This window comes from Antechinus flavipes, chromosome 5, assembly GCF_016432865.1.
Source record: "Antechinus flavipes isolate AdamAnt ecotype Samford, QLD, Australia chromosome 5, AdamAnt_v2, whole genome shotgun sequence".
NCBI lineage: Eukaryota > Metazoa > Chordata > Mammalia > Dasyuromorphia > Dasyuridae > Antechinus > Antechinus flavipes.
In genome coordinates, this window is record NC_067402.1 from 288,930,961 (window position 1) to 289,213,024 (window position 282,064).

At 48.4% G+C, this 282,064-nt stretch overlaps 7 protein-coding genes and 2 long non-coding RNA genes across 22 annotated transcripts; 4 read left to right on the forward strand and 5 right to left on the reverse strand.

The window, feature by feature from the left end:
- Positions 1-222: 222 nt before the first annotated feature.
- Positions 223-22,494, forward strand: L3MBTL2 (L3MBTL histone methyl-lysine binding protein 2). Of its 5 annotated transcripts, none has more exons than XM_051962158.1 (17): positions 223-445; positions 2,798-3,077; positions 3,959-4,092; positions 5,236-5,359; positions 6,196-6,275; positions 9,867-9,984; positions 10,208-10,342; positions 10,432-10,520; positions 13,531-13,777; positions 13,866-13,942; positions 14,213-14,317; positions 14,472-14,619; positions 14,786-14,868; positions 15,264-15,552; positions 16,554-16,619; positions 17,416-17,505; positions 17,875-22,494. In XM_051962158.1, exons 1-16 carry the CDS (start codon positions 428-430, stop codon positions 17,466-17,468), a joined length of 2,046 nt encoding a protein of 681 aa, XP_051818118.1. In that variant the 5' UTR covers positions 223-427; the 3' UTR covers positions 17,469-17,505; positions 17,875-22,494. The 5 variants fall into 5 exon arrangements, with proteins under 5 accessions (XP_051818118.1, XP_051818117.1, XP_051818120.1 ...); XM_051962157.1 differs by having other exon boundaries at positions 224-445; positions 17,772-22,494; XM_051962160.1 differs by having other exon boundaries at positions 224-445; positions 15,264-15,498; positions 17,772-22,494.
- Positions 6,974-9,840, reverse strand: LOC127538407 (uncharacterized). Its single transcript, XR_007947731.1, has 2 exons — positions 8,177-9,840; positions 6,974-7,287 (listed from the first exon to the last, which is right to left on the reverse strand). It is a non-coding gene; the product is annotated as an uncharacterized LOC127538407 (long non-coding RNA).
- Positions 22,495-39,490: 16,996 nt separating the features above from the next.
- CHADL (chondroadherin like) lies at positions 39,491-45,756 on the forward strand. Its single transcript, XM_052001407.1, has 4 exons — positions 39,491-39,658; positions 41,877-43,526; positions 44,682-44,848; positions 45,287-45,756. Exons 1-4 carry the CDS (start codon positions 39,491-39,493, stop codon positions 45,432-45,434), a joined length of 2,133 nt encoding a protein of 710 aa, XP_051857367.1. The 3' UTR covers positions 45,435-45,756.
- An 11,957-nt stretch (positions 45,757-57,713) lies between these two features.
- Positions 57,714-69,691, reverse strand: LOC127538413 (chondroadherin-like protein). Its single transcript, XM_051962173.1, has 5 exons — positions 66,417-69,691; positions 62,692-64,374; positions 59,403-59,569; positions 58,644-58,845; positions 57,714-57,992 (listed from the first exon to the last, which is right to left on the reverse strand). The coding sequence occupies exons 1-5, from the start codon at positions 66,627-66,629 to the stop codon at positions 57,951-57,953; spliced, it is 2,307 nt and encodes a 768-aa protein (XP_051818133.1). The 5' UTR covers positions 66,630-69,691; the 3' UTR covers positions 57,714-57,950.
- Positions 69,692-69,788: 97 nt separating this feature from the next.
- RANGAP1 (Ran GTPase activating protein 1) lies at positions 69,789-96,162 on the reverse strand. 4 transcript variants are annotated; one of them, XM_051962178.1, is made up of 16 exons: positions 95,942-96,162; positions 87,955-88,100; positions 84,957-85,084; positions 83,194-83,253; positions 78,471-78,650; positions 77,154-77,288; positions 76,473-76,631; positions 76,226-76,339; positions 76,016-76,115; positions 75,769-75,853; positions 75,501-75,690; positions 74,868-74,981; positions 74,221-74,323; positions 73,341-73,429; positions 72,964-73,085; positions 69,789-71,303 (listed from the first exon to the last, which is right to left on the reverse strand). In XM_051962178.1, the coding sequence occupies exons 2-16, from the start codon at positions 88,064-88,066 to the stop codon at positions 71,234-71,236; spliced, it is 1,761 nt and encodes a 586-aa protein (XP_051818138.1). In that variant the 5' UTR covers positions 88,067-88,100; positions 95,942-96,162; the 3' UTR covers positions 69,789-71,233. The 4 variants fall into 4 exon arrangements, with proteins under 4 accessions (XP_051818138.1, XP_051818134.1, XP_051818135.1 ...); XM_051962174.1 differs by lacking the exon at positions 95,942-96,162 and adding an exon at positions 91,920-92,954; XM_051962175.1 differs by lacking the exon at positions 95,942-96,162 and adding an exon at positions 91,894-92,954.
- Positions 96,163-111,084: 14,922 nt separating this feature from the next.
- On the forward strand, positions 111,085-202,876 carry ZC3H7B (zinc finger CCCH-type containing 7B). Of its 4 annotated transcripts, none has more exons than XM_051962184.1 (23): positions 111,085-111,461; positions 141,132-141,190; positions 146,142-146,175; positions 146,480-146,677; positions 149,577-149,735; positions 154,984-155,064; positions 157,530-157,586; positions 164,172-164,214; positions 166,787-167,013; positions 167,829-168,159; positions 169,109-169,167; positions 170,385-170,547; positions 173,160-173,321; positions 176,861-177,066; positions 179,827-179,927; positions 182,648-182,829; positions 185,161-185,246; positions 189,662-189,795; positions 190,986-191,091; positions 193,840-193,948; positions 194,803-194,936; positions 196,588-196,751; positions 198,696-202,876. In XM_051962184.1, the coding sequence occupies exons 2-23, from the start codon at positions 141,138-141,140 to the stop codon at positions 198,886-198,888; spliced, it is 2,982 nt and encodes a 993-aa protein (XP_051818144.1). In that variant the 5' UTR covers positions 111,085-111,461; positions 141,132-141,137; the 3' UTR covers positions 198,889-202,876. The 4 variants fall into 4 exon arrangements, with proteins under 4 accessions (XP_051818144.1, XP_051818145.1, XP_051818143.1 ...); XM_051962183.1 differs by lacking the exon at positions 111,085-111,461 and adding an exon at positions 124,529-124,686; XM_051962185.1 differs by lacking the exons at positions 111,085-111,461; positions 157,530-157,586 and adding an exon at positions 124,528-124,686.
- Positions 202,877-208,708: 5,832 nt separating this feature from the next.
- Positions 208,709-233,766, forward strand: TEF (TEF transcription factor, PAR bZIP family member). 4 transcript variants are annotated; one of them, XM_051962188.1, is made up of 5 exons: positions 208,709-208,926; positions 215,769-215,813; positions 226,940-227,257; positions 229,562-229,782; positions 230,569-233,766. In XM_051962188.1, exons 1-5 carry the CDS (start codon positions 208,824-208,826, stop codon positions 230,782-230,784), a joined length of 903 nt encoding a protein of 300 aa, XP_051818148.1. In that variant the 5' UTR covers positions 208,709-208,823; the 3' UTR covers positions 230,785-233,766. The 4 variants fall into 4 exon arrangements, with proteins under 4 accessions (XP_051818148.1, XP_051818149.1, XP_051818147.1 ...); XM_051962189.1 differs by lacking the exon at positions 215,769-215,813 and having other exon boundaries at positions 208,714-208,926; XM_051962187.1 differs by lacking the exons at positions 208,709-208,926; positions 215,769-215,813 and adding an exon at positions 221,854-222,876.
- A 19,340-nt stretch (positions 233,767-253,106) lies between these two features.
- On the reverse strand, positions 253,107-256,451 carry LOC127564686 (uncharacterized). Its single transcript, XR_007954334.1, has 2 exons — positions 256,112-256,451; positions 253,107-253,658 (listed from the first exon to the last, which is right to left on the reverse strand). It is a non-coding gene; the product is annotated as an uncharacterized LOC127564686 (long non-coding RNA).
- A 7,414-nt stretch (positions 256,452-263,865) lies between these two features.
- Positions 263,866-278,839, reverse strand: TOB2 (transducer of ERBB2, 2). Its single transcript, XM_051962198.1, is given in 3 exon segments — positions 263,866-267,080; positions 267,083-267,766; positions 278,674-278,839. Coding segments are annotated over 2 exon segments (1,047 nt in total). The 5' UTR covers positions 267,665-267,766; positions 278,674-278,839; the 3' UTR covers positions 263,866-266,615.
- Between the last annotated feature and the right edge of the window lie 3,225 nt (positions 278,840-282,064).

Genomic DNA, 282,064 nt, shown 5'->3' on the forward strand with positions numbered 1-282,064 from the left:
CCTAGAGAGATCTCTCCCAACTCAAGCTTGAAGATTCCATGGGCTCCCATAGACTCTCTGCAGCCACAACCCTAGGCCAGAAGGTTACAGGTAATTTCCTCTCCCAATCTCTCCGCTCTGTCCCGCCTCGACGTCGTCCCATTCCCAGGACTACACCCCCCACAAGGCTTAGCGTCCCTCCGCGTGAGCATATGCCAGGATGTGGGCGGGTCTTCCTGCTGCTCTCTGCGGCGATTGGTCGGGCTTCGCAGAAAGACGGCCAATGGGCCTCGTGCGGGCGGAAGGCGCGGCGGCCATGGCGGCGGCTGGCTCACGGTGAGGGCTTCGGGCTTCGGGCTTCGGGCTTCGGGCTTCGGGCTTCGGGCTTCGAGCTTCGAGCTTCGGGCTTCGGCTTTCGCGCTTCGCGCTTCGCGGCCTAGGCGGCCTCATGGAGCGGGGCCTCGAGGTGAGTGGGCTGAGATCCCCGCACCCTTTGTGGCCGGGCCGGGCCGGGCCGCGGAGGGGGCTCCTTCCTGGGGAAGCTGAGGGGCTCGGGAAGCTCTGACCCTTAAATGGTGAATAAACTGAGGCATGCGCAGGCGCAGAGGTGGGACACAAACCACGTGCGTGCCTACGCTACGGGAACCCTCGCAGGGCGCCGCTGGGAACGACCTCGCCGGCGATTTAGCACAAACCCACTTTTACAGATGGGGAAACTGAGGCTTAAGGCAAAGGCCCTTGGCTGTGGGGTCCCGCGTAGTAAGTTTGGGCCCGGGTCCCCAGAGTGCGTTTGTATGTCCCGGGGGAGGAAGCCCTCCGTTTTCCTTAGCAGAGGGAACTCCCACGGGAGCCAACTCTCCCGCGTGCTGATTGGCAGCTCCCCAGCCCGTTCGGAATCTTGTCCCGGCCCCCGAGGCAGTTCCCCGGGATGTCCCCCTCCGGAAAGGGCTCCCCGGGTACTAGCGGAACAAGGGACCCCCGGCCTCACATAATGATTTAAGGTGCCGACAGCTCGGCCGGCAGGCTTACACTAAGTGCTTAATAAATGCTGCTGGGCTTGGTTTCCTGACTGAGGGCGCAGCCCCCTCCCCCTCTCCCCCACCGGGACCGCCTCCTTATTGCTCTCCTAGGCACCTAACAACATCTTAACTGATTCCCATTGTCAGGGCACTGGACCAGGTTAACGTCTCTTAAGATTCTCTATTTAAATCCAATGGAGCCCTAAATGTTGCTTTAAAAAGCGACAGAAGAGTAAGTGTGTTTTATTTGTTTAAATGCATTTTATTTATTATTCACGTCACACGTGTGGTCCCACATATAGAGGAGGGGAGGAAGTCCCAATCAGATGGGTCCGCATTTATTGGGCACCTGCTGTGTGCTGGAAACCAGAGGCGGGGCCCTGCCAGGAGCCTGCCAGGGCATCTTCTGTTCCTGGCCCTGAGGTTCTGTGACTGAGAGCCTTCCCACCCGCAGTCACTGGGCTCTCTCTGCAGACACGCCCGGCCATCTCCACGGACCTGTGAGGGCTCAGAATTCTCTGGCGGCCCCGGGGATTCGCAGGCACTCCCGGCCCGGCGCTCAGGTCCCCGCACCCATGGCTCGGGTCACCACCCGGCAGCATCCTTGTGGCTGAGCAAAGCCCGCGGACGCAGGAAGCTCCTGGTGCTGGAGCCGGACCTCCTGGGCAGAGGCCGGGGCCTCCTGGGCAGAGGCCGGGGCCTCCTGGTGCTGGAGCCGGACCTCCTGGGCAGAGGCCGGGACCTCCTGGTGCTGGAGCCGGACCTCCTGGGCAGAGGCCGGGACCTCCTGGGCAGAGGCCGGCACGGTTTGTCCTCGGGCCCTTTGGAAGCGGGACAGAGCTGCCCTGGCTTCAGTGTGGGGTCTTCGGGCCTTTCTCTCACCTCGCGGCCCCTGGGCAGGCCCTTTGGCCGACAGCACCCGGGCCTCTCGGGCCTCTCCGGGTTTTCTCTGAATTTGTGGTCCTCTACCACTCCCAGGCCGCCTTGGGCTCCCTCGGACCCCCACACGCTTCCAGGAGGGCCGCCGAGACTGGGTTATCGTAGAAGGGGGCCTGCCCAGGCTTTGGTCACAGCATCCAAACTTGGCTTCCGGAGCCCTCGGCTCCTAGGGCTTGCCCTGCCCCACTGTGGCCCACAGTCTCTCGCCACCGCTGCCCTTGTTACGAGTTACTGGATTTGGTGTTTTATTATCCGTGACCGAGCTTTCTGTGTGGTTCGTACTGGGCCCTGATCTCCTTGTCTCCTCCCCCGGTGCCGCTTGTCCCCTTCCCCAGGAAGCTCAGGTTTAGTCAGCGAAGCGCCCCCAGGAGGGGGTGGGCCCCGTTCCCAGGCCTTGGGCCCTATCACTCGCTCCTTGGATCGGGCTGCTTGGCGCAGCTCCGGGCACGGGGCAGGGACTTGGGAAAGGCTGCTGGTGGCTGTCGAGCCGGGGGAAGGCGGAGGGAGAGCCGACGCTCCTGGCGCATCTGCTCCATCATGGCTGGAAACGTCCCTTCCACCCCTGCTTCCAAGCAGCCCTCCGCGTAAGGAGAAAAGCCGCCTTTTCCGGACTGGACGAGCTTTTCAGAGGGTCATTGGGAACCACGGGCGCTGTGCAGACCCTGCGGGGCCGAGGAGTGTCCCGGCTCTCTGATCTCATTCACCTCCTGATTGTCTCTAACTCTCCTTCCCTGCTACACCCGGGCAGTCAGCAAGCATTATTAGGCACTAGTGGATGCCAGGCACTGCCCTCAGGAAGCCTAGCTCCTAATGGGAAAAACAACAGGCACCAGGCTCAGTTTCTGTTATTTTCCCCCTAGGAAATTCCCACCTCTGAGAGGATGGAGGAGGAAGAGGAGGAAGATGATGATGAGGAGGAGGAAGAGGAGGAGGAGGAGGAGCTGGACCTCTTTGGAGGATACGATAGCTTCCGAAGTTACAACAGCAGCCTGGGCAGCGAGAGCAGCTCCTACTTGGAAGAGTCCAGTGACAACGAAAATGACCTGCCCGATCGGGAAGCCGGGGAGCTGCCCACGTCTCCCCTGCTGATCCCCAGCCCCAACACCCCTCGGTCCCAGGACGGCAGTGGTTCTGAGCCAGGTGCTCTCCAGGTGTCCCCGGCGGTGGGAAGGGAAAGGGCTGCCCAGGGGGAGGGACCAGCTGCGCTCCGAGGGTGGAGCCGGGTGGCCATGCACACAGCGAGTGTCCGAGGGGCAGCTCAGTGCCCAATGGGTCTGGGGGCCGTCTGTCCTGGGTCTCCCATCCCGGTACTTCCCGGATAAGTGGTCTTTGCTACAAGAGCCCTTGGGACGGGGAACCTCAGAGCCTCCCTGGGGGGGCAGAGGAGGCTGGCCAGGCTGGAAGCTTCAGGCACCTTCCCTCTGTGGGTGGGGCCAGGCCTTGTGTGGCCCTAAAGCCGGCGCCTGGAAGTCCCGGGACGGGCTTCAGGTGGGAGCTCCTAGCAGAGGACTCCGGGGTGCCAGGTGCTGGCAGGCGCCAGGGGGCCCCGGGCCCACATGCCGGCCACTGCCCCTTGGGCGGATCCTTCTCCCCGGCCTCAGGGGCCATCACGGCTCGGCACCGACTCCAGTCCCCTCATCTCCTACCCCTGCAGTGTGTGGGGCAGGCCTTGAACCCCGGGCTCCTCGTTCCCAAGGCCGTGCTCCGGATCCCACTGACCGGGGGTTCTGTTGCTGAGGGCGGCCAGACCCTCTGCTCTTCCTTCCCCGAGGCCCATGCAGAGGTGGGGGCCTTCCCCGTCAGCTGGCTCCTCTCCTTGGCCACGTCCAGTCCCATGGGGCTCCCTTCTCCCTCCCGCCCCTCTCTCCCTCAGACAGGGAGAAGCAGGACAGCTGCCCCGCGGAGTGCGGGGCTCGTGGGCCCTCCCTGACGTGGGGCCTGCAGGTGCTGCCCCGGCCTCCCCTCCCTCCGAGGGCCCCAGCCCGGCGCGGTGTCGGGCTCACGCCCCCCTCTCCCCGCAGCCGTCTGTGAGATGTGCGGCATCGTGGGCACGCGGGAGGCCTTCTTCTCCAAGACCAAGCGGTTCTGCAGCGTCTCCTGCTCCAGGAGCTACTCCTCCAACTCCAAGAAGGCCAGCATCCTGGCCAGGCTGCAGGTAGAAGGGGCGGGGAGGCCGGGGAGCTCCGGGCCCGGGGGGGAGGTGGTCTCGGGGCTTCTCCCCGGGCCGGCCCGGCTGCTCTCTGACTCACCATCGTGGGCCTGGGGGAGCTGAGGCCCAGAGGGCCCCGGCAGGGCAGGGGTAGGGCCCGGCTCCCCCGCCAGCCCCAGGTCTCTCTCCAGTGGCCCACGGCGGGCTCACAGGTCTGAGTCTGTGCCTCTGGTGTCTGCCCCAGGCCACTGGCCACTGCCTGAGCCCCAGCCGGGATTGACCCGGGAGCCGGGCTGGCAGACGTGCTGGGGGAGACGGGCCAGGGCCCGGGGCTGAGCACGGCCCCCCTGAGAGTGAACGCTGCCGTTCCATTGCACGGTGGGGATGACCGAGGCAGACGGCGGCCCCGGGCCCAGCAGTCTCTGAGGCTGGGTCAGAGATCCCAGTATGGAGGCTTTCTCACCTTAGCCCCTGCCTGGCCAGTCCCAGGCCTTCTCCGAGGAGCCACCGGGTCAGGGAAGGAGGAGAAGGTTCTCGGGGCGGCCACGATCCCCTCTCTGCCCCAGAGCAGGGCCGTCCGTCCGGTCACTGGGGGCTTCTGGTGCTCAGAAGGAAGGGAGGGGCCCGGCAGGTCCGACCTGGAGCCCCCCTGGCGGAGGGGGCAGAGCCAGTCCAGCCTCTTGTTTCTCCATTAAAATGACCTCAGAGGCAGAGCAACAACAGCCATTTCCCCCAAATGCTTCGCCCCCTCTCCCCAGCCCAAGGGGAGGGCAGCGGGCTCACAACTTAATCCAGCACCTAAGCCTGCGCCGGGCTAAGGCCCAAGTCTGCCTCCCGCCTTTCCCAGCCCAGAATCTCCTCCCGGGCCCATGACTGAGCTCCGGGGTCGGCTCTCTCCTGCCTGCACCGAGGGGGCCCAGTCCTGGTGGGCGATGGGCCCGAGGGCAGGAATCGGTGCAGGAGCAGCGTCCGGGGGTCTTTGCCCCTTGCTCTGTGACCACAAGCAAGCCCTGCTCTTTAAGCCGAGGGCCAGACTCAGCCGGGCCCCGCCCCTCCCCACTTGCCCGTGGGCTCCCCGGGGTTTGTCCCGGTGCCCCCGTGCCCAGCACTCTGAGCCGCAGCAGGGCCTTCTTTCTCTGCTCCCTCCAGGGGAAACCGCCCACCAAGAAGGCCAAGGTCCTCCACAAGGCGGCCTGGTCTGCCAAGATTGGTGCCTTCCTGCACTCCCAGGGCACGGGGCAGCTTGCGGACGGGACCCCGACGGGGCAGGACGGTGAGGAGGGGGTGCAGGCCTGGAGCCGGCCTCTGGGGGGCTGAGATCGGCGCAGCTGAGAGTCGCTCCTTGGGGGTCCCGGGGAGCCCCCTCCCGTTTTATTTCCCAAGAGATCCTGCCCCCCTTCTGCCTAGAGACACAGACACGCATACCCAGACAGACAGACAGACACTTCGGGGTCCATGTGTATCCCCTGCAGTGTAAGCCCCTGTTCCAGGGTCGCTTTCTCCAAGAAAGGGTCATTGTAAGCCCTTAAAACGAACCCTGTAGGCCCTGAGACGCCCCATGCCCGGGTGTGGCGGCTGCTCTGGTTGGGGAAGGGGTCAGCTCGGCCCCTCCCACCCCCCCTCAGCCAAGGCTTCCTTAGTGTCTGTACAGTGAATAAGGTCAGTTAGGGGCCCAAGGGCGCGCTCCGGCCCGGGGGCTTCACCTTTTGCCTCACCCAGGAAAGCCATTACTTGGTAACTCTGTAACCAGCTGCCTGCTTTCCCGGTTCGAACCTGGCCCCGGGGCGGGGTGGGCCGGCTCTGGCTCGGAGTCTATGGGAGTGGTTTCTGGAGGCCGGGTTGTGGCTTGGGAAGCTCCCCCCAGGCCGGGGGTGGGAGGGCCTGGCTGGAGGCTCAGCCCACGACCTTGGGCTCGGGCCCAGCCTCTCCCACTGGCTGCCAGAAATGCCCCTTCCCCAGGGCCCTTCCTGGACTAGCCCCATCCTTCCTCATGGCGACCGGTGGGGCAGGTAGGCTGGGGTGTTAGAAGCTGGGGGGGGGGGGGCAGGGCTGCAGGGGCACCCCAGCCGGAGCCCTGCAGCCCCCGGCTTTCTCCTTCTACCCCCGCAGCTTTGGTCCTGGGCTTTGACTGGGGGAAGTTCCTGAAGGAGCACAATTACAAGGCGGCCCCTGTCAGCTGCTTCAAGCATGTAAGGCCTGGCTCGGCTTGGGGGGGCGGGGGGGGAGAGGGGGAGCGGGCAGGGGGGAGGTGTTTCTGGCCGGATCCCGGACCGTGGTGCTCTCGGGGCTGGGCTCCCCATCCTGGGTCTCCTTGGCCTGGATCTCGGCTCAGGTCATCAGCACTGGCCTGCTTGGGCCATCCCCCAACCCTGTGAACTTGGGAGCCTCCTCTTTGGGGCTGGAGCCAGTGAGTCGTTTCACTTTCTCTCTCCTCTACTGGGGACCCCAGCAAGGGTCAGAGATGGCCCCTGAATAATGGAGGAGACAGCTGGGAACAGCCGGGTGCCACCCCCTTGCAGGCAGCCTTGATTCTGCCCATGTTGAGGGCCTCCCCTTCCCCCCAGTCACTGGCAGTTACCTCTTCTTAGCTCCTCTGATGGGAAAAAAGCACCCAGAGGGGCATCTGGTCCAAGCCCCTTAGTTAGAGGAGCAAACTGAGGCAAGGTTAGGGTTCAGGTCTGGTGTGCTTCCAAAGCCAGTTGGTGCTCGCTTTCATTCTCTCCCACTCTCTCCCGTTCCATCTCTGGTCCTCTCTCTGATTCTTCCTCTCTCTCCCTCCTTCCCTCTTCCTTCTCTCCGTCTCCATTTCTCTGAGGAAGGCAGGGGAGCAGTTCATAGTTAGAAATAATATCTCGTGCCATTGGCCATTGTGAGACCGGCCGCTCGCTTTGTCAAAAGAAAGGTTTATTTAGGGGAAGAGGTTTCAGACTAAAGGAGCTGCGGGAGAGCAGCAGGGTCATTGAGGAAGTTTGCCGGAGTTTGGGAGAATCCTTTCCAGGAATAGGCCCTGAGGCCTGACTGGCAGCTTCCAGCCCGAGAAGTTCCGGAGACTGAGGGGGGTTAGCTGGGGGAAGGAGAAAGAGCCGGAGTGGGCTTGGGCCTGGGAAGAATTGAACCGCTCTTTTAGGGGGAAATTCAGCCTTGGGGGCTGGAGGCGGGCAGGGGGAGCCCCTTGGAAAGCCTGGTTTGCAGATCCGCCACCTGTCCAAAGAGATGCTAATCAGTTCCTCCCAGGCTGTTTAAAGATGCCCCGAGGTTGGGGATAGACAATGGAGGGTGATAAAGACTGCCAGCCTCACAAAGGCCTGCGAATTGGTCCTGCCTGATAATAGCAGGTTGTACTTCTTCCTGGCTGGGGAAGACACTGCATCTCCATTTCCTCCGGTCTCACTCCTTCCCTCTCTTTTTGTCTCTGTCTCCCTCTTTTTTGCTCTCTCCCTCTTTACCTCCACCCCTCTTCCTCCTTCCCTCTGTCTCTTCTTGTCTCTTTTCTCTTTTATCACCCCCGTCTTGCTGTGTCTCTACCTTCTTTCTCTGTCTCTTTGTCCCTCTCTCTTCTGCTCCCTTCTGTCTCTGTGTTTCTGCTTTTCCCTTCTCTGTTTCTCTGTTTCTCCTTCTTTCTGTTTCTGTCTTTCCCTTTGTTTCTTTGTGTTTCTCTGTCTCTGTGTTTCTGTCTCTGACTGTGTTTCTCAGTCTCTCCCTTCTTTGTTTCCGACTGTTTCTCTGTCTGGCCCTCTTTCTCCTGTCTTTCCATTTTTTCTCCGTTTCTCTCTTTGACTGTGTTTCTCTTTCCCTTCTTTCTCTGTTTCTCTTTGTGTTTCTCTGTCTCTCCCTTTTTTCTGTCTGTTTCTGTCTCTCTTGTTTCTCTGTCTCTCCCTTCTTTCTCTGTTTCTGTCTCTCCTTTCTCCTATCTCCCTGTCTCTTCTTTTATCCCCTCCCTCTCTCTTCTCTCTACTCCCTCTCTTTTATGTCCCGCTTCTCTCACTGTGTCTCTCCCTTCTTTCTCTCTCCTCTCTCTCCTTTTCCTTCCCTTCTCTCCCCTCTCTACCCTCCCTTCCCCCCTCACACCAGGCCATCAGGCTGCCCTTACACATGAGGTCATGGTTGAGCTTTTCCAACTGAAGACCTCTTGGGTCCCTGACGCAGATTGGGCAGCCTCAGATGGAGAACAAGGAGAGGAAGGAAGGCGGGCCCTGGGGCTCCTGCTTGGGGCTGATGGCCTTGTGGAAGCTTTCCCTCCTCCCTCCTCCCTCCTCCCTCCTCCTTTCCCCTTGGCCTTGACTCCTCCTCTGAAAGCTTTGGGGACTAGATGTGCTTGAAGGTTTCTTCTCCCTCCTGGGCTTATCAGCTCCTTGACTGTTCTGTTCTTTGTGGCCTCCTCCTTGTCCTGGGTTCCCCTGTCCCCCCTCGGCGCGCTCCTAATCTGGGCAGCTTGTTTGGAGGATTTGGATGATTGAATAAGGATTAAGGTCTCTCCTCTCTCTGATTCAATTATTTTGTTGCAAACCTTCTTGCTGTTGTGTACTTGGGACCCAGTGATAAGACATGGGCTTAAGGCCATGTCTGCTTGGTCAAACTGTCAATAAGCATTTATTAGGCACCTTCTGTGTGCCGGCCAATGTGCCAAATGATAGTGTGGGAGTAGAGAGACCAAAGGCACAAATCTGGGGCCAAGGGGAGTGAATGAGGCAGGTTGGGGGGGGGGGGTCTGGGTGACCAGGCTACTGAGGTTTAGAGAGAAGGGGTGTCTGGGGGGGGTAGCAGGGACCACTGTGGGGGCCAGAACACACTGTGGGTGAAGTCAGTGGGCTGCAGCCCATCCCTTAGCTGGACTCTCAGGTTTCAAGTTCAAGGTGCTCTGGATTCTGTTTTTAGAAAGAACAAGTTGTGAAAATCAGGTTCTGCCGGAGCCCGGAGGGACAACTAGCACCAGGGGGTAGAGATTTCCCAGAGGCCAATTTTTGCTCAGTAGAAAAACAGTTTTTTTTAAGTTCAAAGTTAGAAAAATCCAAGTAACCCCGAGAACCAGGCAAGCCTTGGGACCCGATGGACCCCCCATTCTTGCTGGTGGGGATGTAAGTGGCAGGGCCACGATTTCAACCCAAGATCTTTGCCGCCAAGCCTCGGATTTGCTCCTGGGCAGGGTGCAGCTTGGGGCAGGTCATCAGAGTGAAATCAGCTGTTTTTGAGACCTGATGATGGAGGAATTGGCCACTTACTCTGCTTATTTCCAGAGGTGCTAAGAAAGCAAAGCTGGGAGGAGGAGACAAGCATTTATAAATGCCCACTAGAGCAGGCTCTGCTGTTGGCTTCTCTCACACTCCCCGCGTGACCTCTGGACAGCTCTCACCGCTGGCTTAGGACCCTGAAGCCCCCAAGGCTGTCCCTGCTGCTTGGTCTAACCCCTGGGGCCAGAGTTCTTCTAGTGAGCAGAAATCCTCCACAATGCCTAGTGGGGCCTGGCTCTCCCCTCTCTAGCAGAGATCTGACCCCTCCCTCTCCCCCCCATCTCCAGTGGGCATTCAGGGCAGAGCACCCCCTCCCCAGCCTTGGGGCGCAGGCCCAGTTAGATGGGTCTTTGCCTCCTGGAGGTAGGCCCAAGTACCCGGGTACAGGCTGACTGACGGAGCGCTTTCAGGAGCTCCGGATGTTTCCCTGAGTCCATCCTTCCTCCAGATAATTGCAGCCCTTGTGCAGTAGAACCAGGGCTGGGCTCGGGATTGGGGACGGTGGGGAGGTCAGCCAGGAGACCTCCTGGACCGGGCCCTCCTCTCCCTCAGGTTCCGCTGTTCGATCAGTGGGATGATGTGGTGAAAGGGATGAAGGTGGAGGTCCTGAACAACGACGCCGTGCTCCCGAGCCGCGTCTACTGGATCGCCTCGGTCATCCAGACGGCAGGTACGCCCGGGCCCGCTGGGGTTGGGGCAGATGCTCACCGCCTCTGCAGTGAGAGCAGCCGAGCCCTGGGTCCCAGCGTCCTTATCTCTAAAGGAGGGGCCGGTAACTGCCGAGGGCCAGGATGGGCCCGTCGGTGAGGTGGGGACCCGAGGGAAGGGGGAGCCCCGAGGGAGGGGCGTCAGCTTTCCCCAGCGCCCCCTTCAGTCGCCCTCCCTCCCCGCAGGCTACCGGGTGCTCCTTCGGTACGAAGGCTTTGAGAACGACTCCAGCCACGACTTCTGGTGTAACCTGGGCACCGTGGACGTGCACCCCATCGGCTGGTGCGCCATCAACAGCAAAATCCTGGTGCCCCCCCAGAGTGAGTGTGGGCCCCGGGGCGGGGCGGGGGGCGCCGGCTGTGCTCCTGGCCCGGGCGCTGGGCTCAGTGTGTGCCCCCCATCTCTGCAGCCATTCACGCCAAGTACACCGACTGGAGGAGCTACCTCATGAAGCGGCTGGTGGGAGCCAGGACCCTCCCGGTGGATTTCCACATCAAGGTCAGGTCTTGAGTGTGTGTTCGTGGGTCTTACCCCAGGTGGCCCTGACTCCTGCTTTTACAACCTTCCCGTCAGTCAGCAAGCTTTTATTGAGCACCTGCTGTATGTCTGGGGCACTGTGCTGGGTGCGAGGCTGAGTCTGTCCAGGCTGCCTGGAGAGCCTTACCTCCTGGAACTGTGTGATCAGGGCAGCTGGGGGACACAGAGGTGGAGCACCAGCCCTGGAGTCAGGAGGACCCGAGGTCAAATCTGGCCTCAGATACTTAATACTTCCTGGCTGGGTGACTCTGGGCAACTCACTTAACCCCAATTGTCTCAGAAAAAAAAATGCATATGGAATTGTGTTTGGAAGCATCCCCCCACCCCCCATTTTAAATAGGAGAAGATTGAGGCACAGAGGTTTGGCTAAGTGTGTGCTGTGGCTACGGAAGAATGAGGGCCAGCGGCTTGTGGTTATCAATGTCGTTAGGATGAGTGGTCATTAGCCCCTGTTCTAAGCCCTGTCCCAGCGCTGACATCCCCTGTTCTAAGCTCCCTCCCAGCCCTGACATCCCCTGTTCTAAGCTCCCTCCCAGCCCTGACATCCCCTGTTCTAAGCTCCCTCCCAGCCCTGACATCCCCTGTTCTAAGTTCCCTCCCAGCCCTGACATCCCCTGTTCTAAGCTCCCTCCCAGCCCTGACATCCCCTGTTCTAAGCTCCCTCCCAGCCCTGACATCCCCTGTTCTAAGCTCCCTCCCAGCCCTGACATCCCCTGTTCTAAGCTCCCTCCCAGCCCTGACACCCCCTGTTCTAAGTTCCCTCCCAGCCCCGACATCCCCTGTTCTAAGCTCCCTCCCAGCCCTGACATCCCCTGTTCTAAGCTCCCTCCCAGTCCTGACATCCCCTGTTCTGAGCTCCCTCCCAGCTCTGACATCCCCTGTTCTAAGCTCCCTCCCAGCCCTGACATCCCCTGTTCTAAGCTCCCTCCCAGCCCTGACATCCCCTGTTCTAAGCTCCCTCCCCGCTCTGACATCCCCTGTTCTAAGCTCCCTCCCAGCCCTGACATCCCCTGTTCTAAGCTCCCTCCCAGCCCTGACATCCCCTGTTCTAAGCCCCCTCCCTGCCCTGACATCCCCTGTTCTAAGCTCCCTCCCAGCCCTGACATCCCCGTTCTAAGCTCCCTCCCAGCCCTGACATCCCCGTTCTAAGCTCCCTCCCAGCCCTGACATCCCCTGTTCTAAGCTCCCTCCCGGCCCTGACATCCCCTGTTCTAAGCCCCCTCCCTGCCCTGACATCCCCTGTTCTAAGCTCCCTCCCTGCCCTGACATCCCCTGTTCTAAGCTCCCTCCCTGCCCTGACATCCCCTGTTCTAAGCTCCCTCCCAGTTCTGACTCAGGAATATGGACCAGAATGTAGCGATCCTGGGGACCAACTAATGGATCAGCGCTTGAGGGCCGGGGCCGCAGCAGGGCTGGCAGAGAAGGAAACCCTTCCAGAGCAGGGCGGGAGTCCTTGGGCTGCAGAACAGGCCTGGGCCGAGCGGGAGCCTTGGTTTCTGTCCCCAGGAGTCTTTGAGGCCGGCCTAGGCCTTTGCCGGGGCCTCTCCCTGCGCCCCCTGCTGGCCTGCCTGGGCCCCTGCCGGGCGGGCTGACTCAGGCCTTGAGGAAGCAGCTGGTCTCTGCCAGGCGTGGGCCCGACGGGCCGTACAAGAGGGAGGCAGGGGCCTGTTGGCTGAGAAGCGCGTGCTCTCAGGGATGACACCGATTGGGGAAACCTGGGCGGCCTTCTGGTGGAGGCAGTGAGTCCCCCCCGGGGGGACTGGGTGTGGGGGCGGCCCGTAGTTGTGAGCCTCAGTTTCCTCCCCCGGCTGGAAGGGCCTTGGCGAAGCCCCCAGACAGCCGAGAGTCCCGGACCAGGAATGTCCTGGACCATGGAAGGGTCCTGGGGCCCTGGAGGAGGGGCGGGGCCTCCGGGAAGGCCGAGTCTGTTCTTCTGAGTCCAGAACCTTGCTCCGCTTGTGGGGAAACGGTTTTCGGTTCCTGCTCTGGGAAGGCGGGGCGTGCTAGCACAGGACACAGGAACACGGGCTGGGACGACAGTGACCGTCCTCCCCGTGGGGCCTTCGTCTGTAGGCCCCTGATGCTGCCTTCTGTCTCCTCTCCCCCGGGCTGGAGGCCGGGTTCCCGACGGGCCGTTGGCGCCGCCTGGCGAGGCCCTGACTGATGATGGTGGGCGCTGGTTGGGCATCGCTGGGGCCGCTGCTCTGCCAGGAGCCCTCCCAAGGGCCCGGGGCTGCAGTGGGGGCTTAGTGGGAGCCAAGGAGTCTGAAGTGGGGGGGGGGCAGCGCCCGGGCATCAGGGGAAGCACCCTAGGCACGGAGCAGAGCCGCACTGAGGCCAGAGGGAGCGCTCTCGGCCGCGCCCGCCCCGTAACGGCCGCCTTTTCCTCCCCTGGCCCGGTGGAGTGCAGCTTGTCGGGGAGATTGTCTGGGACGGGCTAAAGGGGCAGCCGGGCCCCCCGAGGACCTCCCGGAGGGAGAAGCGGGCTGTGCTCTCGGGGAGCTGCTCCCTCTCACCTCCTGCTGCTCGGCCGGCCCCCTTCTTAGGGAAGAGCTGGTGAGGGGCCCTGAGTGAATGAAAGGGAAAGCACCTGCTAGTCGCTCCCGAGGGCCGGGCCCAGGGGTGCAGAAACACCAGGCAGGTGGTCTCTCTCCCTGAGGACCCCTCTGTAGGGGGAAGACCTCCTGCTGGAGAGGGGGGCGGGGGGGAAGGGAGTCGCCGGGACAGGGAGCAGGGGGCGCAGGAGGCACTGGTGATGGGCTGCGGGAGCCCCCCAGGGGGGGAGCCCCCCAGGGAGCGAGCCCCGGCTTCCCGAGGTTCTCCGGCCCCTGCACCTCTCGGTGACCACGGCCCAGCCTCACCCGGGGAAGCAGAGGCAGCTGCTGGGGCGGCTTCCCCGAGGTCCCACAGCGAGTCGGAGGGAGGGGGGCCCGGGCCCTGCCCTGAGCCCGCGTGGCCTCGGTCTTTCCAGATGGCGGAGAGCATGAAGTACCCGTTCCGCCAGGGCATGCGCGTGGAGGTGGTGGACAAGACCCACGTGTCCCGGACGCGCATGGCCGTGGTGGACACGGTGATCGGGGGCCGCCTGCGGCTGCTCTACGAGGATGGCGACGGCGACGACGACTTCTGGTGCCACATGTGGAGCCCCCTCATCCACCCCGTGGGCTGGTCCCGCCGCGTCGGCCACAGCATCAAGAAACCAGGTGTGGGCAGAACAGGTGCGGGCACGCTGCTGGCGCCGGGCGGGGGGCCGGCCTCTGGGGGTGCCCGCGGCTGCCCCGCCTCATCCCTCTCCCTCCTCCGCAGAGAGACGGGGGGAGCTGAGCAACCACCCGACCTTTCGGAAGATCTACTGTGACGCCGTTTCCTACCTCTTCAAGAAGGTGAGCAGCCCCCCGGGCGGGCTCCCGTCGCTGCTCTAGGCGGGGAGGGGCCGTGGGCGGGGAGGGGCCGTGGGCGGGGAGGGGCCGTGGGCGGGGAGGGGCCCGGGCGGGGAGGGGCCCGGGCGGGGAGGGGCCGTGGGCAGGGAGGGCGGGGCCGTGGGCGGGGAGGGCGGGGCCGTGGGCAGGGCGGGGCCGTGGGCAGGGAGGGCGGGGCCGTGGGCGGGGAGGGCCGGACCGAGCCCCAACTCCCTGCCCCTCCCTCTCCCCAAGGTGCGGGCGGTCTACACCGAAGGCGGCTGGTTTGAGGAAGGGATGAAGCTGGAGGCCATCGACCCGCTGAACCTGGGCAACATCTGCGTGGCCACCGTCTGCAAGGTGAGCCCGGAGGCGGGCGGGGGCCCAGCGCCCCCTTACCGGTAACTGGCACCTCCTGGAACTCCTCTGCCCAACTGCCCGGGCCAGGGGAGGGAGGAGAGGCTGGGGGTCCCGGGGCCGGGCCGCGGGCTGACGGGGCGCCCCCTCCCCGCAGGTCCTCCTGGACGGCTACCTCATGATCTGCATCGACGGCTCCCCCTCCGCGGACGACTCGGACTGGTTCTGTTACCACGCCTCCTCTCACGCCATCTTCCCGGCCACCTTCTGCCAGAAGAACGCCATTGACCTCACGCCCCCCAAAGGTCAGGCTGTGGGGGGAGGGGGCGCCGGCCCCGGGGCCTCCTGCCAAGGGGGGGGCGTCCGATCCCCTGGGGCCGGGCCATCTGCTCCTCTGCCCAGAGAGCGAACCCCGGCAGGTGCTGGGGCCGGGGCTCGGGCCGGGGCTCACGGGCTCTCTGCCTCCTGCAGGCTACGACCCCAAGACCTTTGACTGGGCCTCGTACCTCAAGGAGACCAACTCCAAGGCTGCTCCCGCCCGGCTCTTCAACATGGTGAGGAGGTGCTGGGCTTGGGCGGGCCCGGGGGCTCGGGGGCCCGGGGTCAGGCCCAGCTCGGCTCCGTGGGGCAGAGGGCGGTGGTTCTCTCTGCCTGGCTGTGGGGGGAGGGGTCACGGCCCCGTGGGGGGGTCACAGCCCTGTGGGGGGGGTCACGGCCCCATGGGGGGGTCACGGCCCTGGGGGGGGGGTGTCACAGCCCTGGGGGGGTCATGGCTTTATGGGGGGTCACGGCCCCATGGGGAGGATCATGGCCCTATGGGGAGGGGGTCACGTCCCTGTGTGTGGGGGGGGTCTGGCCTCCCGGTCCCCGGACAGACTTCCCTTTGGCGCGAGCGGCTCGGGCCCCGGCGGGACCTTGAAGCAGCCCGTGTCCTCGTGCCCCTCGCCAGGACTGCCCCAACCACGGCTTCAGGGTGGGCATGAAGCTGGAGGCGGTGGACCTGATGGAGCCGCGCCTCATCTGCGTGGCCACGGTGAAGCGGGTGGTGCAGCGGCTGCTCAGCATCCACTTTGATGGCTGGGACAGCGAGTATGACCAGTGGGTGGATTGTGAGTCCCCCGACATCTATGCCGTGGGCTGGTGCGAGCTGATCGGCTACCAGCTCCAGCCCCCGGTGGCTGCAGGTCTGTCCCCTTGGCGCCGCCACACAGGCTTCTCTTCCAGGGTGGGCCGCGAGGGTGAGCGCTCCTTCCCCGCCCCCGCCCCGGGGGGCCAGGCATGAGCATGAGGAGCATGCTGGGCCCTCCTTCAGCTCAGGAAGCCCCCACCGGTGCGGCCCCCCCGCCCCCAGCGCTCTAGCGAGCCAGCACCGGACCCCGCTCTTGGCCGGGCTGCGCTGCCCGGCCCCTAACCCTCACGCGCTTAGGCGGGGGGACCTCAGGGAGCTTCTAGCCCACCCCCCGTTTTCACAGGTGAGGAAACAGTTTTGGGGAAGGGGGGTCACTCCCCAAGGGCCTACCTCCTCGGTCAGAATCTGACGGGGTCTGCGGCCCCCAGAGTCTGAGGGGCGGTCCTCGGGGACTGCCGGCCTGTGTGTAGATCGGGAAACAGAGGCCCCGGGGAGAAGGGCCTTGCCCCACGGCGCGTGTCTGAGGCTGGCCCCCGCAGGGCTCCTCGAGGGTCAGCTCCAGCCCCTCGGTCCGTCCTGTCTCCCCCTCCTATAGCAGCTCCTGGAGGGCAGGGCCATCCCGCGCCTCAAGTTCCCTCACCGTAAAATGGGGTCGTTAGGACGAGTTCCGGGGTTCAGAGTGGGCCCAGGTGACCCGAATGCCTTCACGGGGCAAGTAGCTCTCCCGCTCTGTGCCTCAGTTTCCTCATCTGTAAACACGGTGAAGCTGGATCGCTCTGAGGTCCTTTCCCACTCTTAGGGGCTCTCCCAGGGGGCGTCAGCCTGTGCGTCGCCCCCAGCTCAGGTCAGCAAGCTTTCCTCGTCCCCCACGAGTGCCAGGCTCTGCCCGGTACCGAGGCACTGAGGTGCCCCCCCTGTGCTCCAAGAACTAACATCACCGCTCCCCCCGCCCCCGCCCCGGCCCGTGCGAGGCCCTCCCGAGTCTGGCAGGCGAAGGTGAATCAGCGGTGGGCCCCCCTGCTCCCTAGCCAGGGCCGCCCGAGGGTCAGTGGGCTGGGGGTTGCTTGGAGCCCCCTCCCCCGACTCTTCCTTCCTGTCTTTTGGTGCCAGAGTCCACAGCTCCCCAGCAGAGCAAGGAAGTCATGAGGAAGAAGAAGAAGCCATTTGGGAAGAAGAGTAAGTGACGGCCCCGTTGGGCCCGGGCTCGGAGACGCTCCTGCGCCGGCCCCCCAGGCAGCACGTGCTGGGCCCCGGCGCCTCGAGGCCCGGCTCCCTCTGCCCGTCCCCCCAGGGCCGTCGTTGTGACTCTGCTGGGGCCCTCTGGCCTTCCTGGGGCTGGGAGGAGGTGGGGGGTGCAGGGGCCTCGCCTCCGGGGCCGCTCCGTGCCCGTCACACGCGGGACGTTCTCTTGGTCCTTGTCTTTTCCTTCAGCCGACCCTGGGGGGATGGGGGGGTGAGGGGGCAGGTCTTTGGCCTTGGCGGGTCACTCTCCGACCTCTCATGTCCTCCCGCCCGCATGCAGGCTGGTGCTCCGGAGAGACTGAGCTGGCGGGGGCCCCGGAGCCGCCTCCCTGTGCCCCCCCGCTCTCACTGGCCACCTAGAGGGCGCAGGGTCCCTGGTACCCAGGGCGGTCGGGGGTCCTCGCCCTGCCCCCGAGCTCTCTGCCAGCCCCCGTTGGCGGTTTCTCCGGGGACGCCGCTCGCGGCGCAGTGGCCCTTTGTAGTAAACCCTGTCCCCGCTTCCAGTAACCGTCCCTTGGGAATATCCCGGTGAAAGCCACCCCTGCAGGTTGGCCGGTCCCCGGAGAGGGAGGTCCTTGTCGGGCAGGAGACCCCACGGGCACCGTCAGAGCAACAGGGCAGGGCTGCCAGGGCAGAGGAGACGGGCAGGGGGGGCCAGGCGGGGACTGGCACAAGTGCGGGGGGTGGGTGGCCAAGCCGGCCTCAGAGCTCCGTGTCCCTGTGTTTGAAGGGAAAAGGATCACAACCAAGACACGTCCGCCGGCCAAGAAGAGCCAGCACTGACCAAGCCCTGGGTCCACAGGAGGCCCCCGAGACTGGAGTAAGCACTTTGGGCTGAGGGGAGGGGGCAGGGAGGATGCCCGGCAGTGCCCCCGGGGGGGGGGAGGGAGGATGCCCAGCAGTGCCCCCGTGGGCAGGGGGGCAGGGGGGCACATCAGAGAGCAGAGAGAATTGGGTGTCACCTTTGACGCCTACTGCCTGGGCCTTGGCTTTCCTGTCTGAAAAACGAGGGGGTTGGTCTCAATGGCCTCTGAGGTCCCCCCAAACCCTCTCAGATCCCACATTCTGGCCCTTCTCTCTTCCCAGGCCAAGCCCCTCTCTTCACGGGGAGGCTGAGCACCTCCTTGGGTGGGCAGGGGGCCCTCCTATGTCCCCATGGTGCAAAATTGTGAAGCCGATGGTCCTGCAGGGCGACTCCCCTCCCAGCCGGGGGTCCGAGGGCCTCTCTGGCCTTGTCCTCTGTGAGGGAAGCCGGAAGAGGAAGAGAAGGGACCACGGCAGAACTCCTGAGGACCCACTTCCCCGACGCCTTCTCCTCTGCGAGCGTCTCCTGAAGCTCCAGGCCGGGGCCCTCGCTCGGAGAGGACGCTCTGGCCCCGAGGCCCTGCATGGAAGCCGCCGTCTCCCCAACTCTCAGCGTCTGGGCTTGAACCCCCGACCTTGAATCAGAACGGACACTCCTTCCCCTTAGACACATTCTTCCAGAAAGGAGAAAAAGCCTCTTTTTCTTGAACAAATCATGCTCCTTGCCCAGGGATGTGAAGCCTGGGCCGGCCTGTCCCCCGCTCCCCTGAATCCCCGCCTCCTTCCAGCCTGGCCAGCCTTGAGCGGGACTGTCTGACTGACTCTTGATCCTACTGGGAACTTCTGGGAGGCCCCCGGGCCTGACTTCAGGCTCCCCTTCTCCTCAGTGAGGTGCCTTCTCTGGGCCCCACACCTGGAGGGAGGGGCTGGGGGCCGGGAGGCTGTCTCAGGGTGTGCTTTGTAGGAGGAGGGGGCTGGGGGGTCCTTCCCTCCCCACCCCCCAGCCGTCCTCCTGGGTGCTTTAGAGCTGCAGCAGGGCGGGCAGGAACCTTCACTCACCTGTCCGCCGTGGCCAACGGGCATTGGTGGAGACCTTCAGTGCAAGACCCAAAGCAGACCCGGGATAACCACGTAGAGTATTTGACACGAGGTCCTGGGGAAAGGAGGTTGGAGTCGCTTTGGGGAAGGAGCCCCGGAGAGTAGGTTTAAAGTGCAGAGGTAGATGAGGCAGCCCCACAGTTAGCTCAGTCTCTGAGTGGCCTTAGGGCAGACCCCGCCGAGCAGGGGGCCGCCCCCTGACAGGGATGCCCAGAGACGATCCTCCAGGCTCAGCGAGAAGGGTCAGTAACTTGCCTTTCTTTCGCACTTTAAGGCTGACGAAGCACTTTCCCCAGAAACGCCCCTGTGAGGTAGGTGCTGTGTGGTGTTCCCCATTTTACAGATGAATGAGACAAGGCCCTAGGAGGTACCCCCAGAAGCAGGAAAGGTAGAGATTGTGGTTCTGGCCTGGCAGTGCCCCCCTGAGCAGCCGCAGGAGTCCCCTTCTCCCTCAGACACAGCAGTGTCCTGGAGCTGCCCCATGGCCATCCATGCAATGGGTAGGAAGTGATTCCAGTTGGCCCTTAGAGTCCTCAGGGAAGGGCTCCCCCCCCCCCCCAACGGTCAGAGTTTCTGCTGGGACTCAGTGCCAGCGGCCAGGCCTCTGTACAGCCACGGGGACACCAGAAAAGTGGCCGCTAGCGGGAGACACCCAGGCCTTCTAAATAGAACCTGGAAAGGCTCCTCATCGAGAGCGAGGGAATCCTCTTGAACCTCATCATTAGAAGGGACTGTCTGCCCACAGTCACATTTTAGGGAAGAGACAGACCCAGTTTCGGTTGTTACAAGGTCACCCTCAGAACTCTTGATCCAAGCGGAGGCCTTCCTCCTCAAGCCCTCCTGTGTGGGGAATTTGCTCCTTCTGTGCAGTCCGAAGTGCTTTGAGAAGCCTGTGGGACCCGGAGAAGCAGAAGGATGGGAACCCCTTTGTCGTGGCTGCCCATCAGGCATCAGGCGGCCTGACCAGGCCCCAGCCGGCCCGCTGACCTTGGCCTCTGTCCAATGAGGTGTCTGAACGTGGTCGGAGCAGCCCAAAGTCCCCCCGACGTCCCGGGAGTGCACCCTCTCAGCCTAACTCGGACCTCGTGGCCTGTCCCCCACAGCTGCCGGGATCAGCGTTCAGTCCTTCCTTTTAGTCTCGATTCTCTCTTGTTAGTGGTAGGCTGGGACCCGGATCTTTGGGGATCCTGGTCATCCGCCGTCCACCACAGTATTTCTGTCTCAGGTTCCTCGGAAAAGCTTAGCATCTTGAATGAATTGTTAGTGATTAAAAGCAAAATGGTTTTTAAGAATGTCAAGTTGTTGAGGGCTGGTAACATTGGGAAAGGTAGCAGTGTCCTAAGCTTTGAAGCCGGCGTCCCCCAAAGTAGGAGCTGAGTCTGGGATAGGATGTCAGAGCCGACCCTCGGCACGGACGGCAGATGAGCTGCCCCACGGACCCGCTCTACCTCTTTGGTGTCCATTTTCTTCCCACTAACGGTCTCTGATTGCCATAGAGCTTAGAGGCTGGCACATCATTTCCTCAGAAGGTCTCTAAGGTTGGGAGCACATGTGATTTCCTGTCTAATAAGAGGCCCAGAATTGCCCACAATGCCAGGGCAGGATTCAAACCCAGGCCTCAGAGAACTGGGCCGGTTGCTTTCTGATTGCTTTGCCTCTGAGACAGGGCTTTCACCTGATCTCTGTTCTACCTTCTTAGTCTTTCAGGGTCAATCTAGTGACCCTCTGCTAGCAGCCCCCTTTCACTCCCTACTGGTTTAAAAAGGTCTCGCTTTCCTATCTAGACATATTGCAATTCCCTATTTTTGCTCCTGTTCTCATTTGCAGGTAGTATGCTCTTAAATGATTGTCCGGGGCTGGCTCAGATGACCCCAAGGTCCCTCTCTGGAGATCTGGATTGGTGTGAACCCTAATGCTCCAACTTCCCCCCATTTGCCAACAAAGCTGCGCATGAGGGCGAGCCGGGCGCCAAAGTCAGACCTTTTTCCTGGATCTTGGGAAAAAGAAATCTTAAGTCATCGAAAAAGGCCTAATTTAATCCTAGTAAATAATCAGCACGTTAAAAAAAATATGAATCTCCCCTCATGGGGAATGGACCCTTACGACCCCCTAAAAAAAAGTTAATTCTGCCTGTTTTGTTCAAGTAATAAAGTTCATTCTCAGTCTCAGATGAAGCCAGTAGGAGGTGCCCAGGACTGTGCTAGAGTCAGCTCCAACCTGCTTTGCTTTTTAATTTTTAGTGTGAGCATTGAAACTTCAGCCACAAAATCAGAACTTGACTTACCCTTTGGCTGATTATCTTAGGCTGGTGAAAATGATGGAGAAAATGTTTAAAACAAGCGCAATCTTCAAAGTCTGTTTTATATCCTTTTTGTTGTGGAGCTAGCTCTCTGTTAAACATTTACCAGCACACCCTGGAGGGATGAAGGGAAGAAAGAGGACATCGGGAAGCATTTGGAACTGGCCCAGACTCCTTCAGGAGGCTTCTGATGGACACCGTGTAGTTAAGGACTCAAAAAAAAATTATTTTTTTTTAAAATATTAGCTCCTTTACTAATGAAATTCATACAGAATTGTACATAATATAGAAATCTTGGTCGTACTCCATGAAAGAGCACAGCCAAACTAATTTCTTACATTTTAAAGATTTAAAACAATTCTCCCACTTTTTCTGGACCCTAAGATAAATGCATGCTGATTTCATCCCCATAGAAAACTTACAAAGGCAGTCTAAATGTGCCTTTATTATCCTTAATGTAGATTATAACATAGATCTGAATCTGAAAGTCTTCTCCGAGTGCTTGATCTCACTGGCCATCCGGTTGGTGAAACCCATGGAGTCCTCAGAATCATGTTTGAAAATGCATAAAGTAGGATTGCAAAGGAAATTAATTCTCTTGAAGTTATCAAAATGTTTGCCGAAACAAGTTTTATGAATCTTACATTCAAAATGTAGGGAAAATCTTAAGGCTGATTTGGAAATAGAAAATCTTTTCTGTGTGAAAAGATAGTATTTGACTCTAGGAAAAAGATATTTATTTGATATGTATGGTTCCCTCAGCTAATTCTTCCCTTTCTGCCCACTCTCCGACTCCCACTCATCCCGGGCGATGTCTACCCTAAATAGTCCAGATTTACTAACAGTAAGAATCTTAACTTAGGGCCCTACCAGTTCCCAAACAGGATCCTCGCTTCAAGTGCCTGATTCCCAAGTCCTTTCATTGACTCAACTGGATTCCCTGGAGATTTCTCCTTCCTGTTTTTCTTTTAAATTAAAATTTCTCATTCTCTTATATTTGGGGACAAAAGAAGCCAGAGAGGATATCATGACAAGCTCATATGCTTCTGCTGCAAAACACCCTTATCAAATAAGAAAAATCTTCCCCTCTCCCAAATCCAAACTATAGTCTGCGAGAGGCCTGTAGGAAAAAGTGGAAAGTGAATGCAAGCAGTTGAGTTCTTCCTAGCTGGCTCTCTTCTAGACTGCCAGAAGTCCTCCGATCCTTTTTGAGGATTTGGGGATTGCTTTTTGAGATGCGACTGGCTGTCCTTCAGACTCGGCCGCTTTGTGATTCCAACTGGGAACTTGTTTACAACTCTAAAGGAGTTAGACTGCCTTTACATTGGCCAAAGTCTTATTGCCTCTTTTTCTTTCTTTTTTTTTTTTTTTTTTTTTGGCCCATCATGGGTCCACCAATTCATAGTAGGTATATGCTTTTTACAAAACCTACGGAGTAATGGGGAAATAAAAAATTCAGGGAGTAGACCATTTCCTTCCACTATAAACGTGAGCTTCCTTGATGTAAGCTTCTCAAGGGCTGGAACTGTTCCATTTCCAAGCTTGTGTACCCAGCACATAGATGGTTAATAAATTGTTACTATTGATAAATGAATTGCTCAAAAGTTATCTTGTGTAAGGTGTTTTGTAAGCCTTAAAATGATAAAAGATCAGGTTAACTCAGAAACGCAAACCTTTTCAGCACTTCCTGCTTCGAGGCCCTTTCCTCCCTCTGGAAAGGGTAGACATTGGAGAGCTCTTCCCAGATCCTCCATTTAAGGAGAGGAAAGGGAAGCTCCCCTGGACATCATCCTCCTCCGCAATTTTTCATCATTTCATGTGTGGTCACCTCCAGTAGATTTGTGAGTCTCCAGGGTAGAGGACTTTCTTAGGCCTTTTTTTTTTTTTTAAATCTTCAGTGCTTAGCACAGGACCCTGCACTTAGGTCTCCTTGTTTGAGCCTTGTTTTCCAAGAGGAACATGTCAGGGAGGTGATGGGACGCAAGGGAACTGGATTTAAGTGAGGGAGGGCTGTGCAGGGTCACCGGCCTCACTTTCCCCTCCGGAACCCTCTGGGTCCAGTGGCCACACAGAGATCGGAACGACTAGGGAAGGCGGTGCAGAGTCACCTGCCTCAGTTTCCCCTCCGGAACCCTCTGGGTCCAGTGGCCAGATGGAGTCAGGACGGCGGGAGACGCGCCTTGGATGCAATGGGAGACCGAGCCAGGAGCGTTAACAGGTCTCAGTTTGAGGCAGCGCCCCCTCCCCACAATTAGAACGGCCTCTTGCCAAGTCCCCCCCCAAAAAAATTACTGGGAGGGGAAAATCCTCGGGGTTTCTGACCAAAACAGGTCTTTACCCTCACCGGGCCGATCAGGGCCCAAACAACCACCGACCGGGCGCTGGACCTGGGACCTTTGTCGGCCGGGGTTCGAGGAGCTCCTGGATGACGTCACGGCGGGACGACTTGGATTTAAGAGGCAAAGCTGAGCGGAGCCGTCCCAGCCGGATGCGGGCCAGGAGCGAGGGGGCTGCGGGCGGCCCGGGCTCGAGGGCCCCGAGGGCCTGCCCCGGGCGTGGCGGCCGTTGGCCGAGGCCTAGCCCCTCCGCTCCGCGGCCCTGCCCGGCCCCCTCGGGGGTCCACCTGCGGCTCCGGGAGCTGAGGCGGGGCCGCCGACGGGCCTCAGATCCGTGGGGGACTGGGGGGGTCCCCAAGCACCGGAGGTCCCTCAGAACGGCCCGGAGGAAGCCTAATGAACCCCGTAGCTGTTGTTTTTACAAACTTCCTCCGCATGACGCCCGTTGAGGTGAAGGCCGGACGCGGAGCGGGGTGGGTCCTTTCTAATTTGGGGGATTTGTTTTTCCTGTTTGCAAGTTTGCAATCTTAAAAGCCCGTTTGGTGAAAACAAAAGCAGAAAGCCTTCCGACGTAGCGCAGGGCCGGAGGCGGGGCCCACGCTTGTCCTGGAGCGCCCTCTGGTGTCCCTCCCTGCACATAGCAAGCGGGGAAGATTGCCGCGCTCTTAAGGGGTCTTAAGGAATCGTTATTATTAATTTTTCATTGTCATCTTTATTTTTATTTATTTTAAAGCAGTATTCTATTTTCCAAATATATGTAAATATAATTGTCAACATTCATTTTTTTAATTAAAGATTTTTATTTTTAAACTAAACTCATGGGTAATTTTCAACATTCACTCTTGCACAACCTTGTGTTCCAATTTTTTTTCCTTTCTTCCCCCTCTCTCCCCCACCCCCCGTTCCCCGTCCCCTCCTCCAGCCCCATCCCTTCCCTTAGACGGCAAATAACCCAATATATATTAAAAATGTACAATTCTAATACATATATTTCCATAATTATCCTGCTGCAAAGAAAATTCAGATCAAAAAGGAAAAAATTAGAAAAAAAAACAAAATGCAAGCAAGCAACAACAAAAAGAGTGAGAATGCTCTGTTGTGATCCACACTCAGTTCCCACAATCCTCTCTCTGGGTGTACGTGGCTCTCTCCGTCATGAGATCATTGGGACCGGCCTGAATCACCTCACTGTTGAAAAGAACCACATTCATCAGAACTGATCATCGCATAATATTGTTGCCGTGTACAATGATCTCCTGGTTCTACTCATTTCCCTCAGCATCAGTTCGTGTCAGTCTCTCCAGGCCTCTCTGAAATCCTCCTGCTGATCATTTCTTACAGAACAATAATATTCCATAACATTCATATACCACAACTTACTCAGCCATTCTCCAATGGATGGGCATCCACTCAGTTTCCAGTTTCTGGCCACCACAAACAGGGCTGCCACAAACATTCTGGCACTTCAACATTCACTTTTTTAATCTTTCTTTCTTTCTCTTTTTTTTTTTTAAATTAAAGCTCTTTATTTTTCAAAACATATGCATGGACAATTCTTCAACATTAACCCTCGCAAAACCTCATGTTCCAATTTTCCCTCTCTTCCCCCATTCCCTCCCCTGGATGGCAATTAGTCCAATATATGTTGAACATGGTAGAAATCTATTTTAATCCAATGTATGCATATATATTTATACAATTATCGTGCTGCACAAGAAAAATCAAATAAAACAAAACCAAAAAAAAAAAAAAAAAAAAAGAGGGAGAGAGAGAGAGAAGCAAAATAAAATTCCCCATCCAGTCTTCGCATTGCCATCTCATTCCTCTGCCCCACCTTAGGGTGATCTTGCCCATTGCATCTCCTAAGCTGCCCCCCACCTTCATAGGGGCCTTTTTTTCCAGAGGATGGGTTGCCCCTTCTCCCACCAGGACTGCACCCAAAGTCAGACTATCTCCTCTCCTTCCTTCCCCACTGATCCTTCTTTGTCACCCCTCCTTTTTGGACTATTGCAATGGCTTGGGGTGGGGAGCGTCTGCCTGCCTGGAGGATCCCCCCCAAATCCACATTTCGCTCAGCTGTCAAATTCAGCTGCCTAAAACATAGATGTGGCCTCTATTCCATTAGCTTCAGCGATTCACTTTCATATCGCAAATGTCAAATTTGTCAGCATTGCAAGCCTTGAACAACCGGGATCCTTCCTCCCTTTCCAGTCCTTTCCACTTCATTGCCCCTCTCCCACACCCCAGACATCCGCTCTGTGACCTTGCTGCTCCTTGCCGGTTCATCTTCCAACGTGGGCTATTCAGCAGCTTCTCTGGATTCCTCCATCCCTAGGATACTAGGATACTCTCCACATCTCCCCTCCCAACTTCCTTCAAATCTCAGCTAAAAATCTCCCCTTCTAAAGAAGCCTTTGCTGATCCCCCACTGGTGCCTTCCCTGGCTTGTTTAGCTCCATTTTTATCTTGTCTCTATCTTGTTTGTTGATAGTTGTTTCTATCTTTCCCTCCCCCATTATATTGGGAACTCCTTGAGAACAAAGACTGTCTTTCTTTGCATCTTCAGAACTTGGCACACAGCAGGTGCTTAATAAATGCTTGTTGATTGCCTCAGTGACCTCTATGTCCTCTCATAAACTTTATCTTTGGAACTTGAACTCTTTTCTCTGCTCTCTTCCTCTAATTTTATATTTACTTCTTAGTATCCTGTTTTTTACAATTTTTTAACATGTAAATTACATTTTGACTGCTATTGAAAAGTACAAATAATCCAATTTAAAAAAAGAGCCAATGTTAAGTCTTGCCAATTTGATTTTCTTCTCTCTCTTTATTTCTTCATTCTTTTCTTTCTTTTCTCATTTCTCTCATTTCTTCTCTCATCTTTATTTCTTAAAATGTGTTAATTTCACATGTAATTTCTTTCCTGCGTGCCTCTTGAGAGCAGAGCAGGTTTTTTGTTCATTTTATCTTTCTTCCTTTTTCTTTCTTTCTCTTCCTTCTTTCTTTCTCTTCTTTCTTTCTTCCTTCCTTCCTTCCTTCCTTCCCTCCCTCCTTCCTTCCTCCCTTTTCCCCTCCCTTCTTCCTTCCTTCCTTCCCTCCTTCCCTCCCTCCCTCCTTCCTTCCTTCTTTCCTTCTCTCCCTCCCTCCCTCCATCCTTCCTTCCTTCCTTCCCTCCTTTCTTCCTTCTTCTTCTCTCTCTGTCTGCCTCTCTCCTCCCCTTCCTTCCTCTCTTCCTTTCTCTCTTGGTGGTTTAATGACTTGCCCAGAGTCACACAGCTAGTAAATGTCAAGTGTCTGTCAAGTGTCAAGTCCAAGACCAGTACTCTATCCACAACTCCACTGAGCTTCCCCTTCATTGTATTTCCAATGCCTTATGCAGTACTCTGGTACATGGTAGACACAGTTTCTAATTGTTGATTGATTGATAGAAATAATTTTGTAAAGATAAAATTTTTTTCCTGTCAATAGTCTTTGGGCCATGCTCCCAATGATGGTACTTGTCTACTCACAAGTGCTATTTCTTAAAACTTTTTTATTGTGTTCTATTTGGATTTTTAAAAATTGGACCAATTTTATTTTATTTTTTTAAAATAAAGAATGTGTTTATTTTATTTTTTCAATTACATGTAAAACAATTTTTGAGATTTAGTTTTTGAAATTTTCAAGTTCCAAATTTGGACCAATTTTATTATATAGTTTTTCTTGAAATGGAAATCTCTTTTATAGTCTATTGTGCACATGGCAATGTTTTTTCTTTTCTCATTTTGTGTTTAAGTTTAAACATTTTAAAAATTACCCCCCAAAATCAGACCAATTCTCAGCTCCCCCTGATTTTCCTTTTAACAAATATATTTTAATTGATAACTTTATATCCCCTTCATTTCCCGACATGTTCTCTTCCCCTTCCCCCTCAGAAAGTCATCCTTTGTAACAAAGAATTTTTAAAAAAGGGAAAAATGTCTGAAAAACTAAGCAAGATATTGAAACAGTCTGACAATCTGTGTGTTTGCCAAGGCCGCAGCTTCCCACATCTGAAGAAGCAGGGGAGGGGCCTTCTCCGACCTCTTTGTTCCCTTTCCCTCTCCTATCCAAGCGGTGGCCAACTCTTGTCCTTTCTTTTTTTACATCCCTCCGAATGGCCCCTTCTCTCTTTTCTGACTGATGGAGGGCCTTTTACCTTCACATCTCCCATTTGGGTTATTGCTACATCCTCTGGAGGGTCTGCCTGCCTCGATGCTCTTCCCCAGCCAACCCAACCTCCATTCAGCCGCTAAAGTAGTTTCCTGAACATGTTATGTCTGACCATATCAACCCCTCACCTCCTCAATAAACTCCAGTAGCAAAGACACTCATCTATCTCCTGCCTCATGGCCATCCCCGCCATGTTGGAATACATTTCCTCCTCATCTCCATCTCCTGGCTTCTATGATGGCTTTCAAGTCCTAGCTAAAATCCCCCCTTCTATAAGGTCTTTCCTGATCTCCTTTCCCTCTAGTGGCTTTCCTCTATTAGTTCCAATTTATCCCGTATGTATGTACATATCCCATGTGTAAATAAATAATTATACTATAAATAATTAGACTATGAGGGCTCTGAGGGGAGGGGCTGTCTTTTGCCTTTTACATCCCCAGTCCTTGGCACAGTGTCTGATGTATAAGAGGTGCTTAATAAAAGCTCATTCTCTTCTATTATTTTCCTGGTTCTGTCTTCTTCTTTTTGCATCAGTTCATTTAAATCTTTTCATGCTTCTCCGTATTTATCATAATCCTTGTAACATAGCGTAATCACATTCCATCTCATTCATTCTTGTACTGCAGTCTATTAAACTTTTTTCCCCCCTAAGGCAATTGGGGTTAAGTGACTTGCCCAGGGTCACACAGCTAGGAAGAGTTAAGTGTCTGAGATCTGATTTGAACTCAGGTCCTCCAGTCTTTTAAACTTTTAATAGTATTTTATTTTTTCCAAATACATGCAAAGATAGTTTTCAAAATCACCTTTTCAAACCTTGTGCTCCGATTTTTTTCCCTCCCTCTCTACCCCTTTCCCCAAGACAGCAAGCAATGTGATTTAGCTTAAACAAGTGCAATTCTTTTAATCATATTTCCATATTTGTCATGTTGCACAAGAAAAATCAGATCAAAAAAGAAAAAAATATGAGAAAGAGAAAAAAACACAAGCAAACAACCACAAAAAAGGTGGAGATAGCTTTAATCCACATTTTAGTCTCTACAATTCTGTCATTTTCCATCCCAAGTCTATTGGAATTGCCTTGAATCAGGGACTTGTTGAAAAGTACCAAGTCCATTGCAGTTGATCATCACATTGTTTTGTTACTGTGTTGCACCACAATTTGTTTCACTATTCTCCAACTTATGGGCAGCTATTTTGTTTCCAGTTCTTTGCTACTATAAAAAGTGCTGTTGTAACTGTTGTTTTGTACAGTAGTGGTGGTTTCTTTTTCTTTCTCTTTTTTTGGTCCTTGACCTCATTTAGTTATGTGTCACACAATGGAGCTCTGGGTCAAAGGGGATGAACATTTTCTTTCTTTTTTCTTTTTCTTTTTCTTTCTTTCTTTCTTTCTTTCTTTCTTTCTTTCTTTCTTTCTTTCTTTCTTTCTTTCTTCTTTCTTTCTTTCTTTCTTTCTTTCTTTTTTTTTTTTTTTTTTTTGCTGAGGCAACAGGTTAAGTGACTTGCCCAGGGTCACACAGCTGGAAAGTGCTAAGAGTGTGAGGTCAGGTTTGAACTCAGGTCCTCCTGACTGCAGGGCTGGTGCTCTATCCCCTGAACCATCTAGCTGCCCCAGTGGATGAACACTTTCATCTCCTCTTGGCATAATTCCAATTTACTTTCCAGAATCATCATGTAATTCACAGCTCCTCCAACAATGAATGAGGACATCTATTTTTCTCTAATCCTTCCAACACTGACTATTTCCATCTTTTTATCTCCTGTCCCAATTTGCTGAATGTGAGGAAAAATTTCAAGGCAACAAAAATTTCTTCACTATGTCCAAGACAAGACTGAAATGAATTGATGTAAAGTGAAGTGAGCAGAACCAGGAGATCATTGTACACGGTGAAGACAATATTGTAATGATCAATTGTGAAAGGCTTAGCTATTGTGTTGCAAACAGTCCAAGAGGCTTCCAAAGGACCCATGATGAAAAATGCTGCCTACTTCTATTTTTTTGTTTTGTTTATTTTTCCTGAAGTGATTGGGGTTAAGTGACTTGCCCAGGGTCACACAACTAGTAAGTGTTAAGTATCTGAGGTCAGATTTGAACTCAGATCCTTCTGACTTCAGGGCTGGTGCTCTCTCCACTGAGCCATTTAGCTGCCCCCATTGCCTACTTCTGGAAAGAAAACTGATGAACTCCAAGTGCAGATTGAAGCAGACTTTTTCACTTTCATTATTTTTCTTTTGTAACATGACTAATAAGGAGTATGTTTTATATGATGTCATATGTATAACTGATATCATATTTCTTGCTTCAGTGAGTAGGATAGGAGAGAATTTGGAACTCAATTTTTTTTAATCGTTAAAAATAAATAAATTATATATATATTTGTTTATTCCCCCCCATTTCTTTAGTATTTTATTTTTCCAAATTACATGTAAAAACAATTTTAAAATTTGTTTTTAAAACTTTGAGTTCCAGATTCTTTCCTTTCCTCCCTCTCCATACCTCCTCATTGAGAAGGCAAGCAATTTGATTTGGGTTATTCATGTGTATTCATGCAAAACATTTCCATAATAGTTGTGTTGTTAAAAAAAATAGATTGAAAAAAACCCTCAAGAAAAATAAAGTTTCAATATCCATTTATACATCATTAGTTAGCATTTTCATTGCGAGTCCTTCAAAGTTGTCTTGTGTCATATTGCTCAGAATAGCTAAGTCATTCACAGGATCATCATACAATATGGCGGTTACTTTGTACCTAATACACTTCACTTTGCATCAGCTCATGGAAGTCTTACCAGGTTTTTCTGAGAGAGCATCCTGCTCATCATTTAAATAGTATTCCGTCATAATGTCATACCACAATTTGTTCAGCCATTTCCTAATTGGTGAACAGCCCTTCAGTTTCCAACTTTTTGTCCCAGAAAAGAGCTGCTATAAATGTTTTTTTTTTTTAACATATAGTTTCTTTTCCTTTTTTTTTTTTTAAATCTCTCTTGGAATACAGACCCAATACTGGTATTTCTAGATTAAAGAGGATGCATGATTTTATAGCCTTTTGAGCAAAGTTCCAAATTGCTCTATAGAATGATTAAATCAGTTTGTAATTTCAATAGTGTATTAATGTCTCATTTTCCCTACATCCTCTCTACCATTTCTCATTTTCCTTTCTTTCTTATTATCCAATCTCCTAGATATGAGGTAGTACCTCAAAATTGTTTAAGTTTGCATTTCTCCAATCAATAGTGAGTCGGAGTATTTTTTCCCAATGGCTATAGATAGTTTTAATTACTTTATCTGATCTTTTAGTCATTTATCGATTGGAGAACAGCTCTTATTTTTATAAATTTGACTCAGTTCTCTTTATGTTTGAGAAATGAAGCCTTTATCAGAGAAACTGATTTCCCACAATTACTATTGCCAATGATTTTCCCCCTATTTATTCTTTTTTCTCTCTCCTTTCATCCTGTCCCTCCTGAAAGTGTTGTGCTTCTGACTTAGGGATTTATATTCTACTCAGGGAGGAGAAAGGGAAGATATACCACATTCAAAGATAAGTGAATACAAAGCAATTTTTAGGAGGGAAGAATAATAATTCCTAAGGGAAGTGTATCATTAAAAATTTCACCTAGAAGGAAGTGGATGACTCAGTTGTGCTTTGAAGAAAGTTTGGAATTCTTAGAGAAGATAAGAAAGGAGAGTGAGAAGTGAAGAGTATAATAACATTCTGGTTTTTATCAATCATAAAATCTCAGTGTGGGATTTTGCTATTGTTTATTATTTTTGCCAATTTGGTGAAGGCCAATGGAATCTCAGAGTTAATTTAATGTCATTTCTCTTCCTATCAGAATTTTTGAAAATTGTTTCATGTGATTGTTGGCAGCTTTTGTTTCTTCTTTTGAAAACTGCCTTCTGGTATACTTTGGAGAATGGCTCTTCTTTGTACAAAGTTAAATTATTTCCTTTTAAATTGCATATGCATAAAATAAATAAACTTAAACTACAACAAAAAATAAATTATGCAAGTAAGACTTATTCTGCAAGTGTCTTAAGTAAAGATTTTCCCCATCTCGTTTCTTTACTTTTTATTTTAGATGCATTGTTTTTGTTAGGCAGAATTTTTTTTCTTTTTGTAGAATCAAATGGATCTGTTGTATTATTTATATTTCTTTCTAAATCATAGTTTAAAAACTAATTTGTTTCTTGTACATAGTTGTGAGATATGGAAGGGTGGAGTTAGGGAAAAGTTGGTCTAAGATGAAACAATAATGAATATTGGGACTTGATTCTATGTCTTTCCTCACTGGCCCCTCTTCCAGACTTTCCTGTTTGGTTCCAGGCATCTGGAATCGAGAGCTTAGTTTGATTCCCCAATCACCCTCCAATCAGCTGCCAGATTTCTACCTTTACAACATCCCTTACATCCATAATATTATTTCCACCAATACAGCCACTCCCCTGCTTCAATGTCTCATCACTTCTCACCTGATTTCCTGTGGCTGGCCTGTAGTAAGTGCTTAATAATTCCTGAATACATGAATATATGAGCCAGTTACCTCAATAGGAAAAAACAACAAAAAACTAGATGAAAATGGAATATTAGTTCTAGCTTACTTGTAGAAAACGCTTCCCTCTTTAAAAAACAGAAGAAATTATAGTTATTTGTTGTTCAGTCATTTTTCAGTCATGAAAAAGCAATCGTTACAGAGGAAAAAAAACATTGTATTTGGAGCTTATGGATTTGGGTTCAAATCCCAGCTCAAATCCTTATAAACTTTGGGACAGTATATAAATGAGGGATGAGCTCAGGCTTCTAACCCCTTCTAGTTCTGATTCTGCCTTGAAAGAAACCTGAGATAAGACTAGTGAAATGCAAAAGAGATGATTTTATTAAGTTGAAGTCAGTGAACTTGTTTGAAGGCTTAAAAAAAAACAAAAACTAATACTTCTATAGCTTTTAAAGATTTGCAAAGATCTTTACAAATGTGATCTCATTTTGTCCTTTTAACACTCCTGTGAGATAGAGGCTATAATTATCCCCATTTTATGGACAGAAAGATTGAATGGCTTTTCCAAAATCACACAGCTACTAAGTGTCTGATTTGAATGCAGATCTTCTTTACTTTATCTACATCTATCTATCTATCTATCTATCTATCTATCTATCTATCCATCCATCCCTCTATCTATCCATGCATCCCTCTATCTATTTATCTATCTATCTGTCTGTCTGTTTATATCTATCTGTCTATCTCTGTCTCTATTTATTTGTCTATCTATCTGCTGTCTCTTTGTCTATTTATCTATCTGTCTCTTTGTCTCTCTCTCTATTTATCTTTTTTCTGTTTCTCTGTCTGTCTGATATCTCTTTACCACTATCTGTTTGTCTATCTCTCTGTCTATGTGCACATGCATGTGCACATGTATGTATATATGCATGCATGTATATATACTATATCTCCTAGATGGCTGCATTTCAATGTAACAGGCTTCCTTTGCAATTCTAAAAGCACTTAGAACATTATTTTGAGAGGGGTGCCATGGGCAGTCACCAGATTGTCAAAGGGGGACCATGACACAAAAACTTGGAAGAACTCTTGGAACAGTGGATAATCAATCAATAAGCACTTATTAAGCACTTACTGCAGACCAGGCCTGGCCATACAAAGAAAGGCAAAACTAGGCCCTCATCCCAAGGAGCTCCAGATAGGGGAGATGCTATGTAATAAGGAAGCAGAAGAAAAGGGCTTTGGGAGGCTGGGGAACCAGGCTAGGTCTGGGATAGGTTGGATCTTGAAGGAACCCTGGGATGTCAACAGGGAGAGCGTTCCAGGGCCCAGGGACAGATGGGATGGGAAACAGGTGTAGAGAAGAGCAGGAGGAAATGGGAAAGGAGAGAGGATGGAGCCAATAAGAGCCAGAGTTCCAATCTCGCTGCAGATCCTCATTACATGGGTCACCCTAGGCAAGTCATTCAAAAAACAAAGAAACAAAAAAAGGTGAAAATAACCCCTCTGTGGTTGGGAGCTGGGGCTTGGATTCGCTGGTCTCTGAGGTCCTTTGCAGCTTGTCTATGGTCCATGAAGCTGTGGCCCCTGTGCTGGCTCAGAGGGCAATGGCTCTCCCAGGTGCCATTGCTGGAACCTTCAGAGCTGCGATGGGGACCCAGGTGTCCGGGCAGCCTCTCCCCTGACCCTTCTGCCCAGACTGCTTCGGGCCCACGTTCAAGTGTACTTGCCACATGCCTTTTGGTGGCTCCCAAGTGCCCACGGGTGTTCCTCCACCCCGGGAAGGGCCAGACGGTTTCTAGGTGGGGCCAGGAATGTGGGGCTGCCCTGGGGAGCCCTGCCTGCTCCGGGGGCAGTTGGCGGGGCCCTGGTCTGCTCAGGATCGAGACTGTCAGCTGGCTCTGGGAACTACACCCCCCACCCCGCCCTCTCCTGGTCCCTGCTCCCCAGAAGCTGTCCTCGAGCTAGGACCGGGGCACTGGAGCCCAGAGTGTGGGGTGAGTACTTGGGGCCCTTGGGGATTGGAGGCATTGGCTCTGTCTGCTGAAAGTGGGGACCCTCGGGGAGGGAAAGGGGTACAGAGAAACTCTGGAGAAGACCAAGACCAAGACCAAGGAAAGAAGGCAGGAGAGCCAGCTTCTAGTGCTGGTATAATTTTGCCCTTGGTCTCAATTTCCTCCCCTTCTCCTCCCTCTCTCCCAAATCATAGGATTTTTGAGTTGGGAGTCATTTCTTATTTCTTATTTATTTATTTTAAAAATTAATTTGTTATTTAAAAACATATTTCCACATTAGTCATGTCGTGAAAGAAAAATCAGAATGAAAGAGGAAAACCACAAGAAAGAAAAAAACCAAAGAAACAAAAAAAGGTGAAAATAATATCCTTCAATTGGGCCTTTTCCATCCCCAGTCGATTGGAATTATCTTGGCTAAGAACTAAGTCTGTCATAGGCTGATCATCTCAGTAAGCATTTTATTAAGCTCCTACTATGGGCAGGCACTGTGCTTAGCCCCAGGGATACAAAGAAAGGCAAAAGAGTCCCTACCCTTAAGCTCATAATCCACTGGGGAGACACTATGTAAACATGTACAAATAAGCTTTGTACAGGATGGATAGGGAATGATTTAGACAGGGAAGATACTAGATTTAAGAGAGCTTCCTTGAGGAAAGCTTCCTGGAAGGCGGGAGCTTTTAGCTGGGATTTGAAGGAAGCTTGGAAAACTGGGAGAGGCCGTCAACATTTGTTTAGTGCTCCCCACCCCCCACCATTTTATAGAGAACGTGAGCTCAAAGTCACAGGTAGGAAACGACAGCCACAATTTGACCACAAGATTTTGGAAAGACTCTCTTTCCACTATAGGACACTGCTTCCCTGTGGGTAATCCCATTAATATATTTATACAGGCAGGCCATTTATTCTCTCTGCCTCAGTTTCCTTCTCTGCAGAATGAGGACATCTCTGTGATCACTATCTTACCAGTGTCTTTAGATCCCTTTTTCCCTCTAGGTCTTTTTTCCAGAAAGGGTTGGCTCAGGTGAGCTCTAGATAGTTGATCTCTGATAGGGGGACCCTTCCGTGAGTGCCTTCCATCATCCTACCTAGAGTAAGGCAGTGCGGGGTGTCCGTCCCAGCCTCAGTTGGGAGTGAGGAGCTCCTTCTCAGCTTGGGTGGGAAGCCAGGAGGCTTGGAGTTTGGTGATGACTTGGATGGAATCACTGGCTGTTGGAAATCCCCATCAGAAGAGAGCCACATTTTCTCTTTTCCTCCTCTGATGCTCCAGACCCCATGTCCCTTCCCAAATAAAGCCGATTGGAGGGAGGAGGGAGCCAGAGAGAAGCATCCCTATTTACCTCAACACCTCCCAATTCCAGCTCCAGATTGGGATCTAGTACCGCAAGGGTCTTATTCTTCCTGATCTCAGTCTCCTTCCTGCTCCCACAGTGTCCTATTCATTATAACTCACATTTCTCTCCACCCTAATTAATCACTGTCATAGCCAAGGAATTCATCTACAAGTGTGGGCTTATTGCTCATGAGTCTCTCCATATGCATTTATTAGGCACCAATATGGGTTGTATTCTGGACACATAAAGACTAACTCCCAAGAGAGAGTTTATAGGAGCTTATATTCCAGGATGAAGCAAGTGGTGGAAGACCCCCTAAAAGCCCCATTCCTAGCTCTAGGACTTGCCACTTGGAGGGCAAGTGGGCCAATGTCTCAATAAGAACAAGAAGAGATAAAGGAGAAAAAAAAAAGCAGCAAAAATTGTTAAGAGTTTGAAGCCAGTTGTAATAAAAAGTCACCGAGAAAAGCGTGTGGGAGTGGAAGTCAGAAGCCTCTGTCATTCGGGAGGCTCTGTCTACCTGTGTGATCCACATCAAGTCACTTAAGCCTCAGTTTCCTCCTCTGAAAATGAAGATTTATTCTGATTAGTCACCCCACAAGGGATTATGGGTCTCAAAGCTGATAGGTGTTAAATGTCTGAAGCCCTATTTGAACTCAGATCCTTCTGATACCAGTGCTTTATCTATGACACCACTTAACTGCCTCCTCTAGGCCTCTTATTCTTAGAATCCAGTAATATTCCACTTTTTCCATCGGCCATTCCCCAATCATAGCGTTCTGTAGTTTACAGCATCACTGTGGCCAAAGATGGGGAAGAAATAGCCTTATACTTTAGGGAAAATCAGAAGCATGTTATTTTCCAAAGGTGCTCTCATCTTCCACCTCAATTCTGGCCCCGGTTATTGTCTGTCATCAGTGTCCATCCACAATATATCAAGCAATCAATGAAAGAGCAGTTAGTAAGTGCTTACTGTGTACCAAGTGCTGGGACATAAGAAAGGCTAAAAAAATCCCTTCCTTCAAGGAGCTGATAGTCTAATGGAGAAAGGGATAGGGAGAAGGATTGATTTAGGATGAGTTAAAGGGAACACTTGGACTAGAAAATGAAGGTTGCCATCTTGAATCTTAAAAATGTGCTTAAAAATTGGGGAAGGTAAATAATTTTGCCCAGGGTCACATAGTGGCTAATTGGTATCTGAAACAAGATTAAGCCTGTGTCTTCTTAGCTCCGAGTCTGCTTCTCTATCCACCATGTCATACTGTTGAATAGTGGAGACATCCACAAAATGGAGTAGACACTTATAGAGTAGACGGGAATAGGACTTTAGAGAAGAAAGTTGGAGCTGCTCTGAGAAAGGTCTATTGTAAAGAGTAGTATCTGAGTTAAGGCCGGAAGGAAATCAAGGACTCTGATGGACAGAGGTAAAGAGGAAGAATGTTTCAGTTTTGAGGATCTTCCAAGAGATCTGTTATGGACAATATGTATTCTTCATCCACTTAATTTTCCTCCATTTGGCTAGAGAACACTCCATTTGAATAACACGGGAAGCTGTGTCATATTCAGGGACTTAATAAAGTCAACACAACATGTACAGGGACTGCCTTTGCTCTTTCGGTTCCGTGCTGGGCATCCCTCGTGGGACAGGCCAGATGCTTGGTGAGCTTGTTTCCTTTGTTGTTTTTGAAATCTAGAATGAGAAGTGCAAATTCTCCCATTCTCCATCTCTTGAGAAGCACCTAAAAGTCTTGCCAGATTTTGCTGAAGAATAACGACTTTTCTTCTATTGAATTGCTTTCTTTGTGCCCCAGAGGGTTCTTGAGCTCCGTATCATTTAGTAAAAAAACATGCTCTGTTGTCCAATATCACTTAGGAAACTTCATCCTTTCCTTTCTCATATTGTCATTAATATGTATGCACTTATTCTCATAAAGATTTGATAGAGATAAGAAAACCGGTTTGTGGGTCAGGAATTATTGATCAACTTCATAATTATCTTTTTTTTTTCAGTAATAATACCATACATGTTTTCCCCCTAATCATCTAATAACTTCCGCTTCTTCCTCCCCCCTCCCCTATTGTGGGACTAGATCCCTCAATGCTCTTAAAACTATATTGGCTTTGGCAAGGCTTCTTATTTTTATTTTATTTTTATTCTGAACTTGAACACTCCAAAAAGAGCCTCAATCCTCTCCCCATTAAAAAATGTGAGAAAAAACCCCATATTTATGCACAGTCAAACAAAAGAAATCCACACAGTAGCCTTGTCCTAGTCATGTCTAAACATGTCTATTTTTCTGCATTTCCTTTCCATCCCCTCTCTAGTCTTCTAGAAACACAAATGGTCATTCCATTAAATCAGAGTTCTTGAGTCTTTGAAAAGTATTTTTCTTTACATCGTTGTTGTCCTTGTATACATTGTTCTCTTGGTTCTTCTTAATTCACTTTGCATTAGTTTGTATTCCCCAGGATTCTCTGAAATTGTCTTTTGTTATTTCTTTTGGTGCAATAATATTCTATTCCAATCATAAACCAAATTCGTTCAACTATTCCCCAGTCATCAAAGGGGCAATCTAATTTATCCCCTAAGATTCTAGTTCTTTATTTTGTTTCCCTTCTCCTTTTCCTCTGCACCTCAGGATCAGGATGCTGGGTTTGCTCATGACTCTTCCCTCTCCAACATTAACCTCCCTCTTAATTTTCCCCATCTTTGCTTTTCCCCCTCTTCTGATAATATATTTCTACCAAACTCTTTGTGTGTCTGTGTGTATATGTGTGTGTATGTTCAACTTTCTTTTCTGATTTGTGATGAGTAAGGTTCATCCTTAGATGATCAATCCCTCCACCCTTTCATCATCCGTTATACATCTCATCCACTCCTTTCTTCCTCCTTTCTATACTAATATGTCTCCCCTTTCACATTCTCTTCTCTCTGCCATCAAAACAGAACTAATTTATCCCCAAGTCCTTTGTTTTTTTAAATTTAATTTTCTTATTAATTGTAATGAATATTTCTTATTTCCCTCAATATCCTTTAAAAACATTCAGGTGCCAAAGGGCCACTTGGTTTTTTTTTTTCCTCCCTCCTATTAGACTGTTAGCACTCCGTCATCATATACCTTTTTCTAAATACTCAAGTAAATTATTATTATTACATTTTTTGGAGATTGGTTCTGTCTTGCCCAAGCTAGAAGCACAATAAGGGCAACTCATAAGCCTAATTTTTCTTATTAATTGTAATGAATATTCCTTATTTAAATTTGATAATTTTTTTATTTCCCTCAATATTCTTTGAAAACTTTCAGGTGCCAAAGGACCACTTGTTTTTTTTCCCCCTCCTATTAGAATGTTAGCATTCCATCATCATATATCTTCTAAATACTCAAATAAATTAATTTTTCTTTGAAGACTGGTTCTGTCTTGCCCAAGCTAGAAAGTTGCCATTATTGTGCAACTCATAATTTTTCTTATTAATTGTAATTAATATTTCTTATTTCCCTCAATATCCTTTGAAAACATTCAGGTGCCAAAGGACCACTTGTTTTTTTCCCCCTCCTATTAGAATGTTAGCACTCCATCATCATATACTTTTTTCTAAATACCCAAATAAATAAATTTTTTGGGGGGAGACTGATTCTGTCTTGCCCAAGCTAGAAGCACAAATAAGAGAAACTCATAAACCTGATCTCAAGATTGACTGAGCTGGAAGTTTTAACCTCCTCCAATTCACTCCTCCTTAGTTATCCACTCACTCTAATGGTGCTAGACTTGGTGTGAACACCCAATTGGCTTAGAACTCCAGAGATTCTCCTGCAACTTCTCAGGGATGACAGGCAAGAACCACTACTTCTGGCTGCTTAAATGACTTAATCTTTCTGGCTTTCTCTGGTCGCTTGTGTTTGCCTATTTGGCTTTGACTTTTTTGTCAGAACTGCTCGAAAGTTCTTTATTTCTTTCAAAATCCATTTTCCTCCTGTAGGATTAGGCTAAACTTTGCATATTGTCGGGTGTAAGCCTAAATCTTTTGCTTTGGGGTATACTGCATCCCAAATCTCTTATTCATAGACATGCAGGATCCCGACTGTTCCTGAGTGTTTGTTCTACTTTTTTCTGTGCCATGGGAGCTTTGGATTTTGGCCATAGCGTTCCTAGGACTTTTCCTTTGGGGACGTTATTGTCGGATTGTTTTCTATATTTATTTCCCGCTCTGGTCTTGCTATAGTGATGCCCGAAGATGTGGAACTACCTGAGCCTCTTGCTTCTGATGGGACCACTACAGGCGTCCTCTGAGAAGCTTTCCTCTCTTTTCCACTGCCCCCAAATCTGCATCTGTGATAAAAGCAAGAGATCCGTCTTGTGCCAGAACCAGAACCTCACCAGAGTGCCAGCCTCCATCCCTGAGGTAAGTTGGAACACCTGAAGTCAAGGTGGTGAGAGCTACGCTGGTGATCAGAGCTCTATGTCAGGGCATCAGGGCTTGGGAAGGGGCAGAGATGCTGGTACACTGGCCGCCACCCCCAAAGCTTGGGCATGGGGAGTCACTGTAAACCTTCCTCATCTACCTAAGCAGTGAGTTCAGGTGCTCACAAAAGGCCTCCTCCTCCATGAGGGCCTCCTTATTCCCCCAGTTTTTATCACCTCCCTTGAAATTTCTTTGTATTGTTGGTGCTTTTCTATGTATACACTGAGCCCCCCGCTTGTGGAACATAAACCCCTTGTAGGGAAGGACACTGAGAAGTCTGCTGGCAGGTCTCTGACCTCCCTCTTATTACTTCTCTAGTAGGAAATGTTTATTAAATAAGCAAATGAACAAATGAAGAAATAACCAAACATATATAGACTCTGGCAACCATTCTCTGTTTCTTTTTAAATCTTTCTTTCTTTTGATTTTATAATTTATTTTTTTCCCACAACTTCTCTCTTAATGGTACTCATCTAGGGAAGGCCATTTATAAACTCCTAATGTTGAACCTGGAGTCAGGAGATTTGGATTTAAAACCTATTGAACTCATAAATAATTATGAGGAAAGCATTTCACTTCCCTGTGATTCAGTTTCTTTATATGTAAATCTGGGAAAACACTACACTTTCTAGAGAAGAAATGTAATATAGTGACAAGAAAGCCAGCCTTGGACACAAAAAGACCTAAATTCATATCCAGGTCTAGACACTAACTATATGACTCTGGATAGGTCAGTGAACCTCTGTTTGCCTCAGTTTGCTCCTCTGTAAAATGGAAATAATAATAGCAGCTGCTCCCCAATGTTGTTATAAGGATTAATAATTGTAAGCATGTATGAGTCAGACACGTATTAGTATTAGCTATTATTATCATTATCATTATTGTTATTATGTAATTATTACATAACCTTCCAATATGAGACTATAATTTATAGACAATTTAGTAGAGGGAAGTCCCACGCCAAAAGTTCTCTTTCCCAATCAAATCATGAGTCTGAATTAAAAAAACAAATCACTTCTTGTTTCACAGGACTTTTGTCCAAAGAAGTGGGAGTTCTTATTACTGTTATTACTTATTACTATGAAAGAGAAGATACCCACAAACATTGTCTAGGATGGGGATATGGGTTAAGATATGCATTGATTAATGAAACGTATCTAGGTCTGATATAACTTTGGGGCCTTTCACAGGAAGAGTAAAATTCATGCAATTTCTACCATGGTTCACATTATAGAACTAGAGTTCCATGCTATTTGAATGATAATTCAAAACTAGGAACTCCAAATCAAAACAGCAAAGCTTTTAAACGGGAAAGAGTAGCAAAATAAATTACAAAAGGAAATTCCTTTATACACGAAGGTGCTCCATCTCTCTGAGTCTCAGGCTAGACAACTCATGCTTCTAGGGTTACACCTTTCTCAATTCTTAGCCCTGTTACCTCCTACTCCTCCACCCCACCCTTATAGCTCACAAACTTTTTGCTGCTGAATCTGCTCCTAATTGTTTCTCCTCAGAGATTATGGATTTAACGTTTCCTGCTGAACTTATCTGTCTATATAGTGTGTCTTCTGGGGCTGGGGCCACTTTTTCCTCAAAGGGAGTATTACTGTTCTTTTGTGAATCTGCTCAGTTAATATAACTGGAACAGGGGCAGCTAGGTGGTGCAGTGGCTAGAGCACCAGCCCTGAAGTCAGGAGGACCGGAGTTCAAATCTGGCCTCAGAGACTTGACACTTCCTAGCTGTGTGACCCTGGGTAAGTCATTTAACCCTGATTGCCTCAGTCCTCCCCTTCCCCCATCTATCTATCTATCTATCTATCTATCTATCTATCTATCTATCTATCCTTCCTTCCCTTATCCTGTTCTCTATTTGCTGAGAAGCACAGGCATTGGAGTCACACTTTTTTCTCCATTTAATTGAAGTTTTAGTTCCAGCTTATCTTCCTTCTCTTCTGCTCTATTCCTGAGAAGCGCAGGCATTGGGAGTCCACTTTTTCTCCATTTAAGTTTCAGTTCCAGCTTATCTTCCTTCCCTTCTCCTTCTCTATTCCCCTGAGAAGCCCAGAAATAGAAGACCTGTTACAAATATGAAGTCAGATTCCTGTTTCTCTTAAGGAAGCATGGAAGTCTCACACAAGGCCTGCTTCTCTTCTCACAGATGACTCGGAAACTTGATCTCCAAGGTAACGGTTTAAAGGTGATTCCTCCCCGGGTCTTCCAGCCCTTCCCCAACCTGACCCATCTGGACTTGCAGAACTGTCAGCTGAAGGAGCTGCAGAGAGGGAGCTTCAGAGGCCTGCTGTTCCTGTCCTACCTCAACCTGGCCTCCAACAACATCTCTGTCCTGCGCAGAGGGGCCCTGGATGGGCCGCTCCTCCTGAGGCACTTGGTGCTGGAGCACAACCAACTGAAAGAGATCCAGCCGGGGACCTTCAGGGCGCTGCCCTACCTCAACCTGCTCAACCTGGCTCACAACTCCTTGGACTCGGTGCCCGACTTGGCCTTTCAGGGGCTGGTCAGCGCCTGGTGGCTCCGGCTCTCCCACAATGCCCTCGACAGCCTGGCGCCGGAGTCCCTGGCGGGCCTGCATCGCCTCCGCCGGCTCAGCCTGGACCACAACGAGCTGCGGGTCCTTCCCTGGGACGCCCTGGCGCACTTGCGCGGCCTGGCCCACCTGGATCTGGGCCACAACCCCCTCGGCCGCCTGGGAAGGGAAGAAGGGCTGGCGCTGCCGGAGCTGCGCTACCTGGCCCTCGACGGGGCTTCTCTCCAGACCGTGGACGCGGAAGCTTTCTCCCGCTGCCCGCGGCTCTACACCGTGGACCTCCGGGACAACCAGCTGAGGACGCTGCCGTCGTTGCGGGGTCTGGGCCGGCTCCATAAGCTCAATCTGAGCGGGAACCCGCTGCGCTGCGATTGCGCCGCCCGCCCCCTGCGCGACTGGGCCGTCCGGAACTGGGTCATGATGGACGCTCGCTGCAAGGAGCCCGCGCTCCTGAGAGGAGAAGCTCTGGGGTCCCTGGGGGAGCGGGACTTGCTCTGTCGGAGACCCGGCGGTGGGCGAGAGCAGCAGGAGCCCGGGGGAGCGCCTGAGGATGCCGAGCCTTGCCCCCTGCCTTGCACCTGCTCTTCCCTTTCCAACCACAGCAGCTGTGAGAACAGGAACTTAAAGTTCATCCCCTCCGGCTTCCCCAGTGGCACTCGGCTCCTGGATCTGAACTGGAACAAGTTCACCTCCGTGCCTCGACGCTCCTTCCGGGGGCTGGGCCGCCTGGTGTCCCTGCACCTGCAGCACGGCCGGATCACCCAGCTGGCACCGGGGGCCTTGGGCGGCTTGGGCCAACTGGCCTACCTCTACCTCTCCGACAACGAACTCTCGGAGCTCAGTGCCGCCGCCCTGCAGGGCGTCCCCGGGCTGCGTTTCTTGTACTTGGACCGCAACCGCTTCACACACGTGCCCAGGGACGTGCTGTGGGCTCTGCCCATGCTGGTGAGCCTTCACCTGGAGTACAACGCTCTCCAGCATCTGGCCCTCAGAGATCTGGCCGGCGGACCCAACCTTCGCTGGCTCCATCTGACCGGGAACAACGTCTCTCGGGTCTCCTCCGGGCCAGTTCAGAACCTAGAGGGACTTTACATGGCTGGCAATCAGTTGCAGGCCGTGCCAACCGGAGCTTTAGAGGGGCTGCCTGCCCTCAGGGAGCTGGAGCTGTCCGGCAATCCCCTGGGGGTCCTGGGAGAGAGGGCCTTCCTTCCTGTGGCTAAATCCTTACAGCATCTCTATCTCAATAATACGGGGCTCCGGCAGGTGAGGAAGGGGCAGAGGAAGCCAGTGGAGGGGAAGGGGGGGCAAAGGGAAAAGAATAAGAGATTCCCCAGTGGTCAGCAGAAGGAAGCAGGCAATTTAGAGACAGAGAGGGAAAGAATGAATGAAAGAGCATTTATTAAGCACTTAAGGTGCTAGGAGGAGCATTTATTAAGTGCCAATGGGTGCCAGGTACCAGTTGGGTTCTAACTAGGGAGATGACACATCTTGGGGAAGGGAGTCCCAGGGAGGGACTCTTTGGACCTGGGATGACAAGGGAGCCATAGGGGAGCAGAGTCACTGACTCCTCATAGAAGCAATGACCAGACGGTTTAATCATGGTTCTAGAACTAGAGGGATGAGGGCAGGAGTATGAGAGCCTGGGCCTAGGTACCTGGGGACTGCAGCACGTCTAGTGTCTGTTCGAGATAGTCAGGGGCAGGGTTTGGAGGAAACATCCCCAATCTGAAGAGCGGGGTCCCGGGGGGGGAGGGGATGGAAATCTGGGAGACAGAGGCAGCCGAGCTCCAGGGCGAGGTCTCTGGTCCAAAGGAGGGAAAAGCGGCCATCACAGAGTAGTGGGAGGGAGTATTAGGAAGGAATTAGCATCCTGAACCTCAGTCTACTTCCAGTTCTTTCATGAATTAAGTTTTGTTGCCTGTTAAAAAACTGAAGTCAGGGGCGACTAGATGGCACAGTGGACAGAGTCAGGAGGACCTGAGTTCAAATCCAAACTCAGACACAATCTCTATGATTCTGGGCAAGTCATTCAACCCTAATTATCTCCCAAAACAAAACCAAAAAAGGGAACTTGTACTAGATAGTCTCTTAGCCCCCCCCCCCCCACTTCAGTATTCTCTATTCTAAGCCCTTCCTGGAACTTTGATTATTAAAGCTTTAATAATAAATATTCTTTAATATTTTTATTTAATTTATTTTGGAAAAATAATTAATATTTAGTAATTAAAGAATTAATAATTCTTTAATAATCGATATTCTAAGTCCCAACTTGGACATTCCCCATTCTAAATATGAGATATCAGACACTCCTGAGCCCCAAGGGAAAGAAAGGGGCAGCTGTTCATTTTGCCACTTGAGGCTGTAGACTCTTCCCACTTTCACCCCAATCCTTGCCATCCTTGGCACCTTTCTCTCTAGATTTCTCCTGGAGCATTTGCTGGCCTGGAGCCTGGGCTCAGGAGCCTGTACCTGGAGAAGAATCAGCTGCAGACACTGCCAGCCATGGATGGCTTTAGCCAACTGGAGGTCATCAGTCTCGGGGAGAATCCTTTACACTGTGATTGCCAATTGTTCCCATTCCACAGGTGAGTGTGCCTCCCCAGCCCCTCTGCATGGCAGTGGGGAAAGGACCTCCCCCCGATCCATCCTTCTGGGCTCTTGCTTCCATTCTAAGGAAGACGATCTCCCTGGGAGGGCCCCGGCCTGCCCCCCTCCACTTGCCTGTGGGGACCACATTATCTGCCACTGCTTTGCCCTAACTTGGGCAGCTTGGAGGAAGACAAAAGGTGACTGAGAACCTCTGTGCCCAAGTCGGTGCCCCAGTGTCTCTTCCGGTGTATCCCCAAGGGTGATCTCTCCCAGTTGGAGCTTTGGACTTCAGTCGGGGGTCCCTACAGCCACCTTTCCCCCATTCCTCATCGCATTACTCAGACCTCAAGATCCCTTTCTCTTTCTCAAGAGAACAAGCCCAGATCCATTGTCATCTATTTTTCAAGCCCTTCTATCCTCCCCTCTCTTCTCAGGTGGCTAGCTGGCCAGAACCTGCCTGGGGAGGCCACCTGCGAGTCCCCACCCAGTGCCCAGGGCCAGAAGGTGAAGGAGGCCGCTGCCATCTTTGAGACATGTGAGGAGGGAAAGGATCCACAGAACCCATCAACCTCCCAGCCCTGACATTCCCTGTTCTAAGCTCCCTTCCAGCCCTGAAATCCCTTGTTCTAAGCTCCCTCCCAGCCCTGACATCTCCTGTTCTAAGCTCCCTCCCAGCTCTGTTAGCGTGAAGCTAACAAAACTCATGGGCAAAGGAGTCCGCTCCAGTCTAGTGGGAAGCCCTAAGGTCTCTGGAAGTGGCAGGTAGCGGTCATTTATCCTTGGGAATCAAAGCTGGGGAATGGGAGAGGAGAGAGAATGGGAGGAAAAGCCGTGATCTTCATTTGTTTAGGAGGGGATGGTTCTTGTCCTTTGACCTTTGGTAAATAAAGCCTGTGTCCCTGTATTGGGCTGTGTGTGAGGTGCACTAGGAATTCATGTTGCCTCCTAATGGTTAAGCGAGTGTCCAGGGTCACACAGCTATTAAGTATCTGAGGAAGAATTAAAATGCAGACTCTATTCACTACATCACCCTGAAAGTTCTGAAATCTCACCTTCTGCAGTGGCTGCAGACACTTCTGTTAAGGTCTCAATTTCTCTACTCACTTCCTTTCTTTTCCTTTCTTTTCTTTTCTTTTTTCTTTTCTATCTTCTCTTTCTTTCTTTCTTTCTTTTTTTTTTTAAAGCTTTTTATTTTCAAAACAGATGCATGGATGATTTTTCCACATTGACCCTTGCATAGCCTTGTGTTCCAAATTTTCCCCTCCTTCCCCCACCCCCTCTCCTAGATGGCAGGTAATCCGATACATGTTAAATATGTTAAAATATATGTTAGATCCAATATGTGTAAACACATTTCTACAATTCTCTTGCTGCACAAGAAAAATCAGATCAAAAAGGAAAGAAAACGAGTAAGAAAACAAAATGCAAGCGAACAAGAAGAAAAAGAGTGAGAATGCTCTGTTGTGATCCACACTCAGTTCCCACAGTTCTCTCTCTGGCCCATCCGCTTCTTTGCAAACATCTACTCTTCCAGGAAGAGGAATGAGAGTGGTACCCCCAAAGCAGGCTTGGGCACAAAGTGTGGGTGGTAGAGAGGAGGCGCTATCTCCCCAACCATCCCATTCATCACCCTGGGTGGCTGCCCTGCCTTTCTCTCCCATGTCTCCTGTTCCTTGGAGAGAAGTCTTCAAAGCTTCTCCCAAATCCCAGACTCAGGGCAAAAAAAAGCCAGAAGGTTGAGAGCAGGCTACAAAGAGACGAGACTTCCAGGGGAATTTGGGGAACGGCTGACCTCATTAACAAAATTGCTCTGTTTGTTTCCATTTCTGAATTTTCTAGTTCACGTAAATGTATGTTAGAGAGAAAAATATGACTGCTTGATAACAAAGACCAGATTTTACCCACAAGTCTATCATCAGCCACTGGCTACTTTTAGCTCCAGGTTTGTCTTCTCCATTGGCCCACCTGCAGATAAGCGGATCGGTGAAGAGTGTGTTGGACTTGGAACTAGGAACCCAGACCTGAATTCAAATCTTACCTCAGATACTTACTTAACTGGGTGAGCTTGAGCCAAGTTACAACTTCTCTCTGCCTCAGTTTCCTCATTTGTAATAATAATAGCTAACATCTACATCACCTTTACTACCTACTGGGTGCTGTGATAAACACTTGATGATTGTCACATTTATACTATAAAATAAGGAGATTCAACTCAACAGTTTTTAAGTTCCCCTCTATAACCCCATAGTAAATGCCAGCTCCTATTAGATTATTATGAAAAAAATTATGGAAAAATAAATCAAATTAATATCTATTCCCTGAATATTTGCTATCTGCAAGGTTGTGGGGGCTACAAAGAAATGGACAATTAGACAATGGACAAGGAAATTATACAAAGGTATAATTCTTGTCTTCAAAGAAGTTTACAATCTTTTAAAATGTTTTTGATCATCTTTTCTTTAAAAAAAAAACAATTTTCAATCTCTCTCTCTCTCTTTCTCTCTCTGTCTCTTTCTGTCTCTGTCTCTCTCTTTTTCTATCTCTCTCTGTCTCTCTGTCTCTCTCTTTCTTTCTCTCTGTCTCTATCTCTCTCTGTCTCTCTGTCTCTCTTTCTCTGTCTGTCTGTCTCTCTCTTTCCTGAGGCACTTGGGGTTAAGTGACTTGCCCAGGGTCACACAACTAGGAAGTGTTAAGTGTCTGAGGTCAGCTGTTCCCCAAATGAGGGACATTCCCATAATTCCCAATTCTAAGCCCCCACAAAAAGAGCTGCTGTAAATGTTTTCGTCCCGTCGCTCTTTCCCCACTTTTAGTGATCTCTTTAGGATACAGACCCGGGATTGGTATTGCTGGATCAAAGGGTACACAAAGTTTGTTTCAGCATCTCTTGGGCAGAGCAGAGATGATTTTGAGCAGGCCCTTCTGCTGCCGCCTTGTCCCCAAGGAGCAGGGGCTTCGCCCCTGACAAAGGGCACTCTCTGTGTTTAGGACAGCCGAGCCAGTGGAGATATATCCTTAAGCAAGAACCTCTGGGGGAGGGGAAGGGAGCCACTTCAGAGGATGGGTCACTTGCAACTTGGAGGTCACTCTTTGAGAGGTGCTATATTTTCTCTCTGAGCCTTACAAGGAAAGAAAGAACTATTCATTAGAATAACCGTCTCAGAGGATGGTGTCGGGGAGTCCCTGAGGGTCCTGAAAGCGAGGGGTCTAAGAGATCAAAACTCTTTTCATAATAATATATAATAATAATAATTTCTAGCATGGTAAATATCGACAGATCCTACATATGGCAACAGAAGCTCTTTAGGGTCCTCAACACAAGCATGTAAAGGAGCCCAGAGATCAAAAAGTTAGAGGACCGGGGGCAGCTGGGTGGCTCAGTGGATAGAGCACCAGTCCTGAAGTCAGGAGGACCTGAGTTCAAATTCGACTTCAGACACGTAATACTTCCTGGATGTGTGACCTTGGGCAAGTCAATTTACCCCAATTGCCTCAGAGGGGCGGGGGGAAAGTTGGAGGACCTTTGTTAAAAGGCTGGTTTATAGGAGCTGTGATGGGCCGCCATTGGTATTGTTACTGAGGAGTGCTCTCAATAATTCTAGCAGGGAGAGGGGCCATGTTTAGTCTCCCGAGATCATTTCCTCACCAACTCAGTCCTCCTCTTGCTCAAACCTGTTTCATGTTAAAGCTTGGAAGCAACGAGCCCAAAGAGACTGGGTGTGAGCTTGAGATTGGGCAAGCCGGCTGTGCTTGGGTGGCTCTAGTTCAGGCACCTGGGTGGAGTCTGTCACCACCTTTACAGGTGAATCATGGGAGGTCAGGGCCAGGTGGGATCGGAGAACTCAGCTGAACTGCCTGCTCATTTTACAGATGGGGAAACTGAGGCCCTCACATGGAGAGGCAGCATGTCTAGCAGTCAGGATGGCGGATTTGGAATCTTGTCTTTGCCTTTTAACCCCTGTATAAGTGCCAGAGCCTTCCATTTTCTAAACTTTAGTTTCTTCTCTATAACAAGATGGTTGCACTAGTCCAGGGCTTCTTAAACTTTTCCCACTCGTGACCTCTTTATGCTGAGAAATTTTTACGCAACTCTGGGTATATAGAAATATAAAGTAGGCGGGCAAATCGAACATTTACAGATAATAAACCATAATTCTGTAGCCTCCACATTCAGGAACATGACCCCATATAGGATTTTGAATCAATTTAAGAAGCTTTGGACTAGAGCCCTGACATCACCTGTTCTAAGCCCCCTCCCAGCCCTGACATCCCCTGTTCTAGGCCCCCTCCATCTCTGACCTCCCCTGTTCTAAGCTCCCTCCCAACCCTGACATCCCCTGTTCTAGGCCCCTCCCAGCTCTGACATCCCCTGTTCTAAGCTCCCTCCCAGCCCTGACCTCCCCTGTTCTCAGCTCCCTCCCAGCTCTGACATCCCCTGTTCTCAGCTCCCTCCCAGCTCTGACATCCCCTGTTCTCAGCTCCCTCCCAGCTCTGACATCCCCTGTTCTAAGCCCCATCCCTCCCAGCACTCCCTGTTCTGAGGCCCCTCAGCTATTTCTTCTGCAGGAGAATGAGTCTTTAGCACTCTGAATGAAGCCACAGAGCCATATATTTTCCACACCCTTTTCAGTTCCTACAACTTGTTGATTCATTATAAATGAGCAAGCGGTGAAGAGGAGGGGTGGCATGAGGGACAGGGAAGGAGAGGGCCCAGGGGTGAGGCCTTCTTGTCCCTGTGGAATAACTAGATGGGAAAAACACTGATCTGGGACCCTCTGCATTCTAACTGATCTTATAAAAAACCATGATTGGGGCTGGAAAAGCAGCAAAGAACAATCCCGGGGACCTGTGGGAAAACAAGAGCCATTGTGTGTGGGGGGAGTGAGACAGAACACTGATTCTAGGCTCTACCTCCTGGCAGGAGTATCCTACCTGAATCTTCATAAAGATCCCCAGGAGACGACCAACAAACATTAGCCCTGCCAGTCATGGCAGCTAAAGCAAGCTGGGCTCCCCAGATCCTGGCAGCCCCCCTCCCCCCCAGCAAGTTGGGATTGAGCTCTGGAGAGGGGCAGGCCCAGGGGGTCTCTGCCAAATGGGATTCTGTGTCCAGTGGGGGGAAGCATCAGCGGGAACAGGAGCTGCTTTCTGCATAGATGTCCTCCTCATGGATATCTCACTACCTACGTGACCTAGAGTTGGGCCCATTCTCCCTGTATTTGTGGGAGAGCACCCCCTGTTCTTCACCATCTTAGTAAAATGTTTTTACTTCGAACCAATTAGGTGATTGCAGGCCCTAGTGGGAGCTCAGGGAGCTGTACTTTAAGTGTGCAGACCCCAGGGGTACCTTTGAGCCTAAGCCTTCCTCCAGGGGACTCAATCCATAGATGTGGGCTGGAGAATTGACCCCAGAAAAGGGCCTCAAACCCCCTGATATTACCAGGGAAAATTGTATTTGACTGCGCTGATGAAATTAAATTAATGTCAAGATGAAATGGATCTAGTTAAAAATAAGGGCTTGGCCCAATTCGGACCCATCCATAGGGCAGCAGAATGTGCCAGCAGCCCTCTCAGCGTTGGGGTTCTGGAGTTCACTTGTGGGGGGCTTTCTTAGTCAATAAGCATTTCTTTCTTTTTTTTATTAAAGCTTTTTATTGACAAAACATCTGCATGGGTAATTTTTCAACATTGACCCTTGCAAAACCTTGTGCTCCAATTTTTCCCCCCATACATGTTAAATATGTTAAAGTATATGTTAAATCCAATATACATATTTATACAGTTATCTTGCTGCACAAGAAAAATTAGATCTAGGGAAAAAAAAAACTTGAGAAGGAAAACAAAATGAAAGCAAAGAGAAACTCAATAAGCATTTATTAAGCACCTACTATGTGCCAACCAGGCACTGTGCTAAGTGAGTAAAGTGACTCAAAGAAAGGTAAAAGTCTCTACCCTCCAAGATTTCCGGTCTGATTACTTTAGTCACTTTACTCACTTAGGCTTCATCTTCCTCCTTATATTCACTTTCCTCCTTCTCATTCTATGAGAAAAAGACACAGAAACCTACGACAGGGATTGTCTTACCTGCTTTTGTTTGTCTCTCTCGCACTTAGCACAATGCCTGGCACAGAGGCAACTAGGTGGTAAAGTGCAGAGAATGCTAGCTTTGGTCTCAAGAAGAGCTGAGTTCAAATCTTGCACCAATCACTTATTAACTGTGTGATCTTGGGCAAATCAGTTAAACTTTGGGTCTCAGTTTCTTCACCTGTAAAATGGGGGGATAATAATAGCACCCATCCTTTCCTTCTCCCCCCCACCAAGGTTATTGTGAGGGTCTTGTGCAGCATGATAAACGAGAAAATATGTATAGAAAAATTGCAGATGTTTAACATATATTGGATTAATTATCTATCTAAATTATCTAAGGGAGAGAAAAATTTGGAACACAAGGTTTTGTAAGGGTGAATATTAAAACAATCTATGCCTATATTTTGAAAATAAAAAACTAAAAAACATTTTTTACCAGGAATAAATCCAAGTCAGCTGATGGAGCAAAATATATAAACTTGTGACAGCCTCCCTGACGTGGAGTAAACATCAGTTAAATGAAATTTCTAGCTTTCTTTTAATAAACAAAATGTAGAGGTTATTTCTAAGACTGTTTGTAAGTTGCAGTATTTGTTGAAAGTGTTTTAATCTCAACAGATTGGAAAAAAAATGGTGATAAAAATATATTTAGCATCTCTCTATCACAATCTTAAGATGATTTTACCTTTCTTGAAGTTATTTCTTTAAAATTGAAATTAAATCTACTATTTGAGTACTAATATAGTCTCTAAATAATTAAATGTGGATTCATTTAATAAGCTATGTTGGAAAAGCGGACTTTTCTGGAGGATGATGAGATTCATTTTCAAAATAAATAAATAAAACACACCCCCTCCCCCATATCTTTACAAGTATTTATTACCTCTCATTCATATCATGTATCCCTCCATTGTACAATTTTTAAAAATCTTCATACACAAACACCAAAAAAGCCACACACACACACACACACACACACACACACACACACATACACACGAAAAATTCTACACTGGCTGGGGGGGGGGTGTTATGATTAATTCATCCTCAGTCTTCTAGACTCATGATTTGCCACTGTATTGATCCAGTTTTTCTCTGTAATGTTTTTATTGAATAAATTGTTTTCTTATTTCTGCTCAGAAAAAAAAATGTAGCTTTTAAAAAAAAATCAAGCTTTAGTTTTAGTTTATAGCTCATTTGAGTTAAAAAAAGTGCTTTAGAATTAAAACTTCGATAAATGTTCACTTTATAAACCCCAATAAATAAAATCCTCAGGGAATGAAACACAATGTTCTCGTTGTGTGACACATTGTATATATTTCATGGACTTTTGCTTGTGAAAATTGAAACTAGATAATCTTTCAAGTTTTTGTAAGAATGGTCAACTTTATCTGAAACAATTTATTCCAAGGTAGATTCTTTGTGAAATTATGTGACAATATGGGAGCAGAGCACAATGTTCTTCTGTAGGTGCCAAAAAGCTCCCTGTAAATTCCCTTGAACTTCCCCCAGAAAGACCCGGGAGGGAGGGAAGGAGGGAAGCATAATTACCCAGGCCTGCCAGCAGTAAAATGATCATTTCTTTTCCCACTGGGGCAAAAGGGAAGCTGGAATGGGAGGACCCTCCTCAAGGCCATTTTGAATCCCCTGACTCAGTAGGACAAGAGGAAACAGGAGAGTTCTTGAGGAGGCAGCAGGTGGCCCAGTGAAAAATGCTTGGATGTAAAGTCAGGAAAGCAAGAACCTTGAAATTCTGGCCCCATGGATCTTTGGTCCGAGGTTAGGAGTAGCAGAACTCAGCTTGCTTGGAGCTCACCCTCTCAAGCTTTTGACTCAGTTCAGACTCTTTGTGACCCCATCTGTCATTTTCTTGGCAAAGACACCAGAGTGGTTTGCCATTCCCCTTTCCAGCTTATTTTATAGAAGAGGAAACTGAGGCAAAAAAGGGTTAAGTGACTTGCCCAAGATCAGCTAGCTAATAAATGTCTGAGACCAGATTTGAATTTAGGAAGATGAGTCTTCCTGTTTCCAAGCCTAGTGTTCCTACTACTGCACTACCTAACTGCCTCTTAAAAGATTGGAATGACTGCTTCTTAGCATCCTTTTTGAAGGCTGGGGCAGTTAGTACCACCAGTGGATGGACCAAGAATCATCCACTATCTTTTGAAGGAAGAGGGGCTGGTAGGAGCTGATTGACTGCCTGCTAGTTCCTTCACAATGGTCAAGAAGTCTCTGAAGTGTTACCAGTTCAGGAAATAAAATATCTCCAGATATCCTGATCCGTGGAAACAAGTGAGGTTCCTTGGCTGATCCAAACACTGGATCCAACCAAATCCTCCAGGTCCCCCGTGGAAATGACCAAAGACCATTTGGCTAAGATGGCTGCACCTGATCAAATAGTGATCAAGAAATGCAATGCGAGAGCACAAAAAGTGATCGTTTCTACCCACAAACTGCACACAAAGTCAGCCAGAAATCCAGAGGCAACAAGAAATGGCTGTGGGCACAGCCAAGTCAGGCATGGTCAAGCAAGCTCAGAGCCTCCTAATGTTCCACAGATGAATATCTGCAGCCTTCCAAATCTGTAGGGTTACAAGCAAGAGCAACTTGTCCTGTAAAATTGAATATAACGCTACAGGAGGGGAAAAAAAGCAAACAAACAAAACTTTAATGGAATAAATGACTTTCTGATGAAAAAATCAGAGCTGAACAGGAACTCTTGTTGCTGTTATCATTTATTTATTTTAGCCCCTGGATACAAGCATAATTGCTAATAACTCAGACTGAACTTCTTACACATTTTTGTGTTCTTATGATCATTCTACATTTAAAAAGTTTTGTTTTGTTTTTTCTTTTTAGCCATGAAATGTCTCTCTGCTTTTTTTCCTCCAATAGTGTTATATTTTTTAAATACACGTATAGTTTTCAACATTCATTTCTTTTTATTTATTTATTTATTTATTTATTTTTTAATAACTTTTTATTGATAGAACCCATGCCAGGGTAATTTTTTACAACATTATCCCTTGCACTCACTTCTGTTCCGATTTTTCCCCTTCCCTCCCTCCACCTCCGCCCCTAGATGGCAAGCAATCCTTTACATGTTCAACATTCATTTCTGTAAGATTTTGTATTCCAAATCTTTTCTCCTTTTCTCTCCTTCCAGAAAGAAAGCCAGATGATATAGGTTAAACATATACAATTTTAAACATATTTCCATGATAGTTCTGCAAAAATAATGAGACCAAAAAAGCAAAAAAACAAAAACAAAACAAATAAAACTATGAGAAAAAAAGAGCAAAACAAAAAAAGGTGGAAATATTATGCTTTGATCCACATATGGAATCCATATGATTCCATAGTTCTCTCTGTAGATGCAGATGGCATTTCCCATCTCAGATCTATTAGAATTTTGTTTGATCATTGTATTGCTGAGAAGGGCTAAGTCTATCATAGTTGATCATCACATAATCTTGCTATTACTGTGGACAATGTTCTCCTTGTTCTTCTCACTTCACCCATTATCAGTTCATGTAATTCTTTTCCGAAATCAGTTCATCACTTCTTTTAGAACAACAATATTCCATTACATTCATATACCATAACTTATTTAGCCATTCCCCAATTGGTGGGCATTTACTCAATTTCCAATTCCTTGCTACTACAAAAAACAATAACAACAATAAAAAACACTGCTACAAACATTTTTGCATACATGGACCCTTTCCCCTCTTTTGTGATCTCCATGGGATATAGACTCAGTGAGACCGCTGGCTCAAAGTTTGATGGCCCTTTGGATGTAATTCCAAATTGCTCTCCAGATTGCTTGGATCAGTTCACAACTCCACCAACAATGCATCAATGTCCCAGTTTTCTCACATCCCCTCCAACATTTATCATTACCTTTTCCTGTCATCTTAGCCAATTTGAGAGGTCTGAAGTGGCTGAGGTGTTGTCTTAATTTGCATTTCTCTAATCAATCCTGATTTAGAGATGTTGATTTCTTAAACCAGTTTTGCTATTTGAGCCCTTTTTCATATGAGTATAAATGGCTTTAATTTCTTCATCAGAAAATTGTCTTGAATGGGAAGTTTTAAATGCAAACATAAGAGTCCAGAGAAACCTAGAAAAGTCAATTTATTTGGGTTATTTGGAAGTTTTTTTTTTTCGTGATGTAGAGCTACTAAAGAGAGGAAATGAAATGTTCTTTCAAAATGGTATTGTCTTCAAAGGATATGGAGGGATCAAGTAATAAAAATAAGAGGATCTGAGAGTGGATTGACTCGGATCTGGTGGTTTGAAGAGGAGAATGAGAAGGGAAAGTAAAAGGAAGAATATACTAATGTAAAAGGGCAAAGAAAGGGATGGCATTTTCTATTTCTCAAAAATAGAAGGGGTGAGAAGAGAATGCAGGCATAGAGGGAATGGAAGAGGATTTGGGTTAAAGCTCACTCTAATCTGAACCAGACAAGAGAGATGTGAACACTCAGTTTGTTGTAGAAATGTCAGACACAACCAGGAGGAAATCAGAGATGGGGAAACACTAATACAAGGGAGGTAACAGTCAGTCAGCAAAACAAACTTCCTGTTCTTAAAAGGGCTGTCAAAAGGGGAGGAGGGAGGAAAAAAGCAAAGAACTAGGCTATAAAGGGATGCCCATCACTTGAGGAACAGCGTAAGAACATAATGACAAAGGAATCGTAAAAAAAAGGAAAAAGAACCTGTGTGTGAAAAAATGTTTGTGGCAGCTCTTTTTGTAGTGGCAAGAAACGGGAAACTGAGTGGATGCCCATTGGCTGGAGAATGGCTGAATAAGTGATGGGATATGTATGTTATTGTTCTATGGGAAATGACCAGCAGGATGATTTCAGAAAGGTCTGGAGAGACTTACAGGAACCCATGCTGAGTGAAATGAGCAGAATCAGGAGATCATTGTACACGGCAACAAGAAGACTGTACAACGATCAATTCTGATGGATGTGGCTCTTTTCAACAATGAAAGGATTCAGGCTAGTTCCAATGGTCTCATGATGGAGAGAGCCGTCTGCACCCAGAGAAAGGACTGTGGGAACTGAGTGTGGATCAAGGCATAGTATTTTCACTTTTTTGTTGTTGTTTTTTGCTTGCATTGTTTTCTTTTTCATTTTTTTCCTTTTTGATCAGATTTTTTTTTCTTGTGCAGCATGATCATTGTGGAAATATTATAGAAAATTTGCACATGTTTAATACATCTTGGATTGCTTGCTAGGGAAGGATAGAGGAAAGGCAGGGAGAAAAAAATTGGAACACGAGGTTTTGCAAGGGTGAATGTTAAAAACTATCTATTTATGTGCTTTGAAAATAAAATAAAAATAAACAAATAATAAAATGAATTTTTTAAAAAAAAGATCATAATGGAAAATTACCGCAGTATAATTGACCAAAGAGGCAATTTCAGAGAATCTGAGGAGTATTAACTGATGCAGAATGAAGTGAGCAGAAGCAGGAGAATAGTTTATATAAACAAGCCTCAACAATATTAATCAGTGCAATGAATGACCCAATAATGACTGATTTGGAATGAAATGTGCTACCTTCCCATCCTCCCTGACCCTTCCCCCAAAGGTATTGGACATAAAGGGCAGAAAGAGACTTTTTCGGACATGGCCTCAGAGGGTACTCATTTTGCTTAAGGATGTTTGTTACAGGGATGTTTTTTTCTTTTTCTGGGCTTTTAATTAGGAGTGGGAAAGGTTTGAGGGGGAAAGGGAGGGTTTAGCAATATTTAGCAATAATGATGTCAAGAAAAAAAGGTTATTTTGAAACATTTTTAAAATGTGCAGAAGGGAAGAGAAGCAAGTTCAGAAAGAAGTACAGAGAAGCAGGAAAGCATCAAAAGTAACATGAAGAATTCATTATGTTTATTTGTTAAAAGACAGCAAGGATGGGGCAGCTGGTGTTTGGAGCACCAACCCTGAAGTCAGGAGCATTTAAGTTCAAATCTGGCCCCCACTTAACAGCTTTTAGCTGTGTGACCTTAGGTAAGTCACTTAACCCCAACTGCCTCATCAAAAAACAATTAAATTAAATTTTAAAAAAATAAAATAAAAAAGAAAGCAAGGTCATTCATTCACTTCTGCTTACTTTCTTGTTCAGTGAAGGGTCCAAAGGAAGTAACTGACCACAAGACCTCAAGAACCTTAAAGTAATAATTCCTAGCATTTCTGTAGTTCTTTAAGTTTTCAAAGCACTTTACAAACATTGTCTCCTTTGACCTCCACTCATCCTGTGTGTGAGTGGCCACTATTTATTATTATTATTATTATTATTGGATTGTTTGCTGTCTTGGGGAGAGGCAAGGGGGAAAGAGAGGGAGAAAAATTTGGAACATGAGATTTTGCAAAGGTGGATGTTAAAATCATCTTTGCATGTATTTGGGAAAAAAAAAACAGTACAAAAAATAAAAAAAAGCAAGGGGCAGCTAGGTAAGTAGCAGATAGAGTGCCGGCTCTGGAGTCAGGAGGACCCGAGTTTAAATCCAGTTTCAGATACTTGACATTTAATAATTGTGTGACCTTGGGCAAGTCTCTTACCATTGATTGCCTGGGTTGAAAAGAAAAGAAAAAAGTGATATGAAATGGAGATTTAGGATTTCTAATTCTTTTTGCCTTCTGCTGTAAAGGTAGGAATATTCATTGTGGGGATGTTTAAATTCAGAATTAAAAAAATAAAAAAATTAAAAGGAAAAAGGAAGTTCCCCTCCCCAACCTGGTTTAAAAGAGAGAAATAATACCAAACTTCTGCTTGTTTTCATTTTATTTCAAGAGAACAGGATATTGGGCAAGACACCCCCTCCACCAGACAGATAAGAAGTGAGTTTACTGTGTTAGAGGATGAGTTGAAAACTGTAAGCAAGACAGCCAAAGACAGGAGTTACTTCTCATGTCCATCCAGGGGCACGGTCTGAAATGGGCTGGGAAGTTAGCTGATAAAATACGGGCAGATCCAGCAGCCTTCTGTCTCGGGTTCGGGCTCTCAAACATGTCTGGTCCTTTTTCTGGGTCTTGCCTTTCCCACCTGGGCAAACAAGGAACAGTATTACACTCTTTTTTTTGCTTGTTTGTTTGTTTTTTAATTCTCCCGTCCACTCTAGGCGACTGGGGTTAAGTGACTTTCCCAAGATCACACAGCACAGTGCCTGGCACATAATGGGTGACTCATAAATATTTGACTATGGAATGTTTTCTTGATTGGGCTATGGAAGCGAGTAGATGGTCCAGTAGGTAGAGCAGCAGACCAGAACTCAGGAAAACCCAGTTTAAATCTGGTCTCAGGTACTTAGGAGATGTATGACTCTGAGCAGGTCACTTAACTTCTGTCTACCTCAGTTTCCTCATCCATAGAAAGAGGATAATAATCCTCTAATAATAATAATAATAAACAGGGTGAGTGAAGGCCAAAGGAGACAATGTTTGTAAAGTGCTTTCAAAACTTAAAGTACTACAGAAATGCTAGGAATTATTACTTTAAGGTTCTTGAGGTCTTGTGGTCAGTTACTTCCTTTGGACCCTCCACCGAACAAGAAAGTAAGCAGAAGCGAATGAATAAATGAAGCAGAAGCGAATGAATGAATGACCGACCAAGGGCCAACATCTCCTCCTCCTCCCCATAATCCTAGCGCTTCTTGTCAACGTGACTTCTCCCTCCCAGGCCACCACTGCCCCCAACCTTGACTGCTCCCAACTGCTTCTTCTTGCTTCGGGCTTTCCTAGCTTTTCGCTGGGCCGAGGCTGGGATCCCTTTGCTTTTCTTGGTCCTCCAGCCTGGGCAGGCCTCGAAAACGGCTGTGGCCGCCTTTACCTTCTGGCCCCGGGCTCTGGCTGGGAACTCACAGGTGGCCCCCACTCGAAGGTTCAGGCCAGCAAGCCACCTGGGAAGAACGGGGAGAGGGAGACACTTAATGGACACTGTGACCAGAGGTGAAATCTCCGGTGGCCTCCATTCTCCTTCCATAGATTTCTCTGATAGGGCCAGGGATTGTGGGACCTAAACTGGATCCCTTTTAGAGCAGGGTTTCTTAAGCTTTTCCCACTCATGACCCCTTATTTAATAGTTTTTTAGTTGATTCTCTAGGGTTCTCTAAGTATCCCATCGTATCATCTGTTGAGAATAACAGTTTGTTTCCTCATGACCTACTCTAATTCATTTAATCTTTGTGTGACTCTTTTTCACAGGAGAAACTTTTACATGACCCTGGGTATATAGATATATAAGTCAACATTTACTGAGAATAAATCCTAATTTTATGTCCCCCACATTCAGTTATGGGACCCCAAGTTTAAGAAGCTTTGTTTTAGAGGGGCCCCCGAGGGATGCCCAGAAGGAGGAGAGAGGAATGGGAAAGGTAGGGTTTGGAGCAGGAGCTTTGTGGGACCTACTCCCTCTGCTGCTGGGCTCCCATGTAAGCCCCCAGCTCAAGCTCCCCACCTGTGCAGCGGGAGGAGCCGGCAGTCACAGTGGAAGGGATTCTCACTGAGGTTGATAAGCTCCAGCCTCGTGAAACTGTCCATGGTGGGCAACGTCTGCAGCCGGTTTTTCTCCAGGTACAAGCTCTTGAGGCCCGGTCCCAGACCAGCAAAGGCTCCTGGAGAAATCTATAAAGGAAGACCCTCAAGGAGGTTAGAATGGGGGTGGAAAGGCCACTCACCCCGAAGTTCCTTTTCGTTATCCCCTCCCATTCTTTCCTCCTTCCCCTAACCTCTGACAGTCTCCTTTGAGAAAGAGAAAGAAGATGACTCTTGTCCTTGCTTAAGGCAACCTTGCTGACACATGTCCCACTGCTTAGCATGGAGCCAGAAACAAGGGAGGTGTTCAGCCAATGATTTCTTTTTTTTTTTTAATAGCTTTTTGGACATATATTGGATTACTTGCTATCTAGGGGAGGAGAGAAGTGGGGAAGAAGGGAGAAAAATTTGAAACAAAAGGTTTTGCCAAGATGAATGGTAAAAAATGTCTTTGTAGGTATTTTAAAAAATGAATGTTGAAAACTATCTTTGCATGTTTTTGGAAAAGTAAACATCTATTATTATTATAAAATATTGAAAACTATCATTATATGTACTTGGAAAAATAAAATTCTATTGAAAAATGAAAAAAAAAAACCCCCAACAACTCTCACTTAACCCTATCTGTTCCTTGAGTTTAGAATCTAGAACATCAGAGCAGGAAGGCCTTTTAAAGCAGGGAATGTCAGAACTGAAATATCAGGGCTGGGAAGGACCTTAGAACATGTAATGTCAGGACTGAGAGAAACCTTAGAACATGGAATTCCATCAAATCTTGGAGAGATTTAATTCAATCCCATTTAAAAAAAATTTCCCACAGCTAATGCCCCCTTAAATTAGCATTAGCATTTTTTTTATAATTATAACTTTTTATTGACAGAACCCATGCCAGGGTAATTTTTTACAGCATTATCCCTTGCACTCGGTTCTGTTCTGACTTTTCCCTTCCCTCCCTCCACCTCCTCCCCCAGATGGCAAGCAGACTTATACATGTTAGATATGTCACAGTATATCCTAGATACAATATATGTGTGCAGTTCTCTTGTTGCACAGGAAGAATTGGATTCAAAAGGTAAAAATAATCTGGGAAGAAAAAACAAAAATGCAAGTAGTCCACATTCATTTCCCAGTATTCCTTCTCTGGGTGTAGCTGCTTCTGTCCATCATTGATCAACTGGAACGGAATTAGATCTTTTGTTTGTTGAAGAAATCTACTTCCATCAGAATACATCTTCATACAATATCATTGTTGAAGTATATAATGATCTCCTGGTTGGATCATCAGTTGGATGGATCAGGAGCAGCTGGATCAAAGGGTATGCACACTTTGATAACTTTTTGGGCATAATTCCAGATTGCTCTCCAGAATGGTTGGATTCGTTCACAACTCCACCAACAATGCATTAGTGTCCCAGTTTTCCTACATCCCCTCCAACATTCATCATTATTTTTTCCTGTCATCTTAGCCAATCTGACAGGTGTGTAGTGGTATCTCAGAGTTGTCTTAATTTGCATTTCTCTGATCAATAATGATTTGGAACACTTTCATATGAGTGGTAATAGTTTAATTTCATCCTCTGAAAATTGTCTGTTCATATCCTTTGACCATTTATCAATTGGAGAATGGCTTGATTTCTTATAAATTTGAGTCAGTTCTCTATATATTTTGGAAATGAGGCCTTTATCAGAACCTTTAACTGTGAAGATGTTTTCCCAGTTTGTTGCTTCCCTTCTAATCTTGTTTGCATTAGTTTTGTTTGTACAAAGGCTTTTTAATTCGATATAATCAAAATTTTCTATTTTTTGATCAATAATGATCTCTAGTTCATCTTTGACCACAAATTTCTTTCTCCTCCACAAGTCTGAGAGATAAACTATCCTGTGTTCCTCTAATTTATTTATAATCTCGTTCTTTATGCCTAGGTCATGGACCCATTATGATCTTATCTTGGTATATGGTGTTAAGTGTGGGTCCATACCTAATTTCTGCCATACTAATTTCCAATTATCCCAGCAGTTTTTATCAAATAATGAATTCTTTTCCCAGAAGTTAGGGGCTTTGGGTTTGTCAAACACTAGATTGCTATAGTTGACTATTCTGTCTGGTGAACCTAACCTTTTCCACTGATCAACTAATCTATTTCTTAGCCAATACCAGATGGTTTTGGTGACTGCTGCTTTATAATATAATTTTAGATCAGGTACAGCTAGGCCATCTTCATTTCAATCCCATTTTTTAAAATAATAGCTTTCTATTTTTCCAAATACATGCAAAGCAGCCCTGTTTGTAGTGGCCAGAAACTGGAGACTGAGTGGATGCCCGTCCATTGGAGAATGGGTGAGTAAAGTGTGGTATATGAACGTTATGGGATATTATTGTTCTGTAAGAAATGACCAGCAGGAGGATTTCAGAGAGGCCCGGAGAGACTGACAGGGACTGATGCTGAGGGAAATGAGCAGAACCAGGAGATCTTTATACACGGCAACAGCAAGATTCTGTGATGATCCATTCTGACGGACCTGGCTCCTCACCAAGGAGAGGATTCAGCCAGCTCCAGCTGTTCAATGACAAAGAGCGCCATCCCGGAGAGAGGACCTGGGAACGGAGTGTGGACCACAACACAGCCTTCTCGCTCTCTCTGTTGTGGTTTGCTTGCATTTTACTTTGCTTCTCTTTTTTTTTTCTTGTGCAGCACAATAATTGTATAAATATGTGTATAAATATATATATATATTGGATTTAACATGTATTTCTACCATGTTTAACATAAAAAAATAAAGAGGACCAATAACCCCCCCCCAAAAAAAAATACACGCAAAGATAGTTTTCAACATTCTCCTTTGCAAAACCTTGTGCAAGAAGTTCCGTTTCCTGCCCCCACGCCTTTCCAGAGGCCGTTCCCCCAGGCCTAGAATGCCATCCCTTCCCACTTCCATTTCTTGGCGTTCCCAGCTTCCTCTAGAGCCAGGCCGGCTGCTGGCTTCTACACGGCCCTTTCTTTCTCCTCTCCTAGGGGTTAATGGTTTCTCCCTCTTGAAATGACCCGTTTTACTTGGCAGAGACTTTTACATCCGCTTCTCTGGGGGTCCCAGCCCCGACACATCCGTCTGTGGCCTTTCTGCGGGAACCTGGGGCGCGGGATCCCTGGCAGCCGGCCTGGGGGGAGGGCGCCCAGGGACGAGCCCCCGGCCCTCTGAAGCCCCTTACTCACCTGCCGCAGCCCCGTGCCGTTCAGGTAGAGGTGCCGCAGGGAGCCGGCCACGGGCAGGAAGGCCTTGTCCTCCAGGACGCGGAGGGGGTTTCCGGACAGCCGCAGCTCCCTGAGGGCGGGCAGCCCCTCCAAGGCCGCCGTGGGCACAGTCTGGAGCTGGTTCCCGTCCAGATGCAGCGTTTCCAGCTCCAGGGCCGGGCCCGGGCCCACGCGGGAGACGTTGTTACCGCTCACGTAGAGGCGGCGGAGGCCCGCGGCCCCAGCCAGGTCGGCCAGGGCCAGATGCCGGAGAGCGTTGTGCTCCAGGTGGAGGGCGAAGAGCCCGGGCAGGGCCCTCAGGGCAGCCGCGGGCACGTGCGGGAAGCGGTTGCGGTCCAGGTAGAGGTACCGGAGCCGGGGGGCGCCCTGCAGGGCGGCCGCGCTGAGCCCCGAGAGCTGGTTGTCCGAGAGGTAGAGGTAGACCAGCCGTCCCAAGCCGGCCAGGGCCCCGGCCTCCAGCTGGGTGAGCGCGCAGTGCTGGAGGTGCAGGGACACCAGGTGGGCCAGGCCGGGGAAGGCGCCCGCGGGGACGGAGGAGAAGCTATTCCGCCGCAGGTCCAGGAGCTGGGTGTGGTTGGGGAAGCCGGAGGGGACGAGCCTCAGCCCCCTGTTCTCGCAGCTGCTGTGCCCGGAGTCCGGGGAGCAGACGCAGGCCGCGGGGCAGGGCCGGCTGGCTCCGTCCTCCTCCGGGGCCCGCGTCGGGGCCCGAGGCTTGGGGGCCCCCTCCTCTCCGCCCCCCTCCTCGTCTCCCTGCCTCGGGCAGAACAGATCCTTGGCCCTCAGAGACTCAAGGGCTTCCCCCCTCAGGCGGCGGGGCTCGGAGCACAGGGCGTCGGTGCGGAGCCGGGCCCTGGCCACCCATTCCCACAGGGGCCGGGCCGCGCAGTCGCACAGCAGCGGGTTCCCGCTCAGGTTGAGCTTCCGCAGCTGGCCCAGCCCCTGGAGAGGGGGCAGCCCCCCGAGCTGGTTGCTCCGCAGGTCCAGCGCTCGGAGGCGGGGACAGCGGGCAAAGGCCCCGGCGCCCACGTCCTGCAGGGCAGCGTGGTCCAGGGCCAGGTCTCGCAGAGCCCGCAGGGCCAGCCCGTCCTCCTCGCCCAGGTAGGTGAGCGGGTTGTGGCCCAGCTCCAGCTGCACCAGGCCGTCGGGGCGGGACAGAGCCTCCCCGGGCAGGGCCTGCAGCTCGTTGTGGTCCAGGCTGAGCCGGCGCAGGCCCGGCAGGCCGGCCAAGGCCTCCGGGGCCAGCACGTGCAGCGCGTTGTGGGAGAGGTGCAGCCAGCGCGCCTGGAGCAGCCCCTGGAAGGCCATGTCCGGCAGGTAGACCAGGGAGTTGTGGGCCAGGCTGAGCAGGGCCAGGGACCCCAGCTGGCCGAAGGCCCCCGGGCGGATCTCCTCCAGCTGGTTGTGCTCCAGAACCAGCTGCCTCAGCGAGCCCAGCCCATCCAGGGCCTCTTGGAAGAGCACCGAGAGCCGGTTGGAGGCCAGGTTGAGATAGAGCAGCCGGCCCAGGCCCCGGAAGGCCCCTTCTTCCACCCGCTCGAGCTGGCAGTGCCTCAGGTCCAGGTGGGTGAGGTAGGGCAGGGAGAGGAAGGCCTCGGGGGGGATCACCTTCAGGGCGTTGCCTTGGAGATCCAGCCTCTGGGTCATCTGGGAACCCCGGGGAACAACAGCTCACCTTGGGGGGCCAGGGACAGCCTGGGACAGCCCGGCCCTAAGGGAACTTTGTCGGACTATCCCCCCTCCCTTTCTGGAATATAACTTTACACACACTCTCTCACACATGCACCCCGATCCTCCCCATGCACCCCCAAGCTGGAAGCTTGACTCGGAGGATTCCTGCTTCCTTCCTGTCTGTGACCTTGGGGCGCACAGACTGACTGAGCAAGATCCCAGTCTCCCCTAGAAACAACCCCTGCCCTTCTGGCTGCCCGGAGCCGTCCTGGGACGGGGACGCCCCAATTCGCCTTCGAGCTTTCTCCATGACGGACGTGTTGGGTCCTTCCTCGGACCTCCCACTCCTTTGGGGTACAAGCCCTAGCTCCAGCGAGGCCGCGAGGCTGACAGAATTAGGGGCTTCCGACTTAACTCCAGGCCAGCCCTCTATTCCCCAGACCACGTTGCCTCCCTTGTCCATAACTTTCACCATCAATGTGGCCATTATCCACATTAACATTAGTAGATGAATTATAATGGTATTAATAACATTAACATAAGCGATAGCACGAGGGATGTTGAGGATGATTATATATGTTTTATATATATATATAGCATATATACCTGTGCCTGGCACATAGTAAGCGCTTAATAAATACACTATCTATCTATATGTATACACGATGCTCCAAAAGTCTTAGTGATGTTTTAAGCTATTAAAGCTAAGTTTAAAAGCTACAGCTTAAAAGTGCATGAAGAACTGGGGACAAACTGTATATGCTTATATACATACGTAATGAGACCTGCAATTTCATTAGTTTATGGGATGTTCCTATTAATTTTATTATTATTTTAATATATTAATTTTAATATATCATCAATTTATTGTTATCAATTAGTATCATCATTTAAATTATTAATATTAATTTTATGGGGGGGAGAGCCAAGCAAGAAACCTCTCTCTCTCTCTGTCTCTGTCTCTCTCTCTCTCTGTCTCTGTCTCTGTGTCTCTGTCTCTCTCTGTCTCTGTCTCTCTCTCTCTCTGTCTCTGTCTCTGTGTCTCTGTCTCTCTGTCTCTGTCTCTGTGTCTCTCTCTCTGTCTCTGTTTCTGTCTCTCTGTGTCTCTCTCTGTCTCTGTCTCTCTGTGTCTCTCTCTGTCTCTGTCTCTCTGTCTCTCTCTCTCTGTCTCTGTGTCTCTCTCTGTCTCTGTCTCTCTGTGTCTCTCTCTGTCTCTGTCTCTGTCTCTCTCTCTCTCTGTCTCTCTCTCTGTCTCTGTCTCTCTGTGTCTCTCTCTGTCTCTGTCTCTCTGTGTCTCTCTCTGTCTCTGTCTCTCTGTGTCTCTCTCTGTCTCTGTCTCTCTCTCTCTCTCTCTGTCTCTGTCTCTCTGTCTCTGTGTCTCTCTCTCTCTCTCTCTGTCTCTGTCTCTGTGTCTCTCTCTGTCTCTGTGTCTCTCTCTGTCTCTGTCTCTGTCTCTCTGTCTCTGTCTCTGTGTCTCTCTCTCTCTCTCTCTGTCTCTGTCTCTGTGTCTCTCTCTCTGTCTCTCTCTGTCTCTGATCCTCGGGGATGATGGGGGATCCCCCAGTCTCTGTGGAAGCCTTCAGCCCTTGCAGCTCCGTGACCCACCTGAGCTCTCACATCTGGGAGTTTTTCTTTCCTTGTGTCTGGCTCCCTCATCCTGGTCCTCAGGTCCCTATTAACTCGGGGGCCCAGAGCCGGACCGGTACCGACTAGATCCGACCGAGGCAGAAGACGGGCTGGGACCCGGGCGATGGCAGCACGGAGACCCTCCCTCCCGCGCAGGGGTGAGGTGGCCGGCCCAGGGTCACACAGCCAGGGGGCATCAGGGAAGGGATCCCCCCTCAGGCTCGGGGCCTCCTGACTTCAGGGCCGGCGCTCTGCCCCCAGCTGCCCCAGTGTGATCTTGCTGCCCACTGAGCCCCCAGATCTTTCGCATTTGGTCGGTCCCTCACAGACTCCTTAACCAGGGTCCGGGTCTCCCTCGTCCCGACCCCCGCTGGGCCCGGCTGCCCCCTCACCTGCGGGACGGTGACGGGCACCTCGGTGAGGTTCTGGCGCCTGCACGCGACGTGTCTCCGGATGTTGTCACAGACACAGGCGGGGGGGCAGCGGCCCGCGAGCCCCCTCCCAGCCAGGGCCAGCAGGGCGGCGGCGAGGCAGAGGGGCGTCCACATGCTGGCCCAGCCAGCCCCAAGCGGGGGAGGGAGAGGGGACAAACGTCTCGTAAGCATCTCCCAGGGCCGGGTATCGCTGCCCACTCGCCAAATGGTATTATTTGGCCAGAGCCAGGAGGAGCCAGGAAATCTGTCTGCTTCTCTTCCTGTCCCCCCCGGCTCTGGCCCCCCGGCTTCCCCGTGCTGCCGAGCGTGGAAGGTGGGGGTCGGAACCCACTCTGACCCCTCCCCGAGTCCTGAACCTCCGATGGGCAATTATCAGTCAGTGGTTAATTCCTCCCTCTCTGGGTCGCACGGCCTGGGGGCACGAGGGGGGTTCGAAGGCCGATTTTCATGGATCCCGGGTATCCCGGGCCCAGAGGAAGCTGGGGGGCATCGGGGCCTGGGAGAGCATCTAATCCAGCCTCACGTGTCCCAACTAGTCGTGGGGACACAGGTCGTGCATGTAGTGCCGGAGGGGTCTTGGAGCCACTGAGGCCCAGGCAGAGCCCAAGCGTCCAGCTCCAAAGTCTTCGGACTGAACCACGTGGTCACCCCGACCGTTCAGCCGGCAGAAGCCGGGGAGCAGGGAGCCCCAGGGGAGCCGACTGCGGCCCCATTTCCTGGGCTCTGTCCTAGGGGCAAGCCCGGCAGCCCCTGCCTGGGAAAGACTCGGCCAAGCTGGTGGGCAGCCCCCAAAAGGAATACTGAGACCCGGAAGTGGCCGGGAAGCACCCACAGGCTCAGGGGTCCCCCCTCATCCCACAGAGCAGGAACCTGGGCCGAGAGGGGACCCGCGGCTAGCCGGGCTCTAGCTGGCTCACTTCTTTCCCAACTGCTCCCAAAGGCAGATCGCATCCCTCCATTTCCCAGACCCCCTCGCTCCCTCCCTTCCTTCTGCTAGCCCCAGGACTCACCTAGAAAATCCAGGCCACGAGCCCCCTTGCCCGTCAGAGCTCTGGGAGGAGGGTGAGGGTGGCCGAGGGAATCCCAAACAAGCCCAGCTCCCGAAGGCGAGGGCAGCAGCCCCTTCTCCGTCCGCACCCCCCTCCCCATCTCAGGGCCTCCCACCTGGCATGCCCTCTCCTGCGAGCTGAATGAGGGCATTGTTGGCTGGCCCAGCCCAGCACATGCTTCTCCCCCAAAGAGAGGGGACCGGCGGGCCAGGGAGGGCGGGCTTGGAGGAAGGTGGTCTGGGAAAGAACAAATCCAGGTCCTCTCTCCCTCCCTCCCAGCTGAGTTACCAGTGCTCCAGAGGCGCCGAATCTGGAACCTGAGCCCCGACGGCCGAGTCCCCGAGATCTGGGCCGTCCTACAGTCGAACGTGGCCGCAGACCGGTTCCCGCCAGACCCTCAGCCGGCCATGAACAACACCCGGTCACCCAATGGACAAAAACCTCTGAAAAGTGGGAATGATCCTTGTCTTCTTCACCTCACAAGGATCTTGAGAAAATACTATTTGGTTTTCAACTTGGATATATTTTATTTTTTATGTTTCACTGATGCCTTTTAAAAATATCCCTTTCCCATAACCCCCTCCCCAAGAGAACTCTCCCTTTTGAAGTACAATTAAGCGAATCACATTGACCACGTCTGATAATGTATAATGCGTTCTGGCCCTGGCCCTGCGTCTCCCAATCTGGCAAAAAGTACATTTCCCGCTCAGTCCTTGGGAGTCTTCGTGGTCCCTGCAATGATCAGTTTCTAGCTGGTAAACAATAGGCACTAACTAGGTGCTGGTCATTTCGTCTATCTTCCCACATTGCCCATCTCTCCTCCGGTGCTCCGGCCTTTCTGCATCAGGGAGCGGCCAGCTGTTCCTCAGGTTGTGGACCCCGTTTCCAGGTAGTTGCCCCAACAAAAAAGGCTACTCCCAATACATTTGTCCATGTGGGACCTCGCAAAGAGCTCTACAAACCTTCACGTGCTAGAAATGGAAACAGGCAGACTGCAGAGGGTCCCCGGCCGCCCCACATGCTCATTAGGTTGGGTTGGAGGGCCATCTCCAAGGCCCCAACAACAGCCAGGCCTCTGGGCTGGAGCCAGAGCTGCGTCCGAGCGGGCAGTTTCATAGGCCGAGGGGCAGTGGGCGGCACAGGGCACTAGTTCTGGAGCGGGGAGGACCAGAGCTCAAATGCCAGCTCAAGTCCCGTGGTCTCTCCCAGCCTCCTCTTCCCCCCCAACCCCTTAAAAGGAAGGGCTTCTCTGTAGGAACAAGGATAGATATGGACAAGTGCTTCCTTTGGAGAGCCTGCTGCCATCCAGGAGCATCGTGGGGCTCACCAGGGCCTTGTGCTCTCCTGGGAGGAAATGCGTGCTCCTTTTGGGCTGGGAGTTGCCTTTGTATCCTGACTCCCAGGGGTACTTACTAAGTGCTCATCAGATTTAATGGACTCCTAGGAGATAGCAATGATTATGAAGAAAGGCACGGGCACGTGTTAGGGGCAGTGCCAAGCCCCAGCCCGGAGCACAGACCTGGGTGGGGGGGAGATAGGATGGAAAACGGACGGTCAGGCTGGCGTAAGCGTGGGGCCGAGAACTCTGCGGGACAGCCCCATGGCTCACAGAACTACCTTCGGGGAGAAAAAGGGGGCCTGGAGTCAGAAGTGGGGGGAGGCACTGTGGTGGGAGAGAAGCTGGGAGTGTGGAGGGAGATAGAACGGAGGACCTAAGTGCATGGGGACATTCTCCAGACTCGGTTTCCATTCTTTTCTCAATTGATTTCATTGGAATGGGGGGAAGGGGTTGCTTCCCACTGGGGAAACTCCCTCCGCTAGGACAGATCTGCACTCTAACGGGAGTTTTGTCGCTCTGGGTGTACCATGCAATTGGATTTACCCAGAATCACCCAGCTGGGACATGTGCAAGGAAGGCCTCGAGCCCAGGTCCTCAGCTGCCCTGAGGTTTAGGCCACCGGAGTGTTTAAGGAAGCACTTGCCTAATCAAGAATGGAATCCAGTTCCTACAGGGAATGTTTAACTCGAGAAGAGGTCGGGGTCAAGGCAGAAAGGTCAGGTGTGGGGTTCTAGCAAGGAAAGGGAGACTCGGGGAGAGCTTGGTCAGCCCAGCCTGGGACTCAGTGCATCCCTTGCAAGGCCGGGCCCTTCCTGGGGCACTCATTGGAGGGCTGGGAGGGGCAGAGCCTCGGTGATGCCATAGGTGAGGACCTTCACCCTGCCCCAGCCTGGCCCGGGGACACCCTCGGGCCCTGCCCCAGTCCAAGGGAGGAGGCCAGGCTGCAACACACGCTTTATTCTCAGGCTACCCCAAGCCCCGGCCCAAGCAAGACGTTACACATCAGCACAAGTACCAACACAGATGAGGGTGGGCCTGCGGGGTCCAGGGCGCCCTGGGGGTGAGGCTGTGTCCGAGCCCCCACAGCTGGGCAGCCGTAAGCTCTCCGGCCCGGGCCCGGCATTCCCTAACCTTGCCCACTCCGGCCGTCCCGTCCCAGGTGGCGCCCTCCTGCCGTGGGGCCCTTTCCTGTTGGATAGCCATCCCTCTAGCACACCCACGTTTCTATAGACACTAGCTAAAGCTGGGCCAAGGCTGGGGAAGCCGGAGGATGATCTGCTCTGAGCTTTCCCAGCAGCCTTTGCTAGTGCTCAGGGGACCGCAGGTCCAGGTGAGAGCCAGATGGGCCCCGTGCCGCCTGGGCAGCAGCCCATCACCATAGACAGACCGCCTGGGGACCCCAACGCCTTATTCCCAGGACCCCCTTTCACAGCCTAAGATGAGCACAAGTTATGGTGAAGGGAAGAAGGGGCACCTAGGGTACCCCGAGCTCAGTCCTCAGCATTTTGGTCCCTTCAGGAAGCCCGGGCTGGCCAGGGGCAGAGCAGTGGGCCCCAGCACAGTAAGGCAAGAGCTAGGAGCCAAGGGGACCCAGGCCCAGCTCGGAATCCACGGCCCCGCCTCCCCCTCTCCCCCCTCCCACCACCCTTTTTGGCCACAATCACAGTAGCCAGGCCCGGCGCCAACACAGGGAGCCCCTTTCTCTAGTCTTCCACAGGGAGAGGGAAGAGATGGGAGAAGCCCCTACCCAAGGAGGCCCTTGGCCAAGGCAGGGGGGGGGCTCCTCACTTGCAGGCTGAGCTCAGGCCCCAGGAGGACACGGGACCCCAGCTCCCTTTCCCCCGGAGAGAGCAGGTGTGTGAGCACTGACTCGCTGGGGGGGCACTAAGCGGCTTTCCCCAAGCAGCCCCTCCCCCCCGCCCCAGCTCTGTGCCTCGGCCCTGGCCGCTCCCCTTCCCAGAGATCCTGAGCAGCAGCAGCCAAGGAGCTCCCCAAGCCAGCGGGGATGCCGTGCTGCCCCCCTGCAACACGTGGCGATGGCCAGGGGGGATCCAGGCAGGGCAGCGAGAGGGAGGGAACAGAGTTTAATGAGGGGCCACCGTCCGTTGCCATGAGCAGGCGGGATGGAAGTGTCCGAGGCCGGCTCCCGAGACTGATCCAAAGCAGAGACGTCGTTAAAAACCCCGCACGGCCGGGGGCGGGGCCCGCAGGGAGGACAGACGCTGGACGAGAGCGGCCTCCCGCGGCTTCCCAGGGTGGAAGGCAAGGAAAGGTTTCTTCAGTGGAAGTGATGGCGGACACACACACTCGTCCTCTGGGGCCTGGGCGGAGGCTCTCGGGTCATAAAGTTCGAGGGGGGACGACAGCAGAGGCCGGCCTCTCAGCAGCTAGACGTGGTGGAGGGTTTGCAGGAGGTTGTGGCGGGCGAAGGAGCAGGACTCCAGAGCCCGGTTGGGCCTGCACGCGACAGGGAGACAGGGGTTAAAAGGAGGCGCTCGGAGCCCAAGGAGCCGCAGGGGCCGGGCTAACGGCGGCGCTGCCAAGGTAATGCTCCCGACTCTGCAGGGTCCCGGGTTACAGAGGGGGAAGCCCCATCTCGGAGAGATGCCGTGGCGAGGGCCTGGACACAAAGGGTGCCCCCGGACATAACGGGGGGGGGGGGGGGATGGGGATGGTCAGAAACGTCCTGTACGCTACACCAGACATGCTCATGTTTGTGGCACACCCGGGATTCTGAGCAGGCCCCAGAGGAGTCGGGGCCCCCTGAGCTCAGGACTCTGCGGCGCTTTCTCAGGTTCCTCTGGGTCTGCGCACTCTCCACATTCTCCTCTGCGCCCAGAGGACTCCTACGGCTGTTCGTACCCGGCCTGAGCTCCAGGCTCCCGTAAGAAGTCCCGAATGAAGCCGATGGGCCTCCTGAGCCCCCCTGCCAGCGTCCTAGCCTTCGGCGGTTCTGTTCCCCGCCCCCTCATTCACAGAAGTGCCCCCTGGCCTCTCCTTGCCTAGTCACTCTCTGCCCCTGCCAGCAGCTCCCCGCCTCGTGCCCACATGGTGCAGGGGAGCCTCCTCTCTGCCCACCCCTTTCCACGCCCACAAACTCGCTGACGGACCGGCCGCCCCACCCTGACCCAGCGCTGCTCCCCTGTGCTCTGACCCGTCCTGCCTTGCCCGGCCCTGCTCCTCTCCCCGAGGGCCAGCCTGACCCACTCGCTCACCCTGGGGGGTAACAGGGAACTGGAGCGCTCCAGCTTTGGGGCACCACGGAGACCCCCAGAGGACATGGGACCACCGCACACGAGACAGGGAAAGCCGCCTGGAGGAGGCCCAGGTACTGATCTATTTCAAAAACCTACGCGGGGGTCCTTAGTGAAGAGCCCCTCTCCCAGAGGGCCACAGTCCGGCACGCAAGGCTCCGTGCAGCCTCGCCGCCTGGGACCCCTGGCTGAGGACCGTCTGGCGGTGGGGAGGACGCCGCTGCCAAGAGCCAGCCCCCAGACACAGCCAAGGAGGCACTTCAGGGAGGACTCTGTGGGGGAGGAGCCTCCGGGGCTCACACACCCGCGGGCCCCCTGCTGAGGGCTGACTTTGTAAACCCAAAGGTGCTGGAAACGTAAACGGGCAACGTTCTCGCCACCCTCCGGGGGCCCCAGAGAGCCCGAACCTGACGCTAGGGGAGGGGTCCCCAGAGTCTGCTCCTCAGGCCTTCGGTGCAGTTCAATCCCACAAACATTTCCTACAGAACTGCTTCGGGCAGAGCCCAGTGCTGGCACCCGGGGAGACGCCTCCCACCCCTCATCTCCAAGCCCCGGGATCCTTGGGAAAGCGGACGAGGCCGAGAGGCTACTTTGGGCTGCGGCGGCAGCTTTCCGCACGGTCGGTGAGGAGACCCCCCATTTCTTGTCTCTTGGGAGGCCCTGGGTCCTCAGCCCTTTTGGGTGAGTCTCTGCGGTACGGCAGCTCGGGGTCCTGCCCTGGGAGGGGTGTCTGGGGCTGCCATGGCCAGAACGGACACCCTGGCCCCCGCCCACCACCCGAACTCCGGCCACAGGCCGCTGCTCCCGTCCCCGACACGGGACCTGGGGCCCCAGCCCCCGCCCCAAACACAGGCCGGACTCACTTGGTCACAAAGGCCAGGAGCACGGGCGTCAGGGTCTTGGGGAAGTAATCCTGCTGGGCCATGTGGTTGAGAGCCATCAGGGGGCCGTAGAGATTGGGGATCGCCTTGATCTTGTCTTCACTCTGCAGGAAAGGTCACCCCGGAGGGCAAGGTTAGCCGGCCCCCTGTCTCGGAGCCCCCGTGCCAAGGCCGGGCTGATGCTCCCTCCTCAGACAGAGGCGGGACTTTCCCAACCTTTCCGCGGCCTGTACCCCCGGGGGCCGGCCATGCCGATGCCAGCAAACCACGGGCCACTAGAAGGGAAGCTCCCCAAATGGGTCCCTGGCGCAGGGCCCGGGCCTGGGTCAGAGGTCGCCCAACACTGTCCCCCTTCTCACCTTGAGCAGCCCCATGTGGATTAAGAGCCTTGTGATGAACGCATTGGAGTTGAAGGAGGCCGAACTTAAGGCTTTCTTCATCAGGGCATCTGCAAGAGACGGAGGGCACGGTGGGGCCTTGGGTGGGGGAGCTCAAGATACTCCCCCCTAGCCGGGGCTCTTAACCCCAAAGCCTCCGGCAGCCTTGAAGATGGGGAGGTGGAGGAAGCCCCAGAGTCACATGGGTAAAGGAAGCGGCGGCAGAGAAGATGCCCTGGCCAAAGGCTCCCTCGCAGCTGCTGGGCGAGCCCCACCTAGAGGCCCCACGGGCACCACTACTGGACCCCTTTCTCCCGAGCTTTTCTCTCACTGAATAGACTTGGCACCCCCTCCCTCCCTGAGAGCCGCCCCCAGGCCCAAAGGTGCGCCACCCCCTCCGTCAGTCCCACGGCCTGGCCCGGGGGCTCCCGCGAGCTCAAGGCTTCTCCCGGCCCCAGCCAGTGTCTCAAAGCAAGGACCGGCTGCAGAACCAACTGACTCCCGGGGGCACAGCGGCGTGGGGAGGGCAGGGCCACACCAAGGTGGGAATAAGTCGGGGGCCTCGGTTCTCCAACCGGACTTCTGTCCCGGCACTGTGGAAAGATCTGCAGCTAAGATGCAGGCCTGATTTCTGCTTCCACACTTGCTATCCTTGGACCTGAGCCTCAACATGCTCATCTAGAATATGAGTGTAAGAATCAAGACACTGCCTCTACCTCACAGGGAGCCCTTCTGGTAGCCAGTGCCCACCAGCAGAGCTGCCGCTGCCCGCTGCTGACCACCATGGACCCACCGCCAGCCATCGGGATCTCTGGAAGGAGGAGCTTCCTCTGCCAGCCTGCGCCAGGCTGGGGGCACTCACCCACTGCCTCCTGAACAGCCGTCTTCACTCCCAGGTCGTCCTTGAACACAGAGGAGACCTTCAGGAAAGCCAGAACCACTTTCTCTGGATCAGATGTGTCCGTCTGAAAGGAAGAGAGACAAGTGAGGGCACCGGGCGGGCAGCTGGGGGCACAGCGAGGGCACTGGGGCCGGCTTCCCCTTCTCTAACATGAGGCCCTCGGTCTGATGCTTCTCCTCTTTCCTTCTCGCCTTCAGCCCAGACCACACCTGTATGAGGTCGCACGGCCGTGGCCTTTGAAGCAGCCAGCCTTGGGCTCCACCTCCGAGGGGCCCGAGACCCAGCGCCGAGTCTCCCCGTGCTGATGCAGAGGGACCGGCTCCGGGCAGGGAGAGCCGGTGCTCCTAGTTCTCTGAGGGCAGGCGCGCAGACCGAGCGGGTTCGTGTGGCCCACCTGGCCCGGCTGACAGAGCAACAAGGCCAGCCCGGCACTTCTGCGTCCACAGGGACCAAGGACAGTGGGTGTGTAGGGCGCTTACGGAGGGGGGAGACGCAGGTCTCCTCGCCGCCCCCTCCTGGGCACACCCCGAGCAGGCAGGGAGGCCCGGCACTTGAGGGTCCCACCCCCTTCATACTCGGCTCTCCGCTCGGAAGCAGGGGTTCCTTACCTGCTGGGCTATCAACAGTGAGCTTTTGGGCCCGAGACGCAAAAGCTTTTCTGGAGACGGGAAAGCGAGGAACGTGGAGACGTCAGACGGAGAACACAGGACCGAAGCGGGTTCCTGCAAGCAGAAGGGGGCCCCGGCCCAGATAAGTGGTTGTGGGAGCCCCACGGATGGGGCAGGGTCCCGCTGCCGGCTCAGGACCAGCCCCGCCCCCATCCGCATGGACCGAGGCGGCTCCGGAAGAGCGGACACGGCCCCTACCAAACAAGCACGTTCTCCCCCATTTTCAGGAGTGCCCGTCTCATCTCCCCAGCTGAACCTCCATCGGCTTCTCTTATCCCAGTGAGATTAGGGAGACCCTGCTGGCGGGGATGGGGACGCGCAGGCCCTTACTGTGCTTGGGCCTGGGGTTTGAGCTTGGTCTTGGAAGCCTGAAAACCCCGATTCCACCCGTCTGGGCCCTTGTCCGCCCCCCCGCCTTGGGCAGGCCAGATGACTGGGCACCTGCCGGGAGGACACCATTTGAGAGCCAAATTTCTGGCCTTTCCCCAGAGCTGAATTGGAAGCCTCAAGGGGGTGGTGCTCTTGACCCCGGGCCCACCCTTCTTTTCTCCTCCCAAACCACTGGCAATTTACCCCCACGTGTGTATCCAGGATCTTCTTAGAGGGGGTGGTCACTTCTTCTCCTTGACCTCGCTGAAGCTCCTCCTCCTCCTCTTCCTCTTCTTCCTCCTCCTCCTCCTCTTCTTCTTCTTCCTCCTCCTCCTCCTCCTCTTCTTCCTCCTCTTCCTCATCCTCTTCTTCCTCATCATCCTCTTCGTCGTCACTGCGGAGGTACGTCAGATGAATCCCACCCTGCCCAGCCCCACTTTCCCGGGGGACCCCGTAGGCCCGACCCTGCTACCTGAGCGAGGCCAGTGTGTGGGCCATGCTGAAGCCTTCCAGGATCTCCTGAACCTGCTCGCAGCCTTCCTCTCCCAAGCAGTTCCCTGCAGCGGAGGTGGGAAGATGAAGGATTGGGGACCCTCGGCCAGAATGCTAAGGCCCGAAAAATAAACCCCCCTGAGGGATCTCCCCGGGGCTGTCGGGGGCAATGCCCTGGGGCCTCGAGGCCGGACTGATCCCCAAGTCCCACCGGGCACACCCCATACCATTAAGATCCAATTTTTCCAGGTCTGATTTGTCCTCGACGGCCTCTGCGATCGCCAGGGCGGCGTCCCGTTTGATTTCACAGAAGGACAAGTTGAGCTCCTGAGAGAGGACAGGGCAGGGCGTCAAACGCTGCCCCCGAATTCAACCCCATGACTGTCCGTCACCCCCGCTCCGCTCCCCTGGCAGGAGACAAGGGCAGCTGGACCCACCTTCAGCCTGTGCAGCCCCTCCTTCACGGCTTCGGCGATGGCCAGAGCCCCTCGGGAACGCACCAGGCAGTCCCCAAAATTGATCACCTCCACCTGCCTCAGGATCTTCAGGGTCTGCGGGTCAGAGACAAGACAGAGCGTGGGTGCTGAGCCAAGCAAGCAATTTCCTCACCTGACAGGACCCGTCCAGCCTGAGCGGCCGGGCCGACGGTGTTCTGGGCACGTGCCCCCGTATCCCAGAGCTCACCTCGGCCATGGCCACCGCCCCCTTCTCCGTGAAAGTGTTGTCGTTCAGGTTGATGACTCGCAGCAGGGAGTTGCCAGCGAAGGCCTGGGCGAGCGCCGTCACTCCGGGGTGGTTGATCCCATTCTGAGGCATGTGGATTTCCTCCAGGGTCCCGATGCTCTGTGGGAGGAAAGGAAAAGGAAAGATGGGGAGGGTCCGTGCCAGGAAGAGCACTGTGGTGGTGGAGGTACAAAGCCCTGCTCATGAGTTCCACCCAAGCTGGTGCACCGGACGAACCAGGGGTGGCCAGGGGCCTGACCCAGCTCGGCCTTGGAGGCCCTGCTCTGGTATGGCTCACCAGCGCTGGGGCTTCTGGGAAGGGGGTGACCCCACCAGGGCCTAGGTCATAGCCAGCAAGCTAACGGATGCTTCTGACTCACTGCTTTAAGCCCAGCCCCTTCCTTCTAGACCCTAAGCTTCTTTCCAGGTGACAGACCTGTGAGCATCATTCCCTCCCTCCAAAGCCCCATTAGGAAACCAGGGACAGGGCTACCTAAAGGCAGCTGGGGGCGGGGCCCCCTCCCATGTCATCTGAAGGATGGGCCACATGGGCAGGCGCACCCTCCCCTGGTTGTGGGACCCAGGACCTCAGCTAGCCCCCCCCTCCCCCGGGGCCCACCTGAGCCCCTCACCCACACTCACCCCAAATGCTTCAGCTAAGGCCATGGCGCCGTCGTTCTCCAGGCGATTTCTGCCGGCCACAAACACCTTCAGGGCCAGCGGCTTGCCCTGGGCACTGGATTTCCGGTGGCACTCAGTCAGAGCTGATGCCAAGATCTGCAAGGAGAAACGAGGAGATCCAGAAAGGTCCTCGTGCCCACCCTCTGGGTCTGCACTTCCTGTGGCCCTGGGCCCCTTTCTTTGTTTACAATGGGGCACTGAACACCTTTTTACCCCAGCCTGGCTCCGTCTGGAAGCCTCTAACTGGTCTCCCTGCCTCTAGTCTCTCCTTCCATTCTGTTTCTGCCTCATCCATCTCCAGGAAGCTCCACTGCTCTGTGACCCCCCGGACCACACCTGGAAGCCCCCAGCCTCCCACCCTGACCTTCCAGCGGTGCCCTCTTCCTGGGGTGCGCCCCCACCTCACCCCGCTCCAGACTTCTCAGGCTTTCTTCCAGGCTCAGATCCTGCCCTAGCAAGAGACCTTCCCAGGTTCCCCCAGGTGCTAACGCCTTCTCCCAGATTACCTTCCGTCTACTCTGTGACCCTAGTTATTTACATGAAAAATGACCACCAGGGACTCAATTTTGTCCTTTATCCATCACTTTGTGACATTCAGTTTCAAACTCCAGGTAGGTCACCCCAATTTTGGAGACTGCACGAGCGTGCCCCCCAAAGCCACCATTACTGACAAGAAGACGCCCCTCGGCCCCCAGCCAGAGTGTGTCTCCCGATCCCCTGCACTACGCCAAGAAACCAGGAGCTCTCTGGCCCATATTTCAGCCCTTCCAACTTGTGAATTAAGTGGGAGAAACCTAACTTGGCTATTGAGAGTTTTGATTCTGGTTAATTTTGCAAACCGTGCTCACGCTGATCAATCACCGTCCAGTGGTTCCATCCCACCGAACCCTACAATTCCCCCTTATACTGTGAGCTCTTTGAGGCTTGTAACCAGATTTCGCTCTTTCTTTGGATCCTCAGTAGCCGGCACACACTAAGGCTTAATGAATGCTTTCCGCCAATGATTATTCCAAATCTCTCTGCTCCACAATCTCTTCCCAGATGCCCCTTTTCCTCCCTTCCTCCTTTCCCTGCTCTTCCCCAAATGGAGTCAGCCTGTCCACCAGCTTCCAGCCCAAACGTCAGCCTTCTGGGGATCACCGACTGAACGCCCTTGGTGCAGAGGGCCCTGAGCTCCCCGAAATCCTTTCTGAGCACTCCTGATCTGTGTGGGGGTGTGCAAAGCACTCCTCTGCTCTCTGCATCTCTGTGCCCCGAGGCTGGGAAGCCATCACCTACCTTGCCACCACCAATGCCCAGGCCACAGTTGTTAAGCTTTAGTTCCTGCAGCGTGAAACAAGCCGAGCTCTTGAGCAGGGCCTCGAAGCCCCGCACGCCGTCGGGCCCAAAGGCATTGTCGCTCAGGTCCAGCTCCACCAACTGTGCCCCAGCTGTGATGAGGGCATCCCCCAGGGAGATCTACGGAACACGTGAGGGGTCAGGAAGAAACAACCCAGGACTGATAAAAAGCATTCCCACCCCCGGGAGTCCTACAGGCTAACTCCACCGGCGTGGCACCCCTGTGCCATGGTACAAGCCGATCTCACCCACAGGACACCCCGCCTCCTTTCCAGTGCCCCGGAGAGACACTGCTCCAAACTGCTGCTGCAAGACAATGGGCGATCAGGGGAATGGGGCAAGACACACCAGGTGTCTGGGCGTGGAATAAGCTCAATTCTCTACCCTGACCCTGGTCCCTCTAGTCCAAATGGCAAAAGTTTGCCCGGCCTGATGATGCTCCATCCAGAAGTGAAGAAGAGAGGAATGGGACAGGATGCACAAATGGGGGCCGTGTGGAAGAGGGAAGAACTCAGCACCCTAACCTGCCAGAAGTCACTTGGAACAGATACCTAGGCTGGTGAGCCATGAACTGTCCAGCACAGACCCGGAGAACTTTGAGATCCAGGCCCAGGGAAACCACCAGCAGAGGGGAGGGAGTCAGAAAGCAAGTAATTAGGGGCAGCTAGATGCCACAGTGGATAGAGCCACTAGTGCTGGAATCAGAGGGACCCGAGTGCAAATCTGGCTTCAGATACTTAACACATACTAGCTGTGTGATCCTTGGGCAAGTCCCTTAACTCCAAACCCCCTCCCCCAAAACAACAGAAACAACAAAAAGAAAGTGAGAAATTATGGAAAATACGGGGGGGAAAAACCCCTAAAAATTCCCCAAAACAATAGCAACAATAAAAAAGTAAGCAATTAGGGAAAATAAGGGGGGAGAAGAGTGAAATTACCAAAGATCTCAGGAAGAAAAAACTCAAAAAATCTTGGCCGTAAGCAGATAAATTAAGAGGGAAAACATTAACAGACCTCTAGTCTTAGTAAATAAGTTCAGGCCTCTGTGAATACATATTGCAAAATAAAAGAAAAAGATTCAGTGCCTAATAGACACAGGACCCTGTGGATTTTGCGAACGGAGAACCACAACGAGCTGCTCCTAAATGGTTGAAAAAAGCAAGGAGAAATGTGAGAGCAGAATTTATGGCCTATACAACAGAAATAATTGGCAAAAGAGAAATACAAACAAACAAGACCGGGAATATAAATACAAAGGAGTGAAGGACAATTTAGAAGAAGAGAAGTAGGAAGCAGTAACGTTAAAAGAAAACAAGCAAAATATTGATCTCAAAGACAGGGTACACCGAGATAGCCTAAGGTCACAGACTTCCCAGAAGAACACAAATCAAAACCCCCTAAAATACCATAATGTAAGAAATAATACATAAAACTGCTCAGAACTTCTGGATACAAGAAATCAATCTAGTGAGAAATAACATCCTGCAAGCAACCAGGAGAAAGACTTTCAGATAAAAAGAAAAGGAAATTTAAATAATCCGAGACTATATGTATTAGAAAATATAGCAGGGAATGGAAGTGTATTCTGAAGAGCAACAGAGCTTTGCAAATCTGAGCTTAACTATAAATGAAATAAAAAAGATGGATGCTCAACTATAAAGAAGCATCCAAAATGTTTTCGGAAAGAAAATAAGACATGAAAAAATTGTTTGCTTTTCAAACAACCCAGGTAAAAGAAATGCAGCGGCCAAGGACAGTAACAGCAACGAAGTGACGCAGAGTGACCATCAAGAGACCTCTTTCTTTGGGCATCCCAGGACAGAGAGGTGAGGGCAGAAGTCATGTGCAGGTGGTGGTGAAGAGGCAGGTCTGAAGCATCACAGACAATCTGGCAATGTCCATCTAGAGATGACTCAGTGTTTCATGTAGGGCCAAATCACAAAATCCAAAGGGGAGAGGCAACTAAAGGAGAGCACTAATTGAAAAGGAAGGAGGAGAGAATAGCACTGATGAATGTTACTAGGGAAGAGATATTCTGTGGAGAAAGTGGCAGAGCTTGAGTTGGGTATTGTCAAGGGGGCGGGAGGGGATTTGGTGTTTAGGGAAATCACTACTTTTGCGTTGGGGAAGGGGAGCCACAGAGGGCAACTGGTGCCTAGGGAGAGGGCTGGCAGGGACTCAGGGAGATTCTGAAGCAAATTAGGAAAGAAGGTGAACAGAACAAAGGTCACCAGAGGGCTGCGTAATCAGGAAGTGAATGGAGAGAGGGGCAGTCCATCCTATCACCTGCAGGAAGGGATATTTTTATGGGAATAAGGCCCAGTGGAAAGTGGGAAGCTCCACAAAGCAGGAGCAGAACGGATATCTCCGAAATTTTGATATGATGAGGAAATAAAGAACAGAAAGCACCTAAATTTTGAAAATAAAAGCAACTATTAAAAAATGAAATAAAATAGGGCATTATAATATGATTAAAAACAAAGAAAAATAAAGAGCTACTGCAAAAAAAAATTTTTTTTAAAGATTAAAGTAACTGGAAAGAGTACTGTAGAAGTATGTTCAGAAAAGAGAAAAAAATCATAACTTAGAGAAAAACAATTGGAGACGATAGTCTCATTCAGCCCTGGGACCAAACCATGGATATATTTCGCCCCAGTATATCTCTAAACTATTAAACTGTTCTCCTTGAAAAAAAAAAAAAGAAAAAGAAAAAGAAAAAGAAACGAAACAATTGGAGGAAAATATAAACCAAGCTCTCTTAACTTTAAATGTGAATGGATTCACTGATCCAATAAAATAAAAATAGAGACAGATTAACCTATAGAAATACATTTAAAAATAAATGTTTTTATATTTATAAAATAATTTTAAATTAAATCATTAAAACTAACCACCCCAACCAAAATAATAATTGAATAAAATAAAATAAATTTAATATTAAATTAAATAATTAAAAATAATTCTATTATTTATAAAAAAGAATAAAACAGAGTAATTAGGGAAAATTTTTTATTAGGCATCAAGCAACCAAAAAAGCAGAAGTTGCAAGCATGCTATTCAATAAAGCAAAAACAATTTAAAAAATATATAAGTTATACATCATGCTGAAAGGAACCACAGAAAAGAAAACTAACATCTATCATATATCCTATATATGCTCTGAATGTAATAAACCACCACTGTGAAGAAATCATAGAGTGAATACAGAGAAGCATACAAAGACAAATGAAGAGATACCAAATGAAATGAGCAGAACCAGGAAAACAATCTACACGGTGACAATGTAACCGAAAGAACAATGATAACCAAGATTGAATGCTGTGATCTAAGCTCGGATGGGGTGATCACAGAAGCTAGGGAAGGAGAAAGTATTCGAATTAAGAGGCTGCTCAATAGTGTGGAGGATTTTTTTGGTAAAAGAAGATTTGGCGCGAGGAGAGGCCACTGAATTTGGCAGTGAAAGGATCATCTCAGAGAAACAATCAGCCAAATATGGAAGGGATTTTTCAAAGAGCTGAGAAGAGGGGAAAGCGGGGGGAGAGTAGTGGAAAAGGAAGTGATGAGGAGGGCACAAGATTCTTCCCAGGAGTTTAGCAGTGAAGAGAGACAAGAGGAGGAGAGAGTAAAGAGACAGAAGAGGTCCAAGTGAAGGTTTTTTAAGGATAGGTGAGACCTGAGCATTCTTACAGGAAAAAGGGAAAGGCCAGCAGAAAGGGTCATTCCAAACATGAGAGTCACATGGGAAAAATCACTTCCTGGGGCAAGTTCTGAAAGAAAACAAAACAGGTTTGCTCAAGAATTCAAATATGGGTTTGTCTTGGGAAGGAGGAAGGTTGGGGACCAGAGAGAAGTGACAGGGAAAGTGGGGTCTGCCTCAGGAGACAGTGACTCTGAAAGTTTAGAGGAAGAGAAGGGAAGAATCTGAGAGACCAACAGCAAGATCAGATCAGATGGTTGTGATAATTCTGATCAAAGCAGTGACAAACCATGATGGCAAGAAACGGTAATGAAGCCCGCTACGGTTCCTCTCCCCCTACTTACCCCCGAGGTGATGGACCCAAGATGAGAATGAGCCCTTCAATGCTGGGCACAGCTAAGGCAGGAATTAGCTTTGCCTGACTTTGCAACAAGGGCCTTTTTAAGCTATTAAAACTGAAGAGCTTCACTATAAAGCTCAAAAGCACATTCAGACTTTTGTGATATTCCTTACTTGTAACATGGGCATTTTCTTTTTGTGTTCAACTGTAAAGGGAGACCTGATTAAATGTAAAAAACAAAACAAAACCAAAAAACCCCCAAAACAAAGCCCCAGAATGGTGTTCTGCCTCATTCCTACCCACCCCCCAATTCCTTTCAAGCGCTCGTCCTTCTCTCCCTTTTTCTTATCCCATCCTCTTTTACCTGTTCATTAGCCCCCAACATCCCAGGTGCCTTCCAGGGGCCTCCCAGCCAATAGTGTCCACTCTGGCTTAGCTCACCCCCAGACCTCACAGCCCGTGGCCTTTGCTTGGTCCTCAGCCTACGGCCCCCCTAGTGATTTGTGATGAGGTCCCTCCTTCGCCTCTTTTCTCTTAGAGAGGGTCTGTGTCCCACTCTGCATCCCCCGGCTTGTACACAGCAGGAGCTTGGTAAATGTTTATCCGACTGCCTCCGATTCACTCACCAGGGCAGGAGGGATCTCAGACCTCAGCCTCCCAGTGAACATGTCGCTCCAGTGGCATCGCTTGGGAAGAGGGGAGGAAAAAAAGAGAAAAGACTAAGTTGGTTGGGATGACCTGGATGCCAACTCACCCCACGCCCCTCACAGAGCTGGAAGCCTCTCCTGGGAGAGAGGGAAAGGAGACTCGGGACCCCAGCCCACTGTGGAGAGCCCAGCCTCGGCCTCCCAGCCCTCACGGGCGGCACAGAGTGGCAGATACAGAGTGGCAGATGCCGCGTGGCTGCTCGCCTCCTTACCCCAACGTGCCCGGCGAGCCAGCGGGACCAGCCCAAACAAGGAGACAGCTTCCCTGTCCTCAGGCCCCAGCCACCCATTTTACAAACCCACTGGCAACACTGTCCAGAAGGGCACACAGAAGATGGTAAGAGGGGCAGAGGGTGCCAACTTAGCCAAGAAGTAGCTTAGAAAGGGAATGAGATGACAGCTGCCCCTCCCCATTTCACATGGAGCTAGAGGGCAGAGAGAGCACCAGCCAGCTTAAGACAAGGAGCAAGCTCTGAACCCACTAAGAATGGAAGGGAGAGAGGGGCCTCCTACAACAGGTAGGTTCCAGGTGGCCTCCTTGCCAAGGCGCCCCTCCTGTCATTGATGGAAGCCACGGCAGAGGAATGCCCTAGCCAGCATGCCCGGCCCTCAGTAATCCGAGGCTCCTTCTAGTTCCAAAATTCAGCAGCTCCTAACGGGAATCCTGGGCCAAACTCCTATTTTCATATGCTTTGATCACACCTGAATCAGAGTTTGGGGCCCAAGAGGAGAATCAGCTTCCAGGGCATGCAGCCTCCCACTGTCAGCTTTCCTATCTGAGTGGAAGCTCCCCGAGGACAAGACTCATTCATTGATTTCCTCACTCATTCACAGGCGTAGGATCTGCAGCTGTGATTTCACTGCTGTTGGAAAAAGCCTGGGCCCCTTTGCTTCAATTTAGTCTTAGAATACAGGCTTTAGGGCTCTAAGACCCAGCCGAGAAATCCAGGCTCCTAAGCACCCTAGTCTGAGCCCCTCGCCCTACAGAGGAAACCAGGCCTTGGGGAAACAAAGACTCACCTGACTCACTGGCTCTAAGGGACAGGAGGAATGAGGCCCAGGGGCCTCCCCCCAAATCCCAGCTCTGCTGTTCACATCCCAGGAAGGATGACCTCTCCCTAAGGTCCCTTGGAGACCCAAACCATTCACTCCTAAACATTTCCTCCCCTGAAACTGGAGGCTGCCCCGAGGGTAAGAAGAGAGCCTGAAGTTGGGGAGCAGGGCGTGTCGCGTGCCCACTGGGGCCGTCGCTGATCTACCTCTGGAGGCCTGTGCCCTCAGGTCGGCCAAGGCCGCTGGTCCGGGCCACCCAGGTGGGGACAGCCATCTTGTTATTTTGCTGAAAACATCCCAAAGAACAAACTGTCCCAGGCCAGAAGGGAGCCAAACAACCCAGAGCCACAGCTGCCAATGTTTGCTTAGGCATGACCTCCTCGGATAAGGCTGGGCACGCTCTCTGAGCCTTCTGAGTCGGGGAAAGAAAGGCCTTTGTGAGGCAGCCCCAGCCCTGCTCCCCCTTCCCGGGCGGCGGGGGATGGAGCCAGCAGGGCTCTCCTGCCCTGCCCCCCCGGGGCCCTGAGGGCACAGGAGCAGCAGGGAGAACAAGGAAGGAGTGGAGCTCACACGGGGCAGAAAGCAAGGCCCGGGGGCCAGGCCCCGTTTGGCGCATCAGACACGCTCACCTTCAGCTCCGATTTCTTCTCCAGGGCCTTGGCGATGACTCTGGCCGCCTCCACGCCCACTGTGTTGCCTTCAAATCGCAGGGCCTCCAGGCCATCAAATGCCTCTATTTCTTTAATCACCTCCTGAGCTGAATGGACCCAAGAAAGGAGCCACGTTGTTAGACCAGCCCAACTCCAGAAGGCAGCAGGAGACTAAGGCCTGTGCTCTGGGCACGGGGTCCTCGGGAGGCCCTGACCAAGCCGACTACGCTGAGTGCCCCTGCTCACAAGCCGCTCCATGGGGGGTTATGTATGCAGTGGGTGAGGAAAGCCCTCGGGGACCTGGACGCCCCACAGAAACAAGTCCTGGTCTCCAAAGCTGCAGCAGCCTGTCAGGGTGTGAAGGGTCACAAGCCTCGGGCCCTTATCCGGGAGGTCTACAATCCAAACACAACCATCCCCGTTTAACAGACTTCGGTGGCTGGTCCAGAAAGGCCATCGGATCCAGCCCCAGGGGCTGAGCCGCGAAGCCCTAATAGCTGTGACCAGGGCATCACTTGGGCCATACGCTGAGCTTATAAAGCAAAAGTAAGCCCTCCTGCTTTCCTGGAGCTAACAGGTGATCTCTGACAATGGCCTAGCATGGAGCTCCCTTCAACCACATAGAGAAATGGGCCTGAAGGAGACCTCTTACCCACCACTTCCCTCCGTGGGGAAGGGCAGCATTGCACCCCTTTTCAAGGAGGGAAGCTGCTCTCTGCCTTGCTCCATAATTTCCTCCGGTGCAGAATCCAGACTGGCTCTGACACTGCTGTTCTATTGGGGCCCAGAGCTCCTGCCCATCACTCGGAACCTCTCCTGCTGTGCCCCAGACTCTGCTGGGACTATCTTTTCAGACTGGCGCCTGCCTTGGACGCTCAGCAGAAGCTCCACTGGACTACTCTGAAGACAACCTTGAACAGACTTCAGAGGCTCCCAGGGGACCAATGACTTATGAGTCAGGGCTGCACACAGCATTGCCCCCACGCTGTTTGAGAACCCGGGAGCTCGGGCTACGTGACATGCCCCTGGTCACAAGGAGGCCATCTGCACTCTGCTAGCCAGACCCCACAGCCCATGGCCTGCTTGCCCACCCCCGGCCCACCGGACCTGGTCTTCTGCTGCCCCTGCCACGAGTTACTGCCACCTGTCAGATGAAGAGGGTGGACCGGAGGAAGGGTGGAGCAGCACCTCATCGAGGGGACCTCACCAGGGAACGGAGAGGTCAGCTGATTCCCCGGCAGAACTTGAGTGTAGGCCTTGTCCTCAGGGCCTATATACCTCAGTGCCTCTCCCCAGCCCACCTCTCCATCATGCAGCCTTTCCTGACTGCACCTCCCAGCGTAGGGGCTTGTCCTCCTCCCTGCTCCATGATCCAGTTCTGGTTCAGAACTAGGTCCACACTGGCAGTATCTGAGGGCTACGAAAGCTTTCCCCCCTTTTACCTCCCCCTTCCCCCCCTCGGCAGGGGGCCCTGAAATGCCGATCACGGCCCAGCCATCTTTGGGTTTCCAGGTCTCACTAAAAGGACAATGAATGTAGGGGTGTGAAGGCCTGACTGCCAGGTATGGAACCCGTGTGATGAGGCTCAGTGGGGAGAAAGGCAGCCGGAAAGAACCACACCCCTCTCTGGGACCACTGTAAGCAGTAGCACCTGGTCCCCCCTTAGAGAAATGAGCCCGAGGCAGCAAAAGGCGAGGCCCTGGGGCCAAAGCCTGGCTGTCCCTGGGTAATCACTCTTCAATGGGGTGGCCCCAGGTTTTTCAAAGAGGGGAGGGGCTTCAATCAGATGCCCTTGATGGCCCCATCCAACTTGAAACCTATGATCTGAGGAGCTGGTTCACACCCACCCACACCCTCGTTCTTAATTTTATTTTTGTTTTTGAGCTCCAAATTCTCTCCCTCTCTCCTGCCCCATCACTAGCTGCCATTACACTCCCCTTTTTTTCTGAACATTCAGTGTATTTGTTAACTATACTGCAAAACTTAAATATTCCTAATTCTTTGAAGCAGGGCTTCTTACCTTGAAATCTGTGATTTTGAGGTTTCTAAATATTTTGATAACTATTTCAAAATAACTTTTTAAAAAATAGGGCTTAATTACCCTATTTTTGTCTTCTCCAATTATACAAACTATAATTTCTTAAAGGAAAAGATCAAGTTCCTACCTCACCGACTGAGAATCTATGACAATAAGCAAAAACATACTTTCATATTACCCCTTATTTAAAAAACAAATACACCTGAAAAAGAAGCTAGAATAGCAATTTAAGGTCTTGAGATTAAGGGTCTGGCTTATTCGCCATAAAGAAAGAGAATTAGTGAATCGGTATCAGAGTTTGAAACTAGGCCCGTGTTCTCTGCTGAATAAAAAAAGAAACCTTGGGCTAGTCTTGACATGGGTTTGATCAGCCGATGGCCGGGGAGAAGCCACCCAGGCAGGTTCCTTGGCTTTATCTCCACTGCCCTCCTGGGTCTGAGAAGTCAGCCCTGCTAGAAATGGTGCCCTGAACAGGCTGGACAAGCTCGAGGAGCCAGAGATCCAGGTCACTGCCATTCCTAGCGGGGGAAGACGCTGCCATAACTTTTTCAAAAACACCTTGCTAAGTCACTCGGGCAAGATTTGTGGGCAAGCCCAAACCAGCCCTGCTGGTCTAAGTACGTGTGGTATGAAAGGTGAGAGTTCTCCAGTTAAGCCTATTAGCTGATGCTGGGAGCTGTGCTAGGCCAGAGAGCTGCTTTCCAGGGCCTAAGAACCATGCAGCCTGCAGCGGGGTCTGGGACGAGACCTTCAGGGAGAGCACGGACCTGTAGGGTGGGTAGCTGTCCCTGAGGTGGGGAGTAGGGAAGGAGGGACTTTCTCTAGCCCCGGAGCCCCAAGATATCAATTCCAGGCTCTCCCTGGTTCCAAGCTCCTCCTGGGATCCCATCTAGGTTGGGGAGGAAGGGAGAGGGGAGGAGGAGAGGCTTTGGGTCTCACCATCTTCTGCTGTGTTGAGTTTGAGGCTTTTGCCTTTGAAGCTGAGCTGTCCTCCGCCCACCTGGGTTCTGGCCAGGCTTTCGGCGAGCTTGGCAATATCCTCGGATGCCATGGTCACTGCTGCCTTGTCAAGCTTCCTTCCCAGGCTGCTGAGAAAGGACCATCTCTCATCATCAAAGGCGCCCGACTTGTTCCATATTGTACAATCCATCAAAACGCCCTCCCCACAATACCTCGGTGAGGTCTACAGAGCATCACTAGCCCCACAGATCAACAGGGAAAACGAAGGCCTTTGCACGCCTAAGGTCCCGGCTAAGAATTTTCAAGTCAGGCTTGGAGCCTAGGTTTGCTGGTCCCGACACCAGGGCTTCGGCCCCATGGTCCCCCAGACAGAGGCCAGAGAGTGTTAAACACGAAAGATGTCCTTGAAGCAAGCATTTATTAAGCACCTACTGTTCAGCATAGTCCTAGGGGTAAATCCAGGTATGATATAAGCAAGACCTGGGCCCTGGGTAAGACACCAACATGGCAGCCATAAATCTGCTATCATTATACATCACAGACACATGATGCTTCTAAGCGTCACGTAAGGGCCGGCAACAAGTGACTGGAGGGAAGGCTTTCTGCAAGAGGGAGCATGTTAGATGGGCTTCAAAGCACGGACAGGAGAAAAGCCTCGTCTGTGGTCCCAGGACTCGGCGCTCGGGGAGACCTTGGGGGCCATCCAGTCCAACCCCCTCATTTCATGGACAACGTCCCGGAGGCCCCATGGGTGAAGTCACTTGCCCAAGGTCATAAGGTAGTGAGGAGCAGAGGAGGGATCCAGAGCTGGTGCCCATGTGCAGGGCAGCTCAGGCCAAAGGCTGGTCTGTCTGCTGGGGCAGGCGGCAGCATCGCCTCTTCCAGATGGGAGCAGCCAGCTCCTACTGGCACTGTCCTCAAATAGCAGTTTTCTACATAGGCTGAAACCCTGGGCAAAGGGGCCTTCTGTCTGGCCTGACCCAACGGAAGGGCCGGGCGGGCGGAGGAGATGCACTCTCAATGCTTGCAGAGGCCCTGCCCTTTGCTCTCAGCCCCTCAGTCTCTGCTGCCCCCTGACTCTCCTGGCTGGGACAAAATGGACAGGACCATGGGGTTTCCTTAATCTGGAGGCCATCGTCAGCGGGGCCGAAGATCCGGGAGAACAGAGCATCCACAGGACCGGCAACTGACTGTCCTGGGCTGCATCTCCCACTGCCCTCCCCCAAAGGGGGCAGATTGGTTGGTTAAAGCCATCCATCTGGGGAGTAGCCCCAGTGCCTTCACTGGCTTGCCTGGGGCAGCAGGAAGGGGGGGAGGAAAGGAGTTGTCACCTAGAGACAGAAGGCTCAAACTCAGGACTAGTGGTCCCCATGGAGAGCTAAAGGCAGGAAGCAGGGGCTCCTAGGAGACGCAGACTCTACATCACAAAAGCCCCCATCACAATAGGCTGGCCCCACTCCTGGGACAAAGACCACCCCACCCCCACCAAGGACGGAGCAGCCCAGAAAGAACCCGGTTCCCCAAGATGAGGGCCTAGGCCTGCAGACAGGGCTCCCCCTCAAAAAAGTCAAGACACAGATCAATGAAAGACACGTCTTGGGAAACCACCCTCTCTCTGGGACACAAAATAGAAACCTGGTGGGGTTTTGAAACTATCTGCCCATCCTGAGGTAAGGGAGGGCTAGCAGAGCAGGAGACGGTCAAGTCCCAGAGATTCTGAAGCAGAAAGTAAAAAACACGAACCCCAAACACCCCCCCCCACTCCACACGCCCGCTCCCAAACCTCCTATAAGTATGTAACAATCAGCAATGTCCATGTGATTCTTAGTCAGAGGGAAAACCGGACCTGGGTTCAAATACCAAGACGCAGCTACGTGAACAATGATGGGCACATCCTCGTCCCTCTGTCAGAGCTGATTTATTGTTGCTGACGCTGCCACAGCCCCTCCAAGCTCTAGGACCCTTTCAATCCAGGCCCCAGAGGTCAGGCTGGTTTCCACCTAACCCCCCCTGCGGGCACAGCTAGTGGTCTCGCCCTCAGAGCTGCATCTATGCGACTTACTTCCCTGCAGCCACTTCCTGACCCTGCTGTTGGGCACGGTGCACCAGGGCTCAGGACAAGGGGAGGAGACAAGTCTTCTCCAGGGTGACGCCTCCCTCCTGCCGGAGCCCCCAAACCGAGGTCCAGGAAACTTGGCTGTCTAGAGCAACCCTGGAGCATCTCTTTCCTAGGCCTCCATCTGGCAGCCAAAGTGCAATGTCTTACATCCTGCAGCTTCTAGAAGGCTTAGCACATGACCCGGACCCGAGCAGACACCCCGCAAGTGATTCTGGAGCAACCAAGCAGCTGACAAGCATCTGTGCCGCCTGGGCTCGGTCGCAGGCCCTGTCCGAGGTGCTGGGGACGAAGACAAACGGACACGGGTTCTGCCCGCAAGGAGACTGCAGTTACAGTCCCCACAGCTCTGTGTGAGAGGAGAGTGTGTGTGTGATTCTGGGACAGCAGGGAGGAGGTAGAGCTCACCTGCTACCTGTTCACCTAAAGATGCATCCAACTCGGACGGGGAAGGCCCCCTCCCCACTCTCCCGACACCGGGGCGGGGAGGGAAGCTGGGGGTGCTGGGGCGGAAGGCCAAGGGACCCTTGCACACACAGCTCCCTTAGGAGTCGTCTCCCTGACAACTCCAGGGCCGAAGTGAGGGGGCCCAGGCTCTGCCTCTGCTCCAGGCTAGTGACCACCTGAAGCCAAGGGGTGCCGGTTTTTCCTCTACACCCGGGGGATGGTGGTGGGGTGTGTGTGGAAGTGGTGGCCCTGGCTGCCAGCGCGCTTCTAACTGAACCAGGGGACCCGTTTTCTCCTGCACATCCCAGCGGGTTGGAAGGAACGGGACCCAGGTTCTCCCTGGGAGGCCGGTAGGCCACTCCCTGCACCCAATGGATCGGGGCTCTGCCTCTGCCCTGGGGATGCCAGGGAACTACCACCTTTACCCAGGAGACCCCGGCTTTCTTCTTTGTACCCAGGGGGCTGGAAGTGACGGGGCCTGGCCGCCAGCAGGCCCCCCCTGCAGGGCGGGTTCCTGGCAGGCAGCCCTTGCCTGGGTGTGGATCCTGTTTGGGGACCTGATCTAGGGGCCACCAGGTTCCAGGGTCTCCACACCGTACCTCCCAGACGAGGGGGTGCAGGCTGAGGAGTGGGCCGGGCACACGGCCTGGGGTCTTTCCTAGGGAAAGGCTCTCCCAGATCTGGAGGACCAGCCCACGTCCGCACCCTCCAGGAGTCTGCCTGAGCTCCAACAACAAAGACAAATCCCCGGGGCTCAGAGGGCCCGCGCTGCCCCCCCACCCCGGGCCTCAGTTTCCCCATCTGTAAACATGATGACTGTGGCCCCTTCCAGCTCGGAATGGCCCAGCTGTTCCACGCCAGAGCCTCAATTTCCCCATCTGCCAGTCCCTCTCCATTCCCCCCTCTTCTCCCCTTCTCTCCCCCCACCCCACCCCGGGGAGGCAGGTACAGACGCAGGCGCGGACGGGGGCGGACGCTCCCCCTTCCCCCTCCGCTCAGCTCCCCGCGGAAGCCGTAGGACTTACGTGCGCGCGCGGGCGGGCGAGCGGCGGGCGGCGGGCCGGCTGGCTGGCGGGCGCCTCGTGGAGTGGCGGCGGCGGCGGCCTCAGACCTCGCGCTCGCCGCCCTCCTGCGCACGCGCACGGCTTCTCCCCGGGAAGGGGGGGGAAGAGGAGGAAGGGGGGTCGCGCGCTGGGGGAAGGGGGGGAGGGGATCACGCGCGGGAGACTAGGGGCGCACGGGAGGAGGACGCGGAGGCGGCGGCGTAATACCGCGTCACGATAGCCTGGTAACCAACGGCCACCCACCCTCCTCGCTCACCCACTCCCTCCCACTGCGCGAGCGCATGCACACACCGTGCCACTCACAAATGCACACTCACACGCGTCTCGCCCCGGTTTCCGCCAACAGCACCTGCGCCTCCGGGCCGCCGATCGATGATGGCGGCGAGGGAGAATTTTTGAAAGCCGGCAGTTTCTTTCCTGCGATCTGATTTGTTCCCGGACTCTCCGCCGGCCCTCTTTTCCGCCAACGGGGCCGGGTGAGCCGGGAAGTGTAGTTCCGTTCCTTCGGCTCGCTCTAGGAACCGCACCCCTTTCTAACTACAGTACCCATAAAGCAGTGCGTGCTACAAGCCGGTTTGCCTCTCTTCCTGTTTAGATTCCCTCTCGTTCCCGCGAGATCATCGACCATGGCCCTGACCCGTGCGCTGGCCGAAGAGACTACCATTCCCGAAGTGCGCCGCAGGTTCGCCTGCTCGCCCTCGCAATGACTGACAGTTAACTTTATTTAGAAACTTGACGGACAAAATATCAAAGCACTGGGGCTCCCTCTGCTGACTGACTCTCCACGTCTTCGGTTCCTTAAGGCGGGGATCGGGGTGCGGATTTCGTTCTGGGTCATCCGCAAAGAGGGGGCTGCCCGGAGCAGAGGAGGAGGGGCAACGTGGAGAAGGCGCTGTTGTGGGCGTGGTCAGAAGTAGCCAGCCGAGACTTGCGAAAACGGTCTCAATCATTAATAATAAAAGGATTGTCGAGGAAAACCACCCTGAGCTTCCATCTTACATCACTCAGATGGGCGAAGATGACAAGACAAAATGGCGATTGTTGAGACGGTGGGGGAGGGAGGCGCGCTCATGCATTGTTGGTGGAGCTGCGTTTCGGACCGGCTGTTTGCAAGCCATCTCACCCCCGTGTCCCCAAGTCCCCGAAGCAGCCTCCGCGACCAATATCCATTCCATTACCAGAAAGCCAGACCAAGGGAGGGACTAAAACATGCAAAACTACAGCAACTTTGAGGGAAAAAATACAAAAAACGAATTGTGACATACTAATGTGATGTTAATTATGAAAAGAAATAAGCAATGTGTTAGATTAAGAAGAATTCGAGAAGATTTGTGACCTGAGACCTAATGAAATAAACAGAAATGAAATTCTACAATGATAATGTAAAGAAAGGCTTCGGAATTCTAATTCAGGATCGCGGACTAATGAATTATGACTTAGGGGACTGACTGTGAAGCTTGCCTCCCTTAGTGATGATTCCTGCCCAGGAAAAAGCCCAGAGCACTGATAAAATGCTAACAATATGCAGAGGAAAGTGAAAAATTCGGGAGAGATAAATGGGGCTATTTTGTTATATACATACATACATATGAGAGTTAGCAGGTCTGGGCAAAAAGACTGGAGTGGTTTGCCATTTCCTTCTCCAGTGTACCCCCATTTTAAAGTTGAAAAACTGAGACAAGTAGGTATTAAGTAAATTCCTTAGGATTCGAACCCAGATCATTCTGACTTCTAACCCAGTGATTTATCCACTGTACCATGCAGCTAAGTTTGATACATACTTGTAAGGTTTTGTAAAATGATTGTACCTGAATAACCTATGTCAGATTGCTTGCTTTCTTGGGAGGGAAGAGGGAATTAGAGGAAAAAAGGAAAAATTTGAAACTCAATTTTTTTTTCCCCCTAGGGGGCCATTTTATTTTATTTTTTGGTGGGTTTGCACTTTTTTAAAAAAATTTTTAATAGCTTTTTATTTTTCCAAATACATGTCAAGATAATTTTCAACATTCGTTTTTGTAATTTTGTGTTCCCAATTTTCCTCCTTCCCTCTTACCTTCCCCTCCTTCAAACAGCGAGCAATTCTATGTAGGTTAAACATATGCAATTCTAATAAACATATTTCCATATTCATCATGTTGCACAAGAAAAATCATATCAAAAGGGAAGAGAATACAAGGAAAAAACCACCAACAAAGTGAAAATATTATACTTTGATCTACAGTCTCCACAGTTCTCTTTCTGTGTTTTTCCATCTCAAATCTATTGGAATTACCTTGAATCACTTCATTGTTGAAAAGAACCAAATCTATCAAAAGTTGATCATCACATAATCTTGTTCTTGCTGTGTACAATGGAACTTAAATTCTTATAAAAAGGAATATTGATGTATATTATGATTCCCCACTAGATTACATATCACTAAAGTTCATTTTCATATATTATCCTCTTTTAAGAGACTTCTTTATATATTAGAATGTTGAACATGTTTATGAATTAAACTCATAATTTTGGAAAAGACATTAAGAACCTACTATGATGAACCAAATCAGATCCAATAGAGCAGTAATGAACTGAACCATTTCACCCAGGGAAAGAACTCTGGGAGCTGACTATGAACCACTACATAGAATTCCCAATCCCGCTATTTTTGCCCACCTGCTGATTTTCTTCACAGGCTAATTGTGCACTATTTCAGAGTCCGATTCTTTTTGTACAGCAAAATAACTGTTTGGACATGTATACTTATATTGTATTTAACTTATACTTTAACATATTTAACATGTATTGGTCAACCTGCCATCTGGGGGAAGGGGTGGGGGGGAAGGAGGGGAAAAATTGGAACCAAAGGTTTGGCAATTGTCAATGCTGTAAAATTACCCATGCATATATTTTGTAAATAAAAAGCTATATATTAAAAAAAAAAAACAAAAACCTACTATGTTCCAGGGACTGCAACAGATATTGAAAATATCTTTAGAAATTAAAAAACACACACACACAAAATCTCATTTTATAAAGGATGACACTAAGAACCCAGCAAGACAGTAATTTTAGAATTTTCAATCTTACACGACCATCTGTTAATACTATCTAGATCTTGGACAAAATAGAATTTTTTCCCCCAGTGATGGCTAACATTTATATTTTGTATAATGTCATTAGAATATAAGTTCCTTGAAGGTAGGAAGTACTTTTGCTATACTTCTAGTACAGTACTTGGCACACAGAAATTATCTGTTGATCGACTGATTGAGTCCAACACTCCCCCGCCCCCTCTCCACCCCCAATTTTACAGAAGGCAAGGGAGGGGAATCACATTAATTGCTCAGGATCACACTGATAGTAAGAGAATTGCAGGTCCTTTGATTCCAGAATATAGTTCTTTGCACCATATCCATTGTTTACCTTCTCCTCTTGACCAGAAACAACTTAACTGAAAATAACATTTAGCAAATACAACCAAAGGCCTGAAATGGGGTTTGACCTAGGAGAAAGTTCCCAGGCTAAATGAGGAGGGCAGACCTCCTTCCCAAAGTGGACAAGTCTTTCCCTTTTCCTTCAGAGTTTACTCATCCTTGTCTCCAACTGGGTAGTAAAACCCTGAGCCACTAGAGAAGAAACCATTCGTTTCCGTGCACAGCCATGGAACCCATTAATGAACAGAGGAGTTATATCTTCAGCAATTATCAAAACTCTTTAGAACAGACAGGGCCTTTCCCTTCCCAGGACCACAGGCTCTGGAAGCTGGAAGAAGCTTCCCAGGCTACTAAGCCAAGCTGTGTCTGAAGAAGAATCTCTTTTATGACATTGGAGCATGAGGTGCTTCTCTAGCCTTTGCTTGGAGACTCCTAATGAGGAGGAGGGCAGAAGTGTACTAGTAAGCTGGTAAAGGAGGAAGAGGAGGAGAAAGAGGAAGAGGAAGAGAAGAAAAAAAGGGGAGGAAAAAAAGAGGAGAAGGAAGGAGAAGAAAGAAAACTCATTACTTTTGAGTTTAATTTGTACGATAAACATCTCCATCTTTTTACTATGTCAACAATCGATCAAATCTTGATTTGTGGTGGTAGTGTTCAGTTATTTTTGACTCTTCATGACCCCATTTTGGATTTTGTTGGCAGAGATACCGGAGTAGGTTGCCATTTTTTTTCTCCAGCTCATTTGACAGATGTGGAAACTGAGGCAAACTTGGTGAAGTGACTTGCTCAGGGTCACCCAGCAAGTAAATGTCTGAGGCCAGATTTGAACTCTGGTCTTTCTGACACCAACCTGATAGATCTTAGGATGAACCTGAATAGCCCTCATTCTACTTTCTCCCTCACTCTCCCCATTGTCCCTTCCTCACCTGATACCTGAAGACAGCCTTCATGTCCTCCCTGAGTCTTCTCTTCTCCAGGCTAAGCATCCCCAGTCCTTCCCCATTCTGTAAAAACAACCACCTCTGGTGCTTCCCCATCTTCTATCTCCAAATCTGGGGTGCTTTGAATTGAACACATACAGCTTGGCGAGCTGGGCAGAACACCCGATTTGGAGCTGGGGACTCATATTCCAGGACTGTCTCTGACACTTCCATTGCCTATGTGACCTTAGGTCACTTCTTTCTGTACCTCAGTTTCCTCATCTGTGAAATGGTTTTTACAATCCTCTCTAGCTCTAAATGCAGTGATCTCATTTCTTCCTCACAGAGCCTTTATGAGGTAGGGAGGACAGGAGTTAGCCACCCTGTCAACCAGCTAATAATAACAATAATAATAGGACCAGAACCCAAACCTGAACTCAGGTTACCCTGAATTTATCCAGGTAAATCCTAGAGGTAAAGGGAAAACTTGCCCACCTTGCAAAGAAGGGCTGCCCCCATCATTTAGTCTGGGAACTTCTCTTTGCTTCCCTACTGGGTCAAAGCCCATTTTGGATCTTTGTTGTTTTGTTAAATGTTCTTTTCAATTAAATTGTTTCTGGTCAAAAGGAGAAGGTAGACAATGGATATGGTGGAAAGAACTGTGGCCCTGGAATCAAAGGACCTGGATTTAAATCTCATTTAAAATCCCAGGCATAGTGATTATGGCATAATTGTCAAAAAAGCATTTATCGAGGGCTTACTATCTTCAACGTGTTGTGCTATGCCTCAGATACTTATTAGCTAAGTGACCTTGGACAAGGTATTTCACCTCGACCTCAGTTATCTGTTAAAAAAAAATGTTCTAGATGACCTCCAAGGTTCCTTTGAGCTCCAAATCTATGACACAATGAGTGTAGTTAATGTTTTGTTTTTTCTTAATAAAAATTTATTTAAAATTTTTATATGACTATAAATTTTGATTTCTTCATTAAGCTGCTTGTTCATATCCTTTAACCATTTATCAATTGGGAAATGATTCATATTCATATCAGATTTGGCAATTTTTTTTTTACATATTTGAGATGCGAGACCTTTATCTGAAAAGCTGTCTATAAATCCCCCCTCCCCAATTTTCTTCTTTCCTTCTAATATTGGCTACATTTGTTTTATTTGTAGAAAACTTTTTTTGGGGGGGCTGAGGCAATTGGGGTTAAGTGACTTGCCCAGGGTCACACAGCTAGGAAGTGTTAAATGTCTGAGGCCAGATTTGAAGTTAGAACCTCCTGACTTGAAGTCTGTTGTTCTATCCACTGCGCCATCTTGCTGCCCGGAACAAAGCATTTTCAATTTAATGTAATCAATATTATCCATTTTATACTTCACTCTGTTCTCTTGTTTATTCATAAATTCACATCCATAAGTCTAATAAGTAATATATTCCATGTTCTTCCAATTTTCCTATAATATTTCTCTTCATATCTGGGTCATGTATCCATTTTGACCTTACCTTGATATGTAGTGCAAGATATGTTGGACTGCATGATCTCTAAGGTGCCTCCCAGTTGTAAATAAAGAAAAACTTCCTAATAATTAAAGTTGCTCAATTGTGAAATGGGCTGCTTCAACAGGAGGTGGGTTTCTTCTCCCTGGGGAGATCTTCAAAGACTCCAAAGACTGGATGCGCATTAATAAGGGTGTTTTTGAGGGACTCCTGGTCCAGACGGAAAGTAGATTCATGACTTCAAGAGAGCTTTTCCTAACAGTCAGTCTGATCTCATTTGCGTCTCCTAACAATCTTAGGAGTAAAAGTTCAGAAAGATTATAATCACCTGATATACTTTCAGTATACTGAATACTGTAATGTATTGTTGGTAGAGTTGTGAAATGATCCAACCATTCTGGAGAACAATTTGGAACTATACCCAAAGGGCTATAAAACTGTGCATATCCTTTGATCCAGCAATGTCTCTACTGGGTCTGTATCCCAAAGAGATCACAAGAGAGGGAAAAGGACCCATTTGTGCAAAACTATAGCAGCCCTCTTTGTAGTGACAAGGAATTGGAAACTGAGTGGATGTCGAATCAGTCAGGGAATGGCTGGATAAGTTATGATATATGAAGTGTTGGAATATTATTATTCTTTAAGAAATGATGAGCAGACTGATTTCAGAAAAGCCGGGAAAGATTTACATGAACTGATTCTGGGTGAAGTGAACAGAACCGAGAAAGCATCATACATAATAACAAGATTATGTGATGATCAACTGTGATGAATTTGGCTCTTCTCAACAAGGTCGTGAATTTAAGGCAATTCCACTAGACTTGGAATAAAAAGTCCCATCCGCATCCAGAGAGAGAACTATGGAGAATGAATGTGGATCAAAGCATAGTGTTTTTATCTTTTTATTGTTTGCTTGCTTTCTTCTTTTTTTTCTTTTGGTCTGATTTTTCTTGCACGACACGTCAAATATGGAAATATGTTTAAAAGAATTATACATATTTAACCTATATCAGCTGTCTTGAGGAGAGGGGAGAAAAGGAGGAAGGGAGGGAGAAAAATTTGGAACATAAAGTCTTACAAAAGCAAATGTTGAAAACTATCTTGATATGTATTTGGAAAATAAAATACTATTGAAAATTAAAAAAAAAAATTTAACTCCTTCCCTCCCTCTCCCTCCCAATATTGCAAAGAAAGAGATCATGAGGATCATGGATATGACTTGCCAGCACTTGGTTGCACAGTTAGTAAGTCTCCTAGGTCGAAGAGCTAGTAAGTCTCCTAGGTCAAAGAGACCAGGTCTTCCTGTGTCTACCTGGCCACTTTCCCTTTATTTATGCATTTACAAAACTCTTGAAAAATGAAATAAAAGTTGCCTTAGCTCCCAATAAGGCTCTTGGAACTTTGACTGTGAAAGATCATTTGTTGAGGGTGTCTACTTGTCTGATATTATATGCGCCAGACAATGTATGCTAAGGGCTAAGCTAAGGGAGATGCTCTATTTTTAACAGATTATTTAGTATATTTCCTGGGATGAGCAGAAATATTACTGTTAGCATTATTGGAGCGTTTCAAATGAGCAGGGAGAAAATAGAGACTCTGCCTCTTGGTTTTGATTTTGGTTTTTTAATAACAGTGACTCAAAAAATTTTAAATTTATCTCCATCCCACCACTCAACAAAAACGAAACTGAATGTGATTGTCTGTTTGAACTGAACAAATTCTGTTTTGTCCCTTGGTGATAGAGTGATGGTGATGATAGGGATTTCTAAATCATCTCATTGTTTGGCCAGAGTCGAGAAGGAAGTTCCTCAAGAGCAGCTCTGAGGTGGCCCATTGCACAAAACCAGCCAGCAAACGTTTTCAATATTTAAAGACAAAACATGCAGAATTAGAAAATGAACCAATTTGCTCCTTTTTCTCAATAAATTAATTTGATGAAATAAATTTCTCAATTTGAATTAAAATCCCAAAGAAAGTGGTTTTTTTTTTAATTTTATAAAGCTTTTTATTTTCAAAACATAAGCACGGATAATTTGACAACACTGATCCTTGCAAAGCCTTGTGTTTCAGATTTTCTCCTCATCTCCTCAATCCCCTCCCCTAGATGGCAAGTAATCTAATATATGTTATACATGTTATATATGTTAAATCCAATATGTATATATAATTTATATAATTCTCTTGCTGCACAAGAAAAATCAGATCAAAAAGGAAAGAAAATGAATAAGAAAAGAAAATGCAAGAGAACAATAACAAAAAGAGTGAGAATGTTATGTTGTGACCCGCATTCAGTTTCCACAGTCCTCTCTCTAGGTGTAGATGGCTCTCTTCATCACAAGATCATTGGAACTGGCATCACTCATCTTATTGTTGGAAAGAGACACATTCATCAGAATTGATTGTCATATAATAGTAATGTTGTCGTGTACAATGATTTCCTGGTTCTGCTCATTTCACTCAGTATCATTTCCTGTAAGTCTCTCCAGACCTCTCTGAAATCATCCTCCTGATCATTTCTTACAGAACAATAATATTCCATAACATTCATACACCATAAGTTATTCAGCCGTTCTCTAGCTGCTGGGCATCCACTCAGTTTCCAGTTTCTTGCCACTATGACAAGGGCTGCCACAAACATTTCTGCACACGTGGGTCCCTTTCCTTCCCCAAAGAAAGTCTTAAGGGAAATTTATTGGTTGAAGAATCACTTGGGAAAGCCTTATCTCTGGCTCTCTGAATTGCTTTCAGCAAGAATCATTCCACCAAAAGCAAAATAAAAGGAAAAAATTTGGCTGGTCCTACAAATTTCAGTGATGCTATCAATTCCAAAGATAGAAAAAAAAAGAGTAGGAAAGAACAATCATACTGATTAGCTCCTATTGCCATAATTTTTTTATGATGATACATATTTCATGGAGCACTTATGTAGCTATTTAAAGTACAATTTTTAATATGGATTTGGTTTTTTAAGTGATGAAAATATGTAAATGATTTCAATAAAACATTTTCATTAACTAGTATAATTTAGAGGGTACCAATGATTATACACAGACATATGCTATATATGTCTATATATTAATGGACATACACATTTCTATAGAGAATTCTTTATAAATCTTTCTCTCTTTTGTTCTTTTCTCTCTTTATCTCTGTCTCTCTCTGTCTTTCTCTCTCTTTCTGGGTCTCTCCCCCTCTCTTCCTCCTCCATCTATTCACACACATTTGTCTCCCTGGGATCGTGTATGTTCCCTGAAGTTAGTCTTACTTGTATCTTTTTATCACCGCTCCTCACACAGGGATAGAATAGACAAGTGGTACAGTTAATAAATGACTGTTGAGTGATTGGTTGGACTTATATTAAGGAAATCCTGGGTTCAAATAGTATCTTTAATACTTACTAGCTATGTGACCATGGGCAAACCATTTAAGCCTGTTTGCCTGGTTTCTTCATCTGTAAAATGGGGGTAATTACAGTACCTACCTCCTAGGATCGCTGTGAGGATCAAATGAGATAATAGTTGTAAAGTGTTTAGTGTGGTGCCTGGTACATAATAAGAGCTACAAAACAAATCACTATTATTATGATTATAGGTTATTTTGCAAACAAGGCCCAAAGTTTTGCTAGTCCATTAAATGTATTTCATCTGCTCATCTTCTGTATCCCAAAGAAATTATAAATGAGGAAAAGAATCCCATGTTCAAAAATGTTTGTGGCAGCCCTTTTTGTAATGGCAAGGAACTGGAAACTGAGTGGCTGCCCATCAGTTGGGAAATGGCTGAATGAGTTATGGTGTATGAATATTGTGGGATATTATTGTTCTATAAGAAATGACCAGCAGGATGATTTCAGAAAGCCTAGAAAGACTTACATGAACTGATGCTAAGTGAAGTGACTAGTCAAGTCAGGAGAGAAGGTGCTAGTTATGCAAGACTATTACAAATAATGAATAGAAAATCAGCCAATTTATTAAAAAAATCAGAGAAATGATACAGTTTAGATTAACCAAAGAATGTCAAAAATTAACCACCTCTTCAATGGGGATTGAATTAAGATCTCAGCTCAGACCAAGAGAGAGAAATGAACATCTTCAATCAGAGGAGGCTGAATTCTAGCAGTCTCTGGAAGTTCAAATATAATGAAATTAGAATGTGTACCTTCTCTTCCAAAGTCTCACTTTCTCTTCTCTGGAAGGAAAAGGGAAAAAATGTCCTTGATCTGTGTCTCAAGAGTATCTGGAAACAACTCAGTAAGTCCCTCATACAGGTGTGTGTCACTGAGCACAGCATTCTTTCAGCTTATCAGAAGTCACATCTCCCTCTATATGTAGCAGGTAATACTAGGCTGACCTTTCCTACTCCACTTGGGTGGCAGTTGAGTTCCGTATCAAATAAATAAAGGCAATTAGAAATTGAGGGAGTCACTAATAGATGGGGGAATCAGAAAAAGGCTCCTTAGATAAGGTGGTACTCCAGATGAATCTTGAAGGGAACTGGGTGTTCTAAGCCAAAATGAGAGATAACATTTCAGGAATGGATGTAGCCTCTCTCGCTATGTTTCTCTCTCTCTCTCTCTCTGTTTCTCTTGTCTCTGTGTCTCTGTGTCTGTCTGTCTCTCTCTCTCTCTCTTCACACACACACACACACACACACACACACACACACACACGAAACATTGAAACAGGGATCAAAGCATCTTAAAATCCCCTTTAAGTTCAACTGAACCTTGTTTTTGTTTTTTATTTTTATTTTCATTTCTAAACATCTACACCCCCACGACTCATTGAGAAGGCCAGAAATATGATACTTCACATACATATAAAGTCATATAAAACATTTCCATATTAGCCATGTTTCAGGGGAAAAAGCAAGAAAAATAAAGAGAAAAAAAATACATGCTTCAATCTGTATGCAGAGTCCACAAGTTCTTTATCTGGAGGTGGATAGTATTTTTTTTTTTTTCATTATAAATCCTTTGGAGTTGCTGTGGTTCATTGTATCAATCGGAGTTGCAAAGTTTCACAATTGATCATTATAATGTTGCTGTTACTATGTAACATGTTTTCCTGATTCTGCTCACTTCCCTTTGCATCAGTTCATGTAAGTCTTCTCAGATTTTTCTGAAACCATTTCCTTCATGATTTCTAATGGCACAATAATACTCTATCATAATTATATGTCATAACTCACTCAGACATTTCCCAATTAAGAAACATACCCTCAATTTCAATTTTTTTGCTACCATGAAAGAGCTGCTATCAGTATTTTTTGTACGTGCGCGCACACACACACACACACACACGCACTTTTCTTTTTTTCCTTTATCTTTTTTAGAGTATTAACTTCATCACTGGGTCAAAGGGTGTGCATATCAACCACAAATATTAAGAAATAATATTAAGATATCTTTTGCCTTACTAAGATCCTTGCTTTCCCCATCTTTGGAAGCAAGGCTATGATCTACTCAGGAAAATACTCTCTTTTTTTCTTTCCAAAACAAAAACAAAACAAAAACAAAACCCATTCTGCTATTGAGAGAAGAAATCTTTCTCCTGGAGCTGGAGGGGTGGGGCTAAGGCTGGCACAGGGGTTAGTCAGGAAAGGGATTGAATAGTTGAAGATTAAGTGACTATAGTTCTAGAATGTTAACCCCAAATTGTCTTTTAACATGTCCTGACCTTTCCTTGTTAAAGGTTACTACTAATGTTACCTCAGATTGTTTTGGGATTGAGTGAGAAATCTGAGATCATGGTGGGGGGAGAGAAGGAGGGACTATGTCAGTCTGGAGACTTCTTTTTCTTAGCTAAAAACTCTTAGATATAGAATAACGATAAATTAATTGAAATTGTTTCCACCAGATGTGCCCCAAATAGAAAGTAGAGTATTAATATTTTTTTCTTCAAGACAGGGTATGGAAATAGGAAACCAGCCAGTTGATCTGGAACATGGAGAGCGTGGAGGGACTAATAATACAACTTGAAAAAAAATAGGCTGGAGCCAAGCAAGTATTTATTAAGTATCTTCTGTGTGTCAAACAGTGTACTAGATGCTGGGATACAAGGACAAAATCAAAACAGTTCTTTCTTCAAGGAATTTATATTCTAATGAGGTAGAGAACAGATACACATATAAATGTACATACTCTTTCTCTCTCTATATATGTATGTACAAATTACACAGAGATATATAAAGCACATATAAAGCAGGTATGAGGTCATCTTGGAAAGAAAGACATCAACAGCTGGAGTAGGGAGTGGTGTTGGAGGCAGGGGAGACACTCTGGGAAAATGCTTATGCAGGAGGCCCTGGAGCTGAACCTTGAATGAAATCAAGAAGTGGAGGTAAGAAGGAAGAGAATTCCAGGCATAGGGGACAGAATTAGTAAAAAGGATGAAGAGGGGGACATAGAGTATTTTAAATGGGGAAGAGCAGAAGCTGGATTATAATTATATTAAGCCATCATAGTTTAATATAGTTATAGTAAATCATGGTTATTATATAATAATTATAATTATAAAGGATGATAGATTTCATAAAAATTATAATAAACTTAAATTCCAAACAGAATCATTTTGTTATGTAATACACACATGCAGCAGGGGAAGGCAGAGCAGCGATATAGCAGAGAATCATATACATAAGTACATACAAAATAAATGGGGAGTGATAAAAGACCCAAAGGAATTTGTCAGGAACATCCGAGGAGTGAGAAAATACTGGGTTATAAGATACAAAGTACGTTAGAAATGTGAGCTTCTATATCTGTTGGTGATAATGTAGCATGATATTTGGAGGTCTCATAAAGAGTTCATAAATAGCAAATACTTTAATTAAGAGTAACAAAGTTGGCATGGGGAAATCCCTCTCCCTTATATTATATTCTTATCTGTGAAGACCTTTCCCCATTTATTTCTATGATGTCTATGGCAGAGGGAACATCCTCCTATTATAAATCATGTTTCCTCTGGGGCTATGATTTTTCCCTGCTCTCCTTAAAACTACAGTTGGTTAATTATTTCTTCATAGAGTTGATGCTAGCATCTGATGAAATTATCAGTTGTTTCTGGGGCTTTCTTAAAAGGAATATTTTTCCGAATGGATGTCTATCAATTGGAGAATGGCTGAATAAATTATGGTCTGAATGCTATGGAATATTATTGTTCTGTAAGAAACGACCAACAGGATGATTTCAGAGAGGCTTGGAGAAATTTACAGGAACTGATGCTAAGTGAAATGAGCAGAACCAGGAGATCATTATACGATGATCAAGTCTGATGGACGTGGCTCTCTTAAAAAATGAGGTGATTCAGACCAGTTCATTGAGGAAGAGAGCCACCTACACCCAGAAAGAGGACCGTGGGAACTAAGTGTGATTCACAACATAGCATTCGTATTCTTTTTGTCATTGTTTGCTTGCATTTTATTTTGCTTCTTTTTTTTTATTGTGCAGCACAATAATTGTAGAAATCTGTATGCATTGATCAGATTTAACATATTTCTACCATATCTAACATATATTGGACTACTTGCCATCTAGAGGAGGGCTGAGGGAAGGGGGAAATTGGAATACAGGGTTTTGCAAGGGCTAATGTTGAAGAATTGTCCACACAGATGTTTTGAAAAATAAAAAGCTTTAATAAAAAATTTAAAAATAAAAGGATTTTTTAAAAAAACATTTTTCTGTTAAAAGTATTTTATTTTTTAAATTACACATAAAGATAGTTTTCATCATTCTTTTTTTTTCAGCTTTCAAATCACCTTATTTTATATTCTGACAAATATACATTTTTTTAGTGAAAATTATCAAATATTCTCTTTTTTCTTTTTGAAGTAATTTTATTTTTTTTTATTTTAATAGCTTTTTATTTACAAATTATATACATGGGTAATTTTACAGCATTGACAATTGCCAATCTTTTATTCCAATTTTTCCCCTCCTTCCTCCCACCTTCTCCACTAGATGGCAGGATGACCAATACATGTTAAATATATTAGAGTATAAATTAAATACACAATAAGTATACATGTCCAAACCATTATTTTGCTGTACAAAAAGAATCAGACTCTGAAAGATTGTACAGTTAGCCTGTGAAGGAAATCAGAAATGCAGGCGGGCAAAAATAGAGGGATTGGGAATTTGATGTAATGGTTCTTAGTCATCTCCCAGAGGTCTTTCGTTGGGTGTAGCTGGTTCAGTTCATTATTGCTCCATTAGAACTGATTTGGTTCATCTTATTGCTGAAGATGGCCAGGTCCATCAGAATTGATCATCATATAGTATTGTTTCAACATGCATTTTTGTAAGATTTTGAGTTCCAATTTTTCCCTCCCTCCCTTAACTCCCCCTTCTCCAAGACAGCAAGTAATCTGATATGTTATACCTGTATAATCATGTTTAACATATTTCCATATTAGTCATGTTGTGAAAGAACAAAAGAGAAAAACTATGAGAAAGGAAAAAAAAAAGGTGAAATAGTATACTTTGATCCTCATTCAGAATCCATAGTTCTTTCTCTGGTTGAGGATGGCATTTTCCATCCTAAGTCTATTGAAATTGTCTTGCATGGTTGTATTGCTAAGAAGAGCTAAGTCCATCACAGCTGATTGTCACATAATCTTGCAGTTACTGTGTAGAATATTTTCCTGGTTCTGTTCACTTCACTCAGCAACAGTAGCTTTCCAGGCTTTTCTGAGATCAGCCTCCTCCTTATTTCTTATAGAACAATAGTATTTCATTATATTCAAATACCATAACTTATTCAGCCATTCTCCAACTGATGATCCCCTCAGTTTTCAGTTCCTACAAAAAGGACTTCTATAAACACTTTTTTGCACATATGGGTATTTTTTCTTTTTTATGATCTCTTTGGGATAGAGACCCAATAGTAGCACTGTTGGATCCAAGGGGATGCGGTTTTATAGTCCATGGGGCATACTTCCAAATTGCTCTCCAAAATGGTTGGATCATTTCACAACTCCACCAACAATGCATTAGCATCCCAGTTTTCCCACATCCCTCCAACGTTATCATTATCTTTTAGTCAATCTAATGGGTGTGAAATGGTACCTCAGAGTTGTTTTAATTTGCATTTCTCTAATCAATAGTGATTCAGAGAATTTTTTCATATGACTATAGATGGTTTTAATTTTTTCATCTGAAAACTATCAATTAATCTCCTTAGCACACTTTTGTGAAACTTCCCAGCCAGAATACCTGGGGGCTAATCAAGTATATTTTAAATTCTTTCTCAGGCCTTTAACCTGACACACAAAAGGATCTACCGGGGACTTAGATCTTTTTCTCTAATATATTTCTCACCCCACAAGCAGAAATCCTCTGCAATTTAGATTAAAATAAGCACATTTCTTTTAATACTCATCATGTTCTGACAAGTAGGTCAGGGCCATCGAAACTATTCATTCTAAGTGATATAATAGTTATTTCCTTTTGAATCCTTAGAATCAACTGGTATCCTGATGGATAGAGGATTGAGCCTGGAGGCAAGAAGACCTAAATTCAAATCTGGCTTCAGTTATTAGCTGTGTCATCCTGGGCAAGTCATTTAACTTGTGTGAGCCTCGGTGTCCTCAAGTATAAGGTGAGCATAATAGTAGCACCAAAGTCACAGAGTTGTTGAATCAAATGTGATAACCTGTGTAAAGTATTTTGTAAACCCTAAAGTGCTATGTAAATTCTAGCTCTTGTTATTACTATTGTCTTATGATCCTGTAAGTAAATAGAGCAAGGGTGAAGGGATTTTCGAGGAATTGTGGAGGTAAAGTCCTTTGTTTAAAGTCCCAAGAAAGGATATGAGAAATAGTATTTTGTGGTAGAGAGGGCACCAGAAGAATATAAACAGGCAATTTTCACAAAAAGAAATAAATAGTCTATCAACAACCACAGTTCTAAAATGATTCAAATCACTAATAATTTGAGAAATGAAAATTAAAGCAATTCTGAGCTTATATCTCACATCCATTAGATGAGTAAAGACAGGAGAAAAGGAAAATGAGAATTATTTGAGTGGCTATAAGAAGTCAGATCAATTAATATATGTTGTATAGCTATAAATTGGCTCAGTTAATTTGGAATTATGCCCCCAAATGTCATTACACCGAGGCTGCAAGCCAGAAATATACTAGCAGACCTATAATGCAAAGAAATCAAAGTAGAAAAGGAATCATATGTGTGTGTACAGTGCCAAAAAGAGCACTTGACCTGAAGTCAAGAATCAAATACTTACGCATATACTTACTAGCTACGTATCCCTGGACAAGCCACTTAGACCTGTTTGCCTCAGTTGCCTCATCTGTAAAATGATCTGGAGAAGGAAAAGACTAACCATTCTCCTATCTCTGCCAAGAAAACCCCATGGGCAGCTTTGGTATGTTATGCATGGACCAATTCATAATGACTTTTTTAAAAGAAATCAAATCTGGTCTCAGACACTTAACACTTCTTAGTTATATGAACCTGGGCAAGTCACTTGACCCCAATTGCCTCAGCAAAAAACCAAAACAAAACAACAAAAAATCCCCACTAAAAATGGAGTTAGAAAATTCCAATTCAAATCCTAGCTTTGCCATTTTTAATCTGTTTACCTAGTTTTTTCACCAATAAAATGGGCTTCATTGCTTGGCATATTATACTCATAAATTAAGCCTCTTTGAAATGATTTCTTATGAGTTTCAATCGACTTTTTCTATCTCTCAGATTTGTATAATTCTCCATATAAACTTATACATGCTAAAAGGCCAGAAAAGATAATGAACCTGACTAGAATCAGGGAGTCTGAGTTTGAGCCTTGCCTCTGGGGGAGAGATCCTGGGCAAGTTGTTTAAATTCTGAGGCTCAATCTTTCACATTTCAGGAAAGATGCTGATCCTTTTTGGTAAGGAAGTTCCTCCCCAGGAGCTCCCTAGAATCCATGGTATGTGTTTATAATATATAAGAATGTATTTTTGGTATGTACATTGTCTTGCTCCCGAGAATGTAAACTCCTGGAGAGCAGGGAATGTTTTGTTCCTTGTGTTGGTATTCTGAGTGCCTGGCACTCAGTAGATGCTTACTTGTGCTTTTTAATTAAATCTGTGTCTTCTCAGAAGGAGATAATCTCACCCCCAACAAAGGCTAGATCATTTTTCTGGACCCTCATTGTCTTGTACTTTAGAGGCACTTTTAAAATATTTATTTTTATTCTAAACTTACCATTCCTTTCTCCCCAAAGGGGAGCATTTCCACATATACAGTAGAATAGAAAAGGAACACAGCTCTCTGATATGTGCGCCTTGCTTTTTCTAACATATAAATGATGGTCAACTTAACATTTAACTTTCTTTTTTAAATTTTTAAAAAAATTTTTATTTTTATTATAGCTTTTTATTGACAAGATATACGCATGGGTAATTTTTCAGCATTGACAATTGCAAAACCTTTTGTTCCAACTTTTCCCCTCCTTCCCCCCACCCCCTCCCCCAGATGGCAGGTTGATCAATACATGTTAAATATGTTGAAGTATAAGTTAAATACAATATGTAACATTTAACTTTCAAAGCTGTCCATATAATTCTTTCCTTCTGTTCTCTAATATGTATATATATATATATATATATATATATATATATATATATATTTTTTTTTTTTTTTTTTGCTTTTTCTAACATATAAATGGTGGTCAATTTAACATTTAACTTTCAAAGCTGTCCATATAGTTCTTTCCTTCTGTTCTCTAATATGTATTTTTTTTCTTTTTCTAACATATAAATGGTGGTCAATTTAACATTTAACTTTCAAAGCTGTCTGTATAATTCTTTCCTTCTATTTTCTAATATGTATTATTTTTTGCTTTTTCTAACATATAAATGATGGCCAATTTAATATTTAACTTTATTTTTAAAATTTTTTTTTTTTATTTTTTATTTTTATTATAGCTTTTTATTGACAAGTTATATGCATGGGTAATTTTTCAGCATTGACAATTGCCAAACCTTTTGTTCCAACTTTTCCCCTCTTTCCCCCCACCCCCTCCCCCAGATGGCAGGTTGACCAATACATATTAAATATGTTGAAGTATAAGTTAAATACAATATGTAACATTTAACTTTCAAAGCTGTCCATGTGATTCTTTCCTTCTGTTCTCTAATATGTATTTTTTTTGCTTTTTCTAACATATAAATGATGGTCAATTTAACATTTAACTTTCAAAGCTGTCCGTATGATTCTTTCCTTCTGTTTTCTAATATGTATTTTTTTATATTTATTTTTTAAATGAACAAAAAAAATCTATTTTCTCTCCCTTCCCTTAGAAAAGAAAAAAAAAATTGTAACAAATACTCATAAGCAAGGAACGCAAATTCCCATATTTGTTGTATCCAAAGAATGTAGGTTTTCAATCTGCATGTCAAGGGCATCCTCTCTTCCCTGGGGTGGGGGTGGGAGGCTACGCCATACTTTGTCCTTGTTCCTCTGGAGTAGTGGTTGATCATTACTTTGCTCAGGGTTCATCAGTCTTTTAATGTCTTTACAATGTTGTGAGTGTATAAATTGTTTTGGGTCTGCTCGTTTAACTTTTAATTAACACAAATTCAGTTTCACTGAAATTATTCTTGTCATTGCTTATATTGAGATAATATTCCATATTATTATATGGATACAAAAACATACCATATATATATGTATATATATATATATACATATATATATATATATATATAAAATCATAGTTTGTTTAGCCATATCATATCCCAATGGATCAGGCACTCCTTAGTTTCCAGTCCTTTGCTCTAACAAAAAAGAGCTATTATCAATATTTTTGTGCATGTGTGTTATTTTCTTCCATCTTTGATCTTTAGGTATAAGCCTCTAAGTGCTATCGATTGGTTAAAAGAGATGCACAGTTTAGTGACTTCTGGAGCATAATTCCAAAGTACTTGCCAGAATGGCTGGACTAAAATAAAATAAAATAAAATAAAATAAAATAAAATAAAAAGGCACAGACTTTCCTTGAAACAAAAGGGAAAATCCTGCCTCTCCCCTCCCCCCCAACACTTCCCCCCAACCCCCACCAAGAGCAATAGACTGTTATATTTCATTGGTACTAAATAAGTGTTGGTGGAATGGAACTAAATACACGTAACAGCTGTTAAGTGCCTGTGTCCTACTCTTTCTAAGCTTTAAAATGAGGAACTACTGTAGAAGATCCAGGCCTGACCCCTGGGATGCTGAGCGTTGGGGTCTTTAATCAGCTGAACTTGGAGGAGGGGGAAATTGACATCTTTCTTATGAGATCATTGGTTTCTTTTCTAATTTTAAGGATTTTCTTTTTGGATGCATTTAAAATCCTAGTTCTGAACTGGGTTTCACTTGGCCGTCAGAGGGGCCCCGGTCAAAGTTAAGAACCCCTGGAGCTATTTAGGAAGAAAGGGAACATCTCGGGGAAAGTGCCGAACTGAAATCCATTTCAGGTGTTCAAAAGGGAATCTCCTTAAAAACCTCCTTGCATCTCAAAGGGAAAAGGTAAACAAACAAACAAACAGACAGAGCGGCTCCCGCTTTGATTGGAGCAGAAAGGGAAATTTCCCCCGAGTCTTTTCCTCCCACCCCACGGAGAGCAACGTTACGCCCTGTGCTCTGATTTGTTTTTCCGCACGTCCCCAGGGTCCGGGAATGAGGCTGACCGGGCCCCTCCAGGGAGCAGGGAGAAACTGCAGGGAAGCATTTTCTCCAGTTGGGGCTGCTATGATCGAGACACAGAAAGAATAAGAGAGAGAGGAGAGAGCGAGCTAGGGACAGAGAGCGAGCGAGCGAGCGAGCGAGAGAGCCGTGGAAATGAAAGTAAAGGGCTAAGCGGCCACATGGAGGGAGCTGCCTGGGCAGCAGTTCCAGGAGCAAAATGCTTCCTTCGATAATTAAATAGCATTTACTTTTATTATTACTAATAATAATAATATAATAATATCTCTAGTAATACTATACCACTTATCAAGGCCCGTTGTAGGCACGGTGGGGGGACTGCCAAGCAAGGAAAGGTGAGTCCGTGGAGGCTTTTTTCCCCTTTAGCCGAACACCGAAATTCTGCCGGGTGGGGTCCGCTGGGGGTGGGGGGCCCGGTTTGGAGGCGGCGGCGGCGGCCTGGCTGGGGGCGGGGGGGAGTGGAATCGAAGCGGGAGGCGGGGTGCGGCCCCAAGAGGCCTGGCGGGGAGGGGTGTGAGGCACCTCCGGCCCAGGAAGGGAGTCAGGAAACCCGGACCGGGGTGGGGGTGGAGGGGAACGGGGCGGGGCAGCTTTTCGCGGGGTCTAGGGGAAAAAGGGGTTGGAATCTCCGCTCCCCCTCTGGGAAAGGGCTTCCCTCCCAACCCCCCCGCTGCCATCCTCACTCCTCTTACCCCAAATGGCCGAGAAGTTTCAAAGTTATTGCTGAGCCTGGCTGAGGTGGGGGAGGTGGGGGGTCCGGGCCCGGGGGAAGGGAGAACGGGAAGGCTTTGAAGGGGGGTGGGGGGCTTTTTCTTCTTCATCTGAAACTTGGGGAGATGCGGGATGCAGTGGGGGGGGGCAGCTGTTTCCAAGCTGTGATTTGCAAACTCTCGCTTTACGGCGACTGGGGGAGGGGATGGCTTGGGGCCCCTGGCCCCGGGTGGGAGAGCGATCGAGAAATCCTTTCGCTCCTCCTCCGGTCGCCCTGCCTGCTTTCCGCTGCCCCCCCCCTCCCCCCTTTATTATGGAACGCTGGGGCAGCCGCGGAGGCCGGTTCTGGCCTGGGCTTGGGCCGCGCAGGGGCGGCCTTCCTCGGCTGCTGGCAGTACTCGAGCCCGGGGATCCGAGGCCCGTCGCGTGGAGATGGGGGTGGGGGGGAACGAAGTGGACTTGGGGTTGGAGGAAAGGGAATGGCCTGGGTCAGCCCTGCAGGATCAGGACGCTCCCTTCCCCGAACGAGCTAGGGCCCTCTCTCCCCTCGGGGCAAGGCCCCGGAACTGTTGTCTGTTCTACCGAGCCACGTTGAGGATATTGATAATCTGATGGATTTGGAGTGGGGAGCATCTGGGTTCGAATTTCCTCCCTGACTATTCCTGGTTGTGTGACCTTGGCTATGGCCTCTTCTCTTTGTGGGGAGTGGCTCAGTTTCCTCTTCTGTAAAATGGGAATAAATTAGCACGGTCTGTCACACTTGGCTGTCAGGAGGGAAGAACGTTGTAAACCTCAGAATGGAGAAATGGGCTATTGTTATCAAATTAAACTTTGAGCCAACTTTGAGCTTCTTATTGTTAGCCTTCAAGTTTTACAAAGTACAAATCAAAGCCAAGTGAGGCAGGCAGCCAACTGATCAATAAACAAAGTTCCTACTATGTGCCAGGCACTATAGTTAGTCAGGGGAGATTTAAACAAAAAACAAACAAACAAACAAAAAAAGAGCAAAAGACAGTCCATTATCAGCTAAAGGGAGAGACAGCATGCCAACAAATATATACAAAACAAACGATATACAGAACAAGTGGGAAATAATAGAGAGAGAACTTGGAAATTAAAAGGGAGTAAGGAAGGCTGTCTGAGGGAGAGGGGCACTGGAATTGGGACTTTAAGGAAGCTGAGCTCTTTTTCTGATTTGTATTTATTTCCTGCTATTCTGCACATCCTGATGTCCCCCTGTTTAGATTTCAAACTCCTTGGGAGCACACAGCAGATGCTTAATAAAGGCTTCCTACTTGATCTCTGTGTTACAGATCAATCAGTCCATCACCAAATATTTATTCAGCACTTGTTCTGTACCAGCCACCAGTCTAGGCAACTGGGGATATAAAGATAGGCAAAAAACAAGGTTCCAAGCCTCAGAGAACTTGCAATCTATAAAAGGAGATAACTATGTATAGAATCAACAAGCATTTATTAAGTGCCTACTATGTGACTGGCCCTGGGGATGCCAAGGCAAAGAATGAAATAGTGCCTGCCCTCGAGGAGCTTATGTTCAAATGGGTAAGACAACATATATACGTATAAAAAGGTATATACAAGGTAAAAATAACTTTAGAGGGGAAATACAAATAGCTGTGGAGCCATTTAAAGGGAAGTATTTGAGCTGAATCTTAAAGAAAACTGGGGCTTCTGGGATATGGAGATGTGAAGGCATAGTCTGGGGGCCGGCCAGCACGAAGGCGCAGGACATGTGTGGGTACAGAATAACAAGTGTGCCAGAGAGAAGGACTGAAGCTGGAGAAGTGGAGCCATGCTGATGGTCACAGAGTTTGTCATTCTAGGTAGGAATGGAAAGAGTTTGGGGTCCGTCCTGAGCTTATCTCATAGGAGATAGTGTGGAATGAGTCTGAAGCCCTCATTTTTCAGAGCTCTGGAGAGAGGAAGGGATATGCTCAAGGGCTAATAAATAGCCAAGGTGATGTTGGAAGCCAGGTCTTCAGGTTTTCCAACCAGCATTCTCTATCCCATTCAGACTTGTGTTTTTCACTAGGGGAGGTATTCCTCCCCTAGTGCTTTGGCTAGCAGAAAGCCCTATCCAGCAGCAACTTGATAATATACTCATCTTCACCAATATTGTACCATCATCCCTTTTCCTATACTTAAATAGATCTAGATGTCCCCATTTTTGCAAAGGAAGAAACTGAGACCTAAAGAAATTAAGGTGGCACTTGCACTTGAACCTAGATTTTCAGAGGATCCCAGAATCTCAGAGTTGGAAGGGACCTCAGATGATCTTGATTCCAACTTATTCCTGGCAAAAAGGATCCCCAGGGATACATCACACCCAACAAGTGAGCATCTATCCTTTGCAAAAGGATCTTCGCCGATGGGGACCCCATTCCCTCTTGAGGTAGCCCTTTGGTCATCTGTCCTTTGTTCAAGAAGCTCACAACAGGGACCCCATTTTCTCTTGAGGTACACCATTCCACTTTTGGAAGACTCCTCTCACTTTGGGGATGTCATTTCTTATGGTTTCCTTAGGTTTATCCCCAGTTTGCTTTTTTGAAAAAACCATCTTCTAGATCCAAGCAGAACAAATCTAAACCCCCAGTCATTTGGCAGACTTTCAGGTACCTGTCGGGTCTCTCGCCAGTCTTTTTTCCTCTGAGTAAATTCTAGAAGTCAACTGTCATGTCCTCTCCATAATGGATGTCTGACATTCATTCAGCTGATCTTCCTTTGGCGTGAATATTAGCCTTGCGACTGGCCCTCTCCACTTCCCAATGGCCTTCCCAAAACAATGCACCCAGAAATGAGTAGTGTTCCAAAAGTGGTATGACTGGAGCAGAGGATGGTCAATGTTCATTGAGATTCTGATTGGACTTTTCCAAACTCCAGCAATCTGGATAACTTACTTCTCGGTGCAGCATTAGCTTTTTTGAGGGCTACAATGTCATAAAGCATTTTCATATCAAGCTTGTGATCTACTAAAACCCTCAGATCTTTTTCAAATGAACCACTGCCTAGCCGTTCCTTGCCATGTTGGTTTTTTTTGGAAGATAAGTGATTTAAAGCAAGTATAAGACTTTATAGTACCATCACAGCCCTTAGACCCATGAAGGCTGTATGGCACAACAATGTTGTCGAGACAAAGGTGCTAGGTTTGGGTTCCATCAGTGGTGCTTAATGCCATCTTGGACAAGTCAGTTTACCCCATCTGAGCCTAAGTTTCTTCATCTGTTAAATGAGAGGATTGAGAGCATGGTGTTTTCCCCAGTAGTCACACAGTGCTTAGCATGCAGTAAGTGCTTAATAAATGCTTTGACAAAAGGTATATTTATTTAGGGAATAGGTTACAAAGTGAGGGGATACAACAGACACCAGAAATGGTAAATATGAAATAAAGTTGGCAGAGCATTAATAAATGCTTGTTGATTGAATGGCAAGATGATCTTTAAGGTTTTTTCCATCTAAATCTATGATTTTTTGATCTTAGAGATAATCTAGTCCTCCTGCTCACTTTACAGATGGAAAACTGAAGAATGAGGCAGCAAAGTTCATGTCCAAGGGTAAACTGAGTTAAATGACAGAACTAGAATTTGAAACCAGATCTTTCCCAGGTCCTTCTCCTCCTCCTCATGTCCTTTTATTTTCTTACTGAAAGGCTGCTTTTGTGGGTGTTTTAGTTGCCTCAGAGCTGTATCCTTCGCTCCAGGGGCAATCTGAGAGAGCCTAATTCATGGGTTCCAAAAGTATGAATAGCAGTGGTGTGTTTTGGGGGTACTAGTTGTAGACCAGGGGGCTTATGGCATGTCTGAGCTGAAGATGCTGAATAAAAAGCCCCAAGTCTCTTTCTCGGTGTCTCTGTCTCTCTCTGTCTCTTCCTCTCTCTCAATTTTGCTTTGTGATTGTATTTCAGCAAACATGATGAAAATAGCCGGGAATAGAGCTTCGGGTCCTCACTCACATAAATAAGATAATTATAGGATATGTAGCAAGTGTGTTGGATTCAGCTCCAACAGGAATCTTTACCTTCGCTACCAAGACTCAGCTCTCCCTCCCATCCCATCAGTTTCTTCTCTCCTGTTACCCAAACTCCTCTCCTCTCCCTCTAGTAGTTCTGGAGGGCCAGCAAGGCAAGGTCAGAATGGGAGAGACAGGAAGTCTGGGAAGTGGGGGTGTCCCCAAGGCCAGGAAGAAGGAACTGGGGACCAGGAGAAGAGGAAGCCCTGAGGAACCCAGGATACAGTGGATTAAAGACAGGGAGGACAGGAAGACAACATAAAGATGTTTGCTATGATTGGCTACTAAATAATGTAGGATTTGGGCCTTTTTTTTTTAATCATCAAGTCTTTGGGCCTTTGAAAAAGCCTAAAAGATCTTAGTTCAGTAGGAAAGACACTAACTCTGGAGTCTTGGTACCTGGGTTCAATCCTGCCTGTTATACTTGTGTGTGATATGGGGCCTCACTTTTCTCTTCTGTAAAAGGAAGGAATTGGATTAGAATTCAGTTGTTCTTAAATATTTTGGACTCAGAACTCCTTTATACTTTTTATTTTATTTTTAGGTTATACATGTTCATTCAACGTTTACATATTTCCATATGAGGTTGGGAGAACAAAAGGGAAAAAAACATGAGAAGGGGGGGGGGGGAGTGAAAATAGTGTGCCATTGATCCATATTTAGTCTCCATAGGTCTCTCTCTGGATGCAAATGGCACTGTCCATCCAGAGTTTATTGGGATTGCCTTGGATCACTGAATTGCTGAAAAAAACCAACATCATACAAACTTATTGCTATGTGCAGTGTTTTCCTTTCCACTAAAGAACTTTTGTTTATATGAGTCATATCTACCAATATTTATTCTATTAGAAAGTAAAATGTCATTATTATTATGGGGAGGAAAAACTTCAACCTCTTGGACCCAGTGAAATGACCTCAAGGACCTTCAGGGATCTCCATAAAACTCGTTTAATTGATCTCTGAAGATCCTTTTAACTGGAGCTCTCTCATCTGAGGGTCCTCATCTTTGTAGGATACCCTGCTACTTTCCTAGAGGAGGAAGGGAGACCCTGCAAGGTCCAGGGATTTCCTTTGTTTTAAAATTTGTATTTATTTATTCATTTTTGGTCAAGTGATTTTTTTGGGATCACATAGGCTATAAAATAAGAGAAATGCATGTCAGCCTCAGATTTTTTGATTCCAAATAGGTATAATTTCTACTCAGTTGAGGAATTATGCTCATATTGTCATTGAGTCATTGGGAGTGACTACTACTACTAATGTGTGTGTGTGTGTGTATATATATATATATATATATATATATATATATATATATATATATATATATATATAATATATATATATGTATTTATACAATATACGAATATAATAATACTAGTATAAACTAATATAATTAATGTAGTTCAATCTGTCTGATTCATTGTAACCCTACTTGAGATTTTTTTAGGTAGATTTTGAAGTGGTTTGCCAATTTCTTCTCCAGTTCATTTTGCAGATGAGGAAATTGAGATAAACAGGATAATGTGATTTTTTCAAGATCACAAGCTAGCGAGTGTCTGTGACCACATTTAAACTCAGATTTTCCTGACTCTAGACCTGATGTTCTATTCACCCAACTGCTCCCTAGTTGGGTAGTATAAGATGCCTTGAATGAAAACCAAGAATTCGAAGGGACCTTAGAATTAGGGAAACTGAGGCCCAGAAAAACTAATGCGTGTCAGGGCTGGATTTGACCCCATGCTCTCTGGATTCTAAATCTAACATTCTTTCTACTATGTCATGCGTGTCTGAGGTTTGATGAGGGGATGTCACACAGCCAGTTAGCTGTAAATTTGGTTTTGGAACTCGGGCCCTGTGACTTTCAGTTAATCATAAGGCCATCAGGCTCATGCTGAGTCACAGAATCACTCAAGTGAGGGTACCGGTAGACTGGTGGGATAGAGAATCAAAGGGAAGAGCTAATCACCCAACAAAGGAAAGAGACATGTCTGCTTTATGGCCTCCTGCATATCACTCCCTCTCTTCTGAAAAAAAAAAATGGCAAGAATCCCGGCCCTTCCCCATTCCCAATGGCAACGATGGAGCCATTCCCAGCATCTCCCCATCCAAGGTGACATTGCCGCTGTGAATCTATTGCTGTCCATCAGGCTGGAAGCTCCCTAAAGCCTTGGGCTCTTTTGCTTTTCTATTTGTCTCTCCAGTAATGAATCCTTAATGAATACTTGTTGCCCTAACTCTCTGAAGCACTTGATGGTACTCTGTGGTTGTATGATACCCCCTGACAGGACTAGAAGATTCATATTTTATTTAAATATTCTCTCTTTCCTCAACACACATCCCAGGGCTCTGCAAGTAATAAGTGCTTAAGATATGTTTATGGAAATGAAGTGAACCCCCTTATAAGAGGGAAAGAGAGATAAGCCTCTATTAAGTGCCAGGCACTGTGCTCTTACAGATGAATAAACTGAAGCATAGAAATGTTAAATCTCTTGTCACAGATCTGGCTCCAGACCTGAAGGTTCTGTAGTAAAATGCTATTTAAAATTTGTGTATATAGACACATCCCACACATACATATATACATACATACATGTATTCTTTGACAACAAAATTATCGAGCATCCGATATAATTACACGAACAAAATTTAACTCAAAAACATCATCCCAACTTTTCCTTAATGTTTCCATCCACGAGGATTCTTTGTTCATTCCTTTTAGCTACTTTTCTTTTTTTCTTTTCTTTTGATGAGGTGATTGGGTGACTTGTCCAGGGTCACATAGCTATTGACTTCTGGGCTGGTACTCTATTCACCGTGTCATCTAGCTGCCCCTTTAATTACTTTTCAATGACCAGAGTTCATATGGACTTTGTTCTTCTTCATCTACTTTTTTCATTTTGCATTTTTTTTCATAAATGTCGTTTTAGATTTCTCTGTCCTCCTCAGTCTGTCCGTTTTAATTCATCATGGTCTTTCATTCCCTTACTGCATAATGGTTAATTTGATCATTCCCCTATTGCTGGATATTTAGGTGACTTCCAGTATTTTACAATGACAAATCATGCTCTCATGAAGATCTTTGAACAGATAGCTCTTTTGGGAGAGTCGTGTGTTTCTGAAAACTCTTTCAGTGTGTGTTTCTGATTGTGGAATCACTGGGCCAAAAAGTGGGATCAGTTTTCTAACTTTTACTTTGTCCTGTAGAATTGTTCTTCAGAAAGGATTTTTACAAATTTGCAGTTCTATGAGTAATAAATAAATATCCCTGTTTCTCCATAACACCGCTGCTTGGTTTTAATTATTTTTGCTAATTTTTATGAGATGGTGCCTCAGAGTTGTTTTAATTCACATTTCTTATATTTAAAGCTAGAAGGAACTTTGGAGGCCCTTTAGCCCCATTTTACAGGGGAGGAAACTGAAGCTGAAAAGGGTTCCTTGCCCAAGACTACATAGGTAGTAAATAGTATAAGGACTCAGATTATTAGTGAAACTGAGCATTTTTCAAGAGATTCTGTTCGTTTCCCCCTGAAAAGTGTTTACGTGCTTTAAATAATTATACATTGTGGACTGGAACTTAGCCCTGCACAATTTTTAATTGTTCCTTATGGTTTTTAATCATAAATATATTTCCCAATCTGTTACTTTTCTTTTAATGATCTTTTGCTAGTATTGTATGAAAGCATTTTATTTTGATGTTTTAAAGCTCAAGCAGGGCTACTTTGTGCCTTCTATTTATTGAGTAAGGGGAGAATAGAGGCCTATTAAGAGTATGGAAGAGAGTGGAAATAGGCAAGCGTTGGAGGAGATGGGCCAAATCAGGGAAGAGACTTAGAGACAATATGGCCATCAATGATAAATTGGAGTTCGGACCTCTTCAAATGAGAGGTTAAATCTGCAAGAGGTCTTTGAAAGCATCTGTTTCAACTTCCTCCATTTTACAGATATGTAAACTCATAGCTTGGGAGTGTCCTACCCAAGGAGGGCACTCAGAATGAGGATATGTCTCATGTTTCTATAAGCCTTGACATGTCCCAAAGAGCTTTTCCCATAACAAATCGGAGAGGTAAGTAAGCACTATTAGCCTCATTTTATGAAGAAGAAATTTGGTCAGACAGGGGAAATAATTTGCATAGTGGATCAAACCAGGATTTTTTCAATCAAGAATTCATCATGTATTAAGCACCTACTGTATGCCAGACACTGTGCTAATTCCTAGGGATAAAAAGGAAGACACCTAATCCCTATTCTCAAGAGTTTGTGTTCTCTCGGGGGAACATATTGGAAAACAGGGTAGTTTGGGAAGTTGGGAACAGACAACTGGGACCTTCAGGAAGGCATGAGCTGAATCTTGAAAGTGGGGCAGAAATAAGGAAGGAATATATTCCAGATGTGGGGGATGGTCAGGGCAAAAGCAGAGGATTGAGGGACATTTATGAAAAAGAGAAATGGCCCATTGGACTGGACCTTGGAGTGTGGGAAAAGGAATAGCAGCCATGAAACTGGAGAGACGGTTTGGGACTGGATTGTGAGTGGTTTTAAAACTCAAACCAAGATGATTATATTTTATCTGAGAAGCAGAAAGGGACCACTGGAAAAAATTATTTTGGCGGCACTCAGGATTAAGTGACTTGTCCAAAGTCATACAGCTAGGTCGGATTTTAAATCAGGTTTTCCTAACTCCAGGGCTGGTGTTCTGTCTATTGCCACAGCTACCCCTGAGCCATTGAAATTTGAGCGAGGGGATGCCATGGGCAGAATGGTCTAGACAATTAGTAATGACATTTATATTATTATCTCATCTGATTACATGCCTCCTCCCCCAACAATTTTATGAAGTAGTTGTTAGAATTATCTCCATTATATAAATGAGGAAAGTGAGGTAGAAAGAGATTAATTAGAAGATTGTTTGAAAAATACATATATGGCTATCTTCCAGCTTTCCTCCATCTTTGTTTTTTGTTTTAAATATTTTGGAAGCATCTTTTTGGATTTCTCTGTGTTCCCCTTTGATTTAATAAGAGTATCTCATTATCTTCACTGGTCATGATTTATTTCATCATTCGCTGACTGTTGGACATTTTGGTGGCTTCCAGTGTTTTGCAATAATGTGATCTAACTCTCCCTCTCACTCCAGTTAGTCATCCCTCATTACAAAGAATTTTAAAAATACATATATTTAATTTTTGGAATAAAACAAGCATTTCCATAGTACAGCATAATAAAAAAGATGAAGTTTTTTTTTTTTAATGAAATTGCAAATAACAGTAAGGAAGACCTAAGGCCTAGGGCTTCAATTTAGAATTAAAACTTGATTATAATAATAATTATTATAATAATAGGCTGTTAAAATAAAGCAAAATACAATGAGTAAGCAAACATAAAAAAGAACCCAACTATAAATAGCTACTTTGGTATAAAAATTACAAAGAATTTGAAAAGGAAACTAACCAACAAATTGACGATGTCTACAATACATGCAGTGTTGCGTGTAGATCATCCCTCAATTCTGCAAAACTGAGTTTTTACAATACAGGGCAAGGGGTAATTATTATTAGCAACAATAATAAGCATTTATGTTGTGCTTGAAGGCTCCATTTGTGGTTTTTTTTTTTTTAATGAAATTGCAAATAATAGTAAGGAAGACCTAAGGCCTAGGGCTTCAATTTAGAATTAAAACTTGATTATAATCATAATTATTATAATAATAGGCTGTTAAAATAAAGCAAAATACAATGAGTAAGCAAACATAAAAAAGAACCCAACTATAAATAACTACTTTGGTATAAAAATTACAAAGAATTTGAAAAGGAAACTAACCAACAAATTGACGATGTCTACAATACATGCAGTGTTGCGTGTAGATCATCCCTCAATTCTGCAAAACTGAGTTTTTACAATACAGGGCAAGGGGTAATTATTATTAGCAACAATAATAAGCATTTATGTTGTGCTTGAAGGCTCCATTTGTGTTTTTTTTTTTTTAACTTGATCTTCATACAGCAATCCCATATGATGGCTGTCATTGTTATCACTCCCATTTTACAGATGAGAAAACTAGGCCCCAGAGTAATTAAATAATTTTCTGAGCTGTTGAAAGTGAGATTGAATTTGAACTCAGTTCTTCCTGACTTCAAGTTTACTGCTTCACTAAGTGGCCTCTATCCACATGACTGAGGAAAATGGTCATTTTTCACTGGGCTACATCACTTGTGCCCTATGTTCTTTGTCCTCTGGAGGGAAAATTCAATGGTCCTTTGCTAGCCAGCTTCTTTTAGAGGTTACAATGACTCTTAAAAGTAAACATCGTGATACATTGTACTTGGGGGACCAACAGTAGATAAAACTAACAGCCAAACCCAGCCTTGTTACAATGTATATGCTCAGAAAGAATTGATTGTAAACTGAGGGGAAGGTTCTGGATACCATCTGACATTAACTATTTTGTTGTCTCTGTATACAGTGTTTTAGTCATGGTATACATTTTTCTTTTGGTTCTGTAGCTGTGAAAATGAGTCCATTACTAATAGCTAGCATTGATGTAGCACCTACTATTTGTTGGGCATTGTGCTAAGACTTTACAAATACTTCTTTTGATTCTTACCACTCCCCCACTCCCAGGTAGTTGTTATTATCCCATTTTACAGATGAGGAAACTGAGGCAAACAGATTTGGCCAGGGTCATATGGCTAATAAGCATCTGAGTCTGGATTTGAACTCAAGTCTTCTTGTCTCTAGACTCACAGCTCTAACCACTATGTCAGTAACTGTCTGCCATTTTACTTAGCGCTTGTCCAATCGATGGGCATCCATCCATAATGGGCATCCATAATGGCTTATTTGGTTTTGTTTCCATAATATTTTATCGTACGTGGGACCTTTGTGTAATTGAACTCCTTGTTCAACTGTGGGATCTCAGGATCAAAGGGTATGAACAGTGTCATGACTTTTTTCATGTGATTCCAAATTGTTTTCTTCTCCGAGGTCAAGTGTCAGCAAACATTTATTCTGTGCATCTCACACGCTAGAGATGTTAAGAGATTTCTTTTCTTTGTCTCGGACCCATAATTTTGTCGACACAAGGAAATTTTTTCCATTTGATGTACAGTGGCAATTTGTATATCATTTAGAATCTTCGAGAGTTGCCTGAGACACTCTGAGATTGAGTGACTTGGCCAGGATCCTACAGCTAGTATATGTCAGAGGCAGCATTTGAACCTGGGCCATTGAGACTCTAGGCTTGCCCTACTCCCACCCACATCCTGCCACCGCATAGTCTCACAGGACTGGGGCCACAAAACTAAAACATATATACCTGAGAGTTAGAGTAGAGAGGAGGCCAGGAGAGACTTCCTGGGGAAGTTGCCTATGACCTGAATCCTGAAGGGAATCAAGGAATCTTAGATGGATGTGGGGAAATAGCCTTTCAGGCCTGGAGGAGGAACTGGGGAGGGAACAGCAAATGAACCAGTTTGACTGGACCCCAAAATGTGTGAAGGAGAATAATATATTATTACACAATAATAAGAAAGGGAATTATGGAAGAGAAAAGCTCGAAGCCTATTGGGAAAGGCTTTAAATGCCAAACAGACAAATGTCTATTTGACTCTAGAGGTCATAGGGAGCCATTGAAGCATCTTGAAGAAGGGATTTAGTAAGTTGTTTTCAGGAGTTGCTGGGCCTGAAAAACTCCCTACCCTACGTTAATGGTAAAACTTAACATCTGATAGAAATTAAAGGTTTTTATTATGGTGTTAAATCTGAGAAGGACTTTATAGGAGAGGGTAAAATGGAAGCTGTCCATTTATCTCTTTATATGTGTGGACTGAGAAGCCTGTGAGGTAGACAGGGTAGATTTCTTCCTTTTCCTCTTTCTATAGTGCTTTAATATTTTTAAAAGTTCTTTACATTTATTATTTCATCTGGACCTCATAGTAATACTGTGAGATGGATATCGTATTATCCCATTTAACAGATGAGGAAACTGAGGTTCTAGGGTACAGATTCAATCACCAAAGTGACTCATCTATGATTACACAGGGATTACTGTCAGAGGCAGGATTTTGACTCAAGTCCAGATCCTGCTAGATCACACCAGCCTGTCTATACTCTTTCTTGTTCCCTCTCCTACTGGAGAAGCTCTTTTATTTGTTTGTTTATTTATTTATTTACTTCTTAATTGCAACAGCAGCAGAAGACATCCATGATATCTTATGGCCACAAAGCATTACTATACAGATTCATTTGATCCTCTTTAACAGCCCTGTGATATAGAATATAGGTTATTATCCAAATTTTACTAAATGAGGAAACAGGGTGAGAGAAGGAAAGTACCTTGTCCAAGGTCACGGTCATGAACTCAGATGATTCAGGGGAGCTTTTATTCCTCCCCCAGTCTACCTTCAATTTTTTTCCCATTTTTATAAAATTAAATGTCTTACTGATGTCCTTGTTTTCATTACCTTATGTGTACGTACACACACACACACACACACACACACACACACACACACACACCCTCCAGCAGGAGGCAAACTTTACCACAAGTCCCTTAGGTACCTGTTTCCTTCCACCTTTGGACGTCCCCTCCCTGTGACCTGGTGATTGGAGGCAGGCTCTGGGAAGGCTGAGGAACTGGATTAAAAGCGCTAGGCAACCAGGATGGGAACAGAAAACAGCCCGCAGGTCCAAGTGCAAATAACTCTTGGATGATCGGCTGCTGCTACCCTTCTCTCCCATGAAAATTGAAGACCAAGGATAATGAGCCTATAGGAGTGGAGTGGAATTATCTGTACTGGCAGGTGGTTTGCTAGAGAGATGTGGAGGGTAAGTCAGTTTCCTTATCTGTAAAATGGGGGTACTTGATACTTATTTGCACTGCCTGTCTCTCAGGACTGGCATAATGAAGATACTTTAAATCTTATAAATGATGAATGAACGAAAAAGCACTAAGTGTTTACTATGTATAAAGCACTGTGCCAACCAACAGAAAAGCAAGACTATCTGTTCTCAAGAAACTCTCATTTAAAAAAAAAATTCTTTTAAAATTCCATTTTATTTTATCTTCAGGCTTTTATTCTCTCCCTCCCACCTCCTTTTCCAATCTTACTCCTTATACTGAGAAAGCAAGAAAAATAAAATCTATTCTAAGAATATATAGTCAAGCCAAACAAGTTCCCTCATTGGCTATATTCCAGCTCTCTCTTCCATTTCCTCCCCTCCCTATGTGCCTCCCTCTGCACTCTCAGTCCATCAGCTCCCCATCAGAAGGTGGGTAGTATGTTTCATCATGAGGCTTTTGGAATTGTGGTTGATCATTGTGTTGATCAGAGTTCTTTTTTTATTTGTTCATTATTTATTTATTTTATTAGAGCTCTTTATTTATTTTTTGTTTATTTATTTTATTATGGCTTTTTATATACAAAACATATGCACGGGTAATTTTTCAACATTGACCCTTGCACAACTTTCTGTTCCAACTTTTCTCCTCCTTCCCTCCATCCTCTCCCCTAGATGGCAGGTAATCCCATACATATTAAATATGTTAAAATATATATTAAATACAATATATATAATACATATTTATACAGTTATCTTGCTGTACAAGAAAGTTCAGAGTTCTTAAGCCTTTCAAACTCGTTTGCTTTTACAACAAGGTAGCTTAAAATTTTTTTTAATAGTATTTTGTTTTTCTAAACACACGAAGAGATAATTTTCAACATTCACCTTTGCAAAATCTTGTGTGTTCTCCCCTCTTCCTCCCCTGGATAGCAAGCAATCCGATATAGGTTAAACATGTGCAGTTCGTCTAAACGTATTTCCATATTCATCATACTGCACAAGAAAAATCAGATCAAAAGGGAAGAAGTAAACATGAGAAGGAAAAAACAAACAATAACACAGAAAAAAAAAAGGGGGGGGGGAAATGCTATGCTTTGATTGACATTTGTCCTCCATAGTTCTCTCTCTGGATGCACCACAAGTCTATTGGAATTTCCTTGAATTATTGAGGTCATATTCAATGGAAGGGTAACACTAGCAATAGTTTCAGCTGCAGGGAAGATGGCAGGGCTTATTGGGCCTTAGGATCCAGTGAGAAATGGCAGTGCATCTTCTTTAATGTTATTTCCATTGATAAAACCACATCAGCTTCTGATGATGGGTCGTTTGATAGGCACAAGGGTTGTGATGGTGAGAACTCTTTTTTACTCAGCTTTCATTCACTGCTAAGAAAACATCATCTGTAGAGTGGCAGTTGCTGGTTCCCATCTCCACAAAGATTTTGCCTCTGTAGACTGGTTATGGGAGCCAGGCTGAAAGCAGGGCTTCTGGTCTGGGGCACTACGATCCCAAGGGCTTTCTTTGGGGCTTCCCTCTCCATTGAGGGCAGCTGCTCAGTGGTTGATGTGGATGGGGACAAACTTGGCAGCTCCATTCTCCATGGGGGCTACTCCTCCCTTGAGGCGACTCTGAGGGTTGGGCCAGAAGCACCAGTCAATGGTATGGGACACATGATTATTTCCAGGGCTCTTGGGCTGTTTCCATTGGGAGATAGTCCTGGAGAGATGAATTATCATGATTATATAATAAGAAAAATGTGTTAAATGCCTCGTGATTAGGTGCTGACCTAGATGATGATCCTCTGCCCTTGAGGATCATCAATATAAAACTGAAAGGGAGCTTAGAGATTACCTCTGTTCCTCTCATTTTTCAAACAGGGATATAATGCATGCAGTCACATGGGTGATAAGTGGTAGAGACAGGATTTGAACCTAGAGCCTTGATTTCTGACCTAGAACTCTTCCCATTGGGCCACAGTAGCTGTTAGAAATGCTAATCACAGAAGATATCTTTCTGGATAGGGAAGAGGTGAGGGTAGAATATATTGGCAAATGAAAGTGATATGATCAGTTCCATGAAACATCCGCTCCTTTATCACCTTTGCCAGAAATAATTCCTCTTTCACAACATGGAAAGAGCTCAGAACTTTGATCTATGCAATAATCAATCTTGAATTCAGAGAACTGGTGGTGAGTCATGTTTCTCCCTTTCTCACAGAGAGGTGGTGAGCTACAGGGGCTGGATGCGGGATGCATTGTGAGACTGGCCAATGCACCGATTTATTTTGCTTAACTAATGTCTTTGTTACAAGGAAAACTTCTGTTATGGTGTGGAGGAAGAGGCATTGTTGGAAAGGGACAATAGGACAATAATACAATATTTATTTGAAAAATGATCTTTCTTTAAAAAAAAAAAAAGAGAAATGATCTTTCTGACTTTGAATGGCCTTTCTTTGTATCTCTGATCTTGCTTATTTTAATTTGCATTAAGTTCTCATTTGAACTTAATTTGTTCTAATGGAAACCTAGATTTGTTTTAAAATATGCCATAAATGAAGCACAAAGACTGGACTCCGTGCCCAGCCCTCTCTCTGTGATACCATATTAACGTGGACTCCCTCAATGAACCAGTTAGTGTTTACTGAGGTACTGTGGCTTATCATTTCTGTGCTGGGCCCTGGGGGTAGGGAGTGGAGGGTGGAAGATTAAAGAAGTTTAACAGTAACTGTAAAGGAATTTTTTTCCCCTTCTATTTGATCCTCACACCTGCTGGAAGTTCAACTCAAACCCAAGGTCTCCTTCCCCCTTTCTTTCCCTGTTCCCCTTTCTTTTCTTCTGCTCTCTTAATTGTTTTTTTCTTTCCCCCATTCTTTCCTTCTTTTTTTCTTCCTTTTCAGTTTTTCTTCCTTTATTATTTAAATTACATTTTTTTTCATCGAGAATATTAAAAGATCAATACAAACCACTTTCCTCGCGAATCAGTTACTTTCATTTCCACCGAGTCTCCTGATAATTTCCCAGACCCCTTCAGGATGCTCAGCCAGTTTTCTTCATTGTTTTGCTTCCCAAGTTCATGGTTCATTCTTCAGTGAGCTCATATTTTTTCTGATGGAAAGATTGAGGCTCTTCCCATTACTAAGTTTTGCCTCTGTTAATATTAACTGGAATTCTGGGCTGGAAAGCTCATTTTTAACTCAGGGGTATAGTCAAGGTCAATTTAATTTGACCTACATTTATTGAATCATCCTGGGTGTGGAAAAAAGACTATTGGATGGGGATTCTGCAGTCTTGACTCTGGACCCTGTTAGTTATGAATATGGCTCAAGCACTTCTTTCTGAAACTCAGTTTTGCTATCTGTTAAATGGGAATAATATCGATACTACTGTTAATAGAGTATTATTACCAACTGGATGCTATCATTAGTGTTCTCAAGAACACAGCCTAGGACTAAGGATCCTAGGGGAGACAGGAGAAGCAAAAGAACTGGCTCCTCCCCTTACAGTCTCGGGATCCAAGGCCTTCCCATATTGAAAAGATAGGAGCAATGTGATATAGGGGATAGTGAAATTGAGTTCAGAAAGAGCTCCCAAATAAATCCTCTCCTAGACACTGCCTGACAAGGGGCCTTTGTCTTGGCTTCCTCATTAAAATGAGGAAGCTAAGAGTCCTTTTACCTACAGATCTAAGATTCCTTGATCTGAGGTCCCTTGGCACAGATAGCTAGTGCTTTGAGAGGCCAGGAGCATTGAGTGGCAGATGAATTCTCTGGAGTTGTTTGTTCACGTCACGCCATCTGACCAAGAATGGCAAATGGGAAGCCACCTCCAGCAGAGCCAATAAATAAGGGCCTCCTGTCAGCCCTTTAATAGTGGGAGGGACGGGCTCATTAATACTTTCACTGGCTTTTTATTAGCCTTAGAGAGTCAGAGATTGCTTCTGAATCACAGAAGCCCAGAATCAAGCATCTGGAAGCAAATGCAGAGCCCTTATGCCTTAAGAGAAACCTCTAAAGCATTCTCAACAAATAGATTGCTCGTAAACCATGAAGGCAGCGTATTCCTCATTTAGTTGGTTGCAATTATCCGATCTCTTTTTCCATCTCCCCAAGAGCAGAATGAATGCGGTATGGAAAGAATCCATAGGACCTGATTTCCAATCTTAAATCTGCCACTTGTGACTGATGCGGGATCACTTTGCCTCTCTGTCCCTGTTTCCTCAAGCCCCTAAGGTTCCTCCCTAGCCCTAAATCCTCTGAAGTGCTTGTTGAACGATGAATGGAGAGTTCTGGCCTCATATCCCGCTAAAATGGCAGTGCCCTTCATAAGTCAGACCAAACTGCACGTTAATTGGCAGCTAGCCCTGGAGAGAATCAAACCTTAGATAAGAGGTGAAGGGTAGCATAGGGAATTACATCATCAGATGGACTGCTTCACCATGGGCATGCAGGGTCACACAGCTTGTATCTGAGGCCTGAGTTGAAGTCAGGACTTCTTGACTCTAATCTCGGTGCTCATCCACTGGGGCACCTAGCTACTCCCATCCACGTAGCCAGAGAGACTCTATGGAGAACTCCGTGGGGCAGCCAAGGTCATTTCTTGTCTAGAGTGGATAGAGCAATGTCTTTTTCCTTCTTTTTTTTTTTTTTCCTTTTTTAATTATAGCTTTTTATTTACAAGATATATGCATGGGTATTTTTTCAGCATTGACAATTGCAAGACCTTTTGTTCCAACTTTTCCCCTCCTTCCCCCCATCCCCTCCCCCAGATGGCAGGTTGACTAATACGTGTTAAATATGTTAAAGTATAAGTTAAATACAATATAAGTATACATGTCCTAACAGTTATTTTGCTGTACAAAAAGAATCGGACTCTGAAATAGTGTACAATTAGCCTGTGAAGGAAATCAGAAATGCAGGTGGACAAAAATAGAGGGATTGGGAATTCTATGTAGCGGTTCATAGTCATCTCCCAGAGTTCTTTTTCTGGGTGTAGCTGGTTCAGTTCATTACTAAGAGCAGTGTCTTTTTAAAAAAAAATTATTAAATTGGTTTGTAAAGTTATTTTTATCTATTTATTTTTTTCTGGATGTACATGTATATTAACTTTTAAAATACACATTTCTTTATGAATCATGTTGAAAGAGAAAAATCAAAATAAAAAGAAAAAAACTACAAGAGAGAAAAAAAACAAAAAAGAAGTGAACATAACATGTGTTCAATAAGAATGGTGTCTTAAGAGTCATGGTTTCGGAGGACCATCAGTCTAGAGGTGGAAACAGTCTCAAAGGTACTGAGTGGATAGATCCCTGGAAGACCTGAGTTCAAATTCTGCCATAGTCAGTTATTAATTATGTGACTGCATCTTTATGGGCCTGTTTCCTCATATGTAAATGGGAATAATATTACTCCAGGTGAGGAAATTAAAGGTCAGGAAGGTAAAATGACTTGTCTGAGGTTATATAGAAAATGTCAGAGGTGAGATTTGAAGCAGGTTCTCAGTTTCCAAAGCCAGAGCTTTTGTTTCCACAGTTAAATTTGTTGTTGTTGAAGATTGAAGGATGGAAATGGGATGTTTAACGTAAAAAGGAAAGGGTGTGGGGCATTTCTGTATTTGAAAAGCTGTCTTCCTATGGAGAGTTTAGATTCCTGGTTTGAGAAGCAATGGAGCAATAGTTTAAAGTCAACAAGAGGCAAATTTAGGTTTGGTTTCGTTTAAGAAAAGCTGGCTAATCATTGATGCTGTTCCAAAGGTGGAATGAGCCACCTCTGTAGCCCTCTGCAGTATCATTCAGTTGGTGCCAGCCTTGATCTTTCCTAGAGCTGTATATGGACATTGGCTTCTCTTTCAGGGAACCTTGAGCTTGGGGCCTTTCTGTTCTCCATCCTACTTTCTTTTCTTTCAAGACTTTGCTTTCAGTTATCTGTCTGTTCAACCAACAAGTATTTATTTGGCACCTACTGTGTGCCAGGCAAGCTCAGTGAAGCACTGGGGCATTTCTCTTTTAGAAGGCCACTTGTGTTTTGTTAGAGCTCTTTATTCTTCATTCATCCAATATGATGTGATTTAGGAGAGCAAATGATGTGTTTGGGGTTCAGCATCAAATGATGAGATTGTAAGCACCAAATGTTGGGGTTTAGCCATGGGAAAAATTCACACTGATCGTTCTCTTTGGCAGAAAGTAGATTTATTTAGAAGAGGTTGCAGACAAAATAAAGATATATAATAGACACCAGGAGTGATAAATATGGAAGAGTAGGGAGAGCATATTGTTAGCAAAAGTGATTTTAACAATTAATGATGGAAAAGACAAGTTCCCCAGTGGAACTCACAATTAACCAGAAGAAAGGAAAGACCCCATGAGGATCGAGTATGCCCTTTGCCGGCAGGCTAAATCTATAGAGGAGTTTAGCACTCTAAATGAGTTAGTTATAAGATGGAGAAAGCATGGTGGGGTGAGAGAAAGACACATGGATCAGAGTCCATGGCAAGCTGTATCTCAAAGGGGGTTTGGTGAAGATGGCATGAGCCCGGACAGATTTATAGGGGAAAATTAACCTCAGGGATTTGACATTTCTTGGATTTCTGAGTAGTAAGGAGAGGCTGCCCACAACCTCCACAGAGGGTGGGACTGAGGCTAAACTGATCCCCATCAGTGACCTTCCCTGCCTGCCCCAGGAAGCAATTCCATCAATATTCCAGTCCCTCTCTGTCAATCTCACCAATTATTCAGGATCCCATCATAGTAGACATTTCTCAATGTTTACATAGACTGTGAACCTTGATGCTCAGTGAGAGGCTGAGGTGGAGACCACAGGAAAATTCAGAAAGAAATTGAGAGCCAATTTCCTGGTGATGAGAGCTGTCTTGTGATAGGCTGCCTCAAGAGAGAGTGAGATCCACATCACTATAGGTCTTCAAGGGGAAGCTGGAGGACCACTTGTTGTAGGCATTTGGCCTCTGAAGGCCCTTTCATTTCTTGGATTCTGGGTTCCTATAATTCAGCAAAAAATATAATATGATATAGTTACCTATGACTAGTTCAATTGAATAAATCAGACTCCCAGCCTTTAGTAGAATTACAAATAACCCATCTTCCTGCCTCACCCTTACTGGTGGAGGCAGCTGGATGGCACTATATTGGGGAGAGTGCAGGGTCTGGAGTCTGGAAGACCTGAATTCAAATCCAGCCTCAGACACTTCCTAGCTGTGTGATCCTGGGCAGGCTACTTAGCTTCTGTTTGCCTTTATTTCCTCAAATGTAAAATGTGGATAATATGTATCTATATTACATAATACAATGTGGATTGTATGACATATTTGTAAAGTGTTTAGCACAGTGACTGATACATTGTTAGTCCTGTATAAATGTTAGCTATTATTATTACTGTTATGATGATATTATTGATATGATGATAATGATGATGTGATTGGGACTTATGGGAAGATCTTATTCCTAAGTTTTTGTTTTTTTAAATTTCATCTGCAGTAGAAAGAGTTCTGGCTCTTTCTAGAATTGAATTCCTACTAAGGATACGTAGTATGGACACTTGTGGCCCAGGCAAATTGCCCTTTTTCGGTCTTATTATCTATAAAATGAGAGAGTTAGACCGGGTGACTAGGAAGTCACATGATTCAAAGTAACTTATTTCCCTGGGCTTCGGTTTCCTCATCTATAAAATGTGGGGTGTGGACTAGATAGAGTTGAGTCTAAATCCTTAATTCTCTGATGTTGTTTCTTATGATCTCTGTAACCTTGGTCAGGTTACCTCCTCTGTAAAATGAGGTTAGACTATACAACCTCCGAGTTTGATCTAGAACGTTGATCTTATGGTCAGTACATGGTCTTCTTCAGTTATTTATATAATTAATTATAACAGTAGTCATGATAAAATAGCTAACATTTATATTTCAAGATTGCTGAGCACACTTTGCCTTGTTTTGTTTGATGCTGAACCTATCAAAGGATCTGGATCTTGCCCACATGGGTATTTGTTGCAAAGATGCAGGCTGTAACCCCACCCAGGGCAATGTCCATCCATGTCCCTCCACCAGTTTTCCACAGGGCGTCCGTCTACACAGCAAGATGAAGGTCTTCCGCTTCTCTGGACATCAAGGACACCGATGGAACACAGGGATATCCATCATCGACTCTTCGCTCCTGCCGAATGACCAGCCCATCTCGAACCCCTACATTGCTATGGCTGAAAAGGATCATTGCCCAGTGATCAACTTTCTGGTGATGAACCTCTCCATCCTTAGCAAGGTCGGTCCTTGAACGACAGAAACGTGTGACAAGTCAGCCTGGGTCTCTCCAGGGGCTGTCATGAGGATCAGCCGAGTTCATACATGTAAAGCGTGTTTGTAAGTGTAAAGTATTTTTAAAATGTCAGCTGTTAATATTGTCATTGCAATTTGGAGTGAAGTTCACCGGTTAGGTCTGTTGGGGATAGTCGTAAGAGGAGAAAATGTCGGGTGTGTTGGAGCAAGCCAGCCTGGCATCCTCGCTACCAGAGAGTCTGGGGCTGGTCCATTGCTTGAGCTTGGGAGTTTGAGCTAAAGTGGGTTAAACCAATTGGGTGTCCAGCAGCAATATTGCAAGCCTCTTGAGAACAGAGAGCCATTGGGTGGCCCAAGGAGAGGCTATCCAATGCAAGTGGAAAGTGGAGCAGGTCCAAGCTCCCATGCCCATCAGTAGAGGTTTGGCTCATGAATATCCAATGTATTTGCAGCCTGGCCAAGTTAGGAAGACAGCCTAAAAAAAAAAAAAGAGGAAGAGTGGAGGCCCATATTAAGTACAATCATGATTTCAGGGGATGCTGGGTGGGGCCCTTGAAATGTCAACTGCATTATGGGAACAAGTGCTGCTCTGGAATAATGATGATGATGATGTAAAAGAACTCATGTTTCTACCATTTCCAAAATGTTTTCCTTATAATGAGGTCCAATGAGGAAAGGGTGCAAGCTCATTGTGCCCGTTTCATGGACTGAGGCAGGGAGAAGGTAAGGGCTTGCTCAGGAGCCTACATTTCAGTGGTTCTCAAACTTTTGTTTTCAGTATCTTTATCCTATTAAAAATTATTGAGGATCTCTCCAAAGCGTTTTTATCTGGATTATATTTATAGACATTTACCATATTGGAAATAAAAACTATTTTTGAATTTGTAGACCCTCTAAAAGGATTTCAGAGATCCCCAGGATTCTCTAGACCATACTTTGAGAACCACTGGATAGTCAGTGGCAAACTCTGGTTGTCATATCTCCTCTCCTCTGATTTTAATTTTAATTCATTGTTCACTCTGGGAATCTAGGTGAGTTCCATTTCCCCAGGGCCTTTTGTTCGCTTGCCCTTTGGAGCCATTGATTATTTTTTTTTTTTATCCCAGGTCTTGTATTTGGGCTTTTGGTCTATTTATGTTAGCCTTTAACTCCTGAAGCACATTGGATACAATATTCCTGGCTCTCTTTCCTGCCCTGGCCCTGGTCTCACCTATAGTCCTATACTTTTTGCAACCCCCTGCCCCTTTTTCCTAGGATTAGGATGAGAAAAATGGTTTCAAACAGCCTATACTGGTTCGATTATTTTTACAGTTCTGTAAATTTTGCTTTCTTCATGTGTCTCTGATATCGATCACATACAAGACCTGTTATTCTGAGATTCTGCACGAAAGACTAGGAATCCCATCTAGGGGTTGCTCCTCCAAATGTGTTGTTTGCCCTTGATTCTTGAAGAGGACTATGATATCAGAGAGGGATACTATGACATGCAAGTGAATTGGATGTGAGGGAGGGCAAAGTCACTAGCCTTACTTTCTCCTCCAGAGCCATCTGGGTAAATGTGGCAGAATAGACCAGGATGTCTCGAGATGGCCTTGGATGCAGGGGGAGACCTTAGTCCTCTATTTAGTAACTGAGAAGAAGAGACTTATTGCTGTTATGTGACATGAATGAATGAATGAACACCTCACATTTCTATGGCACTCTGAAGTTTTTGTAAATTGTCTTCTTTGTAACTAATTGTTGAAGTATAGATATCCCCATTATAAAGACAGAGGAGCTGAGGCTCCAAGTAACAAGCCACTAAATGTTGGGACATTTAAACTAAATGGGTTTGCCATTTCTCTTCTGACTTTCAGTCCAGATATCTTTCCGATGCTATTCTGATATAAAGTCTCTCTTGGATGAGAGATCAGACTTGTTTTCCACAGCCCTAGAGGTTGTGAAGGCAGATTTGGGCTTAATTTTTAAAACTTCCTACCAATGAGAGCTGTTCCTCATTGGCTGGCTGGGGAAGTAGTGGGGACTCTTGTATTGAAGGACTCTAAGCAGTAGTGCTCATTCATGCCATTTGACAAGAGACTCCTAAACTAGCTCCTTCCAGCTTTTGTGAAAGGGAAGCTCAGAGAAATGTCTCCTTTGTTCTGTAATTACTTTTATTCTGTCCCAAACAAGCACCAAATAAGATGGGCATTCCCATCCATAGAGGAGCAGCAAAATAGGATTCTGGGCAGCCTGCTTTTCTTTGTAAATATTTAATAAGTTCAACTTGCAAGTTTCAAGGTTCTCCTGCTTGCCTAATTTTTTTTCCTGCACTTCCTGAAAGATGCCTCAATAATCTTCCTCCTCCTCCTCCTCCTCTTCCTCTCCTTCCTCCTCCTCTTCTTCTTCTCCTTCTTCGTTTCCTTCTTTTCTTCCTCCTCCTTCTCTTTCCCCTTCCTCCTCATCCTCTTTTTTTTCTTCTTCTTTCTCTTTCTTCTCCTTTTCCCCCTATGCTATACTGTTCCTCCTCCTCTCCCCCAGGCTCTCCTAATACCCCACTCTCATTGGGGGGAAAAAAAAGAAAATCCCCTGTAACAAATATATTTAGTAAAGCCAATTTCCACATTTGCTGTGTCTGAAAACAACTGGCTCATTGCCCATCTGGAGCCTTTCTCTTTCCCCGGTGCCCACTCAGTCTCTTCTTCCCTTTACACTCACACAAGTTGTATATTTCCTTTTTCTCTCTAATCCCCAATTGCAGCTGATTAAGTCATTCAGCAAACATTAACAAAGTCCCTACTGTGTTCAAGGTCTTGTATTTAGGCACGGAAGTGAAGATAGAGAGATGGGAGAACTGGACTCTGAGCTCCAAGAGTTTATAATCTGCTTGGTGAGATAAGACACGTAGCAACCAGAATAACCCACAGTAACCTCTCACTTTATGACTGAACCATTTCCACAATGACTTTCTCATTTGAATCACAATAACCCTGTGAAGGAAGCAGGGTAGGGAGTATTATCTCAAACATTTTTGTTCAGTCATTTTCAGTAATGTCTGACTGGGACTCCATTTGGGTTTTCTTGGCAGAGATACTGGAGTAGCTTGCCAATTCCTTCTCCAGTTCATTTTGCAGATGAGAAAACTGAGGCAATAAGATTAAGTGTCTCGCCTAGAGTCAAAAGCTAGTAAATATCTGAGGCTGGATTTGAACTCAGAAAGATGAGTCTTTGTGACTCCAGCCCTGGCTCTCTATCACCTAGTTGCCTCATCCTAAACTTTACAAATGGGGAAACTGAGGCCTTAAGAGGGAAAGTAGTTTTTACAGAATCCCAGAGCTAGCAAAAACCTCAGAGCCATTTTGTCCAACCTGTACCTGGACAAGAATCCTGTCTCTAGCCTGGCCGTTGATCATCCAGACCCTCCTTCAAGCCCTTCAGTGAGGGGAGATTCTTCTGAAATCCTTGCATATAGCTCTCCCAAGCTGTCCCTTCCCCTGTTACATCTGAAACCACGGGGTGTGTTGTCTCCCCATTAGAATGAGAGCTTACCAAGGTCAGGAACTATTTTTCTTTTTTGTGTCCCTAGTATGTAGTACCTATGTTGCGCAGAGTAGGTACTACTAGAGTAGCTAAATGGTTTTCCCTTCACTCTTCATCTCTCAGAAAACAGCTCACTTTACTGCTGGAGTGATTAACTGTTAAGGATTTTTCCCATTTCTTGAGTCTCAGTCTGCCTCCTTATTTTTCTGTATGAAGAGTGAAAAATCTCACTTCTGCCTCTTATATAGCTGTGTCTTCCTGGGGAACAACCTCTGATCTCTAGTTTCCTCATCTACAAAATTTTGCCACTGATAAGCATAGAATAATATTAATAATAATAACAATAATTAACATTTATATAATGTCACGATCTGCCCACAATCTGCCGGGCACTATGCCGAGTACTTTAAAGTTATTATGTCTCCCAAACTCTGGAAGGTAGATGCTTTTATTATCCCTATTTTACAGATGAAGAAACTCATTATACCAGCTATACCTCAAAAAGGCTAAAGATGGTGGGAAAGGCCAGAAGAGTTTGAACAGTATTTTTTGTGGTAGCAACAAATCGTAAGGGAGGCAGGTGCCCATTGACTGGGGGATGGTTGAACAAAGGTGGGGTCTGTTACTGGGATGGATCATTATTATACCATAAGAAGTGGGAAAGATGAAGAATTCAGAGGAACTTGGGAAGGTTTAGGCAGGATGAGTAAAGCAAAGGGACCAACACTAATGTGCTGATTAGCCCTGTCTCCAGAGAATTAATAGGGAAGCCAGATTCCTTTCTTTCCAGAGATAGGTAGTGGATTATGGGTGCAGAATGAGACATACCTTGTCAGTTGTGGCCAATGCATTGATTTGTTTTGCTTAATTATACTTTGATATAAGAGACTGGTCTAATGGGTGGAAGGAGAGTTACTGGCAAGTGACTGAAAATGGAAAATGACTTGAAAAAAATAGCACCAATGTAGAGTATTTAAAATAATAATGGGGCAGCTAGTGGGCATATTGGATAGAGCACTGGTCCTGAAGTCAGGAGAATCTGAGTTCAAATCCTTCCTGGGGCATTTAATACTTCCTAATTGTATGACCCTGGGCAAACCACTTAACCCCAATTTCCTCATAAAAACAAAGAAAAAAAAATAGTAACATGAAGGAGTTGGGTCAAAGTCTTTTTTTAGTTCCAGATCTTAAAAAACTATGATCCACAAAAAGATTATAACGACATAAGGAAAAAGTTGCAAACTCTGAATCACCAGACACATGCTGTACATGTTGAATCTATACAGATTCAACTTTTCCCATCCTTTCTTTGACATTGTTCCCACCTTTCTTTGGTTTATCCCACCTCTTAGGCTTGTTCTTGGGGTCTTCTCCTGCTTAAGGCTAGCCAGGCCCTGGGCTGAGAATGGATGTGTTCAAGGGGAGAAAAGCAATATCTGTCCTTGGTTCTGTGTGTATGCGTTTGGATCTACCTGACTATCAATGAGAAATGCCTTCTGTTACAAGTTGATTCTGTATACCTGCTACCTCTCTCCCCACTGACATGCAGAATTGGGGTTAACTTATGAAACATTTGGGAAAAAAATGTTCTTTGCTCAATTCAAGGATTTTCTGTATGGCCTCTTACGTTTCTATAATCTGTGAATTGGACCAATGTTTTCCTTAAGCTTCCTGGGGATTTCTGAGTTCTTAGTAAATGCGATTTTCTAGAAAGACTGATGCATCTGAATTGTACTTTTGTTGTTAATTAGCCGTGTGACCTTGGGCCGCTCACTCTATGGACCTCAGTTTTTGCATCTGTAAAATGAGGCAGTTGGATGGTACCATTTCTAAGATCCTTTTCAGCTTTAATATCCCATGGTCAGGTTTTCAATCAAATGATAATTCCTTATGGAGGGAGGCTGGTATCTGTTTATCACATATTTTCGGAAGGCATGGTGTGAACCATGCAGTCTGGTGTGAATTGAGCAGCCTGGTAGAGTTGAAAGGACGCCAGATTTGGAATTAGAGTTCTGGGTTCCGTTCTCAATTTGACTATTTAGGATAAGTATGTTCCTATTCATGTTCCTTCCTCTCTCCAGGCTTCAATTTCCTTATTTCTAAAGGAAGACAATATGATAGAATCCTTTGTAATTCAAGATCCTGGGTTCAAATGCTGGCTTTGCTCCTTATTACCTGTGACCAGTGAATATCTCTGGGCTGCCGTGACTCATTTGTAAATTGAGGCTGCAGTCCTTTCAGGCTCCAGGTCTGTGGTCTTGTGACTTAGATATTTTCTTTCATCTCTGAAGTCTGTGCTAGGTCCTTGGATTAGGTTTATTTGGGGGATTCCAAGGTGTGGAAGGGCTGGTTCCTAAGAGTATCCCCCTTGAGGAGCCTTCTAAGCTATGATATGTCCAGCGACTCAGGTGAGTTCAATAGACATTTTAGGAGGGATGTTGGCAGACTGAGATAATTCCAAGGTGGTAAGGGGCCTGGGAGCCATGATATGTGAAGAAAAAAAAAGAAATGTTGATATGTTAGAAGAAAATTAAAAAAAAAAAAAATCTGACATGAACAAAGACCAGCTAAAAGCATTTCCATATACACAGTAGAACAGATAAAGATGATTGTACACAAAGCTGCACATCTTAATGCTATATAGTTCACTTAAAAAAAGTTTAAAGAATTCAACATGAATTTTTTTTAAATAATAGCTTTTTATTTTCAAAATATATATAAAGATAGTTTTTAACATTTACTCCCGTGTTCCAAATTTTTCTCCCTCCCTTCCCTCTCTCTCCTCCCCTAGATGATAAGTAATCCAATATACAATATGAAACTTTCAAAGCTATCCTGATTGTCAGTGATTTCTTTGGGCCTTCCTTCAATTCTTTTTGCATTAAAAATGCTTGAAAGACACTCTTTTCTTTCTTTTTTATTGTTCTTCTAGCCCCCTCCTTGAAAAAGAAAAGAAAAACTCTTCCTTACAAATATGCATGAGCAGACAAAATAGTTTCCCACAATGATTAAGTCCAATAAAGTTCTTATTCTATATCTTTTTATTGGTACTTTCATTTCATTTTTTTTTCATTTTTTTATTAAAGCTTTTTTTTTTCCAAGATGTAATTTTTTTCCCCAAAACATATGCAAGTACTTTAATTTCTAGCCCTTTCCTTGAAACAGAAAAGAAAAATTAACCTTTCATTACAAATATGCATGATCAGATAACATAGGTTCCCACATTGGTTAAGTCCACTAAAGAAAGTTCTTATTCTGTATATTTTTATTGCTACTTTCATTTCTAGCCTTTTCCTTGAAAAAAAAGAAAAAAAAATTAACTCTTTGTTACAAATATGCACAATCAGACAAACTAGGTTTCCATATCCAATAAAGTTTTTATTCTGTATCTTTTTATTGGTACTTTTCATTTCTAGTCCTTTCCTTGAGAAAGAAAAATTAGCTCCCTCATTACAAATATGCAGATCAGACAAAATGGGTTCCCACATTACTTAAATCCAATAAAGAAAGTTCTTCTTCTGTATCTTGAGCTCATTCCCCTATCCCCTCACCTTAATCAGGAGGTTGGTAATTTGCTTTTTCAGCTTTCCTCTGGAATGGTCACTGCATTGATTAGAGTCTTTTTTTAGTGGTTTGTCCTTAAAGTGTTGTTATTATATACGTTGTTCTCTTGTTTCTGCTCCCTTTGCTCTGCATCAGTTCAGAGAAATCTTTCTAGGTTTCTCTGAAATCATCTCCTTCAATGCTCGTAGCAAAGTTGTATTCCTTCACATGCTATACCTTAATTTGCTCAGCCATTCTGTAATTGACAGCCACTTCTCAATTGGGGAAGATCAATTTGGGTTGTTGGAAGGAGGCAGGGTGGCAATGAGTAGCAGTTAGAGGGAGGCAAGTATTGTTTCAACGTAAGGAAATAATACTTCCTAATAGTAAGAGCTGGCCAGAAGTGGAATAAAGTGACACAAGTATTAAGGGCAAAACTAGGGTATTTGAACTCAGGACTTTTGATTACCAATCCCATACCTTTTCCACTGTCCCTGATGGCCTTCTTAAATTCTAATTCTTGTCCGATTCTTTTTGTACAGTAAAATAACGGTTTGGACGTGTATACTTATATTGTATTTAATTTATACTTTAATATATTTAACATGTATTGGTCAACCTGCCATCTGGGGGAGGGGGTGGGGGGAAGGAGGGGAAACATTGGAACAAAAGGTTTGGCAATTGTCAATGCTGTAAAATTACCCATGCATATAACCTGTAAATAAAAAGCTACAATTAAAAAAAAAATCTAATTCTTAAGGTTCTGTGACACTTTGAGATCCAAGCACACCATTAGTAAACAAAAGGTATCCATGTCCTCCACTGAGCTCCCAGAGTACCTAAGGCAGGGAGGTATTGGAAGGGAGGCAGGTTTGGCCAAATAGGCTTGGTGAATTCAGGTGTTCTCTCCTGTTAATCACACCCAAGGGTCATCATCCCAGCTCTGCACACTGTGATCCTGAGGGCTGAGGGGAGGAGCCCTTCCTGAGCAGCCCCAGCCTTTGGTCACAAAGTCCCTTGGAGCTGGGGATGGGATGGGGTCTGCTGGGGAGGCCAAAGAACATCCAGAATGACCTTTTTTTTCCTCCTCAGAGACTAATGGAGAGGCAGAAAAGAAAGGAAGAAATAGAGAAAGGACTTCAGTTCATCCAGTAAGTCTTTTTTTTTTTTTTTTAAGGACTTTAAGGCTGGGAACTTGGATTGTTGGGACAGTGATGGGTGTGTGTGGGTGTGTGTGGGTGTGTGGGTGTGTGTGTGCAATTGTTTATCTACATTCATACATATACTTTCCTTCTCATATGCATAACACAAACATTCTGCTTTTTTATACAATTTATAGATACTCCAGTATATTATGGCTTTAATTTTCTTTCTTTCTTTCTTTCTTTCTTTCTTTCTTTCTTTTTTTGTCTAGACCCTTCAGCAGGGTAGGTAACTTCCAGTATGGAACCTCTATCCCTTGAAGCAGATTGCCAACTTCTCTGTACCTGAGGGTCTTAAAGAATTGTCTAGGCACACTGAGAGGTCCCTTTGCCTAGAGTCCCACAGAAGGATTTGAATCTAGGTCTTCAGGACAGAAAACCTGATTTTTCCCTTTTCCACTACCCACAGCCTTGTTAGATCATATCCCACAGTGTTAAAGTAAAACCACAATATGGAGGACTTCCTCAATGGCCAAGGCAGGGGAGAAGCTGCAGTTTCTGCTCCCCTCCTCCTGCCTATCTCTTCCATTCCCCAGGAAGTGGTGAACACCTGTCCTTCAGACACATTCCTAATTCGTTACATGATGTATCCGTCCTTTCCACCATTTTGTGACTGGCCACATTTGCTGTTGCCATCAAGCAGAGAAAGGCTTCATTTCACAGAGTCAGATTAGAGCAGAATCCCCCTGAAATAATGACATAAGATCTTTTTGGTTGTGGAGAATTACTCAACCATACCCTCAGCCTCCAGCCTGCCCTGGGCAGGAACGCCTCCAAGCTGTCTCCCCACTCTTAGACTCTTCCCAGAAGGCTTTCTGAGCTTCCTTATCAGGAAGCACCCAATTCCTCGAAGCTCAAGAGCATTGGTGGGGTGGGGGAACTGGCTACTGTTGTTATTCAGAGGGCTAATTAGTTATTTATTTTTAGTGTGGACCAATTATTCTATTGATAGGGGAGCCCACAATGAGGAAATCTGGTAATACAGATGGGTACCCCTTGCTTTGCAGCTTCTGGTCTCAGAACATCACCTGAGGCACTGAGACAAAATGTCTTATTTTCACTGTCACATAACCAGTAAGTGCCAGACGTGCGGCTTGAACTTGAAATCTGCTCTGGCCCCTTGCTGTCTTCTAGCAGTGTAATATCTATTGAGGGAATCTATGTTAGTGACATCACTTAAGTGGTCTGGAAGTTCCCGGATGGCGGGGTCCTATTAGGTTACTTAAGTACCCTGGGAGCTGCTTGGTGGTTAGGAGTCACGTGATCTCTCTGGGTCCTTTTAGCTCTAAATCCCTTATCTCAGGAGGGCAGGGTTAGAGCAGCTCTGGCCAAGCTGAGGCTGAGTAGAGTATTTTACCAGAGTGAACTGAACCCACGTGCATCATTTTATACATTCGTGTAACAAAAGGCGCTAAAGTGAACGAATCCCGTGATTAAAAAAAAAAAATAAAGAGCAGAATGCAGATGTCCAAATGAGGTTGTAGTCATCACTGAAAGCAGAATCAGGAGAGAGACCTTAGAACAGGGAAGGTGGGAGCTGGAGGGAACTTAGAATAGGGAATGTCAGAGCTGGAGGGAGCTTGGAACAGGGAATGTCAGAGCTGGAGGGAGCTTAGAACAAGAAATGTCAGAAATGAAGAGAACTTAGAACAAGAAATGTCAGAGCTGGAGCTTAGGATAAGGAATGTTAGAAGTGGAGGAAGCCTGGAACAAGAAATGTCAGGCTTGGAGGGAGCTTAGAATAGGGAATGTCAGAGCTGGAGGGAGCTTGGAACAGGGAATGTCAGAGCTGGAGAAACCTTAGAACAAGAAATGTCAGAGTTGGACAGAGCTTAGAATAGGGAATGCTAGTGCTGCTGGGGGCCTGAAACACAGGATATGGTATGTCAGAGCTGGAGGAAGCTTAAAACAGGGAATGTCAAAGCTGAGAAGGGCCTTAGGACAGGTAACGTCAGAGCTGGAGGGAGCTTAGAACAGGGGATGTCAAACACATTTTTGGACATGGCCAGTGTAGGAATTTGCTTTGCTTGTCAATACATATTTGTTGCAAGGTTTTCCTTTTTTTTTTTTTTTTTTTTTTTTTTTTTCCTGTTTTTCACTGGGGAAGGAGGATGGAGAGGAAGATTAGAGAAATGCTTGTTAATTGAAGAAAATCAGAGGATATCAGCTCTTAGCTAGAGCTTAGAACAAGGGATGTTACAGCCAGGAGGGAGCTCTGAGCTCATCCTTGGTCAGCTTCTCAGGCTGTGGGGGGGGGGAGGGGAAGGAAGGGGTGACTTGTCCAAGGTCACAAAGTTTTGAGCAGTGATGATGGTATCAGGGGGATGAGTTTTCTCTCTCCCTCACTCCAGGGGCCACCTGACAGGCAACAGCCAGGACTGTGCATGAGCTCAGGCATCAGTTTAACAAGTAGTTGCTGCTTCATTAGCTTGGTGTCTACCCATTTTTCCATATAATCTCTGCAAATATTTAAGTGATTCTGGTGTGGGAGGCTCGGAATTATGGGAGCTGCAGGGAGAGATGCAATATTACCATGACCTTCAGCCAGCTTATGTTCTGGAAAGGCTCAAACAGTCACCAGCAGGAGCAGGTCTTACCAAGATGTGGCTTCGGGGGCACTAGGATACAATGGAAAGGACTCTGGGTTTGGAGTTTGGTCATCCCAGCTATGTGTCCCCATTCCTGCCCTTTCCTGCCTCAGTTTCCTCTCTTATAAAATTAGAAGGTTTGGCTATGAGGTCTCTGAAGTCCATCCTCAGTTTCAGATCCTGGTTTGGGAACTCCATGGGAAAGGTGAGACCCCGTGCAGTTGGCTGGTCCCAGGAAGGCTTCCCAGAGCCAAGAGACTTGTGCCTCCCCAGTGCTTGCTTAATAAATGTTTGTTGACTCAGTTGATTGAATTGGATTCATCCAAAAGGAATGTTTGAAAAATTCACCCAAAATGAAAGCAGTGAAGAGTCTGGCCTGACTAGACCTAAGAGACAGCATGGGATGGAACAAGAGCAAAATTGGCAGGCAGAGGATCTGAGTTCAAATCTCCCCTCAGTCACTACCTGGGTCCCTTCTGTCTGGGGATTTGATTGTCATAATACCCTGCAAGGAAGGCGATATTCATACTCCCAGTTTATCGATGAAAAAATGGAGGCTGAGAGAGATTTTATGACTTGGCCAGAATCATCCAGTTAAGAGCTAGTATCTTCAGCAACCTTATTACGCTTCGTGGCCAAGTCATCTCAGTTCTGGGTAGTACTTTTTCTTTAAAATGGAGATTGCCCAAAAAAAAAAAAAATTGAAAATGGAGATTGTAGCGCCTGAAGGATTTGTTTCATTGAGTTATGGTGAAGATCAAATATGAAAGCTCTTTGTAAACATTAGAAGTCTATGTAATTGTCATTGTTATTAAATTGGAGGTAGACTGTAGCCTTGAATGTCAGGAGCAGGAATCCTACCAGTGTGGCCTTCTTTGGGTCTGGAATCCGGAAGATTCCTCGTCAAATCCCGTTTTAGACACTATAAGCTGCATGATCCTGGGCAAGTCACATACTTAATCCTTTTTGCCTCAGATTCCTCATCTGTCAAATGAGCTTGAGAGAAGGAAATGGCAAATGACTCCAGTAGTTTCTGCTAAGAAAATCACAAATGGGGTCATGAAGAGTAAGATATCACCAAAATACAAGAAAATGAGAGTGGTACTACTGGGAAAGATTTGGACTGGACGGATTGTCCTTTCAGCTGTAAAATTCTAGGAACCCAAATATCCTGGGTTAATGACATTCATGAAGTTGAATTGAATTTCTGTGGCCATACAAGAAAAGAGCCTTAAATGCCAATGAAAAGACAGGTCATTCTGTTGGCCTCTTGAGAAGGGGTGATGGGTGTCATCTGTCCATCTATTTATCCATCTGCCATCTATCCATCTATCTATTCGTGTACCTACCATCCATTCCATTTATCTCCTATCCATTCATCTATCCTTTCATCCATCATCCATCCATCCATCCATCCATCAACCAATCAAATATCCGTCATCCATCCATCCATTTATCCCTCAATCTTTTCACCATTCAATCTATCTATTCACCTATCCATCCATCTAGCCTTTAATCTATCATCCATCCATCTCTCCACCCACCTATCCATCTATCAACCAACCATCTATTCACCATCTATCTACCATCCATCCATCCATCCACTATTTACTATCCATCCATCCATCCATTCATCCATGCAATGCATCTATCAACCAACCCATCTATCTATCCATCCATGCATCCATCTATCCATCTATCAACCAATCAATTATCTATCCATTCATTTATTCAAAATACATTTATTAATCACTAACAGTGTGTGGGATTAAAAAAAAAAAACATAACCCCTGGCTCTACTCTCAAGACACTTACATTTGAAAAGGGGGGAGGGGGGAAGAACCAGACTCAAATAGTGAAGATAAAAGGGAGAGGGGGCTCTCTGCAAAGGACAGGTGCAGGTCCAGTCCTTGGATCATTATTGTTTGGAGAAGGGATAAATATTATCTCATTTGATTCTCACCATAACCCTGGGAGATAGATGCTATTATTGTTCTTATTTAAAAGATGAGGAACCTGAAGCAGATAGTTTTTAATGACCTATTCAGGGTCACTGGTAAGTATCAGAGGCTGGATTTAAACTCAGGGCCTCCTGACTCCAGCTCTGGCACTCTATCCAATGTGCCACTTATGTAGCAATAGGTAATAAATGTTGGTTGTTGACAATGGTAACGATGAGGACGGACACTGGAGGAACTGAGCCTAGAAGGCAACACAGAACCCCAGTTAAAGGGATCTCATCTCTCCACCTGCTACCAGGCTGGATGCTTGGGCCCAGGTCTTACCTGGAACGTGTTTCCTTATGCCCTTAGGTCCACGATATCACTAAAGCAAGAAGATTATGAGGTAGGTGAACTCCCCCTGGAAAAGGGGTGACCCTGAAGAGGGACATAGAATAATCAGCCTCTTCCCCAGCCCTCCAGGTTCCATCTTAAGGAGGGCAGTGGGTCCAGGGGTGGGAACCACTCCCCTTCCTGGTGGAGACCACAGGGGCTCTTCCAAGGAAGGCTGAGTGGGTAGGGCAGGGATTGGTCCTCAGGGTCAGGGAGCAGATTTGCTTCTAGGGGTTGGACGTTGGAGGGTGGTAGAGCTTCCTGCCTGTTCTCCCCACACCTGGACATCTCTCTCTTGCCCCTCTGTGGGAGCCCAGGCCTTTCTCCACAAGTTGGTTTGGAACCTGTTTGCTGAGGGGAATGACTTGTTCCGGGAGAAGGATTTCAAGCAGGCGTTGGTGCAGTACGTGGAGGGGCTGAATGTGGCTGACTATGCTGCCTCCGATGAGGTGACCCTGCCTCGGGAGCTCCTCTGTAAGCTGCACGTCAACCGAGCTGCCTGTTATTTCAACATGGTGAGGATACCAACCAGCCCCTGAAGGCCATCAGCCTTCTCCATTTGCTCCTGCTTCCATGGCCTTCAGTCTTTTCTCACTTCTTCAGCCTCCATCTTCCTTTGTCCATGCTGCTTCCTATACTCCATGCAAAACTCCCATATCCTTCTATCTCCATTGCTTTTCAGTTCTTCCAACTGCCTTTCATTAGGATAGCCTCCAAGTTTCTTTTGACTCCATATCCTCCAGCTGTCTCAAAACTCCTTCCCCTCTTTTGGCCTCCAATTTCCTTATGTTCTTACAACTTTCAAACCCTTCTTCCCGCTCCCTCCGATTCCCAATCTTCCATATGCCCCAGATGCCCATTATGCTTTGGGAGGGACATCAGAGGAGTCCTCCCTCCCACCCACACTCACCAATCTGATGAACCTATGGGGCAAAGAGCCTTTGTTTGGAGTTCAGATTCTTCACCTCTCTCTCCTTAGAGAGACTGTGGTGACTGGCACCTTGCTGAGGAGAGAGATAATTTCTGATGAGGGCATTAGAGGCTCAGAAGAATTGGCTGATGGGAAGCTCCTCATTGGCCACTCATTCATTCATTCAGTCATTCATTTATTCTTCATTCCTCTTCTAGGTACTAGGGAAGATTTATTAAAACTGTTAGCCCAGAATCAGGACTTGTGCCACCCAGATTGGGGAATTTCTCCAATAACCCAAACTTTTCCATGGGAAGCTCTCAAAAATGGGTGCTACAATAGCAATAACATAATAATAGTAATAAGTTCAAAATATTGGCCAATAAAGATGTTGTAATTGGACCAGTGTTGTGGGTAAAACTGTTGTCCCAAACCTCCAAGTATAATATTGAACCATAAAAAGCAAAGGATGATTTTAATTATCTTCATCCAGATGTTTGTATTCCCCAAGCTATATCTAACAAGTCTTTTAAAATGAAAAAAACATGCAGAAGAGATTAAAACATATGGGAAAAAGTATTATGTCTAACCTATCATTCTCTTTGTTTCTAGAATTATCTCAAGGACACTCTTCCAATGAATCTAGATATGATGAGCTCACACGCTAATATTTTTAATCCACCAAATCTGCCTTCAGACACTTACTAGCTGTGTGACCGTGGGCAAGTCATTTAATCTTATCTGCCTCAGTTTCCTCATCTGAAAAATGAGCTGGAGAAGGAAATGGCAAACCACTCCAGTGTCTTTGCAAAGAAAACTTCAAATGTGGTCATGGAGAGTCAGCCATGACTGGACAACGACAAATTTGGGTCCACCTGCGGAGTAATCCACATAACATTAAATAGAAAACAAAATAGCACAAAATAGATCTAATTAAAAGAGATAAGGAAAGTTGCTATAGCTTACTAAAAGGTACCATAGACAATGAAGTAATGAACATAAGCGCACCAAATGGGACAGCATCCAAATTCTTAGAGAAGTAAATAGGAAGAAATAGATAGCAAAACTAGGATAGTGGGGAACCTCAACTTCCCCCTCTCAGAATTAGATAAATCTAATCACAAAATAAACAAGAAAGAAATTAAGGCAGTAAATAGTCTCTTAGAAAACTCAGATATTATAGTCCTCTGGAGGAAAAAAAAATAGCATGAGAGTGACTTATCTCAAGGTGTTTCTATCTGAATTCCACTGGAAAACAGAAGAATGAAATGAGAATGTGGTTCATTTTTTAAAAAGCATCTTAAGGATTTCAAAGGCCTCTTCAAAATCCTGTAGTGTATGGATTATGAAGATTACCGTTTTGTTTCCATTTTACAGATGAGGTAACCTAGCAGAGACTTGCATAGGGTCACACAGCTAGGTTTCAAGCTGAGTGGGTCCTTTGAGGCCAATTAGCACAGCTCTCTCCCTCCAGATGAGGAAAGAGAAGCACACTGAGTTGAAATGATTTGCTCAATGTCCCAAAGGTTGTAAGTGTGATCGTCACTAAGTCAGTCTTAATTTTCTGTCAAGGGAAAGTTTGGATTGGCTGACCTCTCAAGTTCTTTCCAGCTTGTCAGAGGCTGAATGTGAATCCAGTTCCCTGGGCTCCAGGTCCAGCATTGTTCTCAATGATTTCTTCCTTCTTCAGTGTTCAAGAGTTTTTGTGGGACCCGGTATAGATAGGCAGTGGAGGGGAGTAGACAGAACACTCATCTTTGTTCTGGCTTTCATTACATTGTGGCCCTTCCCTCTCCTCCTCCCCCATGGGCTATTCTTCTCTGGAAACCTCAGCTTCTTCCTTAAAAGGAGGACGATCATTCTTATATTATCTGCTTTTTAAGGTTGTGGGAAAGAAGTCTCAGAGAATGGTCAGTCAATAAGTGCCTTATGTGATAGGCTCTGTGCTAAGTGCTGGGGCCTAGAGACAATCTCTTCCCTTCAAGAAATGGCCATGGCTGTGACTATTTTGGCTAATGGAGGTGGCGGCACAGGGTGGGGATCTGGGACATCAGCATTTCGAGGATGGTGTGCTCTTTGTCTCCCTGCTCCCACTAGGGAAACCCAGTGGCTCTCTCCCTGTCCCAAGGTTACTAGGGTAACTTCAACATGCCCAGGGACGGCCCCCAAAATTGCCAAGAGCTAATCTGTCTTCTCTCTTTGTTGATTCTTTTATTTTCCTTAAATTCTCCATTCCAAGCTCCCAGGCTCCTTCCCCAGCCCTCCTCCCCACCTCTAACCTCTCTTCTGTCCAAGTAACCAACCTCCAGACCATTCCTCTGTCTCTGGCTAGGGAACCCTAGTTTCTGAGCACAGGGGATGAGCTGTTTCAGCCTAGAGGGATATGTGTGGGAGCAAGGGCTATAGTCTGGTCTAGGGAGGGAGGTTGGGTTGGGAGTAGGGCCTATAGCCTAGGCTGGGGAGGGAGGTGTGGATGGGAGCCGGTCTTCCTTTCTCAATCCCAGGGCTTATATGAGAAGGCACTGGAAGACAGCGAGAAAGCCCTGGGGCTGGACCCAGAGAATATCCGAGCTTTGTTCCGGAAAGCCAGTTCCCTGAACGAGCTGGGACGCCATAAGGAAGCCTACGAGTGCAGTAAAACATGCTCCATCTCCCTCCCCCATGTGAGTGTTTTGGGGCCCGATTGCCTAGTGGTTAAGGCAAATGGGGGTGGGGCTGAGAAGGGTGTGATTCAGGGTGGCCCCAAGTGTGGTCCAGGCAGAGAAATGAGAGGCAGGAGCCATGGGCCAAGTCAGGATGGAGTCAACAAGTGCCAGTGTCTCATATAGTTTCCAATGAAGATGCTTCTTCAACAGCAATCACATGCTGGACATGTTTAATTTTGCTTTGGATCCTCCAGAGTCTAGTGGAAAGTGCAGGCTTTGGAAGGAGAGGATCTGAATTCGAATCCTAGCTCAGCTGCTTCTTGCCTGTGGGATGCTGGGCAAATTACTTACCCACTTGGGCCTCAGTTTCTTTAATTATAAAATCATCTGATCGTTGACACTTATTCATTCCACAACAGCAGTAGCTTTGGAGTATTTTGTTATATATTTTTCAAGGAGAGTTAAGATACTGACTTCTGAAAAATTGCCAATAAAACATTACCCAGCTTTCCAAGTTATAAAAACAACTTAAGGAATGATTGTTTTTTAGATAGTGGGAAATGCTGGGCAATAGTTAGTTTTTAGATCTGGCATTTCTCGTGGACAAAATTATAATACAGGGCAAGGATTGATGGGAGCAAAAAGGAACTATGGAAATGTAAGGAGGGGGAAAAGACTTTGAATTGGGGAAAAAAGGTGAGGAATAAATTAGGAAAAGATACAGAGAGCAGGTAATCCCTAAACTGAACGTTGAAAGAAGATGAAGATCTGAATTGAGTGGATGTCCATCAGTTGGGGAACGGCTGGATAAGTTATGATATAGGAATGTAATGGAATATTATTGTTCTATAAGAAATGATGAGCAGGCTGATTTCAGAAAAGCCTGGAAAGACTTACATGAACCGAAGCTAAGTGAAGTGAACAGAAACGAGAACATTATACACAGTAACAGCAAGATTATGTGATCATCAGCTGTGATGGACTTAACTCTTCTCAACAATGTGGTGATTCAAGGTAATTCCAATAGACTCGGGATGGAAAATGCCGCATTCAGAGAGAGAACTATGGAGACTCTCTGTGGATTAAAACATAGTGTTTTCATCTTTTTGTTATTGTTATTATTTGTTTGCTTGTTTTTCCCTTCTAATTTTTTCCCCCTTTTGATTTGATTTTTCTTTTCTTTTTTAAATAATAGCTTTTTATTTTCAAAACACATGCAAAGATCGTTTTCAACATTCATCTATGCAAAACCTTGTGTTCCAATTTTTTTTTCTCCCTTCCCCCTTCCCCCTCAGCAAACAATCCAACAAATCCATGTTTAACCTATAAACATGGGGGTGGAAGAGGGAAGGAGGGAGTAAAATTTAGAACATGAAGTTTTGCAAGGGTGAATATTGAAAACTATCTTTGCATGTGTTTGGGAAAAAAATACTATTAAAAGACTAAAAAATAATAATAATAAAAAAAGAAGGATATGAAAACCCTGAAGGGTGAGAATGAGGTAAGGTATGAGTACTCCAGGCATCTACATGAAGGTGGGAACAGCTGGTAGTCTAGGATAGCTGGAAGGTCACATATGTGTTTGGGGTTACAGAATAAGACCAGGAAATTAATGTGCATCTCAACTACAAGTTCTCATGTGCCTCCAGAATAAAGTACATTGGGATCTTGTGACTCAAATTCATTTTGAGCCATTAGGAGAGACTTTCTTCCCCTTTTTGTGTGTCCTTAGTGAAACCTATGAACTTTGAATTATTTTTTAGCTTTTAACATTTATTATTATTATTATTATTTAAAGCTGAAAGGATATCAAACCCTCATTTTATTTATTTTTTAATTAAAGCTTTTTATTTTCAATATACGTATATGGATAATTTTCAACAATCACCCCTACAAAACCCTTTGTTCTAATTTCTTTTCCTTCCTCCCCCCCTCCCCCCATTCCCCTATTGGCAAGTGGTCCAATATATGTTAAACATCAACATTTATTTTTATAAGATTTTTTTTCTTTTCTCCTCCCCTCCCTTCCTTCCTTTCTTCCTCCCCAAGACAGCAAGCATTCTGATAGATTATATAGTTCAATCATTTTAAATGTATTTCCATATTAGTCATGTTGTAAGAAAAATCAAAACAAAAGGGGAAAACCATAAAAAAGAAAAAGCAAATCAATTTTTAAAAGGTGAAAATACTATGCTTCCATTTGCATTCAGTCTCCATAACTCTCTCTCTGGATACAGAAGACATTTTCCATCTCACTTCTATTGGAATTGCTTTGAATCACCTCATTGTTGAGAAGAGCCAAGTCCATCACTGTTGATCATCACAGTCTTGTTGTTACTTTGTTGTTACTGGTTCTGCTCACTTCACTCAGCATCAGTTTCTGAAATCAGCCCGCTCATCATTTCTTATAGAACAATATTATTCTATTATATTCATATACCACAACTTATTCAGTCATTCCCCAATTGATGGGCATCCACCCAATTTCCAATTTCTTGTGACCACAAAAAAAAGCCGCTACAAACATTTTTCACATGTGAGTCCTTTTCCGTCTTTTATGATCTCTTTGGGATGCAGACTCAGTAGTGACCCTGCTGAATCAAAGGATATGTACAGTTTAATAGCCTTTTGGACATAGTTTCCAAATTGCTCTCCAGAATGACTCCAAAATTTTCATCAGTAGAAAAATATTTTAACATTTTAACTTTAAAATATTTTAAACTTTTAATTACAAAAGAAGCCAATTCAATTCATACAATTATCAACATGTTTCCAACAACAAAACAAAACCAAACCCCCCAAACAACCTAATTCATGTCCCCAGCTTGAGAACTCCTACATTAAATGGAGCTTTCTTTCTTTCTCCTAATCTATCTTGAGTTTCCTCCTAATTTTTATTAGTATAACCCTTTCCAATCTGGAGGTAATTTTCCTACGCAGAGTTGAGAGCCAAATGGGAACTGAGTGGTTCTACCTTCTCTTGATCGTTACTATGCCCTACAATCTACTTTTTTTCTCCCCTGCTTTCTACAAATACAATACGATGTTATCTGCATTGCTATTTTGTGTACATCTATATACCTTTATATATACCCTTAGACATCTGTTACTTCCTTGATCCTCAGACCACCCTTTCTGTAAGACAGATAGAGGCATTTCTATTACTGTCTCCATTTTACTGATGGAGAAATAACAATAGTAATAAAAATTAATATTTTTAGAGTAAGATTTTCAAAGTGCTTTATAAATGTTATGGGGCCATGAGGGGGCGGCTATATTGAACAGAACATCTGGCCTGAAGTCGGGAAGACTTCATCTCCCTGAGTTCAAATCCCACCTTCCACATTCATTAGCTATGTGACCCCAAGAGCAAGTCATTAGCCCTGTTTACCTCAGTTTCCTCCTCTGTCAAATGAACTGGAGAAAATCCCAAATGGGGTCATGAAGAGTTGGATACAACTGAACAACAATAATACGAACATTATCTCATTTGATTGAAGAGGTCATTCAAAGTCATCACCACACTGTTTAATGCTTTATTTATTTATTTATTGCCTTTAATTAATTTATTAATCTGATCATTGCATGATTTTTTTAGTTTTTTAAAAATTAATCTTTTTTTAAATTGAAAGTATTTTATCTTTCTAAATACATGCGAAGACGGTTTTCAGCATTCACCTTTGCAAAACCTTGTGTTCCAAATTTTTCTCCCTCTCTTCCACCCCCCCAGACAACAAGCAACCTGATATAGGTTAAATATGTGCGATTTTTCTAAACACATTTCCATTGTTTAATCTTTATTTATGTGATTATTAAACATTGAGATAATAACTCACATTTATTTTTGGATAGAAAATTTTGAAAGTCCTTACTGATACATGTGTGTGCATGCACTTTATGTCTTATGCTTCTATATTTACCCCAGTACCAACCCACAATCATCTCTTAGTAAATATCTGTTGTTTGAGTAACAGGAGAAAAGAAATTCTTTGGGATGTTGACATAGATAATACAAAGAACGCACATACGGCTTTGGAATACATTAGTCACAGATTCAAATTTAGGAGAGGCTCTAGAACAGGGGATGTCAGAGCTGGGAGGGAACTTAGAACAGGGGATGTCAGAGAGGGGATGTCACATTTTTATGTATCAGGGCTGGGAGAGTCTTTGGAGATCATCCTTTCTAATCTTTTCATTTTACACAGAAGGAAACTGAGGCCCAAAGACATAAAAGGATTTTCCTAAAGGGCATAAAATTAAGCGGCAAAGGGAGAAACAAATGCCAGATCCCTGGCTTCTCATCCTACTCTTTTTTCATCCCTTCCTTTCAGTGTTCCCTTTTCAGGACATCTTTCTTCTGGCAGTAATAAAAGAGCTAAAACTCATAAACAATCTTAGAACCGGAAGGGGCCACGAATGTCTCTGGGTTGGTTTTTATTAAGTATTTTTGAGGCATTAGGGTTAAATGATTTGACCAGGGTCAACCAGCTAGTGTTAAGTGTCTGAGGCCAGCTTTGAATTTAGGTCCAGCAATTCAACCCACAAATAATTGTCTTGGATGAGTCAGTTAATCAATTGACAAGCACTTATTAAGTGCCTCCTATGGGCCCTGCACTGTGTCAGTTCTGAGGATACATAGACAAAAATGAAAGTCTCTGCCCGATGAACTTCCCTTTTAACAGGGATAGTCCACAGCTGGATCACAGCTTCTAGGAGTTGTGGTCCTGACAGGGATCCCCTGATCTCTCACAGACACAGTAAAACCAGGGAGGTTGGGCTGGGAAAATGGGAGGGCAAGAGTTCAAAAAAGCCACCCTTTACTTGTGATCAGGAGTGTGCTGAAGAATGTTTAACAACCATCTTTCCAAAAATCAGGACACACTTTTAAACTTAATCTGAAATATTAATATTTCTCTATCGCTTAATTCCAGACAATCAACAAAACAATAACTCAACCCTGTTTTGTAGTGTATGCTGATTGCTAAGGTGTAAATGCTCACAGTGAAAATTTAACAATCAGCTCTCACAAGTTGGTATGAGCTAGCTCTAGTCCACCTTTGTTTTATAGAGTTTTCAGACAAGGGAGGAAGATTTAGGGAAGAACCATAGAATTCGCCAGGTGAAGAGTAAGGGAGGGGAGGCTAAAGAGGCAATCCCAGCGGGAAGTGGGAGAAGGAGTCCAAATTTCATAATTTCCTTTACTCTTGGAGATCAAACAACCCAATCTTTTTTCTCCCTCTTGCTTAAGATTTTCTTTCTCCCCTAGGATGAAAGCGTCACTCAGCTCAGTCGGGAGCTGGCCCAGAAGCTGAGGTTGCCTTGCAGAAAAGCATATAAGAGACCTCAGGTGGGCAGGCGCCTTGGGCAGTGGAGGTGGGAAGGATTGGGAAATGGAGGGGAAATGTCCGCCTGGGATGGCCTTTGAAGGCCCTTCTTTCCTCCTTTGTAAGTTGGAGGGTTTCCCCCATTTTCCATCACCTCTTCCAGCACATAATTGGTATCTAACACCAAAGTCCCCAGATTTGAGATCGTGAATCATGATCCGCCATAGTGGCCTTCGCCAAGGCATGAACTTAAAGTATTATTTCATCCATGAAACAAGAGACCGGGAGATTGTCATCATAACCAGCAATTTGATTATCTTGAAACATTAAGTAATCCCCTGTCTTAATTACCAAGGAGATCTGTTCTTTTGGGTTTTTTGGTTTGTCTTTTTTCCCCTTTTACTTATTTTTTAGTTTTATTTTTAGTACACATTTCTTTATGAATCATGTTGAGAGAGAGAAATCAAAACAAAAGGGAAAAAACTACTGGAGCGAAAAAAAATCATAAGAAACAAACAAACCTAGCATGTGCTGATTTACATTCAATCTCCATAGTTTTCTCTCTGGATGCAGAGGGCATTTTCTGTCCAAAGTCTCTTGGGATCGCTTTGGATCACGGAACCACTGAGAAGGACCGAATCTTTCGTAGTCGATCATCACACATTCTTGCTGCTACTGTATACAATGTATTCTTGGTTCTTGTTTCCCTCAGCATCAGTTCATGGAGATCTTTCCAGGCCTTTCTACAATCAGCTTGTTCTCATTTTTATAGAACAATAATATTCCATCACCTCCATACATCATGATTTATTCAGCCCTTCCCCAATGGATGGGCATCGAGCCATTTTCCAATTCTTTGCCGCCACAAAAAGAGCCGCTACAGACATTTTTGCACCTTTTTCCCTCCGAGGGGTTCTGTTTTGCAGAAGCTTACACATCTAAGAATGTTCCAGCCTAATTAGGAGATAAGATGCTATTTGGAAAGGATAAACAGACAGACAGACAGAGCGTCAGGAAGACAGACAGAAAGGGAAGGAGGAAGCAGGAATTTATTAAGCACTTATGAAGTATATTTTGGCTAAAAATTGTTTATGCAAGATCCCTTAAAGAGCTTCCATTCTGATGAAGGAATACATAGAGGGAAGACAGAAGTAGAGGTGGGGGCCCCGTGACGAACTGGCCAAGAAGTGGCCAGAGAGACCCGACTCTGGGCAGAGAAGGCCAAAGGTCACTTCTCAAAGCCTAGAACGCTGTGGGCAGAGTCCAGGATTCTTGGAGTGGGGACAATGATGGCTAGAGTGTACACAGAGCACGGTATAAAATAGATATATAGAATATATATAGAATTAAAAAAAAAACAACTGTAGGCAGTACAATGGGGTGATGGAGGAGGCAGGGAGAGCTAGCTAGGGGTTCCTGAAGAATTAAAATGGGTTCTTGATAACTGGGGGCTGGATGCGGGTGCTTGGAGAGATCCACATGCTAAAAGCAGCAATGTGTGTAGGTCTGTATCATGTGGGCTCTAAATTCCATGCGGATGAGTCTTGCTGGTTTTCTTGGGTAAATGAAGTCTGTTGGGGATTTTAGATGGAGATACTAGGGGTAGGTAAGTATTAGTAAGGAAGAATGATGTGGGGGGATGGGTGGGGGGGGGGGAGTGTGTATTAAGGCAATAGGGAAGAGCCCTTTTGCTGGGGTGCACACAGTTGCAGAATTGATCCCATTTTGCCTCACAAACAGCAGGACTTGATTCTGCCCAGTCTCATTCCAAGAGCTACTGTTGTCATGATGATATTGTCCATAATCCTCATCTCTCTCTCTTTCTCTCTCCCCCTCTCCCTCTCTGTCTCTCTTTCTCCTTTCTTCTCCTCATCCTGCTCCTTCTTATTCTTTCTCCTTTCCTCTCCTCTTCTTTCCTTTCTCCTCTCTCTTTCTCTCCATCCATCCATCCATACATCCATCCCTCTCTCTCTCCCTCCCTCTGTGTCTCTCTCTCTTTTTGTGTCTCTTTCCCTCTCTTATTTTCTCTCTGTGTTTCTTTCTCTCCTTTCTCTGTCTCCCTCTGTCTGTTTCTCTGTGTGTGTCTCTCTCTTGTTTTTTCTCTATCTCTGTCTCTGTCTTATCTCTCTGTGTCTCTGTCTGTCTCTGTATCTTTCTCTGTCTCTTTCTCTTTTTTGGTTTGTCTGTCTCTGTGTCTCTGTTTCTCTCTTCTCTCTCTTTCTGTTGTCTATGTCATTGTCTCTGTCTCTCTATCTCTGTCTGTCTCTATGTCTCTGTCCCTGTCTGTTTCTGTCTCTGTCTCTCTGTTTGTTTCTGTCTCTGTCTTTCTCTGGCTCTTTGTCTCTGTGTCTGTTGTCTGTCATTGTCTCTCTCTGTCTCTCTCTTTCTCTGTATCTGTCTGTCTCTGTCTCTCTCTCTGTCTGTCTCTGTCCCTGTCTGTCTCTGTCTCTGTCTCTCCTCCCTCCCCCCCACCCCCCCATCCCCACAGGAATTGGAAACCTTCTCGCTGCTCAGTAATGGCACCTCGGCTCCCTTAGCAGATCAGGTAGGATGGATTCTGCCTTGGCCCCTGGATGGGCGTCCCCAGTGTGTGCACAGTGAATTGTGATTCCTCCCAGGGTTGGCAAGTTAGTCCGGTTGATCCCTTCTCCCTCCCCTTCCCCTGATTCACTCTAGGGGACCAGAGAAAACCTGGGTTCCAGTCTCAGCTCCTCTACTTACTAATCCCGAGACCATGGGCCAATCATTTATCATTTGAGCCTGTTTCCTCTTCTCTACAATGAGAACAATAATGTTTGTCCTTTCCATCTCCTGGCAGAGCTATTACACATAGAGTACCTGGAAGCCTGGAGTTCTGAGGAAATAGTGGCTGTTCTAGATTGTGCCCAAAGCTTTGCAGAGATTCATTTCAGGCCCAGCCTGGGTGGTGGTGGGGATGTTGGGGGAGTCACATAGACAGCCCTTGTCTATTCTTTATAATGCTAGCACACAGCTAGGGAAGATCCTAGAACATGGAACATAGACTATCCCAGTTGGAAGGGACCATAAAACAGGGAATGTCAGAGCCAGGAGGGAGCTTAGAACAGGAGATGTCAGGGCTGGGAGGGAGCTTAGAACAGGGGATGTCAGGGCTGGGAGGGAGCTTAGAACAGGAGATGTCAGGGCTGGGAGGGAGCTTAGAACAGGAGATGTTAGGGCTGGGAGGGAGCTTAGAACAGGGGACGTCAGGGCTGGGAGGGAGCTTAGAATAGGAGATGTCAGGGCTGGGAGGGAGCTTAGAACAGGGGATGTCAGGGCTGGGAGGGAGCTTAGAACAGGAGATGTCAGGGCTGGGAGGGAGCTTAGAATGGGGAATGTTTGAACTTACTTACAACTGGTCTAGGACACTGATAACAAAGACTATGTGACATGAAGGGACATTTTCTTGAGCTGGCTCCCCCGATTGCACCACTGCCTCCCCTGTGATAGTTCTCCTCCTGCCTGTCACCTTCTCAGACCTCTTTGCATCTTCCCTTTCTTTCTCCTTGTGTGTGTTTGTGTCTCTTAGCTCTGTCCTTGAGCTGCTTTTCTCTCTACACCCTTCCCTTCACGGATCTCATCCACTTTCACAGCTTCTGTGGGCACAATGCCCATGATGCCCAAGTCTGTGTCCCTGAAGTCTGTATCCCTGGCCCTCTCCTCCCTCCTTATTCCTAGTTACTCATATTCTCAACTGCCCATTAAACATCTTCACAGAAATTCTCCCGGGCTTCCACCCTGGGGCCTGCTACTGTTGTCCTTCCTGCCAGTTTTAGTGAATCTGTTGATGACGTGACCCTCCTCCTGTTGCCCCTCCTCAAACTCTGAGAGATTTCTTTGATACTTCCATCCCCAGAACTTAGCACGCGGCCTGGCACATAATAGGCACTTAATAAATTGTTGACTGACGATCACCCTTGCCAAGGCCTTGGACTTTTTGTTGTTGCTCAGTCACATCCATCTCTGTGACCCTGTGGACGATACTGTCCATGGGGTTTTCTTGGCAAAGATACTAGAGTGATTGACCATTCCCTTTTCCAGTCCATTTTACAGATAAGGAAACTGAGGCAAACGGGGTTGAATGACTTTCCCAGAGTTACACAGCTAGGAAGTGCCTGACGCCAGATTTGAACTCGGGATGGTGACTCTACCTGTGTCTTCCCACTGAGCAGAAGTAAGGCAGAATTCATTCCAAAATCGAGGATGAAAAGTTGTGCTCGGGGACCAGCTAGCAGCCATGTTAACTAGAACAGAGTGTGTGAAGGGGAATAAAAAGAAATAAGGAAAGGAAAGTAGGAGCTGGTTTGTGAAGGATTTCTATCTTATCTTAAAGGAACTAGGGAGCTATTGAGGAGTTTTGATTAGGGGACTGGGCTCACTAGCATGTTATTTAGAAAAGCCCTTTCAGCAGCTATGGGGAAGATTGAGTTGGAGAGGAGAGAGTCTAGTGGTTGGAAGTGATGGGGATTGACGGAGGCTGGCGACTGGCCATGTCAATGGAGAGAGGCAGCCTAATGGGAGAGTCAGCAAGATCCGAGTTCAAATCCTGCCCCAGAGACTTATTAACTGTGTGACCCAAGGCAAATTGCTCAACCTTAATCTGCTTTAATTCCTTAATCACAGAGTGCAAATAACAATATGCCTATTTCCCATGGTTGCTCTGAGGAGCAAATAAACTAATATTTGAAAAGTGTTTCATAAATCTTAAAATACTAGCTATTATTATAATAAATATATATCATAGTATATATTATATTAATATATTGCTGTTATAACACATAGTCTATAATATTTTAATATAATATATTATTTATATTAATATAATAATATGATATAATATATTGTTTGCATGTGTTACATGCTATAATATGTAATATATGATAGGATATATCGTGTTATATGTAACATAATCTACCTTAAACACTTTGGCCACATAATGAGAAGATGGGACCCACTGAAAAAGATCCTGATGAAAAAAAAAATAAAATAAAATATAAAATAAAAAAAAAAGAAAAGAAAAAGATCCTGATGTTGCAAAGATAAAAGGCAAAAAGAAAAGAGGATGAAATGGAGAGATGGTGTCATGGAAACAATAAAAGGCTTGGACAGAGTTTGGGAGATAGTGGAGGACGGGAGATCCCGGCGTGCTGGGATTCAGGGTTACAAGGATTGGATCCAACTGAACAATAGCATCATTATTAAATGCATAACATAAAATAGAGGGGATTACAAAGGAAAGCAATGTATTGAGATACGGTCCGGATACAGCAGGATTGTGGTGACTTGTGAGTCAGTGGTGGGGCTGGCAATGACCTAAGTTAGAAGTGATGACCAATGAACGCGGCGGGATGAGCTGGGTGTCTCTGGGAGGTTAGCCACAGAAGCACAGAACATAAAAAGGACCTTAGTGGTTACGTAGTCCAGACTACATGTGTCCAGTCCCCATCTAGCGGCCATGCAACTGCTGCCTGAAGAAATTCTAGCTGTGGGATGTGAGCAAGTCCCTCGGTTTCCTTATCTGTAAAAGAGGGCATGAGAATATCCATTCCAGAGGGTGATGGGGAGCTGCTCTTGCTAACTGGAGAAATTCATTGATCACTTTGAGGTGCAACCAGTCTCTCGAGTGGATTAGAAAAGGAACAATTTGGAGGAGTGTTTGATCATATTCCTTCCAGGGTCAAAGGAGATGCTATAAATAGATCTTTCTACTGTGGGATCATGTACAAAGTCCCTTCCCCTCATTGCCTCTGTTTCCTCATCTGTAAAATGTAAACCATGCACCAGCTACCACAAGAGGTCATTGTTCTGTGATTCTTAAATCACTATAGAAACTCCAGCTAGTAATGATATTATCCTTGGGGCACAGGCAGTGGCTGCGCTGGCCTTGGAACCTAGAAAAACCCAATTCAAATCCTGCCTCTGATTATATCTCAGTATCCTTGCTTTCCTAACACTTTATATAAAGGAGGAGTCGCAATTTACCGCAGGGAAGGAAGTTTCCACACCAGGCATCCCCAGTATGGGGCCAATTAAAAAACCTTTCTTCCCCTTCACCTCTTCCAAAACAAAGAATGAAATGCAGTAAGCCCAAATCTGCCTGCCTCTAACTCCTGCTCATTATTTCCTTCTCCCTGGGACCACATGGAAAGAGAGAGAGAGAGAAACAGAGAGAGACCCAGAGCAGAGAGAGGGAGACAAAGACAGACAGACAGACCAGGGGGATGGGGAGTGGGTGGAGGGGAGGGGGGAGAGAAGGAGAAAGAAGGAGAAGTTTAGGGAAAGTAAACTGCTTTATCATGAGTCTGAATCATTAAATGTAGTTAGACAGGAGGTGAATCCTTAGCCAGCGAATCAACTGTTTTCATATCAGAGAATCACAGAACCCCTAGTGCTGGTGGATTTGTGAGTAGGAGTTTCCTTCCTTCCTTCTTTCCTTCCTTCCTTCTTTCCTTCCTTCCTTTCCTTCCTTTCCTTCCTCCCTCCCTCCTTCCCTTCCCTTCCCTTCCCTCCTTCCCTTCCCTTCATTCCCCCTCTTCCCTCCCCTCCTTCCCTCCCTTCTTTCCTCCCTCCCTCCTTCCTTCCCTCCCTCCTTCCTTCCCTTCTGTCCTTCTTCCCTTCTTTCCTCTCTCCTTCCTTCCTTCCCTCCCTCCTTCCTTCCTTCCTTCCTCCCTCCTTCCTTCCTTCCCTCCCTCCTTCCTTTCTCCCTCCTTCCTTCCTTCCTTCCTTCCTTCCTTCCTTCCTTCCTTCCTTCCTTCCTTCCCTTCTTTCCTTCCTTCCCTTCTTTCCTTCCTTCCTTTTTCTCTTCTTCCTTCCTTTATTCTCTCCTGTCCTTTCTTTTTCTTCTCTCCTTTTCTCTTTTCCTTTCTTTTTTCCTTCCTCTCTTTGTCCCTTCCTTCTTTCCTTCCTTCTTTTCTTGTACTTGAAGATCACTAGTGATGGGGGAATCACTGCTCTTGGAGATGATTCATTCCACTTTTGTTGTTAGAAGGACAGCTAGATTGCACAGTGGATAGAGTATTGTATGGTGTCAGGAAGGTCTGAGTTTAAATCTAGCCTCAGACATTTATTAGCTGTCTGATCCTTGGCAAGTCATTTTACCCTCTTTGCCTCAGTTTCCTTATCCGTAAAATGAGGTAGAGAAGTATCTTTGCCAAAAAAAAAAAACCCAAAAAAATCAACAAACAAAATACCCAAATGGGATCACTGAAACAACTGAACAACCTTGTTAGGAAGTTTATCCTTGTTTTAATATAAAATTTGCACCTACAGCTTTTCCTTCTCTCTACTGCTTTTTGTTCAGCCCTCTGGAGCTAAGTGGACAAAGGCTGCCCCCTCTCCTGTGGACACACAAGTCATTTTGTGTCTGGGCTCGATATCCCTGATTCCTCCAAATTTCTTTTTTCTTTGTCCTCCTGAGTGCCCTTCCTTTGGAACTATTCCATGTTCTCCCTAAAATGTGGTATCTAGAACTGAACCCAGTCAAAGCCAAGCCAGGTATGTTCCAGGGGGCACAGTGCTCCATAGGAGCCAGGTGTGGCCTGACCTGGATATGACAAGAAGACGACCCCCCTCTCCCCCCTGCATCTTCCTCTGCACTCCAGATTTTGCTTTATGCGACTGAAGATAAGTAGAGAGGCAGTATGCTGTATTGGTTAGAACCCAGCTTCTTAAACTGTGGGTCATGACCCCATAATGGGTCTCATGTTTGGGGGTCACAAAATTATGTCAGTGTTTGATTTGTTTACCTATTTTACTTACCTTTGTATCGAGGATCATTTAAAAATTTCTCAGGCAAAAAGGGGTCGTGAGTGGAAAAGTTTAACTAGCTCTGGAGTAGAGGATGAACTTTGGCTTTGGGAAGGCCTGGGTTCAAGTCTTCCCCCGGACCTGTCTTACCTGTGTGATCTTGGGAAAATCATGATCCTTCTCAATGTCCCAGGCAATGTTTTTGAGAATATGTCATTTTTTCTGGTTCTTTTTTCTCATGTGGTTTTTTCTTTTGTTCTGATTTTTCTTTCCCAACATGATTCTTAAAGAAATGTTTAAAAAATGAATGAATTGTATAACAAGAAAAAAATAAAAATAAAGTTAAAAAAATCAGAAGATTTTGGCTACTGGGCAAAGCTTGTAATCTATTAAAACACCAAGGAATTATCCCATAGATTTTACATATCTTGAGGTCAGAACTGTTCCATTTTTATCACTGTATACCCAATACCTAGCACAGTGTTTGGTGTACAGGCGGCACTTAATAAAGGCTTTGTTGACTGAGATTTCCTGCTGATGTGATTTAGTGACAGCTTCCTTTTCTTTTGCTTTGAAGATGATTTTTTTAACCCAAGTCCAAGACTTTAATTTTTCAATTAAAATTCTTTGCACTAGATTTGGCTCACCATTCTAGCTTGAGACCCTTGTTTGGCTTTGTAGTATATTAGTGGCTTTTGGGTCATCTGCAAACTTGTTAAATATGCTATCTATCCCTTTAAGGAGCGAGTCCCAGGGCACTCCCTCAGACTTCCCTCACTGCAGAAGATTTACCACTTGATGACTGTTCTTTGGGTCCATTCATCCAATCATCTCTGAAGCCATAGCATGATCATCTTGACCTCATCTCTCCATCTTTTTTTTTTTTTTAATAGCTATTCACCAATAGGATGTTTCTCTCTGTGTGTGTCTGTCTCTGCTGTCTCTGCATCTCTATCTCTCTGTCTCTGTCTTTGTCTCTCTCTCTCTCTGCCTGTGTCTCTCTCTGTCTCTGTGTCTCTGTCTCTCTCCAAAGTTGACCCTCTGTATAATGGAGTGAGAACTGGCAGGCTCCTAGTCTGAGGCAAGGACAAGATGTAGACATAATATGAGACCCCTTACGTATGAGGGAGCACTGGAATTTCCTATTACCCCTTTCCTTGTATTCAATCAACAAGCATTTATTGTACCAGACACCGGAAGTATCTGAGATGCAAAGAAGGGCAAAAATAACCCCTACCCTCAACTAGTTTATGTCCAAAGAGGAAAAGACATTCAGGTGTATATAAGACATTATACACAGAGTAGAAGGATGGTGATTGTGGCCACCCACATCTCTCCTGATGTCACGATCTCTTTCTCTCCACAGGGAACATCCAATGGACTTGGTTCTATAGATGACATCGAAACAGGTAGAGAACCCATCCTTGTCTGGGAGATGAATGGGTGGAGGGAATAACCTCAGATGGAGGTTATCCTGTGCCAGGAGCAGGAAAGTTTGGGAAATGGACCATGAGAAGTAGTTCCAATACTGCCCTTGGCAATGGTCCCATCATTAGGAAATCTAGAGCCTTGGACTGATTTCAGGAAGTGACTCAATCTTTACCAGATCTTTGATATTTCCTGTTTTTTCTACTGGGGTCCCCCGGAGGGAGGGTAGTATTTGATATTCCCACCTTCCTAATTAAAAACTTCATCCCTGATACCCAGCTAGGTGGTAGAGCTGATAGAATGTTAGACAGAATCAAAAAGCACTTGAGTTCAAATCCTGCCTCAGATACTTACGGATCCTGGGGAAATTGTTTCACCTCTCTGTGCCTCAGTTTCTTTACCTGTCAATGGGGATCACAGAGTTGTTGTGAGACCCAAATGAGATTTGATACATAGAATCATATATATAATATATACATGTATGTATATGTGTATATGCACATGCATATATACATGTATGTGTGTATATATATACACACACAGAGCACTCCGTAGACTTTAATCATCATTTATTAAACACTTACTATGTACCAGATATTGTGCTGAAAAACAAAGACAAAGAGCCTTAAAGCTGTATATAAATTTTAGCTATTACCCAGAAGCCCCAGTATTCTAGTGTCTCAGCTTTGTTCATGCTTTCTTGCCCCTGGCACCGGACTGGAGTAGGGCTATGGAAGGGGAAAGACAACTCTTGCTTCTACTTGCTGGTCTCCTGCTGCCCCTTTCCACTCTCACTGCTTGCCCAGGCTGGTCTGTCTCACCTAAGAAAGGAAGTGAGACAACAAAAAGAGGAAAGAGCTCAGGCTGTCAGCAAAGCAATTACTGGAAAGTAGTAATTCTCTGTGCTCTGCCTCTGACAAAGGTGGTGGACTCCAGGTGCGGGATAGGGCATACCTTGTCAGTCATGGCAAGTGCTTTGCAAGGAAGGGTTCTGTTGGCTGGGAGGTAGGGAGGAGTCACTAGGAGGCAGCTGGGGGGCTCAGAGAACCCAGTGATGGACCTGGAGCTGGGAACACCTAAGTGCAGTCGCCTCAGACACTAGCTGGGCAAGTCACTTGCCCTCTGCTTGATTTAATGCACGGAGAAGAAAATGGCAAACCACACTAGGAACTTTGCCAGGAAAACCCCACGGGGACACAAAGAGTCACACATAATGGAACAACAATAACGATGGGGAGGAGTCATTAGGAAGTAACAATATCAATAAACCATTTTAAAGAGACTTGATTAAGGAAAGAACTGAGAACTCCCGGAACTCCTGTCTTTTTTAATAGAATGTTTCTCCCACCTCCTTAAGGGCAGAAAATCAGATTATTAATCCCTTGGCCATTTGTTAAGCGATTTACTCAACAAACATTTATTAAATGACTACCACTGTGTCTACGGTGCTCCTCTAGATATATAGGAAGACATCAGTTTAGGAAAGATGAAGTCCTAGTCCTTTCCTCGTGGGACTTACCCAAATCCCACAAAATCTCAATAACGAATATTGCCAATAATATTGTCAGTTCATAGGAGGGATTTATGTACCCCAAATGATGTACTACATAAGGTCCAAGGAGGAAAATAATTATTTACATTATCAGAGATGGCTTCGTAGACTATCTTCCTGAACCTCTCTTATTCCCTCACCTCCCCTCTTCGACTCAATGCCAAGTCTTATCAATTCTGTCTTCATCAGATCTTAATGATTCTCCTTTCATCTGACACATTCATGACCACAGTTCAGCCCCCATCACCTCTTTCCTGATCTCCCGGTTTGCCTCCCTGCTCTCAATCTTCCGGTTCATCTCACAGCTGTCAAAATGAGTTTCCTAAAACACCAGGCTGACTGTGTCACTCTGTTACTGAAGAAGCTCCCCTGTTGCCTGTTGCCTGAGCTCTAGTAAAAATGATCCTTTGTGACATTTAAAATCCTTTACAATCTGGTTGTACTCTTATTTTTTTTCCCCTTGATGAGTTTCATATTCTGGCTAAGATTGCAATCGCAAAATCAAAACGAGTTATGAACCTGCTGCTGAGATTTATTCATTGTCCACCATCTATACACTTTTATCTGACCAAATTAAAGGGAGCAACCTCATTGGACGAGCAAAAATGTGGTACATCTATGTGAGGTTTTAAATAACTCAGCCCTAGGCTCTTTTTACTTTGCTGTCTTAGTAAATGCCTTTGCTAAGAACTCTTTATGTCTATTGGCTGATTGTTAATGTGAAACACACTGGTGGGGGCTCATGCTCTATAGGGCCACAGAAGAACCTTAAAACTCACACTAGCAGTGACCTCCCTTGACCCAACTTTTCACTAGGGGTGCTCACTTGGGGGATTAGCATCCCTAAAGGCTAGTTTCATTCTTGTCTCTGTATTTTCATCCCCTAGTACAGTGCTGGACTCGTAGCAGTTGATTAATAAATGCTGATAAATGGAATTAAAGGGTTAAAAATCAACCCCTCCCCCCAAGAATGCTGAGCTTTCTATCTTCCTCTTCCGCAGACTGTTCCATGGATTTAAGATGTCTCACAGCCCCAACCACTGCCTCTATTCCTGGTTGTGATATCACCCTCCTTCCCGACCCCGAGATCAAGGGCTCCACCACAACCCTTTTCTCTCCCACCTCTGACCTTCTGGCTCCTCCGGATGGGGCTGGACCTGAGAACATGGAAGATTTCTCTGATGGGGATGTTTTTGGGCCAGAACTTGATTCCCTCCTGGATTCATTGGTGAGAAAATTCACGCTCTCATTCATTCATTCATTCATTCATTCATTGTTGCTCACTTCTCTTGCTTACCTCCTCTATCCACCGGGGACAGCTAGAGATCCCATCCATGTCTCAGTACTGTGGGTGACCAACTTCCCCTGTCTAATTGATGTAACTTCATACCCCAAAATAGGGTAGAATAATCAAAAATAAAACAAGTTTATTATTGATTTTGTTTTCAACTCTTTTCCCATCTATTATCTCCCACTATCCTAGTGAGATAACTTGGGAAACTAAATCCTAGTGAGGGAAAATGACTTATTTGAGAATATCCATCATCAGTGGAGTACTTGGAACTGACACCCCAATTGGTCAAGATTATGTGCTAGAGGGAAGGACAGGGTGTGTGTGGGGGGGAATGGGTATCTAATCTATTTAGAGGAATAATCATAATTAATTATAATGATTTGGCTTTGTTTAAAACAATTGAAAGGTCTTTACAACTCAACTCTCTATTTGTTTTTCCATTTTTCCCTCTTCTCCACCTTTTCTCTACCTTCCCCCTTTTGTCTCCATTTCCTTTCCTTCTTTCTTTTACCTTTCTTCTTTCTCCCTCTCCTATTTTCTTAATCCTATTCATCTTTCTTTTCTTTCCCCTATCTCTCTTCCTTATTTATTTCCTTTTACTCTCCTTCCCCTTATCTCTTGTTCCCTATCCCTTTCTTTGCCATTCTCTATTCTCTTATTACTCTTTCTCCCTTCATTTCTCCCTCTCTTTTCTTCTTTCTCATGCCCCATACCTTTCTTCCTTCCATTTGTTGCCAATCTCCCTGTAGTCTCTGGTTCAAGGCTCCATTCCAGTTACTATTCCCAGTGAAATGCCCCAGAGGATCCCCGTGTTCCCTGGTGGGGCACCCCTCTTGCCCCCTGTGGTGAGCGGCACCATCCCTGTCTCCAATCCACTGCCCCCTGCATCCTTTGGCCTTGTGATGGACCCCACCAAGAAGATGACCTCCTCAATGCTGGAAGCCTTTGACTCCCCAGCCTCCTCACTGGACACCTTGGATCATCTGGACTTGCTTCCATACACAGATGCCCACCTCGAAGCCCTGGACAGCTTTGGACCTGTCCGAGGCTCCCTGGACACACTTGATTCATTCACAGTAGGTAAGTGCTCATGGGAAGAGACCCCAGAATATGGAATGTCAAAGTTGGGAGAAACCTTGGAACCCAGAATTTCAGAACTCGAAGGGACCTTAGAACTTGCCTTAGGATAGAATGTCAGTGATGGGAGAGCCCTTGGAGACTCGGTGAATCCAGTCTCCTTATTTTTTAGGGCAAGAACTAAAGACCCATTGTTAGGGAAGGTCACACATTAGTTAATGGCAAGCTTGGACTCCCAATGGCTATCCAGTCCTCTCTTACCACTATTCTGCTCTCCACCAGGGGTGTGTGTGTGTGTGTGTGTGTGTTGTGTGTGTGTGTGTGTGAGAGAGAGAGAGAGAGAGACTGAGAGACAGAGACAGAGATAGAGACAGAGACAGAGAGAGAGAGATGACCTACAGGGAGAAGTAAAGACCTGAAATCAGTCATTTATTTCAATTTACCCTATTAGTCTGAATATAGGCCATCCCAACAAAGGGCACTTCCTTAAAATAATCCTTGGGTTTAAAACCAAATTTAAAACCAATTCCAGCCCCAAAATCCAAATTGCAAAGCAAATGGGGGGTGGGGGGGAAAGGGAAATTCAGATCTCTTGCCAGACAGATGGAAAAGCTCAGCAAGATCATGGCAAGATCTCAACTTGAGATTTCACATTCTCAGAGATCATCAAATCCAGCTCCCAGCTTTACAGATGAGGAAACTGAGGTCCATAGACATGGCATGACCGGCCAAGCTCATACAGGCAGTGACCATCAGAGGAGGATCCAATGGTGCTCCTCTGACCTCATACCTCCTCCCTTACGTGTCAGAATCTGACTGTGGCCTCTTGGGGACTAGGGGAGGCAGAAAAGGACAGTTTAGAAATGAGCTGGGGATAGTCCACATGCCACACTTCCCCTCAGCCACTCCTCCTACAAGGGAAAATAATACTCATTTCTCTTCCCCTACCTAGAGGACACCTCCTCTCAGGACCTACGACCACCGAGCAGCACTCAGAAGCCGCCCCCTGCAGTGAGTGAGGTTCTCCTGGGGACATCTGGGAGGCTTTGGAGAGGATAAGTTTTTGCTGGGGGTCTTCTCCTTTCCAGGGGGAGGGGGCTGGAGTGGGAAGGAAGAATGAGAGCCCTGATCTTTGTGCAGAAAAAAAAAAAGTTGAAACCCTACATGGTCAAGTAGTCACTGCTAGACCCATAGAAAAGCAGAGAGTCCCAAGGTTCTGGAACCCTAAAGAATCTTAGGGACATTTACCTCAATCCTCTCATATCCAAATAAGCAGAGCGAAACCTAAGCAGCTAAAATGACTGGTCCAATATTGTCCTGGAATGGGTTTCCTTAGAGATCCTTAAAGAAAGGTTCTGTTCAGGACCTAGGAAGAAGAGCATGGGGCCAGGGAGTCACAGAGACTAGATTCAAGTCCTCAATCAAATTTAGGGAAAGGGATAGAATTGCCTGGAATTTCCCTAATATAGGGAAATCCCAGATGAGGTAACTCCCTTCACCAATCAGTCATTTATTTCAATTTTATCCTATTAGTCTGATTATAGGCCATCCCAAAAAAGGCCACTCCCTTAAAATAATCCTTGGGTTTAAAACCGAATTTAAAATCAAGGCAACTTGGCTCTCTCTATATAATTTTTTTTATTAAAGCTTTTTATTTTCAAAACATATGGATGAATAATTTTTTAACACTGACCTTTGCATAGCCTTGTGTTCCAATTTTCCCCCTCCTTCCCCCCCCCATCCCCTCCCCTAGATGGCAAGCAATCCAATATAGGTTATACATGTTCGAATATATGTTAAATCCAATATATGTAAATATATTTATACAATTTTCTTGCTGCCTAAGAAAAATCAGATCAAAAAGGAAAAAAAATGAATAAGAAAACAAAATGCAAGTGAACGATAACAGAAAGAGTGAGAATGTCATGTTGTGATCTATATAATTCATCATTGACCCAGTTCTTCCTGACTCCAAAGCCAGCTCTCTATTTACTATACCATACCACAGCTGGGTACAAACCTCTCCCCTTTTGGGGGGCTCCCTGAGGGGAGATATTGGGCTGTTTAGCTCTAATATTCTTGAGTTTTTTTCATTAATTGGATTTCATTATCAGAGAATGGATCTGATCTGGGAGGGAAGGAAGGAGCCAGAGACCCTGGGTCTGTAGTTGAGATGGCAGAGTCTGGCAAAGGGGATGCACTCACTGTCTTTTCTATCCTGTATCTAGCCAGCCAGCCTCAGTAGCACAAGTCACTCCCCTCTGCCCAAGGTGGCCGACATGCTGCCCCAGCAAGAGTCCGCCTTGCCCAACACCGCCCTGCTCGTCAAGAACCCCCTGGCTTCTACCCACCTCTTCAAGCAGGCCTGCCACCTCTGCTATCCCAAAACAGGTAATGTGATTCTCTACCCATCTCCGGTCTCCCCTCCTATCACTCAAGACACTGAGATTCATGGAACCGTGTACTCACAGGCTTAAAAGAGCTTCAAAATCTTGAAAAATCAACTTAGAAAGTCAGAGAATCTTGGAATCATAGACCTTGAGAACCATAGACTTAGGAAATCTAAAAGATTTTATCATCAGAGAGCTAGGTCTTCCTAGGTTCTTCTGAAACCCTTCCCTTAATCTTTTCTTACAGCACAGTAGCTTTCCTGATTATCATGGACCTGAATCTTAGAAATAAGACTCTGAATCCTAGAATTTTGGGTATTATGGACTTTTACAATCTTAGTATTTCAGAACCAAAAATCTCAGAAATGGAAAAGACATTAAAGATGATTTAATTCGATCCTTCTCCCAGGGGGTGCATTTTATGTTACTACAGAATGATGCCAAATGGTTATCTAGCCACAGTAATGATGGAGAACTCATTGTAAGAGTACTCTTAGGATGCTGGACAGCTCCCTCTCTTAAGATCTTCATTCTATTGAACTGGAACTTTACTCCTTCTATCCTCAATACTTTATTCTTCTGCTGCTTTTTTACTTTAAACCCCTCCCTCCTTTGACTGACAACTGTCCCAGCAAATTATTTTGAACTCTTAAAAATTAATTTTCAGATTTGTTCTTTCTCTTTTTAACCCTATCTACAATTGGGAGAGGGGAGGGCGGCAAAAATAAAATCTTGTTACTAATATACACAGCCTTTCTGTCTAAAATTGTCTTTCTCAGTCCTTTTCTGGCAGGAGGTGAGCAGCAAGCTTCATCATAAGTCCTCCAGAATCATGGCTGGTCACTGCATTAATCAATTAAGTCTTTTGAAGTTGCTCGTCTTTATAATATTGTTATTGTAGACATTGTTTTCCTGATGACTTTACTATATGTATCCGTTCAAAAAGGTCTTCCTAGGTTTTTCTCCTTTTAGCCTTTGACCATTTATGTATTAGGGAATGGCTCTTATTCTAAAAAATTGTATCTGTTCCTTAGATATCTTGGAAATGAGATCTTTATCAGAGAAATTGCTGAAAGATTTTTTCCTAATTTATCATTTCCCTTCTCATTTTAACTCGAGCTTTCATTGGTCCATCTTGGGTATTCTCCATCCTAGCTGAGAGCCTGCTATTTCACCCTCAAAAACTCTAATTCAGAAATCCACATCCCATTCTTCCATATCACCTTCTTAATTCTTAAATCCTTCTGTCTCTTCTGAAGGCCCGACCTTCTGTTGGCAGCGGGGATGGAAGCATTCTCCCATACTTCGAAGGTCTCCTGTTTCTTGCTCAAGCCTTTGTCATCTCCAGTAATATTTTCTGAGTTCTTTTAGCTTCTAGAAATATGTAATAGTCATGTGATAAATACACGCGCCCGCAGAGCAGCCAGCATACAGCCACACCATTTATCCTGTGGGCCTCCATTCCACTCACTTCCCAGGGCACCTTCTTAAAGCGTTCCTCTGATCAAGCGTCTCCAGCAGAAAGCTTGTAATATCCTGATTCTTGATGAGCATCCGCCTCAAGTCCTAGCACAATCAATATGAAATTTGTCCTTTTTTTTCTTGACATGTTAAAATATATGTTTGTTCCAATATATGTAAACATATTTGTACAGTTATCTTGCTGCAAGAGAAAGCAAATGAATAAAAAAACAAAATGCAAATGAACAGCAACTAAAAGAGTAAAAACGCTGTGTTGTGTTCCACACTCAGTTCCCATAGTCCTCTCTGGGTGTAGATGGCTCTCTTCATCACGAGATCATTGAAAACTACCCTGAATCACCTCATTGTTGAAGAGAGCCACGTTCATCAGAATTGATCATCGTATAATCTTGTTGTTGCTGTGTACAATGATCTCCTTCTTCTGTTCTGTCCCCTTCGTTCACCATCAGTTTATGTAGGTCTCTCCAGGCCTCTCTGAAATCATCCTGCTGGTCGTGAAACTTGTCTTTAGCCAAACATTTTGCCTCCTCCGTACTTGGGCCAAACTGACTTCTCACTTCCCTGTTTTCAGTCCAAACTCTGACTTGTGCTCCCCGCAGGACTGCGGTGATCACTTCTCCCTGCTTTCCAGGACCAGCTGAGGGGCCACCTTTTCCAGGAAGCCTGCTATGACCTTCCCTCTTCCTCTTCCTCAGAGGACTTTGTCAGTGCTTCTCCTTTGCCTTATTCTCATTCCCCTAAATGCAGTTATTGGTGTTTATTTCTCCTACTTCCCAGTCCCCCTCACCCCCAATTAAACCTCTTGAAATCAAGCTATACCACTTTTTGTGTTCTCCCAAAGCCAACACAGTTTATTGGACCGATCCCCGGGAAATTCAGACTAACACAATACATGGTATGTGAGCAAAGAGCTTTTGGGGAGCCAGAGTTTCTGATTTGAAAACAATCTGGGAAGACTTCATGGAGGAGGAGACATTTCAATAGCCATTTGAGTACTAGAAGAGAAATAAATCCTTAGGACCCTCTGATCTCTTTCAGACCCGTTTGCTTCTTGGCCTTCCTCTGCTGCCCTTGTGGCTCACTTGTGTCCACAGGCCCGGACTCATAGATCCCTTCTTGCCTTCCCCACAGGTCCCAAAGCTGGTGACTACACCTACCGGGAGGACCTAGAGCACAAATGTAAACGGGACATTCTGCTGGGGAGGATCCGGAACTCTGAGGACAAGACGTGGAAGCGGATCCGGCCTCGGCCCACCAAAACCAGCTTCATCGGCTCCTACTATCTGTGCAAAGGTGAGCTGGGGGCCAGCAGAGAGGAAGGGGGAGGGAGGAGCACAGTGTTCCAGGAGCGCCACAAAGTCTCACTCTGGGTGGAAGAGCCCTCCCAGCCCTGGTCATAGGTTGATAGAATATTAATTCTAGGAGCTCCAGGGACTTTGGAACAGAGACTGTTGGAGGTAGGACGGCCTTAGAACGGAGAATGTCAGAGCCAGAGGAACCTTGGAACATGAATGTTAAAGCTAGGAGGGAGCTTAGAACAGGGAATCCTTGAGGATAGGAAAGAGTTTAGAACAGGGAATGACAAAAAAGGGAGGGCCCTTAGAACAGGGGATGTCAGAGCTGGGAGGGAGCTTAGAACAGGGGATGTCAGAGCTGGGAGGGAACTTAGAACAGGGAATGACAAAAAAGCGAGGGCCCTTAGAACAGGGGATGTTAGAGTTGGAGGTAGCTTGGAACAAAGAAAGTCACAATTGAAGGATCCTTAGAATAGGGAATGTGAGACTTGGAAATAGTTTAGGACATAGAAAGTCACTCTGAGAGGAGTCTTAGAACATGGAATGTTAGAGCTGGGAGGGAGCTTAGACCCCAAAATGTTAAAGTTGGAAGAATCAATGAATTGATCAATCACTCGGTCACCAAGCATTGGTTAGATTCTTAATATGTGCCAGACAGACCCCGAAGATACCAAAACAGCAAAAGAAACTGTGTGTGTCCTCAAGAGCTTATAATCTACTGGAGAAAACAAGTGCCCATAGAAGTAAATGTGAAACCTAGTAACTGCATGTGCCCAAGATTATTTGGGGGGAGGCCCTCGCTGTTGGGGGGTCAGGAAAGGCCTCAGTAGGAAATGACCCTGGAGTTGAACTTGGAAGAAAACCAGGGATTCCCAGAGAAAGAGATGAGGAGGATGCACATTCTAATCCTGGGGGTCAGAGAGTATAAAGATCCAGGGCTGGGATTTGGAGCCTCATTTGTAAGGAACAGAGCAAAATTGCTTGCTGGAACACAGAGTTCTAGAGCAGTGAGAAGACTTCAGATTTGAGATCAGAAGCAATAGGGAGCTACTGGAGACTTTTGAGTAAGGGAGTGACCTGGTCAGATCTGCACTTTAACTGTGTGGAGGACGGATTGAAGAGGAGGCCCAGGAGTCTTAGAGACCATCAGACCTTCTGGTTTTCTAGCTTTTTGAGAAAGAAGACCTTCCCATCCAAAAATGTCACCAATTCCTACATAAGAGTATCTGTACTATTGGTGATCTAGTGATTGAAAAATCATATGATGAAGGACCTTTGGTCCTGGGGAACATTCTCAAATTAAGGAGTAGTTTGTGAATTGGAGGCAGTAAAGCATGCGACATGCTCCAGAAGGGAGGCCTGCTTCTCGAGGCAATCACACACGGACTGGGCTAACCCCTGTGGGCCACTGTTTGGGAACCATGGAACCAGGGCCGGCCCCTTATTTTTTCAGGAAAGTGTATTTGTTGCTTGCCCTTCGTTCTCTAAGAGGACCATGACATAAGGAAGGTGAATTGGATTTAAGCGAGGCAGGGATTGCAGTCACCAGCCTTGCTTTCTCCTCCAGAGCCATCTGGATACAATGGCCAGATATAGATCAGGACACCTGGAGATGGCCCTGGAGTAGTGTGCAAGAACAGCAAGAAGAGGAGGAGGAGGAGGAGGAGTGGGGGGAGAAGAGGGAGGAGAGGAAGGAAGGGGGAGGAGGAAGAGAAGGAGGGAGATGAGAAAGAGGGGAAGGAGGAGGAAGGGAGGAAGAAGGAGAAGGAGGAAAAGAAACAGGAGAAAGAGAAGGAGGAAGAAGAGGAAAAGGAAGGAGAGGAGGGGAAGGAGAAAGAGGAACAGGAGAAAGAGAAGGAAAAAAAAGGAGAAGGAGAAATAAGAGGAGGAAGAGAAGGAGGAAGAAGGGAAAGAGGAGGAAGGAGAGGAGAAGAAGGAGAAAGAGGAAGAGGAGGAGGAAGAAGGGGAAGGGGTAAAGGAACAGGAACAGGAGAAAGAGAAGGAGAATTAGGAGGAAGAGGAAGAGGAGGAGGAAGAAGGGGAAGGGGTAAAGGAACAGGAACAGGAGAAAGAGAAGGAGAATTAGGAGGAAGAGGAAGGGGGAGGAGGAAGAAGGGAGAGGAGGAGAGGAAGAAAGAGAGAAGAGGAGAAGGGTGAAGAAGGGAAAGAGGAAAAGGAACAGGAGAAAGACAAGGAAGAAGAGAAGAAGGAGAAATAGGAGGAAGAGGAAGAAGGGGAAGAGGAGAAGGAGGTAGGGGGGAGAAGGACCAGATTATCAAAGGAAAGGTTCAAGAGCTTGAGCTTGGCCCACAGCCTTCAGATTTGGTCAGTAGCTATGGAGAGCTGAATGAGGAGATGAAAAGGCAAGTTGCGGGGACTGAGGGGTGAGAGGGTTGAGGGCTCCAGAGTCCATAGCTGGACCAGAGATTTCCCGGATTCCCTGGAGCCGACTCGAGCTCGTGTTCTGCTCGTCTGTGATCGGGGGCCACCTCCACACCACGGTGAGGGGTTCCAACCCTGGCTCTCGTGCTAACTCCCTGTGAGGTTTGGAAAGTCACCTCTCCTTCCTGGTCTCAGTTTCCTCATCTTTAAAATGGATTGAGCCGAACTAGATGGACTCTGAGCTCCCTCTAGGCAATCTGAGCCTGGGAGACATCTGTGCATTTTAACAGAGAGAGATTTTAACAAATAGAACATCTGAACGTCATGGGATGTCAGGCCCCACCTTGACCTATTAGGTCTCCAAGTATTCACTAATTGCCTTCCCCAGCTCAGTAACGAAACTTTACAATCATCCTTCTCTTTGTGGGGGTTTATGTTTTGTGAGGCACTTTCCTCACAATTACCCTAAAAGAGAGGAGGCGGGATCTTATTGTCCCCCTTTTCCATATTAGGGCCATGGGATGACCCTGCTAGAGTTAGAAGGAGCCCCAGGTCACCCAATGGAAAGGCCTCGTTTTATAAATGAGGAAACTGAGACTCAGATAAAGGAAAGATTAAAAAAAAAACAAACAAACAACAACAACAACAAAAAAAAACAGGTGATATATCCTGGGATTTGTGGCTTCATATAGAATTTTCCTTTTGGGTTCTGCTCTCTCTCCCTCCCCCTTCCTCCCTCCTTCCCCCCCTCCTGTCTCCTCTCCTCTCCTCTCCTCTCTCTCTCTCTCTCCTTTTCTCCCTCTCCATCTCTCTCTGGTGTTCACAACCCAACAGCCCAATAAACACGTGCCCGCCCTGTGCCAGGCTCCATGCTAAGTTCTTAGATCAGAATTAAAACACTCAAGAATTTTTTAAAAATTCACTTGAGCAGGACCGAAGCCCAACGGGCCTTTAGAGGTCTTCTTGTCTGATCCCCTCATTTCAGTAAGGCCGCAGAGGAGGAGTGAGCTGGGTAAGAGCTCCCCGGTGGCGGGAGCCTCCCTCAGGACTCAGGAGCAGGGGGTGACAGCCTGGGCCGCGGCATCGAGGGCCAGTGGGTGACTGGGCCACGGCTTCCCGTGGCGGAACGTGTGTGTCCCTGTTGCCTCTCCGCAGACATGCTTAACAAGCAGGACTGTAAGTACGGGGATAACTGCACCTTCGCCTACCATCAGGAGGAGATCGACGTGTGGACTGAGGAGAGGAAGGGGACCCTCAACAGAGACCTCCTCTTCGACCCCCTTGGGGGAGTTAAGCGGGGCAGCCTCACCATTGCCAAGCTTCTCAAAGAACACCAGGGAATCTTCACCTTCCTCTGTGAGGTAGGATCCCCGAACTCCTCAGCCTCCCCTTGGTCCAGCTTTCCAGCCTCTCTGGGAAGGGAAAGGCTCAAAAGCTGCCCTTCAATCTTCCAGCTTTTCTAGAGGGAAAAGTCTCAAAAGCTATCCTTCAGCCTTCCAGCCTCTCCAGGTAGGAAATGGCTCAAAATCTGTCCTTCAGCCTTCCAGCCTCTCTAGGAGGGAAAAGGCTCAAAACCTGTCCTTCAGCCTTTCAGCCTCTCCAGGAGGGAACTGGCTCAAAAGTTATCCTTCAGCCTTCTAGCCTCTCTAGGAGGGAAAAGGCTCAAAACCTGTCCTTCAGCCTTCCAGCCTCTCTAGGAGGGAAAAGGCTCAAAACCCGTCCTTCAGCCTTCCAGCCTCTCTAGAAGGGAAAAGGCTCAAAACCTGTCCTTCAGCCTTTCAGCCTCTCCAGGAGGGAAAAAGCTCAAAAGCTTTCCTTCAGGCTTTCAGCCTCTCCAGGAGGGAACTGGCTCAAAGGCTGCCCTTCAGCTTTCCAACCTCTCTGGGAAGGGAAAGGCTCAAAAGCTGCTCTGTAGCCTGCCAGCATCTTTCGAAGGGGAAAGGCTGAAAGACTGCCTTCAGCCTGCCAGCTGGGAGGTTGTGGGGGTACAGTTGTTGTCCTGGAGGGGAACCGTCCCTCTCATCCGCACAAGGCCAGAATGAGCATTGTTTATTCACAGGCTAGAGTTCTGAAGGGGCAGTTAAGAAAGGAACCAAAATGTAAGAGAGAGAATGTCCGTGAGAGGAAGGATCTTGGGCCAGAGAACGGAGACTCTCAGAGCTTAGAAGACAGGAAAGAATCTCAAAGCTGGGAGGGACCGGAGATCAGGGGATTTCAGCTCTGGGAATCTTAGAACGGTAAAGATCAGAGCTAGATGGGCCTTAGAATCTAGAATGGCAGAGTTGGAAGAGGAATTAGAACTGCACAGAACCTTAGAACATAGAACGTGGGATATCAGAAGATCCTTTGAATCCAGAACACCACAACTAGAACACCAAACCACATGGAATAGCAGAAGTGATAAAACTAAGATTCCCTAATATCTGAGCTTCAGGAGGGCCCTTAGAATATGCAATGTCAGAATCGGGGTCTTCTGATCTAATCCCCTACATTTTATTAAATGGAAAATTGTGGCCCAGAGAGGTCCATCATCTGCCCCGGGATACACAGCAAGTTAGAGGGAGCCCCGGGTCTAGCATCCAGGACTTTTTCATGCTGAAAGTTGCAGTTTTTGAAGGGATTTTGGAGGGATTTCAGCAATCATTGAGTCAACCCTGTTATTCTCCGGAGGAGGAAACTAAAGTCCAGTGAAATGGGAGTCAGCACCAGAGTTAGGGCTTCCCCCCAGATCTCATGTTCTCACTCCACCCCACTAAGGATGCGCCATCTCCCAGTGTATAAAGTATTTATTATTGATCCCCGAAAAGGGGAGAGCTTGGGGAAGAAGAAAGGGAAAGGCGCAGACACGGCTTCTGCCCTCAAGGTCTAAGTCAGAGCAAGCTGGGGAGGTCACTGAGGAAGAAATCCTCAAAACAAAGTAGTTTGCATTCCCTGGTTCCCTGGGGGGAAAACAAACAAACAAACAAACAAAAAACTTGGGAAAGTTAACTAGCAACAGAGGCTTGAGAATGAACAGAATTGAAGGTCCAGGATTTTCCTGCCCTTTCTTCAGCTCTGAAAGTGGAGGCGGGGAAGAATAAATTAGGGTATGTGAGTAAAGTAAAAAGAAAAGAAAATGAGGACAGAAGAAAGTAAGGGTAATTTGGGTCTGTTTTAAGAGAAGCCTCTCTAGGATGATAGATTTATAGATGGAAGGCCCCTCAACGGCCATGGAGTCCGAACTCTAACTTAGAGATGAGGAAAGTTAATAATAATCACAATAACTAACGTTTGTACAGCACCTACTATGTGCTGTGCTAAATGCTTCACAAATATTATCTCACTCGGTCCTCACAACAACCCTAGGAGGAAGGTGCTGGTATTATCCGCATTTTCACAATTAAAATTATTTTTCCTGAGGCAGTTGGGGTTAAGTGACTTGCCCAGGGTCGCAAGCGTCAGGGTTAGTGCTCTAACCACTGCACCACCAAGCAGCCCCTTCACGGTTAAATGTTAAGAAACTTGCCCAGAGTCACACAGCTGGTGACTGGGTAGGATTCGAACCTAGTTTCCTGACTCCAAGTTTCTCGGGCTTTCACAAGAAGGGCACTGCCCTGTCCGGACCTGCTCACAGCTAGAAGGTTGGGTTTCGTGCTGAGCAGATGAAGGAGGGTCTCGGCATGGGAAGCGTGAGGGAGCCTCGGGGGGAGGGAAGGCCCACGGAGGGGCACCGAGCGCCGGGAGAACCGGGAACAGTTTGGGGCAACAGGCCGGAAGCCAATCTTGACTAGGTGACAGAGAAACGTTCTAACCGAGCCGGTCTGGCCTGAGGAGGCCGCCGTGAGTCTCCTGTTGCCAGATCTCCAAGCCCAGCTGGGTGGCCCTCCCAGGGACACGATAAGGCCTTCGGCCTTCCAGCTTTTCTAGAGGGAAAGGCTCAGAGGCGGCCCTTCAGCCTTTAAGGGATCCCGGCGGCCTCCGAGGCTCCTTCCAGGCCCAAGATTCTGGGGTAAGCGCCGCCCCCTGGCCGGGAAGCAGCCCCGCGGCCCTTTCTGGGCTCCCCCAGCCCTTCTCCCTGCACCCCCGGGGTTCGGAGGGCGCCGGGCCCTAATCTCTCCCTTTTCTGCTCCTTTGTTGAACAGATCTGTTTCGACAGCAAACCCCGGATCATTAGCAAGGGGACCAAGGACTCGCCCCCTGTCTGCTCCAACCTGGCCGCCAAGCATAGTTTCCATGACAACAAGTGAGTGGCCCGGGACCGCCCAGCCCTGTTCTCCTCCCGGCCCCTCCCTGACGCGCCGGCTGCTCTCAGGACCCGCAGCCCCGGGAGTGGGGGCCCTTATGTGGCTGGTGTCAGCAGTGGCTGTGATACCAGATGCCTCCGGTAGGGGGTAGTGTGGCACTGAGGAAGACTGGTTTTCAGCAAATCTCTTCTGTTACTTGCTGCCCGCGTGAGCTGAGGGAAAGCAGTGTCTGAGCCTCAGTTTCCTCCTCTGTCAAATAAGGGGGAGCCCCAGAGTCTCCTCCAGCCGTAACTCTGCGACCCTCGGGCTCCAAGCTGCCAGTTCTGACCTTCTCTTCCGCTGGCTCTCGTTGAGGTGACGATTCCGTCTCTGCCTTTCAGCCACCGAGCCCTTTTAACTTCCCCAGGCAGCTCTGAAGGTCACCCCGGGGGTCCTCGTAGGCCCCGAGGAAGGAGGTGACGCCTTTTTAAGAGGTGGGGAAACTGAGTCCCGGAGAGCAGGGGTGACTTGCCTCAGGCTGTACACACTAGGGGTCACTGGTGCCGATCCTGGGGGGTTTGCCTTTATCTGGGACCGTGACTGCGGTCAGTGGGCCCTTCCCGGCTCTCCTTCCCCAGAGGGGCAGAACTGGAGACGGGCCAGAGCAGCCGTTCTCAAAGTATCGTCCGGGAACTCGGGGAGGCTGTGAGACCCTGTCAGGGGGCCCGGCGAGAGCTTCCAAAGGCTTTCCCCAGAGGAGGCCTACGAGGCAAGGAGTCCCGGGGACATTTTGCAGGCCTTTTGGTGCCAAACCTGACCGGAACCTCTGGGTCATGGGCCAGTTTGGATCACCTGTGCCCGGTTCCTCCTTCCATCCCCACGTTTGTGGGAGTAATTGAGAGCTCACTCCATCATGACATTTTGCCAATGGCAGAGAAGAGAAAGAGAATGGGTTCTAGGGGTCAGGGACGCCCTTTGGGCTCCCACCTCTTCTCTAAAACTTGCTAGCTCGATGGTCTTGGACGAGTCACTTCGCCTATCTCGGTTTCCTCCTCTGGCGAGTGAGGTGGTTGAGCTGGGTGACTTGCAAGTCCCTGTTGGTTCCAGATCCGGGATGTGCAGTAGTCCTTCCATCGTCTAACTACTGAGGGTCCCCACCCCACTTGTTTCCCTCGTACTTGTAGATCCTCAAAATCAGCCTTGCAAGAGAGAGGGCCCAGCTTGCCACTCTGGCTTCTTTACCAGCTCATGTTTTATGGCGCTTGAAAGTTTATGAAGGGTTATTGCTACCGGGAAATAGCCAAGGAAGCGCCCCACAGCTGGCAGATGTCTGAGCCGGGACTAGAATCCACATCTCCCTGTTCCATGTGCAGCATTCATTCTGCTGAGCTCTATGGCAGCTGCGTGGTTATTTCCATTTCTACCGTGTTCGAGTATTCAAAAAGGGCTCCCCTGAAACAGCCCGCTGAAAGTACTTAGGGTGAGGACGATGAGACCCATTTTAGAGATGTGAAAACTAATTCACTTGCCCAAATACATGTCAGAATGAGGATGCCAGACGTGGAACTTGAGTCTTCTAGTCTAGCTTCCTTCAGTGCTGACCCAGATGTTGTGCCCTTGGGGCAGATGTCATTCTAGAGGAGGATCTGGGACCTTTCTCAGTGGTACTCAAAACAACAACAACAAATCATAAACCAAATGGAGTTCTAGCAAATGGGGAATGGGTGTGAATGGATGTAATTGTCCTAAGAAATGACAAATATGAAGAATGCAGGGAATTTGGGAAGAAGTGGGAACATGAGTGCAAATTCTAGGTCCACTTTTTTGTGAATGGCCTTCAGCAAGCTTCTGCTTTATCTCTCTGGATCTCGGTCTCCTCATCTGTGAAATGGGGCATTGATCCAAATCAGAAGTACTACCCACAGTCTGCATGTGGCTTAAACCAGATTAAAATATAATTAGGAAATGTTTAATCAAATTAATAAAAACACAGCAAAAATGATAATTTAATTATTAATATTAATTAATTCAATTTGTTATTTATTTATTATATTTATAAATTATATTTGTTATATATTAAATTTACTTATATTTATACTTTAATTAATATTAAAATACAACATAGATAATATTAGTTTGTGGTTTCCTAAATCAATACGCAGCGATAGGGATCTGCTTCACCATTGGCCGACATGCGTTCTGAATTCAGTCTTAAATGCCGTGAGCCCTCTTGGTCCTAAGGGAGAAGTAAAAAAACACAATAAAAATACAACATAGATAATGTCAAGTTGGGGTTTTCTGAATCAATATGCAGCGGTAGGGATCTGCTTCGCCATTGGCCAACATGAGTTCTAAGTTCCCTTCTACCCTTAAATCTGTGATTTTATATCTTGTATGATCTGATACAGAATCTTGGTTAAGTAGGACTACAAAAGCAGTGTAAACAATGGCTAGAATCGTTAATAAATTAAATTAATATTAAAAATTAAATTAAATTAAATTAAATTAAATTAAAAAGCAGTTGAGTTCGATCTTATATACCATGAGCAATCTTGGTCCTATGAGAGAAGTAAGAAAATGAAGTTTCCTTGTCTTAGCAGAAAGGTAGGGGGGCCACAGGTGCCCAGTGAGGCCATCAGCAGAGTCATCCTTTCACTATTAAGATTCATTACAGAGGGGAAATGTCTGAGCCATAAACCCCAAAAGGGCCAAGCTCACTTTGCCTGTCCCCTCCTGCCAGGTGTCTGGTCCACATCGTGCGCTCCACGGCCCTGAAATACTCCAAGATCCGCCAGTTCCAAGAGCACTTCCAGTTTGACGTGTGCCGCCACGAGGTACGCTACGGCTGTCTCCGGGAGGACAGCTGCCACTTTGCCCACAGTTTCATCGAACTCAAGGTCTGGCTGCTGCAGCAATACTCAGGTGAGGATGTGAAAGGGAAGGCAGCAAGGTGGGAGGTGGAAGGGACCCTTTTGGGGCTGCTTCTCTTTTCCACACTGCACCGTTTCTCTCTTACTCCATGACCAGGTAAAATTAGCCCATCACTGGCACCCCTTCCTTCCATCCATTAACCAAAGGACTTTCTATGTCAGAACACTTTGAGAGTGGGCATAACTCTCATTACCGTAGTACCTTAAGGTTTGGAAAGCGTTTTCCTTTCAGCATCCCCATGAGGTCTAGATTATTGGAACAATTATTCCCAATTTACAGATCAAGAAACTGAGACTGAAAGAGAGAACACCATTTGCCCAGGAGTTCCACAACTACTAAGTATCAGTTGTTTAGTCATTTTTTCAGTCACGTATGACACCTTATGACCCCATGTGAGGTTTTCTTGGCAAAGATAATAGAACAGTTTGTTATTTTGTTCCCTAGTTTACATATGAGGAAACTGAGGCAAAAAGGATTAAGTGACTTGCCCAGAGTTACACAGTTGGCAAGTGTCTAGGGCTAGATTTCAATTCAGGCCTCCTGACTCCAGGCCTGGTACTCTATCCATTGCCCCACTAAGTATCAGAGTCAGGTTTTAAATCTCTCTGTTTTTACTCTGATTTAAACCCTAATAAGAGAATGATAATAATAAAATTCCTGCCCTCAAGGAGTTTACAATCTAAAAAAAATTAGCTTATTTTGTTTTTATGCAGAGTCGTGTCACTTCCAAACCACCGTCATGAGTGGAAATTATGGGGAGATATTATTTGTTCAACTTAGTAATCATTTCTTATGTGCTTTCTGTGCGTGAGACCCAGCATGATGGAGCTGCCAAAGGGAGCCTCCATATTCCCATGATGGAGCTGCCAAAGGAAGCCTCCATGTTCCCATGATGGAGCTGCCAGAGGGAGCCTCCATGGTTCCAAAATTCAAGAGCCTAAAAGTTCATCCCCTAGTTACCTGCCTCTCTGCCAGACAGCTTTCTAAACTTAGATGGGACCTTACTTAACTAACGCACGGGTCCATGTTGAGTGGGACTTTTTGCAATTTGATCCCCACTGATAAAGACTTGGAGAGCCCCAAGAGACCTCCATGTGTCATAGGCGTCAGGGCTGGTGGTTATGGGACTTTGGAGTGAGACCTGCCTCAGTTTCCCAATCTGTAAAAGGAGAGGAGACGGACTAGGTGACCTCTGAGGCCCCTTCTAGACTTGGGTATGGAGCCTATGTCTTTAAGCTCTCTAAAGCAATCAGGAGCCAGACTTAGAATCAGCAAAATCCGGGTTCAAATCACGTCTGATTTTTGGTAACTGTCAGCGTGAGATGAGTCATTAACCTCCGGCATCTACATCAGATGCCTCCAGGAAGTCCCAGACAGGTAGCAGCCCTCTTCCCCATTAGCTAGTGCCCACTCCATCTCCCCAAGTTACTTTATATTTACTTTTTGTATATGTCCTAGCTACCTCCCACAGACAGCCCTCGGCTTCTTAGAATGTAAGCTTCCTGAGGGCAGAAATTGTCCAGTTTTCATCTGTGTATATTCAGCACCCAGGAGAGTTCCAGGAAGGGAGCCAGAGCTTAATAACTGATTGATTCATATTGACTAATGCTTGTTTTTAGAGCCAGATGGTACAGTAGGTAGTGCTGGCTCTGGAATCTGGAAACACATCCAATTCCAGCTTCAGGCACTTGAGATGCTTCGCTACTTGATCCTGGACGAATCGCTTAAATGCTGTCTGCCTCAGTTTCCTCATCTGTAAAATAAAAATAATGAGCATAACAATATTTATTGTTATTCCCAGGGTTGTTGTGAGGGTGAAATGAGATATCACTTGTAAAGCGCTTTGCAAGACCTAAAAGTTATTATTGTTAATAGAATGTACTCCCCATTACCCAGCACAGGGCCTGGCACACAGCAGGAGCTTAATAAATGCTGGTTGAATGAATAAAGAACTTGAAATAGACTCTTTTACAGATGAGGAAACTAAGATCCCACAAGATAGGCGACCTTCTAGTTATACAGCTAATCAGTGCCAAAGTCAGGGTTATAAATCCAGAAGTCTTTTTGCTGTACTACTTGAGGTAATTATACTTTTTCTATCAATTAGCAATGATTAAGCATCAACTGTGTACCAAGCCTACTACCACCTACATCACAGGATTCTTGAGAGAACTTGTTGAACCTTAAAGCAATATAGAAATAGGAGTTATTGTCAATGAGTCCCCCTTCTCCCCAGTTACCAGATGAGGAAATAGAGCCTGATGGGAAGGCAGGGAGGAGGCCCATTAAATCATCCCCAGGTTTTTTCCTTTCCCTGCCCAGGTATGACCCACGAGGACATCGTCCAAGAGTCCAAGAAGTGCTGGCAGCAGATGGAGGCCCATGCAGGCAAAGCTGCCAACAGCTTGGTGAGAAGCCAACGGAGGGCAAGGGGAGGGCAAGAGAACATGGCTCCGGCCACGTGGTGGCGCGGTGGGTAGAGCCTGGAGCGGGAGTCCAAACGCCTGGATTTCCAACCTGGTCTCTGATGCCTACGCCCGGGAGAGCTTGAACAAGTCCCTCGGCCATTCTGAAAGTCTGAAAATGAGGAAGTTGGATCATCTGTTTCTTAGGTCTCTCCTCCCCCTAAATCCTAAATCCTCCCAGAGACGTCCGGTTTGCACACGTGCGTGTGTTTGCATATGTGGGTGTGTGCACGGGTGTGCACACGCACGTGAACCCTTAGTGGAAGGAATCACCTTGGAATACGCAGACCCATGGGCTCTGAGATCTAGTCCTGGAAGGAGCCTCAGAGGCCAGCTAGTGCAACCCTTGCATTTGACAGGAGGAAACTGAGGCACAAGGAAGTTGAATGACTTGCCCAAAATCACACTGCAAGTGTCATAGGAGAGATCTGAACTCAGATCTTCCCACGGTAGCACACGTGTTCCTCAAAGTCTGATTCTGGTACCCCATCCCCATTCATTCATTTATCCTATCTGTCCCCAAAAGGTCACTAGGCACTATGTGAGGTGCTGAAAAGCATCGGAAAACTTTCTGCTCGCAAAGTTGTCATTTTTCCCTCCAGTAGCTATGAATATCTACAGACTGGGGTCACTTACTACCTCCCATTTTTAGGCTCCTTCACAGGTATTATTAGACCCATTTTACAGAGGTGGAAACTGAAACTACTAGTCTCAGATTTAGTTGTCCAAGGTCATGCAGCTATGGTCAGAATGAGGACCAGAAGCAGAACTGGACCCTCTTCTATATGACAAAGGGGTCAGCCTAGACAAACAACAACAATATTAGTAGTTATTAGTAGTGTCACCGTCATTTCTAATCACTTTAAGATTTGGAAAGTATTTCTCTCGCAACAATCAATCAACAAAGGGCAGCTAGGGGTGACTGTGGCAGGTAGATATTGGTCTTGGAATCAGGATGCTCTGAATTCACATACAGCACTTGACAATAGCTGTGTAACCTTGGACAAGTCACTTAACCCTGATTGCCTCAACAAAAGAAAGAAAGAGGAAGGAAAGAAGGAAGGAAGGAAGGGAAAAAGGAAGAAAGAAAGAAAAAAGAAGGAAGGAAGAAATGGAAAGAAAGAAGGAAAAAGAAAAGAGCAACGAATCAACAAACATTTATAGTAGGAGCCTAGTTTGTGCCAAGTGCATTACCAACCTCTGGAAATAATCAGTTCTGACATAAAACTGTCCCTGCCCACAAGGAGTTTCCATGCTGCCCCTGCTCCCCTCCCTGTCACACCTCCCCCAATTCTCTCACTCCCTCATTCTGCTCAGAGGCTGGAGTGCTGCTGCCTCTTCCAGATCACAAAGGACACTGGGGAAACTGAGTCCCTCTGGATCCTTCTGTTTCCCACGAAGGAGAGACTTGGGAATGGGGGTTAGGAATCCAGACTAGAAGATATCTAGAATAACCTCCAAGCTGCCCCAGTGCAGAGGTGGGGGAGGGGAGTCAGAAGAGGAAGTAAGTGGGGAGCATTTGGTCTCCCTGAATTCTTGCAGGCAAATGGTTGTCAGAAGGTTTATCTTCCTACCACCTTTTGCCTTTCTCAGCATTCCATTTCTCCACTTTTTCGCTTCCTTTTTCTCTCTCTCCTTCCATTTTTCTCTCTCTGTCTCTCTCCTCTCCTCGCTTCCTCCCTTTCTTTCCCTCTTTCCCGCTTTTCTCCCTCCCTCTCTTGCCCTCTTTCTCTCTGTCTCTGCCTCTCTGCTTCTTCTCTTTCTGTTTTTCTCTGTCTCTGTCGGTGTCTCTGGCTGGCTGTCTCTTTGTCATCTGTCTGTCAGTCTGTGTCTCTGTCTCTATCTCTCTGTCTCTCTCTCCCCCTTTCTTTCTCTCTCTTCTCTCTCTCCCCCTTTCCCCCCTCTCTCTGTGTCTCTCTCTCTCTCTCTCTCTCTCTCTCTTCTCTCTCTTCTCTCTCTTCTCTCTCTCTCTTCTCTCCTCTCTCTTTCTTCTCTCTCTCTCTGCCTCTCTCTCTCTCTGTCTCTCTTCTCTTCTCTTCTCTCTCTCTCTATCTCTCTCTGTCTCTCTTCCCCCCTCCCCCCTCTCTCTCTCTGTCTCTCTTCCTCTCTCTCTCTCTCTTTCCCTCTCCCCCCTCTTTCTTTCTCTCTCTCTCTCTCTCTCTGTCTCTCTTCTCTCTCTCTGTCTCTCTTCTCTCTCTGTCTCTCTTCTCTCTCTCTGTCTCTCTTCTCTTCTCTTCTCTTCTCTTCTCTTCTCTTCTCTTCTCTTCTCTTCTCTTCTCTTCTCTTCTCTTCTCTTCTCTTCTCTTCTCTTCTCTTCTCTCTCTGTCTCTCTCTGTCTCTCTCTGTCTCTCTCCCCCCTCCCCCCCCTCTCTCTGGCTCCCTCTCCCCTCTGTCTATCTCTGTTTTCTGTGTCTCTCTGGCTGGCTGTCTCTTTGTCGTCTGTCGGTCTGTGTCTCTGTCTCTGTCTTTCTCTCTCTTCCCCTCTCCCCCCCCCCCCCCCCCCCCCCGGCTCCCTCGTCTCTCTGGCTGTCCGTATCTCTGGCTGTCTGTCCCTTTGTCATGTGTCTCTCTTCCTCTCTCTCTCTCTCTTTCCCTCTCCCCCCTCTTTCTTTCTCTCTCTCTGTGTTTTCTGTCTCTTTCTCCCCCCTCCCTCTCCCCTGCTCCCCTCCCTCCCCTCTCTGTCTCTCCCCTCTCCCCCCTCTCCCTCCCCCTCCCATCTCCCCCCCTCCTCCTCCCCGTCCCCGGTATGTTGTTTATTTTTGTCCCTGGCCCCGCGCCCAGCCGGGAGTAACAGGAGGCCCCAGCCCCCCCCTCGCTGTAATCTAAAGCTGCTTTTCCGAGAGAACATTGAGTTCCTCCCGCCTCGCCTCGCCTGTTCCCTGCCCCCCTTCATTCCTTCCCACAGGCACTCGGGTCACCTGAGGACAAGGTGGAGACCAATCCCTTGAGGATTTCAAGCAGGAGCTGGGAGCGCTGTTCCCATCCCTGGTCCCCAGCCCCTTTAGCTGCCCCAGAGCGAGTCCAGTGTGGGGGCCCCTTCCCCCTCCCAGTTTTCACATCCCCCCTCCCCCCCATGAGGCCCCCGTGCCCCGCCTCGTTGTCACTGGAACAAGGAAGGGTAGGAACAGGCGGGGATGGGGGAAGGGGTAGTGGTTTCCTCCTTCCAGGACAAAATGTTCAGCCGGGCTGCTGCCGTTTGAGGGGGGGAGTAAGTCATGCGACCTCGGCTGGAAGGGACCTTTGAGATCCCCTCATTTACCCCCTCCTCCTTTTATTTTGAACAGAGGAAATGGAGCAGGGAGAGTGGAGAGGTCTGCCTAAGATTACACAGGGAGCGAGTGGGGAGACGTGGGCCTGGCTCTGCCCCCCCCATGAACCTGGGGTGTCTCTGCACCCCAACAGCAGTGGGGGGGGCAGAGCCAAGGGGCCTTCCTCCTTCCCACCCAACACCACCCGGTCTCTTGTTGCTATGGAGAAGGGGCTCCCCAAACAGGAAGAATCAGGATCTTGCACGTGGAACTCCAAGACATCTTGTCTGATCCCCATTTTATAAATGGGGGAACGGGCCAGAGAGGTCGTAGGGTTGGAGCTTTAGAGCCAGGAAGGCCCTCTGGGGTCCATTAGTTGAATCGCCTCATTTTCCTAAAGGAGAAATGGATAAGAGGAAAGGACTTGCAGAGGATCATGGGAGTAGAAAGCTGCAGGGCCGAGATTCCAACTCAACCGCAGGGCGAACTAGAAAGTCCAGGGCAGGATTTGAACCCAAGCCATCCTACCTCTCAATTCCCACACTCTAGGATAACTCATATTAGCTCACCTCCGTGTGGCGCTTTAAGGTTGCGGAGGATCTGAGCACCCACACCCCGGGTGTTGTGAAACTCAAACGGATAATGGGTGGGATTTCATCGGGACGGGGAAGTTCCAGTGTGGAAACGTCCCATCCTGGGAGCTCCAGAGGCCGTCGAGCCCAAGCCCCTCATGTTACAGAGAGGGAAACTGAGGCCCAGGGGAGATACCACACTTTGGCTGGGAGGCAGGATTGGGTCCCAAGCCCTTCGACGCCAGGACCCTTTTCTCCTCGCTCCCATAGCCAGGAGGTGTCGGAGCCAAGTGCCCTCTCTATAATGTTGCCTTGTGAGTAGGCTTTCAGGATGCCGGCCCAGTAGAAATACAGTTTATTTTCCCTATAAATGTCGCCTGTAAAATTCTCTTTTACAGAGAGCCCAACTGAGGCTCAGAGAGGCTGTGACTTCCCTCGGAGTCACACACTGAGTGTCAGAGGCAGGATTGTAGCCCCCCTTGGTGGGACCCTCCGAGTTGCCCCCAGGCCTGAACCTGTCCCTCTTGCCCCACCGTAGGCCGGCTCTCGGATCCCCCCACCCAGCACCTTTGACCTGCAGATGAAGTTCGTGTGTGGCCAGTGCTGGAGGAACGGGCAGGTGGTGGAGCCCGACAAGGACCTCAAATACTGCAGCGCCAAAGCCCGACACTGGTGAGGAAGGAGCGGGGCGGCTCCGGCGGCTGTGGGATGGGGGGCCGGCGGGGAGGGGAGCTGTGCTTGGAAACCCACAGACATAGTCTGGGACCTCTGACTAGGGCTAGTCCAACCCCTCCTTTTACAGATGGGGAAACTGAGGCTGGAGAGGTTAAAGGACTTGCCTAAAGTCACGTGGGTCGTTAGGGAAGAGGCCTCAGAGGGCACTGAGTCCAACCCCTCCTCTTGAGTTGAGGTGACTTGCTCAGGGACACAGCTCCTAAGTGTCGGTAGTAGGATCTGAACCCCATCGCTCCAAATTCCCAGCACATTATACTACAGTCTCTCAGGACACGTCCAAGGTTCCAAAGTGCTTTTCCATCCATTCTCTCCGTTGAGTACCGGCAGGGAGACCAGGCAGAGGGCTTTATCACTATTTTATTTTATTTATTTACTTTTTTTTTTTTTTTGGAGAGGCAATTGAGGCTAATGACTTGCCCAGGATCACACAACTAATAGTAAACATTAAGTGTTTGAGACCAAATTTGAACTCAGATCCTCCTGACTCCAGGGCTAGTGTTCTATCCACTGCGCCATCTAGCTGCCCTGCACTATTTTATTATTTTTTGTTAATAGCTTTTTATTTCTCAAAATACATGCACGACAAAGACAGTCTTCAACATTCACCCTCACAAAACCTTTTCCCCCCAATTTTCCCTTTCATTTCCCCCTTTTCCCTTTCCTAGACTGCAAGTAATCCAATACAGATTACAGTTTTTCTAAACATATTTCCACGTGTATCATGCTGTACAAGAAAAATCAGATTAAAAAGAAAAAAAATGAGAAAGAAAAAAAGAAGCAAACAATGATAACAAAAGCGTGAAAATACTATGTTGTGTTTATCACTGTTTTAAAAATGGGGAAACTGAGTCACAGTAGTCTCTCCCCTAGCATCACCTCTCCAAATCCCAAAAAATGGCATAGACGAGTTGTGATCCCATAGTGAATTTCTTTTTGCTGAGGCAGTTGGGGTTAAGTGACTTGTCCAGGGAAACAAGGGACCCTGCCAGGTATCCAGGGAGCTGGTGGGCAGAGAAGCAGCTTTTCCCATCCCCGGTCAGAAGCGGGAGCCAGAAGGCCCGTGCCCAATCTCCAGCCTCATCAGTTTCCCCTTTCCTCATCCTTGGCTTCTCTGCTCTGCCCTCCAGCTGGACCAAGGAGCGGCGGGTCCTGCTGGTGATGTCCAAAGTCAAGAGGAAGTGGGTGTCTGTCCGTCCGCTCCCCTCCATCCGCAGCTTCCCTCAGCAGTACGATGTGAGTAACAGGGATGGGCAACATGGGGGCTCGCACGGCGGAGGTCTTCATTGGCGGGCCCGGGGTCTCTGGCCCGTGCCTCCGGAACTCCCAATAACAACTCCAATTGATCTTGCGAAGAAGGGCAAGTGCGAGTGGTGTCGTCCCATTTTATAGCTCAGGAAACTGAGGCTGCAAAAGGAAAAGGGCTCATGGCCAGTCACAGAGCCAGGATGTGAGTCTCAGTATCTTTGTTTCAGGTCCGATCCATGCTCCAGTCCTCCCCTCCCTTAGGGAATGGTGCTGCTTATTGGGAAGACCCACTCTCCCTGGCATTAGGGGTGGCCAGCCTTCTCTGGGCTCTGGAGTGGGCAGGCATGGGAGCATGGGGTCACCGAGCTAGAGCTGGGAGAGACCTAAGAGGCCCCTGATTTTACAAATGAGGAAACTGAGGTTCTGAGAAGTCATGTGACTTACAGTTCATCATTTATAGGTTAGAACTGGAAGAGACCATTCAGTCCCACTCCAATAATTTACCCACGAGCAGACCAAAGTCTTGGGAGACTGGCTGGCCAATGTAGAAGGTGTCGGGGGCGGGATCTGAACTCTGGGCCTCTGAAACCAGAGCTCATGTTCTAGTCACAGTGGTCTCTCCTCCACAAACCCCTCCCCTAACTCCGGCTCCCCTCCTCTGTGAAGTCGTTCCCGGCTTTTCCAGCTCCTGCTCCCTATTCTTCCCCTTCTTGCACTCCTTGGCTCGCAGCACACAGCTTGTCACTCTCCCTTTCTCACCTCCCGGCCTTTACCCAGAGTTAGTTATCCATTCTCCATGCCCACAATGCACACCCCCCCCCCCCCCCGTTTCTCCTTCCCAGCATCCCTAGCTCCCTCCCGTGCTCACGCCACCTCCCCAGCCTCTCCTGCCCCCAATTACTTTGTATGTCACTTTTTTTCACTTTTCTGTGTCTCCCTCAAAAGAACGTAAGCGCTTTTGAGGACAGGGACAGTTTTTGTGCCCCTGGGGCCGGGCACGGGGCCGGGCACATGGGGGTGTAATAGACACCGGCTTAGTCGCATTGTGTGCCTTTAAGCAAGTCACTTGTCCCGTCTGCGGTTGGCGTTGTCTCCTCTGGCCTATGAGGAGGTTAGAGATTGGGACTTTTCGGTTCTCTTCCAGTTCTGAGGTCTGTGGCCCCTCCCCTCCTCTGAGCCCTTATCCGGGGCCCTCATGGGCCCTTGGTGTAGGTCACTCGGTCCTGCTTTTCTTCCACCAAAGACTTGACTCTGAGCCTCACCGAGGCTCCGGAGAGTCGCCAGCTCCCAGAGGTTCCGCTGGTGGAGAATAAGCTCTGGTAGCATCACTCACCGCGTGGTTGTCACTCGAGGCTCATCAGCCGCACATAGTGTGTCCGAGGTTCTCAGTTAAGTCAAAAATAAGGATCAAGCCCTGGTGGGAGCCTGGCAGCCCAGGAGACAGAGCTGCCTTGGAGCAGGCAGACCTGCAGGCAGTCCCAAAGGGAGGCAAATGCAGCGAAGTGCGCTGCTCGGGGGCCGGAGATGCTGAGGCAAGCACAGGCCCGGCCCAAGGAGTTTCTCTTCTGCTGGGGCGGGGGGAAGGGAGGGGAGAAGGGAGGGAAGGTCCAACATGGCCCGGAGAAGGAGAAACCAAACTGGGCAAAGTTGTTCCTAGAGGGAAGGAAGGGGTAGGGAGATCAGGGAAGGCTGAGTGTGGGAGGTGCCAGCTGAGCCACTTTGGAGGATTCTGGGTGTGTGTGTGTGTGTGTGTGTGTGTGTGTGTGTGTGTGTGTGTGAGAGAGAGAGAGAGAGAGAGAGAGAGAGAGAGAGAGAGAGAGACACACACACACACACAGAGACAGAAAGAGAGAGACAGACAGAGAGACAGAGACAGTGAGAGACAGAGAGACAAGAGAGACACAGAGAGAGACAGAGACAGTGAGAGACAGACAGAAATAGAGAGAGAGACAGTGAGAGACAGAAAGAGAGACAGAGAGAGAGAGACACAGAGAGAGACAGAGACACACAGAAAGAGACAGACAGAGACAGAAAGACAGAGAGAGAGACAGAGAGACAGAGAGACAGAGACAGTGAGAGAGAGAGAGACAGAGAGACACAGAGAGAGACAGAGACAGTGAGAGACAGAGACAGAGAGAGAGACAGTGAGAGAAAGAGAGAGAGACAGTGAGAGACAGAGATAGAGAGAGAGAAAGAGAGAGAGACAGAGACAGAAAGAGAGAGAGACAGACAGACACCCACACAAACACACATACATACACACAAACACACACACATACAGGGTATTCCAGGCATGGGGGACAGTGTAAGCAAAGGCTTGGGGTGGGAGTTGGATGTTGTGTACAGGGAATATCTGGTAGGCAGGTTTGATGGGAACAGAGAGTACGTGAGGAGAACACGATGAAATGAGACTGGAAAGATGGGTGGGAGTCGGCTTTAGGTGCCAGGCTGCAGATTTTGAGTTTTCTCCTAGAGGCGATAGGGAGCCACGGAAGACGGGGGAGGGAGGGTATAGTCCAGCTTCCCAGAGATCTGATTTAGTGAGGAGGAAAGGCAGGAGTTCAGGGAAGGAATCCAGCCTGGGGCCCCAGGGCTCAGGACCTTTGTGGACCAGACCCGCAGCCTGCAGGGAGGACAGTGCGGACAGTACCTCTGTCCCTCTCAGCGGGGGCTTCAGCGAGCGCAGGGGGTGCTACTCAGGGCAGGAGTGACTCAGGGCCCTCCCTTGTGCCACAGCTGTGCATCCATGCCCAGAATGGCCGGAAGTGTCAGTACGTGGGGAATTGTTCCTTCGCCCACAGCCCAGAGGAGAGAGACATGTGGACTTTCATGAAAGAGAATAAGAGTGAGTGTGTCCACGGTGACTTGGAGGGAGGGAAGGCTGAGGAGGGAGGAGGGAAGGAAATGCGAGTCCTCGACTTACCCAAGGGAACCGGGTACCTCGGAGGCAGAACCAACATTCCCCAAATGTCCTAAAACAGAGTGAAATTAATGGAACTACTTATTTGGAGTCCTTCACGGCCTGCTTTTACCCATAATTCTCATGGCCTGGGCTCTCTTCTGGCTCCGGGCCCTCCCTCTCTACTTGAAGAATTGGAAGTTACCAATTTTCCTTCCCATTGGGCCCTGAAAGGTGAAAGGGGGATTAGCTGTATTCTGCTTGGGCCCAGAGGGGAGAACCAGGCCCCTAGGGAGGGGTCTCAAGAAGGCTGTTTGGCTCAGTGTGGATCAGGCTGCTTTGAGAGATAGGTTGGACTGCCATTCACCCACAGAGGGGATTCCATTTCAGACGATGGTCCCAAGTTTCCTGGAATACCCCGGGGGGAGACGGGAGGGAGTAGTGCCTTTGATGGTGAGGCTGGGGACAGGCTGGGTGGCCAGGGGACTCCAGGTCATTCACCTTCTCCAGCTCCGCACTCAACTGTCCACATAGCTGCTGGACTTGATATCCCCAAGCTAGATGCTGTGAACAATCTTGGGACGGGGCCAACTGCTCAATGGTCGGGGTCTCGTTTGGGCGCTTCCCTACTAGGCTTGTGTCCTGGGCAACAGCCGCCCCTTCTCACAGCCACCGAATAGGCTGGGCAAGCTTTTGGCAGGGAGGGTGTCCGGAGCGGTCACTGGGACGGGAGCTGGGGATCTGAGTATGGACGGGACTTCTAGCCCGCCATCTTGCCTCTCCCTCTCTCCCCTTCCCAGTCTTAGATATGCAGCAGACCTATGACATGTGGCTGAAGAAACACAACCCCGGGAAGCCCGGGGAAGGCACTCAAGTCACCCCTCGGGAAGGAGAGAAGCAGATCCAGATGCCCACGGACTACGCGGACGTCATGGTAATGAGGCCTTCCCGGCCCCACTTTCCAACCTCCGTAGCTGCGACTTGTGTGAAAACTGGCATGTTTGATTTGTGGGTGATCCCAAGCCAGGAGGGCTCAGAACCTGTTGGAAAACACCAGGCTAAATAGAAGGACCACAGAGATAAAGTCCCGTACTTTGGATCCCCAGCGAAACAAAACAAAAGGCAGCCGCGCAAACACCGAGTGGGGTAGGCAGGACAGGAGAAAGGCCCAGCTTCTCGGTGACACGGTAGCTCCCGGGCACTAACTCAGCGCTAGAGGTAACACTGAGCAGAGCAAGAAGCAGGAGGGCCCTGAGGCACATCCGGATGTCACAGAACACATCTGGAGGCCACATCTGGATAGAAAGAGATGAACGACTTAGCTCCTAGCTTCTGGCTATAGCGAGCGATGGCAGAGTCTTTCCTCAGAGGAAATAGAAAAAACTTATGGCGATTAGATTGGCAGGGGGGACTTGGGGATGCCCGTCTGCAAATACCCGGTATTGGCTTTATCTTTTGGCCCAGTGGGGGAGAGTCAGAGGGAGCTTTTTAGTGAGAGTAGAATTTCCTAAATGTCGATGGAATGGATTGTCTTCAGGTGATGAGTTCCTCAACCCTGGAGGTATTCAAGCAGAAGCAGGAGAGTACTATGAGGAGGGTGTTCTGTAGAGGGGATTCATTCCTCGGGTTGAGTGTATTGGGGTTGTACCAGCTGCCCAGAGGGCCTTTTCAGCTCTTAAATTCTGTGATTCCTTCCCCCTCTCCCACTCCTCTCTCTCTCTTTAAAAAAGTTTCATTTCATTTCATTTTCTTTTAAAAACATCGTTGTTGCTCCCAGTGTGTCCCGTCCCTCCCCGCCCTCCCCGCTCCGCTCCCAACACGAAACCCCTTCCTTGTAACAAATAAGTGCAGTTAAAAAAGACTAATCAGCACATCGGCCACATCTGAAAACACACGTCTCGTTTTGCCTTCGTAGACCCTCACCCTGCAGAGCTCTGGAGTCACGGTTAGTCGTCGTCAGGTCCCGATGAGTGCAAATGATGGATCCCTTGAAATGGTCTTCCGCGTTCAGATTCACGCCCCGGGTTTGAAAAACCCGGTCGCTGGTCTCGGCCCGATAACGGGACCCTTTCAGGGAATTCATTCTTGGCACTAACTTGACCTCATTGAGCTGCGTTGAAGAGAGCTTTGGAGGCTTTAAATGGCACTTTCCTATTCATCATTGTAGTTGTTGTGTAGTGTCCCGCTCTTCTTTCCCCTCCATCTGCACCATCCCATTACCTGCTTCCTCCCACTAAGGTTTCCCTCCACGTAGGTGTTCTGGGTTGGGATCCAGTGCGACAGATGCTCTTAGAGGCTGAGTATGGGAGCCGGGGGCCGGGTGAAGGTGTCGGCAGCCTGAGGGACTGGCGAAGGAGGGATGGGTGGCTTGGGGGTGGGGGCGGACACCTTTGTCACCTCTGCCTCAGGGACCTCAGGGGGGAGAGGGAGACCTTGCAGGAACTGGCCTGGAGCAGGCTAGGAGGAAAGCAGAGGGGGCCAGGTGAGCAGATCCCCGCCTGGGAAGGAGAGCCGGCGAGATGGGCCTCGGAGCCCGTGGGAGTGCTCAGAAGGCTCGCCCAGCACCCTCCCCCCGCTCCCCACAGATGGGATTCCACTGCTGGCTTTGTGGCAAAAACAGCAACAGCAAGAAGCAGTGGCAGCAGCACATCCAGTCCGAGAAGCACAAAGAGAAGGTCTTCACATCAGATAGCGACTCCACCTGTTGGACCTTCCGCTTTCCCATGGGCGAGTTCCGGCTGTGTGAAAGGTGCCGCTCCTGGAGTGGGTCGGGGGTGGGGGCTCCGAGCCCGTTGGGTTCCTCTGGCTCCGAGCCGGCTGCAGATGCCGGGAGCTGGAAGGAACGAGGAGGCTGGGGGCGAGGTAGGGCCCAGAGGACATCCCTGAGGACAGCAGGTCTATGGCAATGGTATCCCAAAGCGGGGGCACATCCGGCTATCGCTTCAGAGTTTGCAAAACCTTTTCTTCATCATCATTTCCTCCTCCTCCTCCTCCTCTTCTCCTCCTCTTTCTCCCCTTCTTCCTCTACTTTTTTCTCTCTCCTTTTTTTCTTCCTCTCCTCCTTCATTGAGCACCTACTATGTGCAAGGCACTGATGATACCAGAACAATCCCTGCCTTCAGGGAGCTTCCATTCTGCAGAAGGAAGCACAAGTGAGATAGGTAGGTGGGGCAAGTCTTAGGGTTCTCTGTGAGGAACCGAGGGTCAGAGAAACCGAGTGATTTGCTTGTGATCATAATAGCAGTGCCTGGGTGACCCTGGCAAGCCACCGCCTTCTCTGGAGCCCTCATATCTGGAAACAGAGAGGGAGGTCCAAGGGCCTTCCAGGGCTAAATCCCACAATCCTTTTAAGTATGACCCGAAGGCCGATGTGCTTTCTGTAACACAGCATCACTAATGTGTGCGAGGGCAGCTGGGGGACAGCGGGCAGAGCGCTGCACCTGGAGTCAGGAAGTCCCGAGTTCAAACCCAGCCTCAGACACTCATACTGGCTGTGTGACTCCGGGCAGGTCACGCAAATCTGTTTGCCTCAGTTTCCTCATTTGTAAAACGAGCCTGAGAAGGAAATGGCAAATGGTCCAGTGTGTCTGACAAAAACACCCCAAGTGGGGTCAGGAAGAGTGGGACACAGCTGACAAAAGTGACCGAACAACTAAGGTGGGCTAGAGGCTGGAGGTGCAGAGACGGGAGCAAACGGCTCCTCCCTCGAGGAGCCTCCATTCTTCTGTTCACCATTCTGGCCCCCTGGGATCCTCCGGCAGTGTCCTTGTGGAGGGAGGTGACCTTGGCCTTGGAGGGCTGTGGAAGGGCTCAGCGCAGAGGTGGTCACTGGCCACCGAGTAATGATTTCTTTTAGCCACAGATAAACCCTAACTAAAAAGCCATTCCCAGAGGCTCAGTGAGGAGCTGTCAGGGCGGGTGCAGCAGCCCTGGCGTCTCCCCAAGTGGGAACGGCCATGTTTACAAGCCATTTGCCCTCCTTCATCTCACCGTCCCTCCCAGTGACCCTGTGAGGTAGGCAGGGCTCGGAGTGGGCCGTGACCAACCCTACAATCCCCGCCCCCTAGTGAGCGGCTCTAATCCGCTGCCTCAGTCTACAACCTTGCTGCATCTCTCACTGTCGGGTGGTTGAAGCTTTGGGGTAATGAAAAGGCACAGCCAGTCCCGGAGCGGTCCCAGAGGCCGGACGCTGGGTCTGTAGAATAGGAAGGCAGCAGCCATGGCCGGGGAGCGCCGGGAAGGGCTTCTCTCTTTTCTCTGAGGCAGCTGATAATGAACATGGCTGAACTTGGGGACCAGTGTTTCTGAACCGGCCCTTGTGCCGCAGAACCAAGCATCCTGCCAGGAGCGAGAGCCAGAAAGGGGTCAGGGAGGCAGGTGCTCTTGGGGCGTCCGGTTCCCCGGGTAGCAGCGATACATTTGTCCCTTGGCCGAGGCCTCTGCTATGAGGAGCTCCCGGAGGAGTCTCTTCCAAAGGGTGGGGCCATACGGCCTCAGTTTCCTTATCTGTAACGGGAAGGGGGAGGGGTGGGTCCCTTCCAGCTCCAGATTTATGAACCTTTGGTCTCTGATGATCCGTGAGCCCTTCCTTATGCTGGGTGGGCTAAGGCCGAAAGCTGGGCGGCCTGGGCAGACCACGGGCCCCGGGGACGGCGCCGAGTTTCTCATCTTCCCCGCTTCCACCCCCACATAGGTTCCAGAAAAAAAAGGCTTGCCCAGATGGGGAGAAGTGTCGCTGTGCCCACGGGCAGGAGGAGCTGACTGAATGGCTGGATCGGCGGGAGGTGCTGAAACAGAAGCTGGCCAAGGCTCGCAACGACATGCTGCTCTGCCCCATGGATGATGACTTTGGCAAATACAATTTCCTATTGCAGGACAGCGTATAGGGGGCCCCGGGATGGGACTCTGGGGGTGGGACTAGGAGCGAGAAGAAAGGGGGGGAGATGAGATTCACTTGGCCTCCCCCTTCCCAGAGCTGGCTCTTCTGGCCTCCCCATCAGCCGACTTGATTCCACTTTTCGTCAGCCATCCCTGCCACAGGGGTCAAAGGACACGACCCCCTGTGACTTCGATGGCTTTTTTCCTTGTTCTTAAATGGGTGTCGGAAAAGCCAGGCTGGGGGAAGCAGAGGGGATGGAGGAGGACTTGGGAAGGCGATCTTTGGCCAAGCCTTTGCTCTCCCGATGCACACCCACTCACTCGGGGTCCCCCTTCATTCCCCTCTGTGTGGGGCAGGAGTACACCTCCATACACGCACATAATCAGAATAATAATAATGATAATAACAATAGCTCACATTTCTATAGTGTTTTCTCGCAATGATCCTGGGAGGTAGAGAGCTCAAGTATTATCACCCATCTTACAGATGGGGAAGCTGAGATTCAGAGGGGCAAAATTGGCTTGACTACATTTCCACAACCGGTCAGTGTTCGGAGACAAGAGGGCGGGCACACACACACACACAGCCCAGGTCAGTCAGACATGTCCCAGATCATTAATGTCATTCTGTGGTATTAGGTCTATTGTCTCCCAGAGTAGGGTGGAACAGGGCAGACAGACACTGTCTGGTGGCTTCAAGCCAAAGTTTTGTGTTTTGTTTCCAAAAACCCGGGGTCATTGACATCAGGGATTCCCCCAAGCTTGTCTTCTTGGGGGGTTTGGCTGAGTTGGTTTTTCCCCATTACTCTGGGCTCCTGATGATGCAGGAGATGGGGACAGGGACACAACTGGAGACCTCAAAGAGCACAGATGCCCCATTGAGCTTTAAACCATATATCTCCTTAATGATCCACATGATGGAGCTCAGTATTCCCTTAAATGTCACTCCCCAGCTGCCAAAGGAGACCCTCAGCCCTTTGTCCTTTTGGCTGGAGATAACTTTTACCCCTTTCTTGTAGCTGTTTCTCTTCTGTGCCCTACCTGGGATCCACACAGCCGGGAAACTTAGGGGTCTTCCAGCCCCTGCTCTTAACCCGACTCTCTTGTCCCCTGTCTCTCGCTCTTCCGTAATCCAAGAGACAAATGGCAGAAGAAGCATAGGGCAAGAGGGCTGGGCGGTGATCCCAATCCAGGGGGACTCTATCCCTACTGAACATGGATCCTCCATGCCCCAAGCCAGTAATCCCTGTACCAGATATACCAAATATCTCACCAGCACCCCTAGATTATTGGCTAGATCTGGTTTGGGGAAATGGGGGAGGAAGGAGTGGGGAGGAAGAGCCGAGCTCCTCCTCAGCAGCTTTCTTACAAGGACGGTTCCTCCCTAACCGGGGCCCGCTTTGCCCAGAGTGGATGTAGGACGGGAAGATAGACGGGGGCAGGGTGGGGTGTGCTACTTATACTAATACCAATGAGCTAAAAGTCTGAATAACCCTTAGGCTTGGTGAGACAGCCCCTTCGTTCCTGCCCCTCACCCACAACTCTGATATGGATTAGGAATAGGGACCCTGTCGAGCTTAGAGGGGGGGCTGACTTCTGACAGAGCTCTAATTGCTCTAGTTCCGTCAGAAGTGTTCCCATGAAGGAGGCGGGACGTTTCGCAGAGGAGGAAACTGAGGCTCTAAGAGGAGGAGTCACTTTCCCCTGGTCACACAGCCAGCAAACACGAAAACTGAAACTCAAACCTGGGACTTTCCGATTCTCTGCTACCAGTCACCTAGGACTGGGACCATGGACAGCAGCACTGGGACCTAGGGAGAATGTGGCTTCCCAAAAAACCCCGAGTTCTGAAACCAGCTCTGCCAAACTTGCTGTGTGACCTTACGTAAGTCACCCCGCTGCTCTGGGCCTCAGTTTCCACATCTGTAAGAATGGAGATCAGATAAGACGGCCTCTCACGTCCCCTCCAGCTCTAAAACTGTGGTCCTTCTGGCCAAGGGGAGCTGTCCCCTGCCACAGACACTGAAATAATGCACAAGGGCCACCCAATTTGCACCTGCTCCCCTGATTTGAAACACCCTGGATTTAGAATGGATGGGGGAGGGCTTTGCCCAACTCTTCTGACTCCATCCCCCACCTTAGCCCCCAGACTTTCTACTACTTCACCTTTTACCCGACACCTCAGTTGAGCATTTCTCTATGTCCATCTCCCCCCAACCTCGTCCACTCCTGCCAGATTCAGGCAACGGTCCCCCAGACATTCCAAAAAAGCCACCCGCCACTGGATTGGGACCTTAGGCTTGGGGGGGTGAAGCTTTGGGGGAGACAAAGAAGGGCACACTTCCTCTTTCCATCTTGGTCTGTGTGGAAGCATGTGGCTCCTTAGACCTTCGGCCTCTCATAAGGTGCCATTAATGACGTGGAAACTGGAGAGAATCGGGTCTTCCCTCGACCATCCGCCCTTGGGACCCCCACCCTTTATTCTACGATCATGGCATGCGCCCCTGCCCTGTCCCCCTCCCCCCAGTGAGCCGGGATGAGGGGGCCTGAGGAGGAGAGAGGAATTCAAAGGTATTTGCTTCGGGGTCCGGCTGAAACCAGAAGCGGGGGCCCACGGGGAGGGATCGCTGTGAACGTAGATACTTGTTTTCCCCGATATGATAACCTGATGTGGTATTACTGTCTCTTGTCACCAGCCTTGTTTTAGTGTGTATATATGTTGGCGCCGTGATGCATATATACACAGGTATTAAATATATCACTCTATATAATATTATATATGTGTGTGGTATCCAAGGAATTGCTTGTAAGGAGGTGAAGGTTAAAGGACTTGGCTGGGAAATGCAGCAGGAGCCCCGGCTGTAATTTGTCTTCCCTGGCTGGGGACAGGGTGAGTGGGAACTGCCGCCCCCCGACCTCCGATCTGGTGCCTGATGGCATAGGAGGGCAAGGTTGGAAGGCATTTAATAAGGGAGATTCGGGTAGCTTTGCCCGTATCTCCCCCACCCAGCTTGAGGGAGGCAGAAAGAGAGGGCCCGGCAGAGAAACGATGTTCTCAACGGAGGGACGGGGCCCAGTTTAATTGGAGCTGCCAAGCTTTGGCGGCCTTGAGGTCCAGCTCTGCCCGTCCCATTTAGAGAGACGATCCTGCCTGTGGAGACCATGGGAAAAGGCAGAATTTGAATTCTGGCTCAACTATTTATTACCTGTGGCTAATAAGATAATTATAACCTCCCTGGGCCAGTTTCCTTGTCTGTCAAGTAAAGGCATTGGACTAGATGGCCTCTGAGCTCCCTCCCAGCTCTAGACTTATGATGATCGTGCACAGGGGAAAAAAGGCAATTAACCCAAAGGAGGTCACGTCCCCCTTGGGCCGGGGATACCTCTTCCCTGGGGTGGGCAGTTGTGCCCACCTGACAAGCAGGTGAATACAGATTAGAGTGAAAGAGACTGGAGAAGAAAGGCCTGTAAAAGCAGAGGAATAATGGTTCAAAAGGTGATGGGAAGGATTGCAATAGTCTTTAGTTCTAGACTCTGAAATCCAAGCTCAGGGTTGGGACCAAAACCACCAGGCCTCTCGTGGACAGACAAGGGGGAGACCGAGGGGAGATGCATGTATACATATATGTGTACGTACAATAGTGTGCATATATGTATAGATATATACATGCACGTGTGTGGATAATCACACCCCCTCCCCCTCAGTGATATAAACCTGCACGGATTGCTGGGAGGATGTGTCCAAAATGAACGAAGAGGGGGGAACGTTGCATTTCACAGCCAAGTAATGATGGAGTTAATAGTCTTTTAAAATGTCTGTGTATTAAAAATTTTAAGAATACCACACTTTAATATTAAATATTCATAAGGTCCTAGTATCTGGATAATATTGTAGATGTTTTAATAACAATTTTTTGGTCCTTCTTAAAAATAAAACAGACGAAACTTGCATCTTTTAGCCTTTGTACTAGAAAATAAAAGTGCACTTTAACCCTGGTCCCCGTAGTGTGTTTGTGTGCCCGGAAGCTCCGGAAGCACTGAGGTCACGGTGTGAGTGCCCATTCCCTCGGATGCCCCCCTCCCTACCCAGTTTGGCCACCTCTTGGGGGCAGAGACGGGTTAAAGTTGGTCCCTCCCGGGGCAAAGGGCCCATGGAAGCCGAGGGACACCGTAAACAAGGCCGAACTCTGCTGAGGTCCATCAGCCTGCATGCTCAATAAACATTGCAACAGTTCTGAAGAAAGCTCCTACTGTGTGCCAGGCCTTGGGCAATCACTAGGGATGATTGTGGTTGGATCCTGTTTGGAAGGAAACTCATAGGGCGTCTTGTCCCACCTGACCCGTGAATAACTATCCCTTCCAGTGCCTCCTGAAGAGTGGGCACCCAATCTCTGCTCGAAAACCGCATGGTGGGGTGGTGGGGACTCACTACTCTCCAGGCTACTTATTCTCCTGGAGGCGGGAGGGGGTCTTCCAGTGTCTTCGCCATCCCATTTGACCACTGTCTGCCATGCTCTACTTGTTCATCATCCTGCCTAAAATGTGGTCTGGCCCTCTGTTGCAGACCCCTTTTCATGGGGCGTTCTCTCTCTTGTTCCGGTCACGGTGCTTGATGCTGCTCGAGGTCCTGGTTTGTCGGGCTGCTTTGCCATCTCACAGACACACACGAAGCTTTCAGAGCCTTCGTGGGACCTACTGACATGAGGGCTTTTCACCACGGAAGCCTATAACATCCAACTAACCCCTGCTATCGTCCTTCCACCGATTCTTCATGGAAAAGCTACCCAAAAGGCAGGAGGCCTTATGAGAATGGAAACCCCTACTAGGCACCTCGTTAGACACAGAGACAGGGCTTACACTTAGGGGTTAGGGTTAGACAAGTGAAAATTGCTTCCCTCCAAGTCCTGATGTTCCCTGAGAACCTGGTTCTCTTTTTCTTACCTCTGGGCTCTTGAGTAAATCACTTCCTCATTCTGGGAATCAGTTTTAACCTCCATAAAAAAGTGAGATTGGACTAGATGGTCTCTTAGTTCCTTCCTAGCTCTGCTATCCCCTGTTCTAAGCTCCTTCCCAGCTCTTCCACCCCCTGTTCTAAGCTCCCTCCCAGCTCTTCCACCCCCTGTTCTAAGATCCCTCCCAGCTCTTCCACCTTCTGTTCTAAGATCTCTCCTAGCTCTGATAGATTGTCCTTATACCTTGTGTGTCTCTCCAATGGAAGTCACATCTTCCACAGAAAGAAGATGGAAGGATCCAGTAAGAGTTTTTCAAGATAGGGGCATCTGGGTATCGTAAACTCCATGAAAGGAGCTAGCAGACAGGGAACAATTAAAAATAACTGAAAAAATGGCAATGACTAAAGGGATAATCTGCTGGAAATGGGAGGGAGTGGAATGGCTTGTGCAGATAAAGGGATTAACCTTGGAAAGGAGTAAGGCTATCTCTTCTTTGAGACAGGAATATTGGAGACAGAGACAGAAGATGTGTGAGTGATATGAGATGAGGAAAAGAGGGCAACAAGGAGCTAGCTCATGGTGAATGGTCTCGATTTTTTCTCTAAGATATGAGTCAAGGCTCTCAGCTGAGAAGGGAAGGGAAGGAAGAGTCGGGTGGTTAGAGGTGGGGTGAAGAGGTTTGGAAGAGCCACCATGGAAAGTGAGACAATGAGTTGTGGGAAGATATAGGAGGATTGCCGAGCAGCAGTGAGAGTCCAGTTGAGATTGGATAACATCAATCTATAGCGGTCTCAGTCAGAACAGCTACATGTTTCTCTCCGCCATCGTCCTGTGTGTAGGAGTGAAGGCAGGGGATGATGGGAATGAGCTGAGTCTGAGCCTTGGTAGGGTGCAATCAGCCAGGTGATAAAGGGGCTGGAGACTTAAGAGAAAAGGACAGGGTAGAACTGAATTGATTCATCAAGGGGTCAGAAGAGGTGAGTTGTTAGTGCAGGAGTGACCAGGGAGAGAACCGAGGGGTCCAGGGATCGGAGGTCATGGGGAGACTGAAGAGCAGGGCTTGTGGGAGAGTACACTTTGTGAAGAGTAGGGAATGTGGAGGGAGAGATGGAAAGCCAATGATTTCTGGTTTGATAAGAGAATTGGGGAATTCCTGAACATAGAGATGACACATTCGTGAGTGACGGCAAGATCAAGGGTGGGATCTTATTTGTGTGTGGCTGAGATGGGGTGAAGGAGCAACTGAAGGAGGAACTGGATGATTGGGGTGTTTGAGTGAGAATCAAGGTGAATGCTCAAGGCTCCTAGTATGAGGACGGCAGTTAGGGAGGAGAGAAAAATGGGGAGCCAAGTACTGAATCCGCTAAGGAAGGAAGGGGAGTGAGCCGAGAGTCTCTAGACAAAAGCTACCAGGATTTTGATTAGCTTGTAGAGACAAATAGCAGGACCTCAGAGGAGGAGAGGTTACTGAGTAATGGAGGGAGAGGGAGAGGAGGGAGTAGCAGAGGGAACAGCTGATTTCTTTATCCCTTTAAAACAATCTAGTTTATTTTCTATCATCTTCCCCCCGCAGAGAATTATGTCTTATAACAAGGAATAACAAAGACAGTGCGGGGGCGGGGGGGGAGTTCAGCAAAATTAATCAGCAGAACAACCATAACTGAGAGAGTAAATGCTGTGCTCCTCACCCATGATCCTCCACCTCTGGCAAGGAATTTCTATCTCCTTTAGGTCAAATCGTTTAATCACACAGTGTTCTGGTCCTTTTTTTTTTTTTTTTTTTTTTTTGGAGGCGGGGGGCGGGCGGGGAAACTTTCTACTTATGTTGTTACAGTCTCGTGTTTTGCTTCTCTGGCCGGCTGCTATCATTTTTCTACTATCTTTAAAGTTGCTATTATGTATACATTTAAAGAATTTTATACAATTCCTATTCCTTTAAACTTTTCTGTTTCCAAAACACTTTTCCTTCCACCGTGCACAAGTAAGGTATCGAGATAATATCCCCCTTTTATGGATGAGGAAACTGAGGCTCCAAAAAGTTAAATGACATGGTCATATAGCTACTAAGTAGGGGTTCAAAGTCAGGCCTGTCTTACCCACATTCAGTGCTTTTTCTACTCCTCCAATATTGCCTCAGTCATCACCAATTTCTTTCTGGAGAGTCTCCCTTTTCTTCCTATTCATCATATTTGATAACTCCCTCACCCAGAAGAATCTGTAGCTCACTCATTATTTTTTTAATTTTAAAATTTAATTTAAATGTTAAATCTAAATTTAATTTTTAAAGCTTTTTATTTTCAAAACATATGCATGGATAATTTGACAACATTGACCCTTGCATAGCCTTATTATTCAGATTTTCCCCTCCTTCCCCCCCCAGATGGCAAGCAATCCAATATATGTTAAACATGTTAAAAATATATGTTAAATTCAATATGTATCAACAAATTTGTACGATTCTCTTTCTGCACAAGAAAAATCAGATAAAAAAAGAGAAAGCAAATGAGTAAGAAAACAAAATCGCTCGCTCATAGCAATAGTACTACCTGTCACATATATACGTACATATATACTGTGTCTATGTGTGTAGGAAGAATTGGAATTACTTATAAAGAAGACTAAATCCCTGCACAAGATGGAAATTTTGCACCCTGTGCCCTAGTCCTGGGGCAAGTGGAATGATCAGGACTCTGCCCTGGGAAGCTGAATTTGGGGGACCCTTCAGGTGCCTACAATTTTCCCATGGTGTTAGATCTAACACGGATTTTACGGTTGGCAGCCCTCAGTCCCTTCCCTGCTTCTCAGCCCTGCCCCAGCAGCAGCTCCTGGTATCCGCCTCACTTCCCCGGGATGGCGCCTGCTCTTTTGTCCCCTGATGGGGCACCTGGGGTACGGCCTGTCCTGCCTGCCCCGGCTGCAAAATTTCTAGTGGTGGCTCTGAGCATACGCTTTGGCTGGCAGGACCACAAAGTGGGTGAGCTCCTCTTATTGGCTGTTGACCTGTTGTTAGGAAGTCTACAAAACTTGGATGCACCTTTCTCCCCTGCTCCCAGTGGGGCACCTGCAGCCAGGAGAGCCTCCCTGCCAGAGGGTCCCGAGGGGAGAAGTTGCCACCAAATGCCAAATCCTGACAATGACGGTGACTGTGGGACACGGGACGAGGGGATGTGGTAATGTGCCCTTCCCAGATATCCCTTCTGCTCCCTAGCACCAGGATCTTCCCCAAAGGTGTCAGTCTCACTTTGGACTCTGAAGACAGGGCAGTGGTCATCATATTCTCTCCATTTTGCAGATGAGGAGACTGAGGTGAGGTCCAGACAACTGACTGGACCCTTGTCATAGGGGCATTGAGAGAGTTTCTTGAAGCCAGTTTGGGGTCTGGGGTAAAATGGGAATGGGGAGCTCCTCCCAGCTCCAGTCTCCTATCTGTGACTTTCCAATGCAGTTTGGGGGCTGCCCAGGTGCCACATTTATATCAATCGGAGGAAGTTGTACACAACAGGTAGGATGGCCGGTGCTGTGGAGAACGGAACCAGAACCCGACACATCTCCTGAGAGGCAGAAATGGTGGCCTGCGATCCGTGAGATGATGTTTAATAGGAAAATGTGTCAAGTCCTGTTTTCAGAAATCAACATCAGGGTTCAAGGGAATGGGGACAAAGCCACAGGGATGTTCATGGGAAAGCAACCTGGATTTTAAGTGACCCTGAACACAAGGGGAGTTAGCTGTGTGGTATCCAGGGGTCACAGGATCCTAGATTGAGAGCTAGGAGGGCCCTCAGAAGTCATCTAGCTCAACCATCTCATTTTACAAAAGGGGAAACTGAGGCACAGGGTGAGGAACTGGAAAGGGCCCTCAGAAATCATCCACCTCAACCTTCTTATTTTACAAATGGGGAAACTGAGGCTCAGGGTGAGGAAAGTGAATTACCCACTATTGTAGAACTGAGAGGACCTTCAGAAGACAGCTTTATTTTACAGATGGGGAAACTGAGACACAGAGGCTGATTAACTTGTCCAATGCCACACACCCAAGTATCTGAGAAAAAAGTTGAAGAAAGGTCTTCCTGACAAGATGGTATAAAGTCATAGAATCTGGAACGATTTCTGAGTTCAAATCCTGACTCAGACCCTGGTCAAGTCCGGATCTTTAAATCTAAGACCGGATCTTTGTCTGCCTTGATTTCCCCATCTGTAAAAAACCCCAACCTCTCCGGTTATGGAGGGAAAAAATGAGATCCCATCTGTGAAGGGGCGGACAAATGCGAGCTATGATGGCTCTCCAAACCCTGTTTCAGACGCTTAAGGGCTGCGAGAGCCTGGACGAGCCTTTCTGGTTGGGGGGGCTCGCTTCACCATCTGTAAAACGGAGGGGCTGGGGGAGCGAGCCGGCAGAGCCCTTCTGGCTGCAGAGCTGGGCCCTCAGGACCCGCCAGCACCCAAACACGCCCACATACGCGTGCCCTGGCTCTCCTGGGGGGCCGCGAGCTCGCCCCTCGCTCTGCTGCGGGCTGCCCGGTGTGCTGGGTCTTGCCTGGAATCCTGCGTGAGTCAGAGCGGCCCCCCTGGCCTGGGAACACATGTGCGCTCGGCTGCTGTGGGCCCAGACATGTTTTGACTCTGGGGGTGAGGCTGATGAGTATTCACGCTGTGCACTCAGGACTTGTGCATGTGCATGTGTGTGCGACTGGGCTGCCTCCAAGCTCTCTGACCTGTGAGCAGCCAAACTTCCCTTTGCAAAGTTAGATAACAGGCCCTGTTCTCCGCGGTGGGATTGGCCATGGCTCGCTCCACGTGCTGCTCCTGGCACGGTGCCCAGGCCCGCCAGGCAGCCCAAGCTGGCGCGGGGGTGGGAAGGCGAGGGCTGAGCAGCCTCTGCGGCTTATTGGCTGCCTTGCCTGCTCCCTCTCCCTCTCCCTGTCACCCTGAGGCTCTGGCTGGTTGGGCTGCTTCTCGAGAGCTGCTCTCTGCTGCTCCCCCCTAGGAGTGCCATGGCGAGCTGTGAGCGGATTGGGGTGGGTCCTGCCATGGACATGCCTGAGGTACTGAAGTCGCTCCTGGAACACTCCTTGCCCTGGGCTGACCGGAGAACAGGTAGGACTCCCGGGGAGCCCAGGCTGGCCGGTGCCCCCCATTTATCTCCTGGCATCTCGCTGCCCATGTGCCAGGAGGTGGGCGGGTACCCAGGTGCATAGCTGCTGAGCAGGAGCCGCCCGGCTGCTTGGCACTGCCCACCTGACTTCGGCTCAGTTGGCAAGAGGGAAGAGAAGCAGCACGGGGAGGTACCCAGCTACCTGGGGCCGCTGGCACGGGGCAGCCTCGGAGAGGGGGGCAGGCGCCATCACCCTCCGCCCGTAACGGGCACTGGAGTCGCCAGAAGGAGACAGGCTAGGGAAAGGGCCCGGCCTGGCCTCTGGCCGGGGATGCAGACAGTCGGGAAGGGGAGGCACTGATGGCACCCGAGCCCAGCACCCTGCTCTCTGGATGGGCCCGACTCCTCGATGGGATAAATGTTATGTAACAACCATAAGGACTGGAGTGCCCGTTCCTAGGAAACCACAGCCAAACACAGGGCTGAGGGAGGGGGCAAGCGGGAGGGCGGGAGCAGGAAGAGGAAGAGAAGCAGCCTCGGGGGCCAGCGCCAGCTCCGAGGGGCCTGCCCCCTCAGCCCTGGCTCCCACACCACCGGGAGACGGGTCCCCGACCTGGACGACCCCCGGGCAGGGAGGGGGCAGTGCCCGGGGCTCTCTGAGCCCCAGGCCCTGGCTCAGCTGAGACACACCAGGGAGTGCCCCCAAAGTGCTTCCTGGGGTCAGGGGGCCCATGGTACACTCCCCGGCCTGGTGAGCGCCCCTCTGAGTCTCAGCTCTTCCTCTGGAAGGCGACGTTATCCTAGTACCCCGGCTGCCTCACGGGGCTGCTGGGAGGCAGACACTTTGCAAACCTTCAGCTGCAGAGAAATGGGACTTATTATTGGCTGAGACGAGTGGGAAAACCCAGCCCAGACTCCCAAAGTGCCCCGGTCCTTCGAGCTTAATTACTGTCCCTTGCTACTTAGATTTACAATAGCACTAAGACTTTTGGGACTGTGTGTGTGTGTGTGTGTGTGTGTGTGCGTGTGCACATGTGTGTATGTAATATATTTTATATACCATGTACATGTATCCTGTACATGTCTACACATATATACATACACACATCTATATGTATATATAGTCTCCTCCATTAGACTGTAAGCTCCTTGAGAGCAGGCCCTGTGTCTTTGCCTTTCTTTGTATTTCCAGCACTTATCACAAGGTCTGGCACATAGTAGGTCCTTAATAAATGCTTGTTGATTAGCAGTTGACTCCCCAGTCTGTACATTTAGGCCCAATCTTTCCATTTTTAAAAAAGTTTACAAATTTGTTTGAGCATTTCTGTCATATCCCACGCTGCTCCCCAGAGCTGTAACAGAAAAGTCCAGCTGAGCCAAACACTGACCTTGTCTGTCAAAAGGCCCTGAATTCTGACCCTGTAGCCCACCGCCTCCTTGCCAAGAGCGGGGAAACGTGCTCTGAAATCCCTGTACCCAGGTTTCTACCCCTCACCTAGTGGGACGGGACTGTTCCTTCTCTTCCCCCAGGAGGGCTAACCTCCATTGCACCCGACTGGCTCTTGTCCCTAGTTTCACCCCACGACTCTTGGAAGTTGGAACAAACCCGCCATGGACCAGCCTCTCACCTGACATGAACCAGATGTTTTACTGGCAGAATTGGTCAATTTGATTGGCACCTGAAACTGGGGGGCTGCTATTGACAAAGTGGGGAAAGTAGGAAGGGGAAGGTCTGTTTTCCAACCCAGAGACATCACTGTAGAGAAGGAAAAATCATCCCAAGGGGTGAATTCCGGGGTCTGTGTCCAATTGCTCGGACTAAAACCATCCTTTACATCAGATCCACGTGAGTGAGCCCGCTTGAGGAGCAAGTGAAGGATTCTGGGGAAGTTTGAAATGGGACCTTGCTCACAAGCAGAGCTGGCCCAAAGTGGGAGATGCCGGATTCTTTGTCCCTGGAAGCCCACAAGGAGAGGCTGGTTAGGGCGTTCTTGGGAAAGTTGTTCCGGGGACTATTTGTGCTCTCTGAGGCGCTAGATTCTGGGCAGAAGAGAAGGATGTGGCTGCTACACAGGCAGGAACTTGGCGGGATGTTCCCCTGAGGATGGCTTGTAGTCCCTGAGGCTGCTCCCAAATGGGCAGGAGAAGGGGCTCCCATAGTCCACGTAGAAATGACCATGTCCACAGGCAGTGATATGCACTGTGTATGTACCTAAAGGAGTGATCCAGACTCATTTCCTGTTGGCTACCGAGCAAACCTCCTGGAGTGCTTTGCCAGAGACCCCTTTTTCCCAGAACTGAGAGACAGAAGAGTTGCTCTCCCTTTAAGAGCACCCGGGTGAGATGATTGCCCTTAGGGGAAAGAGCTCTGAGCTCTGGGCAGGAGGCAAAGCTTCCTAGCTGGCTTTGGCTGCTGACTGGCTCTGTCAGGTGATTCAGTGCTTGGCCGGCTGAGATTTAGTTTCCTTCTCTTTAAAATGGGCTCAATAAATGCCTACTGTATACCAGGCAGCCTTTTGGATGGGAGAGAGACAGAAGGGACAGAGAGTGGATCTCTAATCTCCTTGGTGCGTCTGATGAGAAGAGCTTCCTTTCTCTTAGGAGGAAACAACATCCGGGGCATGTGAATAAATTATATGGCGGGAAGGGGGAGGATTGTATTAGGGAACTTCTGATGAGGAAATTCTCCACCGATACAGATGGGGGCCTGCTTGGCAATTTAGAATCACAGGCTTAATCAAAGCTAGCAGAGACCTAGCAGTGGGTAAACCTCTTGTTCTATAGAGAACCATAGAGAAACTATGGCAAACAGATTAAGTGACTTGTCTAGGGTCACACAATTAGTAAGCCTCTGAGGCTCCGGTGTGTCCCTTCTTAGGACTGGACAGGCCCAAGGATGGCCGATCCCACAGAACCTGGCATGTTGAACTCTAATGGCCACCTCTATCCAACAGGGAGAGTCAGTCAGTCAGTCAACAAGCATTTGCTAAGCCCTCACGTGCCCAGAACTGTGCTAAACTTTAACGAGATAAGGGAAGGTGTCAAAGGTACCCAACCCTCGCCTCTGGAAGCTCACGCTCCAATGCAGGAGACGATGTGCCAGCAGCTCTGTACGTAGAAAATGGCAACAGCATTAGTGGGAATGGGGAGATGAGATTCACCCTGGCCCTGGAGCCCCTTTCTTCTTGTTGTTCCCAGCCTTCTCAAACCACTGGTAAGAATTAAAATGTGAACGTGAAAAGCACGTTGGGACTGAGTAGAAAGCCAGCCCCAGGCCGACAATTCTTAGCAGCTAGTCCGTGTGCAGCCAAGGTCTCAACTTGGGGCCCATTGTGGTGGCCCCAGATTCTGATTATTCCAGAACAACCCAGGAGCTGAAACCCCCATCTTCTAGAGGCAGATGAAGAGTGTATTTTAGTTTAAAACCTTTAGAACTCATCTAGTCTAACCTCCTCTTTTGCAAATCAGGAAACTGAGTCTGAGAGGTGCCTTAGGATGTTTGATCATAAGGGCCTTTTAGTCCCACTTTCTTATTCTATGGATGAGGAAAATCTAAGTCTTTTGACTTCAAATCTAGATCTCATTCCTCCTGACCCTGATTTGTCCGAGGTCATGCAATGATGATCATCTTTTCCATCTTTAAAATGGACATGGCAGACATCTTCCTTCTCCCATTCAGTCAAGTCCCTTTAACTCAAAGTGGGAAGATTAATACTGAGCATTAGGCTGACCTACCCTATTCATCAAGGATAATCTAGCTCCTCTTAACAGAGTCCTCTCTTCCCTTGCCTTGGTCAACTTCCTACTGCCCATCCCCTAACAGGAGGAAAGAGGGGAAAGTTTCCCACTGCGATGATGTCTCCCTTTTCACCCTAGTCCATTCCCTGAGTCTTCCCAGTGGGGACGAGTAAACATCCCAGATGTTTACTGCCAGGTGAGGGAACTCGAGGATCAAAGCCTTGTGTGGCTGAGATAAGGAGCAGGTGCTATCAAGCATCCCCCAGTTACCCTGGCATAGGTTTAAAGCACTGAGCCGGGCTTTCTGGGCACTCCCTGGGGTCACTCCCCTTTCTAGTTCAAAGGGTCCTCTGCTGGAACCTCCCACGGAGTCAAGCATTTTTTCCTCTCTCCAATGTCTCCCCAGCTTCCATCTCCAAGTCCAGACTCTGCTCTCAGTCCATTTGCCAGGCCTTTGGAGAAGGAGAGACTCTTCTGTAGATCTCCCCACCCACTCCTAGGTCCTCCTGCTCCAGATCAAAAGTACTGCCCAGTAAATCACCTAATCCATCAACTTGCCAGAAATGTACTACTGGGCCCTCTCGGCCTCACAGAAATCCCCTTCTTGGCCAGCTTCCTAACTCTGGGACTTCCAGTTTCCTTAATTTTGTCACCCTTCTCCATCAGCTTTCCCACATTCTGTTCTCTTCAGTCCTGGTCTTCCGGTGAATTTTTATTTAATCTTCTCAATTCGATTCAATTAAGCAGCCATTAGGAAACAGGATCTGGATTCATGATTTCACTGGCCTAGATTAATTAACTCAACCTTTTGGGTCTGAAGACCCTTTTATACTTTTAAAATTATCGGGAAACCCTCTCACAAAGAGCTTTTGTTTGTGTGGGTTATAGTTATCAATATTCACCATAGGAGAAGGGAAAATGTCTTAGTGTTATCATGGAAATAGCTTTGGCCTTGTGGGACCTCCATGAGCCCCAGATCAAGCTTTGAGAACCAGTCCATAGAGCATCCCCAAATGTGGAAACTCGTCCTCGTGGCACAGGTCACTACCTCCTGGGTAACTATAGTCTTAGGAAGTAGTTGCCTGTGAGCATTGAGTTCAGTGCCTTGTCCGGGGTCACGTGATCCACATGGATCAGAAGCGCCCGATTTTCTCTGCCTTAAAGGCCGGTTTTCTATCCCATGCCGTGCTGTCTCTTGAGCAGATAATAATAACAACAATATGAATTTGGTCCTCACACCAACACTGTGACATAGGTGCTGCTATTATCCCCATTTTATAAGTGCAGAAAAAGAAAAAGGAAGTAAAAAGATGGGGGAGTGGGCCGTCACCCAATAAGTGGCTTAACTAAATGCATCCTGACCCCAAGTTCAGAGCTCTAGCTACTGGGCAACATTGCCTTTGCCACTACTCACCTATGTCCTCAGTGCCTGCCCTCAAGGAGCTTACATTCTGGGGGTGGAGTGGGAAATTTCAAGTGTAGGCAGGGAATTATATACAAGATAAACACAAAGTGATTTTAGGAGAGGGGAGAGAAAGAAGCCTAGGAAAGGATCTTGGTAGAAAGATCTAGGATGCTGGGAATTCCTGCTTGGCTAAAGTGTAGGGGTCCGGCATGGGGATAATGAGCCCCTGAAGCGCCTGGGGCCTGGGGTCCGGGTGGGGAAGCAGCAAGCTGACATCTGTCAGTGGCCCAGGGGAACTTCACTTCCGGAGAAGTGGGAAGGAGCCAGAGGGAGGGAAGGAAGCCAGCGTGGAGAGGGGAGCCAAGGAGAAAATTGCAAAGGATCTGAGTTTAGGTTAAGAGAAGAGGAAACTTCTTAAGGATCAGAGCAACCCCAAATGGGAACTGAGTGTTTCAGAAAGATATGGAAATCCTAGCATTGAGGATCTTGGGAATCTTGGGAGGGAGCCTTGAATCTTGGAGCCAGGCCAGAGGCAGAAAGGGCCTCAGAGGAAGTATAATCCAGCCCAAGCCAGAGAATGCCCACTAAAACATCGCTGGCATTTGGCCATCTGGTCTCTGCTGGAAGCCACGAGGAACTCACTATCTAGTGATAAAAACGTTTCTTTATATCAAGCTATTATATATATATTGTAGCCATTTCCCCCAATTCTACTGCCAGGAAAGCATGGAGCCGGTGTGAAGCATTAGAGTTGATGCCAGGAAGACCTGAGTTCAAATCCCATCACAGACACCTATAAAATAGACCTCACCGTTTTCACAGGGTTGGCACGAGGATCAGATGAAATAACACGTGGGCGATGTTTTGCAATCCTCAGAGAACTATGTAAATATTGGCTGTTATTGTCTTTGGGCCTCAGTAAAATGAAAACTTAGCACAGCACCTGGCATTTCGTCGGATTTTAATACATGTTTGCTGGCTTGATTTGAAAGGGTAAGATTCAATGATCTCTAAAGCCCCTCCCAGCTCTAAATCGATGATCTATCATCCTGTAAATTCAATCCCACTTTTACAGAATAGTCCTTCAAATATCCAAAGATGGCTGCCATATCCCTGTTTGAGTTTTCTCTTCTCCACTCTAAACATTCAGTTTCTTCAAATAATCTCCTTATATTCTGGTCCAGTGCTTAGTCCAGTGTGTGGCGCATAGTAGGTACTCGATAAATGCTTGTTGAGATTGACAGTCCCCAGCTCTCCTTGTCTTCCTAGGATCTGCTTCTTAGTCTTTCTCGTTAATGTCTTCTTTAAAGCCTTGGGTCTAGAACTAAACCAAAACTCAGGATCTGAGCGTGGGAAAGGTATTTACCGGAGTCCAAGTCCTCCATTTTACAAATGAGGAAACTGAGGCCCAGAGAAAAGTGCCTTCCCCAAGATCATCCAGCCAATAAGGAACAGAACTGAAGTCTGAACTCAAATTCTCTGAGACTCTGATGTTCTCAGAAGAGGGAGGGCAGAGAGGAGTCCTATTTGGACTTGCATGACCTCTAATCCACCTATTGACTCTGCCAATGATTCACTCCTCTGGGACACTACTCCCTGGGGCTGGCCAGAGGCACAAGTGGGAGGGAGATGAAACTTGGCTTGGCCTCCCACCTCATGTTGTGACCCCCGTCCATGTTTTCTCCCTCCTTTTCCCCTCAGGAAAAGCTCTGAAAGGACCTCCTCTCAGGAAAGGACCACTCCGGTGTAAGTGATTGCGAACCATGCTAAGCTTTCCCCATCCCAGACCCACTTGTGTAGGTCTGAGCTGAGGGTCTGCCACCTGCTTTCCTCGGGTGACCTTGGACCTGGCACTGCCTTTTGCTGAGCTTCAGCTTCCTGCCTGTAAACTGAGGGTGATGATCCTTTATCCTGCGTAGCCCATTCTGGACATTATTGTGAGAAACCAAAGGAAATGATGGCTATACATTCACTGCACAAAGACGGCGTCTCAGTTGTAGTTTAGCAGCACTGGCAAAATCTTAAGCTAAAGGAATTAAGCTCTAAATTTAGGCATCAGTTATCAGAAGGTCAAAGCCAGGGTAGCCTCCAAGTATATTCTATAGAGATGAGGAGGGCCTTGTTGCTCTCCCTGCTCTTCAGGAGGCAAGAAGGACAGACCTATCCAAGGGGGAATTCAATTCCTTTCCACAACATTTGAAATACAAGGAGGATGATTTAAAGAAATTGGAGAGATATCCAGAAAGCCTTTACCCAGGAGGCTTTGCCCCTGAGCTGAGCCTTGAAAGAACTTTGGGATTGTTTCTAAGATGGGGAAGGGAAGAGGGAACACATTCTAAGAATGGGGACATCCTTGGGAAAGGCAACGAGAAAAGAGGGAACGTTGAGTTTGGAAAGGGAGTAAGTCTGGAAAAATAAGAATGTTCTGAATGGGAAAAAAAGGATGTGAATTAGCCTGCAAAGTGTTTTAAAAGCTGAGCAAGAGTTTGAATTTTATTTCAGGGGCAATTGGGAGCCACTGAAGGATTTTGATGTGGTCAGAGCCTTGGATCTTGGCAATTTAGCCAGTTTGTGGTATGCCTGGCATAGGAGATTAATAATGTTTAGTGTTTGTTTTACAATACTTGTTAATTTATTGGAGAGGAAGGATTGGATGGAGACCATTGGGAGGTTATGGTGATGAAGTAAAGGTGATGAGATCGCTATCCTCATGTGGGGGGGGACAAATTGGAGACATGATAGAATCCAATTCACAAAATGTTGGTGCTTATAGTGAGCAAAAAGCCAGGAGGATCCAACGCTGTGAGGTTTATTGGTAGACGATAAGACAGTAGAAACATGGCGTCCTTAACAGAAATAGGATAATTTGGAAAGACGGAATTCTCCGTTTTAGACACATTGAGATGGACATGCTGATGGGAAAGCCAAATGGAAATGTCTGGTTGGCATAAGGGAAGGAAATGGGGCTACGGCTAGAAACCTGGGAATCTTGGTGAATATTTAACCACTGGCTCATGTATTCTGAAGCTGAACATGTATTAGGAACATTTCCTCCATCACTTTCTTCAGTCTAGACAATCAAAACACTCAATAAAACTCTGATTTGGAGCATTTGCCAAATTCCACGGGTAAATGTTCAGGTCGGCAATTCAGCAGCAGGCTATTGAGCCGGTAAGAGCTGGCTCCAGCACAACCCTGACTATCACGAGCAGCAATGGCAAGAGAAACTGTGGGAAGCTACTGAGGTACCCACCACATGAAGCAAGAAAGAGAAAGGGTCAGGACAGAGTCTTGGGGGATTCCTCCACTTCCCCTGAAATTCATAGGGAGGGGAAAGGGACATGGACGATGACACACCCAGGAACCGTCAGGCGAGTGCCATCAGAGCCATGCAGGGAGGAGAACAGGATAAAACTGGAGGTTTTCATGGGTGTAAAAGAGGGAGAGAAGGCAAGTAAGGGCAGGGGACTTAGGAGTGGCTATGCTCTTCTGGAAATAGCCCTAAGGAATAGCACTCCATCTATACTTGGAGCCCTAGAAAGGAACGGAACTGAAGCCAAGATTCAGCCAAAGTAATAAAAACAGCAAACTGGTGGCAGAGGGAGCCAGTGCTGCTCCCTTTCCCAGGGGAAGCCTTCGAGAGTCGTCATATTCAGTGCCAGGCACTCAATAAACTTTTTGAGGCTAGGAGCCAGTTTGGTTTTATCTTTGCATTCAAACCCATTTGGGCTTTTCTTGGCACAGACACTGGAGTGGTTAGTCATTTCCTTCTCCAGTTCATCTTACACAAGGGGGAAACTGGGGAAACTGAGGCAAAAGGGGTGAAGTGACTTGCCCAGGGTCACACTGTTTAAATGTCTGAGGCAGGATTTGAATTGAGATCTTTCTCACTCCAACACTGATCATGTGACCCCCAGGGGAACACAGAAAACTGGGGCTTTGGAATCAGAGGACCTGAGTTCAAATGTCACCTGAGGTGCTTAGTCATTTGACTCCATGTACCTCAGTTTCCTCATCTGTAACATAAAAGTGTTAGAGTAGATGACTTCTGCAGGTCCTTTATAGCTCTGTATCTAGGAAAGCCTCCTTGAGGGCAAGCACAGACTCACTTTTCTCCCGGCATCCTTGGGGACTGGTTCACAGTTGCCCTTTAATAAACATTCGTTGAGTGACCGGCTAAGGAGGTTCCCGAACTGGCAGCGATGGTCTGGGCTTGCTCCTCAGAAACCAGTTGGCTCTTTGTCTGTGTTTCCAGGGTAAAGCAAATAGACTGATTTTTGTTTAATGCTGCAGCGGGCTGAACGCCTAAGGCTTGGAACAAGAGAAGTTTTAATTTGTGGATCCTCCCACTAACATTTTCTACAAATATTTTCCAAGCTCCCTACTGTGGGCAAAGCATCGTTTTCTGTATGTGCAGAGGCCCTAGGTAATTGGCTGCCTCCACTGCCAAATGGAAGCTTGATTATCATAGCAGGGTTGGTATTATTATTACCTAGAGAAGCCTATTTCCTGGTTTTGTCTCCATTCAGGAGGGAGTAGAATGCAGGGCTGGAGGATGCTTAGCCCATCACCGGGAGACCTGGATGCCATCAGCAGCTAATTGTAATGTAATTGGACACTAACCCCCATGCCATTAAAATGATTGAAAACTCCACCAGCACTCCTTAATAATAATGCCACAAATAAACAATCAGCCAGGCTTCATGATGGTAGCTTAGGCCTGCTAACAGCCGCCACATTCACTGTCCAGATCATCCCCTGATCAACTGAATTCCCTATCTGGGTGTTGGAGGGATCACTGATAAGTGGAACAATTCACGGAAGCCCAGGATTGGTAGGATTGGAGCCCTTAGAGACCAAATCTGATCCCCTATTTTCGAGGGGAGGAAGCTGTGGCTCAAGCAGGGCAAGGGATTTACCCACAGTTCCCTAGGAAGTCCCATACTCATTTAAGCTTGAGAGGGCAGCTACTGTTTTGTATTTGGATCTCCAGTACTGAGAATAGTGCCCGGCACAGAACCTTTAGCAGAGGTCCTCAAACTTTTTAAATAGGGGGCCAGTTCACTGTCCCTCAGATTGTTAGAGGACCAGACTATAGTAAAAACAAAAACTTTGTTTTGTGGGCCTTTAAATAAAGAAACTTCATAGCCCTGGGTGAGGGGGATAAATGTCCTCAGCTGCCACATCTGGCCCGCGGGCCGTAGTTTGAGGACCCCCGCCTTAAAGTAGCTATCTTCCCCCCACTCCCCTGTCTCTCTCTATATCTATATCTCCATGCCTCTATCTTTTCTCTCTGTCTCTTTCTCTGTATTTCTCTCTGTGTCTCTGAATCTCTGCCTCTCCTCCTCTCTCTGCCTTTGATGTCTGTTTCTCTCTCCTATGGTCATGGAGGTGACTTCCAGCCAAGGCACTCTGTTCTGTTTCTAAAGGGCTTTCCAACTCTCAAATATTCTGATTATCAGGTTCTTGGCTCCATCTTTATGGGGTGGCAACACCCTGAGGTGAAAAATACCAGTAATGTAAGAGCAGTCTGAGAAGCAGCCTGTGAGCCAGGCAGTACAAACAGTATGTAAATGTTCCCCTTTTTAACAGATGTGACCGGGATGCAGATTTAAAGTGAGTAGCTCAGACTAACAACACCCGAGAGATTTGAACCCAGATTTCCTGCCTCTGGTCAGGCCCTCTTTTTGTCTCTCCTCCAGAGCATCCACTTGATAAGACTTGGTCCTACTTTCTGGGAGAAGAGCACAGAGGGACTTAGAAGCAAAGCACCTGGGTTTGAGACCCAGAAAGCCACGGGAGAAGGCCAAAGCCAACTTGGATCCGTCAGGCTCAGGACAAAGGCTCTGGGTGCCAGAGCCGTCCCGTCCAGGTTGAGTGCTTCCTCCAACTCCTCCCTCCTCCATGCTGTCTTCTGAAAAAAAGGCACAGCCCATCTTGGGCAGTTAACGATAGTCAACATTCTCGTGGGCAGCAGGCTTGGCCAAGTTCTCCCATAGTCCTCTGGGGAGAATCTACCTGGTACTCTGCCTTCATTCTTACCACCCCACAGGGGCACCTCCCTTTGCAACTTTGTATTTCCTATATCATGTGTGTTCAGCCGGCTCTTGCTACAAGTTAACCTTGGGGCTAATATTGCCTGCTGCCAACCTAGCGTAGGCCATGAACTGCCCTATTGCCCTTCAGATGCCTTATCTTTTTTTTTTTTTTTTTTTACATTGTGGCGTTCCATGTTGGTAAGAAACAAAATATCTGACCAAGAACTTTATTGACATTAATGAATCCTGGAAGGATTTTATTTTACATTCTTGCCAGATAAGGTGTTTACACTTTCCAGTATGTGTACACACAATTGCTGAGGCAATTGGAGTTAAGTGACTTGCCCAGGGTCACACATCTAGGAAGTGTTAAGTGTCTGAGGTCAAATTTGAACTCAGGTCCTCTTGACTTTAGCGCTAGTGCACCACCTAGCCGCCCCTGAACACACTTTCGAAACTGCAAAGGTAGCCTTTTATTTCCTATCCTGATGTGTGCAAGTCCCTCTCCTGATTCCCTAGTTTGATTCCCTGATTAATTAGATTTTACAGAAGTTCCAGATTGTGAATCTCCCCTCATTTCATCTAGCAAGTATCTCCCATTCCAATCCTCCCCCCTTGATTACACCTTTGTATTATGTGTCAGGCATTGTGCCAACCTGAGAATACAAATCCAGGCAAAAAGAAATCCAGTCCCTGCCCTTAAGAAGCTTACATCTCATGGGGGACATAAACATGAAGGGGCAAAGTTCAGAGGTTTCCTTTTCAAATATAAAACCCCATCCCCGATTACAATTCCGGTATGAGTCCCAGGTTTCTTTGCAGGCCTTTTAGAGCCCCATTGCCTCACTACGGCCAGATTTCTAGTATTTGTTCTTTTGTGGGAAGGGCTCTTACACATTGCACCCACTCAGGTGGCTGGGTCTGGTGCTAGATGTTGGTACAAGGGTTCACGGGCCTTGCTTTCAAGTGAACTTGGTACATATATGTGGGCTTGGAAGAAGATCTGAGGTTCTAAGAGGTGGCCATAAGGGAGAGATGCTTTCCAGACACGGGAAGCCACCAGCACAAAAGCATGTAAGCTGGGTAACAGGAAGTAAGCCAGCTTTGCCAACAGCAGAGGACAAGACGGGGAGGGATTGTGGAAGGCTCTAAGGGCCTGGCTTTTTTTGCTTTTGAGAAGCCACAGAGCCACTACAGACTTGTGAGTGGCAGACGCAGGCTTTCACACGGTCAGATTCGGTTTAGGGATATTAACCTGGCAAGTGTGTGATGGTTAGGATAGAGACAAAAGGGCGCTTCGCCGATAGACTCGGAATTGGGGCAGAGATCGCGTGAAAGGCAGTGACAACAAGGTTCAGAGACATGGTGGCTAAGTCGTGGCTTATTGGATCACTGGATTGGATTGCTAGAGGGAGAGCTGGGGATGTATGGTGAGTGAAGCGCGGGGAGGGAGTGATGGCGGGCTCCAAAGAAATAAAAAAGTTTGCATTCCACGTGGTCAGAGGGACACGGAAGTGGAGGTGTCCAGCAGGAGACTGGACCTGCTGATAATTGTAGCTTCCCCTGGGGAAAGACAGCACGATATTAACAATGACTGAGACGCAACCTCATCTGTGAAATGGGGAGAATAGCAGGATGATGGAGAGGATTAAATGGGATGATCTATGGGGAGTGCTTTGCAATCCTTAAAGCGCAATAAAAGGTAGCGACTATTATTAATGTTCTCGGTTATAATGATTAATAATTATTATTATTAATTTTGCACTTCGGCTGAGCTTAGCCCTCCCGGAATCGAGCACGCGCAGTGCACGCAAGGCAGGAGGAAAGGGACCCCACCGCCTCTACCTCCGCTTCTACCTCGGGGCGGGGCCGGGCACAGCCCCCCAGGCTGGGAACACGTGGGTGTCGTTCGTTCCTCCGCCCCTCTCCTCAACCCTGCCTCCAGCCCCGCCCCGCCCCCTCGTGCACGTGCAGCGCCACGAGCTCCACGGCTCCGCCTCCACCTTCCATTGGCTACTCCTGATTCTTTCGCTCCCCCCACCCGCGTTCCTGAGGACAGCTGCGGCTCCACGTGACCCAACCGGGCGTCTCTCCGCACGGCGGGCTCGCTGATTGGCTCTCGGCCAGAGCGCCGACTCTTCCCCCTCCGCCCCGCCCGAGCGGCTCGCCTGTCGCGGCGGGGCGAGAGGGTTAGGAGGGCGGAGGTTTAGACAAGGGAGTGGGTGAGGAGAGGAGAGCGCGGGAGGGGAGGGACCCGAGGAACTGAGAAAGCAACAGCTGGCGACACCCGCGTCTGCGGGACCCAATCAGGATTCGGAGGCGGGACCTCCGGAGGCACCGCTCACCCGGCCTCGCACGTGCCTTGCGGCCCCCCCGGCCGCCACGCCAATCGGAGCGCCCAGCGGCTTTCGCTCCTCCCTCCGGGGGCGGGCCCATCACGAGGCCGGGCCGCGGGCCTGGGGGGTTCGCCTTCTGAATAATGAATTTGCCCGAGCGCTCGGGGAGCCGGGGGAGGGGAGAGGGGCTGTCTGCGTCTGCGCAGTGGAGCCTCACGGCAGCAGCGGCGACTTCTCACGGCGTTCTCGGCCAGGAGCTGCAGCCGAGCTCGGCGCGGGCTACCATGTCCGACAGCAGCGGGCCCGAGAAGAAGCCTCCGCTGGAGGCCGAGGCGGGGTCGGGGAGGGAGGCGGCGGCAGAGCGGGGCCCACCGGGTTCCTTCCCCCTGGTGCTGAAGAAGCTGATGGAGAACCCGCCGCGCGAGGCGAGGCTCGGTGAGGGGAGGGGGGCGGGGCGGGGAGGGGCGGTAATACGCCTGCGCGGAGGGGAGGGGGAGGGTAACCTGTGGGGGAGGGGATGGAGGGGGTTGGGATCTTTGGGGAAAGGGGTGCAGAAAACTGGTGTTAGAGAAGACCCATGGGGAGGAGGGCGTAGAGAGATGGGATGCGGGGCGGTGGCGGGGGGGGGGGGGGAAGAAATTGGAGGAAGGGGAGAGGGGTGGAGAGGAGTGGGATCATTAGGGGAGGGGAGGATAGGAGGAGGAGGAGGAGCCAGGAAGCATCGGAGGGGAGAGGGAGAGGTGGAGAGGAATCGCCAGGGAAGGAGATCAGTTGTGGGGAGAGACCCTTGAAGGACGGGAAGGAAGGGAGCAAGGGAGAGGAGGGGGATGGTCAGCTGCCTAGGGATCAGTGAGGGACCGCAACACTGGGAGGAGGATGTGGAGGGAGGGTCGGGGGGAGGTCCGGACGGGGAAGAGTAGTGTGGAAGTGAGAGGGGTGGGTGTAAATGGGAGGGGCAGTGAGGAGGGGGCAGGCCTGGCGCTGAGCTGGTGTTGTGAGGTGGCTGGAGACCCCCATGGAGGGGAGTCCCCCCAGTGGAGCCTCTCTGGGTATCGGGGCCAAGGGAGGCCAGGTGGGCAGGGCTCGGCCAATGGCTCTCACCTGTGTGGCAGGCACCTTGAGGTTTGCAGAGCGCTTCCCTACATTCCCTGGTTTCCCAGGCCTGGGAGATAAGAATAGCTTATGGTTCTGTGCTCTTCAGGATTACCTCTACCTGGTGTTTTTCTGAGGTCCTCATGGCCTCCGTAGGAGCTCGGCGCCATTCTGTGCCCATTTTGAGAGTTTAAGTGACTTGCCCCCAGCTGCAGGGTGATGGGGAGGGGGGCAGATGCCATAGAGGTGGTTTGTGGGTGGGAGGTCAGTGAGGGGAGGTGAGAATTAGTGGTCAGTGAGGATAGTGGTGGAGTGAGTAGAAGGATCATTGAGTGGGAACTAAAATGGGGGAGTCTGGTGGGGGGAGGAGGATGTGGGTAAATGAGAGTCATGGGGAGGGTTCTTAGAAGGGAGGTGAGGGAAGGATAGTGAATAGAGGAATGATGTCAGCTTGGAGGGGAGGCAGGATATTGGAGCTGGGAAGCCAGAGGGTGGCCAACTTAGGCATGGGTCTTCCATTTTCTTGGTACGTATACATCCATGTTGAAGGAAATTGGAAATTTTTGATGGAAGCGATCAGGAGAATGTTGTTTCAGCAGAGAATAGTTTCATTTACCTCTTTTTATCCCTGTTCCTAACACATAGTAGGAGCTTAGTAAATGTTTATGGATTGACTGAAAGAATGATGTCTTCCACGTCTTTGTATCTCCACTGCCTGACTGCTGTCCTACACAGAATAAAATCTCAACTGTTGACAGTGGTGAGAGGCAGGGAAGAAGGGCAAAGGTCGGGGGACAGCTTTTGTCTGTAGGGGCTGAATTGTGGGAATTTGCCCCCAAAGTGAAGTGCTCTTCTGAGGCCGAGACACTGTTCCTTGTTGCCCTGAGTGGGTTCTCCACTGCCCCTCCAAAGGCTGTTCTATAGGATAGAAAGTTGGGTTGGCAGCAGAGACCCTCTGCAGCAAGGGGGGAGGTCAGGTCCTTTGAGATGCGTTTCAGATTTAGGCTTCCCAGACTCTAAATGTGATTCAGAAATGTGGGAGTGAAAGGGGTGAACGTTCTTTCCACTTCTCCTGTGTTGACCTCGCTCTCTCTTGGCTGTCACTCCGGAATTATAAATACCCCCAGCTTGTCAGGTGAAGCCAGCTCTTCCTTTTATCTCTACGCTAAATGGTCCCGGAACTGCTTTTGTTTGTTTTCTGGAGGCTGGGGCCCCAGCTGAGACCCTGGAATGGACGTCCTGGTTAGGGTTGCAAAACAACTGAAGAGGCTTTCCAGTTGTCCTTTTTCTCCTGACAGAGATGGTCGTGAGCCAATAATGATATTAATAATAATATTCATCATCCCTCGTTAAGACTGTATCTAGTAGCTTGCTGTCCTGACTTTGAATGAGCTGGTAGAGATTAGCCAGGCTTGGAAGAGCCCCTGGGCTTGAAGGGCTGTGTTCTCTGGGGGAGACCTGTGGGCTGCTATACCTCCCGGATGGCCAGCCTAGAATACAAGGATGTAGAGCTGGAAGGGAGGCCCTAGCCCTGAACTGGTGGCTTGGGACCTTCTGTACTTAGTTGGGAAATCATCCCCTTTGATCTTAACTTCTTTCTCATCCATTTCTTTACCCCTCCTGCAAGTCTGAACTTGGTCTAGGCCAGCACTGGCCCTTCCTGTGGCTCAGGTGACTTACCTGCTGGTGGGCTAGTGGCCCCTCTGAGCAGTCTGTGGGCAGGGTTTTGCCCTCCATATGTATTCTTCAGACTGACTCAGCAGAGAAGGAAGTTAAATGACCTCCGCTTGGAGATCACTACCAAAGTCTTTGCACGAACCTCCACCCATCTCACTTGCTAAGCCAGTATACACCAAGCCAACAGATTTGTTTTCCTGCTGTGTGTTGTCTGGGTCATCAGGAGCCAGTTTTATTTCCAGTGTAATCTCATTTGTTTTCCCCTTTCATTAGAGGATTCAATTCAGAATTCTCTCCCTCGGATCTTAAAACCTATTGAGAATTTTCCATAATTTTGCCTCTTTTTTTGCCTGATTTTGTACCTATTTCTTCCCTCAATGCAAGAAACATGTATTAAACACCTGCTGTGTACTAAACGCTGACATGATTGCTGGAAATCAAGACAAAAAAACAATGTTTGGTCCCTTTCCTCGAGGAGTTTACTTTTGCTTGGGGAATTACATACATCACATGTGCAGATAAATAAGCAAAAAGAATTCAAGGAGGGAATGCTAATGTTGATGAGGTCCCAGGAGGTGGCCCTGAGCTGGGCTCTAAAAGGAGCTAGGGATTCTAGAAGGTAGAAGTGTTCCAGATCTGGCACATATCTGAGCAAACAGCTGGTAGCCAGAAATGGCGAGTCACAAACAGGACTTTGGTCGGGCTAGTTAGATTATAACAGACTTCATGAGGAGAAGGAATATGAAAAGGCCAGAAAGGGAGGAGAGGCCAGTGAGGACAGGCCAGAGAAATCTTAGCAATTGGCCGTGTATGGGGGTGGAGACAGTTGAGGCTGAGATGGTGCACTTGGGAATCTGAAAGGATGGGGTCACCCACAGTCTCTTATTTCTGACACTCATCGAACTGCTGGCCTGGCTTTGGACTCACTTTGTGATTCAAATCACTATGGAGCTTCTCTCTTCCATCCCTGATTGAGGCTTTCTCCTCCTCGTCCCAGCTCTGCCTTCAGCCTCCCGGCCTGATTACAAGGTCCCTTCTTTGGAACTTCCCTCTTTCATAATTGATCTAGATTCAAAAGAATTTGAACTGAGTGCTAACTTTAAAAGTTTGTAAACAAATTCCACCTTCTCTTCATGGGCATGAGGCTATTTGGACCATTTTAAACTGAGCCTTCCCCACATAGCAGCTGCTAGGATAGAGTCAGGGAGGGTGGAGAAAATTCTGTTTTATTGTCAAAGCACTTTGCCCTTAGGGAATCTTCATTTCCTCTCTCTTAGCTTGAGTGTCTCAAAATTTCTCATTCCTTCGTCGTCTCCCCCCCCCCCCAATTCACTGTTTATTCCAAGACCACTCCAACTAGATTTGTAGACTACTCCGATGTTATCGACTCCTGCCGTGGGGATGGAGGTGGCATTCAGGAAAGCTCCATCATTCAGTTCAGCTCAGCAGAGACTTTCTTTAGCTCGTTCTGTGTATAGAACATTGATCTAGGCAATAGAAGAGTCAAAGCTACAACACAAGGTGTCCTTGTTCTCTCTCGCTTATAGCCTAGGAGATGTGGTGCTCAGGGGGGTCTCTTTGCACTGGGCAGCAGTGGAATGGGGTGGGAGGGTCAGCCGGGATGTTGGATGTGAATATCTTTTGGATGGGGTCATAGGATAGGGAGAAACCCTAGGATGTATCCTCTCTATGACTGAGTTGTTTTATTCGATGAACTTTCTGTCTATAGATAAAGAGAAAGAAAAGGAGAAACTCGATGAAGATGAAGCGGCCGCTGCTAGCACCATGGCTGTGTCTGCCTCCCTCATGCCCCCAATCTGGGACAAAACCATCCCATACGATGGTGAATCCTTCCACCTTGAGTACATGGACCTGGATGAGTTTCTGCTGGAGAATGGGATCCCAGCCAGCCCTACTCACCTGATCCAGAACGCACTGCTGCCTGTGACTGAGCTGGAGGGGAAGGAGTCAGCTAGCTCTTCCACAGCTTCCCCATCGTCGTCATCTACCATGGTCTTTCAGCCCTCAGAGACCGCCTCCAGCACAGGTTGGTAATGGGTGTGACCCATCTGAAAAGGGGGACCCGACCCCACATCTTTAAACATCTGTGTCTACTTATTAATTTTTTTTTCCACCTAGAAGATCCTAAGAGAGCTTTGCAATTAGGAGAAGTCTCTTCTCATACGTCTTCACACCCTTCAGAGTGATCTCTCTTCCAACAAGGATAAAAATAGTAGCCGCCTAGGCCCTATGGAAGTCTTTCTGTTGGTTGATAGCTCTACAGATGGCCAGAACAATATAGGAAAAGCAGAACCACCCTGAGCCTTTGCTTAGTAAAAAAAAAAAAAAAAAAAAAAAACAACCAAAAAACACGCTGTCATTCAGTTTCACTGGGGTCTCACTCTTGATCCTCATGAGGCATGTTTGCAGAGACATTGGATGAGCAGGGGCCATAAACAGGCATAAAATATTCCCAATTTCACAGTCAGTCAACAAACATTAAGCATGTCCTCTGAAAACAAGCACATTTGGAAGTGTTCCCCTCCCATTTGTGGTACCTTCATGATTCTTTATCTCATTTAGAAGTGAGCCCCTTCTAAGTGTGGGAAGCTGCTTCAGACTTGGAAAAAGTGGCTTTGCTTAGACCCATTGATAGGAATGCTGGGCTAGGCAAGCATTGGTGCTTCTACTTCGTACCATGAATTCTCAGAGTTTGGCGGGGAGGCCTCCTCCAGTCTCCCACATCGATTTCCTTTGAACCTACTTTGTATTTATTTTTCAATGTACAAAATTTTTTCACTCAATAGAATGGAAGCTCTTCGTGGGCAGGGACCGTTCTTTGTTTTGCCCTTCCCTAGCACAGTGCCTGGCACATAGTCGGTAGCTAATAAATGCTTGAGTTAAGAAAATCCTACTGGAACATCTGACAAGTAGTCATCTGGTATCTGCTTAAATCATTTCTGTAACAAGGAACCTCACTCCCTGAGTTTAGAAAAATCTTGGAGAAGAGAAGATGCAGGTCTGATGTCCCAGTTTTCCAAAAAGAGAGAGAGAGAGAGAGAGAGAGAGAGGGAGGGAGTAAATGAGAATGGAACTGCAAACTGAAGGCCAGTTAGCATCATTAAATCTGGAAAATCCTAGCATGTGTTATTAAAGGGATGGTTTGTGGTGGTTAGGAAAAGGAAGTAGTGATCACAAGGACAGGCCAAGTCCAGGGTATACCAGACTGACCCATTTTCTTTTTTGACAGGACTCCTAAACTAGTAGATCAGGACAATACCAGTTTGTGTGATTTCAGTAGAATTTTTGACACGAGTTTCTTGTGCTGTTCTTAAGAAAGATGTGGAGAAAGATGAGCTAGACAGCAGTAGCGTTGGGTTGAAGCTGGCTGAATGTCCAGTCCCAGAGAGAAGTGAGTGATGTCTTGAAGTTGTAGTAGACGCTCTGCAGGGCAGTGGCTCTGGAGGCTCGGACGAAGGTGGCGGCGTCCTTAGCAGCTAGCAGGGACGGCTAAAAGCGCACCCAGAGTCAGGCACCTCGGAGGGCCCCAGTCTGACTGAATCCCAACTGGCAGAGCAAGCCAGCTGAGATTGGGGATTGGGAAGAAGCTTCTCTTGGTGAGAGCCGCCTGCCAGTGAAATGGGCCCAGGCAGGAGGTGGCAGCTCATGGGGCCAGATGCCCCTGAGTCAGGGATTGTCGTTGGAGGAGGAGGCTGGGCTTGGAGAGTCTGTCCTGTGAGAGGGAGGAAGCCCTGCCTTGTGCTGGCCTGTAACTTTCAACCCTGATTTTTAACTGGTGCCCCGGAGGCGTGTGCCAGCCCGTAAAACATTTCTCCGTGGCAGTCCTACTTCCCACAAGACATGTCACATCCCGGAGCCATTCCTGCCCCTCACCGCCACGTTTTCTAGACTTGCACGTCTGAGCTTAGGAATGTGCTGGGAGCACCCCGGGAGCAGTCTGCTCCCAAATGAGGGCGTCGGAGACCAAGCTGGTGCCAAGTCCTGGCCTGCTCACAGACCGCTTGCCGAGCCCGGCTTCCCAGAACAGAGGGAAGTTCAGGGCTACGTTGACTTCAGCTTGTTCCGTTACGGAAAGTGTCACATGATGCAGCCCTCTAACTCCTTGTGCCTTGTGGCGCTGCTGGTGATTGGGCCGTGTTCGAGTAGCGGCGGTCTGTGCGATAGTTTGTGTTCTGCCAGAGCCAGGATGATTGCCTTTTTGAAAAAGGAAGGTATTCTGTATTTAGGAGTGGGGAGATAGGTAGCTGAAGATAAATCTGCATCTTTGGTCTGCCAGGAGTTTCCTACATCTGTAGGATTGATCGAGTCCTTCCTCATGTGTCTTTTTCAGAATCTTCTGTGGAAAATGAAAGGGAGACCCCCAGCCCCATTGACCCCAACTGTGTGGAGGTTGATGTGAACTTTAACCCTGACCCTGCAGACCTGGTCCTCTCCAGCGTGCCAGGGGGGGAACTCTTCAACCCTCGAAAGCACAAGTTTGCCGAAGAGGACCTGAAACCACAGCCAATGATCAAAAAGGCCAAGAAGGTCTTTGTCCCTGATGAGCAGAAGGTAATTGGGTCTCCGTCATGGGCCCTGGTGGCTGGCTGGTCTCGGTCTGTCGTGTGAGCACGGTAGCCTCTGAGGGATAAAGGGATGCTCGTTGGTAGCTGGAAGGGCCCTCCCACTTTATAGACACACTGGAGTAGAGGTCATCAGTGACGGGCACTCCATCAGGCAAAAACCTGAGAAAGGCCGAGGGACGGGTCAGCAGACTTCCCGCTCCGCTCTGGGCCTCGGGCAGACGGCTCACCCTCGACCTTGGAGATCGTGTTGTCTGGCCCCTTCCAGAGTCTTGACTCACGTGACTTGCTAGGTCAAGTTAGCGGCAGAGATGGCATTAGCACGCCGCTGGTCCAGCTCCTGGTCCACTGTCCCTTCCTCACATGGCCTGCCTGATTCTGTGCCTCGCTTCTCTAATAACCAGCAGGCCAGAGCTCCCTTAGCTTAGACTCGGCCCTTAGAGTAGTGGCCGGAGCCCCCTGGCAGCCCCCGGGCCAGTCGAGCTCTCTTAGAGCACGGAGGTCCCTGAAGAGAAGCACCATCTTATACATGTGTCGCTCAATGGACACAATCCTGGATCTGGAGCCCGAGGCCCCAGGTCAGGCTGCGGCTCGCTGCTGACCCTTGGCGAGGTAGCTAAGTCTCAGTGCCTTCCCCCGGTAGCCCAGGTGCTTTCGGGCCTTTCTGCCTTGATGCCATGCCCTGGCTAGGGGCCTGCAGAGGCGTGGAGCAGAGGAAGGGGGACGGCTCCTTCCCTGCTGGAGACCATTAAGATCTCTCAAACATTTCACCCAGGATGAAAAATACTGGACGCGCCGGAAGAAGAACAACGTGGCCGCAAAGCGTTCCCGGGACGCCCGCAGGCTGAAGGAGAACCAGATCACCATCCGCGCTGCTTTCCTGGAGAAGGAGAACACGGCGCTCAGAACCGAGGTCGCGGAGCTGCGCAAGGAAGTGGGCAAATGCAAGAGCATCGTCTCCAAGTATGAGACGAAATACGGACCCTTGTAAGCACCACCCCTTCCGTGTTAGACATCTCTGCCGAGCGAGTGTGTGGGGAGGCTTTGGGGCTCGCCACAGCTAGCAGGAAGTCCGCTGCTCCCAGCCTGGCTTGGGCCAGGGCTCTTCTGCCCACGGGGGTCCTGGAGAGTGCATCTGGAGGACTTGGGAACCCCTGACTCTGGGGGGCAGGACTCCTCGCTGGTGAGGAGTGAAGGGACTCTCTTGACATGGGTGACGGGGGTGCAACTTTCTGCCCTTGGACATCCCACTCGGATTGGAAAGGGGACCCTCTGGAGTGTACAGCCTCCTTTCACTGAGTGCTCACTCTCTCTTTGACTTTCCTTCCATTTTAGATCTGGGCTAACAAAGCTGCCTCTCTGTGGCATCTCAGAATGGTCCCTGGTTTTTCCTGCCCTCACATCCCATCAGGTAGCGGGGTGTGTAGCCAGGTAGGATGTCTCTCTTGTCCAGCTCCACCCAGGAAAAGGGGAAGGACTTTGTGCAGGAGGAGAGGCTACTTTTCCTTCCTCCTTGGAGGGGGACAATCCGTCAGCACGCATAGCTCAGCCTGGCGTCGGGGCCTGTGAGTGTGTCCTTTGGGCCTGTGGTAGAACCAGAACCGAGCACGGTCGTAGGGGAAGATGGGGAAGCTGAGACAGTCGGGCTTAGGAATCACCACCGACTTAGATGTTACCGCCAATCATCGTTGCCGTGGCCAGTGGAGCCGGAGAGCCTGCGACTGTCAGAGCGAGGTGTCTGCCGCCCAAGACTGCACGCACCGGTCCGGCGCGCCTGCTGTGACCAATTGCAGAGGTTTCAGAGACTGGGGAGGAAGGAATTTTCTTTCTAGGTGGTGCGGAGGTTGGGGCTTGTCCAAAACACCGAGCCTCTCCCTTGGAAGCAAGCCGGGGTTAGCGGTCTAGGGACGCTGGTTGGACGGAGCGTGTGTGGTCCTTGTCTCGTGATCAGTGAGGGGGCCTTGCCCTCTCTGCCAGGAGCTGTGGACGCGGGTTCTCGGCACGATCTCCTCTGGCGGCCGTCTTCTTGGCCAGCCGTGGGAAAAGTGCGAGGGGAGGGACCCAGGCTGCTCGAGATGGACAGACTGGGAGAGAAGAGAAGCTCGCAGGTCAGAAGGCTGGGGGCAGTTTTGTAAGTCACCAAGACCCTTCTGTCCCAAGGTGGCCTAGCCTTCCGCCCCCTCGTCTTCGGGCTGCCGTGGGCGTGAAGGCAAAGCCGTCTGTCTCCTTGGCTTTTGTAGCCGGTGCTCGCCCTTTTGAGTAGCTTGTACCCGTGAGACCCTTCAGAGACCCTTGGACACGTGGGAAGGCCATTCTCTCAGATGGGAAGAAGGAAGGAAAGGTGCATGTATTGGAAGAAAACCGAGACGACGGACACAGTTGTCACCCTTAACCCTTTGCTTTATTGAAAGTGACCTGTCAGATTCCAGGGAACGTCACTCTAAAAACTTTTACCAAACCCGATGGCAAAACCACGGGTGAGACTGTGGGCGCTGGCCTTGCCCCATGGGGTGACGGTGACCCACTCGCCTGCGTCCCCTAGGGGAACCCGGGCTGGAGGGCGTCTGACCTGGGTGGGCAGCCCGTCTGGGGATTCCCTCCCGGCCAGCCTCGCACCCCGGCGCAGGAAGTGGAAGCATGGGGATGCCGTTAGCGTCCTGTGTCTTACTTTGACCAGTTACGGTATGGTTTATACATAGGTACGTAGATAGATGTGTATGTGTGTGTACATATATGTGTATGTATATATATGTATATATCCTTGTTTTTAAAGAGTAAGCCCTGCTGACCATTTTTTCCAGGCTCTGGATCCGGTCGCCATTTTATGTTCTGATCCAGGTCGGGGGAACAGTGTTACAGACATGTTCTCAGGCCTCTCTCCCTCGCTCTGTACCACCCTCCTCGGGCAGCGAGTGACCGACCCCCAGGGCTTTCTTGAGGGGTCTGCTGTGCCAAATGAAAGTGCTCTGGTACCAGCCAGCGGGGGTGGGAGGCGCGAGCAGGGAAGGGTTGGGCGGCGTCTGGCGCTCGGTGCCCGCTGGGCTAGAGACTGAGATGCGTGCAGAAGCAGGAGGAGGAGGGGCCGTGCCCTTGCCCTCCTGGAGACAGGAGGCTGCGCCCTTTGTTCTGGGGGCTGGCGGCGCGGACACAGGAAGCACAGAGACTAATTCTATCTTCTACGAAGAATCTCCGAAGAGCCGGGGAGCCAGGCTGGGCACGCTCCCGCTTGTTTCCCAGCATCCTCCTTTCAGCTGCTCTTTTCTGGAGACTGATCGTGGCTGAGCTTGAGGGTTAGAAGCATATACATAAAATAAATGTGTACAGATCCCTTGAGATGTCCAGCCCCGGGCAGTGGCTTGGGGGCTGCAGCCCAGAGAGCCGGCCAGTGGAGAATGGTCTAGGGGTCCTGTGAGGGGGCTCGGGCCCTCCGGCTGCTCGCTGTGCCACCCCAGCCATTGTCACGTGGACCACCCTGGGGCACTCCGACGGGGACTTTGCTCATATTTCTGCTAATGTAGCACAATAAATTTTCTAGAAAATGGAAAGAAAAAAAAAGACAATTTCAAGACAGCTGTTCTTACAGTTTATGGTGCCAGAAGGCCACGTGATGTTTATTTTTCTATGTGTTGGAGAGTTTGAGGCCGGCAGGGGCTGGGATGGAAGAGGATGCTTTGTCTCCGCTCTAGGAGTGGGTCTGGGGGATGACGGGGGGGGGGGGGGGGTACCTGGCCCTTTTTGGTGGGCATGCCTCTCTGTAAGAGGTCCTAAGGACGAGGCAGGAAGGGAGCCAGACTTCTCGGCCGAAGAAGGTACCTGCTCAGACCTTCCAGTGCAATAGTCCATTGACCTTGTGTGTCCTTGTATGTGTGTGTTACTGCTTGTTGTGGGGCGAGAGGGATGGGCTGGGAGACGGGAGGGAAGCAGGCATGTAACTTTCCCAAAAAACCCAAGGAATTAAATATTTTGAGACAAATTGTGCTCTGCCTCTGTCGTCAGTATTTCTGCTTTTCCCCCCCCCCCCCAGCTTGTCCACCCGAGGGCCGTTCTGGCCAGACAAAAATTTCTGGGGCTGGCTCCTCAGTCCCAGCCCTCAGAGCCGCAGGCAGCTCTTTGTCAGGCCTGGCTCACAACCTCCAAGGGGTTTGTCCAAGCAGCTGGAGTAGAGGGACAGCTGACCAATAGGTCCCCGGTGGGGCCTGCCCGGGGGGCCCGGGGCCACTTCCTTGACCTGTATCTTTCTCTTCCCACTTCTATCCAGTGTAGATAGGAAACCTGCGTCAGGAGTTAAATGGGATCACAGACAGATATGCATGTCCTAGAAAGTGAATTACATTATCCTACTTGCTCGTAGTCAGGGGACGTGTTTTCAGAAGCTGGGGGCAGGGGGAAGAGCAGCTGACCCAGCACACGATGATGGTCCTGCAGCTTGAAGGCAGCTGTCCTGGGAACTTGGCTCCCATAGGCTCCACTCCTGAAGCCCCAGGGGAAGTCTCCCTGTGATCCCTTTCTCCACCAAAGACCCTATTTCTCCCAGAGCAGCCTCCATATGATCTTTTTTCTCAGACACTGGCTGCCTAGAAAAGGAAATGTAGTCCTAGCATCCTTACCCAGCACCCCCCTTTTCCCACAGGAATGCTTTTCTTTTTCTTTAAAAAAAATTTTTTTAATTATAGTTTTTTATTTGCAAGTTATATACATGGGTAATTTTTCAGCATTGACAATTACAAAACCTTTTGTTCCAATTTTTTCCCTCCTTCCTCCCACCCCCTCCCTCAGATGGCAGGTTGACCAATACATGTTAAATATGTTGAAGTATAAGTTAAATACAATATAATTTTACATGCCTAAACAGTTATTTTGCTGCAGAAGAAGAATCGGACTTTGAAATAGTGCACAATTAGCCTGTGAAGGAAATCAGAAATGCAGGTGGACAAAAATCAGGAATACTTTTTAGAAGGACAGAGCCTTCTGTCCTGGCAGGACCGTGGTTCACCTCTGAGGCTGTGAACTGGTGTTACCACTTGTGCCTTCCTGTCAGGATAGGGATTCTTTTGTGTCTGCTGGACTTCTCAGAACTGTTCTAAATGCACAGTAAAATACATTTGGTTACAGTGGAAAGCAATTATTATATTGAAATAAAGGTGTTATTTTTCCTTCATAGACCCCCAGGGCATCTGTAGACCCCATATTAAGAACTCCCTACTTTAAAACATTGTTCTTTTTTTCAATTAAAAAATGACCTCTCAAGTATAATGCAGCCCCATTTTTAATTTGGGGGATTATAGTGTCTTGTCTCTCTAGGTTTCAGTTTGGTCTTCCAGAGAAAGAAGTGATTGGATTAGATGATGTTGGTCCCTGCCAGCCCTGACATCCCCTGTTCTAAGCTCCCTCCAGCTCTGACACCCCTTGTTCTAAGCTCCCAGTTCTGACATCCCCTGTTCTAAGCTCCCTCCCAGCCCTGACATCCCCTGTTCTAAGCTCCCTCCCAGCTCTGACATCCCCTGTTCTAAGCTCCCTCCCAGCTCTGACATCCCCTGTTCTAAGCTCCCTCCCAGCTCTGACATCCCCTGTTTTTGGTTCCCTCCCAGCTCTGACATCCTGTTCTAAGCTCCCTCCCAGCTCTGACATCCCCTGTTCTAAGCTTCCTCCCAGCTCTGATGTTCTACATCTCTCTAAAGGTCTCCAGAATCTCAGAATAGGTAAATTAGTCTTTTTTGAGGTCCATTTAAAATGTCCGCTTTGAGCTCCGTTTCCTCAGCACTCTCACAGACACTGTAGGTGGCAACCAGGTGGCCATCCCTGAGCAGCCTGCTGGCTGTTTCTGGGGCAGGACTGTTGTACTCTGTGTCCATGAAGCAGTGACAGCCTGGACGTCCGGGGCCCCAGGATAGCCACAGCAGGGGAGTGTGCACAGAGGCAGCCCTGATGACAGGCCTGACGCCCAGCTTTACATCCAGTCCACTGAGTGGACAGCTCCCTTGGGAGCTGGCCCAATTCTAGGCTTGACTGATGAGGGCACAGCTGCAGCCAACAAAGAACAGGGCTGGAAGCCTGTCACTGCCTGCACCACCACTGCCCCCCAGCCCCGACAGAGGCAGGAGACCCAGCTCTTCCCCCACCTCTCACAGCCCACGCTGGACCGAACTGGGCCGTGTGCAAGGCTCGCTCCCCCCAGGTGAGCCTCACTGGGCAAGGCAAGGAGAGGGATCCCAATGGGATGCTCATCTTGCAGGAACCCCTTCCCATTCTGTCTCCTTTTCTAACTCTTCCCCCCACCCCCCACATCAGAATTAATTAGCAAAGTGCTGATCTGCATGAAGATGGGCCAATGACATTTTTTTTTAAATGGCCTTCAGGCTTACAAAATATTGTTCATTCATTTTATTTCATTTGAGCTATTCAATCCCAAATTCATAAGCTGAGTCCTAAAGTAAAATAAATGGTTCCCCGGCCTGACCTCCCTCCCTCTGGACCCTCAGCTTCTGTTGCTTATCCCTGGATCACCATAACTTTCTATCCATGGCATATGATTTCATGTTATTTTTTTCTGGATATACATGTATGTTAACTTTTAAAATACACATTTCTCTATGAATCATATTAGGAGAGAAAAATCAGAAAAAAAAGAGAAAAACCACGAGAAGAAAAAAACCAAAATGTGAACAGTACATGTTTTTAAATGCATAAAATAAAATACATTGGGTTACAGTAGAAAGCAATTACATTGAAATAAAGATGTAATTTTTTCCTCACAGACCCCCAGGCCATCTGTGGACCCCACATTAAGAACCCTTTATTTTAAAACATTGTTCTTTGTTTTTCATTTTATTCTTTCTTTTTTATTCTTTTTTCTTTATTAAAGCTTTTTATTTTTTAAAACATATGCATGGACAATTCTTCAACACTAGCCCTTGCAAAACCTTGTGTTCCAATTTTCCTTCCCTTCCCCCACGCCCTCCCCTAGATGGGAAGTAGTCCAATATATGTTAAACATGGCAGAAATATGTATTAAATCCAATTTATGCGTACATATTTATACAATTATTGTGCCGCACAAGAAAAATCAAATCAAACCAGTTTAAAAAACGAAGCAAAATAAAATGCAAGCGAACAACAAAAAGAGTGAAAATAAGACTTTTTATTTTCAAAACATATGCATGGATAATTTTTCCACATTGACCCTTGCAAAACCTTGTGTTCCAATTTTTCTCCCTCTTTTCCCACCCCCTCCCCTAGATGGCAGGTAGTCCAATATATGTTAAATAAAACATTGCTTGTTTCTTTTTAATAGAAAATGACTTCTCAAATATAATGCAAAACCATTTTTAATTTGAGCAACTACAGTGGTCTTCCTCTCTCTCGATTTCAGTTTTTTCTTCCAAAAGAGGAAGGGATTGGATTAGATGATGTTGGCCCCTCCCAGCCCTGATGGGAGGATGTTCTAGACTGCCTCCCAGCTCTGACAACCCCTGTTCTAAGACCTCTCCAAGCCTCAAGATGCTGTTGTTCATAAATGGGGTCCCTACGCTAATCAGGTGCTTTTCCCCCTAGCGGTGGGAGGGGAGGTTGCTTGGTGGATTCCACCTGCCCCTCTTCCCATTAATCCCTAGGAGAGCGAAATATCACAGGGACCCTCTCCTCCCTCCCAAGCTCCTCCATTGCCTCATTCACAGACTAAGGAAGAGGAGGAAGCAGAAAGGCAGTGGTCATTCCCCAAACTGGGAAGGACTTCCGGGAGGAAGAGAATGACTAGGCCTGTTGTGCTTGGCTGCCCTCAGAGAGAAGGAAGGACGAGAAGAAGCTGCATGGAGATAGCTCCCAGCTTGATTTAGGGAAAAACTTTCCCACAAAATGATCCAATGGCTTTCCCCAATGGGAGGTGAGCCCCGGCTCCCTACCTCCCCACAGCTTCCCAGCCCCCAAAAGGTCGGAGGGCAATAGAATTCTTGCTTCAGGTAAAAGGTCAGATTAGCAGAAATCTGAAAATCCCTGCAAGTCCTGCTTGAAGAATCTCTGAAAGGGAGAGAAATTCTGGCTTTCCAGTTGAGGAAGGAGAAGGGCTGGGCTGGAGCAAGATCACAGTATCTCCTCTGACCAGTAGGGAATCTTTGGGAAAGAAGGCAAGATGGGATTTACTGTTCCCATTTGGCAGAGGGAAAAACTGAGTTTCAGAGGCGTACAAACAGTGAGTGAAACTAGAACTTGGATCTCCTGCCTCCTAGTCTAGGGCTTTGGATTTTTATCTTGAGAGGGGTTCGTGTTCTTCGTTTTACAGAAAAGGGAATTGAGAAAGTAAATGATTTCCCCTAGCAGAGGGCAGCCTGGGAGACTGCGGGAGGCCCAGGACTGGGGTAAAGGCCAGTGGGCTTCAGAGCCAGAGAGGGGAGGGGAGAGATTGCCGCCCTGCTCACTGTCCCTGAACACCCTCTAAAGCCCAAAGGGCAGAGTCCAGGCAAGTCTGCCAGCTCCAGCCAGTGAGTGCCAGGCTCCACCTGTCCCTGGCCCAGAGGCGGGGGACAAAAGGTCCTGGCAGCAGAACCCAGAGCCGTTTTCCTCCACAGCCTCAGGCCTGACCTCGCCAGGGAGGCTAGAGTCCCTTCCTGGCTTAACCTTTGATCAGGGACTCTTCCCTCTCCCTCCAAGCAGCAACATATCACTCCCCCAGTGGGAGAAGGTCAGGATAGCTAAGTCTGTCTCCCCACTGGGTCCAGCTGTCAGTCTCTCCCTCTGTCTCACGCCCACCTCTGCTCCCCATTTCCCAGGCCTACCCGAGGGCTCCAGTTTATTTCACTCTTTCCCTTCCAGTTTAACCAGCTCAAGATTTAGAGCTGGGAGGAGTTTGGCCCAGTATGACTGACCGGGAAACAGTCCTGAAGAGACAAAAGGGGCTTGTCCAAAGTCACGCCATAATTGGAAGTGGAACTCCTCCTAGATTAAAAGAATGAGCAGTGTGTGCTAATGAAAAGAACAGCACCTTGGGGATTCTAATCCTCTGCCACTTGCAAGTCAGGAAACCATAATGAAGGCACTTAACCTTTCAGCCTCAATTTCCTCATCTGAAAAATGGGGATAATAATAGTCATGGCACCTGCCTCTCACAGTTGCTGTGAGAATCAAAGGAAATAACTCAAAGTGCTTCTTAAAACTTAAAATGTTTTATAAATTCAGGGAGAAGAAAAAAGCTTCCTGAAGACAGGAAGTAGACTGAGGTAGGGAGTGAGCTTCGCTGTACTAGAAGTATTCAAGCAGCAGGGTGAGGGGAAGCTCTTTGCTTGGAGAAGTTAGACAAGGGATTCTGGCTTCGTCTGGAGAGTCGGACTAGATGCTCACCGATGTGCTTTAGTTTTTTACGTTTCGAGGATTCCAAGTATAATCCTTCCCTACAATCCAGCGTGGTTAGAGGCCATCGACAAAGGTCTACCGTTCCCATTTTACAGATGAGGAAACCAAGTCCCAGGGAAGTTTAATGCCTCCGATCATGGAGATCAGAGACGGTAGAGGGAATCCAGTCCTATTCCCCCAACAGCCCGGCAGAGGAGAGAGATATAACTGGCCTCCGAGTCCTATGTAGGGCACCTAGAACGGGCACTGAGCTTCTCCATGGCCCAGACACAGATGCCAGTCTCTAGTGATCAAGGGAGTTTCCTTACTGGATGTTGACTATGTTGATGGATCCCAGGATGGTCCCAGAAACGGAACGTGTGAGGTTGTTCATGGACTGATGATGGAGAGGAAGGGACATCCCATGGCCGGCCTGTCCAGGAGAGGATTCAGGGAAGGCCCTCGGGTCACCGAAGAGATACTCCATGAAGGACTTATGGGGAGGACACAGAAAAGAATCCAAGAGAATGGGAGAGCATGGAGGGCACTTAAAGGAGGGAGCCCCAACATCTGATCCCTCCCAGCTCAGGCCAGACACCGCTGAACCCAGAGATGGGCAGACGGCAGGGAAGACACATCCCCTGCCCTGAAGATGCTTCCATTTTACAGGGAGAAACAGTGTGGACACAGAATGCAGGAGCATCTGAGGAAAGGAGGGAGGCCGGAAGGCAGGAGTCCCCACCGGAGAGGCAGACAATGAGCCGAGTCTAGAAAGGAGAAGAGCACGTTCCAGGAGCAGAGAAGAGGGAGCCCATTCCAGGCACCAGGGAGCATTCTGCAGCAACATGCGGATTTGGGAACAGCCGGGAAGAAACCCTGCTTTTTGTTAGAAGTTATAGTGGATGAAGGAAATAATGTGAGATAAGATGGGTACAGTCGCATTGATGGGTGTGGAGAGTTAAGAAGCAAAGCCAACTGTAATTTCAGGTTAGATAGAGAGATGGATACAGACAGGTGGAAGAGATAGATGGATAGACAGATAGATAAACAGATAGGTGGAAGTGATAGATGGATAGATAGAAATTTCAGGTTAGATAGTGAAATGGATGGATGCTGGATGATGGATAAATGGTAGATGGATGGATAGATGAATGGCTAGATGGATAAATAGTGAATAAATGTATTGATGATGGATAGATGGTTAATCTATGGTTAACGGATGGTTAGATAAATGGATCAGTGTTAGATAGATGGATGGCTAGCTGAAGAGATAAGTGGATAAATAGATAGATAGATGGTTAGACAGATAGATTAATGGATGGATAGATAACTGGATCGAGGTTAGATAGATGTCTGGATAGCTGAAGAGATAGGTAGATGGATAGATAGATGAACAGATGGATTGATGATGGATAGATGGTTAGATAGATTAATGGATGGATAGGTGAATGGACTGATGGTTAAATGGATGGATAACTGAAGAGATAGGTGGATGGATAGATGAATGAACAGATGGATTGATGATGGATAGATGGTTAGATAGATTAATGGATGGATAGGTGAATGGACTGATGGTTAAATGGATGGATAACTGAAGAGATAAGTGGATGGATGAATGAATAGATGGATTGATGATGGATAGATGGTTAGATAGATAAATGGATGATTAGATGAATGGATTGATGGTTAGATGGATGGATAGCTGAATAGACAAGTGGATAAATAGATAGATAGATGGTTAGATAGATTAATGGATGGATAAGTGAATGGATCAATGATGAGCTGGATAGATGAACGGATAAATGGATAGATGGCTATATAGAAGGATGGATATGTGGATGGATGGATGATTTATTATCTACTCACTATGTGCCAGGAATTGCAAAGCACCGGGAATACAAAAAACAGGCAAGACAGTCCTTCTCCTTAAGGGAGTTTCAACTTTAATGGGCGATGACAAACAAGAGAACCTGAATGAACTCGGAGTGCATGCCCACCCTCAAACCCCTCAATGTCTCTCCTCAGCCCTAGACTTGTCGTTCCTAGAAATTCCAGTGCAGTCCGTTGTCTCCTAGGGAGATGAAATCACCCAGACCTCCTAGCTCTGCTCTTTCTGATAAGATCTTTCAGACCTTGGAGAAAGTCAGTTCCTCTCCTTGGAGCTTTGAGTTCTCCATCTATAAATATGGTGCTTGGGGGCAGTGTGGTTCAGTGGCAAGAGTGCCAGTCCTGGTGACAGAAAAGCTGGATTCAAATTAAAGTGCTGCTATGTCTTGCCTGTGGGACCTTGGATTCTTGCCAGCCTGGGGCTCAGGTTCTTCATCCATAAAAGGAGGGAACTGAACTCCCTGGCTTCTCAGATCCTCCAGCTTTGTACCTGTGACCCTATGGCTAGGTTATTTCTAAATTCCTTTTCAAATTTAGCCTGTTATGGTCATGTAACCTGTGCTTTCATCTGTGTGGGGGCGGGAGTTGGTTTTAGAACATGGCATTGACTTTGGAACATGGGATTGACTATAGAACATGGAATTAGCTTAGAACATGGGATTGGCTATGGAATATGGGGTTGATTTTAAAACATGGGATTGACTTTAGCACATGGGACTGGCCTTAGAATTTGGGATTGATTTTAGAACATGGCATTGACTTTAGAACATGCGATTGACTTTAGAACATGGGACGGACCTTAGAACATGGCATTGACTTTAGAACATGGGACTGACCTTAGAACATGGCATTGACTTTAGAACATGGAACTAACCTTAGAACATGGGGATGATTTTAAAACATGGGATTGACTTTAGTACATGGGACTGGCCTTAGAACATGGGATTGACTTTAGCACATGGAACTGGTCTTAGAATTTGGGATTGATTTTAGAACATGGCATTGACTTTAGAACATGGGATTGACTTTAGAACATGGGACGGACCTTAGAACATGGCATTGACTTTAGAACATGGGACGGACCTTAGAACATGGCATTGACTTTAGAACATGGGACTGACCTTAGAACATGGCATTGACTTTAGAACATGGAACTAGCCTTAGAACATGGGATTGGCTATAGAACATTGGGGTGATTTTAAAACATGGGATTGACTTTAGAACATGGGACTGGCTATAGAACATGGAATTGACTTTAGAACATGGGATTGACTTTAGAACATGGGACTGACCTTAGAATTTGGGATTGATTTTAGAACATGGCATTGACTTTAGAACATGGGATTGACTTTAGAACATGGGACGGACCTTAGAACATGGCATTGACTTTAGAACATGGGACTGGCCTTAGAACATGGCATTGATTTTAGAACATGGCATGTCATTATTACTACTATTATTCAACATCGTACTAGAAATATTGGCTTTAGCAATAAAAAAAGAAAAAGAAATGAAAGGAATTGGAATAGGCAATGAGGAAATAAAACTATCACTCTTTGCAGATATGATATACCTAGAGAGTCTCAGAAAATCATCCAAAAACCCACTGGAAACTATTAACTTTAGCTTTAGCTTTAGCAAAGTTGCAGGATACAAAATAAACCCATAGAAACCACCAGCATTTCTACATGTTACTGACAAAGCCCAAGAATTGGTATTTCAGGATAAGAAGAGTCTCATTAACATGAACTGTCAGGAGCCAAAGGGAACCGAGAACCCAGAATGTCAGAGCTGCCATCTTCTGGATACGGAACTGCAGCAGGGAAAGGTTGAGATGGCTAAGGCTACAGAACAAGTTATTGATTTGTCTCAGTTTCTCTGCCTGTGAAATGGGAATCATTCGTGAGGAGAAAAGGAGAAGTCAGCACACTCAAAAAATGGCGGACACATTTAAGGATGTTGAAAATAGAGGATCTCTTGAGGTCATGAAGCCCCAGAAAACTCATTTAAGGAGAATGAAAGGTCAGGAACTTCAGGACTGAGGGAGGGAGCTAGATCAGGTTCCAACTGAGGCAATACTTAAAGACTACCACAAGGTGGTGCCATAAGCTCATTTTGTCCCTGGGCAGGATGGCCCTGAGTGTGTCCCAGGCCCCAGAGTATGGCCAGCCTGGAAAGACTCTGGGACTGCCCCGAGCTACCTCCAAGTCTAAAGGAACCCATGTGAGGCTGGGGAGGAGCAGGTTTCAAAATCAGGCAGGGAGCGGGGGAGGAGAGGATTCTAGCCCTCTTCCTCAGCCCAGTCCCAGACTCCGGAGGCAAGGACCTCTAGGACCCGCATCTCTGGGGCAGGCTGAGATGGAGAGCTGGGAAAGCAGTAGGATTAAGAGGCAGCAGCCCATCAGATAGGGAAACTGAGGTTCCCAGTTGCTCGCTTGAAGACGTAGTGAGTAAGAGCTGGGAGTGTATTCGGTTCTTTTGATTGCAAAGCTCTTTATACTTGACTTGTGCCCACTAAGGCCTGTCACACAGAACCTGTATTCAAATCCTGCCTGTTGTTTTCAGGTTTTCTCTTGTTTGACAAAAACAAACCCTTCTTTCCTTCTCTGACTCATTTGGAAACTGAGGCACGGTTAGTAAGTGTCTGAAATTGGATTTGAGCTCCGGTGCTCCTGACTCCAGGATCAGAACTCTATCCACTGCCATCCATAACCTCCTAGTTTCCTCCTCTCTAAGATTGCCTCTGAGGTCCCTTCCAGCCAGAGAGTGCTGGGCGGATCCTCCATAAACGAAAAAGTTGGATGAGATGGCCTGGAGGGTGGGGATGGTCTCCAAGATCTCCAGCTCTCCAGCTCGGAGCCTATGACCTTTCCTAGGTCTCCGTTTCCTCCTCTATATAATGAGGGGGTTGGACTAGTTGGTATCTGGGGACCTTGGCAGCTCCAGAGCTCAGATTTCTATATGTAAAATGAGAAAATACCAGCTAGCCCTGAGAAGTACTCGGATTCCTTCCAAATCCAGGTTCTTTCCATTGAGGCACATGACGTCCCCATCGGCCTCTCTGGATGTCCTTTCCAGCTCCATCTCTAAGATCATCAGTGTCCCTATCTAGTCAATCCCACCGATTCCCCTGCATTTCCGAGAGCGTCTCCCTGTGACCCCTCCCTGCCCGGGCAGCTACAAAGATAGCTCTGACATACATACAACCTAAGGGTGGAGAAAAAAACACGGACACAAATAACCATGATCCAAGAGAGACTGAGATAAGTGCTAAGGAGCGGCCCAGGCAGGTGCCGAGGAGAAACATGAGGAGGGAGGGAGCTCTGTATTTATTTATTTATTTGCTTATTTATTTTTAAAATATGTTTTATTGATGCCTCTTGTCTTTACATCCCAGTGGTTGCCCACGATGCACCTTCCTCCCACAATGCCATCCTTCCCCTCTCTATAATGAACCAAGGGAAGGATTACGTTCACCTGGAGGCCTCAGGGAGGGCTTCCTGGAATAGGGAGGTTGAGCCGAGCCTTGAAACAAGCTGGGGATCCAACAACCCCTGGGAAGGTGGGAAGAAGGGGTGGGTATCTCTACTGGTTGGAGGCATGAGGTGGGAAAGGCAGGATGGAACCCCATTGGGAAAGGGATTGGATTTTCTCCCAGAAGCCACAGGGAACCACTAAAGCAACTTCAGCAGGGAGGATGCAGGGTTAGAGGGATGACTTAGAGGTCACTTTACAGATGAGGAAACGGGCCCATTGTGATCCAGTGGGAGTGTATTCTCTGGGGGGGGTGGCCAAGCTAGGGCTGCTCTTGTGCTTTGCGTGGGTGCCAGATACCCTGTCCCGGGGCCCCTGCTGGTAAGGTTCCTCTACCCTCACCCGTGGCTGCATGAGACGGGCAAGGGTTCGGTGATCCAAAGAAAGGGGCACGTAGGCCTCGGGAGGGGCAGGCAGGCTGGCCGACTCTACCTCCAGTTGGAACGGGCTCCAAATGTCCCCTTGGAGAGCAGGGGCCCTCCCTTTGCTGTAGCTGCATCAGCAGGTTACCCAGAATTATTGTTCCTGGAAACAAACCCACCTGTGTGTGGTTGGCAGATATTTGCTTATGGAAATCAGGGGGCCCAAGGCCGTGGTGGAAAACAGCATGAGCTCAGCCTGAGAAGCAATTCTGTCATTCTGTAGCCAGAAGGCCTGAGCTCCAGGCCTGCCCTGGACCCTTACTTAACCGTGTGTGATCACCTCTCTGAGCCTGCTTCCTCAGCTAGTTAATACCAAAGCCAGAACTATGAGACTGAGGCTGAGGAAGCTGGGCAGCGGGAGGAAGGGAGGGCAACCTGCTGCCGCCTTTTCCTGCTCCGGGAGCTCAGTTCTGCCTTCACAGTTCCTCACAATTGCAGAGACGGGAGGATGAAAAAGGGAAATCCAGGGCTATGGCAGGTACCAGGGAAAGCTGCAAGGCCCGGGCACGACGAGAGAGTGACAGGCCCACTTTGCCCCTGTCGGACAGCAAGTGGAACGCTGTGTTCAGTTTGGGGAGACGTGGACTGATAATAGAAAGCCCTCGAAAGCTTTACACAGACTGATGCTGATTGAAACAGGCAGAACCAGGAATACACTGTACACGGTAACTGCAACAATGTGCGACGATCAACTGTGAAAGGCTCAGTTCTTCCGGTGGGTCAGTGATCCAAGGCAATCCCAATAGACTTTGGACAGACTTTGGTTTTTCCCTTTTGCTCTGATTTTTCTCTCCTAATATGATTCACAAAGCAATGCATATTAAAAATAAATAAACTTACTACAATAAAAACAAACAAGCAAAAAAATTAAGTAAAAACAGAGTAGAAGGCTACTTACTACTTGTTAAGAATGTCACGGAAGGGATTCTGACACTAAAGGAGGTTGGCCTGGATACTTCACCTAAGGTAACTGAAAGTCATTCAATTATCCACTGAAACCTCCATCTTCTCCTCCATGATTAAAATTCAATTCAACATTTATTAAGCACCTGCTGTGTGTCTGGTACCATACCTGGCACTGAGATTACAAAGGCAAAAAAAGAAATAAAATGAAACAATCCCCTCTTACATCTTATTGGAGAGGTGAGCCACGAACACAGATTAGTAACTCCAGCTATCCCTTCCACATCGTGGTGTGCTGTCCCCACGATCTGGAAAATCTGCATGAAATTTTTGATCTGCCCTCTGTGCCAGAGAAGAAGTCTGACTTTTTTTTTCTAAAAAGAAATTGCTGTGGCAGCCGAAAGACTGGAGGGGGCAGAAACTGGAGGAGACCAGTGAGAAGTGGGCTCCATTGTGAGAGGTGACGGAAGCCAGAACCTTGCTGGTGATGGTGTGAGTGGAGTAAAGGGGTGGATGTGTCAGCAAGTCCCGAAGGCAGCACTTATGGGGTGTTTACAGTGCCTTACTATAAAATTAGTTAAGTATCTGGTCATGTGCTCTGTGTCACATGCCGACCTCACCTGTCATCTGCAGTTTCTGCAAAACTCTTCCCAAACTCCCATTTGTTTCTTAAGGCAACTTGCAATATTTTGAAATTGAGATGAGGAAAGTCGCAATATGGAAGAGATAATTTGTACAAAGACATTTGAGGAGGAAATGGGGGTGGGGAGGGATCAAGGAAGGCTTCATGGACTAAGTGGAGCCTGATTTGAGCCTCAGAGGATGAGGAAGGCAGCTGGGTGGCTCAGTGGATGGGTCACTGAGCCTAGAATTAGAAAGACCTGAGTTTGATGGGGGTGGAGCCAAGATGGCAGAGAGTAGACAGAAATTCATCTCTTGACACTTATTAGCTGGATGACGCTGTACAAGTCACTTAATTTCTGAGCACCTTAATCCACCGGAGAAGGAAACAGCAAATCAGTACAGGATCTTTGGCAAGAAAACCTCACACGGGGTCACAAAGAGCTGGGCAAGCCTGAACAACTGGAAAAAGAAAGCACTGCAAACTTGGGATGAAGCAGGAGGCGGCTTGCCAAGGTCAGAGAGACTGAGCAGCAGTCCAGTTTGGCTGAAGTTTGGCTCAAGCATGAGAAGGAGTTATATGAACTGAGCAAGGGGATGCTGGGAAATGTTTAACTACCAGCTGGGGAAAGGCGTACATACAAGGTATAAATGCTCACACTGAAAATTTAACAATTCGCCTCTGGCTCCTGGTCAAGATGTTTCAGCACACCCTGGAAACCAGGCTGGAAAGGCTGGGTGGAGCCAAATCACAGACAGGCTTCAATGTCACACCATGGGTTGGTATGTTATTGTAGAAATAATTGGGAGCCTCTTAAGGCTTTTGAGCAGGGGAGTGACGCAGATTTGTGTTGTAGGAAAATTGCTGTGGTGGCCGATAGACTGGAGTGGGCAGAAACTGGAGGGAGACCAGGGAGAAGTGGGCTCCATTGTGAGAGTGATGGAAGCCAGAGCCTGGGTAGTGATTGTGTGAGTGGAGTAAAGGGGTGGATGTGTCAGCAAGTCCCGAAGGCAGCACACAAGCCTTGGCCCCTGAGCAGAGAGTGGGGGGCGGGGTCAGGGAGAATGAGGAGATGAGTGGTGGTCCTGAGAGTGGGACCCTGGGAGACCAGGAGGATGGCTAAAGGGAAAGGGATGCTGGAGGAGGGAGGGAGGAAAGAAAGCCTCTGGGTTTGCTTCAGAGAGTCACCAATGAGTGTCTTTGCTTTACTGCTTTTTATGCTGTGAATGCATTACATAGTCATTAAATTAGATTTTTATTTAAGCCTGGCAAATTAGATGGTTGGTATATAGAGATTTTTGAAGACAGAGAGACAGACAGAGAGACAGCGACAGAGAGAAAGAGACAGAGAGAGAGGAGAGAGACAGAGAGAAGGAGGAGGAGAAAAAAGAGGAAGAGGAGCAGGAGCAAGAAGAGAAGGAGGAGAAAAAGAAAGGAGGAGGAAGAAGAGGAGGAGCAGGAGAAGGAGGAGGAGGAGGAGGGGGAAGAGGAGGAAGAAAAAGGAGGAGCAGGAGAAGGAAGAGGAGGAGGAGGGGGAAGAGGAGGAAGAAGAGGAGGAGCAGGAGAAGGATGAGGAGAAAGAAGAGGAGGAGGAGGGGGAAGAGGAGGAAGAAGAGGAGGAAAGGAGAAGGAGGAAGAGGAGGAGGAGGAGAAGAAGAAGAAGAAAAAGGAGAAGGAGAAAGAGGAGGAGGAGGAGGAGGAGGAAAAAGAGGAGGAAGGGAAGGAGGAAAAAAAAGAATTCCACAGGCACTAAATAACCACGTGCAAATTAGCACCCAAGGCCTGGGCCTCAGAGCTGGGGGCTCTCCCCACTCCTTAGACTCTGCCCACTTGATCGGGGGATATCTAAGACAGCCGGTGCATGATGGGCGAAGGATGATCCAGCTGGGGAAGGACGCCCTGTCCTCATACTGAGCTGGCAGCTGCCTAGAGGGGGTGAGAAGGGGGGTCGCCTGGGGCAAGAGGAATCCAGAAGCAGGAGAGTGAGAGGGCCACGAGCCTGCAGAGGAGAAGGGATTTAAAAATACTCCTGTCTGGATGTTGTCCTAGTCAGTTGGTCCTCACGCTAGATCCCTGCCCACCCCACCCCCTTCCCCACATAGGGCCTGAGAATGACGTCATGGAAATCACTGGTGTCCCTGGCCGGTAAGGGATGGCAGGGGGAGGGGGGGAAAAGAGAAGCCAGAAGGAACACAGCTGAGGGGGATGGGGTGCCCTATTCCCCCACCCCTTACACACACTCCCCCCCAACACATACATTCACTCATCCCTTCCCTGACTCCTGGAAACAGCTCTGGGCTTGGGAGGGATCAGGCTGGGGGATCCTTGGTGGAGGACAGCTTTCTCAGGAAGGGGTGCCGGGGAGGGGGCTGGCTGGGAGGCTTCGTAGACCCCAGAACGCCAGAGCTTTCTAACTCAAGATAATGTAATCCCATCTTTTCTTTTTTCTTTTCCTTTTTTTTTAAACAAACAAGAAAAGTGATTTCCAAGGTCACAGAATGTGGATGGAGGAAGCAGCAGCTAGGTTTGCCAGGAACTAGTCAGCCCCCCCTTCTCCTCTCCGCCCCCAATGTCCTGCTCAGGTTTAGGGACTAATCCAGACTGGGAGCAGATTAGCAGAGTTTGGAGCGGAGAGCCCGGGAGGCCAGTGCCACGAGAAGGGGGTTTCCTCGCGTCTCTTGGGCTGGGACAGCCCTATGACCTTGCCAGGACACGGGGCCGGCCTTCCGCTGGACACACTGCCTGCGAGGCACCCAAAATAACTCTTGCTCACTGATTGGCCAGTGGCTGAGATGGCTCTACTAGACCCACTTTCCTTTGGCTTCAACCTGTGTCACTTGAACCTCGAGAGGAAGGGCAAGGAATAGTTAACCCTGCAGGAGCAGGGATCTACCGGCCCCCCATAGTGTCATCCTTAGTTTTTTTTTTTTTTTTTTGGCGATCCCCCCAATTAGACAGTAAACTTGAGGGCAGGGACTGGGGGGACCTTTTTATCTGGAGGATGGAGCTGAGAGCCTTGCATGTTGTAGGTGCTTGATGCGGTCTGCTTAAAGGGAATCCTTCCTCCAGACAAAGAGAGGGAGGGAGACAGAAAAATGGCAATGGCATGTGCCATTGGTTTGGCTCCTAGCCCCCGGGGAATTCTGGCAGGCCCCATATTTTGTCCTTACCTGGCCCACTCTGGCAAAGTGTAGTCAGAAGTGTCTGAGAACTTGTTTACTCTAGACTGGTGATTTCCTTTCTTTTTTTTTCAATTATTTTTAAATTATATTTTAAACATTTTATTATTTTATTATTTTATTTTAAACATTTGATTTGTTTGATTATTTTAAACATTTTATTTTATTTTAAATATATTGTTTTATTTTGATTTTATCTTAAACGTTTTATTATTTTATTTTAAACATTTTATTTGATTATTTAAACCATTTTATTTTATTTTACACGTTATTATTTTATTTGGATTTAATCTTAAACATTTTATTATTTTATTTTATTTATTTGATTATTTTAAACATTTTTATTTTATTATATTTTAAACATATTATTTTATTTTCATTTTATCTTATTTATTTCTTTGATTGTAAACATTTTTATTTTAAACATTACTTATTTTATTTATTTTAAAGATTCCTTTTTTTTTAATTGCAAGTTCCGAGTCCTTTCTCAAATTCTCCCCATCCATTAAGAAGGCAAGACATGTGATATCATTTATGCTTTTGAAATCATGTAAAACATATTTCCATATTAGCCAGGCTGCAAAAATAAAGTAAAGAATAGTCTGCTTCAATCTGGATTTAGACTTTATCAGATCTTTCTCTGGGGGTGGATGGCATTTTTCATCATGAGTCCTTCAGAATTGTCTTGAATCACTGCATTGTTCAGAATAGCCAAATCACTCCTAGTTGTTCATTGTACAATATTGCTGTTATTACGTACTGTGCTTTTTTTGGGGTGTGTGTGTGTGTGAAAGCATTGGTAAGCTAAAAAATTGATTTTTAATGACTAAAATGTTGATTTAAAAAAGAGGTGGGGGAGGGACCAAGATGGAGAAAACCTTGGAGGCCATACCCTCTGAAGAATGATTGGAGGCTGGAATGTATGGGGTTGGAGAGGAGAAGTTCCAGGGGGTAAGGTAACAGTTGTCCTTCAGGTTTGAAGACTTGAGGGGAGGAGGCAAAACAAGGAGAAATGGGCAGAAGAAAACAATGAGGATCAAGGGAGCAAATTCATGGTGAGTCAAAAGAAGGTAACAATATCCCAGCGTCCGGGAACTCATGCATTGTTGGTGGAGTTGTGAAATGATCCAACCATTCTGCTTCCTCTTAGAACAAGCACCTGGTAAGGCAGACTGGGCACGTGTATCTCTGTATTTTTTTGGTTCCTACTGGAGTGGTTTGTTACCATCAATAAAGTGTGTAGTTAAATGCAATACATCATTTCTGTTTTCTTTTCTCTCCCATGGTTTTTCCCTTTTGCTCTGATTTTTCTCTCCCAACATGATTCATAACGTAATGTGTGTTAAAAAGAAATTTATTAGGAAAGAAAAAAGAAAAACTCGTTAGACCGGAAGCTTCTTGTGAGCAGGCAGTCTTTTTCCTCCTTTTGTATCCCCAGCCCTTAGTATAGTACCGGCACTTGGTAGGTGCTTAATAAATGTTGACTGACTGACTAAAAGGGAGGATGGGTTGTCCAGATCATGGGAAGCTTTGAATGCCTAATGGAGAAGGGAGGGGGGCACTGGGGTTTGGAGAGGGATGACTATGAATGGAGTAAAAGGGAGAATTCAGAGAGATGTGGAGGAAGAAAGAATAAGATCTGGCCATTTATTGGATATCGGGGTGAGGGAAAGTGAGCAGTGAAGGATGATACTAAGGTTTTGAACTTCGATGGCCTCAGTCTCCTGTTAAATGGGCATATTCACTTTTTCCTGGCCTCTCTCACCAGGGTCCAATGAGAAGCAACTCAGAGAATGTCTGAGATACCTTGGAAAGCTCCAAGCTTCTTGGTAGATGGATCTCAAGGAAACAAATCATTTCCAGGAAGCTCCCAGGGTCTCCCAGAGAGCTCTTCCCTCTCTGTGTTTCCAACTTGGGAGATTTGCTTCCACTGTTTCTCTTCCAGAGAAACTACTACATTGGAGCTGGGGGGTCCGGGGGAGAAAAGGTGGGAGGGAAGGATAGGAGAGCCCCTCACTATTCACTTGGACAGCAAATTGTGCTTCTTGGGTTTCAGGAAATAGAATATTTCCCCAGAAGTCACTGGGACTGGAATTCTCAGAGATGAGTGACCTGGCCTTGCTAGGAGGAAGACCCTGAGGGACAGGGGACCGGACCAATGGAGATATAGAGGGAGAAGGGGTCCCAGGGCCCTTCACACACAGCACAGCCCTTGTGGTGAAGCACCTACTGTGTGCTAACAACGAAGAACAAAGGAAAAGGAACCGTTTTTATCTTGTTTCCCTGGGAGTCAATATGTCCATAGACAAATGAACCCAGAGAATGGGAGGAGGGACAAGGGCCTGGCGGGCTCTGGATTCCTCCTGGAGGATCCCAAACACTGCTTGCAGATTGGATCCAAGATCCAGCCCCTTTCCATCGGCTTTCCTTTGGGCCTGGCTTTAGAGAGATGATCCCTGGGCTTCTGAGATCAGGGGTGACTTGGCCAAGTGAGGGTTAAGGGCCAAAGGCAAGAGCCCTTCTTGGGAGAAGAGGGCAGGGAGCCAGAGAAGAAGGGGATGGTATATGTGTGGGGCGGGGTAGGGGCTGAGGGAGGGAGGGTACCCTTATGGCCTTCCTCATTGGCACAGGTCCCCCAGGGAGCCTTCTGTCCTTTTCCTCCCTCTAACACAACCCAACGCTGACGCAACCAGCTGAGCCTCAGGCACAAATGTGTCAGTTTTCCCCACCCCCATTCTGCCTTCGCCTCACCCCCTCCAGCCCCCACCTCCCTCCCGTTACATAACTCAAAGGCCTTGGATCAAGGACTGGGAGAAGGAAGCAGGGAGGTCTGACTGAGCGCTCTCAGCTACAAGGCAGGAGTCCTGGGCCCCCACAACTTAACTTCCTCTCTCTGGACCTCATTTGTTTCCTTTATAAATTGAAGAAATTGGACCCGATTATCCCTGATGCCCTAATTTCAAATCTATGCTTTTATCAGATCTGGGTCAGTCATTTTCAGTTGTTTTCCTCAGTTTCCCTACCTATAAAATAAGAGAAATTTCTCTTCCAGCTCTGACAAAAACAGAGCTGGAGCCCATTTTCAGCGTGGCCTAGCACCTTGTCCCAGAGAACCCTCTTTAGCTCCTAGAACTCACCTCTTGCTCCCTCTGCCAGGAGAGGAGCTGCTCTCTGGGACTGACCCAAGCCCCAAAGTTGCTAAGGAACTGCCCATGGGAGCCCCCATTCCCAGGCCAGCCTTCAGGGCAGCCAGGTGATTCAGTGGATAGAGATCTGGGCCCTTAGATAGGAAAATCCGAATTCAAATCTAGCCTCAGACACTTTCTAGCTTCTGTCTGCCTCAGTTTTTTTTCATCTATAAAATAGGGCTTTGAATAATAGCACCTAGGGACTTCAAATAAATAAATAAATAAAATAGGGACTTTCTAAGGCCCAAATGAAATAATTGTTTTTTAAATTAAATAATGTTTTATTTTTTCTCCAGTTACGTCAAGAAAATTTTGAACGTTCATTTTTACCAGATTTTTGAATTCCAATTTTTTCTCTCCCTCCCTTCCCTCCCCTCTTCTGAAAAAACGTAGGTATTTGGACATAGGTTATACATATGCTATCATGTAAAACATTTTCATATTAATCACAATTGTGAAAGAAAAACCAGATCCAGATCAGAAGGAGGAAAAAAAAATCACAAGAAAAATAAAGTCGGGGGGAAAAAGTATGCTTCGATGTGCATTCAGAGTCCTTTGTTTTAGGTTATTATGTGGCTGACAACCGAGTCAGTCGGATTTAACCATGACACAATGTTGCTGATACTGTATACAGTGTTTTCCTGGCGGCGTCAGGCTGAAACCTTCTGTCTACATTGTCTTCCTCCTTGGATTGTTGAAATCAACAAGACTCTTGGAAATCAACCGATGAACCAGCACTGACTGGGCACTTGGTCGGGAGGTCTTGCATCTCCGGGGATGGGAAGGCCAGAGGGAAACTTTGGGGGGTCCTAAGAGGAATGCAAGGAAATGGAGGGCTGGAGCAGCAGCTGGGAGCAGGAAAGGCTTCATATAGAAGGGAGTCCATAGGCGAGTCCCTTCACTTTACATCGAGAGAAACTGAGGCACGTCACAGCAAAGGGACTCGGCTATCTGGGCAGTAAAGGCAGGGTTTGAACCCACAACCTTTGGACTCCCAATTCACTGCTTTTGCTCCTCCCTCTGGGGGACTGAAGTAGAATTGAGTCCAGAGTGCCTGCCAACTCTAAAGGCCAAGACCAACTAGGGAACATCAGACGCTCTCCGGGAGCCCTTCCCTTCCCTAGTCTGACCCTCTCCCCACCCCCACCCCCACTCCCAATGATAGTATAGCTTTATTAGCTGGAGGTGGGCCTTTATCTCATCACTGGCTCAGGTTAGCAACTTGATCTCCAGAGGATGGCTACTTTTGCTCTTCAGAGCTCTAGGGGTACCCCCGAGGGCTCGGACAGGGTTGCATTTTGGGGGGGATGTCTTTCTAATGCTATCGGTTCAAGCCCCCATTCCAGTGTTTTGCTCAGAGCCTCTTAAAATCACCTTAATATCATCAATACCAGTTAACAATGATTAGCTTTTAAGGAAGAATAGTTGCTTTTAAAAATGACAGCCAGATAGTCCAGTGAATAGAGCTCTATACCTAGAATCAGAAAGACATGACTTAAAACAATATCAGGCTCTTACTAAAAGTCATTTGGACGCTATCTGCCTCAGTTTCCTCATCTGTAAAATAGGGATAATAATAGACCATCCCTCCCTTCCAGGGTGGCTGCTAAGATCAAATGAGATATTTGTCAAGTGCTTGCAAATCTTAGAGTGTTCTCAAGGATTATTTAAAAATAGAGCAAGACAACAAATCCTCTCCCCTGACATGACCCGGAGCACACTCAGTCCCTAAAGAGAATTGGCTGAAGCTTAAGTGGTAATTCTGAGGCAGTTAGGGCAGCTAAGTGGCACCGGTCTGGAGGCAGGAGGAACTCGCTTAAAATCTGAGCGCAGACTCTCACTAGCTGTGTGACCCTGAGCAGGTCACGTCATCCTGTCTGCCTCAGTTTCCTCATCTGGAAAATGAGTCGGAAAAGGAAATGACCAAGATCTCTGACAAAAAAAAAAAAAAAACCAAATAGGATGATAGGGTTGACATGACTGATTAACAGAACAAAGCAGGGTCACTCCCTAATAGGGCATTAGTGATGGTGAAAGGATATCCGGGGTCATCGGCTTCTAGGGTGGCTCAAGCTGGTCACTTCTCTCTCTCTCTCTCTCTTTTTTTTTTTTTACTAAGGAGATTACTTTTATTTAAAATTATATATATATATATTTATATGAAATATCACATTTATGTACTAATATTTACGTGCATTTATACATGTGTATATACAAACATACACATACACACACATATATATTTACACATAAAATTTTTTTAAATTCCCAGATCCCCCCCCCCAGGTTAACAACAGCTGAGCTCTGTGACCTCTGAGGTTCTTTGTAAGCCAGTCACTTCTCAAAGCTGATTCTTGCCTAGGCCTGGCACGTGGACTTTGCTGGGACCTCACGAGGGCCTGTGCCAAATGAACCGGGGCCCAGACAGAGGATGGCCTGTGCCAGCAGACACTGGCTGGCGTAGGAAGCCGTGGACCCGCCTTCAGCCCACTTCCCAGTCTGCAAGTACCTGGGCTAAAGAGTATATGGAAGGGGAGCTGTGCTGGAAGCCCAAAAAGGAAAGGGGTGGGCAGGTTAGAAGGAGCAGCGCCGTGGTCAGAGTCGTGTAGAATATGTGGGAAAGACCTTATACCCTAAGAGCATGGAATATCAGAGGGGGAAGGAACTTAGAACAGGGGATGTCAGAGCTGGGAAGGGGCTTAGAACAGGGAATGCCAGAGCTGGGAGGGGGCTTAGAATGGGGAATGTCAGAGCTGGTAGGGAGCTTAGAACAGGGGATGTCAGAGCTGGAAGGGGGCTTAGAACAGAGGATGTCAGAGCTGGGAGGGGGCTTAGAACAGGGGAATGTCAGGACTGGGAGGGGGCTTAGAACAGGGGATGTCAGAGCTGGGAGGGGGCTTAGAACAGGGGATGTCAGAGCTGGGAGGGAGCTTAGAACAGGGGATGTCAGAGCTGGGAGGGGGCTTAGAAATCCTTTAGCTCCTCACTTTACACATAGAAAAGCAAGGCCCCAAGGGGCAGGGACTTGCTGATCAGAGGCCAATCACTTGAAGGAAATCAGACTTCCATCTCTTCCCCCAAGGTGGCTAGTTTTAAAGCCATGAACTCAATCTCCCTCCCTCCCCATTCTAAGCCTGCTTTTCTCCATAAGGAATGGGTCGGTTGTACCTCCTGATGGACCCTCTGTTCAGCCTTGGGCCAGAGCTGGGAATGAACCAAGGAGGGAGATTTCTCAAGAAATGGGCCAACAAGGGGCTCTGACCTGGTTACAAAACGTCCCTTTATCCCAGAGCCGCCCAGCTCTCCTCGTGGTCCTCTCTCCATTGCCCGGGTGCATGACCAGTTCCTCAAAGGCCCAGGAGGGAGGAAGAGCCTGGCCTCCCTCCTAGAAACCCACAGAGCCCATCCCCCTGCCAAAGAATGGGTCAAATTGTAAGCTCTCAGACGGTCACGGCTCTGGTGGGGGAGCCGAGACCCAGAGACATGGAGTCACTGGCAGGTCTGGGAGTGGAGTTCCATGGATACAAGCCACTCCGGCTCCCACCATTCCCCTCCCATACACCCCTGCTCTCTGGGTCTGGCCACACGGTCTCTGCTCTCAAACCCCCCCCCCCCCAATGGAGCCATCCTGGCCAGGCCCAGCCCCATTCTCTTATGTCTGAGATACCTGCAGCCGGCCTCCAGGCCCCAAGTGAGCAGACTCCTCTTAGGGAGACTCATAAATCCATAACCCTGGATCCCTCTGCTTCCCCCCCTGGGCCCCGCCTCCTCCCCAGCCTTGCTGCCCGTGCCTTTTGCCAGCGAATGTTCTTTGACCACATGCCAAGGAGAAGAGAGACACAGAACATAGTGTCCAGAGCAGGCACAGATGGGCAGGACTGAATGCCTGAGCTGCCCTCCCCTCATCCCTTGCCCTTTGCCTCTGAGATAAGAACCGAGATCAGCCTTTTGGGGGCACCCCCCGACCTTTGCCCACCATGACTGCTGGCATCCTTGGCCTCCTACTGCCTCCCCATGCTCTGGAACCAGGCTCCCAGCAGACCTCCTCCAGGAAGTCTTGCTGTTTGGCTCCCTCCCTGACTTAGAATCCCAGCACTTTGGAGCCGAGGGGTCCCTTAGAACAGGGGGTTTTGGAGCGGGGAGAGCTTAGAACATGGTATGTTAGAGCTGGGAGTGTTTGTAGGACATAGAATGTTGGACCTGTGGGAGGGGGGGCCTTAGAACATGGGATGTTGGAGCTGGGAGTGTTCTTAGGACATAGGATGTTGGAGCTGTGGGAAGGCCTTAGAACATGGGATGTTGGAGCTGGGAGTGTTCTTAGGACATAGGATGTTGGAGCTGTGGGAAAGCCTTAGAACATGGGATGTTGGAGCTATGAGAGGGACTTAGAAGATAGGATATTGGAGCTATAATGGAGGATTTAGAACATGGGATCTTGGAGCTGGGAATGCTCTTAGGACATAGGATGTTGGAGCTCTGCAGGGGGTAGGGGTGGGCTTAGAACATGGGATGTTGGAGCTGGGAATGGGGGGGCTCAGAACATGGGATGGCCTTAGAACAAAGGGAAAAAGCATGGGCTGAGCTGCTACCGCTCCCTCAGCACTCCAAGTGTGTTCTGCTGCCCACTTCCTTCCCCAGAAGCCCCACGTCAATCAGTAGCTCGTTAAATCCTCTACTGGCATGATTTTGAGAGAGTCCTTTCACACCTCCAAACCTCAGTTTCCTCATCTAGAAAGTAAAATTGTTCTAGGATTATAGACTTATCGAAAAGCCCTCTTGTCCAAATGTTTCATTTCACAGATAAGAAGCCTGAGGCCCACAGGTGGGAAATGACTTGAGTGAAAGAACCCAAGGTCTTTGACCCGAAGTGTTCTCTCTGCTTCCCTCCAGGGCTCCCTTGGACTCCCCTTGCTCAGTCCCATGGGCCGCTGGCCCTGGCTGGGCTTCAGCTGTTGACTGTCTCTGAGCTAAAGGCCAGGCGGGTAGAAATAGAAACTCCACAGTGTCCCCAGGAGCTCTCCCAGGGGCAAAGGATCATGAAATGTCTCCTGAGACCAACCAATGGCACCTCTGAGCTGGGGCGGTTCACTGAGGCTGAGGCTCCCCGTTCCATCCGGCCTGAGCCGCTGTCTGCCCAGCTGTCGCTGCTCACAATCAGAGGTGAAGGCTGGGACCCCCTGAGGAGGGCCAACACTGGCAACTTAGGGCCCAAGGGACCCTATGCCATTACTAGCCACATGTTGGGGGGCCCACTGAGGCACGGGACATGATGGCAGCTCTGTTTTTAAACCTTGGCCCTGCTCTTTCCTAGGCGGGGGGTCTTGGACAAAGCCTTTCTTTTCCTTCAGTTTTGGAAGCCCGGGGCTGGTGACCAGTGGCCATGGATGTCGAAGGACAGATTCTCAGACTGGGTCGGACGGGGCCCTGGTACCTGCCGAAACCGTCCGATTAGGCTGTCACGTGGCGCCGTTCCCACCACCTTTCTCTGTTCCCCCGACTCATTCCCCTGTCCCATCCTGCCCTTGTTCACACGCTGGTACCCAGGACTGGAAGACATTCCATTCTCATCCCAGCTGCTGAGATCCTTCACAGCCCTGCCCTCTCTGGGAAGCCCTTCCTGCTCTGCCCTAGGTCCTCCGGTTGAACTCCCCTCCCATTCTCACCTCATTTCACCTCATGTCCTGTAAACACCATCTATGTCCAGATTGTCAGCTCCTCAAAGGCAGTGTCCTGTTTTTGTACGGTGTCCTGCACAAAGCGGAGGTTTCATTAAAAGGATGGATTGGGGGGCAGCTAAGTGGTGCAGTGGTTAGGGTACTCGGGAGGACCTGAGTTCAAATCTGGTCTCGACACTTAACACTTCCTGGCTGTGTGACCCTGGGCAAGTCACTTAACTCCAATTGCCTCAGGGAAAAAAAAAAGGGGAAAAAAGGTGTACCGGATGGGCTTAAAGCTGTGGAGCTTTAGGAAAGCTGGTGGAGCGTTAGGAAAGAGTGAGGTTGGGGATGGTGGTAGTGGAGAATACGTAGGGCATTTGTGGGGGAGAGAGGACTGACCAAAAGGGGGTGAGGGCTAATCCCCGCTCTGACTTACTGGCTCGATGACCACACACTTCCTACTCCAGTGACTTTCCAAATTATAAACTGTGCGGTCATTGCTGTATAGTTGGTCTCGGGAGAATTCCCTGAGCCCAAGTTTCCCAAACCTAAATGAAATCCCAAATGAGAGGATCTCACAGACCATGTAGTAAAGGGAATCTAAAACTAGAAAATGGGAAGATTTCAAAAGGGTCTATGAGACGGGTGAGAAAGGGGAAAGGCAACTGTGTCCGCCGGCCTTGAACTGAAATTTAGCATTTCTAAACCGCAATTCTGAGAAGGGATCCTTGCCTGATCAAGAAACCTAGGCCACACAGAAAAGCAAGCCTTCCCATTTTACAGATGAGAAAACTGAGGTCCAGGGAAGAGAACTGACTGAGGCAGTCAGCCTTGCCCAGGGTCATAAAGATGGATCACTGACCTGCAGCTGAAAGGGATCTTAGAAACCATCTAGTCCAATCTCCTTATTTTTAAAAGTTATTTATTTTAATAGTATTTTATTTTTCTAATTACCTGTAAAAGTAGCTTTCAGTATTCGTTTTGAGTTCCATTTTTTTTTTCCTCCCTCCCTTCTCCCCAAGCAATCTGACACAGGTTATGCACGTACAATCATTTTAAATATAATTTTCATATTAATCATGTTGGGAAAATTAAATCAGAACAAAAGGGGAAAACTATGAGGAAAAAAAGCAAAACAAAAGGTGAAAATCGTATCCATTCAGTCTCCATAATTCTTTCTCTGCCATCCCCTCACTTTAACCTGTGGACCCCGCTTGGTGACTGGTCCAAGGTCACTGGGAGTATCAGAGGCAGCATTTGAACCCAGATCCTCTAAGTCCAAAGCCTTTCTTCTTTCTGTCTCTCTCGGGGTGGATGGGAAGAGGAAGAGAAATGGAGATCTGGGTCAAACAAGCCGACAAACAAATAGATAAAGGTGGGGCAGGACAGAGACTGACTTCCGAGCCAGGCTGGCGCAGATCCAGAAGAGACAGATGAGGTGAATGGGGCTTTAGCTGCTCTGCTGTCCAAGGTGCTGGGGAAGAAGGCAAACAAAACACGTGCTTAAAGAAGAGAGGGAGCGCTCTGGGGGGAGGGGCTGGTGACTTGCTTCTCCTGACCTTTTGGGGGTAAACAGAAGGAGGTGAAGCAGCTGGAACAACGGCCAGTGTGGAACAGAGAGGAAAAAGATCCCTTTCTGAGCCCTTCTGCTGATCTAGTAGTCGTTACTACACCCTGCTAGCAAAATTCGTGTGGTGTCCGATTCCCTGAAGGATCGAAAATAATCCTGATCCGTGACTTTAGTAATCTAGTGTTTGATGAACCCGAGGACTCCAGCTTCTGGGCTAAGAAGTCACTATTTGACAAAACCTGCTGGGAAAATTGGAAATTAATATGGCAGAAACTTAGCGTTGCCCCCGACCTAACACCGTATACCAAGATAAAGTCGAAATGGGTTCATGATTTAGACCTAAAGAGTGATGCTATAAGCAAATTAGAAGAACAAAGGAGAATCTACCTCTCAGATCTTTGGAGAAGGAAGGACTTTGTGGCCAAATTATGAAATGCAAAATGGATCATTTTAATTATATTAAGTTAAAAAGATTTTGGACAAACAAAACTAAAGCAGACAAGGTTAGAAAGGAAGAACTGGGGAGGGGGTGGGGGAATTTTACACCCAAGGGTTCTAATAAAGGGCTCATTTCGAAAATGTATAGAGAATGGACTCAAATTTATAAGAATTCAAGCCGTTCTTCAATTGATAAATGGTCAAAGAATATGAACAATTTTCTGATGTAGAAATTAAAACCCTTTCTACTCATATGAAAAATGCTCTAAATCATTTTCGATCAGAGAAATGCAAATTATATATGCCTCCCAGATTGGCTAAGATGATGGGAAAAGATAATGATGAATGTTGGAGGGAATGTGGGAAAACGACTACATTGTTGGTGGAGTTGTGAACTGATCCAACCATTCTGCAGAGCAATTAGGGACTATCAAACTGTGCACACCCTTCAATCCAGCAGTGTCTCTATTGAGTCTGTATCCCAAAGAGATTTTTTAAAAATGGAAAAAAAGACACATATGTACAAATTTTTTTTGGAATAGCAAGGAATTGGAAACTGAGTGGCTCTCCATCAGTTGGACAATGGCTGAATAAGTTATGGTATATGAATGTTATGGAATATAATTGTTCTATAAGAAGTGATTAGCAGGATGAGTTCAGAGAGGGCTGGAGAGACTTTCATGAACTGATGCTGAGGGAAGTAAGCAGAACCAAGAGAACATTGTTCACAGTAATGAAAAGATTATACGAGGATCAATTCTGATGGATGTGGCTCTTTTCAACAGCGAGGTGATTCAGGCCAGTTCCAATGGTCTTGTGATGGAGAGAACCATAGAGAGGACTGTGGGAACTGAATGTGGACCACAACACAGCATTCTTACTTTTTTGTTATTGTTTGCTTGGATTTTATTTTCTTTCTCATTTTGTTTTCCTTTTTGATCTGATTTTTTCTTGTCCAGCATGATCACTGTGGAAATATGTATAGAGGAACTGCATATGTGTACCATATGTTGGATTACTTGCCATCTAGGGGAAAGGAGGGGAAAAAATCTGGAACACAACGTTTTGCAAGAGTGAATGTTGTATCTAACATATATAGGCCTGCTTGCCACCTAGGGGAGAAGGTGGAGAGAGGGAGGGGAAAAATCGGAACAGAAACGAGTGCAAGGGATAATGTTGTAAAAAAAATTACCCTGGCATGGGTTCTGTCAATATAAAGTAATTATTAAATAAAAATTAAAAAAAAAGAGTGAATGTTGAAAACTACCTATGCGTGTGTTTTGAAAATAAAAAGCTTCGATAAAAAATAATAATCCTGATCCTTAACACCTTTTACATTACTGGCCTTCTTACTCTGCTTCACAAACTCTACAATCCAGACAAACTTACTGTCCCTGCTACCAGACGCTCGATTTCCTCCATCTTTGTACAGGTCATTTCTCCTTTCTAATTTTGGAAAGTAACCCTCTCTTAGCTCTAGCTTTGAAATCCCTGGTTCTCTTCAAAGTTCATCTCAATTTGCCGGTTAAATCTTTCCTGGTCTCTCTACCTGCCTTCTCTCCCTGCCCCCCCCCCCAGCTGCTGGGTCTCCTCCTCCAAATTAGTTTGTACCATACTGTTCTTCTTCAGAGGGCCAGTGACATCACGGGGTGACGTCTCCACTTGCGTGTGAATTCAATTGAAGGAGGCAGCTGTACGAAGTCATCACCTTCACTCTCTGTTCCACAGTATCAGAGTCCAGTGGTGGGACCCAGATCAAGACGACTGGGGATGCTAAGTCTCTGATGGCTGAACAAGCTCTAAGCCCTCCACAGCGCCTGCTTCGGCTGCCTTCGTGGCCATGGGAAATTATTCTTTTCCTTGAGGGTGGACACCCCCCTATCTCAAGGATGGCTTTGTCAGTTCCCCCCCCCCCACACACACACATGGGTTTAGCCCATAGCTATGTTAGATATGAACCTGTTTCCTTGGAAAGACTGCAAGCCCCCTGAGAGCAAGCACTAGTACTGACTGGATCTGTATTCTCAATGCCTGGCACATAGTAGGTGCTTAATAAATGCTTATTGGTTAATTAACTATAGAAGAGGATTTTATTTATGATATCGAAGGTGTCAGGATCCTCCTTGTGATTCAGAGGAAAAAATATTGGCTTTAGAGTCAAAAGTCCTCCACCATTCTACAGCCTGTGTGACCTGGGTCCTATGAGCCTCAGTTTCCTCCCCGGCATATAGATCCAGTAGTTCCAAGGGCTGCTTTGGAAGGTCTCCCCACAAGAGACCACTTGGATGACACTAGAGGCCTCCTCTTCCCGATACAGTCCATGGGTGGGGGCGTCCCCAAGACAGCGTGGGTTTGGATGTGGTCTTTGGACTCAAATCCTGCCTGCTCTTCCCCACGCCATCCCTGGGCCTCCACTTGGGCTTGTGTAACATGGGCGATGTCCTGTCCGACCCTCCCCGCTGAGGGATTAAGCTTAAGCTCTGGATTTAACTGACAAAGCAGCGGCAGGTATATTTCTGGCAAATGCCCAGCTTAAGAGCTGCCCCGTGACGCGGAAGTCACCTGGCCGGGTGAGGCGGCATGAAACCGGAGACCTCGGAGGGGAGCGGGATGGCACGAAATGGAAAGAAGCGGAGCCAACTTTCCAAAGACACAAGGGGAGAATGGGCAGGATGTCTCACCTTTCCCGGGATCCAAAGGTCTGGCAGAGGGGTCTGGGAGGACCGAGAAAATCCCTAACCTGGCCCTGGCCACGGGAGACCCCAACCAGCTCCTGTGAAGGGCCCCCACTGGGGATGACAGGCCTGAACCGGAACCCGGACAAGGACATTCAGACCCCAGAGGGCACGTGTCCCCTTGGACACCGAGCTTTGCCAGGCCAGCAAAAGTGGGGACCGTAGGATGGGTCTGTCCGTCTCTGCTGCTCACCACCTTGGGGACTTGAGGCAGGGCCTTTCTTGTCTGCGCCTGCTTCTTCCTCTGGACTAGATCACAGCACCATGGCTTTGCTGAAAGCAGGACAGAGCCTCAGGGGGTGTTTGGGGGAGACCAAGCCCCAAATAACAGAGGAGAAAATCTGGGGTCTTTTCCAGTTCTCCACCCAGGATCTTAGGATCTGAGTTCACAATCCAATGCTGCAACTTTTTCAGTCGTGTGTCCATTGGGCAAGGTCCCCTTTTCAGGGTCTTCACAGTAAAAAGAGACCCTGAGTTCCCAGATCCCTTTGCAAAACTCTGAAATCTGATGGAGCCCCTTTCCTCCCCCTCCCCAGCCCTGCTACTCCCCTCTGTCCTCCCCTCATCCTCAGGAAAATCCAGGAAAAAATTTTTTAAAAAGACAAGGAGACAGCTATTAGATATCATGCTTTTAATACAAACTTAAAAAAATCTGAACCAATAGAAACTGTACAGATTTGATCAACCGTGTGTTTTTTCAAACTAAATCTCGAAACACTCCAATGTCCCGTTCCAAAATATTGCACGACGGTCTGAATACAAAACTCCTGATTGTATTCCTCCTTCACTAAAGAAAAAAATAAACTATTCTGCTCCCCAGCCCCCAACCCCTTCTCTGGATCCCCTGTGCCCCCGTCCCACACTGGAGGCAAGACGAGACAATCTAAACCCTGCTGCACTGAGAAGAAAATCCCTCATGCTGGCCTGAGTTTGCAAGTCAACCCCATTTTGGATTCCTTCCCGGGGAGGTGGGATGGTGAGGGATGGGGACCCCAGGGAGAAAAGGGTTCAAGTCTCTCTTTTTTTTTTCCCAAAGTTTGTTTTCCTGAAAAAATATTTTTTTTTGTTTCTCTCCTCTTTTTAAGAAAAAATCTCCAAAAGAAAAAATTACAATTTTTTTACGTTAGAAATATACATATATTATATATACCTCTTACATTTTACAAATGTAGCAAATTATTCATTACAAACGGACACCAAAAAAAAATGTAAAAAATAAAAAAAAGCTTTCCTACGAAATCAGGTAAATTAGTGCAGGTTTGTTTTTTCTTTTTGTTTTTAAATAAAAAATAAAAATAAAATTGAAGATGACTGCCTATGTCTGAGATGGGACAGAGCGAGCTCGGGGCAGGGGCTCGGTCCTTCCTTCCCGGGCCCGGCCCCGGGGACTCCGTGTGTGGGGTTTGACACAGCCAGGGCTGGATGCTGAAGTGGAGGAACTAAGGCAGCATCTGGTCTCTCACAAGCAGCATGGAGAGCCGGCGCCTTTCTGCCTGGGCCCCTGGCGCCTGCCGGGAGAGGCAAATTTGTCATTTTTTTTTTTGTTTTGTTTTTTAGGGGGTGGGTGGGGAGAGAAGGGCTGCCCTGCCAGGGCTCAACCCTGAGTACGGTGTGGAGAGCAGGGGCGGGCGGTGCTGGGTTACAAAGCCAGGAGGTTGCCTGGCCGGGGAGGTAGAGCTGAACTGCCCGACAGCGGGGTGGGATAGGAGGGCGGCTACGCTGACAGTGGGGACCCTGGCTAAGATGCCACCGGACCGCGGCTTCCACCCGCCTCGGCACCCGGACCAGGGGCTTTGGTACAACCCAGTGCCGGAGGCGGGGGTGGGGGGAGAGGCTCTAGTGGGCACAGGAGGCCAGCCTTGATGCCCTGTTCCTTCCAGGCCAAGCCAGTCAAAAGTCGCATGCCCACTTCTCCTCTCTTGCTCTTAGGAGGGCAGAGCCAGCCCCCTCTGGGAGCCGATCAGGACCCTGGAAAGGACAAAACCAGCCCTCTGGGGGCTGACCCAGAGAGGCCAGAGCCAGCCCTCCGGGGACTGATCCAGACCTTGGAGAGGGCTGGGAGTGGGCTGAGGACTCCTGCCCAACCCATTATCTCCCCCCAAAAAGGCAGCAATGAAAAAGGGCTATGAGGGGAGGGGGTAGCCAGGTCCGCTGCAGCTTAAGGCCGAGGAAGGGCAGAAAGAAAGGGGGAAGAAGGGGGAAGGAAAATGAACTCTGAATTCAAGTCTTAGTTCACTCATTTGTCCAAGCCCCCTCCTCCAGGCACTGCTTTGGGACCCCTAAATGCTCTTGAGGGTCAGTCAGGGCGAGCACTCCGCATCCTTGGATTCGGGCTGGACCCCCGTGGGGTGGGGGAGGAAGGCCCAGGCAAGCCCGGCCCTGCTGTGCAGCCTTGACTCACTCCTCAGGAGCAGAAAACCTTGTTTCTTTGTATTTTTGGTCAGAGTCTGAAATAAAAGTGCAGGTAGTCTGGAAACCAGGCGGCTGGGAGCCCTCATTCTGCCCTGTGTTTCACAGCCCGATTGATCTGGAGTGTTCTGGGATGATCGCCCGCCCCGCCCCCTGCCCGCCCCGCTCACGGCCACCGGCCACCCCAGAATATGGCTTGGTGGCCCGTCAGGTCCTCCAAAACGGGACGCCCCTAGCCCAAGAACTGAGGCGGGGGGAGATGCCCGAGCTGCGGAAGGCGGAGGGGGCACGGCTCCCTGGGGGCCCCTGAGATCAAAGGTTTGGGCAAGCTGGGAAGGGCTAAGGCGAGGGAGGCCACAGAACAGAGGTGAAGGCCCGTGGCCTGAGCCCCCCGAGGCAGGGCCGGGGAGGGGGGGGGCCGTCGCTGTCCGGCGCTCCTCGCCAGCCAGGTCGGGGCAAATCTCTCGGGGGTCTGGCTTCGGAGGGGGCCGGGGAGAGGCTGCCATCTTACAGGGAGGGGCTCTCCTCTCCCGCAGGGCCCTTTCCTGGATAGCAAGCGGCTCCCCCCGGCCCGGCCCGACCAGTCGGGTACAAGAGGAAGGGCGAACTCCCGTCTGGACCACTTTTAGCTCAAAGCCACTAACGATGTCAGGGGGAAACAAACGAACAAAGAAAAACCCTAAATGTAAAAAACAGAAAGAAAAAGAAATTCCAAACCCCAAACCAACCAACCAAATAAATTCAGAGACAGGCAGGAAAAGAGCAGGGGATCAAGTTAAAACATCTGTGGGAGTTTGGGGAGCTCCCGGCCCCAGGCCTGGCCCGTGCATCTTTTTCCCAAGAAGCCAGAAGGAAGAAGAAGATCGGAAATCTTTTTGTATATTTCTATTTTTCCTTTTTTTTTTCCTTTCCTTTCCTTTCCTTTCCTTTCTCTTTTCGGTGGCCCCCTGCGGGTGGTCAGTTGGCCAGGACCACGGGCTGGAAGGACTGGCTGGGGTACTGCATGGTGTTCAGGTTGTAGCTGAGCCCCTCCACAAAGGGGGACTTCTCCAGGAAGAGGCCGTTGGCGCCGCCTCCGAACACCTGGGCCACGTCGAAGCCGCCGCCGCCACCGCCGCCGCCGCCAGAGCCGCTGCCGCTGGGGCCGCCGAAGGGGGCGGAGGTCAGGCCGCCGCCGGGCGGCCCGTCGGCCCCCTCAAAGAAGAGGCTGGGGGAGCCACCGTTGTACACAAATTCCTTGGCATTGGGGGAGAGCTGGGACTGGGGGGCTGGCCCCGCCCCGATGAAGTTCAGAGAATGCATAGAGAGGGAGAGGCCCTTCTGCCGCAGCAGGGTGTTGGGGGGAGACCTGGCCAGGCGGGGCTGCTGGGGGGGGGGCTGCTGGCCGCCTCCCCCGCCCCCCGCCCCGCCGGCGCCGCCGCCCCTTTCTTCATCTTGGTGGAGCCAAACTTGGTGGCCGCGAAGGTGGCGGTGGTGAAGGTGATGGGCTGGGCGGAGCGGGGGATGAAGGTGGGGCTGGGGGACTGGCCCAGGGACGGCGAGGGCGAGTTGGACAGGGAGTTGTCCTGGCTGCCGATGGGGACGAAGACCTGGGCCTCCGGGTTGAAGCTGCTCTTGATCTCCTTGTCCAGCTCGGCGGCGGCGCCGCAGCCCTCGCTGTCGTCCAGGTACAGGACCTTGACGGTGCCCTTCTCCCCGATCTGGTAGGAGACCTCGAAGGGGTCGATCCAGACGCTCAGCTCCTCGGGCACGTTGGCGCGCACGTCCTCCACGGCCAGGCCGCTGCGCTTGGCCGCCAGCTCCACCACGGGGTCCACCATCTCCCCGATGTGCACGCAGCGGAAGCCCGAGCCCTTGAGGGGCTTGTCCGGGTACCAGTGACCCTCGTACCTCTTCTTCAGCAGGCGCTCCAGCTCTTCCCCGAAGAGGTCCGCGCGGCGCCGGGGCAGCTTGTTGTACAGGTAGGAGATGATGAAGTTGAGGGCGACCTTGATCTCCAGATGCATATTCCTCCTGTCCCGGGTAGCAGCTGGGAGCAGGGTGTGTTAGAGCGCAGGGCAGTGAGGATGGAAGACACACACGTGGGCAGGTTCCAGTTCCTGATGGCTCTGGGGAAACGAGAGAGGAAGCCCCCCGTGAATCCCGGGAAGCGCACAGGGATGGCAATGCGGTCTGGGGGGCACGGGGGAACAGTGGCCGGACTGGGGGGGCATGGGAGCGCACAGGGGTGGTGAGGTGGTCTGGGGAAAGGGGGGACAGCGGCCGGCCCGGGGAGCCCAGGGAGCGCACGGGGGCAATGGGGTGGTCTGGGGAAAGGGGGGACAGTGGCCGGCCGGGGAGCCCAGGGAGCGCACGGGGGCAATGGGGTGGTCTGGGGAAAGGGGGGACAGTGGCCGGCCCGGGGAGCCCAGGGAGCACACGGGGGCAGCAATGCGGTCTGGGGGGCACAGGGGAGGGGACCCCAGGGGGCATGGACAGACAATGGCTGGCATGGAGGAGTGAGAAGGGATACTGAGGGACTGCTGCTCCACTGCACAAGAGCCTGCCCCTAAACAGGATGGGGGCTGGAGCACAGAATGGCCCATGGGCCTGGGATTTTTAGCCAAAGAGACACTGGCTCAACACAGACACAGGCAGAGGCGTACTTTGAATAAATGCCTGAACTGCCCACGGCACCGCCAGAGAGGGAACGGAGCTCGTAATCACCACAGAAGCCGGCCGGACCCCACGCCGGTCCCTCCCCCAGAAGCACCCCCCAATCCGCTCCAGCCCTTCGGCTCTGTGACGATGACCACGGGACGTCCCCCCGGCTCTCTGGCGGCCGCCTTGGCCTGGTGATTCCCAGGGAAAAGGTCAGTTATTTGGGAGTGAGCCCCCTGAGGTTAAAGGAAAAAGGCTTTCCTCAGCTGGTTTTTCCAGCCTTCTGGGGGGCGGCTTTCGCTTTCATTAGTGCAGCTAACTCCCCCGGCGGATCAGAATCTAACCCAAATTTCTGGATGCCTGGGCGTGGCCCGAGACGGTAAGTGAGCTGCCCAGAGTCCCACCGCCAAGAACCCGGCCCGGGCCTAAGGCTGGCCCTCTGCCAACAGTCTCTCCAAGCAAAATGAGCTCGCACCGGGAAGGGGCCCAAAGGGCAGGATAACGGGATAAGCGCACCAGGGACAAAGGGGTCTCTCCCAACTTTGAACCCGGGAGAGTCCACGGCCAGAAGTGCCAGGACCGCCCCACCCTGACCCACAGCACGGCCAGCCACAACTCGGTCGTCCACTGAGGGCCCGGCTGCTCAAGCCCAACTCTTGGGGAAATGACCCGGGATGGCGCCAGGAGGGGAAAGTGAGCCGGGAAGTGTTTCTCAGCACCTCCTGGGCCTCCCATGCACAGACACATCCACCATGAATCGGGGGCACCTCCCAGCAGGGTGGATGGAGACCTTCTAGGCCAGGTGCGTCGGGGGTGGCAGACCCACGACCTTGGACTTGACACTCCCCACTAATGGCCCATGCCGGAGTCATGGGTGCTCAGGCTGGGAAGGGACCGAGTTTTAACTCCATCAATTCCCAGATGGGGAAACCGGGGCCTACTCCGTCTTCTTCCCACTGCTCTCGGTCTTCCTGCACAAGGGACTGTCACAATGGAGGAAACTCGGGGACCGGAAACCACTGCAGATGGACCTGAGGATGCTTGCTCTGGAGAAGGCAAGGGGTGAGGGCACGGCAGCGTACACCACCGAAAGATGATCCCAGGGACAGGGAGTCCACTGGGCACGCATGTCCCCAAAGCTTCTAGGAGGGACAGAGAGCCAGCAACTGGGCATGAGACAGACCCAGGCCCTGCCCTGGAGGCAGGCACAGGGGACCCCAGATAAATAGTAAATACACAGAGTGTGAACGTGGAAAAGGCCGCCCGTAAAAGGGAAAAAGCCTGATTCCAGAAGAAAACTAGGAGAAATTGAAGCAGAGGGGCTATTTTTGACTCAACTCAAGACCAAATTTGGCAATATGAGACACCTTGACAGGCTGGACCGGCCCGGTACTGAGAGGGAGAGAAAACCGCGAAGGCCGACGTCTGGGCAAATCGGACACACGAGGATGAGGTTTAGAAAACGGCAGGCTTGGGGTCGGGATAAGGGGGCGATGGGGGCGCCCCCCTCACTCAGGGACACAAGTAGCGTAACCTCAAGTTAGTTTCCTTTCCCAGGCCCCCATTTTATTTCTCCAAAATGAAAGGAAGGAAAGGTCTTTTGGCCCTTTCAGCCCTAACTTCCTATGATCTTAAAGCCACATTAATGGTAAAATTTCCAAGACCGGGAAGAGAAAGGCCTGCTCAGATCTCCTCCAGATCCCTGCGTCCCATGGTTGGAGAGAGACTAGGCGGCGGGGCGATCGCCCCACAGAGTTGTCAGGCTAGAGAAGATGCAGGAAGGAGGGGCCCGCAGCCTTGGAGGAGCTCGGGGCTGCTGCTAGGAAGAGAGCGCTGGCTCTGGCTGGGTCTGGTCGGCCCCCAGGGCAGAACCGGGCTGGGGGCAGGGGGAAAGCGGCAGAGGCTCTGACTTAGCCTCGGATGTCGGCCAGGCTGGCTAATCCCTGGGCTGGGCTGCCCTTAGGAGGCAGCCTGGGATACCGCAGACAGGAGGCTGACCTGGGTGGCCTGGGAGGTCCCCTCTCTCACCCTCTTGCTGTGTGCCAGAGGCAGATCTGGCTTCTCCACGGACAGACCGCCGGATGGAAGTCAGAAAACCCGATTCCCTGGGCTGTTCCCTTCCTGGCCTATGACTGATCCCTAAGGACCCGTGCCTACTGCTGCAAGGCAGTCTCTGTCGGGGGGCTCTCAGGTGGGCTCCCTTCCTCACCTGCAAATCTGTGGTTAAGCCCAAAGGATCCTGGGCGGACGAAGGCTCACGGCTGCCCACGCCCCTTCCCCAGACACTGGGGCCCATCCTCCCAAACAAGGCCTCTTCCCTCCTCGCGGGGCCTCCAGCGGGCCCCCCTGCCTGCCTCCAGGCTAAGCCAGCCCCTACCCAGCCGCCGTCTGCTGCTCCCACGTTCATTAGACGGCCTAACCAGCCTTCGATGGAAGCCAAGTGGTCTCTCCTGCTTGTGCTCCGCCTCCATGTCTACACTGGGAACCACATCCTTCTAGAAGCCCCATTTCCTTCCTCAGAAGGCCGGAAACTTCCGGATTCCCCCAGCCCCAGCCAGTTGCTGCCACTTTCCCTACACTGAACTACCCGGATTCACTTTCTCCCTCACTCCTGCCCAGACCTGCTTCTCCCCAGGTGGAGACGGTTTCATCTGGGGCTGTTCCCCAAGCCCAGGGCCTGTTAGGAGGCCAGAGGCAGGGCCGGGAGGAACCTCCAGAGAGAACAGCCTGCCTGTTCTAACGGCGTCTGGAGCCCGGCTGCAGGGAGGACGCTCTCGAGCAGCAACCTTCCCCCTCCTCCCTAAGAGGAGCAGGACGGCAGGAGCAGCCACTTACCGGCACGAGAAGGCTCCTTTTCTTCCTCCGTTTCCCCCTTGGGCAGCTCAGTCCCTAAAAGGGCTCCCTGCTCGATCTTGGCCAGAGTGGATCTGAAATCCTCCCTACGCTCCTGCTGCTGCAACCAGCCCCACCTGGGCAGCAGGGCCCACATTCCAGCTGGGGCCCAACTCCTACCTGAGAGAGGCGGCCTCCGAATAAAGAAGCTGACCCGGACACCTCGCCTCCCTAATTGGAGAACAAGCCGGGCCAGATGGCTTCTGGGGTGGAGCTTTGCAAAAAAAATAATAATAATAAGTAGGGAGGAGAGCAGAGGGACAGAAGCAGACCAAGAAACCCTGTGCTGGGATGCCGGCCCTGTTGGCCAGGCCCGAAGCTCCGACTGCTCTGAGGGACTCAAGGGCCAGAGGCCGCGGGCCCGGCGCTCCAGAGCCGGGCAAAGGAAACATGTCACTTTTTTAAAAGCTGCGAACCAATTCTGCAGTTTCTCTTAGAACCCAAGTAGAAGCTGGGAAACACCTGACAGATAGCTGGGGGCCCCTCTGATACACAATCTAGACAAGTCTGCGGCAACAACTATCACGGACTTTGGAACATGGTCAGGTGGAGAAATAGGGAAAGAACGGCGTCAAATCCTGGCTCCGACACTGAATACTACTGCCCTCGGACATTTCCCCCTGCCTCAGTCTCTTCACTGTGAAATGGGGAGTTAGATGAGATGACCTCTAAGTTAATCTGTTGGATTTAAAGGGAACCGAGGGGCAGCTAAATGGCACAGTGGAAAGAGCACCAGCCTTGAAATCAGGAAGATCCGAGTTCAAATCCAGCCTTAGACACTTAACACTTCCTAGCTGTGTGATCCTGGGCAAGTCACTTAACCCCAATTGCCTCAACAACAACAACAAGTAGTAGTAAAGGGAACTGATAAAGGCAGAATTGGGGAGGGGGAAGCTTCAGAAAGAAGGTGTTGGGGGTTATATTAGAGAAAGCAAGCATGCTTAGCAGATGTTTGAAAAAGGCAGTAAATTCTTCCTAAGACTCAATGAAGCGAGTCTCCAGGGTGACCTTGGGTGATCAACTGGCTTTGACTGGAGGGCCCGTCACATCCCTTCCAGTTCAAAAATTCTGATCCTAAGGGATTCTCTGGGAAGAAGCGGCAGATTTCTTCCGAGATCCAGCCCATGTGTTCATCTGCCATTGTGTTATAATGAAAGGCAGATCTACCAGGCAACTAGGAAGACAGAATCCCAGATCCCGAGGAGGAAGGGATCTCAGATCTAGGGCATGCTCCGTACTGCACCGAGGAGACACTGACGTTCCGACCCAAGGAATAATCCACCCAAGGTCATCTCGGGGCCCAGGATCCCAAGTGGCCTGTGACTGCAACCACTGAGCCCACCTGTGTCTAAGAAGGCAACAAGGAAAACCATCTCTAGGCTGAGAAGTCCGATTACCGGCTGAGACCGTTCTATTGCACTTCCTAACAAACATGAATTTTTAAAAGTCAGTTCTCCGAAAGGCTTTCTGATGTGGATGGATAGGGAAGGGTGGAGTCTGGGGGAAAAGGAAAGAGGTTTCTTAAGACTGCGAAGGGGAACGACGACTGAACAAACCCACAGTCCATAAGGAGAAAAGAGGCATTAGGCCACCGCGGGGATCTCCTGCTCAAGAAACAGGGCCAGGGTCACCCGGGGCTTAAAGGAAGGAAGGAATGGGCAAAGGGCTAAGCTTTCTGCTGGCAGCCCGGCCACGGCCCACCCTACTGCCTCCCAGCAACCCTCGGGCTGGCTGAACCAAGTGCTCTCTTTTGCCAGCTTCCCAAAGGCTACCTTTTTTTTTTTTTAAATCACAAACCAAAGGTCTTCATATTCTTAACAGAAATGGAATCTGAGGGACAGAGGGACGGCTTCCTCCTGGCCACATGCTGGCTCAAACGAAGCCCACCAGGGCGAGGAAGGAGAGGGAAGCCACGGGCTCCTACGGCCTCTGGGGCACAGGCGGCCTGTGCCAGTCCCCCCTCGGCTCCACTCCTGCGGGCGATGACCCGGAAAGCCAGGCTCAGGCTCCGGACACAGCAGCTGGCAGGGCGACCTCCTGACCAGAGGCCAGAGCCAACAATATGGCTCCACTCTTCTACTCAAGAACCAAACAAGACAGTAATCTACTGTGACCTCCGTCCTCCTTTCCACTCCCAGACCTGGAATCCGTAAAGGGACGGGGGAAACCGAGTCCATCCCAAGGTCACAAACTATGAGTGAGGGAGGTGAGAGTCAAACCTCCGTCTTCTAATTTCTAGCCCCGCCGGTTGGGTATTTGCTGGCTGAGGTTCCTAGGGCTGCTCCCCCACACTCCCTTTCTCCAAGGTGATTCCAAAATGGTCAAGGAGCGGGTCTGAGGCTTAACACTGTCATAAACACGCCCTGCAACACTAAAGCAGGCGGGGCAAGTACACTTGGGCCCATTTCACAGGCCAGGAAAGGTAAACTGTCTAAACATAGGCAGGAAGTGTTCCAGCTCACCTCCCTCCCCCCCTCCTCGGGAGCCAAGGGCTCCCTTTTCAGGGCCCCCACGCCTGGGCGCCCGGCCCCACTTCCCCCCCACATCTCACAAGCAGGCACTTGGCAATTTTTTTTTTTTTTTTTTGCTGTTAAAAGAGATGACACATCTAGGATTTATGCTAATTATCCTTTTCCTTGCCCCTCCCTTCACTCCCCTGCATTTCTAGGCGCTGGGGGCGTGGGAGGGAGCTGCAGCCCCCTCCGTCCCAGTCACCGGGGACCTTGCCCAGAAACCAGCCAAACAAACTCCGGCAAAGCCCAGTGGGGAAGGAGGGGAGCAGAAAACGGGGAGGGCAGGGGGAGAAGACCATCAAAGCGTGAGACCGAACTGCATTCTGGGAAATGTAGTCATCGGGCGAGCCGAGGACTAGCGCTAGACCCGTGACCTACTTTTTCTTTGAACTACATTTCCCAACATGCCTCTCGAAGGCCGAAAGGCTCAAGAACCAGGCAGCTCACGCATGCCCAGTGGGAGAGGGGTGGGGAAGGAGTAAGTAAAAAGTTTCCAGTGCACATGCGCACTGGTTGACTTTCCCCTCCCCCCTATTACTACAAATCCAAATGGAGACCCCCCTCCGTTTTATTCCAAGCTTGGCCCAATTACTTGGCAAGAGTCGCCCTCCCTCATCAAAAGTTTAGGTCTTATAGTCGGTGAACAACACGCGGGCTTCCATCCCATTCCCTTACCTCCCCCGATAGGGCTGGGGACTATTTCTAAGCAGGTCTGGGAGTGCTGGGAAGGAATACGGCTACTTCCCCCAAAGTAAACCGAGTCTCCTCCTCCTTGCTCCGAACCCCCTGTCCCAGAGTCTGGAGTCGCATGGGAGGAGGGAGGGGGAAGGAGATGCAAAGAGAAAACTGTCCCCGTTTCCCCTCCCTTTCCCCATCTCGGCAGGGGGCAGAAGGCGACGCAAGGCGCAGGGCCCGCCCACTCAGGGCTGACAGCCCTCCAGAGTAACCCAGCCCGGCTCAGCCAAGCGGGGCAAGGTCCCCGGCACTCCTCAGCTCGCAGCTCTCTCAGGAGGGAAAATAAGCACCCTGCACCAGCAGGGCTCTTCCCGAGTATAAAATTCCTCCCAGCCAGGAGCCTACCCTGCAATCAGAGCAACGAGATCCCGGCAAAGATCCCTCTGCTCGGGGAGGTTAATCTCCTTAATCCTTCCTCCCACACAAGTTCTGTGGCTTTTTTTCTTCCTTTCCGAGGGGGGGTGGGGAGTAACACTGGGTGGCAACTCAGAGAGAAGCAGGGTAGAAAGAGGGAGAAGAAGGTAAAGTAGCCCGGTTTCTGAGGGGGGGAGAGAAAGGCTTCCACATAGGAAGCAATCACTGGAGAGAGCCGATCGGGCCAAAGCTTCTCGGCGAATAATAAAGGAAGAGAAATCCCCGATTTGAGCCTGTTTGTGAATCTGGTTCGGCTCCCCATTCCTCTCTCTTGGCCAAAGGCAGAATCTCCTCTGCCCAGGGACGGGATATCTCAACCCAATGACCTTTGCCGGGAGAGGGGAACAGATGGTCTCTCGCCCATTTCTCCGCCAAGTGCCAGGCCCCTTAGCACATAACCACAAACCAGTAACTAGCCTCAGCTTGTTGGATTCCCCACTATACACACACTCCCAAAGCGGAAAGGGTTAATTTAACCGAGCCAAACTGAGGGCCCGGCAGTGGGGCCGGGGGACCACAACTACAGCGCCCCTCCCCCGTAGGATCTGCGGTGGAAAACCAGAGGAAAGAGAATAATAAAATGATGACCCAGGTGGTGGACAAAAGCCCCCAGGCCTCTGGGTCAGTGGGGGAGGGGGGAAGTGGCCCTCCAGAGCTAGCTGGTTAATCTACCCAACGACTTAAGCCTGAAAGCTTTCCAGCTTCTTAGAGCGAAGAGGAAAAATGTGGAGATTACAGGGGATTGGGGAGGGGGGCGGGGTGGGAGTGTTAGGAGGCAGGACCTTAAACTCTAGCCCTGAGAAAGTTTGGTGGGGGAGAAGTGGGGGGGGGGTGTGGAAGAAGGGTCAGGTTTGGTCAAAGGGAAGGACAGAGGTGAACAAGAAGGAAAAATGGGATGGGGGGGAGGAAAAAGGTCAAAGACTCCTAAAGGGGGAGGAGGAGTCTGAAGAGAAGGGAAGATCAGCATGCAAGGGGAAGAACAGGGAAAGAAGGGAGCTTCTTCAGGGCCGGGACATGAGGGCCAAGTGGGAGGACAAGTGCGTTTGGAGGAAGGGCAAAGAGTGCAGACAAGGGGCCAGAAAGGAAAAGGGGGTACACAGGAGGGAGGGCGAGCAAGGATTGGAACCGGGAGGTCTGGAAGGGAGACAGGAGGTGGGGAGAGAATCAACAAGGAACCCCGAGGATGAAGGGGGAAAGAACGGGGAAAACCAGGAAAAGGGGGGAAACTTGGGGAGGGGGAGAAGGGAGTGCGAGCAGAGAAGGGAGAGCCGGGCAAGAGGGGAAGCGGTCCGAGAGTTAAAGTGAGGATGAATGACGGCCGGCCGGCCGGCTGGCAACAAGCGCGGAGAAAGGCGGGGAGACATCCCGGACGAGCGGAGGGCACGGACTGGGGGGCAGAGAGCCGAGCAAACGAGAAGGGGACATGTTGGAGAAGGGGGGGACGCCGAGACGGGACAAGCGAGGAGGGGGTGCGGGAGCAGCGGAGGAGCCGGCGCCGAGGGGACGCTGATTGGGGAGGGCTGGGCGGAGGACGGGGAAGCCCCCCAAGTCCCCACCCCACTCACTGGCTCGCTCGCTCGCTCTCTCTCGGGCTGGCTCACTCGTCCCTCGGGCCTCCGGAGCTCCGGGGCAGGCGGGAGGGCGGCGGCGGCGGCGGGGGGGCAGTGGCTACTGCTGCGGCTGCCTCCAGGGTGGTGCTCGGGCCGGGCTAGCTGGGAGTCGGGGGGTGTCTCTGCGCGGGGATGGGGGTTCTCTGTCTCCTCCTCTTCACCGGGTGCTGCCTGGACGGGGTGAGGGGTGGGGGTTAAAACAGACTTTGAGGCCGGCCAGTCGGCGGGGAGCTCCCGGGCCGCCGCGGGGTGTCAACTAAGTGCTCTTTGTTCCCGGCCCGACGGCAGGGGGAGGGCGGCGATGGCGCTGGAGGGTGGTTTTGGGGGGGCAGGGCGGAGGAGCAGCAGGGAGGAGTCGGGGAGTCCGTGCGTCCGTCCGTCCGTCCGTCGGTGTGTATGCCTGGCCGCCCGCCGCCGCGGCGCCGCAGCCGCCCCGTCCGTCCGTCCGCCCGCCCGTCCGTCCCTGCCTCCCTCGCCCGGCCCCGGCCCGCCCCGAGTGAGCGAAGTCAATGAAAAGTTTCACCCTTAGCAACCTCGCGCACGGATCCCGGCTCCCCGGCCGGTGACGCGGCATCCGCGGGGGAGGGGGCAAAAAGAGGGAGGGGGAGGAGTAGGGCCCGAGCCGGGACTACTTCCACTTCCTAGCCCTGCCCCAGCCAGCCGCCCCGGCGGCCGCCGCCGCCGCCTTTAACCCACTCTTGCCCGCACCGCCACCCGACGGACTGATCGAGCCACGGCCAAGCGGTCCCAGAGCCGCCCGGGCCGGGGCTTCTAGTCTCTCCTCCCTCTCCCCCTCCTCTTGTTTCCTTTCGCTTCTCTGTCTTCGTTCTTTCTCCCTCTCCTTCCCGGGCTCATCTCCCTTCCTCCCTTCTTTTCTCACTCCATTCTTTTCTCTCTTCTCGAGGTGTCCTTTTGCTTTCCTCTTTTTTCCCTTTTCTTTCTCTCTTCCCCTTCTCTCTTCTTCCTGTTTTCCTTCTCCTTCTTTTCTCTACTTTTCTCTTGCCTCTTTCCTCTCTCTACCTGTCTCTTGCCTCCTTTTTCTTCCCTGTATCCTGTTCTCTCCTAGATATTCTCCTTCCTTTTTTCTTTTTTTCTCTCTGCTCCTTTTATCTCCTCTCTCAGTCCCTCTCTTCTCTCCTTCGTCCCCTTCTCTCTCCCCGCCCGAATCCTAGAACACAGAAGAGACCTTTTGTCCATCTAACCCAAGTCCCTCTCATTAATACAGCTGGGGAAACTGAGGCCCAAAGAGAGGAAATGATTTAAGCGCCCAAGGTCATATCCCCAGAGTCAGCGGCACACTAAAGCCGTACACCGGGACGGAGCCCTTCCCTTACTTCTCCCTCCCGAGCTAGACCCACACACCGGGAGGGACCCCTTCTATTTCTTCCTTCTCCCCCCACAGAGGGGTCCTTCTACATAGTGTTTCCAAGATACTTTAGAAATGCCCGTTTCTGCCTTTCGCCCCAGGGTGAGTGTGCGACACAAGACTCAGTCCCCTTCCCCGCTTCCCGATAGGGTCCTGTCCATTTGTACAGAGCACAGCTTGTGTGACCCACAAGCTGCCTCCGCTATTTGGAGTCCCCGGGACAGAAGGGCTGGGAGGGAGAAAGCATTCCTTTTTGGGAGCGATCAATCCCTAAACTCGGCTTGACTCCAGGTTCTTCCAAGCAGCTTATCTGTTCAGGACTCAGGACAGAGCACGAGAATCATTTAATGCTTGAAAGCCCAGAGGGAAGGACATGAAGTAAAGGAGGGAGGAGGGCGAGTGGACGAAAGGGACTGGGGGGGGGGGGGACTGAGGAGGGGAAGGGGCTGGGGAGGGGAGGGGGCTGGAGGACCTTCGGGTGCAGAAGTGGGAGAGGAACCGAATAAGCGCCTCCACTTAGCTCTTTCTCGCGTCCCCAGGGTAAGGGGTCCCAGGGAGGACGCAATGGCCAGCTTGGCCACTGCCGCCGCCTTCTCTGCGAGTGCATCTCAGAGACCTCCTCGTGGCTCGCACGATCTCTCGGTTCAGAAACAACCCCTCTGACTCCCCTTTAAGAGAAATCCGGATACTCGGGGACATGTGCTCCCCGGTGGGGGGACACCCAGTGGGGGACTTGCCCGGGCAAGTCGCCTCTCCCCAAGGCTAGCCGTCCTACTGGCCAGGGGGTGGGAAGGGCACGAGAGGGTCCTAAAAGGGAGCTTCCATAGCCAGAACGGGGAGTGTACCTCAAGTTAGCGTGAGAGAGGCTGTCATCGCTGCCGCCGCCGCCGCCGCTGCTACTGCTGCTGGGAGCAAAAATGGGGCATGGTTTATCTCGCGCCCTCCCCCCACCTGCATAATCCGCCCGACGCCCCTGTAGGTCGCTCGGCTCCTGCGCTGGCCCTGCCCCCGCCCCCCCGCCAGAGGCTCCCCGCCCCCGGTTTCTGGCTCTTTATGACTGTACAGGGCGGCGGAGCCCCGGGAGGGTGGGGGGAGGGGGGTCCCCATGGTGGAGGAGGGGGAAAGGGGCTTGGTTGTGACGCCAGCGGCAGATTTGTCAGGTGGCTCGTGAAGTCCGCTACCGAAGCTCTTTTTGCGTGTTTCACTGGGACACGTGCGCCGACGCCCCCTCCCATTCGCTCAGCGCCGGGACTCCCTCCCCCTCCCCCATCCCTTCCTCCGGAGGGGCGAGCAAGCCTTAGGTAGCTCTCGTGTGTGTCTGTGTGTGAGTGCGTGCGTGTGCGTATGCACAAACACCCCATTTGTCCCCTGCCCGGCTCTCCGGGCCGGGGGTCCCTGGCGCTGGCAGCCTTTTTCTCGCATGCCTGGCCGGCTGGCTGGCAGCCCACGTGGGCAGCGAGATCAGCAAGTTTTCAGCTCGAGACAAGTTCGGTCTTATTGATTTTTTTTTAATTTCCTTTTTTTGGACACGCTGCTCTTCTGGCCAGAGGACAGGGGACAAAGCGGGGACAGGCCTCCAAGCGCTGCCTTTCGCAGCTGCAGCGAAAGTGCTGGGGGTGCCATCTCCCGCTGGCAAGGGTGGGGCAGGGGGATAAGCTCGCTCCGCCCCCCCCCCCCCCCCACTCTCTAGAGCTCAGCGGGGTTGGGGCGGACACAGGGCAGAGGGGCACCTCCACGGACTACTTTTCTTGTGCGTAAGAGCGAGTAGGGGCGGGTGTCCCGCACACACCTCCCTCCTCCTTCCCCGTCCCCCCCTCCACTCTCCTCTCCTTCTCTCCTCCCCTCCCCTCTCCTCCTCCTACCTCCCCCTCCAATGCCCTCCTTCCAGCTTCCCATCTTCTCTTCTTCCTCCATTATCTCCCGCACCTCTTCTTCTCTTTCCTAATTCTTTCTCCCTCTCCTAACTTTTCGCCTACCCTCTCTACTCCGCCTTCCCTTCTTCCCTTCCCTCACTTTTCTTTCCTTTCTCCTTCCCCCTTTCCCTTTCCCGATAACCTCTTTTCTCCTCCTCTCCCCTCTCCCTTTTCTCCTCCCCTTCATCTCTGCCCTTCCCTCCCTCCGTCTCTTTCTCCTCCCCTTCTCTTTTCCCCTCCCTCTTCTCCCTGTCTCTTTTCCTCTCCCTCTCCTCCTCCTTTCTCCCTCCTCCCCGTTCCACATGGGGCTAAACAGACCTGCTAGGTGCACGAGCAGAGCCGAGCTAAAAATATAAGCGACATGTTAGCAACAGCCTTCCCATTGGCCAGCCGCTGCGACTGGCAGCGTCTGATTGGTCTTCGAGACTGACCAATAGGGATGATGGAAGCGGAGGGGGCGGGGGTTGGTTGCGTAGAGCCAGTCGGATTACTCGTGAAGAGCAAGGGGTGCTGGGAGTTGTAGTCGTCACTGAACTTCCCCCCCTCCCTTTAATCCCCTCTGGCCCCAGGGGTGAGAAGCTTGCTTGGGTATATTCATACTTTAGCCGGAGGGAGTCATATATAGTACAAGAATCTAAGACCAAGGGAAGTGTTCATTGACACTCCTTACCAATCTAAGCAGTGGAGTGAATGGGCCACCTGAAACCAGCCCCCTCATTTTAGGAGGTTACAGTAAATGTATCTGAGCCTGGGTTCCCGGGGCTCTCAAACTTAAAGGTTTTCCACTGGCCCAGTCCAAACCAGCATTTTCATAGAACTGCAGAATCACACGAATGGGAATCCCTGAGATGCTCGTCCAGCATCCCCTTGAGGACCTCCAGTCGTCCTCTCCTCCTCTGACAGCCCGATCCGCTTGTAGGGTTATCAGGCAGGGCCTATGGTCAGGAGGACTCCTGTCAGACACTTACGTGTGCCCCCGTTTCACCCTCTATAAAGTAGAGGTTCATAATGGCATTTACCTGCCAGGGTTCGATGAGGTTCGGATGACATGGTATTTCTAAAGCACAGTGCCTGGCACACAGTAGGTGCTTAATCAATGCTTGTGGCCCCTTTCCCTGGTTGGAACTGTTCCTTATAGTAAACCTCTGTCTACCGCTCTCTAACAATTTGTGCTCTCACATGCCTGCTTCTGCCTTCTGAGGCCGATTCTTCCACAGGCTGGCCCTTTAGGGAGCTGAAGGCGGATCTTAGAAGGGTCTCCCCATAAATCATAAGGCCCGTCTATCCCCCAAAACATGGGACGCTGTCACTGATGGTTAGCAGGAGTACTCAGTTTTAGAAATTATGTTCCTTCCCCTTCCCAGTGTCCTCTTCTCCCAGATAAAAAGCATATAACCCATCGATCGCCTTCTTGTGTCCGGAAAGAGGGTATATCGTCGGGTGTTTGAGTGTGGCTCTGCTGACTCTGACTTCATTTCTCTCACCATTCCACCACAGTGGAAAGGAGACCGAATCGCCATCCCCGAGCCGGCTCATTAAACGGGTAAAGGACATTAGGTTTCCGCCTTCTATCCTTGGGTGTCAGCTGATGCCGTCCTCCCTCTGCTTGTAAGGTTTCAACTTTCCCTGAGTCTGTGTGCCTTTATTCAAATCTCCCCCTGCAGTGCTGAGAACACCCCAGTCCTGAAGTGAGGCAGCCCAGCCAAGCGCCCGGCCGAAGGCTCTGGGAAAAGGCTAAATAAAGCCCCATAAATGCATCAAGAGGAAAAGGGGACTTTTTCAAAGGCAAATTAGCAGGCCTCCTTTGGCAAGCGCTAAGGCCTTCAGCGCCCATGTGAAAGCCACACACACAGAGATTTCTCCTAATGATCAATTTCCTCTAGCCAGGGCAGGCCAGTAATTGTTGGGAGCCAAATTCACACAGACACTTAGGCCCGTCCCCTCCCTTTCCAAATGGTCCCATCCCCAAAAGAACACAGCAGGTCGCTGGGTTTCTCTAGAAGGCCTGGGCGTTGGGGAGGGGACCCAGCAGCAAACTTTTTCCAGTGGTCAGCAAGTCCTGCCAGATGGCTTTTGCTCCGACGGGTCAGGCAGGTTATAATTGGCCCCAATTAGCTCTCCGAGTTGAGTGATACTCACACCAGAGTGAGAAATAGTCCCCGAGCTCTTTGAAATCATCAAAGAAAATAGTTTGGGATTTTGTTTTTTTTGTTGTTGTTGTTTTTAGTTTCCAGCCAGGGCAGAAAAGCATTGGAAGGGACGGGCTTTGAAGGAGCGAGATTGGATGGTCGGAGCAAATGATTTTCTACTCACCATGAATCAT

Bases quoted from the DNA above. Each gene is read 5' to 3' on its own strand.
- TEF (XM_051962187.1), top strand. From the start codon at position 222,585: ATGAATTTGCCCGAGCGCTCGGGGAGCCGGGGGAGGGGAGAGGGGCTG. The intron at 222,877-226,939 runs GTGAGGGGAGGG...TTCTGTCTATAG, and splicing joins GCCGCGCGAGGCGAGGCTCG to ATAAAGAGAAAGAAAAGGAG. The intron at 227,258-229,561 runs GTTGGTAATGGG...TGTCTTTTTCAG, and splicing joins AGAGACCGCCTCCAGCACAG to AATCTTCTGTGGAAAATGAA.
- LOC127538413 (XM_051962173.1), bottom strand. From the start codon at position 66,629: ATGCTTACGAGACGTTTGTCCCCTCTCCCTCCCCCGCTTGGGGCTGGC. The intron at 59,570-62,691 runs GTGAGTAAGGGG...CTTCCTTTATAG, and splicing joins ACGGCACGGGGCTGCGGCAG to ATTTCTCCAGGAGCCTTTGC. The intron at 57,993-58,643 runs GTTGGGGGCAGT...TTGTTTGCCCAG, and splicing joins AGCAGTTGGGAGCAGTCAAG to GTGGGAAAGGCAAGACCCAG.
- ZC3H7B (XM_051962183.1), top strand. The intron at 167,014-167,828 runs GTGAGAAAATTC...ATCTCCCTGTAG, and splicing joins ATTCCCTCCTGGATTCATTG to TCTCTGGTTCAAGGCTCCAT. The intron at 177,067-179,826 runs GTAGGATCCCCG...TTTGTTGAACAG, and splicing joins TCTTCACCTTCCTCTGTGAG to ATCTGTTTCGACAGCAAACC.
- CHADL (XM_052001407.1), top strand. From the start codon at position 39,491: ATGTGGAACTACCTGAGCCTCTTGCTTCTGATGGGACCACTACAGGCG. The intron at 43,527-44,681 runs GTGAGGAAGGGG...CTTTCTCTCTAG, and splicing joins ATAATACGGGGCTCCGGCAG to ATTTCTCCTGGAGCATTTGC. The intron at 44,849-45,286 runs GTGAGTGTGCCT...CTCTCTTCTCAG, and splicing joins CAATTGTTCCCATTCCACAG to GTGGCTAGCTGGCCAGAACC.
- L3MBTL2 (XM_051962158.1), top strand. The intron at 3,078-3,958 runs GTGCTCTCCAGG...CTCTCCCCGCAG, and splicing joins CGGCAGTGGTTCTGAGCCAG to CCGTCTGTGAGATGTGCGGC. The intron at 14,318-14,471 runs GTGAGCCCGGAG...CCCTCCCCGCAG, and splicing joins GCGTGGCCACCGTCTGCAAG to GTCCTCCTGGACGGCTACCT.
- RANGAP1 (XM_051962178.1), bottom strand. From the start codon at position 88,066: ATGGCATCCGAGGATATTGCCAAGCTCGCCGAAAGCCTGGCCAGAACC. The intron at 76,632-77,153 runs GTGAGTGTGGGT...TTCCTCCCACAG, and splicing joins CCTTAGCTGAAGCATTTGGG to AGCATCGGGACCCTGGAGGA. The intron at 76,340-76,472 runs GTGAGCTCTGGG...TCTGACCCGCAG, and splicing joins GGGCGGTGGCCATGGCCGAG to ACCCTGAAGATCCTGAGGCA.